The 288358-nt window shown below is 40.8% G+C and overlaps 3 protein-coding genes across 5 annotated transcripts; 1 reads left to right on the top strand and 2 right to left on the bottom strand.

Annotated features, from left to right (window-relative positions):
- Positions 1-22976: 22976 nt before the first annotated feature.
- LOC128735205 (uncharacterized protein K02A2.6-like) lies at positions 22977-27224 on the bottom strand. Its single transcript, XM_053829699.1, has one exon. The coding sequence runs from the start codon at positions 27222-27224 to the stop codon at positions 22977-22979; it is 4248 nt and encodes a 1415-aa protein (XP_053685674.1).
- A 9030-nt stretch (positions 27225-36254) lies between these two features.
- Positions 36255-37052, bottom strand: LOC128735204 (probable endochitinase). Its single transcript, XM_053829698.1, has 2 exons — positions 36996-37052; positions 36255-36935 (listed from the first exon to the last, which is right to left on the bottom strand). The coding sequence occupies exons 1-2, from the start codon at positions 37050-37052 to the stop codon at positions 36255-36257; spliced, it is 738 nt and encodes a 245-aa protein (XP_053685673.1).
- Positions 37053-145153: 108101 nt separating this feature from the next.
- LOC128738519 (paired box protein Pax-6-like) lies at positions 145154-285390 on the top strand. Of its 3 annotated transcripts, none has more exons than XM_053833724.1 (6): positions 145154-146220; positions 206536-206763; positions 236143-236283; positions 281407-281703; positions 281776-281960; positions 282020-285390. In XM_053833724.1, exons 1-6 carry the CDS (start codon positions 146067-146069, stop codon positions 282578-282580), a joined length of 1566 nt encoding a protein of 521 aa, XP_053689699.1. In that variant the 5' UTR covers positions 145154-146066; the 3' UTR covers positions 282581-285390. The 3 variants fall into 3 exon arrangements, with proteins under 3 accessions (XP_053689699.1, XP_053689698.1, XP_053689700.1); XM_053833723.1 differs by having other exon boundaries at positions 281407-281712; XM_053833725.1 differs by having other exon boundaries at positions 281407-281712; positions 282037-282399.
- The last annotated feature ends 2968 nt before the right edge of the window (positions 285391-288358 follow it).

The raw sequence follows: 288358 nt of genomic DNA, 5'->3' as shown, positions 1-288358 counted from the left end.
TTCTGTCACTGACAAGAACGCATGGAAACGACTATTTTTGCTGCGCGATTATTTATTTTTGGTTATAGTCAAACGTCGCTTACTAAACTGACCGTCACCTACCCTGGATACGTCGTGATTTTATTCTAGCAGATTATAGTCAGTGATTTTTTGTAACTGACAAAAAACGCATGGGACTGACTATTTTGCAGGGCGACTTTTTGTTTTTGATTTTCGTTTAGAGTCAGTGGTGAAGCTGACCGTTACCAGTCCTAAACTACCATTTCTCTTGAATAATTGTCGGATTCTTAAAACCCATTATCAGAATGAGAAACCTTCAAAATTAAAAAAATTCAGTTCAAAATTCCTGTTGCTTCAGACACTTTGTCCTCATACCTTGCTGCTTCATCGAAAGATAAATCTGCTGATTGCTGATTTTAAAGAGATTCGAAAATCTCTCTCGAAAAATTTCTAAATAATTTAATAGCGTCAAACGACCTTCCCACCCCGCTTATCTGAGTGTTTTAGTTGTTAAGTTTTGTTACAAATAGGTTTTCATCAGAATAATCAATCAAGGCTGTAATTTTGTAGCACTGCAACTCGGATTTTTGGTTGGAATACTGACGGAAAGCGGAAAATGGTGTAGGCATATGAACCATGAACCTCAAGAGATCCGTATAGCTGATATGGCCAAAGCCGGGGGAATACGGTAGGCCGTTCACGTCGCAAGAATGCCGGAGGACTGTGCAGTAAAATCTGTTCTCTTCACGACCTTCATCAGCATTACGAATAGAGGGACCCAAGGTGATTGATGGCTCGTCAAACTTGAAGCCAATTTACGAGCGAGCCATCCCGGCTCTATGCTGCTAAAGAAGAAGGAGGAGAGATTTATATTAATCACTTACTTATTTATTGATCCAGTTTTTTTAATGTAGCCGGTATGGCACCTCCTCAAGTTGGTGCTCCAAACTGCTTGTTTTGCTTAAGGGAAGCGCCGGCCCTGCCCTCGAACACCTGCTGACCGTGCGTCGTCCTTGACAGCGCACATCCATCACGTGCGGGGTCTCCCCGAACTTCACGGCCTCTGCCTGGTTCTCTGCCGAAAATAGTTTAGGCTACTCTTTCGTCTGGCATTCTGGCTACATGCCCAGCCTACCGCAGCCTGCCACATTGTATACAATGTTGGTTACACCCTGTCGAAATGCACATATGACACCACTGTTATTCTACACCACTGATCGTTTAGTCATACTTGCTGTCATTTGAGGGATTTGTCGCGCGATGATCGGTCAAAGAGGATACAGTGAAAAATATGTTAGCATTGAACATTGAATGAAAAACCTAAATTCGTTCAAGCTGCGGATATTATTTTCTTAGCTAACTAAAGTATTAAAATCGATTCCTTAAAACTTTTAGAAAACTTAAACTATACCTATTAAAACGGTAAGAAACGAGTTGGAATAGTGGGTTTATATGTTTAGCCTATTTGTGTTTAAATTCCAAAAGTATATAGTATAATCCTATAGTGGATTATCAAGTTAATTCTAATCACACAGAAAGCTTGGTCTGCTTTGCCGCTGACATAGATATTATTTTCAGAACATCTATGGCGGTGGCTGAACAGTACACCATCAGACTTAAGCGCGAAGCAGAAAAGTTTGGGTCAAAGGTAAATACGTCTAAAACGAAGTACATGACGGCGATTAGTTTGAGGTGGTTGACGAATTTGTTTACTTTGGCTCTGCGGAAGTCGTGGTAACTGTGGGCTTCGCAAGCAATTGCGGCCGAGCAAGCAAAGTCCCCGTACAAAGTGTGCCCTGTACAAGACGCTTATTAGACCGATTGTTCTCTATGGGCATGAAACATAGACAATGCTCGAGGAGGACCTGCGAGTGCTCGGAGTTTTCGTACGACGAGTGCTAAGAACGTTTTCAGCGGCGTACAGGAGAATGGAGTACGGAGGCGCAGGATGAACCTTGAACTCGTGCAGCTCTATGGCGAATCCAGTATCCAAAAGGTGGCCTAAGTTGGACGGATACGATGCAGGACAACTAACCTACAAAGATGTTGTTTGCTTCAAATCTGGTAGGAGCAAGACGGCCAGGGCTGCAGTGAGCAAGATAGTTGGACCAGGTGGAGCGAGATTTGCCGGAGAGTACGCGGTGTTCAAGGAATTGGCCCTAAACCAAGTAAATTAAAGGAACTTTGCTCATAGCCTGCATAACCAAGGACGGCCAGCAAGGCTAAAATCACTTTCATCTTTTCAATTTTTTTCTTTTGACAAGGCTGCTGCCCGTTTATGTTGTTTAACAGGTCACGTTTGCAGAATTGAAACAACGCAAAACTCTACATTTTGGACAAAAGCATCATTGCCATTAACTTCCACCGGTGAACGATGAGTTTCGGTAACATATTCCCTTTTTCAGATTATATCAACTTCAACTGAATGTCAACCAAACTTCAATTTCTCATTTCGTTAGAGTCTATTCCAAAAGCGCACAGCTCAGACTAGTAGTCAGATTGTGAAAGTACGATCCGAGCTGTTTCACATTCCCTAGACTCAATATACGATACTCGAAAAAAGTTTATTGAAAATTATAAATCTCAATCTATTCGCTGAGTGAGATAAAAAGCTTGCCCTTCCCACTTTAGAGTCTTTATCAATAAGCAAAGGCGCGGGACGCATTCTGAAATATTACAACTGCGTCTCGTATTTCACCACGCTTGAATCAATAGTAATTACTGCAATCAACTCCACGATCTGATGGCTTCGGCGGAATAGCAGCTATCGCACTTTTCAGTTCAGACTGGGCTGAGTTGCTGCATCGAACGGCGGCGGCTCGACGGGCCAGGGCGTTCATCAGGTGCTCATGTTGCACCTCCCGGAGCTCGGACCCGGCCAGCTCGATCGGATCGGATCAAACTGCAACCGAAGTCGATTATGATTTACACAATTTCAAATATCGCACTCTCTTTGCATTGTAGATTGCAGCTACGCCACGAAAGGTAACAATTTCAGTCACTGCTGGTCGGATTAAGCGGGACAAGATTTATTGCTTCCTCCTTAAATTACTGAAACACACCGGCTAATCTGATAACGGCGATGATTGAGAACCTTGCCGGGTCCGTCGCTCTGGACTGTGAAATCAAGCCGAGGTGCTTCTTCAGGTGCTCCGGTTGTGCTGTTGAACCGCGCGCAAACCTGGTTAGGCGTAGGTAGGTACAGGTACTCCTCCGAGGGCACGTAGAAAGGATTATTCACGTCACGCTAGAGGGGTCCACCAACGTCGACGGCTTACCAGCGACGATGTTTTTCCCGAAAAACTAACCCACACCAACCTACCTCAGCAATCTCGTGCATCACAAGTTTCCCGAGGCTAAGGAAAATCGCTTCTCACCGGCAGCGACCGCGGTGTAATGTAATGAACTCCCTTCGTATAAAAAATTACGTATTCATAATGGGGTAGCATTATTTAAATGGATAAATAATCATGTATTTATCGCGCAAGTAGCAAACTTCCTTTAACATCGCAAGCACCCGTTCCGGACGGAACACCGCTTTATCAGCGATAATACATACAGAAACAGAGAGAGAGAGAGAAAGACGGAGCAAAGCGTCTATTCACCGTCCTACCACCGGGACGGGGACTCCTTTCACCCCAAGGGTCATCATCAAGGCGAAGCACGGGAGACGATTCGATGGCTGTGATGTATGGATGCCACCATCGCCGCCGCCCTGGCATGTTTTCCACCCACCTCGGCCCATCCATCGTGACACAGCGCAGCGCAGAAGGTGAAACGTGATTTATGCTGAAATTACATCTAAATTTTTCACTGTTCGTGGCAATCATTCATAAATTATTAATGCTTCGCGATCTACTTTTCTGCTCCTGCTTGACGGCACCGCCGTCTGACGAGAAAGATGAAATCTTCCGCCTGCCAAACGACGACGAAAAAAAATGAATTGGTAGCAGATTAAAATGTTCAGCTCATCACTCAGCTCAGAGGGACACGGTCTCCATTCATGTACCTGCCTGTCCCCGGGTACAAATCCATCGTCGAAACGAACAAAGCGAAACATGACTAAAATTTCACGGTTGACTTTTTCGGGTTTCATTCAAACATTTTCCTTTCTTCATCGAAGACGGCTTTGTTTGCCACTCTCGGACAAACAGACACTCAACACTGCGTGGTGACAAAGTGTTTTTGTTGACAGTTATAAATATGTTTTTAAACACCCGCTAATGTCCTTGCGGCCCGGCAGGCACTGGCCGGCTGTCCCTGCCGGGCGGTCAGCTTACTGCCCGCCAGACGCAACGGAGAGAAGAAGTGGGATAAATCATGTCAACTCTAGCACCCGACCGATGTTGATGTCCGTACGAAGATGTTTTCCGTACATGAAATTCCAGGTAGGTAGCTGGCTCTGTTTCCTTTTTCAGATAATCTAGAAAATTAAGACGATCTAGGAGCTTGCCTTTCTAAGACAATCACATATTTTGTTTAAAGTATTTTTGATTTTCTTTATTGCTGCATCATGCTGCTACAACAGGAAGCAAAGAAAAAGGATCACATTAGATTATCTCACTGTTGGAACGTTTCGAGTGTGGCGCTTGGTTAGCACAAGGAAGTCATCGATTAAAACTGGTTGATCCCGTTGGAACGAGGTACGAACCGACCGTTTTTCACCTGCTCTCGGCCGTCGGAAACCGAGACCTTTACCGGTGTGCACCCGTATCTGTGCAGATGGGTGTCAATCACACGGAGAAAGTTACCGACAGAATGATAGCCTAATTGGTAGATAATGTGAAGAGCCGCTTGCACGGCTCGGACGATCGTACACTGACCGGTAAAATTGGTACATATACCTAGTAGAATGGTGGGCTTGATGGCTTTTATTTTTGTAGAGTTAGTTCTACCTTTGATCTGTGTCGCAAATTGGATGAAAAAAGTTTACAGAGTTGGGACGTCATTATTGGGCTTATTGCCTATATTGGTACAATTTTCACAACAATCGTCTATATCTGCAATGGTAAACAACTACCTTGATAGTTTTCTAACATAAGTGTAGGTGTCATCCATGTTTCAATCAAAATGCATTCTGATGAGTTCTGATTTACGCAATTTACCATTAGATTGACCAGCTTTTAGGCATTTTGACAGGTACTGGTACAAGTGAAATGTATTCCCAAGCAACCAAAAGTTCGGATTTCACTTACGGAACGAACTCGGAAGTTCATATTTGGTTCAAATTTAGTTCCGCAGGACTTTCTTGCTGACCAGCATGATACTACATTTCCAAACGGAACTTCATTCATGATGAAATACCGATAATATTTGTAACAACTTTAAAGTTCATCATGCGACTTGAAAGTTTAACATGCGATTTGAAAGTATGAAATTGAGGCGGAACTTCGACGCAGCCACTGAAACGTCATAAAGTGTTTTGATTGAATAGAGAAATTTATGCTCCGAGATTAAAACAAGAAATGAATTATTCTAAAACAATAAAAAGATTGCAACTGGCAAATGGAAAACAAAGCTGTAATCAGGTAATAAAAATTTGCTTGAGGTTTTTTTCTATTTTTATGCAAACACTAGCTGACCCGACAAACTTCGTATTGCCAAAAATTAACCGGTGTTGTACATAAATCATGAATCTCGGATGATCTTTTTCACAATCTCGAGTTTTGCAAGTTTCTGAGGAGTTCAACCTTAGATGATTCATGTTGGCAGTTACGTAACTATGAAAGCATCCCAGGTAATCAATAAGCATCACCAATCAGGGATGGTTCGATCACTTTGACTCAATTTAGATTCATTTGACAGTACCGTCTCAGCCGAGCGAAATTCGACATAGTTGTATATGACACATTTGTAGAACTAGTTATTATCTACAACTTTCTTGAATAAAGTTTTACTGTATCTTTTGTATTTACGGTGCTACAATGCTAGTACCTTATTAGTGACTAAATGAACGTTCATTTAGTCACTGATGAGGTACTAGTATTGTAGCGCCGTAACTACAAAAGATACAGCAAAGCTTGTTTCAGCAAAATTGTAGATAATAAATAGTTCTACAAATGTTTCATACACAACTATGTCAAATTTTGCTCGGCTGAGACGGTACTGTCAAATGAATCAAAATTTAGTCAAAGTGATCGAACCATCCCTGTCACCAATGCTATTCAAATGTAGGCCAGTAAGCATTTAAGTCGCCCTAAATGCTACTTAAATGCTATTTTGGCAAAATATACAGCTACTTTACTGATAACCTTCTTATAGTGCTGACAATGTTAATTTACAGCTAATTACCGACACGAAGAATTTAAATACCATTTTGGATGCCAGTTTACAACAACTATGCAGTCAAAAAGGTAATATACAACAACGTGCAGTATAAAATGCCAGATACGCTGATTTACTGCTTATGTTAATGCTTATTAGTTACCAGAAATGGGTAGTTTAATATACAAATTTGCAATTTTTCCTCATAGTAAAGTAGAAAACAACTCCCCTGTCCTCTCATTGCATAGCCAGAAAGCGGATAGTAATATTCGCCATGATTGTACAACATTTCGCCGAATATCATTTTGCGAAAAACCTTAAGTGGAATATACCATTTCACGGAAAACTTTTTTGTGGAAAGTACCATTTCGCGATCCTCTCCTTACTCGCTGTCGTTCGTTCCAGGAAACCCAGGTAGACCTAGGAAAACAAATAAACTTAGATAGTAGTGATTTCTGCGGGGAGGCAACTCCCCCCCCCCAGTGGGCGGCGTTTCCGACGGCGGGTCGCCGGCAACACTCGCGCCCGTCTCGTCCTGAATGATCTAGTGTTACTATAGATAGTTTTTGTGTTCTTGTTATTGACTAATGTTTTATGGAAGAGTCTCGAATTTCTTGAGTTTAGTTTTTGAGTTTCGCAAAACTTTCTGTTTTATTTGTATGAGAGTCCATATCCCCCTGCCACAGGGGTGAGAGGTCTCTAACTATCATAAAATAAATACAAGACTCCAAAATTTCCCACATGCTAAATTTGGTTCCATTTGCTTGATTAGTTCTCAAGTTATAAGGAAATTTGAATTTCATTTGTATGGGAGCCCCCCCTCCTAAACAGGGGAGGGGTCGTAATCCACCATAGAAAAAAATTTCTGCCATCTAAACTCCCACATGCCAAATTTGGTTCCATTTGCTTGATTAATTCTCGAGATAAGAGGAAATTTGCATTTCATTTGTATGGAAGCCTACCCTCTTAAAGGGGAGATGGGTCATAACTCGCTTTCTAAAGAGGAGAGGGGTCCTAATTCACCATAGAAAACAATCTTACCTCCAAAAGCACTTACATGTCAAATTTGGTTCCATTTGCTTGATTAGTTCACGAGTCGGGAGGGGTCCCAGTTCATCATAGAAAAAAATTTTGTCTCAAAAAACACACACATGACAAATTTGGTTCCAATTGCTTGATTAGTTCTCGAGTTATGAGGAAATTTGTTTTTCAGTTGTACAGGAGCCCCCCCTCTTGAAGTGGGGAGTGGTCCTAAATCACCATAGAAAATTTTCTTGCCCTCGAAAACCTTCACATGCCAAATTTGGTTTCATTTGCTTGATTAGTTCTAGAGTTATGAGAAAATTTTTATAGAAGCTTAAAGGGGAGCGGAGTTATAATTCCCCTTCTAAAGAGGGGAGGGGTCTCAATTTACCATAGAATAAATTCTTGTCACCAAAAACACCCACATGCCAAATTTTGTTCTATTTGCTTGATTAGTTCTCGAGTTATACAGAAATTTGTGTTTCATTTGTATGGGAACCCTTCCTCTTAGTGGGGGAGGGGTCTCTAACCATCACTAAAACCTTTGCTGGCCCCAAAAACCTCTACATGCAAATTTTCACGCCAATTGGTTCAGTAGTTTTCGATTCTATAAGGAACATTCCGACAGACAGAAATCCATTTTTATATACATACTAGCTGACCCGACAAACTTCGTATTGTCACAAATTAACCTGTGTTGTACATAAATCATGAATCTCGGATGATCTTTGTCACAATCTCGAGTTTTGCAAGCCCCTCAGTGGGCGGCGCTTCCGACGGCGGGTCACCGGCAACACTCGCGACCGTCTCGTCCTGAATGATCTAGTGTTACTATAGATAGTTTTTGTGGTCTTGTATGGACTAATGTTTTATGGAAGAGTCTCGACTTTCTCGAGTTCGATTAGTTTTTGAGTTTCGCAAAAATTTCTGTTTTATTTATATGAGAGTCCATATCCCCCTACCACAGGGGTGAGAGGTCTCTAACTATCGTAAAATGAATTCAAGACTCCAAAATCTCCCACATGCCAATTTTGGTTCCATTTGCTTGATTAGTTCTCGAGATAAGAGGAAATTTGCATTTCATTTGTATGGAAGCCCACCCTTTTAAAGGGGAGATGGGCCATAATTCGCTTTCTAAAGAAAAGAGGGGTCTCAATTCACCATAGGAAAAAATCTTGCGTCCAAAACCACTTACATGTCAAATTTGGTTCCATTTGCTTGAATAGTTCTCGACTTATGAGGAAATTTGTTTTTAATTTGTATAGGAGCCCCCCCCCCCTCTTAAAGTGGGGAAATCCATAGAAAATATTCTTGCCTACAAAAACACCCACATGATAAATTTGGTTCCATTTGATTGATTAGTTCTAGAGTTATGAGGAAATTTGTATTTCGTTTGTATGAGAGCCCCCCCTCTTAAAAAGGTAAGGGGTCCTAATTCATCATAGAAAAAATGGTTGCCTCCAAAAACACCCACATGCCAAATATGGTTCCATTTGCTTGATTAGTTCTCGAATTATGAGGAAATTTGTATTTTATTTCTGTAGAAGCACCCCCTCTTAAAGTTGGGAGGGGTCCTAATGCACCATAGAAAATATTTTTGCCTCCAGGAACCTCCACATGCCAAATTTGGTTCTATTTGCTTGATTAGTTCTCGAGTTATGAGGAAATTTGAATTTCATTTGTATAGGAGCCCCCCCTTCTAAAGTGAGGAGGGGTCCCAGTTCATCATAGAAAAAATTTTTGTCTCCAGAAACACCCACGTGTCAAATTTGGTTCCATTTGCTTGATTAGTTCTCGAGTTATGAGGAAATTTGTATTTCGTTTGTATAGGAGCCCCCCCTCTTAAAGTTGGGAGGGGTCCTAATTCACCATAAAAAATATTCTTGCCTTCGAAAACTTTCACATGCCAAATTTGGTTTCATTTGCTTGATTAGCTCTCGAGTTATGAGGAAATTTGTATTTCATTTGTATAGGAGCCCCCCCTCCTAAAGTGAGGAGGGGTCGCAGTTTATTATAGAAAAAATTTTTGTCTCCAAAAACACCCACGTGTCAAATTTAGTTCCATTTGCTTGATTAGTTCTCGAGTTATGAGGAAAATTGTGTTTCTTTGGTACAGGAGCCCCCCCTCTTAAAGTGGGGAGGGGTCCTAATTTACTATAGAAAATATTCTTGCCCTCGAAAACCTTAACATGCCAAATTTGGTTCCATTTGCTTGATTAGTTCTCAAGTTATGAGGAAATTTGTATGGAAGCCCCCCCTTCAAAGAGGAGAGGAGTTATAATTCCCCTTATAAAGAGGAGAGGGGTCTCAATTTACCATAGAATAAATTCTTGTCACCGGAAACACCCACATGCCAAATTTTGTTCTATTTGCTTGATTAGTTGTCGAGTTATGCAGAAATTTGTGTTTCATTTGTATGGGAGCCCCCCCTCTTAGTGGTGGGAGGGGTTTCTAACCATCACTAAAACCTTTCCTGGCCCCAAGAAACCTCTACATGCATATTTTCATGCCGATTGGTTCAGTAGTTTTCGATTCTATAAGGAACATACGGACAGACAGACAGACAGACAGACAGACAGACAGACAGACAGACAGACAGACAGACAGACAGACAGACAGACAGACAGACAGACAGACAGACAGACAGACAGACAGACAGACAGACAGACAGACAGACAGACAGACAGACAGACAGACAGACAGACAGACAGACAGACAGACAGACAGACAGACAGACAGACAGACAGACAGACAGACAGACAGACAGACAGACAGACAGACAGACAGACAGACAGACAGACAGACAGACAGACAGACAGACAGACAGACAGACAGACAGACAGACAGACAGACAGACAGACAGACAGACAGACAGACAGACAGACAGACAGACAGACAGACAGACAGACAGACAGACAGACAGACAGACAGACAGACAGACAGACAGACAGACAGACAGACAGACAGACAGACAGACAGACAGACAGACAGACAGACAGACAGACAGACAGACAGACAGACAGACAGACAGACAGACAGACAGACAGACAGACAGACAGACAGACAGACAGACAGACAGACAGACAGACAGACAGACAGACAGACAGACAGACAGACAGACAGACAGACAGACAGACAGACAGACAGACAGACAGACAGACAGACAGACAGACAGACAGACAGACAGACAGACAGACAGACAGACAGACAGACAGACAGACAGACAGACAGACAGACAGACAGACAGACAGACAGACAGACAGACAGACAGACAGACAGACAGACAGACAGACAGACAGACAGACAGACAGACAGACAGACAGACAGACAGACAGACAGACAGACAGACAGACAGACAGACAGACAGACAGACAGACAGACAGACAGACAGACAGACAGACAGACAGACAGACAGACAGACAGACAGACAGACAGACAGACAGACAGACAGACAGACAGACAGACAGACAGACAGACAGACAGACAGACAGACAGACAGACAGACAGACAGACAGACAGACAGACAGACAGACAGACAGACAGACAGACAGACAGACAGACAGACAGACAGACAGACAGACAGACAGACAGACAGACAGACAGACAGACAGACAGACAGACAGACAGACAGACAGACAGACAGACAGACAGACAGACAGACAGACAGACAGACAGACAGACAGACAGACAGACAGACAGACAGACAGACAGACAGACAGACAGACAGACAGACAGACAGACAGACAGACAGACAGACAGACAGACAGACAGACAGACAGACAGACAGACAGACAGACAGACAGACAGACAGACAGACAGACAGACAGACAGACAGACAGACAGACAGACAGACAGACAGACAGACAGACAGACAGACAGACAGACAGACAGACAGACAGACAGACAGACAGACAGACAGACAGACAGACAGACAGACAGACAGACAGACAGACAGACAGACAGACAGACAGACAGACAGACAGACAGACAGACAGACAGACAGACAGACAGACAGACAGACAGACAGACAGACAGACAGACAGACAGACAGACAGACAGACAGACAGACAGACAGACAGACAGACAGACAGACAGACAGACAGACAGACAGACAGACAGACAGACAGACAGACAGACAGACAGACAGACAGACAGACAGACAGACAGACAGACAGACAGACAGACAGACAGACAGACAGACAGACAGACAGACAGACAGACAGACAGACAGACAGACAGACAGACAGACAGACAGACAGACAGACAGACAGACAGACAGACAGACAGACAGACAGACAGACAGACAGACAGACAGACAGACAGACAGACAGACAGACAGACAGACAGACAGACAGACAGACAGACAGACAGACAGACAGACAGACAGACAGACAGACAGACAGACAGACAGACAGACAGACAGACAGACAGACAGACAGACAGACAGACAGACAGACAGACAGACAGACAGACAGACAGACAGACAGACAGACAGACAGACAGACAGACAGACAGACAGACAGACAGACAGACAGACAGACAGACAGACAGACAGACAGACAGACAGACAGACAGACAGACAGACAGACAGACAGACAGACAGACAGACAGACAGACAGACAGACAGACAGACAGACAGACAGACAGACAGACAGACAGACAGACAGACAGACAGACAGACAGACAGACAGACAGACAGACAGACAGACAGACAGACAGACAGACAGACAGACAGACAGACAGACAGACAGACAGACAGACAGACAGACAGACAGACAGACAGACAGACAGACAGACAGACAGACAGACAGACAGACAGACAGACAGACAGACAGACAGACAGACAGACAGACAGACAGACAGACAGACAGACAGACAGACAGACAGACAGACAGACAGACAGACAGACAGACAGACAGACAGACAGACAGACAGACAGACAGACAGACAGACAGACAGACAGACAGACAGACAGACAGACAGACAGACAGACAGACAGACAGACAGACAGACAGACAGACAGACAGACAGACAGACAGACAGACAGACAGACAGACAGACAGACAGACAGACAGACAGACAGACAGACAGACAGACAGACAGACAGACAGACAGACAGACAGACAGACAGACAGACAGACAGACAGACAGACAGACAGACAGACAGACAGACAGACAGACAGACAGACAGACAGACAGACAGACAGACAGACAGACAGACAGACAGACAGACAGACAGACAGACAGACAGACAGACAGACAGACAGACAGACAGACAGACAGACAGACAGACAGACAGACAGACAGACAGACAGACAGACAGACAGACAGACAGACAGACAGACAGACAGACAGACAGACAGACAGACAGACAGACAGACAGACAGACAGACAGACAGACAGACAGACAGACAGACAGACAGACAGACAGACAGACAGACAGACAGACAGACAGACAGACAGACAGACAGACAGACAGACAGACAGACAGACAGACAGACAGACAGACAGACAGACAGACAGACAGACAGACAGACAGACAGACAGACAGACAGACAGACAGACAGACAGACAGACAGACAGACAGACAGACAGACAGACAGACAGACAGACAGACAGACAGACAGACAGACAGACAGACAGACAGACAGACAGACAGACAGACAGACAGACAGACAGACAGACAGACAGACAGACAGACAGACAGACAGACAGACAGACAGACAGACAGACAGACAGACAGACAGACAGACAGACAGACAGACAGACAGACAGACAGACAGACAGACAGACAGACAGACAGACAGACAGACAGACAGACAGACAGACAGACAGACAGACAGACAGACAGACAGACAGACAGACAGACAGACAGACAGACAGACAGACAGACAGACAGACAGACAGACAGACAGACAGACAGACAGAAATCCTTCTTTATAGGTATAGATAAGATTTTTAAATGCAGCCTTATAGAAAATCAATCAGCGACCCAGTATCAGAAACCCATAGATGATTTGGTCAAAAGCGGAATTGAAACGGATAGTTCTGTTTGAAAGTTGCATGGCATTCCCTTCGAAGTTTAAACAACAAATGCGAACTTGAAAGTACGTTTAGTTGCTTAAAAATTAAACTGAATAGAATTCTTTTCATAATCATAGGGTAGATGCTCCATTAGTCGCGTCACTAAGCACAATATAACTTCATTTTTCTTTTTTATTGAAGTATATGCTTCAATGAATGCTTGTGGGATATAAATTTATCAAATACAAGGTATTTCTCACAAGGCAAGACAATTGCTTTCGTTGTACGAGAAGCTTTATAAAGAAAAAATGAATTTTCCAATTCAATTATATTGTACCAACAGTTGCACTAATGTTTCCTTAATTAAGTTTGGTGTTCCTTTAATCAACTTGCAGACACACCATCTGTTTGTGGACTTTAAAGCGGCGTACGATTCAGTTAAACGAAATGAGCTGTGGCAGATAATGCTAGAACATGGTTTTCCGACGAAACTAGTTACGCTGATTCGTGCGACGCTGGATGGATCCAAATCATGCGTTAGAATAGCGGGTGAGACCTCAGCTGCTTTCGTGACGATGGATGGACTGAAGCAAGGGGACGCACTCTCTAACCTGCTATTCAACATTGCCTTGGAAGGTGCATTACGAAGAGCAAACGTGGAAAGGAATGGAACTATCATCACGAAATCTCACATGCTTCTTGGTTTTGCGGATGACGTCGATATCATCGGAATTAACCGTAGAGCAGTAGAAGAGGCCTTTAGGCCCTTTAAAAGGGAAGCTGCGAAATTGGGACTTACCATTAATACCGCCAAAACGAAGTACATGGTTGCTGGTAGGGAACGTGGGAGCTCAAGTGGTGTTGGTGCCGAGGTGGAGTTAGATGGGGAACGATATGAAGTAGTGGAGGAATTTATATACCTTGGTACACTCGTGACATGTGACAACGATGTAAACCTCGAAGTGAAACGACGAGTTGCAGCCGCGAATCGGGCTTTCTACGGATTACGTAGCCAGCTGAAGTCCCGTAGTTTGCAAATTCGCACAAAACTGGCGCTCTACAGAACACTAATCCTCCCGGTGGCCCTTTACGGACACGAATCATGGACGTTAAAGGAAGCTGATCGGCGAGTGCTTGGAGTTTTTGAGCGTAAAATTCTGCGATCTATACTTGGTGGCAAAATGGAAAATGGAGTGTGGCGCAGACGCATGAATCACGAGCTGTACCAAGTATACAAATATGCTGATATAGTGACGGTAGTGCAATGTGGCAGGCTGCGGTGGGCTGGACACGTGGCCAGAATGCCCGATGAAAGAGTAGCCAAAACTATTTTCAGCAGAGAACCAGGAAGAGGCCGTAGACTCCGAGCCAGACCCCGCACCCGGTGGGTGTGTGCTGTCGAAGACGATGCACGTTCAGCTGGTGTTTGTGGGTAGACTCCGAGCCAGACCCCGCACCCGGTGGGTGTGTGCTGTCGAAGACGATGCACGTTCAGCTGGTGTTTGTGGGGATAGGAGAACGGCAGCCCAGGACCGACGGTGCTGGAGGACTATAATTCGTTCGGCGCAGGATCGGTAACGGACCGTTGCCACTAAAGTAAAGTAAGTAAGTTCCTTTAATTGTGTTATTCCATATACATTGCTAGGTTGCTAAGCGAAAAAACATCGTAGCAAAACTATAGAAATGAGCACCTATAGTTGTGCGCTCCAACTGCGCGTATAGTTGCGTTAGATTTTGGAAAATTGGCATTTTAGCAAATAATGCTTTAATTTTAAATGGTGTAGTCTAACTAGCAATACTTCTAAGAACCTGTTTTATATAATGAACGTAATTGTGTTATCTAGTCTAACTAGCAATACTTCTAAGAACCTGTTTTATATAATGAACGTAATTGTGTTATCTAAAATGCTACGGTGACGAAAATATGCATTAATAATGAATAGTAGCGCAACTATTGGTACTACCACAACTATTGGATCAACTACCCTATGGGTAGCTGTTTTAACCAAAAAATCCACTTTTATCGTTACTTTTGGTTACTTGGGATTCCCTGTGCTCCCCGTGACATTTATTTTAAGTTTAGCACATGTTCACTTTCATAAAAAAATAATCAAATGTTTTAAACGATTGTAAATAACTTTTCATATGATAGTTCCCAAGTAACAATTTGGGCTTTGTTATACTCTTATAATGGCATTTAAGACCAAAATTGGTCTTGAAGACCATCATAAGAGTGCAAAAAAACTCACATTGTTGCTTGGGTTAGCTACATTTACCAATCTCAGAAGACAGAATTAATTACAGTGCATCAGCACTCTATTAAATAATGTATTTGGCAATGAGCGGAACTCAAACTTTTATGATAGTTGAGCCGCATCTAATTAAATTTAGTTTACCGTTTTGTTCTACTTAAGTGATTAGAATATCTGAATACTGTTAAACCATCGTGACATAAACCGATTTTCAACAATGAAACCACTCTATCCACTGGATCACGCCATTTTTCGCAGAAATCAATAATCGCAACAAAAACGCCTTTGGGCCTCAGCACCATACAGCCGTCGTTATTGCTGTTACAGATAATCGCCGCGACCAAACCACTCATTAGAGAACTCCATTTTGACCTTCACAAAACCAGTCCCCCGATGGAGTGGGATCAATCAGAGAAATCGATTTCTGTCGTCCCGCCTGGCGCTTCGGCCGTCATCATCCGTCATCCGTCATTGGGTCCGGCAGAAACTGCCGGTAGGCACCCGAGGCAGAACCCGTTCTGTGATTCGTTCGACGGCAAATAATTTCGGCCCCGGGAGAAGTCCAGACTGTATAATTTTAATCCTCCCGCCGCGTCGCCTTTCAGCAGCCAGCCTGAAAGGGCGCTCGTATGAGCTGGATCTACCGGACTACACGCTCGATCCGCTTGAGCCTAGTTAGCAGCTATTGCAGTGGCAGAATCGCTGCTTCGCACGTAACGCCATGAATAACATGCAGATAATCACGATTCGCTACCGTCTTTTACCGGGTGCAACGCGAAGTCGATAGTAGCTAGATATTGTGCGAGTGGTGTGACCACTTTAAGCAATCGATGTATGAAAATAGACTGTTTCTGACTGCGGTTAGCAGATAAATATAAATAATTGATAAAACATTCGAAGATTTAGAGAAATTGGTGCGATTTTAAAACACAATTTTGTAAAACCAGAGTTACAATCGGTAGCAACTGCTACGCGTTGAGATTCCTGCACGAAAGCCTCGGAGGCGCATCACCAAGTTGCTTTCTCTGCTCTCTGAAATTGATCTCCGAAACTGGTTCTCAGGATGCAACCCCGCGTGTCGAAAGGTTTAGCACGACCCACATCTCTTCGACATGCACACAAGGTTTTACCTGCTACTGACTGCTACTACTGAGCTCAGCCTGCCAACGTGCGCGCACAAATGCGTGTTGCTGACTGCAAAACTGCCCTTACTCCGTGCTTACTGCCTCCATGTGATCCCCGGGAGATCTCTCTCACATTCCGGAACCTACCGCGGTTGTCCTGTAATTGCGAACGACGCAATTACCGGCGCAATTGGAAGCGAGTAATTATGCTAATAAGACGTTACGAAATATGCGCTTCGTGCGATTGTCATCTTCTCGTGCAAAAAAAAACTAGCAGGCAAACCGAAAGCACATTCCATCCGGTCATCAAAAGCCACACTCGCTGGGACGGACAACAATGTTTCAAACGACGACCCGACCAACAATAAAGTACTCCTTTTTATACGTGAGCTGTCAATAAAACTCACATGTAAAATACCTCCGTTTATATGGCTCGCACCTGAACATGATTGGATTCTGCTGATGGGCGCCCAGAGTGTAAGCGGGCTAAAATCAGTGCAAGCCTCCGCCGATGGACTCCTCAAAATCAAACCTAACGAAATCCAGCCAACAGCAGCAGCAGTCGCCGCCAGGGCCAGTGGATCGGTCGAAAATAATCCGGTAACCCTAAAATAATAATAATCGCAACTTCGGAGCAAACATGGCAAATTTTTATCACCCTTCATTTCACAACTAAATACTGCCACAGCCAAACCAAGCCAAAGTAAAATGAATTACGGCTAATAAAATTTCTCAGTCCGCGGTTCATAAATAAGACCGATCGGCGGTCACCCAGCAGGGAGAAAGAAGTTGTTTGTTTTTTTTGCGTCTTTACCTCTCGCTTGTTGACGCTTGTAAAAAAAAGATAAATCTTACCTTTTGCAAAAACCGATTGCGTTTTCAGGAAATGTTGCTATATTTGCAAATTGAACATGCAGCAATTTTGCCAAGAATCCACCGATCATCGGAGGTAATAGAAAATTTCTCTAAAATTATATGTAAAAATTATTCAAGAAATTCATATCAAGAAAGAATTATTTAATAAACCGTCCATCAACATCACCTGGTGTAGGTTTTGTTTGACCAATTATTTGAATTATTCGAATTAGGCCATTGCAAATTATGTTTAAAGTTTTTGTTTTTGTTTTGAATATCTTAGCAATGTTTGGGTACCGTCATCCGGGGCGAGATTGTGCCAAAAAAGCATATATTTTTGTTCTTTAGCTCAGTATACACACAATTTAGGAACTAAGTTGATTTCTAACCTGTCAATATATACTAAATTGTTCAATTAACAACTACCGTAGAGATGGTTAAGTTACAATGAAACCTGATTTTACTGGAAGTGCATGAACTTTGGCACAAGCTCACCCCTTCTAGGGGGTGACATTGTGCCAAAAACATAAAGTTAGGCTAGAAACAGGCCTAGAATCAGGCCTAAACAGTGAACATTAGCATGTTTATAAACAATACACATAAATATCAGTACAAAGTAGTTCATTTGGGGCCGTCCATGAACTAAGTGGACTATTAGGGGCAGGGGGTCGGCCAGAAACAACGCTTCATACAAAAAGTATGAACGAAATTAACCCGAAGAGGTCTGAAATAACTAAAAATGAGTTCGTAGTCAATGGACTGCCTTTATATAGCCAGTAGCGATTCTAGGGTTAACAAGGGGGAGATATATGGAGGGCGTGTATCCTAAGGGGGCATACCTATTTGATCATTTAACAAAAGTAACCATTACTTCGTTCGAGAACTCGAAGCCGCAGGACATGTGGACCCCCTTCCCTCGTTAAAACTGGCAGTTTATACACGGTATAAAATATTCGTCTTATATTAGAGTGTTTATTCAAAGTATCTGAAATTTCCAGAGAAAAAGTAAAAATTAGTTTAAATTATTTAGCAGACCAATGATGCTGTTTGCTCCAAAATGGATGATGCAATCTAATCTGTCGAAATATTGTGCTCAATAGTAAAAAATGTGAGTGTACTGACGTATTTCTGTTGTGTATGTGAAATCCACAAAATGGATCGAGCGTTATTTCCGAGTATTTTTGATCGCGAACATGGAAATCCTGTTTAGGCGAAATGGTTTGCTAATATTATCTGTGTTCCTTTCTAAGTTATGACTGAATATGTTATGTTCATCATCATTTTGAATTTAGGTCACCAGTTTCTATAGATATCATAAATTTTCACAAATAAACATTTTTCGTTTTTGGCACAATCTCACCCCGGATGGCGGTATCAGATGTCAAGGTATCCGCAATATAGAAAAGCAGAAAAGCAAACCTTCGTCGCATAAATAAGGTTAGGTAAGAGCTAGACAGGGCACACTTTTTGTACTTTTTAGTAAACTAAACTAAATCGTATCTTTATCGATTGAAGGTTGTCATTGTTAAAACTGCATTTACCAAATTCCAGCTAGTTTTTGACGTTCATACTCGGCCCGCTGTTTGTATCGTTAATCTTCACGACGACAAAAAAGGTACTTAAGATACTTCCAAAGCTGTTGTCATAAATTGTAGCTCTCATAACTGTAGTTACTCCCACACTTGCTCTAAGTATTTACCGCAGTTAATTATACTGGCAGATAATTTTATGGATTCTTAATTGTACCTGTGGTGGATTGTTTTTTATGTGTCTGAGAAACGAAAAACGCCAGATTTTTAAATGTTTCTAAACATATTTTTGTCCTCTGTGTTATTGATTTATCCTGGTGTTTCGAAGTGTTCTCTGTGGCATCGTGATATTTTTACCATATTAGAGACTTTGCTTGTAATGTGTGTTGTTTACACATTACTTAGGTAGTAGCCGGTAACGTGTAAATGGACAGAGGGAAAGGGTCAAAATGAGTTGACAGTTTCCTTCGTTGAATGGGAGCGTCAGTCAGTAAGTCGTGAGATGGTGAGTAAGCAGGATATCACATTGGCGATCTAATGTCAAATCAAGCTTTGGGGATACATTTTGTGGTAAAAAATGAGGTAAGAATGAAATGGCACACTATATCGTATATTAATGGAGCCGGCAAGGTAAAATTGAACACGAAAAAAAGAATATCACACCGAATTCTATTGAGATTGATCTCAAAATAAGCGAAATACAAAAGACAATACTCCAGAGTTGGCACAAAAAATGAGTGTAGTTTTTAGAGCATCATAGTAGAATACGAAACCTATAGTTAAATAAAAAGAAAACTATTCCAAATCAATTCTACTATCTATATTTATTCGCGACAGATACGTATTTCGTCTACGACTTGCAGGCTTCATCAGTGTCTGTTTTCGAAAACGGAAAAGTTTTCTTTTTATTTAATTTCAGGTTAAATTTCAAGTCCACTTTAAGTCAATTCAAGTTAATTTTCATGCCCAAAATTTTGGGCCCAAAAACTGTTTCTGAAATTGGGCTTTTCGACGAAAGGTTAATGAGTACTAATTTCCCGTTAAGAGTGGGATAAAAGCTAGCAAGCGAGTCTGCTTTGAAAGGTTATGTGCTATTGCCAATGCGAACCCGTAGGTTGATGCCTACAGGGTCGTAATGGCAAAGACCAAGAGCGTAATGGCGCCCACAGAGCGATCGCCAGAGATGCTGGAGCGGATCATCGAGGGCCTCTTTCCGCGTCACGAGCCAGGGCCCTGGCCTTAGGCCGCTGAGTCCTCCCACGGCCGACGTTTCAGTATCTCAGACCATAGCGTAAGATGGTCGGCCTCCTTACCGAACATCCAAAGTAACTTGGGCGACGGCGGTTTAGAGGTCAGGGAGGAAATGACGGTTACAGCCGAGGAACTCATTGAGATCGCTAAATTCCTAAAGGTGAGCAAGGCACCGGGGCCAGACGGAAACCCGAATATGGCCATTAAAGTGGCTATTTTAGAGGCATAACAAAATTATAACTGATCTTGTTATATTTGACCGAATTCTTGCTAACAACGGCTGTTATAAATTAGCCACCATAAGTGGTTAAAATAACTCAAATTCTAGCAAAACTGTTTAGCAAAAATATAACAAAGTTTGTTATGGTTTGAACAAAATTATATCAAAATTTGTCACGATATTTTTAACTAATTTTGTTATAGACTAATTCCGCCGTGACGTTTTGACATCTTTTTGCACAGTATTTGTGTTTCAGCTGGGAAAATCGTTAAGAAACCTCCAAATATTATTATATATTTGGAAAGAGCATGAAATTACCTATTAAAAATGAACAAATTAATAGCTTTTGCCTTACCTAGGTTGTTTTGGAATCTAGCGTGACGTTACAACGCGCCAAAAATTGGTTCTTCTGTTAAAAAATATGAAAATTCTGCTCTATATCAAATTTTATCGAAAGAGTTTCTTCTATGATTTGATAAGAGATGAATAGTGTACAACTAGCCATGTTCAGAATTCCGATAATTAGTGAAGTTAATTTTTAAACAGATTTTACTTTTCGTGCCGTTACAACGCTCTGCTTTACACAGAGAGGGTCGTAGCTCCGTTGTAACGTCACGAAAAATCTGTTCAGTAAATATTCGTTAATTATCGCAGTTGCTGCCTTCTGTACATAATGAATAATCCAAAAACGTGTTGTTAATTTGTCTTTTCACTATTTTGCACGTAATTGTGGGGTTGTTCACAAATTATGACGCGCAGTGGGAGGGATTCTAAGAAAGTGTGTAACCTCGTGCTAGCCAGCGGAAATCCCTGGTAGGGAGATAGGTCAAAGATATTTACAGGGGTGTCTGATGTAATCCCTCTGCATCAAACACCTGTACTTACTTCAGTAGGGAGGTCCCCGTGTCACTCGCTGACAACTATCAAGGTGAAGCAACACGAAGTGGAATCTCACGACAATGAATCTCACAGACGCTTCTGAATATTACCGATTTGTGAACCTAGACAGATAGAGGATTGTTGACTCCTTTTATGAGTCCGACTAGCGAAAAGCAAACGAGGTGTAAAATCTATCAATTTCAAGGCTGCACTCAGATATGACTAACTATCTTGTAACTTTAACATTGTACAATTTATTCTACAAGGTACCATTTTGAGCTCATTTTGGTTTGTGACTTAACTAATTTACTTGCGGTTTTGGGCATTGATGGTGGTATACTTCCGGAACGCTGCTCCAATAATGGCTGTCGTAGCCACCGCCGATGACTACTCTGGTCGCTGAATGATGGATGCACTGGACAAAGCGTGCACAAGATGGCTGATACACGGCATGACGAGGCATGCATAAGATGGCAGATGCACTATACGGGACCACGTGTGCACTGGTTTACGGAGGCACTGGTAACAACATGCACTTGATGACGGATGCACAGGTCCAAGTAGGCACTAGAGGACTGGCGCACTGGATGACGGAGGCACTAGTCGACGGATGCACCGGTTGAAAGAGGCACCGGCCTATTGTACACGTGTTCCTGGATCTGATCGGTGCTACGACGAATAATTGACACGTTGAACGCAGCCGACAGTTGGGCCGGCCTTCACTGATTATCGAAGACAGTTGAAGCGGTTTTCACGGAAAACCCGCCAAAACGGAACGCAACCCGTGGTAGTTGCAATTGCTAGCAGTGGTAAGCCAGGAATACCACCGCCGAAACTCGCTGCGTCCGATTGAAGCCACTCACGTCACCAGTTAGTGATGAATTTAGCGTATCACCAAAGACCATTCACCAGCTCGTTACTGGCCGTCCACAAGATGATTAGATACCGGTGTGCGTCCGGGTTGTACACCGTGCCCATGGAAATCTCGAAAAAGATCAATAATACAAAAGAAAAAGGTCCGCTGGACCTGTCCAGCGCTATTAGTTTCATTTAGTGTCACTCGTTTTACCACCTTTAGCCCATTCCGCATATCAACGTTACTTATAAGTATTACAATGGATTTACCTTTTTCTAACACAATAGTTATTTTAACACGAAACAATAACAGGATTGTCCATATTCAAAGACGATAATTCTCCTTTCAGCCCTTTTGATCTGGCTAAACAATAAACAAAGCATTTACTATTCACCGCCATCACTCAATAGTAATTATTACTGACCGTACTAATCACTTTCCTAAGTGTTATGTCCCCGTAATCAAATGCTACTTGGTACAGAGGCAAAACATGTAGTTTTATTTAATTAATTCGATTTTTATAACAAGCGAAAATATAAACGTGGGTTTTTTGGTTGCTATCGTAATATCGAATGACAACTCTGCTCACGGTATGTACACAGAAGGTGTCCATACCAAAGTATGTTGACTAATGGTACACTGTTAATTTCTGTAGCAGTTTATTGAAGTTTGGAACGTGCTGCTATAGCATCTCCCTCCTTAAGACATCACGTAGTGATTGAAGCGAGCCGGCAAGCGAACTTCTCGTCCTCTGGAAGTATACGTAGCTGTTGACGTTGGAATGCGACTTCTCGTTGGTGCTGCACTTGCCACTGACGGTCGATCCGGACCAGGATCTGGGTTCAGCTGTTCTTGTGCACGCTCATCTACTGCTTCTGGTGATGGTTCAGTCGGTTGTTGTTTTATACCGACCTCTTCTAGCAAAACGCTCAGCGGTAAGTGTTTGTTGAGCAACTCCGCTTCCGTATTTGCACTGTCGTATCGTGGACGAATCTGGTTGACATGACTTCGGATTAAACCGGATCGTTTACCACAGAGCCAAACATTGTAGTTAACGGATCCAATTCTTTCGATGACGTTACCCGGTTCCCAGTACCAGTCGTTTCGCTTATGCACCTGCACGTAGACCAAATCGCCGTTGCTAAACTGTCGTTGCTGGCTGTTGACATTCACAGTTTCCGCAATTTGTGTTGGTCGAAGCAAATCCAGCGTTGTTCGCATCCGTCTACCCAACATCAACTCACTAGGTGATTTCTGATCGGTAGTTCTGCTAGGTGTGGAACGGTATGTTGCAAGGAAAACTTCAAGTGTCTCCTGCAGGGGTTCTCCCTTGTTGATCTTCTTCATCGCCCGCTTCATTGAATCTACGAAACGTTCTGCCTGCCCATTTGATTGAGGGTGGTAGGGCGCAGTAAAGATGTGAGTTATTCCGTTAATGTTGCAGAAAGACTCGAACTCCTCGCTAGCGAATTGCGATCCATTGTCTGAGACAATGGTGCAAGGTAGTCCAAGACGTGAAAAAGTACAACGGAGGAACTGGATCGTTGCTTTTGCCGTAGTTGTAACCGTAGGATAGATTTCTGGCCATCGAGAGAACGCATCAACGATGATCAGAAAATACAGACCGTCGATTGGCCCCGCATAATCGATGTGTATACGCTGCCAAGGTCCTGCTGGAGTTGGCCATGCCTCCGGTGGTGCGTGTGGTGGAGACTTAGCAACTGCTGCACAATCCTTACACTGCTTGACGAAATCTTCTATATGCTTGTCGATGCCAGGCCAGTACACGTAGCTGCGCGCGATGGCTTTCATACGAACTATGCCTGGATGCCCCCAGTGTAGCCGTTCTGCGATTCGCTTCCTGTATAGTGATGGTACCACAACTCGCTGACCGAAAAGAACACAGCCTTGAACAAGGGATAGGCTGTCCTTCCGGTTGAAAAACGCCTTCACTTCGGGATCATTGATTTCGTTTACATTTGTCGGCCATTCCGATGTGAGATAATGAGTTACCTGCTTCAGCACCTTATCGCTACAAGTTGCTTTAGCTATCATCTTCGACGTTACTGGAATTGAACCGATAGAATCGTCCAACACCGCTGACATATCATCCTCAAGCATAGCCGAAGCAATGATATATTCTTCTTCCGGTTTAGCTGTCGAACTAATAAGCCGTGATAGAACATCTGCATACCCGAACTTCGTTGTATTGATGTACTCCAACTTGAAGTCATAACACAAAAGCGTTAGTGCCCAACGTTGCAACCGACTCGAAGTATGTGTTGGTATTCCCTTCTGCGAACTGAAAATGCGGAGGAGAGGCTGGTGATCTGTTTCCAGCACAAACTGCCGTCCTAGTAACATTCGGTGAAACTTGGTTACCGCGTACACAAGTGCCAATGCCTCTTTATCGATCTGCCCATAGCCTTGCTCGGCTTTGGTCAATGAACGCGAAGCATGTTGTATCACCTTTTCAGTGCCATCTGGGAACCGATGTCTTATGGTGGCTCCAATGCCCGTGCTTGAAGCATCCGCTGCAACCACGATCTGCAATGTTGGATCGTAGTGTGTTAACATCAGGTTAGACTGTAACAGCTGCTTGAATCGTTCGAAAGATCGCTGACAGTCCTCTGTCCAGGCCCATCGTTTGTCTTTCTGCAAAAGCAAATCCAACGGTCGACGTAATTCGTGCATTTCCTTGATAAACTTTGCATAATAGTTCACTGCGCCCAAAAAGGAACGCAGTTCCGAAACATTCTTCGGTGGCGGCATATGTACAATCGCCGACACTTTCTCCGGATCAGTTCGAATACCGTTACGATCTAGGATGTGCCCCAAATACTTCACCTCCGTCATGTAGAATCTACACTTTTCAATTTTTACCCGGAAGCCGAACTCCTGAATTCGCGATAGAGTTCCTTCCAGATTGCGATCATGTTCCTCGCGAGATTTGCCATACACGATGACATCATCAAGAAAAGATTCTACTCCCTCCAAATCGCTGATCATACTATCGATGACTTTTTGAAAAGCACCGGGAGCCGATTTTACCCCGGGCGGAAGCCGTTTGTACTTGAAAAGTCCCTTGTGCGTGTTAACTGTTAGCAACTTCTGAGAATCTTCTTCTACCTCCATCTGTAAATATGCATCTGACAAGTCAATTGTACTGAAAAACTGACTGCCAGAAAGTTTCGCGAAAATCTCTTCTGGTGTGGGGAGTGGATAGTTATTTGCTTCCAGTGACGCATTCAAACCTGTCGAATAATCCGCGCAAATACGGACAATTGGATCGCCATGTGCATCGCAGTGTGCTTTGCGTACCGCAACGATGGGTGCTGCCCATTCTGCGAAGTCAATTGGTTCGAGCACTCCCATCAGTTGTAAACGTGTCAACTCCTTTTCAACAAACCGCTGTGAGTGAAAAGGTACCGGTCGCTTTGGTTTAAAAACTGGTTTGGCACCCGGCCGGAGAAACAGTCGAATTTTTGTTTTCGTACAGAGACCCAAGCCATCCCGGAAAACTTCTGGAAACTTCCCTTTTAGACTCTCCCTACATTCGGTTGGAACTTTTACGGACACTTGCTTGCAATAGGAATTCATCGGAATGTCATAAAGACCAAAGATGTCCATGAGATCACTACCAAGAACATTGAATCCTCTTACCGGCGTTACGTAGCATACTGACTGATTCGTCACACCTCTGAAGGTGACGTTGCACTGAAATTCCGACACTAATGGAAGTGGTTTACTTGAAGCTGTCACTACACGAAGAGTTGTCGGTCGCACAATGGGATCGCCTAGCTGCTGCAGCGACTCCTCCGAAACAATCGTATAATCCGCACCGCAATCAAGTTGTAGCTCGATCGGCTTATTGTTAATGAAGATTTCAACGTACTTGCGCCTTCCGACGACACCGGCTTTGTTGACTGCGTAGATGCCCTTAGCTTGACTAGCACTACCTTGCCTTTTCTTCTTCTTCCTCGATTTATTTTTGCCACCTTGACTTGACGATGTGTATGTACCAGTTTCCGTTGACTTCGAGAAGCAACCGCAGTAACCCTCCTTGTGACCAGTTTTACCACAGTTTCGGCAAGTGTGATGTGTAAATGTACAGTCGGCAACAAAATGCATCTGGCCGCACTGCCAGCATGGACGTCGTGGTTCTCTGGAATTATCCATCTTTTTCTGTACGTATTTAACAGGATCTCTTTGTTCGTTTCGATAAATTGCGTTGATTGTAGCCTTCGGATTCTCAATAACAGCAGTGTCGTGTTTGAGGTTATCCAAATGCTGACACTCCAGCAGCAACTTTTTCAATGTCATAGGGTCAGCCTGTGTTTCCCCCTCCATCTTCGCGAGCAAACGTGTCCGAATGTCTTTCTGCTTTTCAGACTGCAGTCCGGCCACAAAGATTAGACATTTGAATTGATCCGGTGTGATCGTATTTATACTGAAATCCTCACAAGCTTTGTTAACAGCGCTTGCATACGTGACAAAATCGTCTGAATTTTTCTTCGTCGTCAGCAAACATTGATAACGTCGAAAAAAAACTGATGTCTGGTATCCGAACATCTCTTTCAGCGTTTTTACCGTATCAGCAAACGGTATCTCGCGTGGACTCTTCGGTAGGATGTAGTTTACGTAACGGTCATGATCCACAGAATTCATCTTTTGCAATAAAAGCCGGACTCTATCGGCATCCTCCAGCTGTGCACCTCCCTTGGTAAACACCTCTTCGTGCCGGGCGTACCAATTATCGAAAACCTGTCCGTGCTGCGGATTATATGTAAATTCCACGATGGTTTTTGCGAGTGATTCCATCAGGAACTCATTATCCTTAGGCTTCAAAAGCTGCTCAAGGAGAGCTTTCTGAGCTTGCTGCTGGGCTTCCATCATTTGGTTCATCTGCTGAAGAATGGCGGCTAAACCGCTAGCTGAATCCGTCATTGTGTTACACAAAAAAAACGATTTTACTGGAACCGACGCGAAACTACTTCGAACCGAATACTCGTCGCCAATTATGTTATGTCCCCGTAATCAAATGCTACTTGGTACAGAGGCAAAACATGTAGTTTTATTTAATTAATTCGATTTTTATAACAAGCGAAAATATAAACGTGGGTTTTTTGGTTGCTATCGTAATATCGAATGACAACTCTGCTCACGGTATGTACACAGAAGGTGTCCATACCAAAGTATGTTGACTAATGGTACACTGTTAATTTCTGTAGCAGTTTATTGAAGTTTGGAACGTGCTGCTATAGCACTAAGCACATTATAAATAGCTTGTTTCCGGCTTAAATCTTACTTAGTCACGCTTTAATCACACTTTTAAGCTTAGTGTTCAACTTATCTGTAAGCAAACTCTAATTAATCGAAATTACACCTTTTTAAATTAAACTTTTACCACTTTACGAGCACGGCGCGCACTTCTATCATCTGTCCTAGCTTCTGACAGATCAAACAAGATTCATACTGTGCGTCGAGTATTTATGGGCTAACTTGGCGGAAGTCGTGAGACGAGACAATATCAACCCGAGTATCGTCGAGAGCGATACTTTGTCTACCTCCGCTTCGTAAAACTTCTCTAGCTTAATTCTCAGACGACTATGATCTGCGATTTCTCCCTCACACCCACTATTGTAAGTTAGATGTCTGCATGAAAGTGAGATTACTCGGTGAGTGACTTCTCATTTTAGTACAACTTAGATGATCATCACTCACCGAGTCCATCTAACACCAGAGAAGGACTTAGGGAAATCGACGGAAAATTCCCGCTTAGCACTTAGTGGCAATTCACGTTAATATTGTGGCGGACGCCACAACTTAAATTTGTAACCAACTGGTTACAATACCCCCTCGTCCGTCTCCTTTCGTAATGAACAGCTAAACGATCCTGACCTCCTAGCAAATGTAACATATTTGCATTAAATCAAACACATTCATTTTCCCCGTGATGCGGTCCTGATCAGGTTTATGCCTATTCTCATTTCACGTCTTCACTCGTGCAAAGATGTGAAAGAAATTTGGACTAACCAACACAAGCGAGTTGAGAGACGTAAGTTGTTCATGTGCGATGTGGATTTCGCGTAATTGCCGACGCAATTTTCATTCGAAGGGCCTTCGCGAAAACTATTCGATGTGTTTTTGGATGGTTTTTTAAAGGTATCTAAAGGAATAATGGTTATATTTATACAGAAATAAGGTAAGTCAATCATTTCGTTTCCACAAAACCTTCCGGGTACCCTAACTGGCAGAATTTTTAATGCATTTATCGGTCATATTTCTCTTGTCTTTTTAGGTTATCTGCTGAGAGGAATGATTCATGGAAATAAGATGATTCGAGCAAGCAGGTGTGTACTTTCGGAACAAATATGAATCGACACTTACTAGTGGCGTTCGGATTGTACAGGTGTGGCTCCATTGATGTTCGGACTACTCAATGGAAACTAATTTCATTCATCACTTTTCTCGTTTCAGGTGTCGGGCTTTAAATCCACGGCGGAAAATAAGCCGACGGATTTACCTGCCTCGTTGGCTAGTTCGTAGGAACTGATTCCAACTCGGGCTAACCTTTCGCAGGGAGCATACAATGCATCCAATTTAGCATTGTAGGAGTCTGCCGCGGAAGATAGTTTAAAATTTCTTCGGCCACCGGAACATACGGAAGCAGCACTTTTAGATCGCAAATTGTAATCTCGGGTATGTTTTTCGTGAGCCCTTCGTAAATTCTTTACGACTGGGAAATAAATCTCATCGTTTATCACCCCCTTCCTCTCCAACCTATCCTTATCTAATAAGTCTGTCCCATCTCGGTACATCCTTTTCCGCCGCTTTTTCTATAATTTCGTATCCGAAAAGCAGCCGAAAGACCAGTCGAAGTATGGGCTGTATTTAAGCGGAATTAAATTTCGGACATACGGGTGTCCCATAATTTGTGATCGGTTTTAACAAATGGATCACGAGTTTCCCTGTCAAATCCTAAACTGAGTATCTCCGGTACATCTTTCTGCGAGTGTTTTTGTGATTTTTATCCTGTTTCAAAAATTGATGATTACAGGTAAGTATGAAAATGAGCCTGCAGTCGTCGCTGCTGGGTAAGTATTTATTTTGGGGTTTAGATATTTGCCATCGTGTCTGGGACTAATCTTTTTCAAATCGAGCACTTCCGGACGTACTCTTACCTCCTCTTTGACCTTCTTAGACCAGAGGTATTTCTACAGAAATCGAAATTTATCGGAGCCCAATGCATTTGGTCATTGTGCCCTTCACAAAATTGTCTCTGTAATTAGGAGCAACAATTTCATGAATATAATTTTACGGAAACCCGTTTTTCGGAGCACTATGTGCCCTTCACAAATTTTTGTGAATGTTTACTGGAAGAAAAATTCAAAGTTTACTTCATTTCCTGGAATGAATATATTCAGATGGATCCACCTCAGCCAAGCCTAATTTTTGCAACGACTGGTGGAGTCCGGCAACTCTGAGGGGCTTTATTCTTGGTGGACCGGTCTGCCCTCCAAGACCATCTTCTTGGCGCAATATGGGCAGTGCTCTGTGTCCACGTTGTGGAACCCACAACGCTGACAATATTTATGCTTCGGTTTATCACACTCTCTGGCATGGTGGCCTTTGAGCCGACAATTAAAACAAATACCGTCTTTCGGAACCTGGTACCGTTCTAATAACGTTGATAGTCCCTGCTGGGATTCTTTCTCGTTTTCTTGCGCGTTTGACCCTGTATCCCGCTCGCGATTATTCCCTACGTCACCTCCGCTAGCACGTGCTTGCGCGTTGTAAAATTTTCGCGTATTATACTTTTCGCTTTCCGTCTTCGGTTTCGTTTTCGGTATTGTCCCGGTGTAAACCTCGTTTACCTGGGAGGACTGTCTATTTCGCGACGTACTCTCGTTCGCGGACGATTGGTATTTATACCAATAAGTGGCATCTAGACGTCTGCCAAAACGTTTTAGATCCGCCAAGTTATCGATTTCGGCCGACACGGCGAGCCCTTTATAATCCCCGCGCGTATTCCGAAATACAATCTCAAACTTTTTTCGCTCTGATAACGGTTTGGTAAGCGAATTGAAAATCTTTTGGATATCCAAATAATAGTCTTGGAATCTCTCTCTCGGCCCTTGTTTCCTCGCGACCGCGCGTGACTCGCTCGAATGATCATGGTCGGGACTGAGGAATTCTCGCTTGAGTTCCTCTTTAAGTTCGTCCCATGATCCGAATTCATCGTTCTCGAATCCCGCCATAAACCACGATTTCGCCGCGCCGCTAAATAGATGAATTGCAGATCGGAACAATTCTCTATTCGACGTATTTTCCGACCGCGCGTAGAATTCCACTTCTTTTAGGAATTTTATCAAAAACTGACCGTTATCTGCACCATCGTATTTGAGTTTCCACTCAGATACTGGCCTACGTTTTTCGCGTTTCGGGCTCGATCGATGCTCGCGACGCTTTGAATAGCATTTACGGTAATTATTTCGCGGCTTCCAATAGGACCTATCCGATGACCAACCCGTGTTCACCGAATTGACCGACTCTTCTGACGACGATCTTAGATTCCGCGACGTTTTTTCAGGCACTCGCAACCGTCTATCGTTTCTACGACTATACTTTCTTGATTTTTCTCTCGTAATATTCCCCGAAACCGTTTGTTTCGACACGTTTTCTGTGGAACCGAAATGTAGCATTCTTTTTTGCGAGGGCTTATTTTGCATTGGTGGATGTTCAACCAACCAGGAAAATGGAAACGGTAACCAGTTATTATTCGAAAGATTAGTATTTCTATCGTTCATTTCTATGGACTCTAAGTTTCGTTTTAAATGTTTTCCGGGAGTGCTGTACGTATTGCCATCCTCTTGGCTCGAAGATGAGGAAGGATCTTCTCTTTGATTAGCCTGGGGATCAATTACTAGACTTGACATCGACTGACTAATCTGTTTAATTAGATTTGCCTGCCCTAGCTGCGAAAACAAAGAAAAGTGTCTATTGTAAGAACTCCGAATCGCCGCTTGCAAGCTATCTAGATCCGCTAAATCCTCCTCCTCTTCCGCTTCTTCGGCCGCACGAATGATGCGCGCGAAGCAATGAACCAAACGTGTTTTCAGACATTCGCGAGTCCCTTCACCACTACTCGGTTTCATTAAACATTCTTTTATCTCCTTTACCTTTCGATCTATAACCTTAATTTCCTCGTCTACAGAAGACCCTAATCGACTGAAGTCAAAATCTGCCGTGTTCTTCTCCCTATCCTCTTTTATTCTGTTCCTCAGCCTCCGTGAAATCGTCGATCGTGCTTCGTTCTCCTCGAACTCTAAACCGCGAATCGTTAACTCATGCTCCAGTTCATCCTTGTTCAAGTGATGAACTAGTAGACTCTTATATTGCATATCGAACTCAACGTCCATCTTTCTTACTGGATTTTTCGTAGAAGACGAAATCTTGTTTGAACAGCTTGCTGTTTACTACCCCCTCCCGTGGGGTTTTTAGAAATTTTGGAAAAAGGACTATGTGGGGTTTTTTTAAGTTGGGCGCCAATTTGTAACCTCGTGCTAGCCAGCGGAAATCCCTGGTAGGGAGATAGGTCAAAGATATTTACAGGGGTGTCTGATGTAATCCCTCTGCATCAAACACCTGTACTTACTTCAGTAGGGAGGTCCCCGTGTCACTCGCTGACAACTATCAAGGTGAAGCAACACGAAGTGGAATCTCACGACAATGAATCTCACAGACGCTTCTGAATATTACCGATTTGTGAACCTAGACAGATAGAGGATTGTTGACTCCTTTTATGAGTCCGACTAGCGAAAAGCAAACGAGGTGTAAAATCTATCAATTTCAAGGCTGCACTCAGATATGACTAACTATCTTGTAACTTTAACATTGTACAATTTATTCTACAAGGTACCATTTTGAGCTCATTTTGGTTTGTGACTTAACTAATTTACTTGCGGTTTTGGGCATTGATGGTGGTATACTTCCGGAACGCTGCTCCAATAATGGCTGTCGTAGCCACCGCCGATGACTACTCTGGTCGCTGAATGATGGATGCACTGGACAAAGCGTGCACAAGATGGCTGATACACGGCATGACGAGGCATGCATAAGATGGCAGATGCACTATACGGGACCACGTGTGCACTGGTTTACGGAGGCACTGGTAACAACATGCACTTGATGACGGATGCACAGGTCCAAGTAGGCACTAGAGGACTGGCGCACTGGATGACGGAGGCACTAGTCGACGGATGCACCGGTTGAAAGAGGCACCGGCCTATTGTACACGTGTTCCTGGATCTGATCGGTGCTACGACGAATAATTGACACGTTGAACGCAGCCGACAGTTGGGCCGGCCTTCACTGATTATCGAAGACAGTTGAAGCGGTTTTCACGGAAAACCCGCCAAAACGGAACGCAACCCGTGGTAGTTGCAATTGCTAGCAGTGGTAAGCCAGGAATACCACCGCCGAAACTCGCTGCGTCCGATTGAAGCCACTCACGTCACCAGTTAGTGATGAATTTAGCGTATCACCAAAGACCATTCACCAGCTCGTTACTGGCCGTCCACAAGATGATTAGATACCGGTGTGCGTCCGGGTTGTACACCGTGCCCATGGAAATCTCGAAAAAGATCAATAATACAAAAGAAAAAGGTCCGCTGGACCTGTCCAGCGCTATTAGTTTCATTTAGTGTCACTCGTTTTACCACCTTTAGCCCATTCCGCATATCAACGTTACTTATAAGTATTACAATGGATTTACCTTTTTCTAACACAATAGTTATTTTAACACGAAACAATAACAGGATTGTCCATATTCAAAGACGATAATTCTCCTTTCAGCCCTTTTGATCTGGCTAAACAATAAACAAAGCATTTACTATTCACCGCCATCACTCAATAGTAATTATTACTGACCGTACTAATCACTTTCCTAAGCACATTATAAATAGCTTGTTTCCGGCTTAAATCTTACTTAGTCACGCTTTAATCACACTTTTAAGCTTAGTGTTCAACTTATCTGTAAGCAAACTCTAATTAATCGAAATTACACCTTTTTAAATTAAACTTTTACCACTTTACGAGCACGGCGCGCACTTCTATCATCTGTCCTAGCTTCTGACAGATCAAACAAGATTCATACTGTGCGTCGAGTATTTATGGGCTAACTTGGCGGAAGTCGTGAGACGAGACAATATCAACCCGAGTATCGTCGAGAGCGATACTTTGTCTACCTCCGCTTCGTAAAACTTCTCTAGCTTAATTCTCAGACGACTATGATCTGCGATTTCTCCCTCACACCCACTATTGTAAGTTAGATGTCTGCATGAAAGTGAGATTACTCGGTGAGTGACTTCTCATTTTAGTACAACTTAGATGATCATCACTCACCGAGTCCATCTAACACCAGAGAAGGACTTAGGGAAATCGACGGAAAATTCCCGCTTAGCACTTAGTGGCAATTCACGTTAATATTGTGGCGGACGCCACAACTTAAATTTGTAACCAACTGGTTACAAGTGAGACATAAGTAATAGCATCGAAACCTTACAACATAGCATAATAGTTGCTTCAGAAAAGTTTCTTCATTTAAAAAGCACTTTTTAGTGGTTAAAAAATATTCGGACTTTAGGGTGTCCTTAAGCAGATACAAAAAATATTTTCTCTATTTTAAGTCACAAATAGTTGCTGTCTACAGAAAATTTGTAAAAAAAACTAATTTCAAGAAAATTTGTTGAAGACTGAAGGCTTTCACAGCTATTTCGGCATTGTCTCGTATGATGTCTAGTAGCTCTGCGGTATATGACAGCAAGCGAAGGCTATTAGCCAACGTGGTCCAGTCCATACTTAGGTATGGCGGGCCAGCATGGTCATCGGCGTTAGAAACCAAAAGCTACCTAGGTAAGTTGGAAAGTACCTATCGTTTCATGTGCTTGAGAGTGGCGAGTGCGTATCGCACAGTCTCACATAACGCAATCTGCGTCTTAATGAGTATGATGCCTATTGGCATCATCATCAGCGAGCAAGTAGAGTGCTTTAACTAACGTGAAACTAGAGGCCTACGGAGTACCACTAGATCGGCCTCGATGACCAGATGGCAGCGGGCATGATCTATTTCCACATAAGGCCGGTGGACACATCGACTTATCCCGGAAGTATTCGGGTGGGTCAACATGCGCCACGGCGAAGTCAATTTCCGCCTGACACAGATTCTGTCAGGGCACGGTTGTTTTAGACAGTATCTGCACAAGTTTGGGCATGCGGAGTCCCTCGCGTATCCCGAATGCGTGGATGTAGCGGAAACTGCAGAACATGCTTCCCTCATATGCCCGCGTTTCGCGGGCGCGAGAAGTAACACGATGGCAGTGAGCGGACAGGACACTACTCCGAATAACTTAGTCCAAAGGTTGTGTTCCAGCTCGGACGTCTGTGAAGCGGTCAATGCGGATGTTAGCCATATTGTACTTGAGCTGCAAAACCGCTGGAGAGCCGATCAACGGCGAATAAACAGCCTATAACTACCATAGTACAGTAGTCATCTAAAACAGTGCGCTAAGCACAATAGCCCCTCCCTGAAGTAATACCGATAAGGTGATGCCAGGGAGGATTAAGGCTGAAGATTCGAGTAGGGTTTTAGTGGGTCGAGATCCTCACGTCCCATTAGGGGGGTCGGGATACCCAACCCCACACCCTGAGTTGTCTTCTCAGGTGTCTGATAGTACCGTAAATTCTTAGGTGCAGATTTCCCTACCTGTCAAAACAAACTGTACAAGCATTGAGCCCAGATGTTTAGATATACTTTAAAAGCAGCTATACACCATGTGCTGAATAAAAACTGTCGGTCAAACTGTCGGTTTGATAAGCAAAAATTGTTCCTTGGGTAGACACTTTAGGCCCAGACTTTGCCTAGCCTTTTAGAGGAGCATGCTGCCATATCTGAGGCAGCATGAGATTGATTGTCATTTCTGACCCGACTGGGCAAGCTGTCACTGTTGGAATTTGACCAAACGGTGGTACAATGACAATGGCATCAATGTAACGACAAAAAGTTTTTCAAAGCAAAAATGAATATGAAAAATGGGTGGTTTTTTATGCAGGGCTTATCATCTTCCTCTTCATTTACCGATCGTATTAATTATTATCGTATTATTATTAAAAAAATGGCGATCCAGTTCTTTCACGGGCTAAACCTTAAGATATTTAAAACGATCAGTCTCATTTTCCAACAAGTCTTTGCCACTCAGGTAGGTAGTTCGTTCCATGAATCTTAACATTGTGATTCTCGAATGCTCCCAACCAAGGCGGTAAGTGTTTTGCACTGCATTTAACACTTTATATTACAGTTTTATTTATACTAGAGCAAGACTATTCATATTATCGCATCCCTGTTTCCCCAAAAAGAACGATAACCAGTTGGCCACTATCCGGGGACCGCAAACTGCGAACCTCGCCCGTTGATGGCTGAGCAAAACAAACAATCGTACTTTAATAAGATGTTTGAATTGGGTCCCAACCCGTCGCACCACCCCGCCCACGGTGGACCGTGTCTGATCCGTGTCGTATCGCATCACATCACAGCGCAAGCAGGTTTATGGTTATGAGCGATGTTGAGAACTTGCATTCAATCATAAAACGCGACCATAAATGGTAAGCTTCGAAACCATCTGGATCGTGCGGGAGATCTCGCGCTGACAGACGACGTTTGCTCGATCGCTCGCTCGCTGGCTCGGATGGCGCGACGTTGACGATGGGTGGTAAATGAGCTTGTTGAGTGTCGATCAACAACCGAGTGGAATCCGCACTGCCAGCGGGCGAGAACTATGTAGCACAAAATGGGCAAAATGTTGTTCTGGAGGATCGACCGGGAAATTTCGAAGTAAAGATTCAAGAAAAGTGTAGCTATTTACCCACCACCGGCTCGTATAAGCTTTGATTTTATTGTTCGTTTATTGGGAAACTTGTTCACTCCAATTCACTTCGATTGCACTTCACGTTTCGTTCCCAGTCACAGGCCGTACGCTGCTCATCGAAAGCCGTTCCTGCTGGACAGTCGAAAATCCGCGATCGGTTACCGGAGAGACAGTGGATGTACTGGCGACAATTGAATGGATTCCTGATTTTAGATCCTTCGGGTTGACCGCGACAGCGTCTGAGCAGTGCGTCTTCCGTTTCGGGTACGATTGGGTTCGGAGGTAGTATCGGATGGATTGGTAGCATCGGCATTTCCGGTATGAATATTGTACACGAAGTGATATCGCTTCGCTCACAGTATAGCCTGTTGGAGTCAAACAGCGTTCCGGCAGGGCACTCGAATCGGATCACTCCGGTTGGGGAACACTGATAGAAGCTGCCGCAATCGGTTGGATTTGGCAGAAGTTTGGCCATCGGTTGGTTGATGCATGCCGTGTTGGTGTGCTCGATTTGGGATGGAAGAGCGGTTATTGGGGTGTACTCGTTGTCCACCGGTAGTTTACCAGGTTTGCAGCGGACGGCTAGCGTCGGGTCACAAGCTTGAATGGCTGCATTGTACTTAGTGAATTGCGGACAGGTGAATCGTACGGCTCGTCCTGGGCGACACATAAAGAATTCAGCACAGTTTTCCGGATTCGGAAGAAGTGCTCCATTTTGATAGTTGCGGCATATCTGTAACGAAGCAGGATGTTACTGGTAGATCATTAAGAAAGTTGAATTAATTCTACTTACCAAAGAATTGCCAAAAACCGCACCAAATAGTGCGTACAGAACGACGATCGTTTTCATTGTGATTCTTTTACCTTCAATCAATACATGAACGTTATTAACCACTGAAGCAAACGTTTTATATGTCTTGCTTATCAACACCGCCGGACACATCAAGTGACAGGTAACAGCACTCGATAAGAATCAAATTATTGAAAACTTGTGCATCGGTACGACTGACATATATTAGCTGCAAATGTTGGGGAATTGTACAGATGTTTTGCAATGTTCGAGCAAAGTCTGAAGGGTTCCCCGTATTTTTCATTTCTCAAACTAGACTAACCACTGTAATCAAGCGAATCGCAATATTTCACGGACGGGCACGATAATTTTCCGACGCGAGAAGCGTGATTTCACCCGGCCAAACCAGTACATCTTCTTCAGTGTGCGATTATGATGTCCGGCGCGATGAAAACCGATGAATCAAAAGAATCGCGTCGAATGCTGTAATTGAGCAAGTAGCAGAAGTATGATAGCTCCGCTCCAGCTTCAGCACCAGCGATGAGTTATGAGTTTGTTTACAGGACCTACGAACCTGTGCGATTTGATCTCTTATTTTGTGGAAGTGAAAAAAAACAAGTCCAACACTCCGTGCGGACCTTATCGATGGACGTTTGTTTATTGGAATTTGTTTTTAAAGGCGCCTTCTGACGATCACGGGTGCCTTTTCGCTTTGGCTGCTGTGGAAAGAGTAATGTTTCCATGCTTCCTTTACTGGGATTGTTAGGGTAGAGTTAGTGTATTTATATTGAGCCAGGCTCGAAAATGTGGACTTGATCGGTTTCGAATTAAAAATTGGCAAAGCAAAAAGAAAATGTTTGAATTTATATTCGATTAACATTGCTACTAATAATTTTTGACACTGGCAGATACTCGATGTTTTTCGACTACTAAAATAAATTATGGTGTTCGACATCGGAACAAAAATTGAAGTCCGGGTTCCGGTCCGGTTCGGTCCGATCCGGCCCGGTTAAAAATCGGAACGAATTCTGTTCTGGTTCCGGAACCGGAAGGGAGCCAAATCGGACCGGAATAAAGTCGGACTAAGAAAGTTCGTTCCGATTTTTAACCGGACCGGAACCCGGACTTCAATTTTCGTTCCGATGTTGAACACTAATAAATAATAAATCATAAATTTAATTTATACTCGTTATGAACTTTTCGAATTTCGAATAACTTTTTGCCGTAGAAAAGTTTTAAAATTCCTTCTAGGTCCTTCTATATATAGAATTTTACGGTGACAAACCCCAACAATAATTCCTTCTAGGTATTTGAAATGATACGAAAATTCGTACAATACAATTCGTACAATATTTTGTGAATTAGAAGCTCTTTGAGTCATTAAAGTAAACAACCTTATTCTTTTGTTCACTGCACAAGTAAGTTTACCGCAAGAGATACGAAAAGAGTAAACAGGAAGTAGAACTACTAGCTATCTTTAAGTGGGAGTTTAAACCAAACTCAATTTGTTTTTCTACGAACATAGCTAGTAGATATGGTCAATGCATGTCTCAGATTGTCGTGTTGATGATGGCCAATCAAAAATATATCAAATATGCAAGGACGTCTGCAAAAAATAACGATGACTCACAACATTATAACGATTCACTTTTGGAAAAGAAAGGAAAAGAAAGAGAAAGATGATTTGTCGCCGCCATTGGCAGCCTTGCATAATATTATAAGAGATTGTTTTAATTTATTTTAGCTTAGTCTATGACTTTGGTTATTAAAACCTTTTGCGGATCATTTGAACTTGGATTTGAAAATTAAGTCCATTAATTGCTTTCACCTACTGCTTTAAGTGTCAACTTAATGTTCATACAGAAAGCATAATGTTGGCATAACTTCTCGAACAAAACGACTTTAGAAGTAAATTTTAATTATGGGGGGCTCCGTAGCCGCAAGGTTATCGAGTCTGCTTTGACAAGCGAGTGGTCGTGGGTTCGAATCCTAGTAAAATCAAGCCATTCGATGTCAAGTGACTTTAGCATGGGTTTATTCTCAGGCCCCTCCATTTACCCTTCCTGCGTGCTGAATTTTATATTTACCCTCTGAAGCCTCTTGACAGTGCAAATGTCCCTCCTATAGTTAAGTGTACTGGTCAGAGGTACGAATGAGTCCTCGCCAGGGACGGCTATAACATGGGATAGTACTGGCAGCGAGGAATAAAAGTGGGTAAAGAGAGATTTTCTTTTTAATCCTAATACAATACTATGGTCGTAGCTTTAAATGAAAAAAAAATTAGTTTGCTCATATTTAAGATTCCACAACAATTCAAAAATAACTCTTTCGTTTATTAAAACAAAGGTTTCTTTCAATTCGTTGTTAGAACCTAATAAAGTGCAGATAATACATAAAAGATGGCTTAACAGGAGCAGCATTTTGCATCGAGTATATTTCTAACTGCAATAGTTTATGTTTTAATTTTATACACTTGCTGTTGTCGGATGCTTAAAAAAATGGTTATCCAAACAAACAAACGAAGTCTAGAATTGACGACAAAATTTTCTTAATGCAAAATTGATAGATATAAGAATTCGCTACATGTAATCGTTATTTCGTTCTGATGCACTGAAACTGAACATGAAATAGGACATAGATTGCAATTGCACTTGAAATTAGACACGAATTTTCATTTGAAATTGCATGTCAAATGGACATGGTATTGGATTTGATATGGGACCAAAATTTAAACTTGAAATGGGACATTAAATTCGACTTAAATTTAGAATTCAAATTGAATTCAAAATAAACATGAAATAGTACTTGAAATTTTACTTGAAGTTAGGCTGGTATTGCATGCACAATTTGGCTTGAAATCATTTGATATTACACATAAAATTTGCGTTACATTTTATAGAAAAGGTATGGCACGTTCCCCATTGTGTGTCCCGGGCACACCAGTGATGATATGTAACATTTTTAGTAGTGGCCAAAGCCCTATTTCTCCTATATAACTCAATGAGTTATAACTATCACAATCTGTGACAAACTTGAAACTTTTGTTTTCACTTCCTGATCAGTTTATTTCCGATTTGTAACACAATGTGTTATAAATATCAGAATGTGTTATAAATTTGATGTTATCTTGTTATGCCCTCCTGATCGGGTTACTTGCAAAAAAATACTACAGCTTTATCAGTCGAACACTAATCGTGATGGCAAAAACAGTGAAATTACTCCGTCCAAAAGTGTACGCGTTCAAAGAACGGTACTCCGCCGCGTCGAAAACGGACATCGTGCGGCACTTTGTGGACGTCGGCACTATTGGACTACAATCAAAGCATCGAAAGAAAACCCGGTTACGAACGGCTGACAACCCTGAAGACAAGATGCTCCAAAGGATGCTGAAGAGGAAGACCGAGGAAAAAGTGACTACATCGCTGCGTGCGCTTGGCCGGGAGGTCGGTGCCGGCCGGTCAAACAGTGAAAAAATACCAGGCGAATATGGACATACATGTCAGGAAGCGGCAGTCCCATGCACTGGTCTCGGAGCTGCAGGCAATGACGCAGCGGCAGCGTCTGAATAAGATGGTCAAGACGATTTTCCCGGCGATTCGTGGCAGTGGTGATGGGCGACGAGACCTATCTCACCTTGGATGGTAACGACTGGCAGGGCACTTCGTATTTTACTTCCCCCACGAAGGAAGTCACTCCTCACTCCTCACTGCGTACTTTTTTCTCACTTATCACATTTCACTTTGCGCAATTCATTTCACTTTTAACTTTCAGCTTTCCAGTTTTTATTTTTAATTCTGTACTCATCACTTTTCGCTTTTCGTTTTCTACTTTCTGCTTTTCACTTTTCAAGTTTTACCTATCACTTTTCACATTTTACCTTCAGTGTCCGATTTTAACTTTTCTGTTCTCTCTTTTTTTTCGTTGTACTTTTCCATTGTTCATTTATCTCTTTTCAGTTTTCATTTTTGAGTTTTACTTTTGGTTTTTGCTTTTCACATTCCATTTTCAGGAATTTGGCCATGTATCGACGAGCGCAGAATGAGTTGACCACGATCCTGAGGAGGAAAAACCTGATATGTGTAGGGACGAGGACGGAAATAAGCGCGAGGTGGTAGCGGGTGGCAGCAGTTCTTCGATGGGCATCTCAATGGCGATATGACAGAAGGAGACGGAACGGAAGTAAACCAAGGAGTGCTTACAAACGATTACAGCGTGCTTGTTCCCAATCCCGAAGAAATCCGCCGAGAAATCGGTCAGTTGAAGAATAACAGAGCCGCCGGAAAGGGTCAACTCCCGGTAGAACTTTACAAAAAAGGCAAAGAACCACTAACTACGGCACTTTACTGGATAGTTTTAAGAATTTGAGTGAAGGAGAAAGGAGAATCCACTACCGGAGGAGTGGATGGAAGGTGTCATTTGTTTTATCTACCAAAAGCGCAACCGGTGCAATTGTTGTAATTACCGCGGCATTACAATGACCAACATTGCCTACAAGGTGTTTTTCCAGATTTTGTTATGTCGTCTATCTCTCCAGGTATCGAACTAATGATACTTTTAGTTATACCAACCTAATGACTCAAATTAGTCATATAACCAATGTTGCGAATCGAGCGTGAAGTCAACGATGTCTACCCACACGCGAAAGAGTAGCATTCAACACCTACTCCGCACACGCAGGCGTAAAAGAAACAGCCGCCGGTGCTGTGTGAGATATTTTGTTACCCACCTACTCGCGCACGCTCATCCTCACATCGTCTTCCTGCATGGCTTATTCCCGAGGCAAAAAATTCGTGGGGAGTCAAATGCCCGTGAGGCTAGTGGCGCACTTCATCATCTTCGTCCTTGATGCTACTCACGGGCGGGAGCGCGAGCCCTCGCGTGTAATCGGCATCAGCAGATCGGACTGCAACGACGAACGACGAGCGACAACTGTAGCTGTTAGCTAAACACATATGCGCAAAAACTCGTTGCACTACATGATGAAATAAAAGCGGGAGTTTTAAGGGGATGCTCATGCCGGTGTGTTCGTTAGAATAAGTACGCGAACGTGATAAAGTTAGACCACACCACAGTGATCCAAACAGCAAAACATGGGATCGTGTGATATTGCGCCGAAACGTGAAGTTTTTCGCATGTAGTGTCTTTAAGAACATTTCTTCGTATAACAAGCCCCTTCTTGTGAGAGAAATCTTTGAGTGATTAATTCCCTTAAAAGTGGGATACGAAATTTATTTTCTCGTATATTCGAGATACAGGTTTGGTACTTCCAGCAAAGTTGTATGATCTGCTCCCATTTGCCACCTTGGGAAATATTTAAGTCCAAAGAAGTACTATTTTTCACTAAAATAGCTCAAAATCTCCGAAACTTCCGAAAATAACGTATAATAATGTTCTACAAAAACGTTGATTTTAGCAAGATAAACAACTTTTTAGAACACTACGAACACGTTAAAGTTTACCAGAATAAGTCAGGGTTTAAAAACTGTTAAAAACTGTTAAAGGGTTTGTCTAAGAATAACGCTTCATAGATAATTTCCATGAAGAGATAGAAGTATACTGTTTTTGACAAGGTTGTTTGTATTGATATTTACTACAACTTTGCCGAAAGTACCAAACCTATCTTGAATATACGAGAAAATAAATTTCGTATCTCACTTTTAAGGGAATTGACCATCCAAAGATTTCTCTCACAAGAAGAGGCCTATTATACCAAGAAATATTCCTAAAAACACTATATGCGAAAAACTTCACGTTTCGGCGCAATACCACACGATCACGTTTTCAGCTATTTGGACGACTATACCAAAGCCAAATTAGTACGCATATGCTAGTTATGTGCATCAGATACGATTTTGCAAGGTATATATAGGTACATATAACTCATTTGTTACTCTGATATGCATACTAAAATGTTTGCTGGGCACCTGTGTTAACTTAAAATGTGTTACTGGGACCATAACAAAAGCCTGTGCTAAATAAAAAAATATTGAAAGTATTTAGAGCACATAAACGAACTGACTTCTCCTTCTGCCTGTCGGTTCTTTATGAACTAAAATACTTTCAAGACGTTTCAAAGACACCTTTGATGGAAGCGTTAGAAGCCGGATGTGCATCTGTTAAAAATTTAATTATTTAGTTGTAGTAATTTTTAAGTCAAAAAATGAAAGTAACGTGCGGAAATTAACGGAAGTAGGTTGTAAGTTTGATTTGAATTTTAATTTCTAAAACTAAGTTGACTAACATGAAGTTCAACTAAACTAAGTTGATAGTACGAACCAAGATCAGTTTTTGCATAATACGAAATAAGATCAATTACCCTACATTCGCTTTTCACTACACTTCAAATGAAATGGCAAACGTGTGCATACATATAGAATCATGTCCAACGAACACTAGAGCTGTGGCGCACTTTTTCCATCACAGCTATCAAATTCGCCTAGGTTTAATCGTCTCGCCGGAAATAATTTGCGATCTTCTGAGATAAGGGACTTTTGTCATTATTTCTGGCACACTTCCCTATTACGGACATCAATTTGGTTTAGGTTTAATCTCCCGTAAAGAATCTTCGACCTGTTGGGACGGGGAAATGTGGAAAACGGGACTGCAGAAATGTGGGACTATGACAGCTATAACAGAGCTAATAGACTACATAGTCAGCGAAATTGAATCGAAGAAACTTGCTGGAGGTTTATTCCTTGACCTTAAATAGGCCTGTGATACCTTGAATCACAATATTCTTTTAAAGAAACTGGAATTATATGGAATAAGAGGAGTGGCAAACAATGTCATTCGCAGTTACTCTACACAAAAAATGCAATTTGTAACGATTGGTGAGGCACGTAGCTCACTCCACAAAATTGATGTTGGGGTGCCTTAGGGTAGCAATATCGGTCCATTATTGTTTTTGATTTACATCAACGACGTTGGAAATTTAGACTTGAAAGGGATATCAAGGTTATTTGTAGATAATACGGCATTATTTTATCCTTGCGTTGACATCGGCAGTGCGATATCCTCAATGGAGCATGATTTAAAAGTTCTTTCTGACTATTTTGATGCTAATTTACTGTCACTCAACTTAACGAAAACAAAATACATGGTTTTCCACTCACCTAGGAAAAAACCCGCAAATCACGTAAACCTAGGCGTCAACGAAATATCAATAGAAAAAATCAGAGTGGTTGTGTACAAGACACGACCGCATATATAGGTGACGTAGGACTACGTAAGACTCTTTGTAGTGATAGTAGCATGTATTCATGCTTGTAATCATTCGATTCTTCATGTATACATGCTATATGCAACGTATATACATGCTACATGCGTTGTATGTAACATTTATCAAAGTAGTAACATTGCATACGTTCAATTCTCAACAGATTGTGCATTTGAAAACAATTTAACAAAATCAAGAACACAAACTATTGCTTTCCTGCTACCTTACTGAAATTAAAGATTGTTTTTATTACCCATGGTTCCCCACGTTGAAGGGATTTTACCAATTCAATCCTATTTTATCAACAGCACATCTTTTCACATGCGTATTCATACAGAGTCGTAATATAACCGAACACTACAGCTGTAGCACATTTTTCCAACACAGATATCAAATTCGCCGAGGTTTAATCGTCTCGCAGTAAAGAATTTGCGAACTTGTGTCATTTTTTCTGGCACACTTCCCTAATACAGACATCAAATTGAACTAGGTTTAATCGCGTTCGTAAGAAATCTGTTGGCACGAGGGGATTTGTCACTTTTTCTGGCGTACTTCCCAAGCAAGGACATCAAAATGGTCTAGATTTAACTGCGGTGTTAAGAAATCTTGTTGAAATGAGGAAACTTTGTCACTTGTTTTGGCTTACTTCCCAAGCACAGATATCAAGTTGGTATAGGTTTAGATCATCGTAAAGAATCTTCCAACCAATCACAAAGCGAGAATTCTGGTAAAACACAGGTTCGTTATTTTCAATTTTTCAATAGTTTTCTTCATTTGGGTCAATTCTTAGAAGATTTTCCGATCGATTGGTGTAAGAATATTGAAAATCGATCGGAAAACCGCTGAGCTATTAGCGCTCAAAACCTATCATTTTTCGTGACGCTCGCATTTTCAGATTTTTTGGAATGACACTCTATCTCAGAACTTGCCGTAAGACGTAGTCCTACGTCAAAAGTTGATGATTTCAAGTATCTGGGTGTTTACCTTGATGCAACGTTGTCTTGGGACTGGCAAATCAAACATATTCAGCAAAAAATTTCATCATTAGTCGACGCAATGAGAAAAGTGAGCTACTTCGTTCCTAAACACGTATTATCAAAATTCTTCTATGGTTGTATTCACTCCCAAATTCAGTATCTACAGTCAGTCCACAATCATGGGCAGGGATGGTTCGATCACTTGGACTTAATTTTGATTCATTTGACACTACCGTCTCAGCCGAGCAAAATTTGACAAAGTTATGTATGAGACATTTGTAGAACTCTTTATTATTTACAATTTTTCTGAATAAAGTGTTGCTGTAACTTTTGTAGCTACGGCGCTACAATGCTAGTACCTCTTTAGTAACTAAATGAACGTTCATTTAGTTACTTATGAGGCACTAGCATTGTAGCACCGTAACTACAAAAGATACAGCAACACTTTATTCAGCAAAATTGTAGATCTAGTTATTATCTACCAATGTTCCATACATCAATTTGTCAAATTTTGCTCGGTTAGGACGCTACTGTCAGATGAATCAAAATTGAGTCAAAGTGTTCGAACCATCCCTGACCATGGGTCACACACAGTTACTGGTTATTTTAGCTTTAGCTGCCGATTAATGCGTGAATGTAATAGTAATTGATTGATCAAATTGTTACTCATACGTAGCACTATCAATTTGATCAATCATTAGAGGATATTTAAACGGAAATTAGCAGCTAGAGCTAAAATGACCCACAATTGTGTCCCAAGTAACACACAAAACAAGTTAGAAAATAATATTCGTGGAAAGTAGTCACTTAAGAGTGCTATAAACGTACTTTGAAAACATATGTCGTTATTATTAAGGTATTGAGATGTTTTGGGATAACATGAATTTATTTGACAGCTAATGTCATTAATTAATGAATAATGTTTGTTTTGTCAACATGATAACACGAAGTTTTTATTATGTCTTCATGACTTAATTCAAACTACTGGAAGAACAAGTTGTAGCTTATGCTATAATAACGTTTTAAATTGGTATGAAATAACCTGATACATACTTCTTTCAATTCTTGTTTCATTAGACTTCAATTTTTTTCAATTAGTTCTCGTGTGGGGCCACGCCAGTAAATCAAAAATTAAGAAAACACAAGTTTTGCAAAACAGGTGCTTGAAAATAATATTTCAACTACCGATACTTTACCCAACGGTTCAGCTCTACACAAATAATAGCCACACAGTTTTACCTATCTTAGCCTTACGTGATATGCAAACTGTTTTACATCAACCAGACTATCACCATAATATGTCTTTAAACACTGGTAATAGACTTCAAAATACCCGACGAGCAAATTTCATACAGCGTGATAGAGCCACAAGAAAGACGCAAATTTCATTTTTTGATCCTTCAATTTACAACGCTCTGCCTAATGAATTAAAACAAATTACCAACATCGATCTATCTAATACTAATAATCTAATACAAAATTAAACACTATCTTAAGACAAACATAATCAATTATATAATTTGAGCATATCAACCATGCCTATGTAAAGTAGACCAACCTCGAGTTTTTAGTCTTGATCTTGAAATGCGGTCAAACATATTTTATTACCATTTTTTCGAAACGATGCGATGGTTCTAGAATTGATGAAGGGACGGTAGGGTAAAGTAATGAATTTTTTTTGGAAAATGGAGGGGATAGAGTGGAAAGTAAATCGTAAATTGAATCTAACTTCTTTCTACCAGTAGCTCAATTAGAAATATTTTTAGTTATAGTTATACTGGTCCCCTTGAAAAGGAATATTAAATTTCGATTGGGCGCCCATTAAATAGTTTTTAAATAATTTTATGTATCCACTTTATGTTTTCCTCAGCTAAAATTAATTTCTTTGTTCTCCAGTTCTCTTCTAAGCTGTGGTTTCTGTAAGTGTCCGATACCAGGGGGCTCCCTGTGTGAAAAATAAAGTTTCAAAGACGCATTCGAACTGGAAGATTAGATCAAGGGGCATTCGTCACCGGACAAAGTTGACGATGTACAAAACTTCAATCAGATCAGTAGTCCTCTACGGCCATGAGACTTTACTTTACTTTACTTACGGAAGACATACGTGAAATTTGAAGTATTTGAACAAAAGCGGATGTGTATGAACCACGAGCTGCAGGTACTACATATTTAGAGTCTCCGAACATATACCTGGCGAAAATTGGAAGATTACGGTCGTCATCCAGCACCGACTACAGTGGAAATCTTGATACAGCAAGAGCCACCCAGGCTCTATGCTGTTAGAAATAAGTGAACAATTTTTAGTCTAAGTTGAATCAATAGACTATAGAAAATCTGCCTCAGAATGATTCTCAGTTAGCCTCGTACAATATTGGTCTAATTGGTCGTCATAGATTCGATTCTAGACTGGGAAAGGCTGTAAGGGTCAATAGGATCGTTACACAATCGCTACAATTGTCCTGTTCTGTGACAGCTGGCTGCGAAGTCTGTCGAATAAAAACAGAAGATCATTTCAAATTTGGGCTTAGTTGAGAATGTCTCCGTTTTGGTAAAAGTGGCGCTTTTTAACGAAAGAAGGGGATTGCCCCATAAAAAATACTTACTAGTTCGAAGGATACTGCTGTTGGTATTTGGTATTTGGGAATGTCGTTCATAGATGGTGTTCAGTTCAAAATGTGTTATACGATAATTTTCGTCGATTTTTCTTCCAAGTGTTATGTCTGTTTATCTGTGGTACGACGGTGGTGTAAGTGTATCATACTTGACCGGCAATCGGTTAAGCAATCCACGAGTAAATACATCCGTCGAAATCTCTCATTGATCATTCACGCAAAAATTTTGTGAAACTCCCGCAGTATTATCAGTGTGACTAAAATTTGTTTTCGAATGCTGATGGCATCACACGCCCAATCATAGATCGCATAGATGCCGCTTTCTATCCATCAGGAACTAGTTCACAGTCCTCTCTGAATCTATAGCTTCTGGCACGAAGACAGTCGGTGCTGACGCTTACGCTGACGCTGGCTGGCTGGCTGGCGTGAAACCGACACCGTCAGAAGGTTGGTCGGTGGCCGCGATTTCCAAATGATTGAAGCAAGCGGACTCTAATCACGATATTGCAATTGCGCTGCCATCGCGCGGCTTGCTCGAACTTGTATCGTCCGGTGCGGCTGTGGATTGGCTGTTTGGAAAATTGCACCCGATAGACCTTTTAGCCAGCACGATTCGCAATTGCCACCGCTTGCAGTCTCGCAAATCCTCGCCAATGCAGCCGCAGCCGGTACGAATGGATTGCATACGATTGCAGGATTCGCTACCGACCGGAGCCTAATCACAATAATAGCTTTGGGAGAGAAATATGGAATGCAATTTTGCAACCCTTCGCTGGCACCACGACGGACGGCGGTGGCGGCTCATTTGCTGTGCGGTCAAGGAAAATCAAAACGCTTTCCTTCGTAATATTTCTTCTTCCGAATGTTGTAAAACCTTGTTCGGAGTACGGCTTCGCCGGTGGCCGCTCGGGAAAGGGCAATTACGACCACCGTTACAATGTTTTCCGAGGTATATCGTGCGGAATGTGATATTTTGTGCAATTTTATGCAAATATTATATAAATAAGCCAAGTTTTGCCTATCCATTTGGCAAATGTGAGCGATATTTTCCCGGTACTGGGCAGTGCCGCAAATTACCGGGGGTCGAGCCGCTGCCGCTGCCGCCGATCCGATCGGAATGCTCGACGATACCTACTTGGGTGCCGAGGCTAGCGAAGCAAGCAACTAACGATAATATTTTGATTAGTAGTTTTCAGCGAACTGCGAAAGCAAGAGTACCGAACGGTGCATAATATGATAGGTATTGCAATGGCCCCATCGAGGTCACCGCGCGCTGCCATACAAAGAATGCCACTGCTGCTACTGCTGCTAGCGTTGCAGATGCTAATTTCACACTGCACCACACTGACGCCAACGGTAATTAGCTGCTTAGAATTAATTGCTTGTGTATTGATTTTTATGCCTGCGAAATTAGCATTCTAGTGATTCTTGTGTACGTAAGATATGCCAGTCGGATGTCAGATAGATTCAAACAAGATATTGCTCGATTGTATCCAAGATCCGAACGATTTGAAGCTCAAACCCTCGGAAAATTCAAACCCAGAAAAGCTATAATGCATACTAAAAGACTTGATAATAAAACTTTCTTTGGATCCTGTTATTCAATCTGTAATATTTACTTCGAGTATTCCAAAACTGATCAGTTTTATTTCCATTTTACTCCTATTTCATCTGATATCTTAATGTTTATACAGCCTGCCAGCAGCCGCTGACTCAACGTTCTAATTCATATCGCATGCCGATCGGCATAATAAAGTCAGCCGATTTGTCGGATTTCGCTTTTCCCAACCATTTCAGTCATCAATTTTCGAAAAAGTAATCGTTTTTCCCGGGAATCAAACTTTACGAGTCGATCGTTAAAAGTCCATCGATTTTTTTACGATCCATGTCCCAACTCACTCCTGGCAGTTAATAAACGATTGACGGACATCTTTAGCGTGAGATATCGGTACATACAACAGGTCGCGTCCCCCTCGTCCTTCCCCCCAAAAACGCATCCGCTTCATCGTCATCGGCAGAGTTTTATTGATCACGCATTCTCCACTGAGCCGGTCGGTCAGCAGCACGGATACGATCGTAACCATTCATCACATCCTACTTTCGGTGGGTCGGGTGGGTTCTCCCCTTTATAGTCGTCAGTAGTTCTGAATAAAAGAACGAAACAAAAGAGCATTACAAATTGTCACCTGTTTTCCGGGCCAGCAAGGCTGGCTGCCCGTCGATCGTTGGTCATTTTAATTGGATTATATTCAATTAAAATATATTCCAAATCGATGACGATTGACGATTATTCGGCGAAGTTCATCCCCCCAGCAGCAGCGAACCCTTCCCTTTAATTGAGTAACGCTCCCGCACATTCTGCTAGCGCATTTGTTCGAAAATTTGTTTAATCTAATTTAATTTAATTTGTAATTTATACGCTCGTTAACATTGCTGTATTCAGTCGTTCAGTCGAATTTATTCATTTTTCAGTTAGCGTTTTGGGGTCCCCATTCGGTGGCAGCCGTCGCCGCTGCCACGGCCGCCGTGTCCGCGGTGATAGTAAATAAATTAACGAACGACCTGTTGACAGGTTTAGTTCCAGGCAACCTGCTGCTTCGGGGTCCGATTTGCGGCCGCCACTGCGATCCCGTTCGGTCAACCGGGTAACCGATCGCATTCATTTGAATCTAGTTTGAATAAATTTCGGCGCAAATGGTTAGCTACTACTTGGGGGCAGCGTATTTCTGCCCATTTTTTCGGCTAACTGTCACAAACGTTTGGCTAAACGGTATTTATGAGCGGTACTCGGTGTAATTTAATTATTTGTTATAAATGAGTTACCTAATATCATTTTATTACTGACTTTGCAACTTGTTAAATCTTATAGATTTAGAAAGTTTAACATATTATTCAGGTTTCACAATTGATTTGACAGAAGGTGTTGTTGCTAGAACACAATGCTAACAAATTGTTTATAGATTATCCGGTCCCAGATAGATTCTGTTTTTGGAGTCGCGACTACAGAGAAATTTGAATTTGAATACTTCACGCACACGTGGACCCTTCGCGTATGACAATGTACACATTGCAGCCTCGTTCTCTGGAAACGCAAAAGTTCTACTAGAAACTGTAATTTGGACGGTTCAAATATCGTGGAAGAGGTGGAGATCATTAAGCGGCCGAAGAGAAAAAAATAAGCTGGGAAAGATGGCATCGTAAATCGGTCTGGAAGAGAGGGCTACTTGTCTGCACCGCCTGATGGTAAGAATTATGGATATAGCTTTATTGAAGGACTGTGATGGTCCAAATGTTTACTCTGTGCCAAATTCTCCAAAATGTCCACGAATACAAAATTTTCAGTTCCGCACAGCTTTTTCGTTGATTTCAAAGCTGCAAATGATACCATCGATCGTAAAGTGCTATGAAGAACCAGGGACGAGAATGGCTTTTCTATCAGCGTCATCATCATCATCATCAGCAGCATAAAGTCGTGGTGGCTCGTGCTGTTTCAAGCAACCATCTTCTTTCCTCTAGATCTTACGCTGCACGCCACCAATTTCCCAGTCGTCTCAAACGTCGCAAATCACTTTTTACCCAATCGAGCCATCTTGTACGTTGAGCCCCTCTGTTCCTGGTGCCAGTGGAGTTTTTGAAGAGAACTGTTTTCGTTGCATTGTTATCCGGCATCCTTACAACATGTCCGGACCACCGTAGCCTGCCGACTTTCGCCAGATGTCCGATGGGAATCTCTCCAAACTAGTGTTCCATATCGGAACGAAAATTGAAGGTTCCGGTACCGGAACAGAGCCAAACCGGACCAGAATAACAAAGTTCGAGCCGATTTTTAACCAGACCGGAACCCGGACTTCAATTTTCGTTCCGATGTCCAACACTACTCCAAACACTGCATATACAGTGTGACTCATATATATTCAAACAAAAAACATTTTATGCTTGCAGCGCCATATACAATTAATAAAATCAAACTAACACCACGTGTGTGTGGCATCATGACTTAAGTCTTACTTGACGTAGTTTCATTTTCGTATTGCTTTCAGAGCCTCTTTAGGGCCACTTCAGAGTTAATTCAGTACTACTTTAGAGCTATTTCAGAGGCACTTTTGAGCTATTTCAGAGTTACTTCAAGACTATTTCCGAGCCATTCCAGGGCTATTTTAACGCCACTTCAGGGCTATTTCAGTGCCATCTCAGGATCACTTCAGGATAATTTCAGGGCCACTTCACGATTATTTCAAAGCCACTTCAAGGCTGTTTCAGAGCTACTTCCAGACTGGTTAGGAACTACTTCAGAGCTATTCCAGAGGCACTCCAAAGATGTTTCAGAGGCACTTCAGGACCATTTCCGAGCCATTCCAATGCCACATTAGTGCTGTTTCAATGCCACTTTGGAGTCATTTCAGGATCACTCCAGGGCCGCTTCAGAGCTATTCCAGAGCCACTTTGGGGCTGTTTCAGAGCCATTTAAGGCCCTTTCAAAACCACTTAAGGGCTTTTTTAGTGTTTCTTCAGGGCTATTCAAGAGCAACTTCAGGACTATTTCCGAACCAATCCAGGACCACTTCAGGGCTATTTAAGAGCCACTTTAGGGATATTGCAGTGCCGCTTCCAGGCAACTTAAGGGTCATTTCAGGGTCACTCCAGAGTCACTTCAGAACTATTCCAGAGCCACTTCAGGGCTGCTTCAAAGCCACTTCAGGACCATTTCCGAGCAATTCCTTGGCCACTTCAGGGCCATTTCATAACCACTCCAGGGTTATTTTAGAGCCACATCTAGGCAATTTCGGAGCTACATCAGAACGGTTTCTTAATCATTCCAGGGCCACTTTAGGGCCATTTCACATCCACCTCAAGGCTATCTTAGTGCCACTTCAGGGCCATGTTAGGGCTATTTAAGAGCCGCTTCAGGGCTACTTCAGTACCACTTTCGAGCTATTTCAGTAACACTTCAAGACCACTTTAGCGTCATTTCAGGGTTACTCTAGAGCCACTTCAGAGTTATTTTTTTTAATTCTATATTAGAGAGGTTTTCAGCCTGCGGCTGGTTCGCCTCTTTCTTCAGAGTTATTCCAACGCCACTTCAGGGCTATTTCAGAGCCACTTCAGGACTATTCTAGAGCCAATTCAGGACCATTTCCAAGCCACATCAAGACGATTTCCAGGGCTACTTCAGTGCCATTTCTGGGTCCCTTCAAAACTATTTCGGAGTCACTTCAGGGCCTCCCAAGTAACAATTTGGGTTTTATTGCACTTTTATGATGGCATTTAAGACCAAAATTGGTCTTGAAGAGCAGCATAAGCATACAATAAAACTCTTATTGTTGCTTGGGCTTCTACAAGGCACATTAGGACGATTGCTATTAGAGTACATGACAGTAATGGGGCTAGTGCAACAATCCTACTGACTCTGTCTAGCAGCACCGTTCAGCCGAGATACGAATATACGACGACTGGCTTGTTAGACCAACACCGTACCTCGAAACCAACTGAGCGGTACTTCCAGTGCCACATTAGGGCTATCACTCCAGGACCACTTTAGCGTCATTTCGGGGTTACTCTAGGGCCACTTCAGAGCTATTCCAGCACCACTTCAGTGCTGCTACAGAGCCTCTTCAGGGCTATTGACGTAGGACTACGTTTTTGATTTCTGTTCTATCTATATGAGGGTGCACTTTAGATAAACGAAAATGGAACATGTAACGAAAAGTGGTTATGGTTTGCACGCTTATAACTCAGTAATCCGTCAGTAGATTCTAGAGATATTGGTATCAATCGATTGAAAATTTTAGAAAAAATCCATTACAACACTGTAGATTACATGTTTCCCTAACAGACGTTTAACAATTAAGAACATATTAGACGAATATTGATTATTTCATTATTTTCATTTTTTTGATTTTTTTCGAAGTTCGAAAAGAGACACTGAGGAAGCCTGCAAGTCGTAGGCGAAATACGTATCTGTCATGAATAAAATATACATAGTAGAATTAAATTGGATAAGTTTTCTTCTTTATATTTAATTTAGGAATGCATTTTAGAAGCCAACATTTTATATATGGTTCATTAAATATCGCTAAAGCTAATTTAAAAGTCTAGTCACTATCGCATTTTTTACAATTGGAAAAGAAATAAATGTACCTATGTTCCTACGTCGATTCAGTTTGCTAAAATCTATGCATAAATAGTCTTTATGGTTGTCATCTTTCGTTGTCCTCCAAGTATTTTGTGTAAATTCTAGAAGATTTGGATCAATTGAGTCTCCTTTGAAAAAGTCATGACGCTGTTGCTTTCATTTCAGATCTCTTCTGGCACCACAATCCTCTCTACGTTATTAATGCTGAAATTCATGCTGATGAGCACAATTCATTGCAATTTTCACATAATAAAAAAATGTGCTACAAGCTTACCCTTCGCTACCCGATGTCACTGAGGTATTTTTGGACGCATGCGGTGAGATATCGCTCTAGGAAACGAGAGCCAATTAAAACTTAATAAAACAATAAAACACCCAACTAGTCGCAGAAAACGACCAAACCATAGCTGATGCAAAACAAAATCCTATACGCTGAAAAGCAAGCGAACTCGTTCTGGTCCTGCTGTGAGAAACTCACGTAATGAAACATTTGAGCACCTCGCCGGTCCATAAACGGCTTAATGTGTAATTAATTGAAATCAATTAATAACGTACTTTAGTGTTCTTTCTAGCTCTCAAGACAATCTTAATATCCTAGACTTCATTCACGGCTGGATTCAAGCAAAAAAGGGGACGATGGGTGAAAGGAAAGGGCAATTAAAGCATCAGTCCGTCGCGTTGTTGGTCGCGTCACCTACCTGTGATCGGATCGGATGCGACAAGATGTCTTCATTGATGAGGACGCTTCGTGTGCACGATAACGACAATATAAAATCCGTGAAAAGTATCCATCTGGATTGGATATACCGACCCGGGTCGGGCGGCTGACCGAAGAAAAAGACGGGCGACAGGATTGATGATCGTCCATAAGTCACCGTCACATCCTGCTGGCTGGCTGGCTGGCTGGTCCGGGGTTGACAATTGTCGATCGAAAGAGCCGAAGAGACTTGCCTTGCGGTGCGGTGCCATTTGGCAGCTTATCGCGCTCACGTATTTGGAATTTGTTCGTGGCTTTTATTCTGCCGAGCGCGAAAGCTATCTGTCTCCGATAATATGCTGGATGTATTAATTTCGAGCTTCCTTGGGTGCGGGGATTTTGGCTTTGGAATGCACTCCGGCTTCCAAGTGATTGTTTGCTGTGCGGGTGTCGGCGCGTTTCTCAGCAACAATGATTAATCGAGCGGTTCTATCAATTTCCCCGGTTGATGTTGATAGAGTATACCAAATGTAGAGGAAAATATTGAGTCCGAATTATCATACGAGTCGGATTCAGGAACTTTTAATGGACATTTTATTAGTAGCACCTAATATGTTGCAGCAGAGTATTCAACAACCAACTAAATGAAGCTGTCCGCCAGAGGAATTAAATGGAAACAGAATCAACATCCCATTAAAAAATGAACATCAAAACCGTTTACGACCGAGATAAGGCTGGCGTTCCGAACAGGTCATTTTCCTATCTTTACGACAAAGTTGTCGCCTATTTTCGAAGCAAGAGCAAATGCAACATTTTAATGTGTGTAGTTTTGTGTCGAGCCCCGGAGGCCTCTAAAAGGCACAACTTCAAAATCATTATAAAGTTTGAGCGGAGTATAAACCGCTCATCATTTCGCTTCCGTGGTCAATTCAAGCCTACGAGGAGCTAGCCTTTCGTCATGCATAATTTTTCGTGTAGAATTTTGCTGATTGCTCAATTATCTTAGTTAGTTGCTCACTGGCCAGTCTTAGCATCCCGGTACAGTTTTTACGAAAAACAAAAATTGCAAGTTTCAAGACAAGCATGCTCAAAATATTTAGATTTTGCTGTAGAAAGTTACAAACAGCAGTCAGGATAACAATGTAGGCAGAAGAAAAAAAACCTAAAAAACGCTTCAGGATAAAAACAAAACTGCACTGCGGTTCACACCGCAGCAAAGGACGATTGCCACAAAACGCGATACGTGATGATACGTGAGCTTCAAAATCAATTAAATGTGACGCATTCTGACTGACTGACTGACTGAGTGAGTGACTTGGCTGGGCTGGCAATGCCCGCAAGGGGGGCAAGTGTAACGAAGAAGTTCAATCCTACCCCTTGCTGGGATGCTTATTGCGTGTCATCCGCATCCCACAGGTTTTAACTGGCAAACCAATATGTTAATTTGGAATGTGGCTTCTGTGCGGATGAGCTGAGCTGAACGCAGCAGCCAACGATTTCCGGACACCCGTTTAGCGAGGTAGTCAAGTATAGAAAAATTTTAATTAGAAATTCGTTGAATTCTCGGACGCAACATCGAAAGATCCCTGCTGTGAGGACTACTTTGGTAAAATCAAATGGGATGATGGTTTGAACGAAAAAGTACCCATGATCGGGTAACTAAACATAATGACTGCTGGAGTGGTAGGTACAAGCTGGCTCCTTGACGTGTAAAATTAGTAAAGGAAAGGTGAACATTTCTGTAAAGTCACTACTACTGGTGGATTCCCCGTCGTGGTGCTGGAATGTCGGAATTTTTGTTTTGCTTTCCGGTTGTTGGAGGAATGTCCAACTAAGCTCACTTTGTTCGAGTCTTGAATAAAGTAGTAAATTGTTTTACGATCTAGAATTGTTGCTTTCTAAAAAATTAAGCTTGTAATGTATTACAACATAGAGATTTGTAAGAAACGTTGTCAACTTCATCAAATCATCAAACTGATTATATATTGACGCTAATAGAAACAAAATTTAGATCTATTTCAGTATGTTAATAAAATGTTAAAATGGTTAATAATCTGGTACATTACAAACTGGAACTGGAATTGGAAGCATGTAAGGGTATGAAAAGGAAGAGTTATCAGAAAGGAGTGTCAAATCTATCTCTGTCTCTTACAAGTCACTGAGTCAAACGATGACGATCGATGACCATACCTGGAAATGCCTTAAATGCATGCTGAAGAAGCAGCTTCCAAGCTATTCCCCAGGTGAGCGGTGCTTTAAACAGCGTCTTTCTTGGAGCGAGCGGCTGAGTATGAAATTCTGTACTTCGCAAATTTTTCCGAAGATGGCTATCCCATCAGGGTATTGTTATCACAGCCCCGGTGTACTACCTTACTAGAACTCTTACACACCATAAACAACAAAAACGGAAATGCAGAACGGATCATTCGATACCGGATACTAGGACACTTTGGAACGTCCGAACCCTTCATGAAAATCGGCACGAGTAGGCTTGCTTGCTCGAGAGCTGTCTCGATAGCTGCTATTCAGGAAGTTCGGTGGTCAAATTCCGGACCAAAGCAGTTCCTTCCGTGCAGCAGACCCTTCTACAGGTACTTCATTCAAGTCCATCTACTACAGTAAAAAAGGCCGTAAAAAGGCAGAACGTAGAGCCGGTTTCGTAGTGTTGAAAAACCAAAAGCACCGTGTTATCCGGCGGCGAGAACGTTTGTAAGTAGCAATCTACCGGATCATTGTCATGATCTAGGCGGAAGACCGAAAGACGGAAGAGTGATTGGATGGACGGAGTCTTTCGCCGGTGTGCACCAAGCTGGTTTTCGTGCGGGTTGCTCCACGACGGATCAGATTTTCACCCTACTTCAGTTAACCGGCAAGTTGCGGGAGTACATCTTGCAGACTTATCATCTGGTTGTTGACTTTAAGGTGACGTACGATTCAGTCAAATGAGCTGAGCTGTGACAGATAATGCCAGAACATGGTTTTCTGACGAAACTAATTACGCGGATTCGTTCCACGCTAGATGGGTCAAAATCATGTGATAGACGCTTTCATGTTTCAGGATGGACTGAACTCTCTAACCGGCTTTTAACCATCGCGTAGTCAATGACTGAAGGATAGTAAGTCGAAACGTCCGCTGAAAGCATCATAGTTTTTATTTTCACCGAAAAAATCAACAAAATTGATATATTTTAACCATCGCTTTCGAAAGCACTATAGAAATAGCAAACGTCCAAACGAACAGTGATTATCATCACGACCGCAACCGCAGAACAGTGAAAGTGGTTTTTAGGGATCAGCAAGATTGGGACTCGCCATGAACACTGCCAAAATGAAATAAATAATTGCGGGCAGAGAAAGTGGGAGTTCAATTGGTGTTGGTACTGGTAGGAGAACGAGGGTGTATTCCATTAGGCATACGGACTATGAGCATACAGTCATTAGGCTTACGGACTTTAGGCATAAAGGGTGATTTTTTTTGTATGGATATTATCACTACGACCAACATTTTGATCTATTGTGGTATCATCCAGCTGAAGCTCGTTCAAACAGTGACGAAAAACGGAACACCGTCGCGTCACGAAAAGCCGAGTCCGAAGGTCATACGCCCAAAAGCTGAAGAAACCTCAATGCTGCGCTATGGACGACGAGGACTACGTGAAAACGTACTTCAACCAGTTGCAGAGAATCTCCGAAAGCAGAAGATGTCAAATTTTGTCAAGAAATTTTTGATTTGGCAAGCAAGTTGTTCATGTGGAAAGCGGAGTACACCTTTCGTGACCACAGATAAGTATCATGAATGGACGGGTGCATTTGAGAGAGAGTCTCCAAAAGCTACTCCTTCCTCTTCTGAAGGCTCACAACTGTCCTACGATCTTCTGGCCGGATTTGGCTTCATGCCACTACGCAAAGGACGTGCTGGAGTGGTATGTCAATTCCGTGCCGAAAGATTTTTACACCCCAAATACACCAAAGCTGCACACAATCGAGAAATACTGGGCTATGATGAAGCCGAATCTTCTAAAATGCCCTAAAGTAGTAAAAACAGTTGAAGAAATGAAAAAAGTATGGGTAAATATGCAAAGACATGTCAATTCCGAGGATGTGCAAACTCTGATGGGTGGGGTTAAGGCCAAAGTACGGGATATGGAAGCGAAAAAATGGCAAAGAAGAATGAAAAGGAAGAGAATCCGGATCAGGGCGTAGGCAGCGGATAGCCTATTGTTGACAACCGGAAGGACAAGAAGCAGCAAAACGGAACCAACCAGAAAGTAGGGCAGAAGAAAACTAGGCCTCGGCGAGAGAAGAGTAACGGCGATGCACTAGTTGTTCAAGCGAACGCTAACGTTTCGTTCGCAGCGATCCTCCGAAAAGACTGAGAAGTCCCGGAGAACCAGACGGATTTAAAAAGGAGAAATGCACTTCGATGCGAGCATGAAAGCGCTCTGTCAAGAAACCGTGATCGACTGCAGGAATCTGGATGAGATCACCACCAGAACAGGAGCTTAGAAGTGCGTAGATAGCAAAGCGACGTGCTCATGACAATCCGGTTGTGGAAGGCCTACAATGGAATGCAGACTGTGGCGATTCGCATCTCGTCGGTAGCAGTGCCCAAGCTACTGAAGAAGGGTAAAATCAAGGTCGGGCGGACAGTGTGCGCGCTAAAAGTCATCCCTCGCCTAGCCAAGCAAATGGAGAGATGCTTCAAGTACTGGTAAGTGGAATACAATGGACTTTGACAAGTACTTGTTCATTGAAGCACCCGGGTGGACAGCGAAAGAGCCTCAGAGCCCGAAGACGCATCCAGAGAGCCAGAACTGCAACGGAGCATGAATAGCTTAGTGGTTTTTAGAACTTCCGAACTCAGTCTCCACGAATCTCGTCGCTTTCGTCTCGCTCTGCCTGCGCAATATGAATGAAAGGGTGCAAATTGATGCAGTGTACATGGGCCAGCGTTTGATCGGGTGAATCACGGCATCCTCCTTGCTAGGCTGGAGAAGCTTGGAATTTCCGCACCGTTCTACAAGTGGCTACACTCATACCCAACACACCGTAGGCTGAGTGTGAATATCGGATATGAGTTTTTCGACTAGTTAAGCAACATATCTGGTGTACCTCAGGGAAGCAACCTTGGACCCGTGCTTTTTTCTCTTTTTATACAGGAACTATCTGCTCTCCGGTCACCAGGCTGTCGGTCTTTTTATGCCGACGATGTAAAAATCTTTAAAGTAATTAAAATGGACTCCGCCTGCATTGAACTGCAACGCCTTGTGTACAAATTTGAAGATGCTTACCGTCAGCATCTCAAAGAGCTTCGCCATCTTCTGTCACCGTAAAAATAATCCTATAGCTTTCAGCTACGACATGGCGGGACATTTATTACAACGCGTTAAGAACATTCATGATCTTCGTGTCGTCCTGGATAGCGCACTCACTTTCCGTATACACTACAACAACATTTTCTCCAGAGCCAAAAAGCAACTTGAAATTATTTTTAAAATTGCTAAGGAGTTCCGTGATCCGTACTGCTTTCGTTCTTTGGACTATGCACTTGTAAGGAATGTTTTGGTATTCGGATCAGTGATCTGATGTCCATATCAAAGAATTTGGATCGCTAGAATTGCAGCCGGTATTGATTTTTTATGCAACATATGCCCATCGGCGACCATTTTAGGAGTTTTACGCTGTATTGGGACTAACCGGAAATGTTCCGGATTAAGTTATCGCTGTAGGAAATGGCCAGTATCGAACAGGAACAAAAACTTATCATACGACACCTCAAATTACGCCAGAATTTAAAACCTAGATCAATCGAAGTCAGATCCACTATCTAGCATCACGTTGGTTATATCTGGAAAAGTTCCGAGGACTTCCGCGAACACCCAGACAAGTGGCCAGTTTCGTTCATGAACAAAAACTTATCGTGCGACACCCTAAACCACACTAGAATTCAATAACTAAATCATTGGAAGCCAAATCTGCTATCATGGGTCAGGTTGGGCCATATCTGGACATGTTTGGGGGACTCCGGGAACCCCTAGGAAATGACCAGTTTCGAGCATGAACAATTGTACCCACCCTAAACACCCTAAATCATAACTAAATCTTTTACAGTAGGTCCATGTAAGCCAAACTGAGTATCTAGAACCACAATGGTCAATTCCGGACATGGTTTTATTATCAAACATGTGTCACATTGTGTTATTCACTTCCCTAGGGGTCCCCAAACATGTCCAGATAAGTGTAATTTAAGGTGTCGCACGATAAGTTTTTGTCATGATTTGGGCGTAAGACCGAAAGACGGAGGAGTCTCATTTGCCACATTTTTCAAAAAGAGTCACCAAACATTGCTCAATTCTTGCTATAAAGTTCATTCCATATCCTGTTCTGTTTATAGATTGAAACCGCTGGCGAAGTCTTTCGTTGGCGAGCACCAAGCTGGTTTTCGTGCGGGTTGCTCCACGACGGATCAGATTTTTACCCTACTTCAGTTAAACGACAAGTTTCGGGAGTACCTCTTGCAGTCTCATCATCTGGTTGTTGACTTTAAGGTGACGTACGATTCAGTCAAGTGAGCTGAGCTGTGGCAGATAACGCTAGAACATGGTTTTCTGACGAAACTAATTACGCGGATTCGTTCGACGCTAGATGGGTCAAAATCATGCGATAGACGCTTTCATGTTTCAGGATGGACTGAAACAATGGGATGAACTCTGTTTTGGGGCGCCGGAGGATTTTTTTCTGTGTCACGGCCCAGAAGTTTCCGATGCGGTAGAGTACCGGGCTGCGGTGAATCAGAATGCCACCTTCCACGTCGCTAAATCCGAAATCCACGTACTGTAGTGGATAATATCACGAGGAACACCTTTGCACTCACTTTGTCGAAGACAGGCTTAACTCTGCCTCACTTAGAATCGGTTTTACAGACACCTTAAATTTTGGTTTAACCGCGGTTGAGTTAGGAAACTTGTATAATTCGGACTGATAAGATAATCGCGCGATCCTCTTTCTTTGGGCTATATTACGTGACTACTATGTATAAATTTATCGGTGGTGGCCTTATATCCTATTAGTGCTCGATCTTCGGATCGAACGATCGTGCAGCGAGAGTATGTAATCATTCTCACGCTCTTATCAGTGATGAGATAAACCTTTTAGACCTATTTCGTGTTAGGGATGTTCATGTTAACTTAAGCCTATTTCACGATTATCTATATCATTGTAGTTTTAGTTGGTTCAATTTAATTTAAGTGCAGGTAAGGTTTAAATGTAGATATATTTAGATTGATTATAAGCTAAGTTTAGATAACTGTTAGATTTAGATTTTAGATTGAAGTATTTATAGTTTTAAATATCAAAGCCCAATTTCAAATCTCGGCTACCTTGGACTAACTATGGGTTGGTTCAAAACTATTTACACTATTTACAAATCTCTTTCTTCGTGGTTGCCTGGAGACCGAAAACAGCAACACGTGACTCTTCGGCTCACTTCGTGTAAATATTTCCGTAAGTAAGGATCATCGAAATTGTAAAAACACTAGTAAACACTCAGATGTTACTCGTCGACAGCTGGGAAGAAAAAGGCCAAGGTAAATTGAACGGGTACAGGTAAGGGATTGGAACCGCAATTACCTGCTTAATTTCTACGCAGGTATCGAGCATCATTTGGCGTGATCTACCAGGTCTCCTTCATGGTTAGCAGAGTGTGGGATGCCCGGAACTGGTACGGCGAAGTTTCGTAAAGCTGAAGAATCGACTAAAAAGTTGTTCAGCGAAGGGCTTGTCGGTACTTACTACCGGCATGGCGACGACGTTACTTCGTGCTTCTGGCATTACGATAGGATTCGGAGCTGTTAGGTCTGTGGCAGGCCATTGTGTTGGTGGCAGGGATAACTGCGGAGAACCGTGCCATCAGAGCAGATGTTGGAGAATTTCGAATGGAATTACAATGGAATTACAATGGACAGCAATGGAATGGAAGGACAGTCAACGAGTCTGTCCAGAAATAAAATTGTGCGTTGTGCAATATCTTCAGCGAATGTTCTACCTTTTTGAACAGGCTAGCGGATAAACTAGCGGCACACAACTCCAAACGGGAATGGTTTCCGGTTTCGATAAATGAACTGCTTTGGATTTGGACGTTAACAGGTGAACCCGAACTATTCCAGCGGATTCAGATCGCACGTAACAGCAGGTTCCGTATGCCTTTTTCGACGCATCGGAGAAGAAATGGAGTTGGATGGTCGCAGCGTTGACCAAGGATACAAAGCGTGGTATATGAATATTAGTGATGACATCTAACATTCCATGGAATTGCTTCCATTCTGACTGTAGGTGAGAAGGAAGCGGACGATCCCATTCATGGGAACTACCACCCTGGGTTTTCAATGCCCAAAGGCGCTGCATAAGCAGCTTGGCAACTGGAATGATAGGGCCAACTAACCCTAGTGGGTCGAATATTCTGGCAATATACGACATCTAAAAATTAAAAGTTCGAAAACAGACACTGAGGAAGCCTGCAAGTCGTAGGCGAAATACGTATCTGTCGTGAATAAAACACACATAGTAGAATTAAATTGGATAAGTTTTCTTCTTTTTTAATTTTTAGGTTTCGTATTCTACTAAGACGCTCCAAAAACTTCAGTCAATACCATGCTGCATCAAAATCCGGACGGTACCAATATCCGGACACCTTCACTAATTTATCATTATTAAGTAATAATATATCCAATTTATGAGGTGTAACTATGTGGTTTACTTGACAAATATATCTAAGATCGTTTAAACATAATCGGTGGTTAAGTAGGCTGAGCGAAATGACTTAAAACTTAAATAAATCCAAACGTAACGTTGGTGTCAAACAGTGTTTTTTTTCTGCGAGTTTTGCCTTTCTACTATATAAATATATAGTATAAAGGTATAGAAATCACTTGGAAAACCGGAAATGGAAAGAAGGTCCTGCGGGCCGAATGTTATATACCATTCGACTCAGTTTCGAAAACTGAGCATTTTCTGTGTGTGTTTATGTATGTGTGTGTGTGTGTGTGTGTGTGTGTGTGTGTGTGTGTGTGTGTGTGTATGTGTGTGTGTGTGTGTGTATGTGACGCTTTTAATCTCACTCACTTTTCTCGGAGATGGCTGAACCGATTTTAATGTTCTTAGTGTCAAATGAAAGGTCTAGATGTCCCATTGGTCGCTATTGAATTTCATACTGATCGGACTTTTAGTTCAAAAGTTATGTATAAAAATACGAAAAATATGGGACTTCATTATCTCATAGGTCTCTTAACCGATTTGAACAAAATTGATTGCATATGAAAGAGGAGCCTTGCAAACCCTTAACTTCCAAATTTCATGACGATTGGACTTGTAGTTTGAAAGTTACATAAAGAAATGTGAAAAAATAGTATTTAAAACATATTTATGTAACATATAAGCATTAATTTAATGAAAAACATCACACATTTTATGATTATTTCAAAATTACTGCTGAGATCTATCAAACGAAACCGAGTTATTTAAAATCGGACGCTTCATTCAAAAGTTATTCAAACTTTAATACTTAAGCACCGTATATTAAACCGTTGAAACGTGTGAAATCAAAACATATCAATCAAATGTTGATTGTATTCAATGTATGAGATGTGTGTGATGTATGTGTGTATGTATGTATGTATGTATGTATGTATGTATGTATGTATGTATGTATGTATGTATGTATGTATGTATGTATGTATGTATGTATGTATGTATGTATGTATGTATGTATGTATGTATGTATGTATGTATGTATGTATGTATGTATGTATGTATGTATGTATGTATGTATGTATGTATGTATGTATGTATGTATGTATGTATGTATGTATGTATGTATGTATGTATGTATGTATGTATGTATGTATGTATGTATGTATGTATGTATGTATGTATGTATGTATGTATGTATGTATGTATGTATGTATGTATGTATGTATGTATGTATGTATGTATGTATGTATGTATGTATGTATGTATGTATGTATGTATGTATGTATGTATGTATGTATGTATGTTGTATGTATGTATGTATGTATGTATGTGATGACAATTTGCAATTTTAAAATTTGCAATGAAATTCAAGAAAAGTGAGAAACATGTCAATTGTCTGAAGTTTTTGAAGCCTCTTAGTGGAATACGAACTCTGAAATTAAAGAAAAGAAAAAACTTTTACCGACTAAATTCCACTATTTAATATTTATTCGCGACAGATACGTATACGTTTTGAAATAAGACACTGATGAATCCTGCACGTCGTAGGTGAACTACGTATCTGTTGCAAATAAATATTAAATAGTGGGATTCAATCGAAAAGTTTTTTCTTTTCTTTGATTTCAGATTTCAATTGTCATTTTCTTCACTTGCTGTTACTCACAATTGTACAAGAAAAGCAAAAAGCGAAGAAAAGCAATTTATTTAAGCATGTATCATGAAGCATGAAACAAAAATACTAGTGAGTTGATTTTTCCAAATAAATTTGTACAAATTCCAAACAAATTCTGCGCATCAGTAGATGCTCTTTTCAATCAATAGATACTAGAGCTTAGAAATGTTATATGAAAAATAGGAAGTAAACGTTGCACGGTAGAAATTTTGTAAGATTTGTTTTCGTTAGTGATATTTTAAAGGACAGATGTCTTATGTCATGTATCATGTTTAAATAAATAAATCAAAAAAAGACAAGCACTGGGAATCATATCGATCGTATTTCCCATTCTCAAGCATGTTTATGGCGCAGCTTTGGCACTATTTTTCGACCTCATCTTGTTTTCCTAACTCTCTAACATTGTAAAAACGATGCGATCAAGCTAATGACTATCTTTTCATGAAAGTACATTCAAAAGAAGCTTAAGTTTTGATTTTCATGCAAAAATAATTATTTGAAGGAGTGCTAGCTAAGAAATAGTTCCATTTCTCGTTTTCATATCTAATGCTCTATTCAGTAATTTTTTTCTAATTCAGATATATTGCAAAATTGAAGCCAGGCAAACCAATAGTAAAATTTTGAGATCAATCATTTTGTTGTAGATATCCTTTTTCTTCAAAAGCGAAATATAATAATAATTTTTCTGAACTCTTGTTTTTCAAAGATGCTAACTTTTGAATGCATGATATTAATATCAAAATATCAAAAACTCTGCTATGAACAAATACTTCATATTGTCAATTCAAAACAAATTTCGTATGTGGCTCTGAAGCCCGAAAGTTAAGGCCGTCTGTAGACCCGTTACAGGGTTAATTTCTAATTTTCTATACATATTCATTCAAGTCTGTAAAAATTATCTTTTGTGTTTACATTATTTTTCTATAAATATTATAAAACTAAATAAGGTGTTCATCAAGTAACATAAATGACGCTTACATGTATTTACGCACCCAAGGAAAGAAAATATAATTATTCTACACAATACGTTGTGAATTTTACTGGCAAATAAGGATTTTGAGGAATACGGAACGGATATTTAAAAATATAGTCTAATATAACATCTATACATCTACAATTAAGTTCCTGAGAAATTAAATAATGATTATTGTGGCAGTAGAAAGGCTAGGTCACGCCGCTAGGTGGATTAATTCGGGTTTTTTAGATTACTAAGAAGTAGTGCTTTCGCGATTTAAGGTTTTGGGAACTTATTATTCAAAGAAACCAATTTTTTTTTTAACTTAGCATCGACAAAGAAGGTAAATTTTAATCAATTGAGACGGCGTCATTCATTAATGTGTTGAAATAAGGTGTATTTTTGTAAATAATTATGCCGTCCGGATACAAAACCATGTTTTTAAATCCGGACATGTTTGACTGTTTGATGGTAGCTGCCTAATGTTGTTCTTAGAAAATGCGAAAGGACAGGTTGAATTAGAACGTGCGATGCAAGAAGGAGCCTCGATCCATGGAACCGGCAAAATATTTGGAAATCCAAAATACTTTAAGGCATTTAATGTAGAAGTACTTAATCACTTTCATTCTCTGGTGAGGTAAGTGAGTCAGTGTCGCACTTGACTAGAATCGTACCGTTAATGACACAAAAGTGCAATTAAAAGTGTAAAAAATGTGCAAAGAGATGATTATTTAATACTACATGTAACAAGTGATAAGTTGTTTACTTATATGCTTACATTTCTGAGACAAAACATGAGAAAGTTTTACCTGTCCGGAAAACGATTCAAAAGTGTCCGGATATTGATTCACTGAGATGTGAGGTGTCCGGATTTATGAACATGACAAGCCTGTTAATTTTTCTTATTTCAATGTAATTTATTGAGTTTTGATTGTAAAATTGATGTGTTATTGCAAATTTAAGCTTTATATTTGATTATAGTACAAAGCAATTACTAGAATATTGCGAAATTATTGTTTACGGAGCATATTAAAAATATGACCTGCTTAAGTGTCCGGATATTGATGCAGCATGGTATACGTCATAATCAATCTTTTTGTTAGCACGGAAGCAGGAAGTGGCATCTGTACTTTAAAGCGCAACGTGTCATTCTTCGGTTCTCACGTTAGTCCTAAGGTGGAAACCGATGGCTCATCGTGGAGGTCTACAGCTGGAGCAACGGTTAAATCTTCTGGGGGTACTCCGCCAAGAACTTCGGGTGTGTTCGACGCCCACTTTTTCAACGAGAAACCAGCTTCAGACAGCATCGTCGATAGGTCCCGTCTGAGTTGGAGTGCGGATTCTACTGTGTCCGCACCAGACAGTAGGTCATCCACATTCATAACTCCGGATTGTTGCAGCGGCTCCTGGACGGTCTCTAGTTCCCAACATTTCTGTAGAGCTTATTCTAGATTACAATCTACGGTAGTTAGATGACAGACTTGAGGAATTTTTGCTGTTTGGACGGATACCAGTCCAGCAACGGTCCATCCAAAACCGGTCTCGGTTCAGAACGGAAACCCTTCTCCCAGAGAGGATTTGCTACCACTATGCTCATGATAAACTTTTCCACCAATGATCATATCTATCTCGGCTGATGCATGGAATCGGAGGTCTAGCAATTCAAGATTGGGAATCATCCGCGTGGATGTATCGATGGGTACGGTAGGCAGATTTACCGTGGGTCGTTTTAGTATTAGAAACTCAAGTGTTGTGGTGTAGCTTTGAGATCGAGAACGTATGGTAGCTGTCAACTGTCGCTTGACCTGCTTTGTAGCTTCACCGATACCGGCGACAGCAATGTCCACTGTTGTGTGACGGAGATTGAGTGCGTTGGCAAACTTCTAGGTCATGAAGTTGCACATGGATGCGGAGTCGAGCAGCGCTCGAGCGGAATACGACTGGCCGTTCTGGTCTACAACCAGTAGGGAAACGGTTTGCAACAGAACTATTCCGTGGGGTGATTCAACCGATAAACTGGGGAATCGGATTCGCTGATCTGAAATTCATAACACTGGACACGGTGGTATCCGGACAGTAGTCGAGCGAACCGCGAAGTCATCCAAACAGAAGCGAATTGGTTACAGTTTTTGCGACGTTGTAGCGATCGACGTATAAAAACGCCTTCAACAGTGCCAGCTGAGAGGCCTTTGCTGAGTCGCTGAATAGAATGCAGGTCCCGGCATACCTATGCAGAATTCTACTTCCGGAGTCGAGTACTTGTTTCCGAGACCGCCGAGGGGTATAAGAGGATAAACATTACACCGGGAGTTCCGCAAGGCTCCATCCTCGGGCCCCCTAACGTTCTGGAATGGAATATACAATGGTGTACAGACTTTGAAGCTGCCTGGAGGTGCGGTGATCGACACATTTGTAGTACGAAAACGAACGTTTGTTTTACGAGTTCCTTTGTTATTTTCTACCACGAAATGGAGTCGTTAGATCACTCCTGAATGTTTCATACTTATAATTGAGAGTTTAGCCGTGCGAATCTTTGTATTTAAAAAATGCTAAATGCAGGATAAAAATTGCGTAATGCTGACACTTGTCGGAAAATAGCGAAATCTCTTTTATCTCATCTCATGACCGTAAGAACAGCCGATGACACCGCAAACCACAGAAACAGGACAATTTATTGCATATTGCGTCGATAACGCTGCCAGACAATAACTGTTCATCAAATACGATCTGGTGCAAAATGTGCTACGAATGTGTTCTCGTACTAAATACGAACCATTCATAATAACAACATTTGCGGTAGAAAATGTTTTAAAATGGAATGAATTTTTCTATCAGTTCGCATAGTTTCACGAATATTTTTTTCTAAGAACATACGTAACTATAATCTCAGTGCCTAAAGTGCGTTCACAAACGGTTTGTTAGACCACTGTCGTACCTCGAGGCCATCTGGAAGGCCATTTCCACATCAATACGAAAAACGGGTTACGCGCTGGAATATTTTGGAAGCACAACTGATACTACTATTCAAACGAGTTCCCATCGGAATCATGTATGCAAAGTTAACCGTCACTGTTATAACCCTTTTCTCCAGGGGTCGTCTCGTTTGGGTTTATTTTCACAAACCGGGCTCACCCCCCAGTAAGCATTCAAACAAAAACAGAAATTCCGCTCACGCAGTTGTTAGCCATTTTCTGCGAATCGGAAACCCCTCAAAATCTTCGAACCATCGGTACCTACTATTATCGTATATTGCCGGCCTTTTACCTCCGATTGAACCGACTTGGTTCGGGAAAAACGAACTATGGCTGCGCAGGAAATTCGATACTTTCCTCCCAGCACGCCCGCCTTTGTTTCTGATCGCTGAACAAAGCATTTCGGGGTGTTAGGGGGCAATAAAAATGGCCGTCCCTGCGCGAGAACATTCCCCATCAGATTTCTACCTGCTGGGGGAATGGATACCCTAGCACGTGTGTTTGTTAAATATTGGTTAATTGATGCTTTTTGTTTCTCACGGTGAGCAATCAGGGAGGAAATAATATAATGACCGGATTAAATTTGCTGACAACCAACTAACTTCGAATCTTGTAAATCTCACTAATAGCTTATAGTTTTGAGCACTAAATCATTGCTTGACAATGAAGGGATTAGACCAAAAAACAACAAGGTTTCGGGATTTCCTATGGATCAAGCTTGTTTTCACATTCGCCCCACGTCCATATGTATAAAATTACACTGCAGCAGAGGGGGTGTTCGTATCGTGCCTTCACGTACTGCCATTATTATTGAATTGCACCAGCGATTTAAGTAGCATTTTTTTTGTACTCCAGCAGCAGCGACATTACACGGTCGTTTTGAAGTAACATTTATTACGTGATAATTAGCCGTTTCGCGTGGCGCTACACCGTCCACGCTTTCGAGCAATGTTTAAAATGGCGATAGGGAGCAGAAAAAAACAAACAACGCCCCTGTAACTGCATTCACACGCGTATGCGAGAACGGGTAGGTAAGCTAGGTACATATGCTGCCTCGTAGCCGGCTAAAGCCGGCACGGGATTCGATATTGAACCTCCACCACCGCGCGTCGTGTACGAGGAACCGCTTAGCTAACAGAGCAAAAAAAATATCGTTAATAATTAATTTGCATATAATAAGCGCAATTATGAAGTTGATTTATTCGCAGACGGTGGCGATTGCTTGGAACGTTTGCTGGTCGCGAAACGTAATGGAGGCGAAACTTTTCCCTTTGATGCTAATGTGAAGCGATTTGATTTTTCCTTTGATACCCTACTCGTAGGATTGCGCTGTACAGGTGGAGGTGGAAAATGGTGAACCCTTATGCGGTCTGGAAAGTCGACTTAGCACGACTTTCTAAGCTCGATGGAAGTTTTTTTCTTGCTAATTTTTCCTACGTAATCAGTTGATAATATCAATGTAGAGCGCAAAGCCGATTTGGTAATTTTTGTTTTGTTACGAAAATTATACGATTTTCCCATTCGTCGATAAACTAAATAAGATGTTTTTTTTTATTTTTTGTAAATAATTTCAGTGGGTTTTGTTTAAACGAAAGAAGGGAAAGAAATAAATATTCTAGAAGATCTTGGGCAATTTAAAATCGAAGGAATCTTGAACTTCGTTGAAAGAAAAGTCCCATTTTCTTCTCATCGGACGGAATAAGCGTAAAGGGCTTCAAGTACAAACATTTTCCGGATTGCTTCAATATTCCACGCAACAATGAATAAAATTTCTTCTGAATACTCATTCAAAATTTAAGCAATTAAAACATTGCCGACCATCCAATAGCTAATGACACATACCTATTCCTTCCCCATTAAGTGAAAGAGGATTGTTTATTTTCATTTCCCTAAAACGGTTCAAGTCTCTGCCCGAAAAGCCATTCTTGGTTTAATACACGTCTTTCAACTAGTCGTTCACCTGGGAGGAATATTCATGAGCCATCTAATTTCACCTGACCACATACAAGCCCCGACTGATTGGTGAAAAGCAGTGTTTCCTCTCCTTCCCTTATCACCCACACCCCTTACGCAGCTGGCCGTAATTTTCCGTAACTTACAGCTTGTTTGGGCCGACGCGACTGACGAAACAAATCCCGCCAACAACGGGTTGAACCCGGAATGGTTCGACCTGGTTGTGAGCTCAAGTGTGTGATATGTACCTATACTTGGTATGAGGCAGAATCGTTTAATTTTTTGTTTGTTTCGACCCGAAGATCTAGATTATTCATTTTGTTTATTCATTGTTTCAGGCGATACACTAATGCATGCAGGATCGCACGAATGTTGTTTTCCATCGGATGAGGGTTTTTTTCGGTTTTACTGTTGTTTCTAGCTCACGCTAACGATACACACACCTAAGTCAATTATAATTCGCGGGAAGGAGAAAGGAAAGTTCCCCTTTCCTCCCTACTTTTTATTCATGCCTGTACATTAGTAGGACAGAAAATGGCCGCTCACTGGAACTGGGAACATTATCAACAATTAGGGTTAATAATTTACAGCTTCGCAGCACTGCTGGCTTGCAGCCAGCCAATGAATGTATTCTGTTTGTTCAGTTTTGTTGTTTGAGAAATAGCCCAACTTGTTCGAGAATCGCCTCGAGTGAGGACACGCATCGTGAAACAGCAATCTTCAACCCACCCGTTTCGCTCCGGCTCCGGCTCTGGGTCCCGCTGGGTATTCATCATGCGTGTAATTACAATTTCGTTAATCCCTTCGGCGTCGTCGTCGCCGTCGTCGTCATCGTGGGCTGATTTCCTGGAACTAAACGAAACAGCAACAGTAGCAACAAGAGAAGAAAAAACCAACGCAAGAACCTCCGATATCCGATATCAATCAGCTCAGCTCCGTCCAATAATTTATTATTCCACATTACACCTGTCTGACAGACGGACAGACCCGCGAACGAACTGACTGGTTGATTCGGGCAGCCCCGGTGTGTAGTTTGTTTCCTTTCCGCTGCCATCTCCGCGCTATTTGCAGGGCACTAGTTTGTCCAAAGCCAAAGCTGAAGAACGACCAAATTTAGGGCGCAGCTTGGTGCGAACACACGCTCACTGACTGGTTGCTTCCGAAGCATTGCCGCAACCCACGCCACGCGGAGAATCGAAGGATCGAATCGATTGAAATGTTGAAATGTTGAAATCCACTGTAACCGGTCGAATCTGCTTATGAAGCTGGTAGCCAAAACATTCGAATGATTATTGAATTATTCTCGATTATCATTTTTGATTTTTAGAGTAAATTTGATCCAAAGTATTTGAATATTTGAAACAAAAACTAAATCATTCAATTTTTCATAAATGTTTCATTATTTTTTCTGCTTTTTAAATAACAATAGCTTTTTTAAAATTTTATTTTAATTTAAAAAGCGATTTGTAAAATGTGCATCAGTGAACTAAACCCCGCCTTCGGAATAACCATAAATATTTGCTATGTTTTATCCTGTGAAAACAAATGTCGATAATTACAATTCGTGTCACTCAGCTAGCATTGTGAGACCGATTTTATTGTGGTAATTATGGCAGAAATGATAGTTCATTGAGTTTTTATTGACACGGTGCAATTTGGAATGAAACGATACAATTTAGGATGACACACTATAATCGAAAACGATACAAAGTTGTGGTTGGTCGCAGGGAAGAACTTGGCCAGTGCTGAGTGATTTGCCGTCTTCAGCAAAAACCTTTATTCTGAGTGCTTCGATAATTGTCTAAAACAATGTATTCTTGTAAAGTGCAGCTAACAAATTTAAGTATAAAACACTAATTTTTTTAGGAATTTCGAAAGAAAACTCTATAACTTGGCATGCTATGGAGATTGTAATGTCATTTCTTCAGCAAAGTTGTTTCCTTTTACATTTTCTATAAATTTGCCGAAGAAACTTTATCTCTGTCCCTGAACACAAAACAAGGGGAAACGTGTATTGAGCTTATGACGCATGCAAATATACCTGAGTAATTCTCGCTGAGACGGGGCCACTACTGACCGGATTTGAACCCACAACACCTGCCAGGGCGTGTGGCTCGCTGGTACCCGTGTACCTTTGAACCATAGAGGCGCTGGACAAAAGAAGTCTACACAACCCCCCTTATTAACGTAGCGACATGGGTTGGGCTATTTTTAGACACAAATTCTGCCTCTTCCTCCACCTACTGCAGAAACCACCGACCGAGAAGTTCATTTCAAAAATATTTAATATTAATGCCTGACCGCATTTCAAGGTCAAAGACTAAAACTCGAGTTTGGTCAAATTCTGTTCTGTAAAGAAGAAGAACAGGGCTTTCAAATTGAGTAAACAAAAATTTGGCAGCCATCTTGGATTTGGTCGCTATATTGGATTTTATCAAAAAATTCCCGTTTTCACCATGAGCCCCCCAACCGATTTTCATTTTAAAAGCTAAGGAAAATGCCATAAGAAACATTTAAAAAATTAGGTACGCAATGGCTTTAACTGAATAAAACAACCAGTTATATGTATGTTCACAATTTTCATATATTGTGATATTTCCAAAATTTGCTATGAAACAAACTACAAACGACACAGTTTTGTAAAGAGGAGAGATAGGGCTTATAAATGAAGTAAAACAAATTGGCGGCCATCTTGGATCTTGTGATCGACCAGGCCAACTGCGCAACATGTACCGCAGAGAGAATCCCAACGAATCGAATAGAAACAGAAATAATATCTAGTTCCATTAAATTCCTTGAAATCAAGGGGAAGAATGAAAGCGTTTCTTCCTCTTGACCTCCTGCACCAAACGCTTTCCATATAGATAAGGATTTATTTACAGTCACAGGTTTACAGGTGGGAGTATCTTTGTTATTAAAGGCTAAGTGATACTCCGTAGTAATGTAGCGCCTTAATTCTACCATAAATATTAGTTTAAATAACAAATCAGATAAAGTCGTGTGGTTCAATGGTTGCCTAAAACTAGGTTAATAAGGTTAATAAAATAAGGTTAGGAACTGAAAACCACACGACCCCGCCTCTCCTAGTTTGGCTACTCAATTAAACAAATTGGAGTATTTCCAGGTACGGCCACGTAGAGGCGCTTGGTGGGGGCTTGAAGTGGCTAGAGCTATGTTGGGCGCTTCTTCCTAATTACCTTCCCATACCCCCATTTCATTTCATACCCCCACCCCTGGACTTAAAATTGGATTTGAGGGTAAATTCAGAATTGCACTTGACATTAAATTGGAATTTGAAATCGTATTTGAACTTGGCGTTTTATTTGAAACTAGCTGATTGCCCGATTTGTTATTGTAACAAAAATTCTTAAAATGCAAGAATCAAAATTCTTTTTCTTCATTTGAAAGTATCTACTCCCTTTGTCAACTCTCTCTTGTTGTCCATCGGCCATTTGTAAATCTGTCTTCTTTTCGGTAATCCCTATAAAGCGATACATAGCCTTTTTTAAGTTTTTGAACCTCCCAGTCAATGGCCAATCTATCTCCCGCTTTCAGAAACCTACTATTATCATTCAGCCACTGCACAGTGGGCAGAACCGACCGAAAATAGGGAACATTTTGTTGTCGCTGTTTTCAAGGGATAAAAAGTGACCTTTCTTATGTAACAAATCACGGAAAATAGCCTATTTTTCCCCATTCACTCCAATTTCATGATAGTTTTGAAAAAATCATGTACAAATTCTCTCTAACTTGAGATTCTATGGTAAGAAAAGAAGAAGAATGCTAGGAAAAAGGTATATGAACATCTTTATTTTAATGCAACATAATCTAGAAGTCTGTTTTGCCCCATTTTACTCAAGGTTTTTGTACTACAGGTAACATGCCAATTCAATACTTTTACCGGAGATTTTCAAGAAGGCGTGTCTGTCGCGAAGATTGAAAGACGATCAAATTTTCACTAAAATTTAGTGTAAAAGAATGTTTTGCCTTGTTTTACCCTACAACTTTTACTGAAAACTGAGAATGTATTGATAGAAAAGGGAGCAAATGTATAATTGCTCCGATTTCGTTCAAAGTTGGTGTGCTTGTTCCTAGTTGAAAAATTTTAGAGCCATATTTTTTATTGGACGCTCGGGGTGCCGCTTTCTGAGTTAGGGTGGCCACAAAAATCGTCATGCTCTTTGATTTTATTTCATTCAAAACTTCATAACTTTTTTTCCACTAAACCGACTTTAATGGTTTTGGTTCTAAATAAAAGATATTTCAATCAACTTTTCAGAATATATAGTCGACTATGGCTCAAAGCATTCCGAACTACAAAAACATTGAAACTTTGAGAAAAGAAAGAACAGCAAACATGAAGATTTTTGTAGCCACCCTAACTCATAAAGGGGCACCCCATGCATCCAATAAAACAATATGGGTCTAGAAATTTTCAACTAGGAACAAACACACCAATTTTGAACGAAATCGGAGCACTTTTACAGTTGCTAGTTTTCCTATCAATACTTTCTCAGATTCTATTACCAGTTGTAGGGTAAAACAAGGCAAAACATTCCCTTACACGACATTTTTGTGAAAATCTTCATCATCGTTCGATCTTCTGACGTTTTCAACCTTTCCAACAAGCATGCCTTCTTGAAAATCTCCGGTTAATGTATCGAATTGGCATTTTGCCTGTGGTACAAAAACCTTGAGTAAAATGGGGCAAAACAGATTTCTAGATCATGTTGTATTGAAAAAAAACTGTTCTTATATTCGGAGTTATGGCGGAACATACATTTATACTCATGTTCCTCGTGGTCCGCCTGTTGGTTCCCCCCAATCAGCTTCCCTTTCTGTCTTGTCTGAGCTAATTATAGATCTATTTACTCTCTGAAAATTCTTATACCTGTGAGAAACAAACAGGTGTACATGTGCATTCCATAACCTCTGTTCACCAACTCCTATCCCTATTTCCACGTGGTGCCGGTTGGGGTACGCAACCTTGGTTGGAAAGGGGCACAGTGGCTCCCGCCCACCCTAATATGGCAGCCCCGTCAGCGGGACAAGGGCCTTAGATTAACAAACCTACTGTACCGGAAAACACAAAAGTTACTGAAAATGAAAGAAGAAATCATTCTGGATTATTGTCAACGACCTTTAGCATGAAAACACGGACACGAATCGGAACATGGAATATATTGACTCTTGCCCAGCAGGGTAAGCTGGCTCAACTTACAAGAGAAGCTGGCTGCCTGGAGCTTGAAATCCTGGGGCTGAGCGAGGTCCGCGGGTATTGGCGAACACAAGACACCATCCGGGCAAGTCTTGCTCTGCTCTGGCATACGAGGTGAAAATGCTACTCGAGAAAGAGGAGTTGGATTCTTACCAAGCCCAGGAGCATATGCGGCCCAGATGAAGTGGGACCGATAAACGAAAGAATAGTCATTGCTAGATTCAGAACACCACGGGTTAGAAGCCTTACAGCAATCCAGTGCTATGCGCCAACAAATGCTGCCGACCTACAGGATGTGGAGTCAGGACAACGCCATGGCCGAGGATTCCCACGATGGGAAGACAGAGTTGCGTGTAGTTACGACGTCCACCAATTGGAGAATCCTGAGGTAAAAAGGACTGCCAAAGATGGGTCAGCTCTGAGCATCTCGGCAGAAATAAAGTCTATCCCTGGCGTATTATTGGTTTTCATACTCTCGAACATCTTGAATCCCGAGGTCCGGAATTGCCTGGTGGGACCGACGAAGAGCAATGGACCGATATCAACAATGCCTTCATCACGACCAGTGACGAAACCCTCAGCAAGGCGCGCAGCTGGCGGAGGGAGTGAATTTCGGATGAAACTTGGAGGAAATCGATGATACGCCGAACTGGAGAGGGCTGTTAAATGAGCTTGTAGGCGGGACAAAAGAGCGTGGACTAACTCCCTAGTCGACCAAGCAGAAACCGCCGCCACCAGTGCAGTGGTAATATCCGTTTGTTGTACGATATTTTACGCCGCCCTGGTGGTGCCAGGATGAATACAAAGATGTCGCTAAAGGACAGAACTGGTCAGCTACTGACTGGCCGTACAGAACAGCATAAACGATGGACTGAACAGTTTAATCAACTCTTCCGAGTTTCAAATGTCAGAGACCAACAAAGCCAGCAGCGTATGACGCCTATAGTTCATCGAAATAATCGCGTCAACTCGGGGGCGCCATCACTAGAAGAAATTGTAGCATCCATTAAGAGTATGAATCTTGCTCCCGGGCGCCAGGAATAGACTGTATTTCAGCGGAGTTGCTCAAAGCTGACCTATCTTGTTAATACAGGTAATGCATCAGTTTTTCAGCAATATATAGGAAACCGCAACATTTCCGGTGGACTGAATGCAGGGCTTATTGGCCAAAGTTCATAAAAAAGGAGACCTACCTGAATGCGATAACTGTTTTACTCTGAAACTACTCTGTAATGTGATCCACAACCGAATCCAGAAGAAGAGCGACACTACTTTCTGACGGCAGCAAGCTGGATTCCGCGCTGGCCGAACATGTGTAGATCACTACGCTCCGCATTATATTGGAGCGTATCAACGAATTCTATCGATTTCGTGCTTACTATGGGCTTCACAAACAATTGCGGTCGAGCAGACTAACTTCCCGTACAAAGTTATTAGATCGGTTGTTCTCTACGGGTATGAAACATAGACAATGCTCGAGAAGGACCTGCGAGTGCTTGGAGTTTTCGAACGACAAGTGCTAAAAACGATCTTCGGCAGTGTGCGGAAGAACGGAGTATAGAGGCAGAGGACGAATCATGAACTTGCACAGCTCTATGGCGAATCCAGTATCCAGAAGGTGACTAAAACTGGACGGATGCGATGAGCAGGGCATGTTGCAAGAATGCCGGACAACTACCCTGAAAAGATGGTGTTCGCCTCAAATCCGGTAGGAACAAGACGACCAGGAGCGCTGCGAGCAAGATGGTTAGACCAGGTGGAGCGAGCTCTGGCGGAGAGTACTCAATGTCCGAGAAATTGGAGAACGGTAGGTCTGCGAAACGCTCAAACCAGATCACTCTACACAGGAAAACCAGAATTTTCAACTCAAACGTTAAAACCGTACTATTGTATGATTCCAAAACGTGGCGAGTCTCAGCGGAGACGACGCAAAAACTGCAGGTATTTTTTAATCCCAGCCTAGAGTATATCATTCGTGCCTGGTGGCCTGACAACTGGATATCCAATGAGGAATTCCATCATCGATGTCATCAACAGCCGATAGCAACAGAAATTTGTGAGCGTAGGTGGAAGTGGATCGAACACGCCTTGAGGAAAGGAACGAACGAAATCTGTATACGAGCACTCGATTGAGATCCGCAAGGACAGCGCAGTAGAGGCAGACCCAGTGGCTCATGGCGACGCAGCTTAGCCAACGACATCCGGGCTGTAGACAAGAACTTGTCCTGGCGAGGTAAAAGCCATGGCAGGAAACTGTCGGCGGTGGACAGACATGGACGCATAAGTTAGTTAAGTACGCTTTAAAGAGTCCTAAAAGACTCTCCCACGATTTCCACCTTAACTGAATCGCTTAACTAAATCGAACGCTACCTTAAAGTCTATAAAAAGACGAGGCTGCCAAGTGCATTCTTCGAATATAGCGAGAAGAATTAGGTGCATGATAAAATATGCATCTTTCATCTTAAGGATGCCACTTCTTGCAATCCGGAAACTTAACCAGCTCTGAAGAAATCATGTCCTGAGAAAAAAATAGTACACGAATTCATGCGCATTAATTTTAAAATGCAAAGTCTGAAACCCGAATGTTACAGTTTTCGATTTAAAGTGCAATGCAGAGAGACATGTGGAATGTTTCATTTCAATAAAAATTCTCAATAATTCAAAATATGGTGCATTATAACGAAACCAGTGTGGCAGCAATTGAAAAATTGTATTTGATTATAAAAAAAAATTACAATACATTCTTCAGCAACAACCATTCCTTTATTCACGAGGAAACGAGAAAAATGTACGATTTAATTCTATTGCAACAACTTACAATCCTGTTACAGATACGCGTATTTCTATAAGTAGTTGTAATCTTTTTCAGTACTAAGGTGTTTAAGAACAAAAAAGAACACAGCAGTTATTAAGTTTAATCGTTCAGGACTCATCCATGTGCTCTAGGTTTGCGTCTACAGGTCATTCCGAAAGTTTTATTAAATACCCCAGGAAGGAAGCAGCCATACAATATTGCGTGATTACTATACTTTTTCAGTGAACTTTCAGACGAGTTTCGCCTTCCTTAATCTTTTCGCGCTAGTAGCACTCATACAGGAACGGTGATTTAACAAAGAGCAAATTATGCACGGACAAACGTTTTCACGAAACTCCGTTTCCAGTTAAAGCTGTACAGCAGTATGCATAGCACGCAGGGGTATCGCCATAAAGGGCGAAACATAAAATTATCTATTATTACTTAACCATAAAGTAGTCTTCAGTAGCAAGTTGGAAAGGAGTAGGTAATCGATGGCCAGGCGAGCGATTCTGACGAGCTGGTTAGGAATATGAGCCGATGCTAGTCCTTACAGTGGCCCATTCTGGCAGCGCCAGGAAACGCTAGATACTCCTTTTCCGTGTGCATGTATCTCGGCCGGGAGTTGAAAGCAAACAGTTTGTTCCTGGTGTCTGTGGAATTATAGAATTATCAGTCAACGGTTGCAAAACGCTGCACGATTCCTGTCTACCGAGCGCTACCGAGAGCAGTCCGTAAAATGCACCTGTTCTGTTTGTTGGTCTGGATCGTCCTGTTGCCTGTGCGATTTTCAAAGATCTCACTCGCCACGCCGGCCGGTTGTCCCCGCTGAAAAGAGAGGAATGCATAATGAACAAGTGTCACCGATAGGATCTTTTTGCGTGCCCGGAAGCCAGCGATGACAGACCCCGAAAGGACACTGCACGCTGCCGACTAAACGGAACATGTGTTCATACAAATTGTGACACAGGCAATGGCGTTAACACGCTGGACAAGCCTTGAATGGCGATAAATGGTTATGATAACGGCAATAATTGAAAGCAAGAGTGTCGTTAATTATGTCTTATTTGGAAAATGAATATTATTAAGTTGAGTAAAAAATAATGTTGTTATGATACAATTTTTCTACATTATAAATTTTCACTGCTTTCTTTACACAAGAATGGATCACACCAGAGAAGAAAGCTGTTTGGTCTCAAACATTTCTCTGTAATTATTGCAAAAACTAGCTGGCATTCATCCCATAAATCTTATCTCATCTCTCTCGAACGTAGCAGACCTCCGGAAAACATCTTGCGGTGGCTTATTCAACAAACCGAAACAATTTAATTATAACGCACCCGTCAAGCATATGGCGCGTCAGGTTATTGCTCGGCTTAAAATTTCCATTGTTATTCAGTTTTCCTCGTCGATGGATCGTGTTTTTGTTTTGTCTTCTGCTCTCCATCTCCTACCAACCACGCGGTTGGCAAATGCTCCGCCCGGGACGCGGGCCTCCCGCATGGAAATCCAACGCCATCGAGTGACCCTTTTAATCCAGCTCAGCTCGGACAATGTGAATCGAGGCCGGTGAATATTAGCACAATTGAACAGCAAGCGGAAAAAAGTGCAGTTCAAAATGGCGGTAAAGAATGGGAGAGCGAAAATTTACGTTCCTGACCGGATCGGGACTACGACGACGACAACGGAGTAGGGTTTTAGGTTAGGATGTAGTTTTTTTTTGTTTTTAAATTTTTTGCACCGGGTTTGCTACTTGATTTATGCCTTCTCGCTTCAAATTGTACGCTTTGTATTCCCCCTTCACAGCACTGCACTGTGCCTGTTTGTGATTGCGATCGCGCAAACTGTTCGATAATTATGCACTGGTGCAGTTCGCAAAAGTTGACCTATTGTGTTTGACTGTTTTATTCTCGTTTTTTTTTTGTTCCTGCTGAATTGTTTATACCGTGTGTACACGGGGTTCAACTTTTGATGGGCGATTCGGGTTAACCCTGGGAGGAAATGCGAGCTACCTCGCTGGAAAAAGGGCTGACTCTTGGTTGAAGCTATCACCGAAGTGGAAACTTTTGCTTCCAATCCATTCTGCAATGCTTAGAACGGCTCATACAGCGTACATTTTGAATGCAGGAAGGTAGGCTTTCATTTTGGCATGGCATTTTGAAATCAAGCAACTTTTCTGAATCAAATCAGTTTATGATACATTTAAGATCTGACTTAAATTATACAACGACGCTCACTCGCGACATTCGTCCTTAATCTTTCATATTTGTGTGTCTTTAATGTCTCGCATTTTTTATTATGTGTACTGTGTCATCTTTTGATGTCGTCTTCTTACCATTTTTTGTTGCTGTTTTTTAATGTCTATTAGTTGTTTTTTTTTGTTTTTTTTCAAACATCAGGCATCTGATGCATAATTTATTTGTCTATTTTTAGCGAATTGTGATTATTTTTTATTGTCTTTTTCGGCGTTTAGATTACACTTGATTGCGTCTTTTTATTGTCATTTGTAGTCTTTCTTAGCATTTCTTGTTACTGTTTCGCCTTTATTGCACCTATTAGTAGTTTTCTGTCATGTTTGTTGACATTTTTGTCACTTTTGCGGTGTTTTTTGATGTCTTTTCATCGTATTTTCGTTGTCCCACGTTTTCCCACCTATTTGTCGTCTTTTTGTCATCTTAATGTTTTCTTTTCTTTGTTTTCGTCGTCTTTTGTCGTATTTTTGTTGTCATTTCCTAGTCTATAGAGGGCAAAACCCTATATTAATCGTATTTTCGTCGTTTGTTCGTATTTTTGTTTTTTTTTTCGCTTTTTCGGTGGCATTTTTTGTCGTCGTTTTTGTTGCAATTTCGACATCTTTTCGTTGCCATTTTGTCTTCTTCACTTTTTTCTTTGAGATCTTTTCATGTCTTTGTCACCTTCTTGCTATTTTTCCATTGCCTTTTTTTGGTATCATGACAACAAAAAATTCATGTTTTTATTGCCATCATTCTCTCGTTGGCTCATTGTATCATTCTCTCGTCGTCTTTCTGTCGCAGGCTTCATTTTGCTCATCTGGTGCATACAGAGACAGAGCAATCTGCTTCTCACAACGATCAAGTTGCTTTCGTGTTCTGTTCAACCGTTTCCTCTCCCTCCGAACGATGCCTGAATACTGTTTTCTCTAACGACCACTCATCTTGCGCAGAAGGAGCACAACGACAAGCAGAGCTAATATTTTTTTCACACACTGGAGACACGAGGCTATTCGCTCCGTGTCCCAAAGAGAATATGCGATAGGCAATTATATGGACTGGAACGATTTGCTCCGTGACCTTGAGAGCATGCATTCGGTAGCGCTCCGGCAGAAAAAGAAAGATGAAACCAAACCGATGCTCATTCGCCAGCAGAGCAAAGCAGCAAAGCATTGCAAAAGCAAAACAAAACTCGTTGCGTCGGAGAAGGCATCCGAGTAAGAGAGAGCAAATCGTTTCGTCTTCTATCCTTTGCCAGGAAAACGCCGAGAATTGAGATGTTTTGCAGAGCACGACAGAAGCCTGTTCAGTCGAAAACTGGTAAATTTTGAAATATAGACCAAAATATATTGGGTTGTGCAATGGCAGGTGGGACACGTACCTATGCTCTTTCGGTTGCCGACTGACCGGTTTTACTGACTAAACTACTGCCACACCCTTATATTCCCAAGTAACAATTCCAAGTTTTATTACGTTCGTATAGTGGTTTTCATGACCAATTTCATAAAACCGCCAATAAAACTATGAGCTCCACCAGAACTTTCTGATGACCGCTATAAAACTGCTTTTCATAACCGCTATAAGAATCAGATTATAAACTCAAGTAGTCGTATCACGCTCTGCTGAAAGCAGCGATAAAACCGGTTAAGCTTTCGCTACTTGACAGCCATCGCCATAATTTAAAAACTACAAGGTATACAGCCAGGGTTGTACGAAAGGGTGACGTAGGACTGTGTCATATAATACTCATTACATTGATAACATGTTTTAATCGATGAAGTATAACTTTATGTCTGATCATTAGATCAAAGACTAATGCAAACTGCATTTATGGCATATGCATATTTGAGTATCATTGTTTGAGTGTTTATTTGTAAAAGAAGAGCGAAATATTCTGATTTAATTCTCCATTGAATCAATGGTGGTTTTGAAAAAAATCGTTTGAAATTGTTTGGTGGCCCTGAAAAGAACTATGTTTGAGCTGATAGCACTTCTTAAAAATCAGTACTATAATAGATATAGATGGATATATATGGATGATATATATGGAGATGGATGCATATAGATGGATGTCGCTATTCGGTCCTTTAGACTCTAGGATGATGGTTGCCCGCTAATACAGGAGTGATAGCCCGAGCAGGGTTTTAGAGCAAATTGAATACTCGGTGTGATTTCATTTTGGTCGACTTAGCGGTTAAAATATCAAAATTGATTGCAAAAATTCCACGCCGTAAAATTAAATTGAATACTACTTTTGCTATCAAAAATATCAAACGAAATACTAATCTTGCTGTTACACAATATTAATAGGAAAGCAGAATTAGCAGAATTAGCAGAATCATTTTACTATCATATCATCATCATTTTGCTATCATCATATAATTTTAACCAACCATTTTACTAAAAAAAATTTAAGTGAGAATAGATTAATTTAAATATTGAAGGTTTATTTACATCATATATAGAATCTACCAACACATTTTCTTTCAATAAAAATGAGAGCAAAATGATAGCAAAGTCTGATACATCACAAGTGCCATTTTGAGTTGGTAACAAAACATGTTTTCTATTTGATATCAACAGCAGAATATGTAATAATTTTGATATACTTTTGTTGTCAATCCTTGCTCGGGAGGAAATACCAATTCACTGTAAAGTAGAAATGGATTAGTTTTATCAAAATACTGACCGTCCGTCAGTGCGATCGTGCGATAAATGAGCAGACGGCGAACCAAGTGTTCCAAGTGTTCCATTGTCCGACACTGATTGAGCAAGCTATCGAACAATTTCGCATGTCTGCGATGGGGATAATGCAAAATGTAACGTAAAGTGCATCGTGTGGGATTCACGTTGGCCATTGCCCGCTGATTCCGCTTGTCTTCGGGGTCGGTGTTGCCGTCAATAGCCATCGATGTTGCCGATTGGATTGGAAAAGGGGTGTGGCTTACAAAGTGGTCTCACAGGTTATCATTTGGATCCAAATCCTTTGGTGTATCTAATTGTCGTCCGTGCCTGTGAAGCTAGGCGATCACAAGGGAAATGTATGGGAAAATTCGACCTTAAAACTTTACACACATTTTCACTATTTAGCGTATAAATAATTATTATTAATATGTTACTATAAAATTGCTGGACATTTTATCTATCCAACGACATATTAACTGTTATGTTTCGTTCAGTAGTATAGTAGCTATTAGCGTTTGAAATATTTCATTCAAACGTTACACTTCTATTTTTCGTTTTTACAAAGTGCTACCCAGTCCCAGTATAGTAAACAAAGACGTCAAAAAGCTTTTCGCTTTTCTGGCAAAAGCTAAATAAGTTGTCAACTTGAAAATATATCCGTGATCAGAAAAGTTTAAATTCTACTGACAGATCATTCGATTTGGTTTATAGCAACCAGTATAAAATATCCCATAGAATATTTATTAAATTTTATGCAATTTCTTTGGTTTGAAGCATGTACGCATTTAATTTTATCGTGCATATTGATATGATAGGTCGATATAATCAGCGCGCCACTGAAATTTTGCAATTTCCGCAAACTGGTTGTTTTAACAAATTGAAAATATTCAGTTAGTCAATCTCAATTTCTAGCAAAATCATTTTAGTTGCTTCCTCTGACAGGAAAACCGATTGAAATTAACTTTCTTTCTGCAAAACACTTTGCTTTGATGAACTGTTGCTTGCGAGCTAAAACAAAATACTAGAGCATGGCAATAAGGCTTCGCATAAAAAAATGATTTTGGTGTTGAACTTTGGTATTCTTCATAATAGCAGCAAAAAAACTGTTCGGTTAGGGTGTTACCGTTTCAATAGCTCTATAAAACTAACAAATTTATTGCGGTTTGACAAGTAGCCGCGATAAGATCAATTTTGATTGGTGCGCCATTTTGTATTGCCACACCACACTTATGGTAAGTTTATAAGAGACGTGGTGCAGCCAACAAGCTTTAACGTGGTAATATAAGCAACCACAATAAATTTGCTTTATTAGCAGTTTTATTATGGTTTTCTAGCTAGCTATAAGTGTGTTTGGACTCGTATCATCTTGGTATTGCGCAATACCACAATAAACCCAGAGGTAATGATTAATACCGCAATAAAACCTTTTTAAAATTCAAGTAAAACCACGTGGCTTTAGAATTATTACTTGGGTAAGGCAGTATATAATATCCAATTTTCTTTTATTTTCCCAATTCTGTTATTCCACACACGCACCACGCACTCGCCTCGGCGACAATATTGTTTTTGTATGATTGCTCTTTGTTTCTGCCGTCGAGAAGATAGACTGTTATTTACTCGGTCAGTGCGGTCGATACAGGCAGTCTTGTTGCCGACGTCGCTCCGGCAAGTCTACTGATAACCGTCATCATCGGCTCTTTTTCTCGTTTTTCTTTGTTTTACTTTTCTTTTTTTGAGATCAATTTTGATTGGTGCGCCATTTTGTATTGCCACACCACACTTATGGTAAGTTTATAAGAGACGTGGTGCAGCCAACAAGCTTTAACGTGGTAATATAAGCAACCACAATAAATTTGCTTTATTAGCAGTTTTATTATGGTTTTCTAGCTAGCTATAAGTGTGTTTGGACTCGTATCATCTTGGTATTGCGCAATACCACAATAAACCCAGAGGTAATGATTAATACCGCAATAAAACCTTTTTAAAATTCAAGTAAAACCACGTGGCTTTAGAATTATTACTTGGGTAAGGCAGTATATAATATCCAATTTTCTTTTATTTTCCCAATTCTGTTATTCCACACACGCACCACGCACTCGCCTCGGCGACAATATTGTTTTTGTATGATTGCTCTTTGTTTCTGCCGTCGAGAAGATAGACTGTTATTTACTCGGTCAGTGCGGTCGATACAGGCAGTCTTGTTGCCGACGTCGCTCCGGCAAGTCTACTGATAACCGTCATCATCGGCTCTTTTTCTCGTTTTTCTTTGTTTTACTTTTCTTTTTTTGACGCTATTTTGACATCTCCGTCGTTTTCATGTTATTTGCGCATTTTTATCGTTCTTTTGTCAGCTTTACATCATATTTTCGCCTATATGCCGTCAAAGCAAAAATTCCGTAAAACAAATACTCTGCAACATTCTGTTCGTTTCTATCTCTCAGAAGAACTTTGTTACAAACATGGTCATAACAGCTCGAGTGCATTCGTATTTTTGTAACTGAAAGAAATTTTTAACCTTTTCCGTAAAGCGGATGAAAATCCGTAGTTACTTGAAGTCCGTAGAAAATTCCCAAATTTGTAAATTGGGCTTAAATGTCTTTCTAAGATTTCTTTATCTTCAGACTTCGCGGCCGGTTGTTGTATAGGACAGTTACGGGGCTATTACATAAATCCTACTGACTCTATCTAGCAGCACCGCCTAGCCGAGATTCGAGCATACGACGACTGACTTGTTAGGCCAGCAGCGTGCCTCGAAGCTAACTGGGCGGTTGACTGGTGAGTAGTGAATGGAGAGTAGTGAGCTGTGAATAGTGAGTAGTGGGTAGTGGGAAGGAAAGAAGGAGTGAGTAGTGAGATCTTTGTTTCAAACATCAAACTGAGATAACTGTAGGTATAATCTAAATAAAAGACATTTATAACTAAAACTAACATGACAAAATATTATAGATATCCTTGAAAAAGACTAAAATAAATAGTCGAAACGGTGGAGTGAATTGAAAAAGCCAGTTCTAAATTCCGTAAAAGACTGAAAAGGGCAACAAAAAAGCACGGTAAAAATCACGAAACTAACAGTCGACAGAGTCTAAAGCAGTGATGGCCAAACTGCGGCCCTTCAAGGTGATTTGTGCGGCCCGCGGATTGATTTGAGAGATGTCAAACTTATGAATACATTTTTTGATGACCCAGGGGCCACTCAATTCAGTCGTAATACCTCGTGCATGTTGAGAGCGGTAGCCCAAGACCGAGTATTGTGTATTTTTACTATTTGTACAACTTTATAGAACATGAAAAAATCATACAAAGCAAAGCAACGCAAAGCAAAAGCTACATTCCGAGATTAAAACTTGACCTTCTGTTATTTTACGACAGACTTCGCAGCCAGCTGTTAGAGTACAGGACAATTGCAGGGCCAGTTGCTACGATCCTATTAACTCTAACAGCCTCTCCCAACCGAGATTCAAACATACGACGACTGGCTTATTAGGCCAGCGTAATACCTCGATGCCAACTGGGAGGCTGATGATATTAATAATACTATTAATAATATGATATTACGAAAAAATGTAGTATATATGGGCAAAAATAGAACAATCTCACCAGCAATACTTCGAATGGAATAGAGTTGCGTCTTTTGAGTTTCCATAAGTGCTTTCAATAATTAATTTAATTTTTCTTCTGGTATCCATGTGCAGTATTAAAACTCGTTTTGGCCAAAGTTTTCACTATATAGCAGGATAACTTATATTAGGCTTACCTATTAACGAGGCCATGTGGCTCCGTATGCCCACAACCGCGATTTTAGGATCAGGCAGCCGGGATAACCACCCAGCATTGCACCTCCTAGCTTGGCTACTCAATAGAACATTACCGGGTAAGGCCACGTGGAGGCTCTAGGTAGGGGCTTAGGATGGCTAGAACTATGTTGGACGCTTCCTATTTGCCTTCTCCATTTCATACCCAATTTATAAACCTGGAAGATAAAGACGAGAAACGTCTATTTTAAAGTAACGCTCTGCTGCGTTGTTTAGTTTGCATTAGTCTGCAGGATGAATCCCTCATAAAACTCGATTGCATGCTTGGTTTAAAAATCGTAGATTTCTTGGAACGCCGTCTACAAACGCGGATGTTCAAACTAGGATTGGCAAAGTCGTAGGCCATCATGCGCGTGTACTGATTCGTCAAAAACGTATTCGCGTTTGTAAACAAGTGGTTCCCTCGTTCATTATATGGTTGAACTAGTAGAAACACATTGATTTCTCGCCGAAATCTCCCTTCGGCGGTGGTCGTCTAGGACGCGTCAAGAGGAAGAACAGTAAAATATTTGTTAACTTTCCGTTTTGATTCGAACATGCGATAACTAGTTTGTTAGATCAGTGGCATATTTCGAGGTTAGCTGAGAAGCTACAGCATAAACTGATCATAAATATAAATCTTTCAGAAAATTCAATTTTTTTATGATCAACGCCACTAGTAAAAAAATGTTTGCCATTTTCAAACGGTATCAATCAATAAACGAATGGATCATAACAGAAATATTACACTACGTGGTATATTTCTTTTGTACAATTTTTTGCTCATTTAACATTTCTTCATCCTAATTTCATTTCAATTCTATTTTAATTTATTTCATCCTTTCATCCTAATTCCAAAAAATCTTAGATGAAACACATGACGACTAGATGATAGAATATTCTGCAAGATAAAAATGGTAAAAGCAGTTTGTTATGGATCAACCAGTTTAAAAAGGTCATGGAACTGCATATGATCTTCTACTTCATATTTAAAAAAAAACTTCCAAAACATAGCTGCATGTACTGAAACTACCAGCATCAAGAAAACCCGAACTAAAGTTGCAGTTTTGGGCCCGGAGGCAGCGACCAAAGCGAGATTGTTGACCGCTAAAACCGTTGGAAGGCGCTTTCCGTGTGTGTGATCGAGTGTGCGGTCAATGGATCGCCTCCGGAACGCAACGCAACTCTCTTTGGCCACTCTGATTGGCCGTCAGAAATGACGTGGTCCACTACTGTTTCGTTTGGATCGTAGTCAGTCAGTCAGTCAGGAAAGATCGCGTGACGTGAGCATAATCATCTCACGCACTACGGACGAGTTTAAAAGGATAATTTTTTTTGTAATGCTGAACTCTTTCGGTTCCAACGTGCTTTTTTTCGTTTAAAATTATTGAAATTATCTCTTGGAAAAAAATAGCTTGCTTGAAGACAATCGCCGCAGAGAGAGCAAAAAGTTAACATCACGATTTGAAGAATTGGGCTTTGTGGGAAATTCGAACTTTTACATCAGTCCTCTTGTGGTAACAGAGGCACCACACAATCAGTACTTGTACATCCGAAGAAGACAGGTTAATGAACTTGGTCGAAATTAGGCTCCACTGAGCTGCAGATACCAATTACAATTAGGTGAAATAATGATCTTCGGCCAGATGCACAGTGGGACTGTTTGAACTCAAATCCACTTTACCACACACGTGACGTGGGTTATGTCTCAATTATAATTCAGCTATTTTTCGCAACTATCAGTGAACTATGAATGGAAGAGATTTTAATCTAGGAAAACTCCACCGTGAAGATTGCTGCCACTCTCCATTGCATTGTGGTGAATGTTGAAGGGAAAGTAACAGATCGTACCAGCCCAGTCCGCTCCAAAAACTGTGTGGCTGCGGCTTCATTATTTTCTCCTGCTCTTTGCACTTGCGATGGTCGAATTGAACACGATTGGTGCAGATCCCAGGTGAACAACAATGGACAACCGTTTTCCCTTCACAACCAATCATGGTGCAACGGTAATTAGAACCTGCGAGTTCGAAAGCGAGTCAGCCTTTGTCGTGTCACGTTGGGTTACTACAGCATCACTAAACATAATAATAATAACAACAATCAAAGCAATACTAATAATAATAATAATAATAATGGTCAGCCAGTCCGGAGTGTCCGTAGCAGCAATCGAGGTTACGAAAAATAAAGCCGGAAAAATTTGAATAAATATTATTTTCATAATTTTTTATGCTAATGAACCCATGTGACCACCGGCTGAAAGCAGAAAGCTACCCGCACTGAATTGCCTGGGTGTATGTTAGTAGTATGCAAACGGTCATGAGATTGGTTGCGGGTCATGCGAAAATTTGCTTTGGAAAACGTTAACTCGAAACACACGATGACGAAGCCGCGGCTGCCTGTTAGCCAGCAGCGCCCGCCATCATCATCAGGGGCGCAAATGTGTAGTGGCTGCAAAATGGTAGCATTTTGGTGCCACCAACAACAATAGGAAACGATGGCGGATAGCGCAATGAATACATAATCACTGCTGTTGCTAGTGCTGCTGCTGCTGTTGGAGGTGGTGTTGCTGCAATGGGAGAAACATGCCACTTAAGGCGGCCAGTCATTAATATTTAGTAATTACTCCATTGGTCTATGATAAATTACTGCGAAGGTGACGGAGGTTGATTTAGGATTCTGGTTGGATTTTCAGGGCATGTAGTTATGCTAGGTGTAGTTAGGTGATTTCGGAATTTGGCAGCCTCATAGCGTGAATGTACTATTTTATTTTCTACAGCGGCATCTATTTAAACATTTACAACCGTATTCTACTTTTGTCCGGTGTTGTCACACTTCATTTGTCCATTTTACTGCCAAATATTGATCGCTCAAAAACTTCAAGCACTCGTCGATCAGCTTCCTTTAGCGTCAATGATTCATGTTCGTAAAGGTCCACCGAGTGTTCTGTCCATTAGTGTTTTGTAGTGCGTCACTTTTCGACGAATGTGCAAACTAGTTTGATAGACTAGAATAACTGGCTACGAAATCCGTAGAAATCCCGGACAATATTGAATAGCAGGATAGAGAGTTCATTCCCTTGCTTCAGTCCATCTATAACGTCACGAAAGCGGCTGAGGTATCACCGGCTATTCTAAGGCACGATTTTTAGTTTCGTCAGAAAACCATTATCTGCAACAACTCATTTTGTGTGACTGAATCGTACACCACTTTAAAATCCACAAACAGATAATGAGTTTGCAAGTTGTGCTCCCGGAAGTTGTCTAGCAACTGACGCAGGGTAAACATCTGATCCTTCATGGAGCGACCAAAACCAGCTTCGTAATCACTAACCAGTCCACCAGTGGTCGCAGTCTGCAGAACAGGATACTAGAGAGCACCTTATAGCCAGAACTGAGTATTTATTTTTCCGTAGGCAAAGTTACTGTCTCAAGTTCGTAGAGCACTACTAGTGTGATTAACGTTTTGTGCCGTTCTGATTCAAACTTCGAACACCATGCTGAAACCATGCCATGCTGAAACTTTCTTCAAAGTAAAATGTTCGAAAACATCTTTATTCTATATTCCCTTTCTAAAGAATATTCCTTTTATTCTTTATTCTTTATTCCCATAAATGGTTTAATAGTATGACAATTTATTTTTTTTTTTTCGTGGGAAAAATTAAAAAATGAAAATAAAATGTTATTTTACATTGTAAAACACTAAAATACAGTTCGGTTTTGATTCAAACCTCGAACACTTTCATGGTCGACATTCAAAGCTCGAATATTTCAGTCTCAGACATCGAACACTTGTATTATTTTGGTAAATATCAATGTTTTAGTGTCACTCATCATAAATTAGTGAAGTCATACACTTTTTCTAAACACTGTCTTTTTAAATCCACCTAAAACAGTATGATTTAAATTTTTCACACAATAATTAGTTTAAATCCGTACTTTTGTAGTCAATTGCTAATATTTTCGAACTGCATGTACCACATCTAAAGCAAGTTGACTTTGTACAGCTTAACAATGCAGTCAATTCATTTTCTCGTAGGAAAACCCGGAAAAACCTGATATTATTCGTGGCTGTTCGAAGTTTGAATCACTCCTCAAAACGTGATTCAAACTTCGAACACTTTAATTTATCTAATATCTTTGAAATAATGCATGAAATATTATATTTTAACTATGCTCTAGTACATACATATCTTGCACTTGTCTAATAATCGCAAAATTGGAAGGTAAACGTTCTAAAATTGGTAAAATAATGCAAACGAAAAAACAGCTACTTTTGCACGAAACGCTAAGAGTATGCGAACCAAGTTGAAATCTGAGTTCTCACTTTATTCCAGCGCCTGATTTATTTTTAATATGCCGACGAAATAGGCGGTCGAAAATAAATGTCAGGGGCTAGAATTCCCCAAGTGAGGGGCTCGAACCCCTCAGTTTCGCCAACGACTGGTACCAAAATCATGAAAATCGGTTCAGTCGTTCAAAAGACATAATTTAACAAAAAGTTTGGCAAATCGACGATTTTGGACCCACACTAACTCAAAAAGAGGCACCTCAAACGCTGAATGAAAAACTACTGAAAATGAACTTTTCTGAAAATGAAAAAAATTTATAAAATTTGAACGATTATCCTGAAATTCTGCATATTTACATTATTAAAACCTCCCATTTGGTGTTGAAATAATTTAAACTAGATAAATTATCTTGGTTGAAACCGTTATAAATTATTGTAAATTTTAACGTGTTGTACACAATCGCTCACACACAATTATTCAGCCGAGAGCCGGGGTGGATCTTGACGTATCAAGAATTCCTCTCCATTGTACTCGGTCCTGGGCTACTCGTCGCCAATTCGTTGCGCGTCTCGATAAACACAAGTCGGCTTCAACCTAGTCGAGCCATCGTGCACGTTGAGCCCCTCTATTCCTGGTGCCGGTGGGATTCTTGAAGAGAACGGATTTCACTACACAGTCGTGCGGCATCCTTGCGACGTGGCCGGCCCACCGTAGTCTCCCAACTTTCGCCAGGTGTACGATGAGAATCTCTCCAAGCAGTGCCTGTAGCTCGTGATTCATACGTCCCCGCCACTCTCCGCTTTCCGTTTGTACTCCGCCAAAAATAGTCCGCAACACCTTTCGTTCAAAAACGGCAAGTGCACGTATGTCTTCCGTAAGCAAAGTTACCGTTTCAAGTCCGTAGAGGACTACCGGTCTTATTAGCGTTTTGTGCATCGTCAGCTTTGTGCGGCTGCGTATGCTCCTAGATCGAAAGGTCTTGCGGAGGGAAAAGTAGGCTCGATTTCCAGCTTGAATGCGTCGTTGGATCTCCTTACTCGTATTATTGTCGGCGGTGACCAAAGATCCCAAATATACGAACTTATCAACCACTTCCAGTTCATCGCCGTCAATAGTCACTGTCCGTGGGAGGCAAACGTTACTTTCTCGGGAGCCTCTTCCTACCATATATTTGGTTTTCGACGCATTAATTTGTAGCCCTATCCTCCTAGCCTCCGTTTTTAGTCTGGCGTAGATTGCCTCCCACGGTTTGTCCCACGGTTTCTAGTAATGATGTCGAGGTCGTCTGCAAAAGCTAGGAGTTGACTACTCTTACTGAAGATCGTTCCTCTCGTTTCGATGCCCGCTCGCCGGATCACACCTTAAATAGCGATAATGAATAACATACAGGACAGTCCTTCGCCTTGCCGCAACCCTCAGCGCGATTCGAAAGGACTTGAGAGTGTCCCCGAAACGCGCACGTAACACATCACTCGTTCCAGAGTAGCTTTGATCAGCCCGCCTAATACTGCCTTACGAAATCTCCTGGTATTGGGGATAGACGACGCAACAAAATCTGGGAGAGCACCTTGTAGGCGGCGTTGACCAGCGTAATGCCGCGGTAGTTACAGCAGTCTAGCCGATCACCCTTTTTGTAGAAGGGACAGACTACGCCTTCCATCCACTCCTCCGGTAGTTTCTCTTCTTCCCAAATCCTTGAAATCAGCCAGTAAAGTGCCGATGCTAGCGGTTCTTGGCCATTTTTATAGAGTTCAGCCGGGAGTCGGTCCTTTCCGGCGGCTCTATTATTCTTCAGCAGACCGATTTCTCGCCGGATCTCTCCGAGATCAGGAGACGATACGCTGTTGTCGTTTGTAGGTACTCCGAGGTTAACTTCCATTGCGTCTCCTGCTGCTATATCGCCGTTGAGGTGTTCATCGAAGAACTGCTTCCACCTGTCGACCACCTAGCGCTCATTTGTGATTAGATCCCCTCCCTCGTTCCTACACATGTCAGGTTTTGGTGTGTGGGCCTTGCGAGTTTGGTTCACCTTCTCGTAAAACTTGCGGGTGTCATTAGCCCGGAATAGTTGTTCTAGCTCCTCACGATCTCTGTCCCCTTCTGGCGCTTTTTCCTCCTCAGGATCGTGGTCAACTCATTCCTCGCTCGTCGGTACTTGACCAAATTCTCTCTCGTGGATATGCTCAGATAGTTTTCCCAAGCTCTTTTTTTCCTCTCTATCGCTTCTTGGCATTCCGCGTCAAACCAATCATTTCGTGCACTCGAGGTTTTCACACCTAGCACCGCGGTTGCGGCCTCGTTGACGACCGAGCGTATCCTATTCCATCCGTTTTCGAGGTTCAAAGCACCTAGCTCCACAGAGGAGGGTAGAGCTTCATTCAGTACGCGCGCGTAGTTTTCGGCAATTCGCGGGTTGTCTAGTTGCCGAATGTTTAGCCGAGGAGGGCGACTTTGTCGCGAGGTGTAAACCGTCGATAGTTTTGAGCGCACATGTACTGCTACTAGGTAGTGGTCCGAGTCCGCACTCCGTAGGGAGCGTACGTTAGTGATGTTCGAGAAAAACCGGCCCTCGATGAGAATATGGTCGATTTGGTTCGAGGTTCGTTGGTCAGGTGATCTCCAGGTGGCCTTGTGGATATCTTTGTGAGGAAAGAAGGTGCTTTTGATCACCAAGCCTCGGGAAGCCGCAAAATTGATGCATCGCTGGCCGTTACCCGAGTAAATGATTATAACAAACATATAACAAAAAAATATCTCAATTAGATAGAAATAACAGAATTTGTTGTATTTTTGATCAGACAAAATAATGACGCTAGCAGCATTATTACAAGTTTTGTTCTTATATCAAAATTTGTTATAATTTTGTTACAGAGCAATTTCAGCTTGTTTCAGCTTGCAAACGGTTTGTCTCGACTATTTTTGATTGCAAGGAAGTTTTGCTAATACATTACAATCACACACCGAATCGTTTTCCATGAAATATATTTTTTCGTCAAGAATAACTTTTAAAAAGAGCGTATTTAGAAGATTATTTTTTTCAAAAAATTCTATCTCGAAAACTATTTATTTTATGAACATGACGTCAAAAGAAAAGATGTAGTAAATTAAGTCTATTTTCAGTAAACAATTACACTGAAAGAAAAAGCTTTGTAAATACGCGATAAAAACCATAAATTGTGAATTATTTCAAAACATGTCTTTTTTTAAAGATATTTTTAAGCGCTAATAATGATCTAAAATCTGGTAAAGAGCTCTTTCGGAATTTTTATAATCTTTGAAAATTGACAAGGTTTTGCAAAACTAAAATAAAATCAAATTCTACGCATAATGTTGAACAAATTATGTCATATAAACTTTTTTCTGAAGTCGTTCTCAAATTATTGCAAATTCAAAATTTAAAAATGACGTATTAGGGTAATTCTACGCGAAGTATCCGAGATGAAATCGACCTCCACGGATTTGAACCAAATTTTGTCAGATTATTTGTTTTAGGTCAGAATGTAAAAATCCTAAATTTGGTGCTGGTTGGTCCTCTCCACGATTAATGCGAGCAACAACTAGCAACATGTCGCATTCTACATGTTGCCAAAAAATGTTCTAATCTAAATGCACCTTAAGAAACGTACTCGATGCAGTAACACGCCGCTCCTGTCAAGTCACGCTTGGGGAACCTCATGCAGTTTATTACTAGAAATTAAAGAACATATTGACAGAAGTCTTAGTTTAAATAACCTAAAGATTTATTTTTGAATGTCATTGTAGAATTTCATATATGAGAGAGCCAGTTTTTTTAGTAAATGGCATGTAGTTGGAGAATGTCTCGTTTACTAACACTTATATTTTACTAGCTGACCCGACAAACTTCGTATTGCCACAAATTAACCTGTGTTGTACATAAATCATGAATCTCGGATGATCTTTGTCACTATCTCGAGTTTTGCAAGCCCCCCAGTGGGCGGCGCTTCCGACGGCGGGTCACCGGCAACACTCGCGACCGGCTCGTCCTGAATGATCTAGTGTTACTATAGATAGTTTTTGTGGTCTTGTTATTGATTAATGTTTTATGGAAGAGTCTCGAATTTCTCGAGTTGGATTAGTTTTTGAGTTTCGCAAAAATTTCTGTTTTATTTGTATGAGAGTCCATATCCCCCTACCACAGGGGTGAGAGGTCTCTAACTATCATAAAATAAATTCAAGACTCAAAAATCTCCTACATGCTAAATTTGGCTCCATTTGCTTGATTAGTACTCAAATTATAAGGAAATTTGTATTTCATTTGTATGGGAGCCCACTCTCTTAAAAGGGAAAGGGGTCGTAATACACCACAGAAAAAAAATTCTGCCATCTAAAACTCTCACATGCCAAATTTGGTTCCATTTGCTTGATTAGTTCTAAAGTTATGAGCAAATTTGTATTTCGTTTGAATGGGAGCCCCCCCCTCTCCTAAAAAGGTAAGAAGTCCTAATTCATAATGGGAAAAATGGTTGCCTCCAAAAACACCCACATGCCAAATATGGTTCCATTTACTTGATTAGTTCTCGAATTATGAGGAAATTTGTATTTCATTTGTGTAGAAGCCCCCCCTCTTGAAGTGTGGAAGGATCCTAATTCACCGTCGAAAATATTTTTGCCTCTAAAAACCTCCACATGCCGAATTTGGTTCTATTTGCTTGATTAGTTCTCGAGTTATGGGGAAATTTGTATTTCATTTGTATTGGAGCCCCCCCTCCTAATGTGGGAAGAGGTCCTAATTCATCACAGAAAAAATTCTTGCCTCCAAAAACACCTACACGCCAAATTTGGTTCCATTTGCTGGATTAGTTCTCGAGTTATGAGGAAATTTGTATTTCGTTTGTATAGGACCCCCCCTCCTAAAGTGGGGAGGGGTCCCAATTCATCATTGAAAAAAAAAATTGTCTCCAAAAACACACATATGCCAAATTTGGTGCAATTCGCTTGATTAGTTCTCGAGTTATGAGGAAATTTGTATTTCATTTGTACAGGAGCCCCTCCTTTTAAAGTGGGGAGGGGTCCTAATTCACCGTAGAAAATTTTCTTGCTCTCGAAAACCTTCACATGCCAAATTTGGTTGCATTTGCTTGATTAGTTCTCGAGTTATGAGGAAATTTGTATGGAAGCCCCCTTCTTAAAGGGGAGAGGAGTTATAATTCCTCTTATAAAGAGGGGAGGGGTCTCAATTCACCATAGAATAAATTCTTGTCACCAAAAAAAACACCCACATGCCAAATGTTGTTCTATTTGCTTGATTAGTTCTCGAGTTAGGAGGAAATTTGTATTTCATTTGTACAGGAGCCCCCCCTCTTAGAGTGGGGAGGGGTCCTAATTAACCGTAGAAAATTTTCCTGTCCTCGAAAACCTTCACATGCCAAATTTGGTTCCATTTGCTTGATTAGTTCTCGAGTTATGAGGAAATTTGTATGGAAGCCTCCCCTCTTAAAGGGGAGAGGAGTTACAATTCCCCTTATAAAGAGGGAGGGGTCTCAATTTACCATAGAATAAATTCTTGTCACCGAAAACACCCACATGCCAAATTTGGTTCTATTTGCTTGATTAGTTCTCGAGTTATGAGGAAATTTGTATTTCATTTGTATGGGAGCCCCCCCTCCTAAAGTGGGGAGAGGTTCTTATTCATCATAGAAAAAATTCTTGCCTCCAAAAACACCTACATGCCAAATTTGGTTCCATTTGCTGGATTAGCTCTCGAGTTATAAGGAAATTTGTATTTCGTTTGTATAGGAGCCCCCCCCCACTTAAAGTGGGGAGGGGTCCCAATTCATCATAGAAAAAAATTTTGTCTCCAAAAACACACACATGCCAAATTTGGTTCCATTTGCTTGATTAGTTCTCGAGTTATGAGGAAATTGGTATTTCATTTGTACAGGAGCCCCCCCTCTTAAAGTGAGGAGGGGTCCTAATTCAACATAGAAAATTTTCTTGCCCTCGAAAACTTTCACATGCCAAATTTGGTTCCATTTGCTTGATTAGTTCTCGAGTTATGAGGAAATTTGTATGGAAACCCCCCCTCTTAAAGGGGAGAGGAGTTATAATTCCCCTTATAAAGAGAGGAGGGGTCTCAAATTACCCTAGAATAAATTCTTGTCACCGAAAACACCCACATGCCAAATTTGGTTCTATTTGCTTGATTAGTTCTCGAGTTATGCAGAAATTTGTGTTTCATTTGTATGGGAGCCCCCCCTCTTAGTGGGGGGAGGGGTCTCTAACCATCACTAAAACCTTTCCTGGCCCCAAAAACCTCTACATGGAAATTTTCACGCCGATTGGTTCAGTAGTTTTTGATTCTATAAGGAACACAGGACAGACAGACAGACAGACAGACAGACAGACAGACAGACAGACAGACAGACAGACAGAAATCCTTCTTTATAGGTATAGATTGCTAGATGCTTGGAACTGAACATAACTGAGCAAAACAGCATATAAAATATGGTTGGACTATAAAATAAAATCTTATCTTTTATATTCTCTGTTTATGTATGCTTACAAAGTTCAAAAGTAGTTAAAATTTTCTTTAAACCTTTACCAACAAAACAAAAAAATTGTCTAAATAGGCCGCATGATTACTGACAAATAGTTTTTTCTACACATCATTCATTTATTTATTTATTTACTTCTTAATTAGGCTTTCAACCGTACACATCATTTAAATAAATAAGTTCATGGTTCTTTTTAATCTTATCTGTGGTTGAATCCTGCTAAAATGAGCAGAAAAGTCTAAAGACTCGAAAACTGAAACATAGGAGTGATTGCATTATTTTCTTATATGGTCGGTGGTAAATCAGACCGGACCAAGCCGCAAAATTTAAAAAAATAAGTTAATGACAGCAAACGATTGAGAATTTGCTAAGCTACATTTTACTCTAATCAGATTACATACATGTTGCAAATAGCCAACGATATGAAATGATTTCGAATGATTGATAGCTTTAAACTACACAGCAGCAGCAAACTTTTAACGCGTTTTTCTCGAAATCAGAGTTTTGTCAGTTGACGAAACGAACCAAATGACACGAACCAAGTAACAAAACTCTTCGAGAAAAACGCGTTCAAAGTTTGTTGCTCTGTATATGGTTAATACCTATTAATCGTACGAAATCATTTGATAACTATGGCTGTTTGCAATATTTATGATAGTCTGATTAAAGTAAAATGCAGCTTAGAAAATTGTGGATCGCTAGCTGTCATTAACTCATTTTTTTGAATTTGCGACTTGGTCAAGTCTGATTTAACACCGCAGATATTTGATGGCAATTCGTGCAATATTCTTAAAGTGGCGCAACACTGATAAAACGGATTCGATTTCTTCGTCTTCTTGATATCGGCTTTGGATTGAACGCTTTATATCTATTTATAAACATCTCGAAGCAAAAACTGACAACCCCGAATGAGCTATCGGCTAAATCATATAAGCATTTAATCTACCTTCCTTCAAGAGTAGTTCTGGCACAGTGGTTAAGACTGTTGCATTCTGTGCGATGTGTCGTGAGTTCAATCCCGGTCGAGGCCGGAACGATTTTTGAAAATGTCTGAAAGTTTTTTTCTGTGCTATTTGTGAATGTTCCTGATAAATAGTTGTACTATTTTTAGCAATTTAGCCGAAATAAAATGTCGATATAGCAGATAAAGGCAAAGAAGTTTTTGTTATATTTTAACAAAATTACAACAAAACCTGTTACAAATATCATAACCAATTTTGATATAATTTTGATCAAAACATTACAAATTTTGTTACATTTTTGCTACTGCTGCTAAGAAGTTCTGATAGAATTTTTGATATTTTAACTACTAACGAGACCAAAATTATATCAAATCATGTTAGAAATACCGTCATAACAGAATATCATGATTTGTTATAATTTTGTTATGTTTGTCTGATCGGGTAACGTTCGTGTCGGTGTGCAGGCTATGGGGTCCGATCACCGGTCTATACATTGCTTCCCTGCCGATTTGGGCGTTCATATCCCCGATGACGATCTTGATGTCCCATGGTGAGCAGCTGTCGTACGTTGCCTCCAGCTGCGCATAGAATCCTTCCTTCTCGTCGTCGGGTCTACCTTCGTGTGGGTAATGCACGTTTATGATGGTGTAGTTGAAGAAACGGCCTTTTATCCTCAACACGCACATCCTCTCGTTGATCGCTTTCCAGTCCATTACGCGATCCTGTATTTTGCCCAGCACGAGGAAGCCCGTTCCCAGCTCGTTGGTCGCTCCACCGCTCTGGAAAAATTGGGCTTTGCCGCCTCGGATCTTCCACACCTTCTCGCCTTTGCGACAGATCTCTTGCAGTGCCACGATGCCAAACTTTCGGGGTTCTAGCTGATCGGGCAGCACCCTGTCGCCACCAACGAAATTTAGCGATCTGCAGTTCCAGGTACCAAGCCTCCATTCCATGTCCTTATTTCGTCGCCTTGGTCCATGCCGAATGTTCCGAGAAGATAGTTCTTGACTCTTGTTGTAAGTTTTTTTTGGGTTTAGATAGGTAGCCGTACTAGGGCTTATGCTATCGAGTCTCGGGACGGGGCTGCCATCTTTCAGTGTCGAGACAACACTGTGCCTCCTCCCCTGTTAATATACGACCTTAGTTTCCACCGGGGTTGGTTACCCGATCTCCGCTAAGGTTGCTTGTATTCCGGCTGGTACCACGTGGAGGTAGGGATAGGAGTTGCTAGATAAGAGGCTAAGGACCACAATGGGGTCTGTTTTACGCATTATCGAACCATTTACCAATTATTGCTCATGACTTGTAAATAAACGTCCAATCAAAAATAATTCATTAGTTATATATGCGATAGTAACATTACCTTTGAAATGGGAATTTGAAATGAAATTTGAAAACGGTCCATAATCGGCTGTTCGGCGAAACTTCCGTTTGATGTCGGAACAGAAGCGTTGTACCTACAATTCGTGCCCTCCAGTTATTTTTGTACACCAAGGAACTCAATACCCCGAAGATATCTCGATTAGGCGCACTAAGACAGATTTGTCGGGTCGTGGTTTTTGGGTATCTTAGGATATGGTAAACAATCGGAACCGCAACATATTCTCTTTTCAAATGTTGTACCGTATACTTTTTGCCGATATTTCTGTGGCAGTTCGTAGAAGTGTACAACGCGCTCCCAAACAGAAAACAAAAAATATTGGCAAAAAGAGGAGAGAGAGAGAGAGAGAGAGAGGGAGAGAGAGAGAGCTAACACATAGATACTCTCATTTCGCTCGATTGTTGTTGAGCATAAGGGCCTCGAAAAAATTCCAAAATTTTAGTTGTCACCCGTTAAAAGCGCATAAATTGGTTTGGCCATCTTTGAGAAACAGGCGATAGAAAAAAGCATTGTATACATACACACAGACATTGTTTATTTCGTCGAACCTTTTCGGTGTGACTTGGCCCTCCGGGCCTTGGACCAGTCACGTCAGTTTATCCGGAAAACCGTGTTCGTGAATTATCTGCCACAGCTGGTCTCGATCGACTGTACCGTCTGCTGCCTTTATATCTATAAAAATGTGATGCGTGGGCCCATTGTACTCCCGACATTTATGCAAGATCTGTCGAATGATCAAAATTTGGTCCGTATATTCGCGAGCTCCCATGAAGCCCGCCTGGTAATTTTCTACGAAAACCTGTGCTATCAGTGCACTGTGGTCCAGAAAGCCAAATTAGGTGGAAAAAATTGTTTACTCAGTAGTCGTTGATTTTAGACTATTTACGTCCTAGAAACATAATCTTGATTTAGGATGGCGCTTTTTTTGGCATGAGCTATTTTAGGGTGACCATTAAATTAACCAAGATCCAGAAATTATCTTCAAAACGAAACAAGATAGAGCGATATTCACTGCAGCAATTTCATAGCTTGAAATATTTTGAGTAATATTGTAGAAGACAAAATCCTTCTATCTCGAACCGTTTCCATATTAGGGCGATTTTCCTGAGTCAAGTTAGGGTGACCCTGCTATTTTGCGATTTTTCTCCATAACTTTTTTATTTTGCATTTCTCGCAAAACACTTCTTCAGATGACTTTTGAAGCTCAATAAGACGCAACTTTTGGTGAAAAAATAAATTGGCTATCTATTTTACTTCAACACTTATATTAAATTTTATGATAAAAATAGGCCGTTTTCAAATGTTAGTATCTCAGAAAGGTGCAAGCAGAATTAAAATCGGTTGATTGCGTTTGAAAAATCGTGATTTTTTGTGCATAATATCAAAAAATTGGAGAGTGGATTTTTTTCTATCTCAAATAAATCAACTTTGAATATGTGTGGTTTTAACATAAAGTAAACGAGTTGCGCCATAACTCCGGAAGGCCTTGACTGTTCTTGATTAAACTTAGCGTACATGTTTCTTGACATAAGTAAATCAGTACAGGGGGTTGACAAAAGCGGGGTGGTTGCTGAAAATGGGAGCGGGAGGTACAAATAAGTAAAAGTGGCTGCGATCATCTTGCATTAAGGGGCTAACCAGCCACAGGCTGAAAACCTCTCAAATATAGAACAATAATAATAATAATATCTTGCATTTGGTCTGTTAGAAGTTGTACAAGTGGTTGGGAGATAAGATGAAGAGCGTGTGAAAAGATGGGAGGGTCACAACTACGGAAGTAGAACAATATAAGGAAGACTTTATGTATCTTTCATTATCTTCGGAGAGACGTACGCGTTGCTGTAGACAAAAGGGCCGCTGACCGAGAAGAGCTAATCAAGGAAAGCGGTAGATATGTCTAAATGAGGAAAAAAGCTTTGATTTTTGTATTATGAGAATTTGCAAACTGAAACGTAGTGTTGTGAAGACCGCATTCGCGTCATGACTTCTAACGAACACATATGCATGATCGTTTCTTTCGAATTTCTTTGCTGATATTCTCATGCACTGCGACAAGTTTTTGCCATAGTGTATTTAGTTATCACCTCCCAGTTGGCCTCGAGGTATGATGCTGGTCTAATAAGCCAGCCGTCATATGTTCGAATTCCGACTGGGAGAGGCTGTTAGAGTCAACAGGATCGTAGCAACTGGCCCTGCAATTGTCCTGCACTCTAACAGCTGGCTGCAAAGTCTGTCGTATAAAAAACAGAAGGTCAAGTTTCGATAACGGAATGTAGCACCTAGGCTTTGCAATGCTTTGCTATTTAGTTATCAGCTACGGTCGTTGCTTACGCTCGTCATTGCAACCCAGTAGTTGATACCTATCATCGCTCGCATTGGCCCGCACACTTACCCGCCTGTGTAAGCGAGGGTGTAAAATGAAGAAGAAAAGTAAAATCCGTATCCATACATCCTAGTGTGCCGCTCGTGCTCACGACCTATGTACAGCTCGTGAGCTTTGGATTCGCGGGCGGGATGTGTAGAAAGTTAATGTGAGGCTGTACACTCGCGAGTGTGCAGGTAGCAGAATGTATATCGGAGACGAATGAATCTAATGATTTAAAGTCTCCGTTAACAAATAAAAAACGAACGAACGCAGAATGTATGCACACAGTGCCAGCAGTTGTTTGGCGTAGGCTTGCGTCAGTGGAGTACGCTTTGGATGCTATGCTTTTCACACACGCTCGCCTGTGATTTTTAACCTTAACGAAAACAAATGTACAAGTGAAAAACAAAAGAACTGAAAGACAAAAGAATGGTGGCCTCTGATGAAAGGGGAGGTGGGAATCACGGAAATCCCCGTCGCGGGTAGAAAACTATTTAAACTTCTCATTCGGTAGTTCCACTCCATGATACTATGAAACACATATGATTTCATTACTTTGTCTACCATTCCCTCTGTTTATTGGGAAGTCTACCGTTTTTAATGTCTAACCTCATTATAAAGTTCAAGTCAACAAACATGAGGTTAAGTTTATACATTCTCTTTTAGATTTGGACCACTCACACAACTTATAACGGTTTAAATGCAATATAATTACAGCCACTTTTACTTATTTGTACCTCCCGCTCCCATTTTCAGCGACCACCCCGCTTTTGTCAACCCCCTGTACTGATTTACTTATGTCAAGAAACATGTACGCTAAGTTTAATCAAGAACAGTCAAGGCCTTCCGGAGTTATGGCGCAACTCGTTTACTTTATGTTAAAACCACACATATTCAAAGTTGATTTATTTGAGATAGAAAAAAATCCACTCTCCAATTTTTTGATATTATGCACAAAAAATCACGATTTTTCAAACGCAATCAACCGATTTTAATTCTGCTTGCACCTTTCTGAGATACTAACATTTGAAAACGGCCTATTTTTATCATAAAATTTAATATAAGTGTAGAAGTAAAATAGATAGCCAATTTATTTTTTCACCAAAAGTTGCGTCTTATTGAGCTTCAAAAGTCATCTGAAGAAGTGTTTTGCGAGAAATGCAAAATAAAAAAGTTATGGAGAAAAATCGCAAAATAGCAGGGTCACCCTAACTTGACTCAGGAAAATCGCCCTAATATGGAAACGGTTCGAGATAGAAGGATTTTGTCTTCTACAATATTACTCAAAATATTTCAAGCTATGAAATTGCTGCAGTGAATATCGCTCTATCTTGTTTCGTTTTGAAGATAATTTCTGGATCTTGGTTAATTTAATGGTCACCCTAAAATAGCTCATGCCAAAAAAAGCGCCATCCTAAATCAAGATTATGTTTCTAGGACGTAAATAGTCTAAAATCAACGACTACTGAGTAAACAATTTTTTCCACCTAATTTGGCTTTCTGGACCATAGTGCAGTGACAGCTGGCGTAACAGGATCTGAGAGAGTACCTTGTAGGCGGCGTTAGGAGGCGTTATGCCTGCAGCAGTCGAGCCAATCTTTCCAAATCTTGGAGCAAACGCCAACTCGGTGTAAAGCCGTTGCCAGCGCTTCTCTGCCATGTTTAAAAAGCTCTGGCGGTAGTCGGTCCTTTCCAGCGGTTGTGTTAGCCCTCAGCAACCCGATTTCTCGTTTAAATTCTTGAAGATCATGTGCTGCTGAGACATTATTATCTTGCATGGCCAATCTTAGGTTAACTTCCGTTCCGCTTGCTATTGCAACTTCGCCATTGAGGTGTCCATCGAAGAATTGCTTCCACCTGTTGATCACCCTCGCCCTCTCTCGTCCCTACATATGTCCGGTTTCGGTGAGTAACCCTCACGAGTTTGGTTCACCTTCTTGCGCCTATAATCAGCTCAGAATAGTTGTTCTAATTCTTCACGATTTTTGTCCTCCTGTTGGCACTTTTTACTCCAACGATTCGTAGTCCACTAGTTCCTTGCTCGTCGGTATTGGGGCAAGTTCTTCCTAGTGGGAATGCTCAGATAATTTTTCCAGGCAATTTTTTTTCTCTCCACCGCTTGTTAGCATTCCCCATTAAACCAATCATTTTGTATACTCCGGAGCTTTTCACCTAGTGCCTTATCCAGTATTCGTGCGTTGTTCTCGGCAGATTGCAGGTTATCCAGCTGCCTGATATTCAGCCGAGGAGGATGGCTTTGACGTGTCTGGTATACGGTTGGCAGTTTTGAGCGCACATACACTGCTACTAAGTGATGGTCAGAGTCAATATTCGCACCCCGTAGGGAACGTATGTTCGTGATGTTAGAGAGGAACCGGCCTTCTTTGAGAACGTGGTCAATCTGGTACATTATACGTTGGTCAGGCGATCTCCAGGTGGTTTTGTGGATGTCTCTGCGAGGGAAAAAGGTGCCTCAGATCACCAGGTCTCGCAGAGCTGTGAAGTTTATACATCGTTGGCTGTTCTCGTTTGTGTCGGTGTGCCAGACTGTCGGGTTCTATCAATGCATTGGTCTATGCATTTCTTCCCTGCCGGCCTGGGTGATCCTATTCCCGATGACGATCTTGATGTGCCGTGGCGAACAGCTGTAGTACGCGTCAGTCGGGACCTCTAACCTCGCGTAGAACGCTTCCTTCTCATCGTCGGGTCTACATTCATGCAGATAGTGCACGTTGATGATGCTCTAAGTGATACATCGACCCTTTTTCCTCAATAGACACATTCTCTCGTTGATCGTTCTCCAATCTGTCATGCGATCCTGCATTTTGCCCAAAAGTACAAAACTCGTTCTCAGTTCGTTGGTAGTGACACCGCTCTAGTAAAACTGGGCCTTTTCGCAGCGGATCTTTCAAAGAAAGAAAAAGAAATAAAAGGATAGAAAAAAATTATGAATTAAATAATTTAGAACAAAATATGGAAATGTTTCCGCTCATTCAGTTAAGAAATTGAAAAGCGGAATATTGAAAACAACTAAAAAATCTCATAATAAATTAACATAGTGGATGTAGTGATTGGCATGAATCCTAAAATAGAAATGATGGTAACGACAGCACGAAAAAAGGTGAGTATTATTATTAAGTACAATCTATCATTTAATATGATAAAGTGATTGATGTTAACTAATTACGACTATGACAATGCACAATGTAACATTGTGTATTTCTTATCACTCGTATAAATAATAATTAGCTATAAAAGTTTTGAAATTTGTATCATTTACGGTAAGTTATAGTCATTTCTTTTCTAAAATACTGTTAATTCCCAATTGGGTAGTGTAAACCTCGCGGCCATAAATTGCCATCCTAGATGCCTACATACGAGCTGGTTCAATTAGCCGCTCGCTTAGGAATCCCCCGGTAAGTCGCTTGCAATTACCGCACTAATTGTCTAATTGTCCAACCCAGTTGGCACCGTAATTGCTCCTGCGAAAAGCAACAACTGTTTTCCGGCGAAATGGCTGCCTGCCTGCCTTCACCTGATTTCGAATTACGCTTGCTCGTGCGCTTGGCGGTCAATAATCGATATTGCTTTGGCTTTGGCGTTCGGTTGACAATCCTCCCATCCTGCCACCTCGACGTCTTCGGACACTTTGCTTCGGGGCGAAATCTAGTTCAGATCTACCGGGCCGTTGCACAGAGTAAATTACACACTAATTGCGTTTAATCGATCTACCCAGCTAGCGCTTGAAATGAACATTTGACGACAACGCGACAGCCAGTGGGTCGTCGTTTTTGCTGTCACCCATCGACGACGCACGGTCGGGGTACGTTGGCTGACCTTAGCGTGCAGTTCAAATTGAAGCTCTCGCGGGCGCAGTTTTGCATATGTCACAATTGTTCCCTTGACGAGCGCATAAAATAGTCACCGGGGGTGCCACCGAGGGCCGAACCAGCAAGATATAACCTTTATTTAGAAAATCTTCACCCCAACAACACCGGCAATCCGCACGGTACCGTTGGTTGGTTGGAAATCTTTACGACACCAGGTGATGTTTGCTAAATTATTCAACCAGCACACGTGACTCTGACAGTGATCCATTCCCTGGTGCATTTGGACCGTTGCTGTTGTTATTGTTATTATTGCAGCAGGGCAAAGAAACCGACGACAACAAGCAGCTAAGCGGCAGGCAACCTGACTCGGTAGCGCTTTGCGTGTCACAACTGCGTACTTAATAAACTTGTCCCTCCTGGGAATGCAAAGCTGGGCGGCATGCCTGCCCATTTCCGGCACAGGTAAACGCTTACCCCCACCGAGTGCTCACCCGCTCGCGTGTCTCCGTGCAAAGCCGGGCATCGGCATGTCGAACCATCATCGATAGGAAAATAGGTTGAATGGAAACTTTAGCGCAAAGAACGCAAGGAAAATCGGACTCGTCAGCAATTTGTCCTCAACGCGTTCCGTGAGTCGGGTTCAGCCTTAAATTTGAGTTTGTTGGTCGCTGTCGGCAAGGAAATCATGGTGGGGGACAGACAACGAAGGTGGTGTTTGTAGCTGTTGTTTTTAGTCGGAAAGGTCTTTAAAAGTTCCAGTGAAGCTAGAAATGTGCGTTGAGGATAATTACAATGATTGCCTCCGGCAGCGGAGATACGGAATGATGTCGACGATTTTTTTTCTTCTTCTATTTGCTCGAGACTACTAGGTACTACTGAACCGGTGTGACATGGCAACGGGTAACGAGGAGACTAATTACGATCATTGGAAGCCATGACAGAACACGGTGAGTTGGCGAATCTATGCTAAACACAAACTAGCCACGCCGCGCCACGGGATGCCGGCCGGCCATTCCACTAAGCTAATCGTTTTGATGCTTTGCTGCACTGCACCGCACTGCTGCAAAGCTGCTGTTGCATGGGACACTGAATATTGATTAGCGCATGCAATCGATAGTACAGGTGCACCTAGAAGCTGGGATGCAAATTTTCCGCCACTGAAAATTGCTCTGTGATTTTCTACAATGTCAGTTATTTGCATTCTGGGAATATGCAAAATAGGGAAACACGAGGAAAGCGGAGTTTTGAATATTAGTTTTTCTACGAAGCGGTATGTGCCCTGTTTTTATTAAAATTCAAACAAATTACTTCGCTATTGTTGCATTCAGGGATGCCAGGTGATTTTTTGAAAAGTCTTCACGAATCAAGAAAAAATGTCTTCATTTGTCTTCCTTCGGCTTTCCGCCCATTTAAACTGCATGGTGAAGACATGGCTTCACATGTCTTCAAGTGAAGACATTTCACTTTTTTGTAACAAAAATGTCTTCAAAATGAAGACATGTCTTCACTTCTGGCATCTCTGGTTGCATTCAATAAAATCAACGGGAAGGAAAACTTATCCGAAGTGCGAATGACCCTTGAAAAATGGAAACTTTTCCACACGGACCAGAAATTTCCTATAAAACTTCAGGAAGCAGATAAGCCATATTGTTAGCTTGATTGGGATCGTACGATTGGTAAACACCACCCCGCACTTCCTTCCTGTCTTCCCATGCCAACCAACCCACGGCAAAACGGTAAACGAACCTGATTGCTCGACCTCAAATGCAAATCAAATCGTGCCTCTGCTGTCGTGGTTCAGCTCATTGCTTTCGGACAATGCCCGGCCAACAATCGCTGCAAGAGAAATGCATTTCTTCGCCAGTCGGTCTAACGGTGAATGTACTAGGTTAGGTACGTCCGTACGTACGTCTCTCACCGGATCTTGATTTGGTCCTGCTTGGTTGACCAATGCGCTTATCGTTACGGGTGGCGATGGAGTCTCCCGGTCCGTCATTTGCCACTCCTAGTTTCAGCCAAGCTCGAGCCCAGGTCGGCCAACTGTCGTCCCACTCTCTACCGTCGTCGTCGTCGTAGTCGTCGTAGCCTAATCTGCATCTATTTACAAATGCAAGCCCGCCCAGAATTTATGGCCATTGCAACTTGTGACGTGTTTGCCCCGCAGTGCTTACACCAAAGCAATCTGCATCGGACAAACGAACACGAAAATACTCTACCAAGGGAGGGAGGGCACAAACGAAAAGGAAACGGTTGGCTTTGAACTTGTCAGCTGGCGAAACACAGTGGGGTAGCACACTCGAAAGGTGCGGTCATTCCAACCCTACGATGAAGAAGTCTAAATCGAATCACGTATTCAATTCCGTGACACATCATTAACCCGCTGTGCTGCTGCGGTCGCAGCTCGCAATCCGCCGTCGCGCGCCGCTCCAAAAACCCGTAACCAAAGACTGAGTACTCAAGTGCACATGTTTTCCCATTTCCGGTCCAATATTTCATGCAGGAAAGCACATCACCACAATGCATGCAAAACAATGGCCGTCACTTTGGCCGCGCCTCATCAGAATAAAATTTTTGCGCTACAACTCTGACCCCATAAAGTTGGCCCGAGTTACGGCTGCAGTTTTGTATTTTTTGTTTGTTTCTCCGAATGCACCTACTCTACTATGATGACGGCTGGTGCAGCACTTTTTCTGCACCACCAATCTAAATAGGCACCGAAGTGGATTACGGCAAACCCAGTGGGTGCTGTATCGGAGAAATCATGACCACGATAAAACAATGCACTTTTGGGCTCGGAAACCTCCTTTCCATTCCGACTGGGGGTTGCAGAAATTACCGTTAAAGTTGAGCGTTGCATACTTGAAAGATGGCCTCACCGGACCAACGGACCCGGACGGGTTTGTGTGTTTCGGTTTTTGTCGCAGTCGACGATAAATCGGGCTGTAACTGCAGTTGCCAGTCAATCAGAGTGGCAGCCTGAAAAACTAAGGTTATGTTCAGCGGTTGCAATTAAGTTTCACATTTTGTGCTATAAATACCGCACCCGCGGCTAACAACTTTTGCGGCCAAGCTTCGCAGCTACTGGGAGTAGACGAACGGAGTCTATTAATTAAGGATATTTATTGGCAGACAGGTTGTAATTGGAACAGGAAACGATGGAGCTGAGAGTATTATTTAATTTATCAGCTAATACTCAAAAATTGTGATTGAAAACTCTTTCGAAGCTGTCGATCTATTCAGCAGATAAGTCGAATGATTTATGATGTGAATGCGATAAATTTGGAGCTTCTATTGCATTGTGATGTAGCGTTATAATTTTAATCGAATACTGCCACGAGTAGTTGAATTAATCTATTAGTCCAAAAGCAATGCGGAATATGGAATGCGGAATGAGGAATCTGAATGCGAATATCGTTCGCAATCGAACGATTAATCGTTCATAATCGTACGATTAATCGAATTTATAAAAGAAATATTCGAATATTAGGTACTGGCACGAATAGTTGAATCAATCGATTAGTGCAGGCAACACGCACCGATTAATCGGTAATCGAAAAATTGAAAATTTCGGACATCACTAGGTGCGTCTCAAACTAGCTGGTTCTGTAACAATTTTGGGGGCCCTCAAGGCAGTATACTGGTCCACTTACTGTTTTCGTTGTTCATTAACGAAGTTACCAAGCTTCTACCACCTGAAACACGATTATTGTACGCAGATGCCACTAAGATTTTTCTGCGTCTGCGCTTGTGGCCGCCACAAGCAACGTTACTCGCTTAACTGTTTCCAGTTTCCCGTTCAACGTAACTAGCGATGCGGTGATTTCTGCTGGGAAACATTCAAAATCCTCAACTGATTGCGTCCCAGATGGCATTCCTTCCATAATCTTGAAACACTGTCTAAATACTCTTGCATTAACCTTATACTATACTGCGATATATCATTGACGACGAGAGTTTTCCTCGAGTGCTGGAAAGATTCCTTTGTTCATGGAATACCTCTGCAACGCTGCGAATTAGTCACTGATCTCGGTGTAATGTTGGATGTTTAACTGACGTTTTAGAAGCATCATTCCACGATTATCGGCAAGCCTAATCGATAACTCTGACTGATCATAACAATTGGCAAGGAATTTGATGATGCTGGTACCCGGGGAGTCCTTTATTGCTCGCTCGTGCGCTCAGTCTTAGAGACAGCTTGCGCTGTATGGAACCCGTTCTACGGCAACTGAATAAAACAGATTGAACGCGTACAGAAGCACTTTATTCTAAGGATTTACTGTACTGTACCATGGAGAAATCATGACAGCTTACCTTTTTCAATTTAGGCTGGAAATAGGTCTAGAAGCGAGACATAAAATTAGATGTAAAATAGAACTTGGATTTCAAGTCACACTTGAAAATAATCTTAAAATCAGACATAAAATCGAACTAAAAATTTGAAGTTTTACTTGAAGCTGGACTTAAAATTTGTTCAAGTTAATTAGGCCTTAAAATTGGAATTGAAGGAGCTGGAAATCTTGAACTTACACTCCATTTAAATTAAATTTAATAGTCCATTTTAATTTAATTGAAATTGGACATAATTTTAAACTAATTTGGACTTAAAACTTTACTTCAAATTAAGCTAAAAGTTGGACTTTAAAGTGAAGCCGAAGTTGGACGTGAAATTGGACTTGCTCACTTCAAATTGAGCTTGAAATCGGCATGAAATCGAACTTAAACTTTAGAATAACAACTTTTTACAACTTCACATTGAATGAGAAGTTGGACCTTAAGCTGAAATTGGATTTGAACGGCTTGAAATGGGATATAAAATTGGACTGGAAATAAGATAAAAAATGGAATTTGAAATTTAGTTAAAATCGGACATGGAATAATGTAAAAAATTAAACTACAAATTCAAGTTGAAATTATAATTTAAATTAAACTTGAAGTTTACCTGAGATTGGACTTGAACATGGATTTCAAGTTTGATTTGAGACTGGATCTATTTTTTCGCAGTTTTATTCCTTTTCGACGCGAAAATAAGCGAAAAAATTACTGGTAACTTAATTTGTTAATGTTAATGGATGTTAATGGATTTTTAAAACCACTGCAACTTTTGAAGATATAATCAGATACAAACAACTGATACTTATAAGTATCATTGGCTGATTCTTTGTGGTACTTTTAAGTAGGATGCCACCATTTGCCACCTTGAGTAGAGACATTTTTGTTTAAGAATAGCTTATTTAATTATTGTATAGCTAAAACCAATGGAACAAGCGTCTGTTAAGCTGATATACAGCAAAAATGTTCCTTGGGTAGTATTTAAGCACAAAGAAGTGCTATTTTTCACTAAAAAAAGCTCAATAAATATATTAGAAAATTTTAAATATAACGTATAACTAATGTAGGAACGAGGAAGGGAAACTAATCACAAACGAGCACGAGGTGATCGTGTGGTGGAAGCAGTATTTCGAAGAGATCCGGCGAGAAATTCGTCAGCTGAAAAATAATAGAGCCGCCGGGAAGGACCGACTCCCGGCAGAGCTCCACAAAAATGGCCAAGAACCGCTAGCAACGGCACTTCTTCATTGGATAATTACTAGGATTTGGAAGGAGAAGAAACTACCGGAGGAGTGGATGGAAGGTGTAGTCTGTCCCATCCACAAAATGGGCGACCGGCTAGATTGCTGTAATTACCGCGGCATCCGTTGGTTAACGCCGCCTACAAGGTGCTCTCTCAGATTTTGTCTATCCCCAATAACAAGAGAATTCGTAGGGCAATAGGGCGGGCTTTATGGGGGCCCGTGCTACTACGGATCAAATTGTTACTTTCCGACAAATTCTCCAGAAATGTCGAGAATACAACGTGCCCACGCATCATATTTTCGTGGATTTCAAGGCAGCATACGAACAGTTGAACGCGAACAGCTATGACAGATAATGCACGAGTACGGTTTTCCGGACAAACTGACGCCACCGATTTAAGCTACTCTAGAGCATTTGATGTGCTACTTGCGCGTTTCGGGGACACTCAAGTCATTTTGAATTCGCAGAGGCAAGAGGATGGACTATCCTGAATGTTATTCAATATCGCTATTGAAGATGTGATCCGGCGAGCGAGCGTCGAAATGAGAGGCACGATCTTCAGCAAGAGTAGCTAACTCCTAGCCTTCGCAGACGACCTCGACATCATTACTAGAAACCTTGGGACGGCGGAGGCAATCTACGACAGACTATCCAACGACGCATTCAAGCTGGAAATCGAGTAGTTCTCTAAGGACTTGAGACGGTAATTTTGCTTACGGAAAACATACGTGCACTTGCCGTATTTGAACGATTTTTTTGCGGAGTACAAACGGATAGCGGATAGTGGCGTAGGCGTATGAACCACGAGTTGAAAGCATTACTTAGAGAAACTCCCATAGTTCTTTTCAAGAAACCCACCGGCACCAGAAATAAAGGAACCCAATGTGCTCGACTGAAGTTTTCGGAGCGTCTTAGTAGAATACGAAACCTGAAATTAAATAAAAAAGAAAACTTTTAAAATTAAATTCTACTATATTTATTCGCGACAGATACGTATTTCGCCTACGACTTTATTGTGGATTTTATTGTGGCATTGCCTCTGGTTTTATTGTGGTATTGCGCAATACCAAAAGTATACGAGTACAAACACATTTATAGATAGTTAGAAAACCATAATGAAACTGTTAATAAAGCAAATTTAAGGTGGTTGCTTATATTACCACTATAAAACTTGTTGGGTGCACCACGTCTATTATAAACTTACCATAAGTGTGGCATCATAAGCGTGACGTACTTAATGTTTAACCCCTTGGCGTTGTTGATAAAACGTCTTAAGTCAATAAGATATAGACAATTGGAGCACTACAAACACAACAATTGTAGGAATGACCAAGCTACAGCGAATGAGGTAGGGTGGGGCGGTCAGTTCAATAACATATTTTATGGCTAAAGACAACTTTTTTTTGTACGTTCCTATAGTGGTTTTCATGACCCATTTCATAAAACCGCCAATAAAACTATGAGCTCCCCCAGAACTTTCTGATAACCGCTATAAAACTGCCTTCTGACCAAGTGGCCTACTCCTCCGAATGTTTTCATTACCTCTATAAGAATCCGATTATAAACTCAAGTCATATCACGCTCTGCTAAAAACAGCAATAAAGCCGATCAAGCTTTCGCTGCTTGGCATCCACCGCCAAAATTTAATAAACCAGTTCGTCAGCTTTGTCAGATTGAAAATACATCCATGAGCAGAAAAGTTAAAGTTTTACTGTCAGAATATCCCATAGAATAAACAATAAATTTTTAGCAAACTACTTCGGTTACAGCATGTTCGCATTAAATTTTATCGTGCAAATTGATGTGTCAGGTGGATAAAATCAACGCGCCATTGAAATTTTGCAATTTTCGAAAACTGGTTGTTTTAACAAAATCAGTATATTCAGTTAGTCAAGCTCAATTTCCATAAAAATCATTTTAGTTGCTTCCTGTGACAGAAAGACCGATTGATAATAACTTTCCTTCTGATAAACACTTTGCTTTGACGAATTTTTGTTTGCGAACTAAAACAAAACACTAGAATATGGCAATATGGCCTCGCATAAAAAATGATTTTGGTGTTGAACTTTAGCATTCTTCATAAGAGCAGCAAAAAAACTGTTTGGCCAGGGTGTTACTGTTTTACTAGCTCTATAAAACTAACAAATTTCTTGCGGTATGGCAAGCAACCACGATAAGATTAATGTTGATTGGTGCGCCATTTTGTATTGCTACGCCATACTTATGGTAAGTTTATAAGAGACGTGAGAGAGTCTTAAGGGGGCATCCATAAAGTACGTCACGCTTATAGGGGGAGGGAGGGGGGGGGTTGACCTAATCGTGACGATTTGCGACATAGGGGGAGGGGGGGTATGAAGTTATGTGACGTCACATGAAACAAAATCAAATGGAAAATTTATTCGGGAAATTATATTTAGCCTTCATTTTAAGATACAACTATTAAAGGCTGCTATAAAATCAACGTACTGATGGATTTTAAAACAAACAGTTAAATTTTTTGAATGAAAACTTTTTTTAACACATATGTGTGAACAGGACTCATTTATTCTATGTAGTATGAACTCTCCATTAAGGATTTACAGAATATGCAGTACACCGCTGAAGAGCTGCTTGAGTACCGTCCTGCCTAAAAGATTTTTGCAACAGCAAATAGCAGTCGCACAAACTCCTGAAGGGTTACGGGATGCTACAAGAGACCTATGGCAATGTTTTCCCTTGATATTCATGCTGAACTCAGTCGATGAACAAAAACTCATACCGAAGTTCCACGGCTGCTTTTAAGGTTTTTCAGTATAATTTTTACTGCCTCTTACTCAAAAGCTCTCTGAAGGATAGAGTTTATGCCACCTGCGGATTAAATTTCGCATCTAAGGTAGTGTTGAATGATTTCACGATTGAATGAATACACAAAATGACAAAATCCGTCAGAAAAGTTCTTCCAAGGCGTGTTGCTGCAAGACGTCAGCAGGAAGTCCTGATTCTTTCAACTAGGTCAGACGAATTTGAGTGGATGGATGAAAAGGGCGTCGATATGCGCGAAACATTAATCGACGACACATCAGCGATCTTCAAAATCCGACTTATAAGCTCGAAAATTTTCCTTTTTCTATTTGCTGAAATTCATTTGATAGCTTGAAATAAAAAGGTTGGAATGAATATTTAATTTTTTTGTTGGGAATGGGGAGGGGGCGGGGTTGCCGTGACGTGACGTATTTTCTCAGGGGGGGGGGGTCACGAATGTGTGACGAAATGTGACAAGGGGGGAGGGGGGGGGGGGGGTTGATTTTGGTCTAAATTTGCGTGACGTACTAAATGGATGTCGCCTAACGTGGTAATATAAGCAACTGCGATAAATTTGTTTCGTCTTGGTATTGTGTAATATCACAATAAAACTAGAGGTAATGATTAATACCGCAATAAAACCTTTATAAAATTCAAATAAAATCAAGTGGCTTTAGAACTGTTACTTGGGATCAGACGATTTTGAGTGGACAGATAAGGATGACGTGCACATGCGTGAAACATCAGCGATTTTAGTCAAAATTTGCGAAACGTACTGAATGGATTTCTCCAAACCTATACAGATGTGATTTCTGCGTGCGTTTGCCCTCCGCAGAAGCTGGTGCTTCCAATGGTGACTCACCGGGGAAACTCGTGACCTGTGCCCATCTCGCCCCACAATTATTTTTGGAATGTCATAAAATGATCTTTAAGGAATTATGCCAAATGCTCGTTATACCAATTGTTTTATACCAACTGATCCCTTAAGAATATACCATTGTGTTTATCGCAAACGGCATTATGTCAAACTGCATTATTCCAAATGACTTTGAGCTAAATGGGCAGACCCGGTTCACATTATTTTGTGACAAAGCGATAATTGGTGTGCATACGCAGGAAAGCGAAGTTTTGTAAATTATGCCTATGATCCATTATGGCCATTATCCATTATGCCTAACGTCCGTATGCTTAATGTCGCACACCCTCCAAATGTTACTTGTTTCGATCGATGTTACATGATCTGGATGCTCAGCAATTCCGCTCATAAGAAGACATAAAAAAGGGGTTGATTCATGGATAGCTTCCAAAGACGAAGATTTTTACCACAATTATATTGCAGCTCTGTCAGAAAAAATGAGCGAAAGCTAATATTTTGAATAATACGTTTGAGATCTTATTTTTACAACAAAGTTTAAATCAACTAATTATTTGTTAGCTTCGCTCAAAAAGTTGGTTTATAAAATTTACACAAGGAAATTTATTTACACATATAAATCATGAATCAAAATCAAACTCAATATAAGCAAAAGGTGTACTTAATCCAGCTAAAATCTATAGGCATATTCGTACAGAACACGAATATTAAGCGAGTTTAAAATAGGCATTCAAACTCTTTACAACTCAAATGATAACTTCGAGCACCAGAAACTTCCATCACGCGCTTCGCACAAACAAAAAGATGTATGGAAACCAGTCCATAATTACAAATCCTGTTGTTTGCCACAGGTGTTTCCCGGTGGTCCTGCAGGCAAAGAGGCAGGTTGGATGGCTCAAAAGCATAACCCGCGCGACCCAACAGCAGTAGCAGCAGCAGCTCTAGCAGAACAGAAGGGATGATTGAGGGCATACAAATTTCTGATTTCTATTAGAAGTCGGTGGCAGGTCAAATGCCGTCAACCGCAACGGAAAAAGTCGGCCAAAGAAAGAAAAAAAATCAAAGAGATGAAACGGGACTCGGCCGCTGAAGAGTGAAAGAAATCATAAATCTGACGCTTCGTTGTCCGCGAGGGAAACTTAATCGTATGTTGTTTTAGGGAGCGTTTCAACCGCTCTGATATTATAATTAATTTGTTTCATTTCGTTCCGATACTTTGCTTATTCTTTTGTCGTTCTCACGATGGCGTTTTTAGCTTTGGCTCAATGGCTATCGTAACGGTGATCCGTAATTGCAGGTTTCCTACTCGCGATAAACTTCCGATGATAATTTACCTCTAAACGAATTCATGAATCATTGTCGGACTGATCAAAATGGTAACAAACGCTTATCACTCGCATCGAACAATGGCGGTACACGGGAAAACCTTTCATTTCCATAGGCATACTCAGTAGCAATAAACGATCTGATTAGTTTCCGTTTATTCACGTCGAAGGAAGTGGGTAATAATAGTCTTACGGTTCGGTTGGGAGCGGCTCCTTGGCATGGCACGTTCGAATCGAACACAGTAGGTACATTCCGGCACATACAACGACAGCAGCAGCAGCAGCCATCCACCAACCAGCGAACCACCCAACCAACCAACCGGAGTGTAAAAAGTGCGAGCGCGAAAGCTTAACCGCAAAAGCGAGCATAAATAAGCAACGAACTGCCCAACCTGCTGCCCTCCTTTGTCTGCGGGTATTGGATTTCCTCCTCGATGTTCCTCCAGCGCAGAGCAGAGTGTCTTTTCATTTTACTACTTTCGGAAGAACGCCTTCTCCCAAAAGAATAGAGTGCTTAAGCCACGCCCCTAAGGCCTCAATACTATGTGTAGGAAAAACGAATGTATTGGTGTGGTTACGTGTTGCATTCACATTCGTGCTGTCCGTTTGTGAGAGTGTGCTGTGAAAAATAAACAGCCACTATTTGTCTCACTCTTTCACGCTATAATCATTCTTTTCGTTTTGTTAGTTGTTTTTCACTGTTATGATCTGATTATACCACTACAAATGGACCTCAGACGTTTATGTGTTGGTGATTCCAATATGGTAATTTTTATGATCTGCCAAAGTGATTATACTTTTCTCACTCACTCCCCTTTCGCAGAGTGTTCAGTTGGTGGCAGCCCAATTATGATGAAATGAATTACCACCTTCCTTCTCTTCACCCAGCCAAACCCTCCTCCCTTAGTGACCAAATTTACCCACAAACGAAATGACGGTGTAACTGGGCGAATTACACCATCTACGGTCTGCACCACTCAAGACACAACCACCAAGAAAGGTCGCTTGGATTGCCATTTACCACCTTACCCAGACCCGCCAAACCGCTTCCAGTACCGACCGGCCGGGGCAATTGATTTGTGTTCGGCTCTGCTCCGAGCTCGCACGACCTGTTTGTTCATAAATAAACTTTTTACACCATAAAATTTTAATGCTGTTCACATTTCTGGCTGTGTGCAGCTATATTTGCGTTTTATGTTCTTTGAAGTTCTTTAGCTGTTTCTTCTGGATCGCTCCTTGCACCCGGCCGGCAGCTCCTGCCGCCTTCCTTCAGCCAAGTCTGCTTTTTTTTTCTTTAATTCACCTTTCAGTGTCGCTCCTGTCGCGAGCACCGGTCGGGCACTTATCATCTCTTAGTCTGTTTGATGTCCGAGCATTTTGTATGTCGAACGGGTTTCAAGTGCAAATCAATGCTCCCGGCTCATCCGGATCAGCGATCCGGAGCGAGGGCCGTGCGCCAACCCGTCCTGCCAGAAATGCAAAACACGGGAGCCTCGACGATGTGGCCGGGAAAATTAATGGCCTTTCCAGTAATAAATAATTTTTATCATATTTACTCTTTCCTGTTGCATATGCGCTTGGGGTTTCATCAATTTTGCCGTCGTCGGGCACCAGAAGTCATCGGTCAACCGCGGTTCGTTGTTGCGATATTGACGCTTGACTTTAATTAATAAATGGGGCTATGTAAGGAAGGAAAATGTACGCCAGAGGCATCGAATCTGTCAACTAAATCGAAACCCGAAAGCATTTAATTCTGTTAGGATCATTCCAAATGAAAAAAAAATTTCTTAAGTAAAGTAATTCCAACGCAGTAAAAGCCAAACCAGAACGACCAATAAAATCATTATCTCGTCTGCTGGTTGGTAACATCATCCTACCTAATCGAAGAAACGAATCCGAACATGTACTTTCAACTCGGCAGTCAACAAACAACCCCTCGTCTAAAATGAACTGTCATCAGCGGCGATGTCGCTTCGGTTTGGCGGCGGTGTCCACCGGAACGGCGGCGCTGCACTGCTGCAGTGCTAGTGTGGATACTAACCCACCACCGAGCCACAATCGGGTGGACAACGACGACAGGACAAGAGCAGGCGGAGGATGATGATGATAGTAATGGGAAGACTCCGTGCACTCGAGTTGCGTCTGGACTGCGCGATTTTCTCACCATTAAGATTTAATCATCGCGCACGAGAACGCGCTGCCGTCGTCGTCGTCGTCCAAATCGAAAGAAAGACCCATGAAATGGACTCACAACCTCGAACCAGAACCGACCCGTATGTTGGTGGTGTTTCTACATAATTCACGCTTCACCCGACGGGGGACCGGCATTGATTAGTTAATTATTGGCTTCCAATTAGTGTGCTTGTAGCGTAGGCCGCAGTATTTAAAAGGTATGGAAGATGGAAGAATCGAAACACTTGCTGTATTTCTAGAAAATTATTTATACCATTGCAAAAACTGTGTAGGAATTTCTGGTATATTTGTGTGTAGAAGAAAAGCTGAAATAGATAAATAAATATTTTCGTAAGAAACTCACCTCTGATAAGTTCCGATGACGCGGTCCCCGTTTTCAGCTAAGTGCCTGACTCACAGCAGAAAGCTTTCAATCCGCTGATGGTTTACTACCAGAATGTGCGTGGACTTCGGACCAAAATCGACAACTTTTTTATTGCTTTAACAGAGTCGAGCTTCTGGCTTGACGAGAAAATTCACTCGCAACGGAACTCGGTGATTATAACCAGTCTGGGTCAGTTTGGAATATTTATAACGGTTGTCTTACCATCGACTACCAAACGCTCTCACGCTTCCGTTGTTTGTCGCAAAAATTCCGGCCAATAAGATTAACAACTCCAAAATCCCGTAAAATTTAAATTGGATTTGAAATTAAAATTATAATTGAACTTTACTTTACATTATACATTAGATTAGCATTTGGATTTAAATTCGGACTTGACGGTTTGTTTAAAATTGGATCAAAATTGAACTAAAAAATGGACTTCAAACTGGACCTGAATTGGAAGTTCCAATTAGGCTTTGAGTCGAACTTGAATTGGAATTAAATTAGACTAAAACTCAGACCAAAACTTGAAATAAGACTTTGGACGGAGCTGAAACTGTAATTAAATTTGACTTTGGATTCGCTCTAAAATGGGACATTAAATTGGACTTGAAATGAAACCACAATTGAACTTCAAATTGTACTTAAAATTGGGCTTCAAATTAGTCTTGGTATTGGCATTCGAATCGGGAGTTAAAATTGGATTTAAATTAGACAATAAATTGGACTTAAAAACGGACGTTACGTTGGACTTAAAATACGACTAAAATTGAACTTGAAATGCGAGGTGAAATTAAAATTAAATTAGGCTCGGAATTGGACTTAAAATGGATAATTAGATATGAAAGCGTTCTTGAGTTGGACTTTGAAAGTGAACTTGAAATTTGGTTTGAAATTGGGCTTGCAATTGGACATGGAATTAGACCTCAATAGGGCTTGAAATCGGTGGTGAAGTAGAAATTTGAATGGACTAGATGCAGGCTTTAAAATAGGGCATTGAAACTAGACCTCAACTGAATTTCGAATTGCATTCGAAATACGAATAGTACTTGGCCTTAAAATCGTACATTAAATTGCACTTGAAATTAGACCTGAAATCGGATATCAAATTGGAACTAAATTAGACTCAGAGTTGGACTTAAAACGAGGCATTAAGTTCGACAGATCAAATTAGACTTGAGACGGGTGCGAACATGGAATGCAATTAGACTTTGAATTGGACTTAAAATGTGACATTGAATTGGACATGAAATCTTTAAAATTGAACTTGAAATTTGATTTGAAATTAGACTAAGAATTAGACATGAAAGTGGGCTTGAAATGAGACATGAGTTAGACTAGAACAGTGATGGCCAAACTGCGGCCCGCCGACTAATTGGAGGGATGGCAGACTTCTGAACAATTTTTTTGATGGCACAGGGGTCACTCAATTCAGTCGTAGTACCTCGTGCATATTGTAGATCTGATTGCTTTCCGGTTTAAATCATGCGATGATTCCTAAAAATCGGCTTTTGCTGCCGCCTATTTTGCATTTTGTTATGCGCAAAACTGGCCAGAGATCATTGTGGCCCGCGGACTCATGAGACGATCTGATTTGGCCCGCACCACGCTTATGCCTGGGCACCAGTGGACTAGAAATTGGCTGTAAAATCGGACATTAAAATTGGACTTGAAATTGAACTTGTGATAGGACATGAACATTAAGTTAAATTTAAACTCCGATTCGTACTTGAAAATTGACTTAAATTGGACTCTAAATCAAAGTTAACATTGGACTTGAAGAAGAATCTATTCTAACGCAGTTGATGATTTTATCGCTTCTTATTCAATACCGGGTTATTGACAACTCTGGACTTCACGGCTGCATATTGAGAAATAATTTTGTTATACATTAAATTTGCTGCAGAAGGTGGGGCACGTGCCCCAGTGTGGTCCAGCTTGGGCCCGCCTGTGTTCATTCCTGTTCTGTAAACGGCTACCCTCGTACCGAACACACTGCAGGCTGAGTGGGAAAATCTGGTCCGAGTTTTCCGATTGATTCTGCAACATCTCTAGCGTACCGCAGGAGAGCAACTTTGGACCCCTGTTATTTCTCTTCTTGTAAATGAACTGTCAGCCCTCCTTCCATCTGGCTGTTGGTCTTTTTATTCTAACAATGCGAATAAAATTGAAGTAATTAAAGTAGGAATTGTATTGAACTTCAATGTCTAGTTGAAAAATTTGGAATGCTTACCGTCAGTATCTCAAAGTGCTTCACCATCTCCCTTCACCATAAAAATAAACCTATCGCTTTTAACTACAACATGGTGGGATAATTGTCCGCCAAAAATAGTCCGCAACACCTTTCGTTCAAACACGGCAAGTGGTGCGTATGTCTTCCGTAAGCAAAGGTACAGTCCGCAAAGGACTTCCGGTCCGATTAGCGTTTTGTACATCGTAAGCTTTGTGCGGCTGCGTATGCTCTTTCATTGAAGCGTCTTGCGGAGGAAAAAGTAGGCTTAACTTCTAGCTTGAATGTGTCGTTGAATCTCTTTAGTCGTATTATTGTCGGCGACGACCAGAGATCCCAAATATACGAACTTATCAACCACTGCCAGTTCATCGCCATCAATAGTCACCGTTCGTGGGAGGCAAACGTTGCTTTCTCTGGAGCCTCTTCCTACCATATACTTGGTTTTCGACGCATTGATTTGTAGTCCTATCCCCTTAGGCTCTGTTTTTAGTCTGGCGTAGATTTCCTCCGCCGTCCCAAGGTTTCTAGTAATAACCTAGACGTCTGCGAAAGCTAGAAGTTCGCTACTCTTGCTGAAAATCGTTCCTCTCATTTCGATGACCGCTCGCCGGATCACATCTTCAATATCGATATTGAATAACATACAGGACAGTTCATCCCCTTATCGCAACCCGCACGTATCACAATACTCGCTCCAGGGTAGTTTTAATCTGCCGCGTCAGAGTGTCCAGAAAACCGTACTCCTGCATTATCTGTCATAACTGTTCGCGCTTGACTGTATCTTATGCTGCCCTGAAATTCACGAAAATGCGTGGGAACGTTGTACTCCCGATATTTCTGGAGGATTTGTAGGAGAGTAAAAATTTGATCTATAGTAGCACGGGCCCCAATAAAATTCGCCTGATACTCCCCTACGAATTCTCTTGCTATTGGGGATAGACAAAGCAACAGAGTGCGGCTTGTAGGTGAGCTGTGAGTCTTGGAGGACTCCCAGGTTCTTGACGCAGGACTCTCTTATAATCAGCTCACCGCCGAGATGATAGTTGAAAAAGTTTGGCCGTTTTTTCCTGGAGAACGATACACCTGAACATTTGCTAATGTTGAGCACCATTCTATTTTCGTTACAGCGTCTTGAAAAGCTCTCCAGTTGTTGTTACAGGAACATGGCGTCTTCTACTTGTTTGACCTCGAGATATATCTTAAGATCATCAGCAAAAGGCAAACAAAGTAGACCAAACCTCGTGTTTTAGTCTTGAACTTGAAATGCGGTCAAGCAAATATATAAATATTTTTTTGAAACGGTAGTTCTACAGCTGATGAAGGAACGGTAGGAGAAAGTAATGAAAAAAAAATCAGAGGGGTTGTATACAAGACACGACCGCATATATAGGTGACGCAGGACTACGCAAGTCTCTTTATAATGATAGTAGCATGTATTCATGCTTGTAATCATCCGATTCTTCATGTATACATACTATATGCAACATATATACATGCTACATGCGTTGTATGTAACATTTATCAAAGTAGTAACATTGCATACGTTCAATTCTCAAAAGATTGTGCATTTGAAAACAATTTAACAAAATCAATCATCACAAAGAATCTTCCAACCAATCACGAAGCGAGAATTTTGGTAAAGCATAGGTTCATTATTTTCAATTTTTCAATAGTTCAACATCAAGAATCTATACTTTTCTTCATTTGGGTCAATTCTTAGAAGATTTTCCGATCGATTGGTGTAAGAATATTGAAAATCGATCGGAAAACCGCTGAGCTATAAGCGCTCAAAACCTTTCATTTTTCGTGACGCTCGCATTTTTTGGAGAGACACCCTATCTCAAAACTTGCCGTAAGACGTAGGCCTACGTCAAAAAAATTTTTTTTTGGAAAATGGAGGCGAACGAGTGGAAGGGTGAGGGGGGAATTATTGGTAGCTACAATTAACAAGATGTCGTTGTGACTCTTACCTTTTATCCAATGATGGATCATGCATCAGCATCAGTCGAACCAAGCTATAATCTGAGATTATGACCGGATTCGAACCCACAACACCCGCCGGGGATGTGGTTCGCTTGTACTTGTACCTTTGAACCATGGAGGCGCTGGACAAAAGGAGACTGCACAACCTAGCACAACCTAGCTCTTAAGCTAGCGACATGGGTTGGGTTATTTTTAGCTATAAATTGTGCCTCTTCCTCCGCCTACTGTAGAAACCATCGACCGAGAAGTTTAATCCAACTTTGTTTTTACTGGCGGGACGACAACACTATGCAGGCCGTTGTGACTTACCAGGTACCGGGTGTGACGCTGTTCGTCTGTCAGCGTGTTAGACGCCCAAGCAACAATGTGTGTTTTATTGTACTTTTATTACAGCATTCAAGACCAATTTTGGTCTTAAATGCCGTCATAAGAGTGTAATAAAATCCAAATTGTTACTTGGGCGAGATTCTCGGCGCGGGATTTCGGGCTTGAGGTAGACCTTCCCGTTTATAGTCCGGGTAGTCATGAACGGCGCACTCCGCTTGCCACAAGAGCTTGCCAAATCATGTATTTCTTGGCAAACTTTGAAAGTTTCTGCATCCTTTCTTCCTTCGTAACATCAAACTTGTGTTGGACGGTGACGCACAGTAGCCCCGGCAGCTGCCGAAAGTCAACCTTGACATAAGTCTCATCCCACCGTATTTTGCCGTTCGTCACGATTTGGAGCCTTCTGCACTTTGTACGTATGCTGTCCCTTTCTTTCTCTGGCTCTCTGAACGGAATGCTTGGACAGATTCAACTTTCTGGTCACATCCCTGACCGAAGCATTGGGTTTCTTCTTAAACGCTTCCACGACACGCTTGAGATCCTGATCACTAATAGAACATCCATTCCGATCGCATTTCTTCTTCCGTTCGAAGCTCAGAGTTTCGTAGTAACGTTTAATCGCACGGCTCACCATTGACTGCACGATTCCGAGGTCTTTTCCAAAGTCCCGATGATTTTTCAGGTGCTAGCGCAAAATCAATTCAAAACGTTGCTTTTCGGGCGACGCCGTTTTTCCAATTTTCGAAAAACTGACAGCGATAAAAATGCAGTGTAAACAACACACTCTAAACTACTTCTACACAAATTTTCGAGACAAAACATCCAACGGGTAATTCTCTACAGCGTTTTTTCCGTGATGCAATTTGATGTGGGACACCATTTATTTCTAGTGTTCGACAGCGGAACAAAAATTGAAGTCCAGGTTCCGGTCCGGTTAAAAGTCGGCACGAACTTTGTTATTCCGACTATAAAAACTAATAATCCGGTACGATTTGACTCGGTTCAGGTTCCGGAACCGGAACAGAGCCAAACCGGACCGGAATAAAGTCGGAATAACAAAGTTCGTGCCGATTTTTAAGCGGACCGGACCGTACCGGAACCCGGACTTCAATTTTCGTTCCGATGTCGAAAACTATTTATTTCTGTGCGTTCAGGAGACATTTTTTTAAATTTTTCAATGTTAATTTGAATTTTTGAGTCACCGGTAAAATATCTTTAGCAAATCATTTTAAAAACTTTTGTAACCCCCCCCCCCCCCTTGGAAATTGGATTGAAAAATCGTGGCAAAAAAATAATTTGCAGGATTTGAGTTTAATTTTTGTTATACAATCAATTGTCTGTGGGCTCTACAGCCTGAAAAACTTGAAAAATGAGTGTACGAGTTGAGTAAACGCTTCTAGCATGATATACAAATGGAAATTCAAACAGCGGAATTTCCGAAAATCGGCCAGAAAATTTTTCTATCGTTTTTGTCTTTTTTCGTAGATTTTTGCATGAAAATTAACAACGTATATATTAAAAGCAAGAATAGATTTAGTTTTCACGTTTAAACTTAAAATAAAAATGCCTAAAATCCATTTTTTTTTGCTCGATTAAAAAATTCTCTTTGTTTTTTTTCGCCCCCCTCCTTCAGTGGCCCAACACCGGAGGGACAAAAACTTTTTAAAATATTTGTAATGGCCTAACTTGAAAGATTATATGCTCAAGTCGCTTTTTACGCGAAGGATACGTCCCGCGTAAATCAAAACCGCGTAAATTCCGAAATTCGGTATTCTATTTCGCAATTGGCTAATTCGCAAACTATTGATTTTTAATGCGCGTCATTGTAAAATTAAATTATTTTCATATTTTTGCCTTCCCTCGTCAGTGCTTTCCTAGCACGGGTGACAGAAATATATACGATATAAGCTATGGGTTAAGCTTCCATATGATTGTATTTAATTTACGCCCTATAGAATCCGATTGAAAATTGTTGAGTAGATGCTGAGCGTGGCTTAGAGCTGGAGCACTCGTTTCGCTGCCGTGAAGGAATATTTGGCTGCTGAAGTTCCGGAATTGGCAGGAAATATGCTGCTCGCGACAACGAAACGATCAGAATTATCGTCACTTGCAGCTAGCCATCCGCAACAACGAAGAGTTGAACAAATTGCTGTCCGGTGTCACCACTGCTCAGAGAAGTGTCTTTCCGAACATCCAAGCTGTTTTGTTCCTGTCCAAGAAGATGGAAAAGAAAGGCTTCAATTTCCAACATATCACGTCGACAAAATGTTCTTTTAAGGACAAAACATAATGTTCATGAAGATTTGAGGAATTTTTGCTCACTGATTTTAATTCTATTTAATTTAGGCTGATTCTAATTGTTCGCTTCTTATCAAATAATTTTACCCGATCACCTCTCGCGCTTCTGTTCGCTTGTTGTTGCTGGTTGAATTGGCCGTCTCGGAAGGTAAGAAGCAGTCAACAAATATACCAGCTCAGTGTATTCGGTCAAGCGTCAAAATGCATAAATCCATGGTTTTAATAAAATACAATTTTTAGTAACATCTTTTGCATCTTCATATAAAAATTTGTTCGTTCTTCAAAGAACGGTTTTCGGTAGTTGATGAAACCTAGGAAACTTGGAACTTAGGGCCGTAATTTTCCTTTGGCAGCAAAAGGCGAACGGCTCACTGGTAATTTTGCTCTTTTGTTCAGACTGAAATTGAAATGCTCTATTTTATGTAACGTAGATGATAGAATGAAGGACCATGAAAAATAGGTGTAGCCGATTCTTGTCGCTTGCTCTGGTACATAATACGTGGAAAGCCGGCGAACAGCATTATTCAAACGATAGCTGAGCTACTGCCAACATCGTTTGCCAGGGCAAACGAAAGTCAACTCGTGCACGTTTGCAGTTCCCGGTCGGCTACTGAGCGTGTGTTGGAGCTGGAGCACTCATTTCGCTACCGTGATGGAATATCTGGCTGCTGAAGTTCTGGATTTGGCAGGAATTATGCTGCTTGCGACAACAAAACGACCAGAAGCACGTCACTTGCAGCTGGCCACTTGGAGTGGTATTTCATCGTGATTCAAGACCATACACGAACGGCTTCGTTGATCGCATAGCTGCTGAGGCTTTCCGGTTGGTCCGTTGCTAAAAGCCGTGCCTGGTTAGCGGTTATCGGTACTCCAATTTACCGAAAAGAGAATTACGTTAAGTGCGTTAGTGCAAGTTTATTGCAAGCAGGAGTTATGATAATCAAACAATCGGTCCTTTTAAGGGCCACACAATGATTGAAGAGTTTATTATATTTTCTTGCCCAGTTAATAAATTACAGTCAACGAGGGAAAAGTTAAATTTTTCAACATTGCGTCAACCAACCAATGACGGTAATAAGTTTTCTGGTCACGGGCGACATTTTCTTCGACTAGTGATGTCTGAAATTTTCAATTATTCGATTACCGATTAATCGGTGAGCGTTGTCTGCACTAATCGATTAATTCAACTATTTGTGCTGGCAGTATTCGATTAAAAATTATTCGAATATTCCCCGTGTTATTCCATTAGTTGAATTAATTGAACGATTAACGGACATCTGCGACTTCCAAAACGTCTGCAGGTTGTAAATGCTTTATTATCAGTGTTCTTTTGTAAGCCGCAGAAAAGTTGCCAGAGGAAAAGCACTATTCAACGTAGAAACAGATCATAAAAAACAATCGAATTTTCTCAACCTGCAGTTAGTCTTAGCTAATACTGCATTTATATTGATGTACATGTAGAATTGTATTATTACATGCGTGGATACATGCTACTATCACTACAAGTCGTGTCTTGTACACAACCCCTCTGATTTTTTTACCAGATATTATAGGCTATAGCTGTACACGTTGCTGCTATCAACGTTGTTAATTCGAATCTATAATACTTATAATAGCGGTAGAATCATAAAAATGTCTTAATTGCGCAGAATATGGTACGTTCACGGTACTGCAAGAGTTTGTTCGGAACAGTCGCATTGCACGAAAACAGGGCTGAAGGGATATTTGTTCAAGTGACGTGACTCTCAAAGCGAGGAAAATTGGTGACTGTCTTATCCGAGAATAGTTTTTGATCATTTCATTTGCTGCTTTGTGTCAGTTAGTTGTTTGCAATTCTAATCAAGATTCTAATTGTATTTCTGTTAAGTATGCAAATAGCTGTAAAGTAGAGTGTCGAAAGGAACTAGTAAGATATAGAGGAAAGGGGACGTTAGCTAATTAATATTTTAACTGGTTATCCACATGTTAGTTGTAAGGCAATATTACACTTCAAATGAATCTATCACAATTAAAGGTGCTATCAACAATTTCTTAAAAATTGACGAATGCGAAACAGTGTTGTAAATGATAACCCAGAATAGTTTTTTTTTCGTTTTACCCTTAAGCTCCTTAAGTAAGGTAATTTCGTCAACTGCATACCAGTTTAAAGCCACTAAGCCAGTTACTTAAAATTGCCTAGTACTACAAGTTATTCAAAAATTGTCAAAATGCGAAATCATCCCCAATCATAAGAAGATGTGTAATTGTGGCCTGATGGTTTAGCTCTTAATGGAACTACAAACTCTGAGAAACTGATAAACATAATATACAGCGTGCAAGCAATTAGGATATTTAAACTTAACTTCATTTAACAAATGTATATAAATGTTTTGGGGCATTTATTACTATACAGTAAATCATTTTGCGTAAAAAACTGCCGATCATTTTCAAATTGTCTAGCATTGTGGAGTTGTACCTACCCGCATTCGTAGTCCTACGTGAACCCCTCGTTCATTCCCTTAGGCATAGACCTCTATACTTTTGTTTAATTTTTCAATATAACGACAAGCAGAACTAAATGGATTATTTTACTTTTGTTATGAAGCCAATCAAATTTTCCAACATAACTAGTTAACAAATCGCTGAATAATTTTGGTTAATTAAATAAGAGCAAAACTTTTTCAAGATTAAATTCCACTATTAAATTTATTCAAGACAGATACGCATTTCGCCTGCGCCTGCGGCTTACATGCTTTATTAGTGTTTGTTCGTTTCATTTCGTTTGAAAACAGACACTTCGAATCTCGGCTGAACGGTGCTGGTAAAATCAATAGAATCGTTGCACTACCCTCGTAATTGTCATGTACTCTAATAGCCGTGGCTGTGGTGAAGTCTGTCGATAAAGAAGAGTCAAGTCGTAAAGATATTTATAACCCACGGTTTTGCCTTTTTCATAGTTTTCTTCTACCTATAAATGTTGACAGTCATACATTGTATATAGCTTATAAATATTCAACAAAAAGGAGATCATTTCAACAGGTGAAAAAATGTATGGTTTAATTACATTTGCATGGTTTTATTTTATTTGGAATTACGTGTAAAGCAATAAATGTCCTTTCAGTGCAGTTCGAATTAACAGTTTTACGTAACAACACTTAAAACCGCACAACATCAAAAGCCATCGAATTTCACGAAACTTACAACACACCTAGTCTTATCGGCCAATTTTTCATCGAAAGTGACTTTAATCGTCACCGAGTTTGAACTTCAACTGTACATAATTAGGCACTTTCAAAAGGCGGCAGCAGCAGTTCCGACGCCGGCCGCTCGCCAACTATGACATCAATGTCGACCAATTTTCCATCCCATCCACAAAGAGTATAATTGAATTTTGTGGACAAAAGAAAAAGAGGAAAAAGTGCCATCTGACACTGACAGGCCGGCAGGCCGGCTGCTGGAGCAAAAAAAAATACTCCCGGTTCGGCGTCACCCTCCCAACCGACCCATTATTGGTAGAAGCTTTGGGTTGAAGATAATAAAATGAAATATTCTCTTGCGGACAGAATAACGCGTACGAGACCATCATCATCATCAGTCTCATTTATGCACTTAGGGCAGCATTACCGCGAACTGTTTCGCCGTAGGCAAAAACGCAAAAAGGATCATGACCGTAAACGGTTCCGCACTTTACTACATTCACCAGTGAGTTACAATGTTACTTTACCTACCTGCTTAGCAGTGCTGTCAAGTTGCTCGAATTCCACAGCCGTCCCCACCTTTATTAGTTTGAACGGTGGGTTTTGGGCAAATTCCGTCACGATACTCTAAGTTGCTCTTAGCGGAAAAGATTAGATGAACCAGCGCGCAGCGCGGAGACATTGTTAGCGAACCAGCCTCAAGCCTCAAGAAGGCGAGGAGAAACGGCGACACGAGTGAGTGAGTGAGTGAGTGGTAATAACTCATAACCCTAGAGGCGTAAGTAGCCATAAATGAGCGAGCGTTATACGCACCATAATAATTGAAAACACCTTCAGCATCCATCCGTCCGTGCGGGGCATGCAGATTGGAGACACATCCCGAAGGTGATTATCACTGGTTCGCTTCTTACCGTTGCGTTGTTGGAGGATGTCTCCGCTGCGCTGGCTGGCTGACTGGCTGGATGTCACTTATGCCTGCGCGTTTCACGGGACAGAGGAGCTGTCGGCTCTGCGCCTCCTCGTCGCTACTTTGACGCGATTGTTGACCGCGGGATAGCAGAAGTAGCAGCCGTGCTGCTGATGTTGCCGCCACCGGTGGTGGTGGTGGCGGTGGTTAGTGGCGGGTTGGACAAACAGAAACGAGAGGGGGTTTAAAATGGTGGCAGTCCGCTAGCATAAGTGGGCAGGATTGCTTCGAAGTAGCTTTTCGGCTTAATTTCAACTTAGCTGCTGGTACGTGTTTTGTTGATTTTTCTTTTACTTCTCTATCGACGACGACGACGACGACGACGACGGGTTTGGAGTCAATTTTTTCGGGGAGCGAACTAAGCAGCGTGAAGACAAGAGTACCTAATAGTGAGGATGTTGGTTTTTGAAATTTATGAGTTTGTTTATACGACCAGTACGGAGAAAAGCTTTTTAACGGATGCATAGGCTACTTTAGAATATAAATGAAAGATTATTATTTTTCAACTAAAAATGACAACTCAACATACGATTGACACAAAAAAATGCGTAAAATATGGACTCATCACAATTATAAATTTTAAATAAGGAATGTTATTATGTTATCAGAGATATTTATAACTCTTGTCATTGAGAGGCTTCTTTTTATTTTGTTTTAATTTTAATTTTGCTCACAAAGAATAAGTTTTTAATTTTGTCAGTTCAACTAGAATCAACTTGTTTAGACTTACATAATTTTTATGAGTGTTTTTGATTTTATAAACAGGTAAGTTTAGACTGCTTCCATTACAATTTGATTTTGCTCAAACCTGACGAAACTCATACAGAAACTTCGTCCATAACTTGAATCAACAATAATTTTTCCTTCTTCCAATTCATAAAATATCTCACCGGAGGAGCTAATCGTACCATATTGTCCTGTGTCTGAATTGGCAACGACACCGAGCGACGGACTGTCGGTTCCATTCGTAGGCGTTATCTTTATGACCTTCCGACATTGTCCGGCACCGGAGCCACGACAAGGAAGTTCCCCAACTCCACAGGCACAGGCCCGCATAAAATCCCAAATCACGACGACCATAACTCCAAGATTGAACGGTTGAGCATTTACATTAATCGACACGAACCATTTCGCGGCCCTTGAGTACCGCGTCCGGATAATAACAGTTAAAATTAATCAGAATAAAGTCGCTTGGCGCTCTGCTGGCTTCGGGTTCGGGCTGGGCAGCAAACGATGTGACATGTGTTCGAGTGCGTGTAATTTAACCGCACTCGTAAAAGTATAAATCGACGCTAAAGGCTCAATAAAAAAGGCCATTCGCGAGTCACCGGAGCGGCAAGGCCGCACGGAAATCAAAGCACGGGATCGTTACGGGGAAGGTCAGAAGGGGATTCGGTGGATGGGACAGCATCGTGCTTAGGTTGGTTCGTTGGTTTGCTTTTTTATTCGCCATAGAACGCCGAACGCATAGTTCGTTTGAGAAGCTGAAGGACACCGACCGCAAGCAAGCAAAGGAGTAGGAAAATTCAATGCGATGAATAATCCACGAGTAATCCGAACATCTGCATTTTTCGCATCAAACAGACTTTTTCATGGCATGCGAAAGGCTTTCCAACGGCCGGCCAAATGGCATAAATCTGCTGCTATTAGGGATATAATCATAAAGGATGGTGTGAACGAAGTACTAACTATAAACTACGCTTAGAATTGCGCGGTTCGATTGGTGTCTGATGGCCGAAGTCAGTCCTACCGCCTCCTCCAAGGTGTGGTACCGGACAGTCATTTTTTCAATCAATTAATGATTTCAGCGACATTTCTCTGTACTTTGAACACTAGTTCAAAGCAAGAACCCATCCCAGGCGGGTGATTAAAGTCCGATCAGCAATGATTTTGTGGTAAGCCACTGCAACAACAACAACAACCACAACAACCATTGACCGTACCACCACTGGCACTGCAGTGGGTGAAAACTTCCCCGTAGCATTCGTCGTATTTGTCCACCCGTCATAATAATAATCATCATCATTCAACAGTTATTACCTTCATCGCTTTAGCGTGCAAAAACATCAACTCGAAAGAAGGGCTTTCTTATGAATGCCGCGCCGGCCGAGTAGGATGAAGAAAAAATGGGATTAACATTTCTGCACTGCAGCAGAAAACGAAATAATTAACAAAATTGGATTGGATTTACTCGCCGTTTGCCGCAGTTAATGTAGGTACTGCTGTAGCTCCGAGATACGGAGGAAGCCCCGTTAATGAATCGTTCGAACCTATGATCATGATTAACCGCTGGCCAGTCGGCTGGGTACGAAAGATGCTAATTTCCTCTGCGGTGCAGTGGATGCTGCTGCCCGCCTAACGATCGCTGTTTACGGGGCTGCAATAATGATAAGTTAATTGCTTCGGTTTGTTTCGAATGTTACATCACAGTAATTGTGCCTGCATTATTGGTTGCTGTTCCTGTCAGATACGTGACTCTTCAGGTGTACGTAAAACTGGAATTGAAAATTAACGCATGAATTAAATGGATTGCTGTGCAGGATGAGGTCAACCATAACGCGTCTCCATTCGCAGAATAGTTGTGAAAGCGTTTGGTTGTCTATGAAACGAGGAAAAATTGTAAAAGTAACTTGCTTGATTGTTCACCGACGAACCTGATCAAATGACTCCTGCAATCCATAAGTAACACGTGCCTACAAAGAAGATTATGTTAAAGAATATTCTATATCGGCGCGATGGCTGCAAGTTGCAACATTCCAGGCCTCAGAATACACACTCTCAGTGATAGACGAATTGAAAATTGTTCAAGCAGAAATTACCTGTTGTCAGGTTCAGCACCATTCCGGGGGTCAACATTTCGTAAAGCGAACATAGTATCGTTAGCGGCAATGCTTCCAGAATATATATAGGGTACGGGAGGGTATTTTCAGCCCATTATGCGGTAGCCTAAACAAGGGTATGAAATGGGGAAGCGTCCAACATAGCTCCAGCCATCCCAAGTCCCAACCTAGCGCCTCCACGTGGCCTTACCCGGTAATGCTCTATTGAGTAACCAAGCTAGGAGGTGCGATGATGGGTGGTTCCCGGCTACCTGATCTCAAAACTGCGGGTTTGAATGACGGCTGAGCCTCACGACCTTGTTAGTAAGTAAGCTTAACATAAGTTATTTTAATTATTTGTTTCGTTTTAGCTCATGAAGCAAGCACCTCGTACTGTACAGTGAAAACTCGGGCCGAAGAAAGTTTAAATGATGCACATGGATACCAGAAGAAATATTAAATTAATAATGATTGTTCTATTTTTGTCCATATCTTCATATAATGTATATTCATACCATCATTATCGTAAAGGGGAAGGAGCATCAGGGTATCGAATGGATCGAAGACAGGATGAGGGATGTGGTAACCAGCCTGCATCATATAATGTAGAAGAGGATTTTGACGCGCCCATCTAGCACACAAATCATCTCGCAAGATAAGTTTGCACGGCGAAGTTATGTTTCTAGAAACCGGAAGTCTATGCTGGAAGGAGTGTCCTATATCCCGTGGAATCATACAAGCGACGTTGCTTATAGATCCACCCAACCCCTTTTGGCCCTTCAAGAACAGCATTGACATGAAAGTTGCTAAGTAGATAAAATCGATTCTGCAGTAATTCTACTTGCATACAATGGGAAACCCTTGAGGTGATGGTCGCTACCCCCATACATACATACATACATGCATTAAGCGGTAGCCTGAACAATTCGGGAATTACGTTGAAACTATATTCATTCGAGACAAGATTTTTATACCAGTTGATAGAATAATATTTACTGAATATCGGCGTGTATGTTGGTCTTAATGAAACGCTACTGGATTTGAGTTATAGTCGCGAGGAATGATGAAGTCGCTGCGGCTAAATTGTCACTCAAATACTAGCTATGTCAACACGATAGAAGAGTTTCAGGCGCAACTGTCTCGTACATTAATAGTAGTGTAAATAGAGCACCATATACTGAAATTCTTCTGTCATATTGGCGTAGCTAGTATTTGAGTGACAACCACTTGCTTCTGGTGCTTGTGTATATGAACGATTCAATGATACACTAGTGCCAGCAACAAGCGGTTGTCACTGCAAAACTAATTATCTTCAATGAGCCGACATGTAGGCAATGCCGACACGTTATCCATCGGTCTCTCTTTTGATCTGTTTTTGAAAAGCAGTAATCCCTGTGCAGGCTTTTTTGGTCTGCCGGGTTTAAACAACACAGACACCACTATAGAAAATGAGCTCAATTTAGCCGCAGCGACTTCATCATTTGCTGGTGTTCGTTGACTTCGAAAAGGCGTTCGACCGACTCAACCACGAAAACATCTGGGGCGCACTTAGGCGTAGAGGAGTTCCAGATAAGCTAGTCCATCTCATCGAGGCTCAGTACGAGGCGTTCTCGTGCAAGGTTTTGCACGACGGCGTCTTGTCCGACCCCATAAGGGTTACTGCTGGCGTGAGACAGGGCTGCATTTTATCACCGCTTCTGTTTCTCATCGTTATGGATGAGATATTAGTTGGAGCAATTGACAGTAGACCAAATCGAGGATTGCCTTGGAATCCTCTAACGATGGAGCAGCTAAATGACCTCGACCTAGCCGACGACATTGTCTTGCTCGCACAACGCCGAAACGATATGCAGAGCAAGTTAGACGACCTCTCCGAGGGTTCCCAGGCAGCAGGTCTCACAGTCAATGTAGCGAAAACTAAGTCTATGGTAGTGAACACTGACAATTCCACCAACTTCACAATAGCGGGACAACAAGTTGAGCAGGTAGCCGCCTTTCAATATCTTGGTAGCCAAACAACGCCCGATGGTGGTACCAAGACTGATATAGCCACACGGATCAGGAAGGCCAGGGGCAGGGATGGCACCTCCTCAGAAGAAAAAAAGAGAAGAGAAAAATTCAAACTGTGCTCAGTCTTCAACGCGATTTATTCTGCTCCGTTTCATTTTAACTGTGGTCTTTCTTGCTGAACGCAGTTGTATGAGCAGCCGCACACTGTGCTACTCATTGAGGAGAATGTTAATACACTTTGAATACGTTGATGCGATGCGCTGACGTATGACAACTACGGGTAGTTTTAATATGGGTAGTGCGTTGAGAAAAAACGACGATTGTCAGTAGCGATCATTGACATCAGAAAAATATTAATCCATTAATGCAGTTGAATCATGATTCTTACATTTAGTATATTCAGTTGAGTTTGGCTGCCGTGAACGCAACTGCATCATATGGTTAGGCATGTCACAACGGCAACAGTGCGAAAAATGTTATTTAGATATGGCAACATTTGAATTCCCATACATTTGCTTCTTGACGCGTACCAACAGGAAAGTCCCATTATAAACAAAGGCAATTCTCCGCTAAGATTCAAAATATAACGACTTTTGATTGTCTTGACGCATCTGAGTCTATAGTTGCTGTACGCGCACCGGTTGTTTTGTTTCCACGTTTACTGCCGTAGCTACCGAGAGGACCGGGAGCAAAACCGAAAGTTGCTCATCTAAAGAGCGCATTAAGAAATTTTTCTGCACGTCAGTTTTTCTCATTGTGTTTAGTCTGTTTCTCATTGTGTGGATTTACTTCTCATTTCTGAAAGCAGTTCTGCTCATTGTGTTGAACAAAAAAAGTTGCACTTTTTGCACAATGAGTGAGGAAATAACAAGCCTGGCCAGGGGTGCCTTTGCAGGTCTGCGAAACATTTGGCGCTCAAACCAGATCACTCTATGTACGAAAACCCGAGTCTTTAATTCAAACATTAAATCCAAACTGCTGTATGCCTGCGACACGTGGCGCATCTCAGCGGAGACAACGCAAAAACTGCAGGTATTCATTAACCGGTGCCTGCGATACATCATTCGTGCCTGGTGGCCTGATAACTGGATATCCAATGAGGAACTCCATCGTCGGTGTCATCAATGGCCGATAGCCACAGAAATTCGTGAACGTAGGTGGAAGTGGATCAGACACACCTTGAGGAAAGGAGCCAACGAGGTTTGCAGAGAAGCACTCGACTGGAATCCACAAGCGTAGAAGAGGCAGACCCAGAGGCTCATGGCGACGGCGCTTAGCCAACGACATCCGGGCTGTAGATGAGAACCTGTCCTGGCAACAGGTAAAAGCCATGGCGAGTAACCGTCAGCAGTGGAGAACTCTGATTTCATCCCTTTGCTCCGCCGGAGCGGCGGACATGGACACATAAGTAAGTAAGTAAGACTTCATCATTACTCGCGACTATAACTCAAATTCAGTAGCGTTTCATTAAGACCACCATACACGTCGATATTCAGTAACTATTATTCTATCAACTGGTATACAAATCTTGTCTCGAATGAATATAGTTTCAACGTAATTCCTGAATATTGTTCATGCTACCGCTTAATGGGCTGGAAATACCCTCTCGTACCCTATATATCAATTGTATGCAAGGACGAGTGTGAACCAGTGGTAAGTGATAACCCAGTTTATTTATTTAGTTTTTCCGTTCAACCATAAGTTGTGCGTCCAATGTCAAATATGTTCTGTTTTGAGCAAAGTTGACTAGTGCTATAAGTCACACAAAAATTTTCAAAATGCTATATCGTCGCCAATCAGCAGCAGAAGTATGATTGTGCTGCAATGGAACTCTTAGCGAAACTACAAACTTTAAGAGATGGATAAAACTGATATACGGGCTTGATTAGAAAACTTTAAACTTGTCTTCTTGTTTCCAATCGAATCGCAACAACTGGTTATTACAGATTTTGACAAGAAAATAGCTTATGGAAACGACGCAAAAAATCACATCGGAAACTGCTCAAAATCCTTCTTTTTTTTGTTTTTACACGACGTGACAACTGTCATACTTGCATAGTAGACTGGTTCTATCAAATACTATGGTTTTGGAGTGGTTTTGCATTTTAATTTCGCTTGTTTGGAAAAACGATGGGCAGGGGGGGTCAAATTGGCCAGGAGAGGACGTTATACGCTATTCCCCTACAAGGAAACCGGTTTTTGAAATAAAATACTCCCCAAACCTGTCCGTAAACGCACTGTAAGGACACCGTGAACCATCAAAACGGGTAAGCGAGGAAACTCAACCAAAAACAAGATCAGTCTGGACGTAAGATGACCAAGGAACTGGGAATTTTGCAGTCAACCACGAAGAACATTTTGAAAGATCGTCTTCGATTGTTTCCATACAGAAAACAAAGGGTACACGGTTTGACTGAAAAGCAGAAGGTTACAAGAGCCGACAGATGTCGGTAGCTGCTCAAGCGCGCACGGTGATCATGAAATTCTGTTTTCGAATGAAAAAATGTTCCTGCTACAGAATCACCACAACCAACCAAATGATCGGATACATGCAACACATCTTTCGGATATCCCTCGCACCAAACTGACTGTTCAAAGGTTCTAGAATGTTTCCAGGGTATGGCATGGGGATTTTTCTCCAAAAATTTGAAGATTTTATTGAACCTGGTGTTAAAATCAACACTATAAATATTACATTGACAATACTTTAGCATTTGCTTCCTATAGTCAAAAAACACTACAAGAATGCACCGTTATGCTTCCAGCAAGATTCTGCACCGTTTCACTAGGCGAAAGCTACATTGGCTTGGTGTGAGGACAATTTCAGAATTTTATTTTTTTGAAAGAGTGACCAGCCTCTTCGTTTGATTTGAATCCTCTCGATATTATGAGGCTACATGCTAGCCAAACTAGGCAGCACCAAAGCATTGACTACGGATACTTTCAAGCAACGTTTGGAGAAGATTTAGGAGGAACTACCACAGGATATCGAGCGTGCCAGCTGCAACACTTTTCAACAACGGTTGCATCTGGTAATTTAAGCAAAGGAAGAAAGATTGAACTGATTTAAGACAAATATTACGGATATACTTTACACTCATACAAAAGTAATATCGTCGCACAGGAATGTGTGGTGCCTATACGGGAATGATAGAATTGGGAGAAAAAACTAAAACTAGGTATTAGCTTACCTAGTTTAACGGGCGGCAGTAGTTTAGTGAGTAAAACATTCGGGTGCCAACTGAAAGAGCGTGGGTGCGAGCCCCACCTGCCATTGCACAACTCAATATATTTTTGGTTTATATCGAAATTCATTCAATTAATCATTCCTCGCATCAGATACTTCCTCCCGTTCAAAAATATTGTCCTTACTTTATATTAATTGAATTAATTTGTGGATAAAACATTTTTAGATCCGCTCTAAACGAATAATCCAATAGTCATAATGCGGATTCCAGACAACGCAGCTAGTCTCAAGAATGGAGCGAACTGGGGAGCAATAACGAGTACGTAAAGTACCAAGATCACGAAATTCCTTGCCAATGCAGAAATGCTGAAAGCTGATAACAGTGCATTTTTGCATAATCATACGATAAGAATGGCACACTCGGCAAACAAATCGACTAATTTGTGCAGTCTCAAACAATCTGGGCTATCACAATCTGCAAATAAATTTACATGTCATCAGTGCCTTATTCCAGGAGGCAACGGTTGAGTGACCTCGTTAATAAACAACGAGAATAGCAGTGGTCCTAAAGTGCTATCTTGAGGTACCCCTGAGCCATACTGAAACCTTCTCGATTGAGAAGGTCCCAATTTAACGGAAATTTTGCGATTACGTGACTAACCGCTTAGCCAAGAAAGTCAGCAAGATGAGACGCCCAATTTGTTTAGCAAAATTTCATAGTCGACAGCTTTTCGTAGCAATAATACCCAATTTTGTCTACCTCCGATTTTGTCTACCCCCGATTTTATCAGCCTATAAATTTTGTTTAACTTTGGTGCTTTTAAACATGATTCATAATACTTTTCAGCCTGCTTGAAACTATTCTGATTATCTGGGGAGAGTTTTTGAATAAAATGATGCCTTCTTGCAAGTTATTCGGAATTAAAATTAGGGTATTTTTATAGTAAAAGTTCTAAAGTTCCTAAACAAGCAAAGATAGAGGTATACTATTTTCAGCAATGTTGTGTATTTTTACTATTTGTACAACTTTGTAAAACAGGAAAAAGTAATACAACAACTACAAAAACAGCTAAAATAGAAAAACTGCTTTTAACGATTTTTTATTTCTAAGAAACAAAGTTTATGTACCTTTGCTGAAGAGATAGAAGGTTACTGTCTTCAGCAAAATTTCTTGCAATAATATGCTGTAAAACTTTGCAAAACACATCAACGTATTTTATTGAAACTGAAGAAAAATATTTTTTTTTTTTGCACGTTCAGGGGGAATAATCAAAATTTAAATTCCGCTGGGCGATAGAACTTTTAATTTTAAGAAACTGTACCAAAGGTTCCATAAACCTGAATCCAAGTTTTCCCACTCAAAGCTAATGTGCACCAAAAAAGGTTCTAGACCAGTGTGCTGTGCCCGGTTCATTCAGCTTTCGGTTGACCAATTGAGGGATTCTACCATCTACTGATAGTACAAAAAGGGTTAAAAAAAATTTCAGTATTTATTTTTTCATGTTTAAATAATTAATTTTCTACAACTCACGCTTAGGCATCATTTTGGAGCAACCCTAGTTTCGGGAGATACGATTTTTAAAACATAGTGGCTAATAAAATAAATACGCCCTTTTTAAAAGTGATTCTTCAGTCTAAACGGTGCTAAATTCTTTGGAAGGTGCATATTTCCTCTTATCAAACACGTAGGCAACGATCAGAATAAATAGTTCAAGTTTTTTCATTTACCTCTTTCACATAAAACTGCTAAAATTTGATAATTACAGAAATGTGTTTTGTTCCGCCTTCATAAAATGGTAAATATCTTAGCAAGATTTGAAGATACGTCCTTACTTTCTTCGGCAAAGTTGTTCGTCATAAAATTTCCTATCTATGCAGTAAAGCTACTTTGCTCTGAGACGCTGTTCGATACCGTGTCTTGACGTTTATTTAAATGAAATTTCGAAAATTTTAATTTTTTGCCGAGTTCAATAAATTTTTGTTACCAAATATGCCACCAAAACTTTTTTATGGATGTATCAGATCTTAATGTTTATGAAAAATATAGTTAAGTACCTTGTTTCACATACTTCAAAATTTTTAAAAATATTTTTTTGAATTTACTCCTTCAAAATGCCGTTTTTTTATAAAACTCAAATGTGCGACCCCTAAATCGCGTCAACCAATGTTGACGTCATAAAAAAGTTTTGTTGTGACACCCTAAGCTATCATTTGAGGGATGAGCCCCCGGGTTTTCTGACATAGTGCTATTTTGGGACACTCTAATGTAGAGGTTTTTCGGGCCAAGGAAGGTTGTTATGATAGTTAGAGACCCCTCCCCCCACTAATACGGGGGGGGGGCTCCCATACAAATGAAATACAAATTTCCTCAAATTCCTAAAAATTTCTCATTTTTGGAGGCAAGCATATTTTCAATGGTGAATTAGGACCCCTCCCCACTTTAAGAGGGGGGGGGGGGGGCTCCTTACAAATGAAATGCAAATTTCCTCATAACTCGAGAGCTAATCAATTAAATGGAACCATATTTGGCATGTGGGTGTTTTTGGAGGCAGAATTTTTTCTATGATGAATTAGGACCCCTTACCTTTTCAGGAAAGGGAGCTCCCATACAAATGGCTAGTATTTTATAAAGTTTTTAACCTTCCGGTGTTGGGCATCGAAGGGGCGGGGGCGAAGAAAAAATAAAGACATTTTTTAACCAACCAAAAAAAGCGTTTTAAGCATTTTTACTTAAAGTTAAAAAGTGAAAACCAAATCTATTTTTGCTTTTAATATGACCGGTGTTATTTTCCATGCAAAAATCTACAAAAAGAAATACAAAATCGAAAGAATTTTTTTTGTCGATTTTCGGAAATTCCATTGCTAGAATTTCCATTTCTGTTTCGTATTAGAACTGTTAAAGCCCCGTATGCTCTTGTTTCAAGTTCTGTAGATTTTATAAAAAAAAATTTGACTTATATCCCACTAATTATTTTTTTGCTACCCGAGTTTTCAAATCAATTTGAAAGGGGGGTGACAAAAACTTTAAAAATAGTTTGCAATGACCTAATATAAATATAATTTGAGAAGAACTGATAAAACTGCTGTTTTTTAGAAGAAGGAATATACCTACTCTAGTTAAATTTTGCACTTTTCGAGGAGTTCAGCGTTTGGTGCAGTTAATTAAACGCTGGATTTTCAGAGAACGTCTATTTCTAACAACTGTGCTAATCGTCAATTATTAATGGCAATTCGACAAAATAGCGAAATTTATTGCCTGTACACTACAGATTGTGTAAGCAAAAGCTGGTTTTTCAATTCCCAACACCTAATAGTTTTGTTAGTGGTAGTTTCATCGAGCTTTGTCTAATAAACTCTTCTAATTAAAAAAATCCCTATTTGTCAATTTATTTTTTGCAAGCATAAATTCGATGGCTTACACAGCGCTTAATTTCGTTATACGTTATACGATATTTATATTAAAAACTTTCTCAATGCAACAAACTTTCTAAGAACAAAATCAGTACCCAAGTTTATAATCTTGATTAATCTTTATTATCTTCCAAAACAATTTCAAATATCAACACAATTATGCAAAGACCGTCTTAAACAAATTTGAAAAAAGTTTATGTCACCCCCCCCCCCCCCCTTCAAAAATTTCCGAAATGTGAAGGGGCAAAAAAATAAAGTGTTTTATTATTATGTTGCATTTTTTAGTAAAAAGCAGATTTTTTACAGTTCAACGTGTTTAAATCTATAAATTATCCAATATGTGCAAAGTTAAAGCAATTATCCCGTTAGAATTGATCAACTTTCTTTCACTAACTAACCTTTATGGTTTCTATTGCAAGTCACAGGCGACTATTTTGCGTTCGTTCGATCCTTTGATTTTAATTCAACTTGTTTTAAAAGAACCGAATTAGATTGAGGCAAAAATTAATCAAACACTATATGAATGAAATTCTGTACCGCTGTTGATGGAGAAATTCCGAATTGCAGTTGGCGTCATAGGCACTAGATAAGATAGAAACACGACAAATTAATCACTCCGGAATATCAGCTATTGGTGCTTGAGGAGTTCCAAATTGGTCGTTTTATTCGGTAAAGTGTCCAAGTACGTATCTTAATTTTGGATGTTAGGAACGTAAAACACAGAGATACAGAGATTCTTTGCCATGAATTGGATGCATGCAGGAAGGATGTGACAGAAGTTTTCGAAATTTGAAATTTACGAAACAAGCATCAACAGAGGAATGAATGGCCTGATATTCATGACTAAAAGGTTGACCAAGAAATAAGCGGTTTCAAACGTGAATAGTTTCAGAGATTTGTTTTTTTAAAACATGTCGGTAGCACAGTATATGCGTTTCAAGTAAAAAAGTGGCGGGGACCTAAACTGCCGTTTTCACACTATGATCAAACTGGTTCATCTCTACCAGGATCCTTACTTTATGTGCTTGGGTCGAAAAATATCGAAGTTTGGTTCGATTTGAACTAAAATTTAAGTACTGTACAAAATATCTGTATTAAATTTTTAATAATACGGAAAAATATACGCTGGTTTCTTCTCTGTTGTTTATTTATTGAAGGGTTGATGTTATTATTTTTTTCTTCCCCCCCCCTTCAACAATATTTTGAGACCAGGACATAAACTTTTTTTCAAATTTGCATAAGCCTAATTATAATTAGTACGAAGTAAATTAAAGATATTTTATTCAAAAAATATGCTCGAATAAGGTTCAATCCGATGTATTCAAGCAGTTCAATTTTCTTGATAGGTTTCCTTTCTATTTGATGTTGTTATCGATAGTAATTATTAATTTTTTTGACTTCGGTTTTCTCGGCTCATCATGATGATGAGCCGAAAAAACCTAAGTCAAAAAAGTACTTATTTCTAGAAACGTATACACATGTAAGTTTTTAAATTTGCTAAAACGAATCTTTTGCATCTAACATAGTTTGTTTCAAGAGTGTTTTCATATATGCCGGACTCGATTATCCGATAATTCTTTCATGCAGTGATTGAATTTACCATGATTCGATTATCCATAGAAATGAAAATAGATCCTACTTCTAATGATAATCGTTATTCTTTTTTTAACAAAATACAAACACTAGTTCCATTTTTTGTTATTACAATTTAGGTTGTGTTTAATTAAAAGATTTGTTGATTATTGCCGCATATTAAATATTATTTGCTGTAGTTACAGTTTAAAAAGAAGATTTCATTTTTTGGTTTAGAAATAATGTTTTTCTACATCTTTTAAATATGATTTCTGTCACCTGAAATCACACATGTTCTTTTTCTATATAGATGTTCCATAACACTGTTTATTATTTGCACTTGCACTTAGCGCATAAAATCGCAAGAAAATAAAAATAAAATATAGTCCTTAACATCTTCATAGCAGCATCCTTTGGATACATTAACATCAAAAAACAAACAGAGATAAAATTTCGCATTGAAATCCGTTAAACATTTGGACTTCTTGCCACTGACCGACGTTGCCGTCGCATTTTATTCACCACTTTTACCGATCCACGCTCTTCCCTACAGTTCCAAGTCTCAACACATCGACAGCGCATTGGCCGCCGCAAAGCCGTCGGCCGGGCACTCCAACAGGGCTGGCTAATATACCCGGTTAACTGCGTTCTCGCACCCCGCAGCCTTTCCCACCCCACCATTAACCACTCACCGTCCGTTCGACCAACGGAACAACCCTACACCCTTCCGTGCGCAAGATGCAAGACCACGTAAACCCAGTGGGTTGCGACCAATTCTCGCCGCATTCCAGCTCTCGCTCTCCCACCTTTCGGCCGACCGTGGTGGTGCGAGCGGGACAACTCTAGCTCTAGCCACACTGCTTGCCGCTTCACTTCGCGGGCCCACCAGTCTACCTGCCCGCTAGCGAGCCGCTGTTTTGCACCTGAGCGGCCGCGCTATGTGTCTGTGTGTGCCTCGCGCAACGGTGGCTGTGTGGCTCTCCAAGCTCAACGGGTGCTTGATTTTGCTCAACGCTTTCGTGCTTCTCGTTTCCTGCCTGTGTCAGTCTGGCACTGGTAACCAGAGCAAGAGCTGCTGCTTTGCGCTTTCCAACATACCGTGTAACTGCGCTCGAGACACAAACCGATCGAGACCCCGGTCGATCGCGCGGCGATTTTTCGAGAGTGGATTTTCCTGTCTTTCTTCGTGTGTTTGTTTTTTTTGTTTGTCTGTCCTCGAGTCAGATTCGTGACAGCTTACGATGCTGGACCGATCACTGGCAGGGATCTTGCGTGCGTGCGTGCGAAATCTGTAGAGGAACAATCCGAAAAAAAATCTGGTTTCCATCCGACGTCGTTGAAGTTCGAAACCTGTTATCTGTGAAATATTGCCCGGTCCGTTCCTCAAGCGCACTGGTGAAATTCGGTTGGATTCAGCGACATGAGAATCGAGAGTAAAATGTGATCGCAGTGTACTCGTCCTACGAGGGTTCCTTTTAAGGAACGTTAAGTGAATAATCAAGTGCTCGCTGGTGAAGTGGAAATTTTGTGATAATTAAACAGAAACGCCCAATAAAGAACGTGGTGTAAAAATTCCAGTAACCTGCGACGTTAATTAACGATCTCACACTTCTGATAAATAGGCAAGTTGCGAAACCGGAGCCGAGTGTGGATGTGCCCGTAAACAGACCGATGGTAGTCAAGTGTCAGTGCTATTTGTTTCCGATCAACTTTTAATTAATTAATTACCGGTGACACCCGTTGAACCCCACTGAACGTGTGAAGATCTTCCTGTACCGCAGCTGGCAGTGTACGATTTCACCGGCGACAAAACTAACCAGAGTGAAGTGGAGTGACAGTGACAGTGCCAGTGGCAAGTGCGAAACCTTGACCGCGTTGACCCCAGTCCCTGTGTCGCTACACCACAGCCACTGTCCACCATCATCCGCAAGGGAACCTGGTTCCGTGAAGGCGCCACGGCACCGCGGCCGGCCTCCGCTTCCTATATGATGTTGATAGGGTCCGCCATCGGGAGTGAGTTCGCACAGCTGCCGACCAGTGGAGCCGCCCCGTGGAGCATGGAACCGCCGAGGGCACCCGGGGGGTTGCCCCCAGGCCAACAGCAACCACCACCGCCGACGATGCAGCTGTCACCGACCGGTAAGTGCACTCCGTACACATATACCTCCCGAGTTCCGACGGGGTTTATCGCATTATAAAATGCGTTAGGATGAAATGTTTTGAAGTTGCGTATCATTCTGTGCTTTAAAGTGGGTCTTGCAATTGGGATTAACAGAGGAATCAAATTGCAGATACCGTCAATAATTTATTAAAAATTTCTAAGTGCTCTAACCAGTGAGCATCAGTATTTTAAAATATAAAATTAGAGTTTGCTCTATCACCTTTACAAAGTGTCACATAAAATCACATTAATGAGAAAAAATCAGTCGACAGTCAACGATTATTGTGAGATTTTTCTTTTAACATTGAGTAAGCTACCATCATTCTAAAATGAACTTTGGGCAATACAAAAATTTGTACTTATTTATCTAAGTCTGAGTATTTGTTCTGTTTATTAATTCAAATCTAATGCTTAAAGCTGACCATAAGTGAGAAGTTGTTAACAATCGATTTGAGTGATGGTTGATACGCTTATTTACATCATTCAAATACGTCAGTTTTAAGATCACTTCAAACATCGGCCCAATTTCAAAATAACGAGCATGAAATTACAAAAATAATTTGAAAGGTATGAAATAAACCCATTAAGAAGGGCTTATAGGTCAAATTTAATCTAAACTACGTTCGGTTTTCTAAACTTGACTTCATATAACGATTGGTTTGTTAAATAGTATTATTGAATAGGTTACTTCTACATTGCTACTAATTTAAAACGATTGACTAGGCCATTGCAAATTATTTTTAAAGTTTTTGTCACCCCTTCTCCCCCCCCCCCTTCAAAATTGGCTTTAAAAATTGGCGGCAAAAAAAACTCTGAGTTGGTTATTTTGAATCGCATTTTGTGTTTTTTATAATAGCATATTCAAGAAGCCACGAATTTTAAATACCTAAGAATTTCATATCTCAAAAAATATACGTAAAAATCTTATTAAAAACTCTATTCTAACCTCGATCGATTTTTTTACTCTGGAAAATATTATCCTCCCGTTTTCTTGTAATCCCTATTCCGATTGCGAACCAGATTCGCACGAAAATATTAACATTTTGTATATTTATTTTTGTTCAACTCAATTCGAGCTTTCAAACATCCCCCAACTTGCTTCATTGAAATTTGGAAATAACTTGAAATGCTACTTCCCAATTCATTCGAATCGTGATATTCGTACGAATGCATACAACAATAACGGTGACAAATTTAAAGTACTTTATATGTCGAATGCTGACAACAAAATATCAGCTAAGGAGCATTTCTTGCATCTAATACTATAGGCTGTACTGTAACCAAAACCAGGCCCATGGCAGGACTTCATGTTTTTGTAGCAAGAATCTAAGGCGTAAAATTACAATATTTTTTCAAACTGTGTAGAGTAACTATAGAATTTACGCATGGGTTCGACTTTGGCACATTTCATTTTTGTACGGTTGGATTTTGGTAGCATCTTCAGGCTTGTTCCCAAAGGTGAACTGATACTGTATCAAATAATATCAAATAATATCAAAAATAATAATAAATATTACGAAAAACGAAGTTGAAAAGCGCTCCCATTTTGTTCCAAACTGCTTTGCTGGTTCTTCAATGGAAGATTTTAGATCCGTATTTTTTCATTCGGTGCGGTGGCTGGTTTCTAATTCCTGATTGGTGAAATTATCCGTTTCCATGGAGGTAAAAATAAAACACCATGCGTCTCCATTCTACTATTACAACTTTATTTTTATAAAACATGTTAAATCAGAACCAGAAAAATATGCATTTCTGAATTTTTGATATGACGAGTGACGTCGGCAGTGCAAACGTCTACCGAACCGGCGAACATGGTTTAATAAGAATTCTTGAAATGTTACGTAAGAACATTTGCAGGGTTCTAGAAAAAATAATTAAGTTTTTCACCAATTTTGAATACACGAAAAATCAAATATTTTTTAATTATTAACAAAATTATGTTTTCATCCAATATTTATTTTATAAAACTCATCAAAATGTCTTTCACTTGATAAACAAACTCATTAAAATCGTATCAGTGGTTCATAAGCTATAGGGGAATGCCGTCATGCTTGGGTCACCTTTCAGCATTGGCCTGCATGAGCCGTTCTGAATTACAGTTGACCCTTTAGCAAATTTTACAGGAGACGCAATTGTCTAAATAACTCTATGAGAAATTCTCTTCAATTATTTTCGCCAAATCAACTGATGGGCAGGGTATAAAGGGATTCAACATGAGTATACATAAAAATATCAACTTTTGATGAAATATGCGATTTATTCGTACCAATGTACATAGACCACTATGATATCATATATAAATTACCTGAAATCCCCAAAATATTCCGCAACATAGTGGTCTATCTCCATGGGATTTGTAAATGTTAATAAATGACGCAAAACCCCTATAAAATGGATATTGGTCAAGTAATATCACGACTGGGTATGCAATATCGCGCTCTGACGCCATTTTGAAATTAAATATGGCGACTTCCGGTTTTCTGAAAATGACCGCATATGACTGAAAATAATGCAAAATCCCCTCAATACCCATACCCATTCTGATACCCATCAGAAGAAAGGAACCAACCTTTTTGATATTTTTATTGTTTGTAGAGTACATCTATGCCAAAAGATGCGGTTTAAGGTACCCCGGGGCAAGTGGGACCTAAAAATTGCAAAGTTAGAGATTACTCGGCCGTGTAATCAACACCTATGATAATTTTAAAATTCTAGCGGCACAGAAACTCTATAGTGGTATCACTTCGAAGGTTTAATAACAAAGAAGGACTATCGATTTACATAAAATGAATCTGAAGAGAATTTTTCAAAATCATGGCGATAGGTCCCACTTACCCCGGTAAATGGGGCAAATGAGACCTATATTCAAATTTGATTAACAGAATATAACAGAAAATTGGGCATGTTATTAAACAGCAACGTGTAGGCATCGAAAAAAGGAACCAAAGACAATGTTTCCACTAATGGTTCATGCAAAAATGCTGTAACAAAAGCAGATCACTATCAAAGCACAACGGGCGACTTTTTAATTAATATGAAACCCAATTGGTGAGCAATTACGCAGTAATGCAGTATTGTAATGCTATGTAGTTGTATCCAATTCTTGCGAGACGTAATTTAAGTTTAACCATTCCGCAGTTTAACCATAAGAAAAAATACCTAAAGCGCATATTCTTGTTTTTTTCAAATTTTTTTTTTCGCCTCCCCTTCAGCTGCCCATCCCCGAAAGGACAAAAACTTAACAAAAATGGTTAGGGAAAAGTGGTGCATAATGCACCGCTTAAGCAAAACATCATTTTGCAGAGCAACGGCGTGTTTGTTCCACGTTTTTCAACTTCTAGAAGACTTTGGGATCTTTTTTACACTTAGTTCTGGCGAAATTTCCTAACAAAAACCAGTATTTTTTGTTATTTTTGACGATTTTTGGCAAGAGTCCAAATCATTATGTGAGGCACAACGCCACAGCCCGTGGACAAAACGCACAAAGTTTGCCCAGCTAGGTGTTAAACGCAACCAGCAAATTTACATATAATCACAGAGAACAGACATCCAAGCTAGAACAAATTTTTCGTAATTTTCTGTGTAAAATTCAAACGAAAAACCGTTAAAATTACAACAGTTATCAAACGCCGCCTAGCCTACGAATCGCCAAACTACATTGACTGTCAATCACCATCAAGTATTTCCGTCAATTAACGATGAGAGATAATACTTGAAATAACTATCGATATTACGGGGCTATTTATCGATGATTTGAGGGATACTATTTCGAACAAAACTAGTCAAACATCAACAGTAATAATAATGATAATTAGCATAACAACACGATTACATCAAAAGGAGACGGAATTTTGCCACGTGTGTGTCACAAATCGATACGCAAATCATTTCTAACAATGAAGTTTGACGATACTATCGATACCACACTAGTTTCGATAGTATAAACAAACCTTTGTACCATTCCCATCGTTCGGTTTGTTTGCTGATGAGTTTTTGATGTTTTTTTGGTTTTTGCATAAGTAAAAAAGGAAAAGAAATATATCGGATTTCAGTTTTGACAGATGCTTGCTGGTGGCGCCGCCATCAAACGAATCGCCAAACTAACAAATGTGAGGGGTAACTTCGGGTAACTTTAACGTGAACGAGGGGTTATTGCAATATGGCCGTTACAAAAATTTACACAGGTTGGGTATGCCAGCCTGGATGTCTGTTCTCTGTGATATAATCACGTGTTGTATAAACTCCTAAAACTAGGCTGCCGCAATGGCGAAAGCGTTCGTTATAGCATTTGTTACATGCGCTTGTTTGCTGGGATATAATGGGTTCATATCTCAACATAATTGGCAATAAAATTTAATCATCTGCTTTTCTCCAACTGATGTGTGATGAAATATTGTAAGTTAAACAATGTACAATTAAGTTTAAGGCAAATTCTAAGTCCTATACAATACATAATATTGCTACATTTTTAATAAATAATCCGAAACAAAAGATGTACTGCAAATTAAAAATATGTTATAACTGTTCGATCTCGCTGTGATGCATTCTACTCCTGTTTTGTATTTTGAAGTTTTTTGCAATATATGTGAAAAACATGCCTAGTTAATGCCGTTTTTGTGATGAATCATCGAGTATGACAGTATATCAATTAGATTGGCTGTATTTATTATGAAATTTGCATACCGACTAGTGGTAAAAGCTTACAAGAAAACCGTGTTTTCTTACATGTGGAATTAGATCGCGGATAATCGCTTGATTTTATTGGATGTGGCTATGTTTGATGCTTTTACATTCTACACAATTATGAATTAGCTTCTTTTACACCAAAATGAAATGCGCATTTATAATTTTACCAAATAGTTTCCGCGTTTTTAAACAATTAATAGCATGGGCCATTCTACCCCACCGGTGCGTTCTGGACAGTCTTCCCCTATAATGGCCTTATCTGTAAGTTAAAAATTTTCGGCATCTTTGATAAAGTTCGGTAAAATTTGATGAGCAATCCGTACTCACATAGCTGTTGCTGGTGGAAGTACAAATATTGTACCAGCTTCCGTTATTTTTACGAAGTTGAACCGTAACTTTTTGTCGCTCTCAAAACTACTCAAGTAACAATGAAAGTCATATAGCACTTTGATTGTGGTTTTCAAGGCCAATTTTGATCATAAATGCCATCATAAGAGTATAATAAAACCCAAATTGTTACTTGGGTATAATTCTTATTCTTATTCTTATTAATACCAACACAGCCACAATAGAGGATTCCTGGAAATAATTTTAATGATTTCTAATCATAGAAATATTTAACCCTCTAACGGGTAAGGCCGTCTAGAGACGGCCTTCGCTTTTGGAGCTCCAGAGCCGCATACGAAATTTGTTTTGAATTGATAATATGCAAAATGTATTCAGAACAGATTTCCTGACATTTTGATATTAATATCACAACATTATGACTATGCATTCAAAAGTTATCATTTGTCAAAAACAAAAATTCCGAAAAATTTCTAAAATAATTAATGCGCGAATATTTCCTTTTTTACTTTTGATGAAAAAGCACATCTAAAACAAATTGATTGACCTTAAAATTTTTCTATAAGTAAATTTCATGCTTTATATCAATTTTGTAATGTATTTGAATTGAAAAAATGTCTGGGCAGAGTGTTAGATATGAAAAACGAAAAAGAGAAATTGGACTTTTTCTAACCTGGCGCTTCTCCAGATAATGTTTTTTGCATCAAAAATCAAAACTTAAGGTTCTTTTGAGTGTACTTTCATGATAAAACAGTTATTAGCTTGATCGCATCGTTTTTACGATGTTGCCCGTTAGAGGGTTAAAACTATTTTCTTGTCTGTATTAACATTTGCAAAATATCAGAGATATATTGCAAATGTTTAATCGGCCAGGCCAACTGTGAAGTATTGCCGCAAAGACGATTATAAGAAATAAATCTTGTGTGAATAAGTTATTCATACATAGATGCATTTCAAAATCAACAGGGGAAGAAGAAACGGGGACGTCTCGTACCAACCGTTTCTGATTAACTGTAAATTTGTTTCGGTGGGAGTATTTCTGCTAATAAAGGTTAAGTGATACCCCGGACCCTCGGAGATGAACTTATGGCATTTAGACCAAAAGCCCGGCTTCTATTGGCCAAGGTTATAGCGCCTTATTTCGCTCACTGAAAATATATAAAATACACCAGTAACCCACATGTAGATAGAATAAAAATTGCCAAAAATATATTAGCATAGCAAAATAATGATATGCTTAATAGAACAATATATCAGAAGGAATAGACAAGTAATAAATTATGAGTAATGAAAGTTATCGGTTCCATGTAGCAACTTAATATCTTCTGTGTATCTTCAATCTGAAATACTTCACCATGCTTTCGTTAGATTTTCCCGTGATGCTCCGATGCTTTTAGTTTCTCTGTTTTAGTCCTCGTCTGTGTAACAACTATGATCTGTGATAAAAGTTTTCACCGTCTTCTTCATGAATTACTATCCACTAATACAATTTACCATTGTCACTTTGTCATATCTCACCATTCCAGACTCGCAATTCCCTAGTTCATTCTTAGTACTAAAATAATCGCATTTGACACAAATATCAGAAAAGACTGGTCTTCTGTATTCTAACCACACTTCCAGACTATTTGTTCCTTTACTTTACGTTCACTCCTTTTTTCTAGATACTCTTGATTTCACCTAAACAGCAATTACAAAAAATGTCCTTTTCACTGAACTTCCCTTGATGCACTGAGCGCGTCAGCAACTATCGGCAGCGTTGGAACAAAAATTTTGTAATTAGGTACTAACATCCAGACCACGGTTTTCCGACGGATTTATAACACACTAAGCTACATTTTGCTTGTAACAATTTGGCAAACACAAAACGATTTTTCGATTATTGGAACGCGACGGACGGTGAATGGGAATGTAAATACCAAAATGAGCTTTTTGTAATCTTCACAGTCAGTTTTATGAGCAAATTTTCAATAAAAACACTTTTTTCAATAAAAACTAGAAAAAAAATCGGGCGTGAAAAATTTTCACGTCATTTCGCTGCCACAGATTACTACGATCGTTCTTACTTGGGTATAATTGTTCAAAAAAAGTACGCCATTTAAAGTTTTTAAAAAGTGCGAAAGATAACTGCCGATTCAAACGGATTTAGTGGTTCTGAAATTAAGAGAAATTGATGTCGAGGTACTATATACGATATACGGTATTATATACGATAAACACTCTTTCACACCACCACCGTTCGTGATCCAGTTACGGCCGAGTGAAATATCAGAGATTTCTGAGAATAATTCTGCACGAGCAGAAAACGATGATAACAAATGATTTCGCTCAGCATATGCCATCTGGTTACTGACTCTGGTCTTCCACGCAGCAAAATTATGGAAACATTTACGAAAATGTCGTAAATCATATAGCAAAATAATTAGAAAAAAATACACTGTTTCTTTCCTTCAAAGCACCAATATGGATTTATCTAACCAAAATGCGTTGAATTTTATTACTAAATTTCGTGCGCCGGATTTAGTTGGAAAGGTGAAAACCAAAATTTTCCAGCAAGACTTCCTGGAAACATAGGTCAAAAATTTACCACAACCGCAAGAAAAATGTGTGAGAAGCCGAGCTGCTCTGCGCCATTCCAACGGAATTTTAAAAGCTGTTACTACACTTTTACTTGTATATCTATCATAGAAACACTGAAACTAATATTTAGAAATACCAAAAATTGTAATATTTTGAACGAGAATTATTGTAATACTGCACTTTATATCAAAGAATACAGTTCGTTTTAACCAGAAGAGACTTTCATGTCGAGCGAATTTTGACGTAGGACTACGTCTTACGGCAAGTTTTGAGATAGGGTGTCATTCCAAAAAATCGAAAAATGCGAGCGTCACGAAAAATGAAAGGTTTTGAGCGATAATAGCTCAGCGGTTTTCCGATCGATTTTCAATATTCTTACACCGATCGATTGGAAAATCTTCTAAGAATTTGCCCAAATGAGGAAAAGTATGGATTCTTGATGTTGAACTATTGAAAAATTGAAAATGATGAACCTATGTTTTACCAGAATTCTCGCTTCGTGATTGGTTGGAAGATTCTTTAGGATGATCTAAACCTATACCAATTTGATATCTGTGCTTGGGAAGTAAGTCAAAACAAGCGACAAAGTTTCCTCATTTCAACAAGATTTCTTAACACTGCGATTAAACCTAGACCATTTTGATGTCCTTGCTTGGGAAGTACGTCAGAAAGAGTGACAAAGCCTCCTCGTGGCAACAGTTTTCTTATGAACGCGATTAAACCTAGTCCAATTTGATGTCTGTGTTAGGGAAGTGTGCCAGAAAAAATGACACAAGTTCGTCGTCACAACAGATCGCCAATTCTTTACTGCGAGACGATTAAACCTCAGCGAATTTGATATCTGTGTTGGAAAAACGTGCCACAGCAGTGCTGTAGTGTTCGGTTATAATATGACTCTGTATGAACACGCATGCTTGCCGTTTCATTAGAAGTGCAGTGAAAAGATGTGCTGTTGATAAAATAGGATTGAATTGGTAAAATTCCTTCTACGTGGGGAACCATGGGTAATAAAAACAATCTTTAATTTCTGTAAGGTAGCAGGAAAGCAATAGTTTGTGTTCTTGATTTTTTTAAATTGTTTCCACATGCACATTGAAATAACTCTGAAATCTTTTGAGGATTGAACGTATGCAATGTTACTACTTTGATAAATGTTACATACAACGCATGTAGCATGTATATATGTTGCATACAGCATGTATACATGAAGAAACGAATGATTACAAGCATGGATACATGCTACTATCACTACCAAGAAGCTTACGTAGTCCTGCGTCACCTATATATGCGGTCGTGTCTTGTGCACAACCCCTCTGATTTTTTTAGTAACTGTCCAGATTCCAGATGCAACACGTTTATCGCTTTACGAGGACAATGTGAAGCGGGGGAATACCGTGGTCCAAATCGAACCCCTCAGCACCACAGGAACAATTTTTTTACAAAGATTAAATTTAAAGAATTACCCAACGAATAAAGAGAGATACATTTAATTTTATTGACGTCTTACGTCAAGGTTTGGGATAGCTTAGCTACTTGTGTCTTCAATATTTTTGACACGAGCATCGAGTAATTATCTATTTAAAATCTCTAAGTAATTAACGAACAGTTTCAAGCTCAAATTTACCCATACATTTTCTTGTCCCAACATAATTTCTTACGACCACGATTAAATCTGGACCAATTTGATGTCTGTGTTGGGGAAGCGTACCAGAAAAAATGACAAAAGCTCCTTGTCCCAACAGATCGCAAATTCTTTATGGTGGGACGATTAATCCTAGTCGAATTTGACACATGTGGTGGAAAAGTGCGCTACAACAGTAGTGATTCTACATGTATGCGCACTTTTGTGATTTCATTGGAAGAGTAGTGAAAAGAGAATGTATTGTGTTGTGGCAACGATGGGCTAATGATAAAAAAGGGATCGAAGTGGTAAATTGTCTTCAACGTGGGGGAAGGGTTGGTAATAAAAACTATCTTTGATTCCTGTAAAGCAACAGGACAGCGGTAGTTTTGTTCTTGATTTTTTTCAAGTGTTTCAATTTTTCAAATAGACCTATGTGACAATGAAAGAATGTTGAGTTTTGCAAGTTTCTGGGGTTTTAATATACAAATTTTTTGTATGAACGCAATTGTCTGTGACCTCTACAGCCTACAGAACCCTAAAAATGAGTGGACGAAATGTTAACGCTTCTAACGGGTGACAACTAAAATTTTGGATTTTTTTTCTGAAGCTGTCAAAAAACGACAATACATGAGGAAGATTTGATTTACCAAAAATTGAAGATGCACTGTCCATAGTTGAAAAAAAATTAGTACCGTCATCCGGGATGAGATTGTGCCAAAAAAGCATATATTTTTGTTCTTTAGCTCAGTATACACACAATTTAGGAACTAAGTTGATTTCAAACCTGTCAATATATACTAAATTGTTCAATTAACAACTACCGTAGAGATGGTTTAGTTACAATGAAATCTAATTTTACTGGAAGTGCATGAACTTTGGCACAATCTCACCCCTTCTAGGGGGTGACATTGTGCCAAAAACATAAAGTGAAGCTAAAAACCTACACAGTGAACATTAGCATGTTTATAAACAATACACATAAATATCAGTATAAAGTAGATCACATGGGGCCGTCCATGAACTAAGTGGACTATTAGGGGCAGGGGGTCGGCCAAAAACAACGCATCATACAAAAAGTATGAACGAAAATAACCCAGAGAGGTCTGAAATAACTAAAAATGAGTTCGTAGTCAATGGACAGTCTTTATATAGCCAGTAGCGTTTCTAGGGTTAACAAGGGGGAGATATATGAAGGGATGTATCCTAAGGGGGCATACCTATTTGATCATTTAACAAAAGTAACCATTACTTCGTTCGAGAACCCGCAGCCGGAGAACATGTGGCCTATCCCACCCCCCTGCCCCTCCTTAAAACTGGCAGTTTATACACCGTATAATATATTCGTCTTATATTAGAGTGTTTATTCAAAATATCTGAAATTTCCAGAGAAAAAGTAAAAATTAGTTTAAATTATTTAGCAGACCTATGATGCTGTTTGCTCCAAAGTGGATGATGCAATCTAATCTAGCAAAATATTGTGCTCAATAGTAAAGAATGTGAGTGTGCTGGTGTATACTGACGTATTTTTTTTGTGTATGTGAAATCCACACATTGAATCGATCATTATGGCTTGGCACAATCTCACCCCCGTGAAGCTCGAAAAGTACAAAGTTTCGAAAAATATTATTTTCGTAATCAAATCTTATCCAACGCATAATAACCTTTCAATACATTGTAAATGATTAGTTTATATACCTTCAAGATAGCAAGTTGATGCGATTTCTTGTTTGGGTTGGTTTATGCGGGACATTTTTTACAAGCGTTATTTCCGCGTATTTTTGATCGAGAATTTTGAAACTCTATTTAGGCTAAATAGTTTGCTATTATTATCTGTGTTCCATTCTGAGTTATGAATAAATATGATATGTTCATCATCATTTTGAATATAGGTCACCAGTTTCTATACACCCAAAACTTGAAACTATTACTTTAAAAAAAATAATGAAAAATTCTTCTTTTAGTAGCAACTTTGTTACTTAAAGAGTAATAGCGTTCGTCGCCGGTTGAATAATAACATATACTAATGCATAATGTATACATTATACAGCCGAACTGCTTGTTGTTTGCGCCTGCGCTTTGATTTACATTCATAGCACTCAATACAAAAACGCTGAATGTGAATGTGCGTTGTAAGTTGATTTTACTAACCGTTACCGTTTGCATCGGGGGACTAGCAGCCCTATTCCTTTCTATAACAATTTACAGTAACCGCGGGTCGTATTCGAACAAAAATTATTCGGTTGAAAACTATCATCCGGAACTGTCTGTTGTTTTCTTATTGTAAAGATGATGACAGGACAGCATTACAATTTGTGCAATCATCAAAACATCTAAGCAACCATTTAGTACTCGTACTGACAGGAGCATCAGATGGGACATAACAGAGAGTAACGTGACCGACATTTGAAAACACTTTGGCACCAGCTTTTCAAAAGCGCCAATTTGCAAAATGTAAATAAACCGAGTGGATCTTTCTATGCTAGCCTAGCAGAAAATAACCCTTACTCGGTTTGTTTACATTTTACAGATTGGTCCTTTTGAATAGATGTTGCCGACTTGAAATATGTTCGATGTTAGCTGCAAAATATGGCTGCTTGCTAGCTCCCTGGTTTGCATCTGTAAAGTGTGGGCGTATTGGTAAGCTTTGTTTGCGTATTCCAATACGAAAGAGTAAAACTGCGCGCCCAGAATTTCTGGACAAAAAGCCACTAATTATCCATTATCGGATGTTTTGAAAACCATGGTTGTTTACTGAATTGCAGTATATTTTTCCAGCTAAAGTACAACGTTGAACGAGTAAACGAGAAATTGTTCTATTGAGCCATATAGCCATAGCCAATAAAACAGTTTGCATTACTTTTATTGTGTAAGCCTTACGAAAGAAGTAAAGCAAACTATTTTATTCTTACCGGCCATTGAATTCTAGAATTTAGTTTTGCTTAGAAAACATAAACCATAGAGCTGATTTTCAATCATCCGCTCTGAAAAAATGAATTGATATACAAACGAATACTAATTTCCGAAAGTTAAACTATACTAGCAGCTTTGGTCATGACAAACATGTAAGCGGTTTCAATTATAGGGTTCATCTACCAGTTATGGACCCTTTTCATATTATGAACCCAGGCGTATAGTTTTTTCTAGCTTATAATTAGTTTTGTATATATTAGACTTGAAACAGGATAAAGTTAACATAGGATACACTTTAATTTATAAATTTATTTATTTTTATAATTTATTTATTTACAAAGTTCGATAATTAGTGTACAAATGTCAATATCTTTACCAAACGAATATTTTTAGAAGGAGAAAGTCGCTGAGAACATTGTGCTAGGCACCTTCCTGGGAACGATATCTTGCCTAATTCAGCCATTAATCACAATTGCGGTACATTCATTGCACAATTTGTTGCACACAGTTCACTCAAGTGACACCTAAACTTTAAAATCTTGGAATTTAGCAGCTCTGCCAATTTCTGACAGTGTCGTACTGAACAAACGAACACAAGTTTGAACTGATCTGCACCTTGTCGGCACAATAAGCTACAATTTAAACAAAATTGGCACGAATATGGCGCATAGAGTGTACTAAGCGACTTATCATTGTATTTTTAGCAAAATCTATTAAACGATTTACAATGCAAAAGATGTCACATTTTGCAAATCTTCTCCGTGTAAATACGTTAGAATCCTTGTTACAGATTCTGTTTGTAAGATTATTGTGAAAAATACAGCTCAACAATATGATATGACAATATTGTTAAAGATGTAAACATAACTTTTGGGGCATTTCGGGTAATCAATTAACTACCAACAATCAACTTTTCTCTCATAAGAGAAATTAACTCAAGTACAAAACCGTCTTGTTCTGGTTATTATACCCTATCAAGATGCAAACGGACAAAAGTGACGTCGATCTGCGAAAGGATCCATGAAGAGTGATTTGGAAACTGGAAACAGGTTTCTAAAATCACAACTGCTTGATTTCGGCGCTAGTGTACACATACGCTAGCGCTAAATTTAGTCAGTGAAGAATTGAGTAATGACCGAATATCACATCAATACAGCTACAAGAACTAATCTCTAACTAACACATAGAGTGCAATTTGCCAATGTGTGGTTCATTGCAGAAACGCATACATAGATGTAGCTGTCATTTTTCTTGTTACTTTTAGGTTGTTACTCTTTTCGTCTAATGTACGGTCATAAGACGAAAAAAGTAATATATTGTTGCTCAAAAACAACAAAATATTCTCCCCGAGTTTTGGGTGTAGATATAATAAATTTTCACAAATAAACATTTTTGGTTTTTGGCACAATCTCATCCCCGTGGCACAATCTCACCCCGGATGGCGGTTTACATTTGAAAACGATCCGTAATCGGCTGTTTGGCACAGCTTCCGTTTGATGGTGGCCCAGGAACGTTGTACGGCCGACATGTCAACTTTGCGAATACATCTCTACAGTTGAATCTACCAATCAACTGTTTGCCATTCGTGGCTCTCCAGTTATTTTTGTACAACAAGGAACGTAAAATCGCGAAGATATCTACGATTGAGCGCACTGAGATTTGTCGGGTCGTGGTTTTTGGGTACAAATGGGATCGAATGGCTATTCATGAACGATTGGGGGTTTTTGGCGTAATGCATTGATACTCTATCCAGCCAAAACACGTATTGCCCATCTGCATGATGTTTTTGTAGAAACGGGATAAAAAATTTTTCAATCATTTGTCTGGTGTATATCTTAATTGATAGCCAAACCAGAGGGCCTGTAGTTGAAGGCACGAGAATAAAACCGATGTCCTTCTGCATCCATAATTTTGGCTGGTTTTCCTCTACCTTGCTTGCGAATAGTTGATGGGCATCTTAGGATACGGTAAACAGTCGATGCCGCAACATTTTTGCTTTTTAAATGTTGTACCATATACTTTTTGCCGAGATTTCTGTGGCAGTTCGTAGAAGTGTACAACGCGCTCCCAAAATGCTTCTTGTTTCGACGCCATTTTAAGGAAAACTGGCCAAGCATAAACAAAACAAAAAATATTGACAAAAAGAGGAGAGAGAAAGCTAACACATACATACTCTCGCCTCTCTCTAAGTTCATTTGTTGTTGAGTATACCTCAATTGACGTTCCGTGTAGCAAAATCATTTGATATTATTTAGATATTGCAATAACAAAACCAGTTATTATTTAAGGGGACATAAACGACCAAAAATTTCGAATAACTTTTGTATAAATTTGTATAATAACTTTTGACGTTTGTAAACGTAACACAGCCAGAGAAAAAAGAAAAAGAAGACAGAATTTTGTTTTTTCAGCCATCTTTTCTGCTTCTTTTCTGTTTTTCTCATGCTGTGTTTCGTTTACAAACCTCAAAAGCTATAAAAGTCTTTGCCAAGCTACTACCAATACCAACAAAACAAAGAAAAGTTTGTTCCAATACGTTGTGTAGTTTCTGAGAAAAAGGTACATAAAGTTTGAAAATCATGGTTTTTCAGGAGCGGCGTTTTATTCCGTCGAGGTTGTTCCACGCCACGCTGGAACGCTTATGTGTACGATCATTTTTCGGCCACTTCCCGTGGTCGGATCATTACAAATTTCGTATCAAAATAAGCGAAAAAGACTGCAGAATCAAAATCTGAAATAATCGGGTTAATAATCCCTTTAAAAACTGCTTCAATCATAACGATTCATAAATCTGTTTCACTCATTGATGTGAAAAATTATCGTGGAATGTCTATTCTTAACTAGGGTAAGGAACGAGTTAAGCAGCGTCACCTATTTTAATCAGTTGAACATAAATGAGCCGAAAATGCAGTTTTTTATTCATATTGTCAAAATCTTGATAGGATCATCTTCACAAATCACTTAACCATACATTTGATTCACACAAACACAATTTATTGGGTTTCCGACAAGAAATATGATGAATTAAAAATTGTTGTCCAAAAACGTACATTTTTCAGCTGCTGAAGGCAATAGCCACCTCGCTACTAACGAATCCATCACATTTTTCAGCACTGATTACAACCACTCTAAAAGTCAAGCACTCAATTGTCACATACCATATTATTCACTCTTTTTTTTTCTATTATCTAAGGCTTTGTCACTAGCCGAAAGTTTTATTATTTTCTAACAAAATTGAAAACAAATTCTGAATTGACGGAACCTGTTCACCAGTAGCAGCAGCTGTAGCACAAGTGATGAACTATCGTGTTGCCAAGACACTGTTTCGGTTCTGGAAATAAGAATTATGTTATACTTTCAAGAGAAATGTATGTTCATAATTAATTTTTCTTTATTAAAAACAACACATAAGACAGTTTTTACCTTTGTTATACTATAACAAAGGTTTAAAAATTGGTCGAAAAACACGAAATTGATCCAAGGCCCGGAGGGCCAAGTCACATATACCAATCGATAGGGTTCGACGATTTGAGCAATGTCTGTGTGTGTGTGTGTGTGTGTGTGTGTATGTATGTAATGATTTTTTCTATCGCCTGTTTCTCAGAGATGGCTGAACCGAATCGTTCGCTATTACTTTTGTTTGAAAGGTGTTATTGTTGTTATTGTCTAGTAGATCACTATTGAGTTGTTTTGTGATACGACGTTTCGTTTAAAAGTTATAAGCAAAAATGTGAAAAATACGTGACACGGGTTTCTCCGGAACTACATGACCGATTTCAACGATCTTAGTATCAAATGAAAGCCCTTATTAAAACTAAATTGTTCAGGAATTTTTTATTGAAAACAAACAAGTAATTTAAAAGTTAGCTTTTAAAAACCTGTTTTGACAAGGTAATAATTATCGCCTGTTTCTTAGAGATGGCCAAACCGATTTATACGCTATTAGTCTCATTTGAAAGGTAATATATTCTAATAGATCACTATTGAATGATTTTTTGATTGGACGTTTAATTTGAAAGTTATGAGCAACCGTATACACCACTCCAAAATTAACAATAATTTATAATGATTTTAACCAAGAAAATTTACCTAATTTCAATTATTTTAATATCAATCGAGAGGTTTTGACACTACGAATATATATGCAAAATTTCATAAGAATTGGTTTTACCGCTCAAAAGATATTAACCGTCGAACACGCGCCAACTTTTGTAACACAGTTACTCGCGCGCAAAATAGTCCCAAACCAAAGAAAACGTGTGCACTAGAGTTTTGACTGGGAACACTTGGTTTTAAGTTTATCAAACCTTTGGAAGAGTTTCTTGAAATAGAAAGCTGTATCGTCTGGTAGAATTTAAATTTTGTTTAATCCCCCTAAAAGTGAAATAAAAAATTTATTTCTCTTCAGTGTCAATACAGGTATACCTCCATAGTACGTACCCTCGTTAGTACGTACCCTCGATAATACGTACCATCCATAATACGTACATTTTGCCTCCATAGTACGTACATTTTCCAACAATGATTTTTTTAGTTGCTATATAAAGCAGAAGCATTTTTATGAATATTTATGTGTCAATACAAGCAAATACGTATTCAAAAATTATAAATTTTTGAATAATATCAGTTATTTCTATTATGTAAAAAACCAGTGTTTTAAAATTAAAAACAGTTCTTAAATAGTAAATTATTAAAATGTACGTTCTAAATAACAGCTATTTTAGCATTCCGGGCAGACTTATTGTCGGTACTAAATTTTGCAGATTTTTGCTCAGAGAATTCACCTTTTCTGCGAATCGCATTCTTCCCAACTGCGACGGGTGTTGTCGTTATTATAGAAGAATTATTTTACTTTCTTCGGAAAAAATTTACGTTACACTAGTAATAAAGCTATCCACATTAACTTTGTTGTAAAGTTAAACACAAATCCATTTTTTTTCAAAATTTCGAAGATTGGACAATTATGCCTTTATTTACAAGCGATTGCTAAATAAAAGCATGTCTGTCCCATATGTATTTTTTTAAATTTTTAACTGTATATGGCGGAAGATAGTTCCTATGCCAATGTATGCGCAACCGGAACGCTCCTATAATATTTCAGGACTTTAAGATCGTGACTAAAGAAGCAAAGAAAGACGTCGCGGTCTTGGACATAGAGTCATTGGTCTGGTTTAAATACACAATTTATAAATCCCAATATCTCGAAGGCATTCGAAAGACTATATTTATAAATGGGCAGCTTCACTGCTAAATACAAACTTGATAAAGTTTGAAGTTGTTCTGCTGTCGAAAAAACAACACGATCTATTTTTTGAAAACTTCTCAAATAAAAAAAATCACCATAAAGGACATTGTGGAAAAGAATCGTAGAGAAAAGTCGCTCTATCAAATACTTTTCTCCTTGTCATCGCCGAAGAAAATTGTGAGATTATTATCACACTCAATAGAGGCGAAAATTAAAACAATATTGTTTCCTAAATTGGCAAAAAGAAAATGTTTATAATGGACAATATTATTATGGGATAGTTATGCTTTTATTTTGCATATGGAACTGTTCAAGTTTGATATTTTTTTGAAAATTTTTCGAACAATGTCCGCCTAAATTACAATTTTTTAAGGTAAATTAGGATATAAATAAGCTACTTCCGTGTTTTTCTCAAAATCGATTAATATTCAAATGGCACAGGTATGCTTTCCTACGCAGATAAGCAGCCTTATAGGAAATTCTCCAATTTACGCAGCCTACAGCCGATTATTGTAGTTAACTATTTTCTGTTCATAGCACTCACTCAGCTTATTGTCCAGCATATAGACTGGAAGCTCACTCGATTGATATTAGTGGATTTGGAATGAAATATCCCGAATGACGGCTATTGAGCTCCCCTTGTCATGCTTCCTCATTTTTTTGTATGCCAGAAGGGCATTGGGTTAAAAGGCCACTGCGACAGTCTTAATGATCGTCTTTTGTGGCAGGCTCCGATTGCTGTACACAGTTTACCTAGATATATTCGATTAAAATATGTAAATTTTCAATTTGAGAGAGAATTTTGAAAAAATAGGTGTTTTGGATTCCTTTTGCTTTACTTTTCAACTATTTTTTAACATTTGTAGTTTTTTTTACCTTTGTTTCTAAAATAATTTTACTAAGATAATTATTTATTTTATAATATCTGATCTGATCTATCTAATTTGGAAGTTTTAGACAATATGTAGTATAATAAAAACAATACTTTACCTTAAAAATTGTGATTCGATAGTACGTACGTTTCGATAGTACGTACGCTAAACGATGCGCGGGTGTACGTACTATCGAGGTATACCTGTATAACACATTGATGTGTTCTGCAAAGTTATAGAGCATATTATTACAAGAAATTTTGCTAAAGACAGTAACCTCCTATCTCTGCAGCGAAGATAGAAAAATCTTATTTATTGTATATGAATTTGTAAAATCAGTATTTTTATTTTTGCTCTTTTTGTAATTGTTGTATAACTTTTTTATGTACTACAACATTGTACAAATAATAAAAATACACAACTTTGCTGAAAACAGTATACCTGTATGTTTGCTTGTTTAGGAACTGTAGAACTTTGATTATAAAGAATACCCTAATTTTGACTCCGAAGTACTCGACTACCAGCAGACGGATACATTTTAAACATTTTACATTTGCTGATAGTTTTGCTGCATACATTTCCCCAACAATTTAAATTATTAATGCATTGAATAATTATGACGTTTTGCTCACAATAAGTTTGTTGAAGAATATACGTTAGTTAAACAACGATTTGTAACTTTACAACAATATGGCGTTGAAAAATCTACACGTGTTGTATAAAATACAACAGCGTGAGTAACCGAAGGTTAATAAAAATTGATGAAAATTATTCAAGAAAACTCTACTGATGTGTTTCAAATAGAATAGCATTACAGGAAACTATGCATAGTTCAAAAACCTATAAACACCTTTACTAGACAATGTATATGTTAAAGAATAAGATTTCCTCTTACAACTTAGTTTTATTTGCACTTACTCAGATTAATAACAACTTACTCCTTACTCAGCAATTTCATGAAAAAAGATCTATCAAAATTTAAAAGGGTTTCCTATTTTGTTCAAATTTTGTAAACTTATTCAATTTTCAAAATTTTTATGTAAACCAACGCACTACGTAACGATAACCAATAGATGAATTATGTTCCAAAGCCGTGTCGATTTCTATCTCAAATTGCAAAAAGGACCGTATAACAAAGGTTCCTTTCACCACTAGGTGGATTAAATCGGGTTTTTCAATAATTTTCGAAGATTTTCTCAGTGATTTAATAAAGCAACGATGTGTTTCAATGTTATTTGCTTTGACAACACTTCGTGTCGGACCGTGTGTACTGCTATGTTTACCTCTTTTGTTCTCCCACCATCCTTATGAACAGCGAGTGAGACGTCAAACTCGCAGTTTCCCATAAGAACACTAGAGAATAAAAGAGACGACGAATACCGTTTGCCGAACGGTGCGGTGAGTGTATGCCCCGATAAACAATTTAGACAGATGGCATTTTACGCATCTATGCCGATACGCTATGCCGATTACGCATCAGATGCCGATTAGTAGGTCGCGGATAGGAATGCGAACTTACTGAATAGGGTGAAAAGCTCGAGGGATTTTTTAAGGGGACGTAAAAAAATTCAGATTTCAGGATTGCTTAAATAAGCACCTTGCGGGTGAAAATAGGTTCGGTCTGTTCAAAATTAGTTCCGCCGCTCCAAATTTTAAAGCGAAAAATCAAAAGTTTAGCTCAACAATAGTGTCTTCCAATGGTAACAGCTTGAAGAACTAAAGATAACAAGAAGATTGGTATGCTGATATCCCCCACTTAGTCAACCCATCGCTTGTAATAAGGTAAAACAATCAGTGACCCGCTTAGACTGCTTAAAACCGGTTCTTTACCCTATTGTACAACGTCGTCAGCTGCGGACAGAGCCGTAGTGCGCTGCCCCCGCCAAAACGGATTCATGAAACTCAGTAATATATAGTAACTTGAAATGAAATAGTAACTTAGAATCAATTGTTGTTCTACAATTTTGTGTCAAACTAGAATACCTTTAAAACGTCAATAAAATACACAAATGCGATGAGCTCAGGTTTCTTCATTTACTAAAATAAAAAAAAACAATGAAGTGCTGAATTTTTAGAATTTATATAATTTATCCTTCAACTTTGTGATTACTGAATCTCATCTAATGAACGCTTACCAGTTACAATTAATTTTTCGAAGCCTTTCGAATTCACTTTACTAACTTATCAGCTGTAAGTGCCACAAATGTAATACGGTTTAGAGAACGATAAACCCAATCTAATGTCTAATATTATTTCCTATGACGAAAGGAATTAAACTAGCAAGCTCAATGAAATTCGAGTTCCGATGTGTGTAATTATATCAGACAAGCACGTTATTAGAAGCATCGTTCATTAAAACTCCCCATAGTGGGGACAACACACCTTAAGGTAAATAGTCAAACGGGCGATGAAATGTCAACTCTCATAACTTGCTCGCTCGCAAAACCGGGTTCAGCACCGTTTATGATCAATTTGTCGTTCGCGCATTAAACCTACCCCCGCGCGCGTGATCACGATCTCGTCCCGCATCGCATCGTGCATCATCGGATCGGATCGCAGATACATATTATGATTGCATACATAAGCAATATTTGTCATGTTCTTTTCTGATCGCTCGCATATCGGATCTCTGATCGTAATGCAACTCGCGCACAACAGGAGACACCTCCCGGACTCGCCGCCGCCGGGGTGCAACAACAATTCACCTCTTTTTCGTCTGTGACAGTGTTGCAACAATTTAATGAGCTGACGGATGTTGTCGTTGATTTTGACAGTTTTTTTGTGCTTTTGATATCGGATCTTTCTTCCCATCACCTACCGTCTTCCGGGGATGTTCAATATTTCTGTAAGAACTATGCAATTCTCGGTTCAAAGTGACCTACAAACACGGTAATCTCTATACCCTCGGATTCACTTGCGTTGCTTCAATGACGCGTAACGCAGTGCAGCTCTACCGAGTTGAAGCATTCCTCTCGAAGCATCAATGCGCGCTTGATTTCTTCGAGAACATTTACCCGAGTTCTCAGGAATCAACCGGGAAGGACCTGTCCGTTGGTCACTGCTAGCTGACCAGAAAGCAATTTCACAAGCAGAATTTTTGAACCCACTTCCCCTGCTAGCCGCGCCGCGAAAGGTAACCTGACTCCGGTCGTGCCATCATCGCCACGGCAGAATCGGGCATGGATGCTGCTGCTCCTCCTGCGTCCGAGCCCACAACTCGGCGGCGGCCCGGAATCGAACTCTCGCGACGAATGATTGATCTTATTTGTGAGCAAGTTTGACTTGATTTTGATAAATATCTCGCACGGGCATCGCCCCGCTCGCTCGCTCGCTCACTCACTGCAGGAAGGATCGTTGCAGTTCGTTCGTGCGCGGCTCTGCGGCGGCGGATGATGCGTCGATGAATGCGCACTCCGATGCTAATTCGCACCGGCCGTGTCGGCTCATCGTCCGTCGATCGTGGCACGGCCGCCATCGTCGCTGACAGCTTGAGCCCGGGCACGGGTGGGATTTGAATGAAGATTGGATGATTTATCGCGCGGCTCGTCCTGATCCTGCGTGATCGGAGGTGTGCTGCAGCACACCAGTCCAAAGTGGGTGGAGAACATGTTGAGCGATTTGTTTTTACAGATGTGAGCAGCGAGGAGGGAGTTGAGTAATGCATCCGAGGAGGTGTTAAGCAAGTATCGAATAAACTTAGTTTTAGGTTCTACGGATGGTAACAGATGGCAGGAAATGTTAGTTATTATACATTCATTTAGTGAACTAAACTTGTTTTAAAGTCAGGATTTAAAAACAGTTTAAAAAAGTTTATTAAAAGCTATTTGGGTACTTCGTTAAACAAGGAATTGTTTGGAAATCTAAAATTCTAGGCCAACATTGGCTGCGCAAGCACAGGTGAATCCCCTCGCAATCAACAAAATATCTTATTATTCAAAAAAGCCAATTGTCCAAACAAGTGACGCACTTGGGTTTAAAAAACAGAACGCGTGAAAAAAGCTCCAAGACCAACGACGATTGCTCGCACCGTTGCATTGCAGCTGTCAAAATCTTTTTCCATCCTCGCGATCGCGAACTGCTGATTGCGTAATTTTAACATGCCGGCTATTCGAGTTCGTCATTGTCAGCGAGCAGCCAGTCGCACCTGAATAAATATTAATTGTTGTACAAATTTTCCACCGCGGCTGTGTTGACTCGAAACCGATTGCGAAATGTGACGAAAAACCCCCCAGCTTCACAGCTCCTTGTGAACTCCACCCCTCCGGGGTCGGCATTGTTGCGGAGAAACTCAACCCATAAACACCGGGAATGCGTCGTCCGGGCCTTCCCGGTCGCCACTCTGTTATTTTCACTAAACGATACGGTGGCATCAAATTCATTTACTACCGCGCCGGTCCAAATGATAATGGGGGTAAATAAAATTAATTTAAAATTAAAATAATTCGCGCACAAAATCTGCTGCCCCCGGCAACCGCCGGTACCGTCGTCGCCATCCATCGATCCTTCGTGGAATGAACGAAGAAGAAAGCGCTGCCAATTTTCACCGCTGCCTGCTCTCGTCGGTTGTGCGCAACAACGCTGGAGGCGCTCTACTCGAACGGACGGACGGACGGACGGACTGTGCCGAACCTGAATCGAGAAGTGACGTGAAATTCAATCATGCTACGCACTTAGCATCGGTAAAATTCAATTCAGCAACAGCCCGGTGCTCAACCGGCTGTTTCGTCAAGTGTAAATGAGTCCGGCGAAGGACCCCTTTTTACGCGTTTATCAAATCCGGACAGGATTCGACGGCGGTCAGGGATGTAGCCATTCCCGGGTTCGTAGGGGACCCCAAAACTAATGCGATCAGTTCCAAAGAATATTCCAATGAACAATTTGTGTTGATTAGCAACTAATCACAATAGGTGGCCCACCCTTGGTCCGACAAATCAACACTGTTCGGCCCTTCGGTTTGACGAGCTGACAAGCTCGAATGACGAAATTTCGTACATTTTTATCATCTGCCCCCCTGCCGCCGCCCCGTCCGATCGCACGTCCGATCTTCTTCGGCGGGACAACCACTAATAATAATTAAACATTGACGTTGATGACCAGCGATGAACATTTGAGACCAAACGATGTTCCCCGAGGGACCGTCGATGGCGTTCGCTTCGACTCCAGTGAGTGCAGTGGCTGGGAGCGCTACGCACATTGTGGCGCGTTTTATTGTTTAAGCATGTACGAATAAATTAATACTGATTAATTGAAAGAAATTTCATGACTGCCGGGAAGTTGTGAAGTGCTATTAGCGAGTTGAACCGGTTCGTCGGACATGCGATTGACATATTTGTGTGAAGTTTTCGTTTTTGTTCGTGGAAGAATTCGTGAAGGATGTGAGAGTTCGGCAAGTTGAACGCTTTTTTTTTGTTTTTCAACAAATTTCATGACTTACCGGATTCAAATTTTCGACACCACTTCGATTACGAATCACAAAAAAAAAATATTCGTTAAATTGCAGCAACCACAACAAAAGTTGACCCCACCGCGGTCACCTTATCGGGGGATCTCCGCTCCGTTTCTTCTCACATAAATTCTCCAATCAACCCAAATGGCACCCCATTAGTGGTCGATAAAAATCTCTCTTGGAAAAAACATTCCCGCTGCTCAGCGCAGCGCTCTGCTGTCAAGCTGACTCAAGGTTGGTGACAAAAACCGGGGCACCAAAGAAGCGATCTGATACGAGCTGATAAGCGCGATTGAGCAGCTCATTTGCGCACAGCACGCGTGCGCACCTCCCCGCGGACGGACGGTCGGACGGACGGATGGGCGACGCAACGCGACGCGATCCAATTTGAATTTCATCACTTCCCCGAACCGAAATAAATAAAAGCCCGCCAGGCATCCCGCGGTGCGGGCCATAATGAATTCATATTTTGTCCTCTTCCAAGCGGGATCAGTGCGAGCGAGCTGTCCGCAAGCGTCATAACAGATGGCGACAATGTGTTACGCGCTGCGCCACGGTGTGATTAGCTCAGTTTACTCAGTTTAAAGTTTCGAAATTATGACCGAATACGTCAAAATGTCCGATCGTAAAACCTTTTCAAAATCTGGATACCTACTATTATGTTAAAGCAACGAAATCTTTATAATCTTTATATGCTCAAGCAAAACTTGAGAAATTCATACAATCCAATAAAACAAGAAAATTAAGTATCCAGTCAAGATATTAGATTAAGGTTGGATAATCAGATGTATGGTTGGATAATACGTAATACGGCTGGCAAATGGGTGAACATGTGCACATATATCACCTCTGTTTTCTAACTCCTATCTCCTATTTCCTCCAATCTCCACGTCGTGTCAGCTGGGGTATGGCAGACAAGGTTGCACCACAATCATGCAATTGGGCGCCGGTTATTCAGAGGGCGTGGCTGTGGGGTGTGGACACACCGAGGGAGAGTTATTTTCTCTGCTGGATTAGCATAGAGAGAGAGAGAGACCCTCAATTGATCTGTTTACACATTCTGCAGTTGTGCCCTTTGGCGGTTGGTGCCGAATTGTACATTTAGGCAAAAATTGAGCCACGGAACCTGACCCTGCCTTGAGAGTCGGCAAATCAGGAGCCCCTAAGTCAAGGTGTAACTCCCTGTCGATGACTGGATGGTTGGAGGGGTGAAAACATGCCAGTCGCGAACGGAGTGCTTTCGGCATCTTGCCCCTACTGTGCCATGCGGGGCGCTGGTACGGCCGATCTTTGCTGTCACTTGCGTCTCGTGGGAACAACATAGGAGTGCTATCCCATTTCTCTTATGGATATTACGCCAAGTGCGTTCTGCCCAACATAATTGGCTTCGCTTATAATTTTCTGTCTGATCTGTGTTGGAGATTGTTTGTGCATATACTCTGCATATTAGCGTTAGTAAGAGGAAATGCTTATCAACTTAGGGACTATATTGACTTGTTTCATTATCCCTGATTTTTATTTTCAGGTATAATAAGTTCAAGTTGTCACGTAGTTTTCGAGCCGTAAATCTCAAATGTGCGTAGTATTTTCCGATATAAATTAAATTACGGTTGTATTTGAGCACCATTGGCATTATATTAAATTTGTTAAAACGGTATTTTTATATCCTAATTTTTGTAATTCCGTATCCAGGTTAGTCTCATATAACTGGTGCTTACATACTTACCTTATCCATCTAGCTCCTCCCATCTACTAACAACAATTCCTTTCCCGAAATACTTGTGAAGATGCAGAGGATTCCCTGGTCTTTAGTAGCAACAAGTATTGGACTAACATTCCTTCCCATCCCACCAGGACCCGCATTCGGACGTGGCCGGCGTCGGTATTGATCAGCATGTAGGGACCTGATAAGGTTGCACAATGAGGAATAGCGTGCTGTCCCAAGAATGCTTTTTCCAGCCATCATTTTGCAATTTTCATCTGTCCTGGTCAATAACGGAGTAGCAGCACACGGGCGGTATCCTATGCTTATGCTTATGCTTATACTCCGCTAGTTAAATAGTTAGAGTTGCACAAATAAATTTTCAACACAAACGGGCAGCAAATTTGTATTTATGCAAAAAAACTTTTTAATGGCTCTGTCACCATCGCATTGCTTCAGGAGCCATATTTTCGCAAGAGTGAAAGTACCTCTTCGACGGATATTGGAAACCAGAACGTTGCTGTTTTCAGCTGGTATGACAAATCCTCGTTTGATGCCCAGGGCATGCATATTGTTGCATAGGTCAATAAGTGCATGCCTTATCTCTGAGTTGACTATTCGAGATATTTGTGCAGTCACAGCAGAACTGTTCTGCATACTTACCACACGATGAACCGTCTCCCAGCGACGATTTCAGAAATGTGGTGAGATACTGCTAATCTAATGGGCTTTCGCTCATTGTAGGCAGTGATGCCAATGCCCATCACATCATTTGGGGCAGCTCGGATATCAATCTGAGAGGCTCTGATTTGATGGAATATTTGAGTGGTACCAACCTTGGAATACTCAACACTGGCAATTGTCCAACTTTAATACGATCTGGCAGAGAGGAAGTGTTAGATATAACAATCTGCTCTAACAGGATCAGTCATGAGTTGGCACAATGGCATGGTTCAAATGAGACACCAATGTCTGATCATTGCTTTACATGTTTTGAACATTTGGGCGTCTCCCGACTTCTCCGACTGGGAACTCTTTGAGGAGGAACTGGCGACGAAATTTCAAGGATTTGAACCGATGATTGAGTCATCAATCAACTTGGATGTGGCTGTAGATGTCACAACATCTTTTATTGCGGAAGCTTTTGAAATAGCTTGCCCGCTAAAAACTATTAAAACGACTAGAGGAACACCATGGTGGAACTCTCATCTCGTGGAACTAAAGAAACGACGCAGGAGAGCCTGGAATAGACGTTGTAGGGATGGCGTGAAGCCTTTCAAGCAGGCCCGGCAAGCCTATGCAAAGGCTCTACGATCTTCAGCACGCACGAGCTGGAAAAGGTTCTGCAGCTACGTTTCCAGTTTTGGCGAGGCAAGTCGACTTAATAAAATACTGTCAAAATCGAAAGATTATCAGGTTAATAACATTCGAAGTTCGAACGGCGAATACTGTTCGAATGACAATGAAATCCTGGAATGTCTCTTTTCTAGTCACTTTCCAGGCTGTGTGGAAGCTGCAGTTCGAAACGATCCTGAAATCGTTTTAAGTGGCTTAGACTCATGGGCTTATGCTCGGAGACCATATGGAGCTTCAATACCAATGGAGCTCGCGCTCTGCGCTTTTACGATTGGAATGTTGATGATGTGAACGAAGTGAAGAACGTGGGGTTGATTCTCAACTCCAAGCTTGACTGGTCCACAAATATTAATTTCCGAATTAAAAAAGCGTGCATGGCCTTTGGGCAATGTAGACGAGCAATTGGCAACTCTTGGGGGCTTACACCCAAATACATACACTGGTTGTACACGACCATTGTCAGACCAATACTGGCGCATGGTTGTCTTGTATGGTGGCAGAGGGGGGAGGTTGTGACTGTCCAGTCAAAGCTAAACCATCTTCAAAGGATGTGTTTAATAGCAATATCTAGTGTAAATATCTGGTACAACTCCTACTGCCGTCCTAGAATCTGTTTTCAATATTAAACCTGTACACTTCCACCTGAAGCAAGAGGCACTAATATGTGCTTATCGGCTGCACGCGATTGGCCTTTGGCAGTCTGTGGACGGTTCCACTGGTCATACCCGATTGTGGTCGCAAATTGTTGCAGAGTACAAGTTTGCCCTCGCTCCTAGCGATGTAACGCTCATGCGTACTTTTTCGTATAGGACTTTCTCAAGTGACTTTCCTCCTAGAGAGGAGTGGATGTCAGGCTACATGGAAAGGAAAATTTCCGACTATGTGGTCTGTTATACCGATGGTTCCTTTACGAAGGTTGCGCGGGTGCTGTTATTTACTGCCGTGAGCTGTAATTGGAGGAATCCTATTCGTTAGGTAGTTACTGCACCAGAGCCGGCGTTACAGCGCGCGAGGCCCTGTGCAGATTAAGCAGCGAGGCCTTTTTTGTATGCCAGAAGGTAATTGGCTTAAAACGCCACTGTAACAGTCTTAAAGATCATCTTTTGGGAAGTTGGGCTAGATAGTTGTAATCCTGTGCCCCAATTCGGTCCTACATGGCTAATAACATCAATTACTTTTTGGGATTTGGGTTATATACTTGGTATGGAGTGAGAAGGAAACTTCAGAAGAAGATATGCCTAGCAAGTCCCGCGATTGCAGAGCAGATGCGCTGAACTTTCAAGATCAGAGTTACAAAAGCGGCTGGTGTCGACATCATCCAATATGCTTTAAATAATAAAGAGTGGGACTGTGTCCAGTTAGAAGTCCCGTGATTGTGCATACTGCACTGGTTAACTGTTTAGTATGCCACCCTGTATTCCAACCAGATAATCTAGGTGGGCAGCCCAGTTCAGTTTTTGTATAGAATTATTCCGAGGAGTTTGACTACATTACTGAAGCACAGTCTGACAGTTAGACATCAGTATAGGGGGAGTAGAAATATATTTTTTTCGCCTAGTGAATGGTATAACGACTATTTTTGAGTGGTTTATATTAAGTCACCCTTGTAAACATCATAACATGGTGGTGTTTATAGCTCCTAGCTGCACTGCGACAAACTTTCCTTTGGCGGCGTAAGCAATAGTCTCATAACCAAGCTGCGATAGCTAGTGAAGAAATGCGTCGGCCACCAGTGACCAAAGCACGAAACAGAGAACTACGATTTCATTTTGAAAGAGAGCCACACATGATTACACTACAGCCGTAGTAATTAAAGCGAAGGGCATGTTATCGAAAGCGCCTTCAATATCAAGGAAAGCACAAAATACCGTCTCTTGATATTCGAGCGTTTTCTCGATTAATTTCACTACGGAGTGCAATGCGGTTTATGAAGTTTTACCGTGTTGGTATGCATGTTGATTTCCATGCAACGGAGTTTTTAAAAAAGTCATTGCGGATATAGTTATCCGTGATTTTCTCCAACAACTTGAGAAGCGTTGATGTCAGACTTATTGATCTGAAAGACTTATGCATGATTTTCTCTTTCTTATCTGCCATAGGTATGCCTTTAGGTATCTGCCTACTTTCCGACAATTCCTAGGTATATGTCCCAAAGTGAAACCGGGAGTTCGGAAATTATAACGCCGTCCATTTTCTGTAAGAAAGTGGGTAGAATTCGATCCGGATCTGGTGATTTTATTGGTACAAAAAAGCTAAGTGCTCATTTATTCGAATACTCGAATCAGCGTGCAAGCAGATTCGAGTCGTCTGGCAATTACAATCTGCATTTAAAGAAAGGAGGAAAAAAATGGTAATCATGCAAAGAATTCTGAGCAGCCAATTTTGTTACATGCAATTTTTAACATTTTCTCCTGTCATCACCAACCGCGAGGCCCTCCTGAAGTGCGAGGCTCTGTGCGACCGCACAGGTTTTCCGGGTTAAACGCCGACTCTGCATGGCCGAAAAACGCTGACAACAATTCTACACTGAATTATTTCCAAGATTTGTGAGGAGGAGAAGCCACCCACCGTAGGAATGGATGGAAGAAGTGGTTTGTCCCATCTACTATCGTGGCATAACGCTGGTAAACGCCGTCTACAAGGTACTCTCCTAAATACTGTTACGCCGATTGTCATTAAAGTGGTGGAGCCTTTGGTGATACGAAAACTAGATGTGAGACTATCTAATATAGAGAAAAGCTAGAAATAGTATCCCGATGGAATCAAACACAGGGTAGTAGACAAGCTAAACCCAAACCCTGCAGTAGCTAAAAAACTACTCCATTTAACTCGTAGTCAACTACGCCCAATCACGGGACACCTAACAGGACACAGCCCCGCTCTTGATCATTTAAAGAATATCGGCAAGGTATCATCCGACACCTGCCGCTTTTGTAACTCTGAACCTGAAAGTTCAGCGCATCTGCTTTGCTATTGCGGTGCTCTTGCATTATCAAGGCACAACTTCTTAGAAAGTTTCCTTCTTACTCCATATCAGGTATGGAGCCTAAATTCTAAAACGATCATTGGCTTTATAAACCATGTAGTACCGAATTGGGGCACAGGATTGCAACTATCCCGCTCAATTCCATCAATGGGTATGAGCGGTCCGTAAACTGTGTACAGCAATCGGGGCCTGCCTCAAAAAACCATCATTAAGACTGTCGCAGTGGCCTTTTAACCCAATACCCTTCTGGCATACAAAAAAAATCTAATATAGGGTGTCGTGTGGTGATAGTTTAATTGTCAAACCACTCGGGCGCCAACCGAGAGAGTGTGGGTTAGAGTCCCACGTACCAATTGAACTTCGCAATATATTTTTAGCATCATATCGAAGGTACGCAGTTTCTTTCAGTGAACCATTCTTCCCACCAAACGCTCCTCCACTTTAATAAAATAGTTTACGTTGTACCGCGACAGAAAAAAAAACTTGTATATTATTGTACGAAAATTATCGTAAATATATCCTAACTAATCCGGAATCGTAAATAAATCATAAAAAGGTGCGCAGAAGCTGATATTCTATCGTTTATAATGATAGTAGCTGACAAATAAGACTGTCGCAGTGGCCTTTTAACCCAATGCCCTTCTATCATACAAAAAAAAAGCTGATAAACAAACGATTTTTTCGCCATAAAGTTGTACACCTGTGTAAAGCTAATCATATAGAAATACCTACATAAGTGTATGGCATATAATTATCTCTCAGTACGTATATCGCCTCCAAACGGGTACGAATAAGCCGGGATTAGCGCGCCGAATACGATTTTGTTGGATACATATCGGTACGTGGTTCTAATTTGCAACCTTAATATACGTATGAAAATGCTAGTTTGGTAGACTACGGTGGGCTGAACACATCGTAAGGATGCCGGACGACAGTGCGATGAAAACAGTCTCTTCCACAACCCCACCGGCACCAGGAATAGAGGGACCCAACGTGCAGGTTGGCTCGACTAAATTGAACGTGATTTGCGACTGTTGAGACGAGTGGGATATTGGTGACGAGTGGCCCAAGATTGAATTCAGTGGAGGCGACTGCTTGAAACAGTACGAGCCTCTAAGCTGCTGACGACCAACGTCGTGCTCCACGTATAGTGTTGATATTCGCACTGCTCATAACACCCTGAAGCGCAATGTTTAACAGGAACCATTACCTTGACGAAGCAGTCCATCTGGAACACTAACACCTTCCACAACGTAAAAATGGCTACAAAAGTTTTTTGCATGCGCCAAAGAAAGCTTGTTCATTTTGTCGTCGAGCTGTATGGTGGAATTTTGAATAAAATCTTGGAGAAAGCAGTTATATAGTCTGATAAGATCCATTCGTTGTGCCTAATAAAAGGGAAAGATCCGGCGGAGAGCTAAACTGGCCTTTAGTTGAAATTACGCTACGCGAATGGTGCGGTTACCAGGAACGATCGGGTGCGAGTTAAAAGTGAACGGACCAGCCATTGAAATCGTAGTGAATGTCGGCCGGAGGACGGTTCGTTTAGTAAGACTTTTTCTACTATTCTCATAGTTGGCGGAACCATCCCTGAGCTGTGCTTATTGGATTCGGTGTTGCGAAGTCCGCGAAATAGCGCCATTTTTATTGGACTTTCGAGTGTAGTTGAAGACATTTCATACTCTAAAGGTCGCAGGTTAACCTGCCCTGAGAATCGCTTCCGGTACATTCCATATCTAGTGGATACCGTAAAAGTACCCGAAGTTGAGATGGTGAATAAACCACGCGCAATTCAAAGACCTACAGAGCATAGATTGGTCCCTAACCCTAGAATTTTTGAGACCCTTTTTGCCCCAAAGTTTGCCTAGAAAGCGGAAGAAGAGAGGAAACAGAGTGGCCAGCTTTTCCGAATGCATTTTGGACGAGGACCGCTCTGACTCCAGCCTTTTCAGTGGATTTCTTGGTCTTCAGCTGCTTGATTGCGCCTTAATTTCACCTGCCATTAGGATTGGCACCTCCTTTACCATCCATCGAACCGGTAACAACCATACCCCATGTTGGATTCCAACCTGGAGCCGGAAAATTCATCCTGATCGTCTCATGGCTTAAATGTTTGGTTGGTTCGAATATGATTGGTTTGGAAGCAAATGGTTCAGTTAAAAATAAATAAATAACCCAACAAAAATGCATTTCTTTGCAAAACGTGATACATTCAGGTTCTGCCGGAATAGGAGAAAACGATTCTCCAAGCAAGTTGCTCGCTTTTTGACTGATTAGCATGAAACTTTAGTTTTGTTCACATTGTATAGCTTTGGCTTTGCATTATGGTGACAGCGGTGGGATTGCTTTCCCCACCATCATGGTCCTCAGTCTGAGCGCCATTCAGTCGATCGAAATGTGGTTGATCTATGTATCTATCTGGTTTGGTGACCTCCAGCTGTATTTGTGTACAAGTTTATACCGGAACTAGCTACTATGTACCGTCATATTCTTACAGGCGCCAAAGTCACAGGCCCATTTCTCTGGTCTTCTGATATGCTGAGCTCTCCAAGCATCGGTTTGTATTCCTCCTGGGTACTGAAATCCCTGCTAACGGGAATTGCGAGATGAGGAACTAGGGAAGTTGATAACGCTTATGTTGAAGAAACGTCCGTTGATCATCCGTGTTCGTGTCTCGCTCATTATTATGGAGATGTATTCCTGAATGTTCGTACCGTTGAGTCCTTCCAGCATACCTCCTGCAGCGCAGTGTTGTCGAGTTTTCGTTTCCTCAATATGCTGGAGATCACTCCGAGAGTGCTCTCTCGGAAGTTGAGAGATTGGCAGGCCGTGGCTCGAGTTTCCGTCGCGTTAGTCTATTCCGATTGTTTCGGTTAGAATTTTCATGTTCTTGTTTAATGCGTATTTATTTTTTATCCACGCTGGACGATTTTTGGCCGCCCATAACAGGACTTTCAGATGTCGTACTGAGTTTTTCCGAACATGGATAACGGATGCTCGGATGGCTCGGATGATCAAAACAACCCGTCTTTCCTGTCAGAATACAACTTCAAATTTAGTTTCTAATTTGAACCTGTTTGATATCGGTTTGATAATGACACAAAAAATCTAAAGCATCCTCCTTCGGTTAGTATATTAGAAATATACCGACTTACTGGTGTTGATTTCATTAGAGCCGCCAGTCTGGCCACAACCTACTAACACCACAAATCCCATGAGAGTAAACTTCAAGACACTTCCGACCAGTAACTGGAAGCCCTAATTCGGGAAGGTCGGTGATCGCTTTCGCATTATGCTGCGTTACGTCGGCAGAGTTTCAGGCAGATTGCATCGGACAGCAGTTAATCGCATTTTAATACATTTATAATCATCACAACAAACTGCTATGGACCCGGGGACTGGGTTGCCTTCGACGGACGATGACCAAACGCAGTCGACAGTGTATGCCGACGGTGCCGCCGCCGGGGAGGTACAGGCGTCTTCGGAATGCATCGCGCAAAACTGTGACTTGCGCAACCGTGTTTACCGGTTCGCAAATCGGGAACATCCACGAGTACGACGAGTTCAAGCGCAGCTGATGATCCCGTGTCCGCAAACAAAGACCGCAAAGAGGCGCATTCGCATTCGCGAACAACAACAAGAGGCAATTATTAATTTCATATTAAACCGCCGCCGCCCGTTTGCCAGCAGTGTTCCGATAATGACATGCACACATCATCATTATCGGTTGGCGGTTAGTCGGTGGATGGACGAGTGAAAAATCATGTTCCGAGAAGAGCAGAATTCGTAGGTACTACGGGCAATGGATTTTCTCAGCTTTCAGAAATGCACCAAAGGCGGGTTGCAGAAGTAAAATGAAACAGAAAGGGTTTGTAGAATCGATGGAAAGGGAAACCCGATTATAAATAATTTATTTTGTGCACGCAATAAATCGATGTTTGCGCGGAATGAGCTTGCTCATTATGATATAGTCGCATATTGTATGTGATACAAATTATTTCACACAGTCACCGAGTTATGTTTCCGATCGATTCCGTCAGCTGACATATGATAGTTGATTCGACAGAAAATAGTTAGGGGAAAAGTTTCCTATAATTCAATTTTGAAGATACTTCGCCAAAGTCTTTGTACAGCCACAACAGCACCAGCTGGGAATGCAACCAGCACACATACACTGCAAATCAAGCTGTATCAGTTAATTACAGTTGATTGTCGGTAACTTCGAGCATGCATGCACCGAATCCCGATATGCTCAGCTACGACCCCGGGGCGCATGAGGCGGAAAGGGTGGCGCAGAAAATTTACGCTCCACATATCGTGTACTGTCACGTACCGCGCGAGCCGGCTGGCTGGCTGGCTGACTGCTCATAACGTGTCCTGTCTGTACCGGTACCGAGCGCAGCAGAAACCTAAATGGTAATTAATATCTCACGACCACGACCCGCACGACACCCGCACCGTTTATTAGCGGGCCCGAACAAAATGGCGTTCATCGCCATGCTTTCGACGCGCAATTATGACCGCGAGAACCATCATCATCATCATCATCATCATCATTCGCAGGGGGAAGGAATTTAATAACCTCACCTTATCGGGCGTTCCGGGTTTGCGTGGGGTGGCACGGGAGGTGGAAAATTGCTGCTTGTGCTTGGGTGCTTTCCTGCTTTCATTCGCCGCATTGTACGCGCAAAAAGCCGGTTGCCATTTTTCCTAGTGAGATCCCAGCGGGGTACAGCAGTGTTCCCTTCCAGTCCAGTGTGTGGGAAAAGAGTTAGTCACGATCGCATTTCACAGGACCGTACCGGCGTAGTCGGCGGAACGGTTTGCAGGAAGCGAGGAGGGTCCGCGGACGACCATTTCAATTCGACATATGGATGGTGTAATGGATTTCGTGGAATTGTTATCAAGCACAAGCATTTTGAACATAATCAGATTACATGCTTATGCTGTTTTCCGCTTTCTCGCTGACTGCTCACCGTTTTTGTACATGTGTGGGTTCTATGCGAGAGCTTAGCATTTTTCCTGCCGGTGAATGAAAAATAAAATTAGCGTAAGGGTAGGGCAGGAGCGTAGGAAAGTTTGGCCAACATTTGATTACATATTGACACCTTTTCGATGGTTACCCACAGTCAGTTGAGTGTAAAACTATCGTCGAGGAAAAAGAATTAGTAGCTTAATCCAATAAGGCCTCGTTCCATGGGGATTGGTCAGAGAGGTGTAAGTCCGGCAAGCCTAAAATGGATGAATACTTTGTTACAACTACGGCCGATAAGAGAGGCCGATTTTGACAGCTAGGCTCTGCAGTACCTAGGTACCTACGCTTATCCGAGTCATTGGCTCGGGAGCGCTTTTTGACGGGGAAACCCTAAAACACGTTTTAGTCTGAATTAGACTGTAATACGAGTCGGATTTGGTGCAGATTCGACATGGCGTCTGGTTTTTCGGAACTGAATTCCGTAAGTATGTTGTAAAATCCTGTCGGTTCGGAGACGGAAGGCGACATTGTGTGCAACAAACCGGTGCCGCGGCGGTGGCGGCGCCTTGAAGTTATTTGACCCCACTAGCTGTTCGAATCTGCCGATTAGGCAACTTTGTTCTACATCTCTTAAGAAGCAGTTGGAAAGGTCAGTTTAATGAAGTTCGATCGTTAACCATTTGTTTGTGTAATTTTCTACACAAGGCACAAGGTGTGAAAATAAAAGTCTAGTTTTTCAGAACAGAACAGAAAATTTTAACAGAGAACAATCACCATGTCTCAATAAAGAAAGTAGTGCTTATCCAGCCCAGTGCAATCCACTCTTACTGAATTAATATAGAACCATAATTGACAGTGGCAAATTAGTATATAAATGTAAGCGAAAACTCTAGCAAATTATGCTAGATTGCAATCCAGAGAAGCATCAGTAACGTAGGTGCATCTCATAGAGTTAGAAGCGTTAGAGGTACGTTTAGGTATTTTGGACATATATTTCGTTTATCCTCGTTATAGTGAATTAAGATTTGAATACTTTTGCTGTTTCTGGTTGCTGCAATCTATTTATGACTGAAATTAGTTCTAAATTGGTCAACACAACTAGTTTTAAATTTTCATAGCTTCATGAGCCCATGAGGTAAAATGGGGCTAGTGGATTTAGGCTCGATACACGTCCATTTTTTATGTATTCGTAGATAGACACATGGTTTCTTCGGTAAACTTATAAACTTATAAACTTATAAACAATTTTGCTAAAGAAGTGACATTTCTATCTCTATCAAATGCAGAGCTATAGAGCATTTTCTTTGGAAATTCTTTAAAAATAAGTTTTTCATATTTAACGTATGTTGGTTGCATTTTACAAGAGTATGTGGTTCTAGGCGATTATTAAAAGACTCAAAACAGATGTTTTTGCAGAAAATTATAAATCTCTAGGACCTTTGCTTACAAAGTTATCGCTAATTTAAGTTTTATTTTTCCTTATCTTCACGAGTCAAAAGCGATAACTTTGTAAGGAAAAATCCTAGAGACTTGCAATCTTCTGCAAAAACGTGTATTTTGAGTGCTTCAATAACCGCCTAGAACCATATATTCCTGTAAAATGTAACCAACATAATCTATGTGTGAAAACTAATTTTTAAAGAATTTCCAAGGAAAATGCTCTATAGCTCTGCACACGATAGAAATAGAAATACCGTTTCTTTAGCAAAGTTGTTTACCTTTATATTTTCCATAACTTTGCCAAACATGATGTTTTCGGCAGGACAGTCAAACGGCAAAGCAAAACGACACTTGTTCATTCTATGCCCGACGTTTCGATGTATTGAACATCTTTCTCAAGGAGTTAGAATACATCGAAATGATGAGCATAGAATAAATAAGTGTCGTTTTGCTTTGCCATTTGACTGTCCGACTGGCCGAAAACATAAAGTTTGGAATCATCAACAGTCGATAGCTCCACTTCCATAACTATGCCGAAGAAACCATGTGTCTATCTACTAACAAAAAAAATGGACGTGTATCGAGCCTTTAGCGAATGCGAAACACATAAAATGTATGCTTGCATTGCGGATTTTCGGCTTTCCAGTCAGTTTTACGGCTTTTTCAATATGCTTGCCGTACTCTCATTTGGGTGGTTGGGGACAAGCGGAACCCATACAAGTTTATAGTACTCGACTTAGGATTTAAGATGAAGCACTGATTTCATAAATCCACTTGCCCCATGTACCGCATAGGCTTGTGAACCTACGGAAATTTAAAGCTTGAGTATAACTTAGAAAGTAAAAGTCCCAGAGATTTACGGTCTTCATCAAAAACGTTTGTTTTGAAAGCTTCGGTAATTGCCTAGAACATTGTATTCTTTTAAAATGCAAGTAACGAAACCTAAGAATGACAAACTAATTTTTAAAGAAATTTCAAAGAATATGCCCTATAGTTCAGCACTTGATAAAGATACAAATTTTATTTCTTCAGCAAAGTTGCTTGTTTTTACAATATTTACAACTTTGCCAAAGAAACTATGTCTATATTTCCTAACACAAGAAAATTATTTTTTTATTTTCATTATAGTAAGCAATGACTAACTTTTGACAGTTTTAGATTAACGGGGATATTCATACGAACAAAAGTGCTGAAGATCATAAATGATAAAATGAAAGCAAAATACACTAGGAAAAAAGTTCCACTTTTCGCCTTTTTGGACTACTGTGCAGTGCTTGTAGGGTATACAGCAATTTGTCTCCTAATGCTGAAACTAGGGATCTTGGATGAATTTCAATATATCGCTTTAATGACCAATTAAAGTACCCTTCATAACCGACTAAAATATCGACTCGACTTTAAAATCCAGTTTCTACTCTTTCATAATAGCCTCCTAGTTAACCTCGAGATATGCCACTGGGAAATTGTTAAGGTCAATTGTACACTAGAAGTTGGCTGCGAGGTCTGTATAACCAAAAACCCGAATTAATCCACCTAGCGGCGTGACCTAGCCTTTCTACTGTCACAATAATCATCATTTAATTTCTCAGGAACATCTATGTATAATTAACTTGACTATAGTTTTAAATATCCGTTCCGTATTCCTCAAAATCCTTATTTGCCAGTAAAATTCACAACGTATTGCGTAGAATAATTAAATTTTCTTTCCTTGTGTGCGTAAATACTTGTAACACCTTATTTAGTTTTATAATCGGTCGTCCTAAACTTTCGGGCTTCAGAGCCACATAGGAAACTTGTTTTGAATTGACAATATGAAATATGTGTTCAGAACAGATTTTTTGATAATTAATTAATACCATGTGTTCAAAAGTTAGCATCTTTGAAAAACAAGAGTTCAGAAAAATTATTATTATACTTCGCCTTTGAAGACAAAGAATATCAACAACAAAATGATTAATCTCAAAATTTTACTATTAGTTTGCTTGGCTTCAATTTTGCAGTATATCTGAATTAGAAAAAATAACTGAATAGAGCATTAGATATGAAAAAGAGAAATTGAACTTTTTCTTAGCTGGCGCTCCTTCAGATAATTATTTTTGCATGAAAATCAAAACTTATGCCTCTTTTGAATGTACTTTCATGAAAAGATAGTCATTAGCTTGATCGCATCGTTTTTACAATATTGGAGGGTTAGGAAAACAAGAGGGTTGCAAAAGCTGCGCCTTAAACATGCTTGAGAATGGGAAATATGATCGATATGATTTTCAGTGCTTGTCATTTTTGATTTATTTGTTGAAACATGATACATGACATAAGACATCTGTCCTTTAAAATGTCACTAACGAAAACAAATCTTACAAAATTACTACCGTGCAACGTTTACTTCCTATTTTTCATATAACATTTCTAAGCTCTAGTATCTATTGATTGAAAAGAGCATCTATTGATGCGCAAAATTTGTTTGAAATTTGTATAAATTTATTTGGAAAAATCAACTCATTTTTAATCCTATACACCAGCATGAAGGTATGCTTAAATTAACTGCTTTTCTTCGCTGTTTGCTTTTCGTGTACAATTGTGAGTAACAGCAAGTGAACAAAATGACAATTGAAATCTGAAATCAAAGAAAAGAAAAAGCTTTTCGATTAAATCCCTTTATTTAATATTTATTTGCAACAGATACGTAGTTCGCCTACGACGTGCAGGCTTCAACAGCGTCTTATTTCAAAGCGTATACGTATCTGTTGCAAATAAATATTAAATAGTGGGATTTAGTCGGTAAAAGTTTTTTCTTTTCTTTAATTTCAAATTTCGTATTCCATTAAGAGGCTTCAAAAATTTCAGACAATTGATTCAGAAAAGTGAGAAACATCTTTTCTTGAATTTCAATGCAAATTTAAAAATTGCAAATTGTCATCCCAAGTAACAATTTGAGTTTTATTACACTCTTATGATGACATTCAAGACCAAAATTGGTCATGAAAACCACCATAAGAGTACAATCAAACTCACATTGCTGCTTGGGATCACATACACACACATACATACATACATACATACATACATACATACATACATACATACATACATACATACATACATACATACATACATACATACATACATACATACATACATACATACATACATACATACATACATATATACATACATACATACATACATACATACATACATACATACATACATACATACATACACGCATACATCACACACATTGAATACAATCAACATTTGTTTTGAATTCACACGTTTTAACGGTTTAATATACGGTGCTTAAGTGTTAAAGTTTAAATAACTTTTGAATGAACTGTCCGATTTTAAATAACTCGGTTTCGTTTGATAGATCTCAGTAGTAATTTTCAAATAATAATAAAATGTGTGATATTTTTCATTGAATTAATGCTTATATGTTACAAAAATATGTTTTAAATACTATTTTTTCACATTTCTTTATGTAACTTTCAAACTACAAGCCCAATCGTCATGAAATTTGGAAGTTAAGGGTTTGCAAGGCTCCTCTTTCATATGCAATCAATTTTGTTCAAATCGGTTAAGTGACCTATGAGATAATGAAGTCCCATATTTTTCATATCTTTATACATAACTTTTGAACTAAAAGTCCGATCAGTATGAAATTCAATAGCGACCAATGGGACACCTAGACCTTTCATTTGACACTAAGAACATTAAAATCGGTCCAGCTATCTCCGAGAAAAGTGAGTGAGATTAAAAGCGTCACATACACACACACACACATACACACACACACACACACACACACACATACATACACACACACACAGAAAATGCTCAGTTTTCGAAACTGAGTCGAATGGTATATGACATTCGGCCCGCAGGACCTTCTTTCCATTTCCGGTTTTCCAAGTGATTTCTATACCTTTATACTATATATTTATATAGTAGAAAGGCAAAACGTAGAAGGCGAAATTCTTTCAGAATGTAGCACCAAGACTTTTCTCCTCTTGTTCTTTCATAACTCAGTATGACTGTAAACTAAAATCGAAGAATTATTAAGCCCATGTTCAAGAATCCAATCCGCTACAGTCCGAGGGTACAAAACTTCAAAATTCAAGAAACGTAAAGTCCAATTATCGAAAAATGTGATACTGGAAAAGTTCAATAATCGAACAGTTATATAATTGAACAGTTTGATAATAATCGAAGAATCCAATACCCAAGTAGCACACGTTGTCACAATTGAGTTGCAGCGGCTGATATGCGACAAATTTAAATGTAAAACTTCGGTTACAGTAACCTAAAAAATAACAGTTGTGTAACCGAAATAACGCAACTTATGTAACTAAATATGGTTACATTAACAGTTACTCAATAACCAATATGTAACATGTATAGTTACAAAATGGTTACTATTGAAGTTACACATAAACTGTAAATTGACTTTCAATTGATGGCAAATTAGTTATCTTGAAACTTTTATTGCATGGCGAAAACAATGCAGCAGGTTTATTATTTCAATCTATGGCTGTCAACGTCAAGCAGTAAATTTAACTGTTGAATATAGACGAGTGTATAAATTTCGCTTGTTATTTCAACACAAATTTTAATGCAGTTTCAAATTTATGGTGAAATGCATGATTCTAGCTTTGAAAAAATTACGCGCTCTCATTTAATCTAGCTTTTCGTTATTTACTTCTTTGAAAAATTGATTTTTTGTAAAACAAATATGTACAAATATAAAAATTTTAATTTTAATTTTCTAATTTTTAAATTTATTCTTAGCAATAATGAATTAGTGGAGCATTCACCTAGAAATCATTAAAAACAAATTGTTTTCGCTATCACTTAGTAAAATTCATAGCCATTTTGCCTTAGGTTTTAACTACTACACCATCGTCCTTGAAGTTTTGTATCGTTTTCGGCATATTGCATGAAATAATTTTAAGCAGACACTGTTCATAGATATCGGGAAAAGGTGTTTTTTAAGTGATTCTTGTGAAAAGAAAGTGTTAATTTAATATCAAAGAATAGTTTCACTTTGAATAAAACAGTTTACCAGCAGTGTTAATCATAGAAGGTTACAATTCAGTTACATTCTAGTTGCACGTAATCTTAGCCTTCGACCTGGTTACGCTATCGGTTACGGTAACCAATATTAAATCTGTTTTGGTCACTTATTTCTTATGTCGTCATTTCTAAGTTACACTGTAACCTATTTTCATTGCCGATTTCGTTTCGATGTAACTTGATCGTTTTGACGTTTGAGAATAATCAAAATTTGTTTATTTAATATCAATGTCTGTGCGGAGAAGATTCCAAGTACCATCAATTAAGTAAATAAACGCATTTACAAGAGCGTTTTACAACCCGTGTACCAATTGTTTATCTTTACCATAAGTAAAATTCTTGAGATCTAGTTTTTGCTTAATCCGTTGTGTTTACAAGGAACAGTGAACAAGTTGTTGCGAGATTGTTACTAGCCGACTATTTTTGACTTCGTAACTACTCGTAACGGAAAATTAACTGTTTTGCGACCAGCAAGTTGATGACAAAATTGGAAAAAGGTTTCATTTGTGTCACTTGATAACTAATTGGTAACTCGTAACTGAAATGTGACTGTTTTGCGACGACCAAGTTGTTGACAGTTCGAAAAAAAGGTTTCAATTTGGTCATTTGGTAACTACCTGGTAACTTTTTGAGATTTTTGTCACAAGAAAACTAAAAAGTAACTATTTTTAATTTTATGTAACCTAGCTCGTTACAAGTATCCTAAATGTAACTGCTGTGCTACCTTTTTGTATTTTTTTATTTTTATGATTAGTTACAAGTGCTACTTGGGTAATCAAATTAAGTCGAATTAACAAAAATTCTAATAATTAAAAGGTTCCCAAAGTTACCAAAACTTAGAGGGATTAAGAGTTCGAGTGGTGAAAAGTTCCACTAATCAAACATTCAAGTGGATGCAAAATTCGAATGTTCAAGTTAAAATGGTCGAAAGTTGAAGCGGCTACAAATTCAAGCGATCAAAATTCAAGTGGCCAAAAGCTTTAAAGGACTCAATGGCCAAAAAGTTTAAAAGCACAAAACGACAAAAGGCTTGAAAAATTCAGGTGGCTAAAAGTTTAAGCAGCCAAAAGCTGGAGAGGCCAGAAGTTCAAGTTACCAGAAATTAAAGAGGGCCAGTGACTACAAGTTTAAATGCCCGAAAGTTCAAGCGCTCAGCTGCTCAAGTAGTCAAATAAGTTCAAGAGGCTATAAATGTTCGAATTCTCAAGTGGCCATAAATTTGGTTGGCCAAAAATCCCACAGAAGTTCAAATAAAAAATAGAATTCTCAAATTTATCCGAAGTTACCGAAGAATCCAATCTAATTTTCGACAATTCCGATAATCGAAGAATCAAACTATCAAATATTTCAGTATTCAAAGAAAGTATGGAATCTTACCAACCTTAGAGGCCAACCTGTCAGAAGTTTGATTCTTCAAAATTTCATGTTGTCAAAACTTAAGGTGATCAAAATTACAATTGTCCAGTAGCCCAAATAGTCAAAAGTTGAATTGGCCAAAATTATTAATTGCCCAAAAGTTTAAATGGCCAAAAATTAAAGTCCCCAAGTCAATAAGTTCCAAGAGTTTAAGAGTTCAGGAATTCAAGAGTTCAGGAGTCTAAAAGTCGAAAAGCCAGTCACATAAAAAAGCAAAGCCTTGGGCTGAAATGTCTTAACCCTTCCTTATAACAGGTACAACCTCTCAGTTAGCCTCGAGGTAAGGCGCTGGACTAATAAGCCAGTTGTCGTATGTCCGAATCTCGGCTGGGAGAGGCTGTTAGAGTCAATAGGATCGTAGCACTGACCCCGCACTGTCCTGTATTCTAACAGCTGGTTGCGAAGTCTGTCGTATAAAAAACAGAAGGTCAAATTTCGATAACGGAATTAGCACCCAGGTTTTACTTTGCTTTGCTTCCTTATCAACACCATTACCTTCGCAGCCGACCATTAGAGTACAGAACAATTACGGGGCTAGTGCAACGATCCTACTGACTATATATAGCTTCTACCAAACGCCCAAAGGCCTTAGAATCTAAGAGTCAAAGAGCCCAAGAGGCCAATAGAGCTGAAATCCACAAGTGCAGAAGTCCAATAGTCTACCATTATAAGAGTCCATAAGTCCAAGAATCTAAGATTTGAAAATCCGCAGTGTCCAATACTTCAATAGTTCAATACCTCAAGAATCCAAGAGTTCAAAAGTCCAAAACGAAGTCAAACAAAGCAATGCCATTAAACGCCTTCAATGACTGGACCCTTATTTGTCAACAGACTTCGCAGCCGGCTGTTAGAGTACATGACAATTGAGGGGCTAGCAGCACCGCCCAGCCGAGATTCGGGCATTCGACGGCTGGCTTGTTAGGTAAGCATCGTACCTCGACGCTAACTGCAAGGAAACAAGTCAGTCTGGCTGTCCGAAAATTCCATTATCGAGGTTTGTCTTCAAGAATGTAGTCCAAGAATGGAAGTAAACACCATTGTAACAGTCCACGAGTCCAAGAGCCCACCAATCCGAGAGTCCAAAGCAAAGCAAAGCCTGGGTGCTAATTCCGATATCGACATTTGACCTTCTATTTTTTATACGACAGACTTCGCAACCAGCTGTTAGAATACAGGACTGTGCAGGGTCAGTGCTGCGATCCTATCGACTCTAACAGCCTCTCCCAGCCGAGATTCGAACATACCACGATTGGCTTATTAGACCAGTGTCTTACCTCGAGGCCAACTGGGAGGCAGAGTCCGAGAGTCCACCAGCTCAAAATTCTACACGTCCCAGAATGCACCAGTCCAAAAGTTCGCAAGTGTAAAAGTCCTAGTCTCTAGGAGTTCAGGAATCCAAAAGTCCAAAAGTCAGTCTAGCAGTTCAAAAATTCCAATAATCGGAGAGTACAAAAATCGAAGAATTGAAAACAGAATTGAATTGAGTTCAAGAAGCGAAGAAACCACCATTGCAATAGTGTACTAGTCCAAACGCCCACCAATCAACAAGTCCAAGAGTCTAGAAATACAAGAGTCAAATAATTCACAAATCTGTCCACGGATTCAATCAAGTATTCATCAGCCCAAGAGTCCAAGAATGCAGATATCTTGTCATTATCATTAAATCATTATCTTTATCATTATCATTATCTGCAGGCCGTAACCTATGTTCTTCTTCATCTCAAGCTTCTTCATCTTGAGCTGTTAAACAACCTGAAATCGACGTTTCTGTTTTCGAAAGATAGCCGGAGCTGAGCAAACTACTGAAGGTAGTGGCAATGTTGATATCTGATACAGTACAAACTGTCGAGAGAAGGATGGGAGTTTCACTTCAGCAGATTTCAAAAATATATATTTTTTTTTTTGGGAGATTCAAATTCATAACTGACATAAGCAACATCCCACAAAACCAATCGATTTTAATAGAAAATCTCCTCTAAAACCCTAAATGTTTGCCTTGATCAGTCGTGTCTTTTGCGCTGACTGTAAAACTTTACTGGTCCGTACAATCCACCGTGGGATGAAACCCAAATATAGGTGGACAAAAGTAATTACGCTAAAACCGTTAGTCCTAGGTATATAGTATCTTCGGAGAAATTTTGTTATTTCAACTTGAAACATTACAAGAACATAAAATTTTTAATTACTTTGCTGAAGAAATGAAAGTCCTATCTCTTATGGTTGATAGGATGGAGTGATTTAAAGTTTTTTGGAAGGGATGGACCTAAAAAATAATTTTTTCTTAATAACTCCATTCATGTTTATTTCTCACAAATCTTGCCTACTAAGCACTTTCACATCCAACCAATACGCACATTTTGTTTGAAGAAATCAAGTCGCTATCTCCTTCGGTTCTGTACCTATAAGATTTTTTTCTTGAAAAATATGCATTTTTCAAATGTTACACGGTGCTACCGCAGACCGTTATTATCAAAAAAAAGCTCCATAAAATTGGACCTCACCAGTCGATTCGTGAGGCTGTACTGCATCTCTGGTGAAATTTTCAAAATCCTCCTGCGGTGGAAATTTGAGTTACGCCCATTTAAGTGCCGTAAGTACTAAAAACAATGTAAAAAGAACGAAACACTCTTTGAAAACCACGTGTTAAACCATCAATTCACGCAAAATTCTGTAGAAAATGCTCTACACATTTCAGCTACAACATTTCAAGATCTTTACAGCTGCTGGTAAGTCTAGTTTGAAAGTTTAGAGGGCGTAAGTACATTTTATTGAATATCTAATATGTTAAACGTATAAATTCGATTACTATTGATGTTAGTTAGTTCCGTATAGAAAAGAATAATACAATTTGTTAAATTTCACCTTCTGGTTAGCACGTATACTAGTTATAGTCATATTCTACTGATTGAATTGTTCCAGTAAGAGGCATATTTCAGTTATACTTCACTTTAGTAGTCAAATCAAAACGCTATATTAATCATCCAGTTTAGTTTTTAGGGAGATTAGCCCAAAATTAAACGCGATCTGAAAACACCGCGTTTCTAGTGAACAACGCACTAAAACTGCTATAAACAAACATGTTGTTCTTGTAATGGGTTGTCAAGCAACTGAACCTTTATGATTTCTGTGTAATTTGTGCTATTAATCATAAAATCGATCCAGCAATCAGGAAAGAGAATTTCATTTTTGAAAGTCTTCTGATTTCTGATTTTATCTGATCTTTATCTACTTTTCCTAATACTTTGAAAATCGCGTTAACGATACTAAGTGATGAAGAAACAGCGGAAGGTATACGAACAGTGCTTTCCTATACTATAACAAAATACCAACACTTATTGCGTGTTTGTTCTGAAGAAATCCGCACTCAGCCAGACATGCATTGTTATGGTTTTGAATATTGATTCAATTGTTTAATTGAAGAATTCTATTTATAGGATATGATTATAACTGTGGATACTTGTCAATATTGGCACTAGTACACTTCCTACAAGGTGAAATTTGATCAATTTTATTGTTATTTTCTATATAGAACTGATTAACGTTAATGGTAGTCGAATTTATACATTTGACATATCAGATATTTAATAAAATGCACTTACGCCCTTTAAACTTTCAAATTAGGCTTACCAGCAGCTGTAAAGATCTTGAAATGTTGTATCTGAAATGTGTACAGAACTTTCTACAGATTTTTTTTCGTGAACTGATGATTTAACACGTGGTTTGCAATGAGTGTATCGTTGCTTTACATTGCTTCTAGTACTTACGCACTTAAAAGGGCGTAACTTAAATTTCCACTGTAGCAGGATATTGAAAATTTCATAAGAGTTGCAGTACAACCTCACGAATCGACTGGTGAGGTCCGATTTCATGGGGCATTTTTTTTTGATAATAACGGTTTGGGGGAGCACCGTGGTTAATAACGTGAAAACTGCTCAAAAGCAGTAAATCAAATTTCGTACAGATGTTTCGCAATATATTGGCCACCGAAATTAAATGAGATCGCATCGGTCCAGGTCGGCCCTTTTTTGCTAGACCGTGTTCAATAATGAAGGAAAAATTACCGTTTTACTTACCCAAATCACAATGTTTACGTTAAATTATTCCATCCGATACACCATAAAAGATAGGACTTTCATTTCTTCACCAAAGTAATTAAAAATTTAATGTTCTTTAACTTTGCTGAACATTTTATTCAGCTAACTTAAGCCATAAAAAAGTGTATATTTTGCACTCGCTTACTATGATGGTCACCCCAATGTCATATACACCAAAAAATGCGGAAGTTGAAATAACAAATTTTCTCCGAAGAAACTATATACCTGGAACTAACGGTTTTGGCGTAATTACTTTTATCTACCTAGATTTGGGTTTCAGTCCACGGTGTGCCAGTTGCATCGCTCTTCCTTAACTGCACTACAGAATTCATTAACTGTCATCTGGCCGATGAGTTGTGCCCTACTATCAACACTATTAATTAAATTTATCGATTTCTAATGACAAATCTTGACGATTATTCTGTAACCGATTACCATCCACAGATTACACCGCTCGCTTCCAGCTGTTCAAGTAGTGCCGTCTAAAGTATTCTCCAAAAATGGTCCAAACTCCTGCGGGTCTTCTAACGTGCAGCTGCGAACTTAGCCGCAGTTCATCACAAGTTACTATTAACCCCGATTTCCGTTCGCTTTCTACATTTTGGTGGTTTGTGGGAGGCCGAGGTGAAGTGGATCAAATACGATCTTCGGCGGATCTTTGCTGCCAATCTCTATCATATGGGACGAGTTTACTACGGTACAACTCATATCGATAACTTCTTAAACTGCCGGTCTCTCTCTCATTTTACCGATCATTCAAACTATCTCGCTGTATCTAAGTTATACGAGCAGTAGAAGAAACGGTATGCGAGTTCATCTCATTTTTCACTTTTCACATCAGGCATTTACTCTTCTGAGTTAATAAATTAAGTTAATTATGACTGTTGTGGAGTCAAAAAAAGTTATAAATAGTGGTTAATACAAGACAAGAAGAAAATTAAAGATGTCTTAATATTCTGCCCTGAGGTACTCTCAATTGTAACGATATTCTCGCGAATATCACGAATTGTCGAAAACGCGTAACGAAAAAAATTATATTAATTCAATTAGATTGTGGACAAAATAACCAGACATGCCGTTTCAATAAATTTTGTAACCAATCTTGCAACTGGATCATTTAAATCAAACAAAAATTGACGTCGTTGTTTAGTAAATTGATAGTAATACAACAGGAAAGGACACACTCGTTCGAGTGAGCACGTACACATTTGTTCTACAAAATCCAGGAAAGAATCGCTGCCTACTTCCCAGCCAGCTGATTCCGTTCGGAAACCGGAGAACTACGACGTTCAACGTCCTTCGCCCAAGTATACCGAACCATCTTTTCCGAAGAAAATAAGGTCAGCCAAACAATGCCGACGTCACCCGCTTCTCCACTCTTCACCATCTTCCGTCCTCCACCAACAGACCAGCAAGCTAGTGCTACGCAGGTTATTTGCACTACCCGTCGTCGAACCGTCGCGTCGTCGTTCATCGCCGATGGGTCACTCGAGCCCGGTAAATCTAGACTAATTTCAAATTTCCGAGAAACATCCTTACAACTGAGTGGAGTTTGTGTGTTGATATGTGTGCTGCTCTGTCTGTGGCAATACAACACCTAAAAAGGGGGTCCCCTCTATGGTAAAGCATGAAGCATGTTGCTGCCCTGGCGAAGAACGCTCGAACTGGTCACGTCAATTTGTTCCGACCGTCGCGTCTGTCCGTCTATTCGTTCGACTTAGTCTTGTCTGGGCACTAGGCTGTGGTCAGTTTATAGTGCCGGTGTCAAGTTGACTAGGTTGTGCTGTATTATTTTCCTTTTTGGATATCCGCTGTTTTGGACGTTGTCTTTGAACACTTTTTACTGTTAAATTTAGGCGACAGAATATTGATTTTGGAAATTAGAATGCAAATCAGAATTTATGTTACGTTTCACCCCGCATCACTCGATGAGCGCTTCTCGACAGCGCTAATTGATATATCGCGGTTAACATTCTCCAGCTGGCAGCGATGCGGCGATGGCCAGTCCAAGTCCACGGTTAGCTGCGCGCAAAAGCGATTATTTACGATAAACTTATTATGAGCATTATTTTTCAATCCCCTCCGTTTACCGAGCGGAACGTGATTACCATTCCGCCGACTCCTCTGCCTGCCCCACTCGACTCGACTTGACTCAGGTTCTATAATACGCCGATTTCACACAGCTGTACGTACGTGTGTTTATTACCAGTTTTGAATCTTTATCGATTGTATGTTTTTCACACCTTCCGAGCGTCGTCCCTGCAGCTTTACGGCGCACCGGTCGGTTCCGTACGGTGAGTTCTGCCGATCGATCTCACTCACTGTGCTACTATATAGATTGTGTTGTTCACACCCGACCTGGCTCAATGTGTCCCACCTTCATAATTGGCGAGCGATGCATAAGAACTACCATGGGAGTAAGCCGAAACCAGCATTGGTATATTTCGGAGAAAAACCACCACTTCTTCCTTCCATGCGGTTCTTTGCCACCCCATTCCTGTTCGCTGGGTCTGCATCAAATAGGATTACAATAATGTTATATGGATAACTTTTAAATTTAAAGCTTGAACTCGTTTAAAGTATAAAGAACCTATGGGATGGTGGAAGACACCCGTGCAGACGGTGTCCAAACCCATAAGGAGACATGATTTTTACACAATTTGCCATTTCCTAGAGTTTTACCCGACGGAGGTGTTGAAAAGTATCGAATGACTGACTAATGCACAGCTCCCCCGCCGCCGCCATAATGCAATCGAGCATGCATGCATGTGTGTTCTCCGGTGACTCCAGGACCGGGTGGTTCTGGTTCCACGGGCATCGGGCTAGTGCTAGCACTAGACTGCTGCCAACCGAAACCACCTCGAACCGGTACCTCGAATCGAACTGGGACTGACAATGACTGACCGTCCAGTCCACGACCGCACCGACCAACCGGACAGAGAGGTGTGAATTAACGCGAATGCTCATGTGCAGTGGAACTGCGTTCCACTGTGATGCTTCAGCTAGTTGTGGGGTTCAAAGAAGCATTGCGCCCGCACATGGTTCAGTTCAGGGATTTATTAAGTCGACATTTATCCAGCATGACTTAATTTCTATAGAACAATTTTATTTACATCAACTGTAATTGTTTTTGTCAAGAAGGTTCCAAGTAAAATCAGCAGAACAATGCCCTCGAAAACTTAAACAAAGTTACTCAAAAACGTTAAAGCGTAACCTTGAGCTTTATTCGCGAAACCCCACAAATCCAACCTCTAGGATCGAGAACAAAAAAAACAAACTTTCTCTCTATCCGCTGTCAAGCCGTTCCGTAAGTCCCACGGTCGCCAGCTGAGCGTCGCCGTCCGTCGTCAGCAGCTTGTGTCACATTGCTCAATCAACTGGCTGGCTGGCCGGTTGGCTGCTGGCTCCCAGCTCCCGGATCAGGCAGGAAGCCGTAAACTACGAAAGGAACCCCCTTCAATTAAACCAACGAAATGAAATACATACACACACAACAAAAAAACAGCAGATCCCCGCACCCGTACCACGCATGTGAGATGATCCCTTCGCTGGGGTTGCTGGTCCGGTTGGCCGGACGAAGCTCGCGGAGATCATCGGAAAGGGATCACCTTCGAAAGTGGAACGGAAGAATCCATCCAAATGAGTGAGTGAGTGAGTGAGTGAGTGGGCAACTTCGTCGTCCCGATCGAGTCGCTTAAAAATTGATTATCGATAGGGGCGATCGGTCCCCGATCGGTCGAAACCAGATGCGAAACAATCCCCGGAGGGATTGAAGAACCACCGCACCGACGACGACGACGACTAGTTACGGACGGAACAAATGCGGAGGTAAGCAGGGCTGACTGGCTGTACCTATGCCCTTGCTAATTTATTAGAATCTTGAACCAGCGATCTCGCTTGGCGATCGTCGTCTGGCTTCGTTGGCGATCGCGCCACTGACTGGGAAGGAACTTAGCGCATGATGATGACGTCGAACGCCGGACGCAGCCGGACGGATGGACGGACGGTAGCGGGTAAAAACCAGAAGCGCAGACAACCGGAATTTGATGACAATTCGTTTTTACGAAAGCCAGGATTTTCGGCCGCCCAGGAATGCTTATTTTCGATTGCAATTTTTTCCCGGACCCTCACAATCGGGAATCAATTAATCGGCGAACGATCTCGATCACGATTTCGAGACACTCGTTTCCTTTATTTGGTTGTGCGGAGCTGTGCGCGAGGGCATTTTGATCGTTTCGCGCCAAATACACGCAGGATAGAGAGTCCGGTGGTGCAAGTGCATTTGTGGTCGTGGCGCAGCAATTAGGTGGTGATACAATGAAGAGATACCTGTTGCAGGCGGCGTCGTCGGCGTGAAACAATAGCTACCCCTTTCGGCGAGTAATCTCGAACCGGGAGTGAATATTGGCACGTTTTCGCCGGTTAACCGTAAAGTCATTGAGTGACTAGCTAACAACAGTGGCCACGGCGCTCGCACTCACGTACCGGAGGCATCGTTATTAAATTCCATAATTCTGGCTTTACGAACAGGTCGATCCGCCGAAACCGGTAGCCATCGGATAATGAGACTACCGCGCAATTGGAACGTGTGAACATGCGCACGAAATGTGACACCATCGGGCGCCGACGTGCAGAGTGCAACATTATACACGGAGCAGTTTATGGAATCGAATAGGATGTTTCTTTTTTAATATTATAAATGTGCCAATAGAAGAGAAATTTACCAAGTTTTGTGTGATCATTTTGGGGGCAAATTGGATGAGCTAAAAAAATTGAATTAGTTTAAAAACATTGACTAAGCGAGAGCGGGACTCGAACCCACAACACCGAAACTCCGGTCAAGCATGTGATCCGATCACACCACCAACTAGCCTATTCTAATTGATACATCGGCCCTCAAAGATTTCTCCAGTGGGAAATATTCAACGATACTCCGTTTCAGGCCACCGAGATTCAAAGCGGACGTCCGCACGGTAACCGTAATCAATCGACTAAAAGGCTTGAAAATGTTGGACTTATATTAGTACAAATAAGCGGCTACTTCTGGTATTTGCCGGAAAACGGCGATTTCAGGTTGATCAATATGCGAGCTTGATAAGAAGAACAGATCAGTCCATACGTAACGAATTGGAAATGATAAATGATTCAAACCCAGTAAACCACAAATCGTATAATTATGTGTGAAAATCATCTTAAATATCGCTAAACAAACTCGAAATCGTACATAAAGCTTAATAAAGCGCACCCTAGTTTACATTTATTCGTACAAAATGATAGTAACTGATATGTAGATACGATTTTCGTCACAGAATTGTATAGCATTATGGAACTAATCATGTTGAGTCGGATTTCATCGTATACAAATACTTATGAATGTGAATTGTTTTCATATAATTTGCAGTACGTATATCGCCTCCAAAACAGTACGCATTGATTTCGTGCATCGAATGCAATTTTTCTAGATATATCGGTACATATATCATATTAATGTACGTACGAAACGCTGGGAAGTTTTCGATACGATATCTCAGTTTAATCAAATTAGGGATTCTTGAACTCTTGATTTCGCATGTGGATTTCTGTACTCTTACACTCTTGAACTATTCGACTCATGGATTCTCGGACTTGTGAAATTATGGACAGGAAGATTCTTGGGCTCCTCAACTCTTGCACTCTTGCACTCTTAGATTTTTGGAATTGTGGACACTTAGACCTGTGAACTCGCGGGCTCGTGGACTCTTGGACTGGTGGGCTCATGGATTAGTAAAATGGTGGACTCTTCTATTCTTGGACCTTTGGGTTCTACGATTTATGGTCTTTTCGATTATTGGTATTTTCTGATTGGTATTGCTAGACTGACTCTTGGAGCCTTGGATTGTTGGATTTCTGGATTGTTGGACTTGTGGATTTTTGGATTCTTGGACTCCTAGACTCCTACACTCTTCCAATCTAGGACTTGTGATCTCTTCGACTGGTGGTTTCTCGCGCTAATAGACTTTTTCACAGATGGAGTATTTGATTGTTTGACTTAAAACGCTTCGATTCTTGAAATTTCAGACTCTTCGTTTTTTGAACTCTTCGATTTATTGGACTTTTTCGTTACTGGATTCTTCGGCCACTTGAATGTTTGACTTTCGGACTCGAGCTCTTGAGTATTTGACTAGTTAAACTTTTGGTCACTTAAACTTGTGGCCACTTGAACTTTTGGCCATTATAACTTCAACACGCTTTGGCTACAGCCCACTTATTTTTCTGGTCACTTGAACTTTTGGCCACTGGTACTTTTGTCCACTTGAACTGTTGATCACTTGAACTTTTGGTTACTTAAACTTGCGACCACTATAAGCCGTCAGTCTATTGATAATAGAACAGATTTTGTAATCTTTCCAACGTTTCAACTGTGTATCTAACATGTAACACACATGAAATATACAGTTGAAACGTTGGAAAGATAACAAAATCTGTTCTACTATCAATAGACTGACAGCCAATTAAAATGAGAATATTAAATTCTACAGTCGACAAAACAAAGACCACTATAAGTTCACCCACTTTGACTCTAGGTCGCTTCATTTTTTAGCCCTTTTAAATTTGCTTCAACCACTTAAATTTGTGGCCACTTCAACTTTTGGTCACTTAAATTCTTGGTCACTTGAACTTTTGGCCACTTGCACTGTTGATCACTTAAACTTTTGGCCATTTGAAATTTTTGGCCACTTGAACGTTTGTTCATTTGATTTTTTGGCCACTTGAGCTTTTGGCAACTTGAATTTTTGGCCATTTGAACTTTAAGCTATTTGAACTTTTGGCCACTTGGATTTTTGGTCAGCTGTACTTCTGGTCACTAGAACTTTTTGCCACTTGAACTTCTGGCTACCTGAATGTTTGGCCATTTGAAGCTTTGGCCCCTTAAACTTTTGGCCGCTTGAATTTTTGGCCTCTTGAACTTTTGGCTGCTTGAACTATTGGCCACTTGAACTTTTGGTCACTTGAACTTTTGGCCACTTGGACTTTTGGCTACTTGAACTTTTGACCACTTGAATTTTTGGCCACTTGAAGTTTCTGGCACTTGACCTTCTGGCCATTTGTACTTACTTATGGCCACTTAAATTTTAGGTCATTTAAACTATTGGCCATTTGTACTTTTGGCCACTTAGACTTTTGACCATTTGAACTTTACGCCACTAGAACTTTTGGCTTTTTGAAATTGGGGCCACTTAGATTTTTGGCTACTTAAATTATTGACTTCTTTTGAAAATGGTGTATGTAGTCAAACGAAAATCGTAACAAATTTTCAGTTACTCTCCGTTTGGCCATATCTGCAAAGAGAAGAGGAAGGAGGAGTAACTGAAAATTTGCTACGATTTTGGTTTGACTACATACGCAATTTCCCAAACAAGTTACAAACAATAAGCCGAGAACATACTATTAAATTTTAGACCACTTGATTTTTTGGCCACTTGAACCTTTGGTCACGAGAACTATTGACCACTTGAACTTTTGGTCACTTGAACTTTAGGCCACTTAAACTTGGCGACTAGAATTTTTGGCTGCTTGAACTTTTGGCCACTTAAGTTTTGGCCATATGAATTTTTGGCCACTTTTACTTTTGACCACTTAAACTTTTGGCCATTTGAACTTTTGGCCACTTAAATTTTTGGTCAGTTTAACTTTTGGCCACTTGAGCTTTGCCACTTGACCTTTTGTTCACTCAAATTTTTGGCTACTAGAACTTTAGGCAACTTAAATTTTTGGTCACTTGAATTTTTGGCTACTTAAATTCTTGACCACTTGAGGTTTCAGTCACGTAAGACTTAAAACTTTGGCCACTTGAACTTTTGGCCACCAGAATTTTTGACCTTTTGGACTTTGGCCACTTAAATTTTTGGTCACTTGAACTTTTTGCCATTTGCATTTTTGGCCACTTCAACTTTTGGTCACCTAAATTTTTGGCTACTTAAACTTTTGGCTACTTAGATTTTTTGTCACTTGAACTTTTGGCTACTTAGATTTTTTGTCACTTGACCTTTTTGCTACTTAAATTCTTGGCCACTGAAACTTTTGGCTTCTTGAACTATTGACCACTTGAACCTTTGGCCGCTTGTACTTTTGACCACTTGAACCTTTGGCCGCTTGTACTTTTGGCCACTTGAACTTTTTGCCACTTGCACTTTTGGTCACATGAACTTTTGGTCAATGTTGCTATTCATCGATAAAAGTACTGATACGGTTCGAAACACACTCAAAGGTGATTCCATAACGTCAAATTCTCTGGCAATGCTTTTCTAGCTGAGAATTATTTAATGAGAGTGAGAGAAAAGCGAATTACTGCTCACTCTTTTTCATGCAATGATTTGATCGCTAGTGATGCCAATCAGAAACGAATACCTCGCATTTTGACTCATCGCGATGAGTAGCGTTGATTTATCAATTTTGGAAAACAGGCAAAAGTGCATCGGATATTGAATTATACCGTCAAAAAAACTTGTACCTAACACTTATGTTGGTTTTTCAGTTCGACTATTAGCACCGGAGATACACGGAATATACATTTTTGCGACATAATACATAAATGCACTCCAAAACGTCAACGTTCTTCTACACCCAGAAGGCTTTTAATCTCATAAAATTATTTTAACATGCTATTCATAATTTTTCAACATTCACGTAGAGTGCAGCATAAATCTTTTTTTTTCGTGACAATGACAAGCACCATGATCAAATTTTGAACAGTAGTCGATGATATTTTTATTATCATCCTTCATCGTTAGTCACACAAGAAAAAGATGTATTATTTTTCATAGCTTCGAACCTTCGAGGCACCAATTAATAATAATAATATTGCACCAGGTTTGCATTTCATTGAAACTAAATCTTGAAACCATTTTGTTTGTCCGTGTGCCGCTTGAAGTTACTGGTTGTGTATGGAGTGGCAAGTATATGTTGACATTTAACAAGTTCATAATTTTTTGAAACGATGGTTGATGAAGGGACGGTAGGGGAAAGAAATGAAAATTTTTTGGTGAAGGAGGGGAAGAGCGGAAAGGAAGGGGGGGGTATTGGTAGCTATGCTTGACAAGTAGTCATTTTGACTCCTACCTTTTGTCCAATGCTGGAAGGTGCATGAGTCGAACCAAGCTGTAATCTGAGATTATAACCGGATTCGAACCCACAACACCCGCCAGGGCATGTGGTTCGCTGGTACTTGTACCTTTGAACCATAGAGGTCCAGCGCCTCTATGGTTCAAAGGTACAAGTACCAGCGAACCACATGCCCTGGCGGGTGTTGTGGGTTCGAATCCGGTTATAATCTCTTTCGGTCACGTTAGACGGAAAATTTTGGCTATTTGAACTTTTGGCCACTTGAACTTTTGGCCACCTGAATTTTTGACCACTTGAACTTTTGATCGCTTGCACTTTTGGCCACTTGAACTATTGGTCACCTGAACTTTTGGCCACTTGAACTTTTGGCCACTTGAACGTCTGGCCACTTGAACTTCTGGCCACTCAAACTTTGGCCTCTTGGACTTTTGGCCGCTTGAACTTTTAGCCACTTGAACTTCTGGTCACTTGAACTTTTGGCCACTTGAACTTTTGTTGAGTTGAACTTTTGGGCGCTTGAACCTTTAGTCACTTCAAATTTTGGCCGCTTAAGTTTTTGGCCACTTGAATTTCTGGACACTTGAACTTTTGGTCAGTTGAACTTTTGGTTACTTGAACTTTTGGCCACTATAACTTACAACCACATTGACTACAGCCCACTTATCGGTCCGGCCACCTTAACTTTTGACTACCTGAACTGTTGGCCACTTTAAGTTTGGCAACTAGAAGTTTTGACCACTAAACCTTCTGGCTACCTGGTGACATAATGGATTTTTGCACTCTTTGATTATTTCCTCGTAGATTATTGGACTGTTCAATAATTTTCGGTAATTGAACTCCTCTAATCATAGGATTCTTGAATTTTTGACTTTTGTATCCTCGGACTTTATTGTTCTTTCAGTCTTAGACATTGACTTACTTATTCTTAGATTATGGGAATTTACCTGGGATTAGTGATGCCAGATCTACAGATTTACCTGTAGTTCTACGGACTTGGGAATTTTCTACAGTCCTACGGATCAAGTGCACGAATCTACAGATTTTTATAAACTTTGCAGAAAATCTTCCTTTTTTGGTTGACAGTAAGTCAATTTACTTTTTTCTTTACGGGAAGAGTAAATGTTGAATGTGACAAATAAAAAGATCAAGATTTTCAGTTCTTCTTATTTTTGATTTGTCACATTCAACGTTTACTCTTCCCGTAAAGTTTTGCCAAAAATGTTGAAAATTCTGTAATTTTTGTAATTAGGTTTCTGAGTGTGGCAGAGCTTCAAAATCCTTTACTAGTGTCAAGTGAATACGCAGCTGGAATCCTTGTCAAATTTCATTAAATAGTTTTACTTTTTTCATGCGATAATTAAAAACTGTCAGATGATCAATATATGAAGAAAAAATAGCGAAAAAAGGGGTGAAACTATGACGTAAAGACAACGAAAATGCGATGAAAAGGTGACGAAAAAGTGATGAAAAGATGACGAAAACATGAATAAAAGTTGACAAAGTTTGACAAAAATTAGACGAAAATACAATGAAAAGACGACAAAAAGATGCAAAAGCAGCAACAAAATAAAAAAAAGTACGACAAAAACGGCAAACAGTCGTTCAAACAGCGTCAAGCAGACAATAAAACATGCGAAAAAAGCAATAGAAAGACGTCAGAAAGATGGCAAAAGAATGATGAAAAGGCAGAAAAAACACTTTTCTGTTGTCTTTACCACATTATAGTTTTGTTAACAACAAAAAAGTGGTCGAAAAGGTTGCAAAAGGGTGAGGACCCAGCAGAAAAAAGACAAACAAACGACGAAAATTCGACAAAATGACGACAAAAAGACGTCAAAACGACACCAAAAAAGGGCACAAATAGCAGCCGAGAAATGCGACAAAAAAAGGCCAAAAACAACGAAAATACAATGCAGAGATGCCAAGAAACGACAAAAATACGACGCGAAGTGACAAAAAGATAACGACAAAAAGACGATGAAAAGAGGCTACAAAAAACGTCAATAAATGACAACAAAATGCTGAAAAGAGACGAACAGACGATATAAAGATACCAGAAAGCCTAACAGTTGGATCGAAGAACGACTAATATTATGAGCAAACGTTAAACAGACAAAAAAAGCGACCTTTTTACTGCCGTAGTCTGTGCCACCGCTTCCAGATTAGTTGAACTTCTGAATTTTCTTAACCATGTAAACGATTAAATGGCGAATACATTGGCGTTCGACACAGCCTTTAAAGCAGAGCCGACTTAAAAATGCAGTCCAGGAGTGAGAATCCAGACAGAATATGATTTGGGAAAGAAATTAGGTTACCAAAATTAAAATTAACATATGAAATCTCTTGTATTCCGAACGCACGAATAAAGTGTTTCTGCGCCGAATTGATTGCTGATTCCCAGAGTCCCCCAAAATGTGACGCTCGAGACGAATTGTAGTGCCATTTAAGCACTTGATAAACACATTCTTGATTTAATTTACCAAGAGTGTTGACTCACGTCTGAATTATTGATGGATTATCGAGGAGCTGATAAAAGATTATCATCTTATTGCGGGTTTGCGAGTTATTTATTCCAGTAGAACGTATCCCACTAACTCTCTATGCTTGGGATAAGCGCAAGAGCAGAAGCGTCCTATTTTAATGAGTTACCAGGTCGAAACAAAAACAATTAGAAGGTGTGAAAATCATGTTCTGCTTTAGACAGCGTGCTCTGTAAAGATACTTGACCACACGTTCATCTATTTTGTAAAATTAAGACAAGGTGATTGAGATGAAATCACAAGGTTTCTTGTGATTTTGAAATATTGGAAATATCGGTAGATGAGTTTTTCATGTATCTGTTGAAAATAACCAAATCAAGTAGGGTAACCATCAATATTTCATTACATTAATTGACTCATGTTTGTTCCCATTACGACATCCTCAAACAAAAGTCCCACCGGCACACCGCAGCAGCTGCTGCCAAGCCAATCAACCCGCTCGATCAACTTTGATCTGAAAGCGCCACTTCTCTCGCCTCTTTTCGACCGAAGAAAGACTGCACTCCTACTGATTCGTCAAAAATTTGCAATTCCTGCATCCTGCTTGCCTGCTTTCGGATGTTTCCCGCACCGAAAGGCGGCCTGCAGTGACCCAATGTCACAAAAATAAAGATGTCTCTGTCAAAAATCGAACTGAATCGCGGGCAAAGCAAAAAAACTATTGATTCTGTCCCCTTTGCGAATCACCATCCTCGCGAGGCTGGATTAACGAGAGGCAGAGAGGCGCGGGAAGCACACACTTTATTATATCGCTCACAATCCTATAAATATAAATAATCCTTCTTCCGTTCCGATTTCGATTCCGATTCCGATGGGAATGGCAAGTGCAAGCCGGGCAGCCGAAGCAGCGCCTGACGTTGTTTAACCAGAGGGTAAGATTGTTCATTCAGATGTCAATAAATTTAATAAAAATATTATAAAAGTATAAATATTAAAACAATTGCACCGTCGTCGTCGTCGTCGTCCTGCCGTCGCTCGTCGCAGCTACCGTGTTCAGCCGGTGAATACAAATTTATTCAGTAGCCTTTGAGTGACTTTATTTGTCCCGCCAATATCCGATCCCAAGCCGATCCGGCTTCAGTTGGTGCATAATCCCGTGGGATCTCCGGTGCCGGCGGATCAGATCAGCATACGCGACTGCATGTAATACACCTATGCTGCGGCACTACTATCGAGCTGATTGTATTATTTAGCATAATAACAGTGGCTCTCCGCTGCGCGAAGCTACAAATAGGGCTCTGACGACGCGAAAAGGAAGCATAAATCCTTGGTCCAAGCTACAGCGGTACGACTGTCGGCTGGCTGTCGGTTGGCTAGTTGACGCACGTAGGTCGATTCTGTTTAGCCGTCGTCGTAATAAATTTTTGACATTCGCAGCCGCAGCAGTTCTGCGCCACTGACCAGCGGGCGACTTCGGCTGACCGGCCGCCGGCCGGGTCCTCCGCGGGTCTTCGGCCGAGCCTGTGAGGGAAAACACAAAAGGTTGCACATTTTTACACGCCGCCCGGAGTGCGAAAGCGCACAAGGATATATGGGCCTATTGTTTTGCTCAACTTGCCACCAGGCAGCAGGCGGTTTAAGCGTGAAAGGTGTTCATTCTCGAGCTTCCGAAGCGGAGGATCGGCAAAGTGTTTTTTTCTTTCGCGTGGATTTTTAATATTCCGCTTTATTGATGTGGGCCATTGTCGTCGACGCAGAATACAATGTTTTTATTTCGGAACGCGATGGCCGGCTGGTCAAGATCGATAGCGCTGACAACTGCTACCGACAGTTGGAATGCGATCAGCAGCGGGTTCTTTTCAAGTTCATTCTTGCGAGTTGGAATCTGATCGACTGTCATAATCATACCGCTGTTTGTAATCAATATTGTGATCTAACTAATTTCTCTTTACGTCTAATTTTAGTTGGTCTCTCGCCGAACCTGCCCTCGCCCGGATCCGTTCCGACGACGACGAACCTGTTCGGAGCGGCCGCGGCAGCTGCTGCCGCCGCCGGCAATCCCGCCAACGCGCATGCCCTGGCCGGGCTGGTGTCGCAGCATCGGCTGCTGGAACTGTCCCGCTTTGGGCTGCGCGGGTACGATCTGGCCCAGCATATGCTGACCCAGCAGGGTGCGGTGTCAAAGCTGTTAGGTAAGTACATACTACAAAAAAAAAACCTCTTCCGTTACGGTACGCTTGCGGTGGGACGAAGTGGTGGGAAGATGGCTGCATTTCGATTCGAGCCGAATCAGTTTGAAATTGATCCGTACGGCAGCTGTTTTGGCTGCCACCGCTGGAAAGGGGGTCAATTATCGTCAGCTCGGGTTGATGTAATTATTGTGTTTGGTTAAATTGTACGGGGGAAGAAAGGGACGACTCTAAAAGAAGGCGTTTATTTCAATTTCATTTGATGGAGAAATGTTTAAAATAAGAAATTTTCCAAAAGCTAAAAGGGACTGAAGATGCGTTACCTAATAGAGGGTTCCCATGTCGAGGGCTATCATTACTGGCTTTATGGTTGACGAGTGCCGTATCCAACGGGCTGGTCAACTGTTTGCCACCAGCCAGCACAACGTTGCTCTTGAGATGCCCATGACGGCGATGATGGTTTTGTTTAACTATCATATGCAAACGCAATTATATGGTACAATAACAACACCGGAAGTGCTTTAATATAGAATAATGATGGTTTTTAATTTGAGTTATAAGTTTGTAACACAACAGAGGAGAAACCTAATACTGATAAGATAACATAAGAATTTTATTTTAGAATTTTAGAATTAGAAGCTTGATTTTTAAGTTTGTGAGGTAAATAGTTCCAAAATTTTCCACTCCGTATTGCAAAAGCACAGGAACGTTTGTGGTTAGTCCAGCCCCAAGCCCTTGACTGAGATCAAGCTTTACTTTCTTCTTGAGCAATAGCGAAGGCAGAGATGTCGATGGTCCATCAATCCATCAGACCTAACTGGGATCAGTGAGAATCCACACTCAAATGTACAACCGCACTGCTTATGTTGTGGAATCGGTATTATCCGTAAGGCCAATTTACAATAATTATTCCAACGACTTCTACGCACGCATCCTCCACCCATCTACACCACAAATCTCAGCCTTGAATGTCGCATCCAGATTACTAAATCCTCACATTTTTCAAATCGTATAGCATAAAATTCAAGCCCAAAAACCAAAATTTTTAATCCTCCATCACCAATACTCAAACATTATCCATATCCATAACATATCATATACATAACATAACATAACATAACATAACATATCCATAACAAATGAATTTTGAATACAATTTTGAACCCTCGATCCTGAATTAGTGTGTTTCAGGTACCCAGTTTATAAATTTTGAATCCGAGATCCAAAGTGCTAAGTACCAAATCCTTAATCCAAACTTCTAGATTTTGAGTTTCTGATTTTAAGTTCTAAAATTTATGTGGCAAATTATTAATGATAAATCTCAATTACTGAATATAAACTCCAAATCCTTAATGGTGGGTCCTGAATCCTAAGTTCCAAATTTTAGATTTTAGAGGGCTATTAATCTTTTCTGGACAGACAAATCAAATGAAAGTTGATCAGCGTTTTGCCGTGATTATTATGATTACGATCATTACTATGGTAGTTTCTTCTCTCTTGGATGGGAATTCCTGGAAACTATTCAATGAATTGCGGTTACTATTAATTCCTTACCATAATGTTAGATTTCTGACGGCAGTCAATTGTTTGTGGCGGTTTCGCGTCATTCGTGCTCTTCGAAGAACTGCTTTCTCCTGACGAAGACATTGCGTTTACTTTTTTTTTCTAGTTAACCCTCCACACACCCCCGTTACCAAAAAGCTCACACAGAGAGCCCCCTGGTATCGGACACTTACAGAACCTCAGCTTGGATGCGAACAGGACAACACACAATTCAGTGTTGAAAAATTCATAGCAGCAAAAAATTCAATAAGCTTTCAAACACATGAAATTTCAACCTTGATCACAAGCGCGAAACTCACATATGAATTTCTCTCGTTATTATACGCGATGTCTCTGTTGCTATGCGATGTGAACCAAATTCAGCTGTGAGCATTTTGTTTAATTTTTTCACAGCTGGCTTTTCATACAACGAACCAGAGAGCAAAAGAGAATCTACCGCCAGAGAAAACATCAGCAGCAAAAAATGCAGCACACATATTGGCGGAATTTACATTTTTCGTTCGCGGGAATCGTCATTTTCTTAACTAGAAAGTAACAAGCCTAATAAGAATTAGATAAACATGTAATTTAAATGTGCATTTTAGTTTAACTTTGCGATTTATTTAGAGATTTATTCCCTCACAGCTACATATCGCACGAGAGAATGCCTATTCTGTTCAACAAGGAATTGTATATGTGCATAGCTCCGGGTAGCAGTTGAAGCAAAGCAGAATGTGATCAAGCGGTAAGAAATATGTGTGAGTTTTGTGCTTCTTGCAATGAAAACAGAAAAACTCACGTGTGATTTTTTTCTGCATAGGATCAAGCTGACATGATTCACAGTTGATTTTGATTTTTGATGAGTTTTGAGATTTTGAGTTTTTACCATCACTGACATCAATAACCAAAAATTATCGTAAATTACTATTAACAAATTCGCTATCGCATAACTAAAGCTTAGTAAATAGATAATTTTCAGTCGTATATAATGATAATAGCTGACATACATATGATATTCAGCACAGAATCGTATAGCAGTACAGAGCAGGTTAAGCATAATCGGATATTATCGTATGTATATAATTACTTATATCGATGAAATGCGTATGTTTATTCATCATCACGTATATCGACTCCAAAATACCACGGATATGCCAATTTTGCGCATCAAATACGATATTAGCATGTATATATGTACGCAATGCTGATTTTTAACGTTTATATACATATAAAAATCCTAGCTGGGTAGCTTTGTGCAGTGGCCAGTGGCGTATACTCCTTAATCGAAGTTTCTTGCGAAAGGAAAAGACTGTCCGGCTTCCAGCTTAAATGCGTCGTAAATCTTCGTACTCGTATTGTTGTTGACGGTGACCAAAGATACCGAACATATGAACTCATCAACCACTTCCAGTTCATTGACGTCGATAGTCACCGTTAATAAAACAGCGATAAGAAATGCCAAAAAGACGCCATTAACTGCAATCAAAAAAGCACGAAGCAGACTTAAAAATATACAAAACACAAAATTACAATTGTAAACTCCCAGTTTGCCTCGCGACACTGGTCTAACAAATCAGTTGTCGCATATTCGAATCTCGCCGTAAGAGTTAATGAGATCGTAGCACTAGTCCCGCAATTGTCCTGTACTCTAGCTACAGCTGGCTGCGAAGTCTGTCGTATAAAACACAGGAAAGTAAGTTTACAAAACGGAATGTAGCACCTAGGCTTTGCCTTTGTATATATATTTTCTGATATTTTTGTACCTTGTCGAGGCCATTTTTGTATCATTTTTCATTTCTTTGTCAGTTATGTTAAATTTGTTCTTAATTTTTGAGTCTTGTTTGCCTTTTTTACAATATTGTTTATTTAGTTTTATTTTGACGTAGGACTACGTCTTACGGCAAGTTTAACATAGGGTGTCATTCCAAAAATCGAAAAATGCGAGCGTCACGAAAAAATGAAACGTGTTGAGCGCTAATTGCTTAGCAGTTTCTAAATCGATTTTAAATATTTTTACGCCAATCGATCGGAAAATCTTTTACGCATCCAAACCTGAAATCTATTGATTTCAAAGTACGTACTATTAAAAACTGAAAATAATGAAGCATTGTCCAATTGGAAAACCTCGTTTTGTGATTGGTTGAAAAAGACACCATCATAGTTTTAACGTGATTTTAGAAAAAAAGGTGATAAAATCTCTCCGTCCCAGCAGGTCGAAAATTCTTTGCAACGATTGAACCTAGACCAATTTGATATCTGTGCTTGGGAAGTAAGCCAAAACAAATGACAAAGTTCCCTTGTCTCAACAAGATTTCTGATCACCGCGATTAAACCTAAATCATTTTCATTTCCTTGCTTGGGAAGTACGCCAAAAAGAGTGGCAAAGCCCCCTTGTTCCAACAAATCTTTCACGAATGCGATTAAACCTAGTACAATTTGATGTCTGCGTTACGGAAGTGTACCAGAAAAATTACAAAAGTTCTTTGTCCCAACAGATCACAAATTCTTTACGGCGAGACGATTAACCTAGGCGAATTTGATATCTGTGTTGCAAAAGTGCGCTACAGCTGTAGTGTTCAGATTTAGGGTACGGGAGGGTATTTCCAGCACGCTACTAAATTCGGCATAGATTACGTTTTTTGGCTGCGCTTTCCCAAATAAAAACTTTGCCGCTATAGAACAATACTAATGCGAATGTAGCACTCATAGGCTTTAACCTGTGTTATAACTATTTTCATAAAAATGTAAGTAATTTGCTAAATTTTATTCAATAAACATCAACCACTGTTTGCAACTAGCACGTAATTAGGCTGAAAAAAAACAGACCACTGTGAATATTATAGAACAATTCTACTTCTTTCTATCATTGAATAACACAAAAATTCCCCTCCGATTTGGAAATTAAAACAATTTTCATTCACTAGCAATTTGCAGCATATTGCTTTTAATTTCAGCAAGTTGTGCTCTATTTACGCTACTACCAATGTGTGAGGCAGTTGCGCCTAAAACTTTTCTATCGTGTTGACATAGCTAGTATTTGAGTGACAACCACTTGCTTCTGGTGCTAGCAACTATGGGTGCTAGTGTATATGAACGATTCAATGATACACTAGCGCCAGCAGCAAGCTGTTGTCACTGCAAAACTAGTTATTTTCAATGAGCCGACATGTACGCAATACCGTCACGTTATCCATCGGTCTCTCTATTGATCTGTTTTTGAAAAGCAGTCATCCCTGTGCAGGCTTTCTCGGCCTGCCGGATTTAAACAACACAGACACCAGTATAGAAAATGGACCCAATTTAGGCGCAGCGACTTCATCATTTCTCGTGACTATAACTCAAGTTCAGTAGCGTTTTATTAAAACCAAAATACACGCCGATATTCAGTAAATATTATTCTATCAACTGGTATAAAAACCTTGTCTCGAATGAATATAGTTTCAACGTAATTCCCGAATATTATTCAGGCTACCGCTTAATGGGTTGAAAATACCCTCCCGTACCCTATATGGTGTGTGTCAAATCAGACCGGACCAAGTTCCAAAATTTAAAAAATGAGTTAATGAAAGCAAACGATCCAGAATTTTCTAAGCTTCATTTTACTCTAATCAGACTACATAAATGTTGCAAACATTCCGCGTTATGAGATGATTTCGAACGATTGATAGCTATAAACCGTACAGAGCAGCAAACTTTGAACGCGTTTTTCTCGAAATCAGATTTTTGTTACTTGGTTAGATTTGACTTAACACCGACCATATATGCTGCATATAGCATGTATACATGAAAAATCGAATGATTACATGCATGTATAATTGCTACTATCACTACAAAGAGACTTACATAGTCCTGGGTCACCTATGCGGTCGTGTCTTGTATACAATCCCTCTGATTATTTTGTTTTTTTTTGTTTATGCCTTTATATGTGTTTTCTTTTTTATTGGTACTTGATTTTTTCATAATGTTCTGTAAAATTTTGTGCCAGTTTTGAAACATTTTTCTAGTGTTTTTGTATCTTTCTAGGCTATTCTTTATATCATTGTAATTTTGTTTTACTTTCTTATGCCTTTTTGCATTTATTTATATTTATTTTTTCTGTTTCATTATTATTTTATGTTTGTATTATTTCTTGTAATATTTTCTGTCGTATTTGTATCACATTTGAAAATTTGTATCATTTTGAGGACATTTGAACCATTTCTGTAATTTTATTATTTGAGTGTCAGTTTTGGGTTTTGTTTGTTTTATTTTTTCATTATTGTGTTATATTTGTGTTGTTTTCCATTGTAATTTTATGTCATTTTTGTTCTTGTTGTTTTGTACCTTTTAAAGTCATTGTTGTATCCTTTCTGTATCAATTTTCATTTCTGTTTCAGGTTTGATACTTATTTTTTATTTTTGGGTCCTATTTGTGTTCTTTTTCATTAGCGTATGTCACTTTTCAAGTAACAATTCTCGAGTCGGGTTTATTGCGACATGAATCATTGCCTCTACTTTTATCACGGTGTTACGCAATACCAAGATGAAACATGTCGAAAACTACTTGCAGCTAGTTATAAAACCATAGTCAAACCGTAGTAAAACTGTTAGTTTTATGGTGCTAATAATGTGGTAACAACCTGACTAAACAGATATATTGCAGCTTTTATAAAGAAGATTAGAGTTCAATGCCGGAATAATTTTTCATGCGAGGCCCTATTGCCGTTATCTAGCTTTTTTTTGTCGCCTACCAACAATTCATCAAAGCAACCAGTGAATTGCAGAAATGAATTTACTGATATCGGTTTCATGTCATAATGCAACTAGAATGCTTTTGCTAGAAACTAAGGTTGACAAATATATTTATATTTGTTTTGTTTAAACAACCGATGTTCAAAAATTACAAAATTTTGATGGCCCGGTAATTTTAACTGCTTATCAATCCGACATGCACGATAAAATTTAACGCGCATATGCTGCATAACTACGGAAACCGATGAAAATTCATTATATTTTTACTTGATTTATTATGGTCGCTGTAAATCAAATCAATCAGGAGGATCTGACAGTAAAACTTTACCTTTGCTGCTCACGGGTATTTATGTTCAAACTAATAAAGCTGTCTGGGTGATTTAGTTTTTTACCTCTGTGTTTTTACGCAGCAACGAGCTTTGTCCAACGAAGCGAAAAGCTTGCTAAGATTATGGCGGTTGTCGTCAAGCATCGAAAAGCATAATCGATTTTATTACTGCTTTCAGCAGAGCGTAATAGACCTACTAGAGTTTATCGCCTAACTCTTCAAGAAGTGTGAAGAGTGGGGCTCTTGGTCGAAAGGAAGTTTTATAGTGATCACCAAAAGATTCTAGTGGAGTTCATAGTTTTATTAGCGGTCAAATTTAAGTCAAATGCATTGTAGTTGCTTATATTACCACGATAAAACTAGCTGGCTGGACCACGCCACGTATAAGCTTACCATACGTGAGGAGTAGTTATATATACAGTACGGCGCACCAATCAAAATTGATCTTATTACGGTTGCTTGTCAAACCGATGTCGATTTTCATGTCACAGGAAACATCTAAGATAATTTGGCCAAAAATTGAGATTGACTAATAGAATATATTTATTTTAATAAAACAACCAGTTTTCGAAAAAGGTAAAATTTCTCTGGCAAGTTCATTTTATCTTATGATATTAAAATCAATACCCATAAAAATGGATTTTTGTCTGTCTGTCCGTATGTTCCTTTTAGAATCGAAAACTACTGAACGGTTTTTGGGGCCAGGGAAGGTTCTCTCGATGGCCAAAAGACCCCTCCATCCACTAAGAGGGGGGGGGGGCTCCCATACAAATCTAAGCCTATAAAAATGGATTTCTCTCAGCCCTATGTTCCTTATAGAATCGAAAACTACTGAATCGATCGGCGTGAAAATTTGCATATAGGGGTTTTTGGGGCCAGGGAAGGTTCTTATGATGGTTAGAAATCCCTCCCCCACTAAGAGTGAGGGCTCCCATACAAATGAAACACAAATTTCTGCATAACTCGAGAACCAATTAAGCAAATAGAAGTTTTTGGAGACAAGAATTTTTTCTATGGTGAATTGAAACCCCTCCACACTTCAGGAGGGGGGGGCTCCAATACAAACGAAATAAAAATTTCTGCATAACTCGAAAACTAATTAAGCAAATGGAACCATACTTGGCATGTGAGCGTTTTTGGAAGCATAAATGAAATACAAATTTTCTCATAACTAAGAACTAAGCAAGCAAATGGAACCAAAGTTGGCATGTGGGGGGCTTTGGAGGCAGCAATTTTTTTAATGATGGTTTGAGACCCCTCACCCCTGTGGTAGGGGGATAAGGACTCTCATACAAATAGAACAGAAATTTTTGCGTAACTCAAAAACTAATCGAACTCGAGAAATTTTAGAGTCTTTCATAAAACATTAATCAATAACAAGGCCACCAAAAACTATCAATAGTAACATTAGATAATTCAGCGCGAGACGGTCACAGGCCGCGAGTGTTGCTCGCGACCTGCCGTCGAAAGCGCCGGCCACAGCGGAGAGCAGCCCCCCGTAGAGATCACCTCTATCTAGGTTTATTTATTTTCCTAGATCTACTGACCTCTATTACTTTCCTTCAGTTGGGTCACCCTTGCGAAATGGTACTTTCTACGAAAAGATTTTCCGTGAAATGGTACATCCCGCCTAGGGTTTTTCGCGAAATGGTATTCTGCGAAACTCTATATTCCGCGTTATGGTCAACCGAGAATTGGTGTTCCGCAAAATGGTATTTGGCGAAATGGTTTGTAATGATGGCGAATATTTAAATGCTATCCGCTTTATTTTATCAGGCTAAGCAAGGGGGGAGTGGTTTTCTACTTTACTGTGAGGAAAATTTGTATATTAAAACACCCATGAACTCCCCAGAAACTTGCAAAACTCAAGATTGTGACAAAGGTCATCCGAGATTCACGATTTATGATACACAGTTTAAATTTTGGCAATACGAAGTTTGTCGGGTCAGCTGGTATCACAAAAATTATATGAAAATTGTGAACCTTGCTTCGGATAACTGGTTGTTTCATTCAGTTAATGCCATCGTACAGCTGATTTTATAAATATTTCCTATAGCAGTTTTTCCCAGCTTTCCAATGGTGGTCTTTAAACGAAAATCGGTTGGGAGCCCATGGCGAAAACGGCGATTTATTAATAAAATCCAATATGGCGACCAAATCCAAGAAGGCCGCCTAAAAATTTTTACTCCACTTGAAAGTCCTGTTCTTCTTCTTTACAGAACTGGGCAATTTATTAGTTGTTCAAATATTCTTGAAACTGTTAGACCCCTTGGCGACCGAGGGGTCCACTATTTCGAGGTATTAAAAATGAAATTCTCATTTTTTAACCATTTTCAACCAATCAGTGCAAAAGTTTCAATATTTGAACTTTGAAGACATCGTGTCTGTGTTAGAGATAGAAAATATTCCTTAAAGATAATCTAAATGATATTTTTTCATGGAAAGTGACAACCAACATATAATAAAAACATACTAAATGGCGTATTAAATTTACATATCAAGTAGTAACTTTTCCCATCGCCATTAACCGCATCCGGTCCACTACCGAACGGTTGCTGGCTGGGCTTTTACTTCGGGTTCAATTGAATAAAATAAACTCCGAGCAAGGTCTATGTTCAGTTCAGAGTACCTATAGCTTTGATTAGCATTTTTTCGACGTTGACGTTGTCGGCCATGGCTACTGGTGGATTTCCACTGATCGAACCAGCTAGAACATCCTCGAAGCTCAGCGTCGAATTACCGGCCGCCGGAACCGGAATCCACCAGTGCTTTCATTGTGAGTGAGTGAATTTTCATTTTTATTTCGCGCTACGTTGTTCCACAGCATGGCTGGATTAAGGTGTTGCTATTTATGAGCAGCGGCGTTCGCCGCTTAAGTCAACCTTGCACGAGCGAGCGGACTGTTTGTTTTCCGTCGGAACAAATAAGTTTTGTGTCGCGTCCAAAGGAAAAGAAACAAAGTCAAACAATTTGTCGGTAATTAACCCACTAATGATGGGTCATTTGGAAAATGCAACGTGTTGAAGTAACCGACCGGAAAAGATATGCAAATTGAAGGTTGTACTTTCGATTCCGTCTATGCGCTGGCGGGATCTAATCGGGACTTCAAATCTTCCAACATTTTGGGAGTGCTTTTCTCACACCGTCGTCCGTCAGCCCGGAGAAAAGTTTTCACCTGATAGGAGGGGCAAAGACCACATTAATACAGATAGGTTTCATAACAATTAACTTCGACCCGCATCCAACCCCTCGCACGGTGCCACCATCTTTTGCGGGCTAGAGGTCGGTACAAATATATGCATATATAAATATTTACGTGCAACATTAATTTTCTAAATTAAACATAAACACTCATTTTATTTGCCTTTTGACTGCACGTTACACTGCTGGCGTTTGTGCCAACCCTACGAGGGGCTCGCTGGTTGGTGTAAATTGTAGAACATGCACTTGCATCTTTTGTTGTTCACGTTGTCGTACCCTCGAAGACGGTTACCGTCATCGTCGTCGTCGCCGGTCGCCGGTCGCCGTCATCGTCTTAGTCGTCTACTGTTTGTTGCTGAATGAAATCCTACCGACCTGGCCCGGCAAAGCAATGCACCCAGACGTGGAAGGAAGAAGAAATGCTGAATGAAAACTGCAAGCAACCAAAAGGCACACAATGTTGAATGTTTTATTCATGTTTTGCCCGCTGCGAGACACCGTCACTCATTGCCGTGCCAGGGGGTGGCTGGGGGTTAGGAGGTGTGCTTGAAAATTATAGCAACAGCCGCAACGGAACGGAAGAAATATGAGGCAAATTTACACCCAATAACAGGCTGCCCCGTAGTATCAAAATTCATTAGGCTGTATGTTTGAAAATATTTGTTTGAATTTTTAATTGTGCGGTTTGCGGTTTTTGCGGCTCGGTTTCAATCCTGCTTGAATGCTGTCCGGGTTGGTTTGGTTGGAATGAACTGGGAGGTTACGGTTGGGATTGGAAAGTTGATGGAATAGTTTCCTGCGTGTTTTTGACGGATTTTCGGTTGTTGGTCACAGCTTAAAATCTCAGTTTAAATTGTACTGAGAAAAATTGGGAATAGAGTCGATTTCGTGTTGTCGAAATAGGAGGAGTTTCGAACAGTTTCGTGGACACCCTCCTGGCGTGCCAGCTGGTAATAATCATTGGTCTAAGCATGGGAAGTTGGCATGGCTTTAGCAGCGCCACCGGAGGTGGCAACAGTGACGTGTCCCGACAATAACCATCGCATCCTGCAGCGAATTGGGTGTTTGATAAATAATGCACAGCACCAGTATATCCAGACAGCAAGTGTGCCAACTGTTTCGATACACCACCACCCAGACAGGGCACACCGTTGGTATTTGAGGCAGCCGACGCACCACTGGAGAATGACTTTGAAACATTTCACCTTGGCCCGCATATGCGCCATTTTTTCCCGCTGCTGCGTTGTTTCTGCAAACAATCGCATTATTTAAACCGCAAAATCGATTACAATCTTGCCGCTACTGAAGGAAGTGCCGCGTAATCAAATCTGTCACGGGAGTGCCATTGAAAGGGCGGGCGCAACGCTCTACCCCCCTCGGTCTGCGACTCGAAACCGCGCGACGTGTTGTTCGGCAAAGGTGTAAAACAACGCTGTTTGCATAAAATTAAGATAATCGGTGGGATTTGGTGTGCGCATAAATTTCAACACCAACGGATTCGGGTAATGCAGTATAGCAGTGCACTTGAGTGTCGTACTGACGCGCGACGGTTTTGCCATCGTCGCCCCAGCACCAGCAGCGGCGGCAGCGGCGGCAACGGCAGCGTCGTACAACGTCATCAGCTCCGATGATAATTCCGAGTATAAGCGACACGGATTTCCTCTCCAATTGTGCATCCAGCAGCCGGCGGTGCCGCTTAGCTGTGAATGGGTTCCATAAAGTGTCAGCTTGAACACCGAATTTCCGCTTGTTAACAAAGTGATAAATTAAATATTCTATCGATGGAGCCGGTAATGTTTTAATTTGTGATGCGAGTTTCCAATATAATGCAATCGATTTTCGAGGACGATTCGTTCCAAGCAGATAGTGTTGGATTGTAAACATAATGTTTGCAGACAATAAAATTCAGCTATAAGAAGTATTTCACATTTTTCCCGTGTAACCTCGAAATAATTATCAAAGGTTGAAGTCAAGTTTCGATATATGAAGGACGAAGGTGGTCTGAATTCGAAAAGGATATTGCATATTGACCAAAACTGATGGCACTATATTAACGGGGAATAAACCGTCAATTCGCACTATGGATTACGATGAGAGATTACGATTCCTAGAGTGTTTTTGTAGTGTTTAGAAGTTTTTGTAGCTCTGTAGCTCTTACAAATTTTGAAATGTTGTATAAAACCGACGGGGGGCACTGTTGTTACTCGGTGCAGTGTTTTTGGCTCTCCAGATGTTTTCGTGATTCAAAATGTATTTACGTCTATGATATTTGTATACTTGATACGCATGAGTTGTTTACCGTTGCTATTTCCCCGTGGTCACCGTATTATCTCTTTTTAAAGCTAAATAACATTTTTTTTTGCATCGTTCATCGTAAAGATGAGATGGAGATTTTTAAACAATTTTTTGTCGATTTATACCACAGTTTTGGCTTTTTTTCATCATATTTTTTATTCCGTCTTATTTTTGTCGTCCTTTTGTCCTTTTATTTTTTATCGCATTTCCGTCATCGTTTTATTACTGTTCCATACTACTTTCGTCGTGTAGTTATAGTTTCTTCGTTGTCTCTTCTTCGAATTTCAGTCATCTTTTCATCACATTTTTATTGTTGTGAAAATATATCCGCGAAAAGAAAAGTTGTACTGTCAGATCATCGTGATCGATTTGGTTTACAGCGACCATAACGAAATATACCATAGAAAAATTGATAAATTTTCAGCAGTCTTCGTTGGTCTGCAGCTTATACGCATTAAATTTTATTGTGCACTAGCTGACCCGACAAACTTCGTATTGCCACAAATTAAACTGTGTTGTACATAAATTGTGAATTTCGGATGACCTTTGTCACAATTTTGAGTTTTGCAAGTTTCTGGGGAGTTCATGGGTGTTTTAATATACAAATTTTCCTCACAGTAAAGTAGAAAACCACTCCCCCCCTTGCTTAGCCTGATAAAATAAAGCGGATAGCATTTAAATATTCGCCATCATTACAAGCCATTTCGCCAAATACCATTTTGCGGAACACCAATTCTCGGTTGACCATAACGCGGAATCTAGAGTTTCGCAAAATACCATTTCGCGAAAAACCTTACGCGGGATGTACCATTTCACGGAAAATCTTTTCGTAGAAAGTACCATGTCGCAGGGGTGACCCAACTGAAGGAAAGTAATAGAGGTCAGTAGATCTAGGAAAATAAATAAATCTAGACAGAGGCGATCTCTACGGGGGGCTGCCCCCCGCAGTGGACGGCGTTTCCGACGGCAGGTCGGCGGCAACACTCGCGGCCTGTGGCCGTCTCGCGCTGAATTATCTAATGTTACTATTGATAGTTGTCTTGTTATTGATTAATGTTTTATGAAAGAGTTTAAAATTTCTCGAGTTCGATTAGTTTTCGAGTTACGCAAAATTTTTTGTTTTATTTGTATGAGAGTCCTTATCCCCCTACCACAGGGGTGAGAGGTCTCAAACCACCATTTAAAAAATTCCTGCCTCCAAAACCCCCCACATGCCAAATATGGTTCCATTTGATTAATTAGCTCTCGAGTTATGAGGAAATTTGTATTTCATAAGTATGGGAGCCCCACTCCTAAAGCGGGGAGAGGTTTCAATTCACCATAGAAAACATTCTTGTCTCCAAAAACACCCACATGGTAAATTTTGTTCCATTTGCTTGATTAGTTCTCGAGTTATGCAGAAATTTGTGTTTCATTTGTATTGGAGCCCCCCCCCCCTCTTAGTGGGGGGAGCGGTCTCAAACCATCATAAGAACCTTCCCTGGCCCCAAAAACCCTTATATGCAAATTTTCACGCTGATCGGTTCAGTAGTTTTCGATTCTATAAGTAACATACGAACCGACAGACAGACAGACAGACAGAAATCCATTTTTATAGGTATAGAATTCCAACATTTGCTATGAAACCAACTACAAACGACACGGTTTTGTAAAGAGGAGAGATAGGGCTTTTAAATGAAGTGAAAAAAATATTGGCGGCCATCTTGGATTTGGCCGCCATGTTGGATTGTAGCATTTTTTCTCAGATTTCCGATGGTGGTATTGAAATTAAAATCATGGCGAAAACGGCGATTTTTCGACGAAATGCTCCTTGATCGAAGTGTCTTGCGGAGAGAAAAGTAGGCTCGATTTCCAGCTTGAATACGTCGCTGAGTCTCCTCATTCGTGTTATTGTCGGCGGTGACCGCCCAAGCAGCGATGTGAGTTTTATTGTACTCTTATAGTGGTCTTCAAGACCAACTTTGGTCTTAAATACCATCATAAGAGTAGAATAAAACCCAAATTGTAACTTAGGCGGAGATCCCAAATATACGAATTCATCAACCACTTCCAGTTCATCGCCGTCAATAGTCACTGTCCGTGGCAAACGTTGTTTTCTCTGGAGCTTGTTCCTACCATATATTTGGTTTACGATGCATTGATTTGTAACCCAATCCTCCTAGCCTCTGTTTTTAGTCTGGCCTAGGTGATGTCGAGGTCGTCTGCAAAGGCTAAGAGTTGGCTACTCTTGCTGAACATCGTACCTCTCGTTTCGATGCCCGCTCGCCGGATCACACATTCAATAGCGATATTGAATAACATATAGAATAGTTCATCCACCATCCCCTTGCCGCAACCCTCTGCGCAATTCGGACTCGAGAGTGTTCCCGAAACACGCACGTAGTACATCACTCGCTCCAGGGTAGCTTTGATCAGCCACGTCAGTCTGTCCGGAAAACGTGCATTATCTGCCAGAACTGTTCGCGTTCAACTGTATCATATGCTGCTCTGAAATCCACGAAAATATGATGCGTGGGCATGTTGTCCTCTCGACTTTCTGGAGCCTGATACTGCTTTACAAATTCCCTTGCTATTGGGGATAAACCTTGTAGGCGGTGTTGACCAGTGTAATGCAGCGGTAGTTAAAGCAATTTAGCCGGTCCCCTTGTTGTAGATAGGACCGATTGCACCTTCCATCCACTTTTCCGGTAGTTTCTTCTTCTCTCAAATCTTTGAAATTATCCAGTGAACGATAACGGTCTAAATCTCATCAATTTCACCACGACCAGAGGAATGGCCATCTGTTGCACCTACTTTCCACGTTAGAATATTCGGAAACACACCTGGACAGAGTGACAGATGAGGTGAATCATTGGCAAGACAGGCTCCCGCCAGGGGCGTTAACCCATGAGGGCGCCGAAAAAGGTCTGAACTTCAGTAACTACAAAAGTTCAATTCCATGGACAAAACTTTTTTTTTGTTTAATTATAGTCACTTTAACATCGTGGGTGATTCGTGGCTTCTGCTGGGTTGGGAATTGAACCCAGGTCCTCGGCGTGAGAGGCGTGAATGCTAACCACTGCATCGGGATTGACCCCCAATAGACAAAATAGCACTTAAAAATCAATTATGCTCAATAACTTTGCACACAATTTTTTTATTGCTTTCAAATGTTCTACAAAGTTATTCAGTATGCTAAAATACACATTTTCTCTGAAGACTGTTTTTCATCAAGACGCAGATGCATTTTTCATTTATTTTATAACTTATTAAATATGCGTCCTAGCGACAAACAATCTTCAGTGAAAATGTGTATTTTAGCATACTAAATTACTTTGTAGAACACTCGAAAGCAGTAAAAAAATCGTGTGCCAGGTTATTGAGCATAATTGATTTTATAGCGCTCCTTTTTAACACATCATTATATTTCGCAACCGGTAAGAGATAGATAGTTAATGTATTTAGCAAAGTTGCTTATTTTAGTATGTTCTGCAACTTTTTAAAGAATTTTTTTTAAATTATTTAAAAAAATAAAAGTTCGTATCACCCTAATAGGCGAAATCACGGTCACTCTAGTAGTACAGAAAGATGCGCTATATTTTATTATTAAACTTCTCTGAAGATACCACCCTTGAAAAACTACGCATTTTTTACCCGATTGCTAATGTCCACGTTTTTTCAAAATTTGACCACTGTGGAGCGTGACTTTCGCTTGCTCTTGATGCTTTCTCCTTTGTAGCGTCTAGACATGCCAGTGAGATGTTGGCAATAGCTCAGCTAGCACTAGAATAATGCTGTTCACGGGCTTACCTGCTGCTATGTACAGAGCAAGCGACAAAAATCGGTTCCGCCTATTTTTCGTGGTCCGTCATTCATCATCTACGTTGAAGAAAATTGAGCATTTCAATTTCAGTCTGAACAAAAGAACAAAGTTACCAGTGAGTCGTTCACCTTTTGCTGCCAAAGAAAATTACGCTATGTATTACTGTAGCATTGATGATAGATAGATTTGTGTTGCTAAAGAAAACTTGGTGAAAAGCCCTAAGTTCCAAGTTTCCTAAGTTTCATCAATTACCGAACACCGTTCTTTTAAGAATTAACAAATTCTTGTATGAAGATGCAAAAAAAGTAAAAGAAGATATATAAGGATATAAAAGATGGTTGTTCTCGGCTGATCACAATAAAATTTATTGGGCCAGCAAAAATTATTACAACAAAACATTGAGTTTAGTTTAAATGCGTTTTCCTGCGCATTTATTGCGGTCAATGGTGTTTAATTTCGTGTCAACTTGGTTTTAATCCCAGTTGGCCTCGAGGTAAGACGCTGGTCTAATAAGCCAGTCGTCGTATGTTTGAATCTCGGCTGGGAGAGGCTGCTAGAGTCAATAGGATCGTAGCACTGACCCCGCACTATCCTGTATTCTAACAGCTGGTTGCGAAGTCTGTCGTATTAAAACAGAAGGTCAAATTTCGATAACGGAGTTAGCACCCAGGCTTTGCTTTTGGTTTTAATTGCTATCACTTGTTCACGGTAGACAAGTTCTCAATGTGACGATTATTGAATTGAAATTAAAATTGCTGCGGCACCGCTCGTGTTGCCGTTGGTGGTACATCACAATAAGGAATTAGCATGGCAATTAGCAATCAACGAGAAAGGTTAGAATTACATTTAATTCTCTTGTAACTTTGTTATAGTAGAATTAAATGGAATTTTCCATCAACTTTCTCGTTAGTTCCTGAATTGTATCAATACTTATTCGAAAATAATGGTAAATTATTCCAACCAATCACGAAGCGAGAATTTATACCTCGATGAAGAATTGAACAAACTGCTGTCTAACTACCGAGTTAGAGTTATTTTCAATTTTTCAATGGCGCGCATTGAAAATCAATAGTTTTCTATATTTTCTAATTCGATTTTCCGATCTATTGGTGTAAATAGCTAGGAAATCTATTAGGAATTGACTGAATTATAAGCCGAAGTGTAAAAATACGTTACTACTTTATCATTTTTCGTGACTGTTTTGAACTTTTTAGTTACTAACAAATATTTAGCGGTACTTCAGTTCGGTTTACACGTAAGGCTCTATATTGAGCAGCCATGAAGTTCCGCGGAACTAATAGTGAACCATATGTGAACTTCTAAGCCAGTGTTTTAAGTAAAATTCAAACTTTTGGTTGCTTGGAAAGACTTCCGATTTGTAAAATGTTTTTTAAAATTTTTGAATTTTTGAATGTATCGATTTTCGGCTGTTTGGAATAATAAGTAAACATTTTATATTGTTAGATTTTAAATTTTTTTATCGCATTTAAATTGCATTTAAAATACTTAATACTGTCATATATTGATCGTAACTCATTATGATCAATCTACTCACCGATCAAATCAACCAGCCAATGCTCCGGGCCATTCCATTCGCTATGAATTACTTCTTATCAAACCCCCATTCAAACTAGTAGTGCTAACACTTAATTATCACCCTTCAAAACCCGAGCCAAAAAACCCATTCGATATTTTCGGTCTCAGAATCGAAAAAACGTTAAAATGTTTGAATCTTGCTGGTCTTAGCCACGGGCTTGCTTCGGATAAGCATCTAGCGGCAGCGGCATATGCGTCCGTCCGACGCGACGCGACCGACCGACGATGCAAATTGAGCTGCTTCTGGCAGTATCATTTGCATACTGCCGACCAAACCGAACCAGGACAGCAGCCGCGTTCGTAGGCGAACATTATGCTCGAGTGGTGTGGCTAGCAATTAAAGTGTAGCCGAAAAATTGAACCTGCTGTCCGGCCGCCGGTTAGTGGCTTTATGATGGGCACATTTGAATTTGAATATTCCGTTGCGTTGGTTGGAAAACGAAAAGACAGCCGAACGTTTATCAGATTATCATCTCGATGCAATACAGTGAAGGAAATTATTGGTTTGGTAGTCCGGTTTTATTTGTTTTGGCTTTCGATAATCGGCCGGAATGATGAGCTATCGATTTTTGTTATTAGAATCGATAGGAAATTTATGGTAGCGTTCAGTAAATTATTAATTGATCAGCTGGGTACTAAGTCAAACAATGAGACAAGTATTTTCCGGTAACTGTTACTTTGTAGGTTTTAATTGCTGGTTAGGCTTTATATAGCTGTTCTCGGGCTTTGTGGCATATTGACAGAATCGGAACAGTTGAGTGAATCATCGCGCAGCGATGATGAATGAAACCAGCGAACGAAAGTATTAATTTCACCTGTCCATCACAGAAGCACTCTAATAGCCGGTCTTCGCGATCAAGCTCCGGGCAGACCGTCCTAATGAATAACTTATCGTCGTCAAGTGCAGTGGGCACACTATTCGATTCACTATTGTGATTTGTCGGTGACCGGGCACTGCATTGTCGACAGGTGAATTCCTCGTTTCTCGGCACAAATGCGTGCGTTTGTTTTTTTTTTTCTACGAACGAACCACCGTAATTATGAATTCATTCAGACTCCGCTTTCATTCATAGCCTGGAAGCATCATTATTAGCGGTGAGCGAATCACGTCGCAGAACCGTTCACTTCCGGTCCGATCCGGCCCGATGACCGATGGAACTCGGACAGTTCAATCACCCATCCATCGCCTGTGGGCGGGTAAGGCTTCAAAACCCATCTTCACGAGGCGTCACGCGATTTCATTCAGTCCCGTTCGTTTGCGTTCGAATCCTACATACGGATTCGCCGGTTGTTTGAACCATCGAACAAGGACCGCTGTTTCGTGATTCGAATCGATGAATGGGTCAACTATTTTGGACCCCCGCGCCGGTCTATAATTAACGAGCCGAAAGTATAGAGCAAACTACGTCTAAATTCAGCTGCCTAAATTTACCGATCGAGTGAGTGACATGCGATCGCGCGATCCTCACGAAGTTTTCCCCGCGAACCGGGCGTGGGTTGAACGACGTTTTGCCTTTGGTGTAATTTATTTGGGGAATAATTACACGCGTGCAGGGTTTCTCGAAGAATTGGTGCGCTCCGGTGTGGTCACACTCGGCTTCACTTGGAAGTTGTCCATAATTTTGGGGTTGCTGCTTCGGGAGCTAACAGATTTTTTTGCTCTCCACTCGATTGCATGCGTAAAAATGTCTTTCTTTTTTTTACTGCCAAAAGTTGGAAGTCCAATTATTTTAATAATTACCCCGACTTGACTCAACCAGTGATCCGACTAGTCACGAACGGGTTGCGCAACAGTATGATAACGATAATTGATAACGAGTTTTGGACATTCAGTCATTTTAATCAACTGCGTTGCTAAATTTAATGTTTAAAATTAATATAAGAATATTTCAACCCTGTTTTAATGAATTGCCAAACAAACCCTTATCGCTAAGGAAATAAAAGTGTCAAACAGCTTCACCGTGTTCAATCAATTACGGTAATTTAATTAGCTCGGTTACAAGCTTGGCCTTCTGCTGCAAGCTGAACAGTTTTAACCCCAAGCTAACAAACAAGCTTTCGTGAGTATATATAATTACTCTTAGCCAACATTTGCCAGCAATTTAGTAGGTACAACAGAGAGGGTCCAGAAAGTGCAAATAAATTACCATAAGCAATTGCAAACCGGTACTCAACACGTGTTCTCGCACCCCAACGCAACGCCATTATTGGCATCATCGCAGTCCGTCATCACCCGGCCGGGATCGATCCCTATCGGCACATCACATTTAATTATAATTCAATTTTTTCGGCCCAATTGAAATGTGCAATTATTTTCGCCGCGGTTTGGAGCCGCGCAGGGAAAAAAAGAAGGAGGATCTTACCCGAATAAACGATACTAATGATCCTTCCCGACCGACCGACCGACGGGCGACCGTCGCCCGGACAGGACAGGCCGGGCGAACGGGATCAGCATGAAAATAAGGCAAATTATGCGATCGAATCGAACCGACACAGTGCCGCAGACAGTGCACCTGGTGGTTGGTGAAAGATGCAGAGAGAGCAGAAAAAATGACGAGCTGTGCTCGTCCATTTTCAACCCGGTCGGGTATTATTTTATTAAACCATCCATCCCGCCATCCGCACTCCTTTCAAACCTAGCGGGACGGGAATAAAAGCCGCGTTTACGCGGCTTCCATTCCCGTGCATATGCTAATTTTTCGCGATTCGCCAAATATATATCATAACAGACAGAAGGAAACGGCTGATGACATGTTTTGCGCCTTTCGAAAACAAACAAGGGGATGGTTTCGGGCGATTTTTTTTTTCTGCAGATAATTATTGGGTAACAACTTTGAGTATCAAAGCGTTCAATCGACTGCACCTTTTCAAATTTTTGAGAATTCTGTATTCGTCATAGTGCTCCAAATAACGTTACAAATAGATACAAAATCAAAAGAAAAGGACTCAGCCGTCAACCTTGGGGAACCCAAAAAGTCGTCTACTAGTGATTCTAAAAATATTCATCCAAGATTAGTCATTCACCCTTATTCTGCGAGGCGAGTGACGTGACTATTTGGAGTCACCGCGAATCAGGTGCCTCGCTTTATCACCTAGGTGACACGGTCTGTCACTTAGGTGACAGGGGTTTCTTACCTAGGTGACTCGGTTGTCACCTAGGTGACTCGACTCGCCGTGGCGAGTCACGGCGAGTGACAATTGTCGTATTGAGTCACGTGACTCGCAGAATAAGGGCAATTGAAATGCACCAATCCAAAATGCTTGACTGTAACGATCGTAGCTCTCACGGACCTTCGGTCCGTTACTTTCTACATGTCTGCTTTAAGAAACAATTTTCGAGCCACCGCCACTTCCGCTCCAAATTCAATCACTCGAAATATCACCAATTCGAAACAGCCGTCAATCGGTCAAGCATCAAACATCTGCCAACCAGGCCGAGCCGGGCCTGGCCTAGCCTGGTCGGCATGTACCGATAGCTCACGTGGTTCCTGAAATTAAATTCCACCAGCAGGCACCCCATCGCGATCGATCGCGAACAATATCAATCGCCGAGTGTCGGCGGCGGTAGCGACGACGCTCATTCGTCAGCCAGTGGCCACGGTTGCCCTCGATCGGCCAATCACCGACTGGATTTAGCAAAACGGGCCGCGGCCAGCACCCCCCGCCGAGACGACAATTTGCCTCCGATGCCTTCGGCAGCGAAAGGTTGAAATCGATCACCGCTGATAACCGTAGCTAACTCGGTAATGAACATTGGGCAATTGAACTAGTCGCGCGTTCAGCTGTCTTAGACGCAACATGGAAGCCACCTTCCATCCACTGCACGGACTGACTGACTGACTGCCTGACTGGAAAGGAGAGCGAAACCCGATTAGAATCGCTACCGCCGAGCGAGCGAACCGAGGCTTTCGTTCGACTCCGGTGGTCTGCGAGTTTCGCACGGCCCCTCGAATCCATGCGCGAACCATACAATTATGGTAAATTATTACGAATCCGATTCACGCAGTGATCCGCGGCCTGAAAACATTAAAAAACACTAGCACTGAACCGAACAACGGCAGCCGGTCTCAGCTTGAAGCTCGTCCGTCCGAGAATCAGTGCGCATTCCGGTGCAGTGGGGCGTTCCCGAATCGACAGTGGCGAATGACCCGCGTAATTAATTGCTGACTACGCCCAACCCGCCTCCACGCCCATGCCCGCTCGTCCCTCCCGGTGCGGTGGAGACGAAACAAAAGTCCCGTCCGCACTGCTCCCGATTATCGGTGATGACACGTATAATTTACTTCCTCCGGCTCGCTCGCTCGCTCGGTGGCTGATCGTTGCTCACTAACGTGCGTTGGTGATGATTCCGCTTTTGGACTACTAAGCCACTACTGTATCCTGCTAAATGGTTAACCTCTTCGGAACGGAGAAGTTTGACGTTGAAGCTTTCAGAACTTTTTTGAAGAAAATACTACGAAATATCTAGCGTAAAACCCAAAAAATTTGCTTACCCTTGACCCTTGACTATAGTATTGTAATACTTCATGTGCGATTTTGTTTACTTCCATTTCAGAAACCTTCTCGTCCCAACCGGGTTAGATTAGTTTGTTTGAGATGAACTTAACGGGAAATTAGCAGTCATTCACTTTTCGTCGAAAACCCAATTTCGGAGGCAGTTTTTGGGACCAAAAGCGGGATTCGGTTTATAAAACTGTAAATACTGCATTCTTCTTGCCAATTTGAACACAGCGAATATATTTTCATGAACAGAATCTTTGTTTCAAACGAAAAAACTGCTTTTGAAATTGGCAGAATCGATGACTACTAATTTCACCTTAAATCAAGTTGATGCCCTGAAAGTAAAACGTCTTGCAAAAAATAACTATAATGCGTTTCTTCAGAGGTGTTGATATTTTCGCCTATGTTTTCACGCACACTTTGAGTGCTACAGCAATCTCGTGGTAGTCCGAATAGGCTTCAAAATCTAATAGAGTCTCTTATTCAACAGTAATAACTATTTTTTCCACTCTCTGACTTAAGGAGCGAGATTTGCATTGAAAACTAGTATAGAAGAAGAATAAAGGGCGAAAACAACGACACACGAGCAAACCGCAAAGAATGAACACGAAGCGCAGAATACAGAAAAACACCCAGATTTGATCATAGTAGATCAAAATACTGGGTCAAAACTACTGGGTTCCCTCTGTATCCTGCAATGAAAGTCGTCCCGGTCTTGTGGTCGGAGTCGAAGCAGGGGTCTCTCAGCCTGTACCTCCAGGCCAGTACGCGTCAATATGCCAGATCGTTCTGCCACTGAAATGTTTTTGCCTGCAGAGACATGGTTACGAATCCGCTAGAGTCTAGTAATCCAAAGTCAGCTATAGGATTTTAACCGGGACATGCACAACAAGGTCCCTCCCTGTTAGCTTTGATCCCGTCGTGACCCTCAGAACGAGCCATTGCAGTCGTACTGTATCCTGCCATCAATCCAACTTTCTACGAGCCACAATGGCGGACGTGTTCGTAATATTTGAACAGCATTTTTGACATTTTCCCAAAACATCGCACGTTTTCTTTCCATACATTCCTTTAGTTTTACCGTCAACGCGCGGAAAGAAAACGTGCGATGTATTGGGGAAATGTCAAAAATGCTGTTTAAATATTACGAACACATTCGCCATTATGGCTCGTAAAAAGCTAGATATCATCCTAGTTTTGTGATCGGTGTCGTGATGTTTTGAAACTCTGCACTCGACTACTATTAACGCCACTGCCGAATCTTAGTAGAATCAGGCCATTCGATGTTAAGTGACTTTATCATGGGTTTATTATCAGGCCCCTCCACATCTTTCCTACTGCATTCTGCATTTACTAACAATGAAAGCCTCTTGCCAGGGCAAGTTAAAAGAGTGGTACTTGGTTGAGGTGCGAATGAAGCCTCTTGTTCAAGGACAAATTATAGCTTGTTCCGCTTCCTGGTTCTAGGAATGAGATTGGTAATGCATAAGTAGTTGAGGAACACATACATACACACATACACACCCTCACTCTGTGCTGAACTCTGCTTTACCGACCATGAAGCCTTTAGCCGGGGCTAGTTATAAGAATGATACTTGCTCGAGGTGCGAATGAAGCCTCTTGTCCAAGGACAAATTACAACTAGTCTCCGCACTTCCTGGCTCTAGAGCTAGATTGGTTGAAAAGTAGTAAGAAGCGTAGAGGGAAAAAGGGGTGAAAACACACCAACACTTTAAGCATGGATAATAAGCAGTTCGCTCACTCTATAGTGATACTGCAACAACAACGAAGTGCGGAACAACACCTGGATAAGAACACAATAGATCGAAATGCTGATCGTAGTGATAATCAAGGTGAGTTAAAATAGGTGATCTAGTTTTCACAGTTTGTAGAACAGAAGTGCGCGGAACGATTGGTTAGCAACCATCGACGTTGTTTATACATTCAACAGTTTCCGCTTTGCAAATTTCGGTGATCGTCAAGGGTAACCCACCGGGGGTGAAAAACAAATTTGAACATCAGAAAACCTCTCTTGACTAACCTTTGTGATAATATTCACACAAAAAAAACGCCACTGCTGAAGTTTTTCACGCTTTCAACGGATCACACAAAGTTTTAGGCAGAATGGAAAAAGTCGTTTATGTTTCCGGTTTTTAAAAAAGTCGAAAAACGATCATTCAGTAACTGTAGGGGCATCCCGTCACTGCGAGCAGGTTCCAAGCTATTGGAAATTATTCTGCATTACTTCATTTCTTCTGTAAGACTTATATTTTTTCTGACTAGCATGGTTCACACCAGGAAAATCAGTTGATACAACTTTGCTTGAGTCACTACATGTTGCATTAAAACAGTTGGCTCGAGTAACCAAGTCGATGGCGTCTCTACAGATCTTAAGGCAGCATTTGATCGGATTGATCATGATATTGCTCTGAAGAAATTGCTCAAGCATGCGTTTTCTCATCGCCTTTGTCGCTAGTTGGAGTTATACTTGAAAAATAGGAAGCTACACAGGTTAAAATCGGACCATGGTTGACTGATATTTTCGTGAATGAGATTGGAGTTCCCCAAGATAGCAGCCTCGGCTCGTTGTTATTTTCTTTGTTTGACGTAATCTTAAAATACACGTCACAGTGGAAAGCTTGGTCGATTGCTACATTCTTCTGTCTTTAAAAGAAAAACTTTTCCAATTGATGCCAAAAAAATAGTATGAGACCAAGCATTGATAAATGTTTCGTGATTTCTTTCCATCGTGAACAGAGACATAAAATTCTTGAATTTGATTACCGTATTGATGATCTGATACTTGAACGTGTGGAATGAATCAAAGATCTGACAGTTTTGATTGACTCTTCGGAACCATCTATCAGCTATCATCGACAAAGCTAATAGGCAACTGGGATTCTATTCAAAATTGCCAAGAAGTTCGACGACCTACACTGCCTTCACTTATTATACTGTGCACATATGCGGTCTCACCTGAAAATTCTTCAGTTGTTTAGTCACCGTAACGTGTATACTGGATCAATCGGATAGAGGCTATCCAACGCAAGTCTGTTTGGTTTGCCATTAGGTATTTAGAGTGCAATAACCCACAGAATCTCCCACCATATGAAGTTCGCTTTCAGTAACTGGGATTGACAACCCACGAAAAAAGAAAAAAAAGTGTCCAAGGCTGTTATGACACGTTAGAAATGGATTGTCCCTCCTTATTACAACGCTTCCAAGTAAGTATATTATCCAGGGATTTACATTATTGTAACGAATTTCTCCACATACCCTTCAATCCTTCGGATTTTAACAAGAATTATCCTGTTCAATCGATGTGCGCAATCTTCAGTGAGGTCTTCCACGTGTTCGAGTTCAACGAGTCGTCATCGGTGTTCAAACAAAAGCTGCTTAAGCTACCTAACTCATCTATAAGCTAGTGACATGTTGTCGTCGTCGTCAGTAGCATAGAGTCGGGAGTCCGATCTCCTTACTAGTGTTGTTGTTCGCGGTCACCAGCGATCCCAAATACTCGAATTCATCTACCACTTCTAGTTCTTCGCCATCAACGGTTACCGTCAGTGGGAGGAGCGCGTTTGTTTCTTTTGAGCCTCTTCCTTTCAAGCATTTAGTCTTCGACCCATTTATTTTTAGCTCAATCTTCCTGAACTCCGCTTTCAGTCTGACGAAGACTGCCTCCGCCGTTTCAAAGTTCCTGGTTATGATGTCGACGTCACCTGCAAAACCCAACTGTTGACTACTCTTGGTAAGAATCGTACTTCTCGTTTCGATGCCCACTCGTCGGATCACCCCCTTAAGAACGATGTGGAACAGCATGCAGGATAAGCCGTCGCCTTGTCTCAATCCTCGACGCATCTCAGAAAGGTCTCGAGAGTGTCCCCGAGATGCGCACGAAACACATCACTCGATCCAATGTAGCTCTGATCGATCGCGTCACTTTATCCGGAAAACCGTGTTCGTGCATTATCTGCCATAGCCGATCACGATCGGCTGTATCGTATGCTGCATTGAAATCAAGAAAGATGTGCTGCGAGGAACGTTTTACTTCCGACATTTCTAAAAGATCTGTCGCATGGTGAAAATTTGGTTCGCAGTGGTGCGGACCCCCTCTGAAGCCCACCGGATAATTTTCTTGTACTACTATCCTTGTGCTATCGGTGACAGCCGGCGTAACAGGTGTAGCGACCCTGCTCGCTACTCTCCCATATATTATCCCTACCTGGACCCAAAGGACAAAATCCTGATTCAAATCAGGCCATATTCAATCACATTTCATTACATTTTCATATTACGCCATCAAGTGGTGTTGAACCCAAAATAGGATGGTCAACGCCCGGCACAATTTACTTAATTTATTTCGAAGCATTTCCAAGAAACGAAAGCCTTTCGCGTTCAGGAAACAGAAATCAAACATAAGCCATTAAAGTGCTGATTTAGCGCACCTTTGTGTCTGATGAAATAGACACGCTGTTGCGCAATCGTAACCAAGTCGCTAGCCTCTTGGGCATCTAAGAGTTGCATTGCACTGCGTGAGAGTTAAGCCGAGAGACTTCTCTCTTAACTCAAATTATTTATCAGGGTTCTCTTTCGTCGCAAATTCGAGCGCCCGGATGAACACCTGAGTGAAGGTGAAGGACGATGGCACTCAGACGCGGCGCGGCAATTTATGAAATATTAGAGTAGGGTGGCATTAGTGTTACTGTGAGAAATTAAGAATAGAAGAGGGTTTTACCCTCATTAGACTTAAGTAACAAAACCAATGTAACGAAAAATATACGGGGTTGCTTTGACTTGACCACCGGCCGGCTAAGGTCGGTGGAAAGGTAAATCCGCGTTTTTATTATTTCGATCTGGTTCCCTTCGCAGTTGTTATTTTATTGAGGGGGCTTTCATTGCCCTTCACGTGGTGACAGCGGTGGGATAACCCTAGTTGGAATGCCCTAGTAAATTTTCGAAGCAATTTTCTTTCTCTCAACCTTGTTGGCTTGTTCGCATTTCCCATTAAGCCAATTATTTTGTACCCTCCGGGGCTTTTCACCTAGTGCCAATGGCCGAGCGTATTCTGCCCTAACCGTCTTCGAAGTTTGAAGCACCTAACTCGTCGGAAGAAGGCAGTGCCTCATCCAGTATGCGCAATCTTGGCAGATTGCGGGTTAACTAGCTGACTGATGTTCAACCGAAAGGGATGGCTTAGATGTGTCTGGTATACGGTTAACAGTTTTGAGCGCACATATACTGCTACAAGGTGGTGGTCAGAGTTAATATCCGCATCCCGTAGATATGAATTGACTTTCCATAGGAACGTGGTCAATCTGGTTCATTATACGTTAGTCAGGTGATCTATAGCGGAGTTTGTGGATATTTTTGTGTGAAGCATCTTTTTGCTTCGTATCAACAGGCCTCGAGAAGTTGTGAAGTTTATACATCGTTGGCCATTGTCGTTCATGTCAAATATTTACATCTTCTCTGATAGTCAAGCAGCACTGAAAGCACTAAGTGCTTGCAAATGTACATCTAAAATAGATCTATGTCAAATGAACTCAGTCAATCTTTACTGGGTTCCAGGACACTGTGGTATTGAAGGTACTAACATAGCGTTACTAACAGTTAAATTATGCTTCAAAGACGTGTCGATATCCATCACAAATAATCAGTGAAATGGTATAACAAAGGTTCCTTTTACCACCAGGTGGATTAAACCGGGTTTTATTACGGATAATAGGTAGATTCCACTCTATGAAAGAAGGTCTAACCGGCATTGAACTTCAAATTTTCACTTTTTGATCTGAACTGAATAGGTAATCTAACGTCAAGCAACTCCTTTAAGTAACGATAAGATTTCCTCCAAAAATCCTACTTCCTTCTGTATTCTTCAAAATCCCACATTCATTACATCGTCAGTCCCGAGTGGGGGGCCCTACAGAACCGAACTATCGGACTCCATCCGATCGACTAAATGTGTTTTTGCGCTGGGTGGTCACTGCGGTGTAAAACGTTATCATTTTTGTTTGATCAGTTTCTGCGATTCCTACCTATCTACCTGTCGCTCGCGAGCCTCCACAGCTCGCTGAAAGTTGCGCAAGCGAGAAAGAATTATTGAAGTTTGATCCCCGTACCTACTGCTGCTGCCAGTAGGTAGTAGGGAGGCTCACAATATATGCCTTCCGGCTTCCTGTATTTATTCGTACGCCCGCCTCCTGCTCAACCACGGCAATCAGCCAGCCGTCCGTCGTTAAACCGACCGACTTGAATTGCTGCTGCTGCTGCTGGTGGTTCTGCCACGCGGTTGCAGACTTAGATAACATGATTTCAGCTTGTATTACGCTTCTTCCTTCGGTGGTTGGTGCACCAAACAACAACAACAAAAACGGCCAAAAGGGTTCGATCGTCCATCGAATAATGGGGGGAGTGGAAAAGGCAACATGCAACAAGCTGCTGTCTAGAAAATTTCCAACGCAGATGCTTACATATTTATAAGCTTGTGGTTTCCGTTTTGCGCGCTGACTGCTCGGTTGCAGCCCCCGAGAGTGATCTAATTAATTGACTTATGGGTCCCGAAAATGATGATTTATAGCATTTTAATGTCCCGAAGGAGTTTTTCCCATTTTTGCGCCGCATCGGCAGGCAGGCAGAACTCGCAGACGGCTTGCATTCCCAGGAGGGAAAGCAAACCGATCGCGAACTCAGTCAGGGGGCGTGTAACGAATGGTACATTTTTAATTTTAACACTCCGTACGGGCGCAGATTTACTGTACTCGATGGACCACCTCGAAGCCTTCGAATGCCCGATCGGAAACCGTTGCACGTAAATGGAAATTGGCGTACATTCGTTCGCAGCCGATTCGCTCCCAGCAGGAGGTTATATGGTAATTGAAGCAAAAGTTCAGGTAGCCGTGCGTAACCTAATCGGTTGTTGTGCGTGTTCGATTTGGTCCCTGCTGTGCTGACGAATCTAACCGCGCTCAGCTTCTTTCAACCATAATGAGATCAAATTAGAAAATTAAAACTCGATTATCTCCTAAAGTTTGTTAACTGATCTATTTAGGACGGGATTTGAAATTCGTTTCGCCAGCCAAACGTTCATTCGGAGACCTCCCTGCTAGAACCGATTCTCGTCACCGGCCATGTTCCGAGTAGCTTCCTGCACCAGTCAATCACTGTCGTCCGAAGCGGATAGTTTCAATCTCTTTCGCAGCCCCATAATTACATCAAACAAACATAGCCAAATCACGCCAAATCATGTTTCCCATCAAGATAACCAAGCGCTTCTGCTCCCCCACAAAGTCGTATGCAAATCTGACAAAACCTTCCCGATCGATCGTTGCGTTGCGTTCCGTTGATGCACTGACGAACTCTGCTCTGTTTTGATATCTGCTTTCAGGTACCCTGCGACCACCCGGTCTGATCGGTGGGTCCAAGCCGAAAGTGGCGACACCGGCCGTCGTCTCGAAAATCGAACAGTACAAACGGGAGAACCCGACCATCTTCGCCTGGGAAATCCGCGAGCGTCTCATCTCGGAAGGTAAGTCCATTTCTGTTTGCATCACACACTGCATGCGAAGAGAGTACCTGCAGCCAGCAGCGTAGCATAGCGAATAGCGATTGCGTTTGCGCGACACTTATCGCCGGATGGAAATCTCCAGGAGGGGTGTGTGGCCGGGGACCAAGCGGGCCAAGCGACGAGGATGGAGATCAATCAAAAATCAAAGCAAAGCGAACGATTTTCCGCTCTTCTGCCATGGTTGTAGAAGGGTTTTTTTTGTTCTACATGCAGGTTGCACGCAAACAACAGTGGGACAATCGGTAGTAATTGTTTGCAATGTTCAATTGTGGGATTCCTCTTTTAGTTTTTATTTGCAATGACAACAAAGGAAAAATACTGTGTGTAATGTTAGTTTACAGGGACATTTAAAATTGATGCACTGTTAATTATTCGGTTTCCACCATTTTAGTAACAATTTTTCTATAATTTGCAATTCCAGTATTTCTAATATCATCATTTCTGTTCAATTGAAACTCCGTTCGGAAGTTTTATTTGCATTCAAGATGACTATGTTTACTGCATTTACTCTAACGAATTCATTGCCATGTATCTACATACAACATGAATTTCATGTTATGCCATGAGGCAAGAAATAAGACACAATCGTACGATCCCTAGTTTGGCGCCGAGTTCACCTCGATTAATGAAGACTCCCCTATTTTTAAAGAAGTCCGTTTTTGTCAAATCCTTTTATGCGAAATGGTAAACAAGTTGTTGTTGTTGTTATTTTATTTAAGAGGTTTCATACTTTCGTGCATTCGCCTATATGGTAAACAAGTTTTACAAGCAATTGTTTTCGTATTTTCAAACAAAATTTTTCAAGGAATCTAAAAAAAATTATATATTTTAAAAAATATAATTTTTACCTGCAATATTTTTTCAAATTTCTTTGAATTTCTTTGCTTATGAACATACTAAATAACAATTTGAGTTTTATTGTACTCTTATAACGGCATTTATGATTTTGGTCATGAAAACCATCATAAGGGTGTAACAAAACCTTCAGTGTTACTTGGGTTAACACTTCCGGAGATATAAGCAAAAGAATATAAGAGAATTTGACAAAAACATGGTGCGCAATAGACGTTAGGCATAATGCATAATAGGCATAACAGAAATCTATCTACGTCTATCGACTCTAGTAATTTAACGTAGTCTTCGCATCGACTCATCTTATATGCAACTAGCTGACCCGACAAACTTCGTATTGCCACAAATTAACCTGTGTCGTACATAAATCATGAATCTCGGATGATCTTTGTCACAATCTCGAGTTTTGCAAGCCCCCCAGTGGGCGGAGCTTCCGACGGTGGGTTACCGGCAACACTCGCGACCGTCTCGTCCTGAATGATCTAGTGTTACTATAGATAGTTTTTGTGGTCTTGTATTGACTAATGTTTTATGGAAGAGTCTCGAATTTCTCGAGTTCGATTAGTTTTTGAGTTTCGCAAAAATTTCTGTTTTAATTGTATGAGAGTCCATATCCCCCTAGCACAGGGGTGAGAGGTCTCTAACTATCGTAAAATAAATTCAAGACCCCAAAATCTCCCGCATGCCAAATTTGGTTCCATTTGCTTGATTAGTTCTCAAATTATAAGGAAATTTGAATTTCATTTGTATGGGAGCTCCCCTCTTAGAAGGGGAAGGGGTCGCAATTCACCATAGAAAAAATTTCTGCCATCTAAAACTCCCACATGCCAAATTTGGTTCCATTTGATTGATTAGTTCTCGAGATAAGAGGAAATTTGCATTTCATTTGTATGGAAGCCCACCCTCTTAAAGGGGAGATGGGCCATAACTCGCTTTCTAAAGAAGAGAGAGGTCTCAATTCACCATAGAAAAAAATCTTGCGTCCAAAACCACTTACATGTCAAATTTGGTTCCATTTGCTTGATTAGTTCTCGAGTTATGAGGAAATTTGTTTTTCATTTGTATAGGAGCCCCCCACCCTCTTAAAGTGGGGAAATCCATAGAAAATATACCATAGAAAATATTCTTGCCTACAAAAACACCCACATGATAAATTTGGTTCCATTTGCTTGATTAGTTCTAGAGTTATGAGGAAATTTGTATTTCGTTTGTATGAGAGCCCCCCCTCTTAAAAAGGTAAGGGGTCCTAATTCATCATAGAAAAAATGGTTGCCTCCAAAAACACCCACATGCCAAATATGGTTCCATTTGCTTGATTAGTTCTCGAATTATGAGGAAATTTGTATTCCATTTGTGTAGAAGCACCCCCTCTTAAAGTTGGGAGGGGTCCTAATTCACCATAGAAAATATTTTTGCCTCCAGAAACCTCCACATGCCAAATTTGGTTCTATTTGCTTGATTAGTTCTCGAGTTATGAGGAAATTTGAATTTCATTTGTATAGGAGCCCCCCCTCCTAAAGTGGGTAGGGGTCCCAATTCATCATAGAAAAAATTTTTGTCTCCAAAAACACCCACGTGCCAAATTTGGTTCCATTTGCTTGATTAGTTCTCGAGTTGTGAGGAAATTTGTACTTCGTTTGTATAGGAGCCCCCCCTCTTATAGTTGGGAGGGGTCCTAATTCACCATAGAAAATATTCTTGCCCTCGAAAACTTTCACATGCCAAATTTGGTTTCATTTGCTTGATTAATTCTCGAGTTATGAGGAAATTTGTATTTCATTTGTATAGGAGCCCCCCCTCTTAAAGTGGGGAGGGGTTCTAATTCACCATAGAAAATATTCATGCCCTAGAAAACTTTCACATGCCAAATTTGGTTCCATTTGCTTGATTAATTCTCGAGTTATGAGGAAATTTGCATCTCATTTGTATAGGAGCCCCCCTTCTTAAAGTGGGGAGGGGTCCCTATTCATCATAGAAAAAATTTTTGTCTCCAAAAACACCCACGTGCCAAATTTGGTTCCATTTGCTTGATTAGTTCTCGAGTTGTGAGGAAATTTGAACTTCGTTTGTATAGGAGCCCCCCCTCTTATAGTTGGGAGGGGTCCTAATTCACCATAGAAAATATTCATGCCCTAGAAAACTTTCACATGCCAAATTTGGTTCCATTTCCTTGATTAATTCTCGAGTTATGAGGAAATTTGTATGCAAGCCCCCCCTTTTAAAGAGGAGAGGAGTTATAATTCCCCTTGTAAAGAGGGGAGGGGTCTCAATTCAGCATAGAATAAATTCTTGTCACCGAAAACACCCACATGCCAAATTTTGTTCTATTTGCTTGATTAGTTGTCGAGTTATGCAGAAATTTGTGTTTCATTTGTATGGGAGCCCCCCCTCTTAGTGGGGGGAGGGGTTTCTAACCATCACTAAAACCTTTTCTGGCCCCAAAAAACCTCTACATGCATATTTTCATGCCGATTGGTTCAGTAGTTTTCGATTCTATAAGGAACATACGGACAGACAGACAGACAGACAGACAGACAGACAGACAGAAATCCTTCTTTATAGGTATAGATTGCCATAATTAGTTCGATAGCGGCTTCAACTTCACAAATTGACGAAGCGATACGTGTTGTTCCTGAAGATATTTTAGACTTTGGGTTTCCTCTTTTCTCGACAACGGACATTGAATCGCGACTTTTGAAGTTGAAAACCAGCTTTAGCGCGGGTCCAGATGGAATGCCGCCTGTTGTACTTAAAAATGTGCATTATGTAAGCCATTGCAAAAGCTATGCAACATGTCGCTCGAACAGGGCCAGTTACCACAGTCTTGGAAAAGGTCCTGCATCTTTCCTATCTAAAAATAGATAAGCGTGACATAACAAACTACCGTGGCATTACTTCGCAATGTGCCGGTTCGGAGATCCTCGTGGGAAAACTGCTGTTTAGTGAAGTGAAGTCTTACATTTCCTTAGAGCAATATGGTTTTTTTCCTCATCACTCAATTAAAACACGAATCTACTGCCGTTCTGTTCATTTTCCTTACGTCAAATGGAAGATGCAGCTCAGGTAGACACAGTATATACAGACCTTAAAGCTGTTTTTGACCGCATTGGCCACTAAATACTGCTTCGCAAACTGAGACGTCCGTATCGTCCCTCCAACAATTGTAGAACCATCGTTTCAAAAAAATATTAATACTAATGCCTGACCGCCAAAGGTCAAAGACTAAAAACACGAGTTTGGTCAACCTGAGACGCTTAGGCGCATCTGAAGGCTGCGTGTGCTGGCTTCAAACGTACCTTGCAAATCGTCAGCTTTCAGTAAAGTTAGGCTCCGTTGAATCATACAGTTTCTGCAATCAATCTGGAGTTCCACAGGGAAGTAACTTAGGGCCGTTACTATTCCTTATATTTTTTAACGACGTCTGTTTTGTTATACCGCCTGGCCGCAAGTTGTTATACGCTGACGATCTTCAAATATTCATCGCTGTGCGGTCAGTGAAAGACAGTAAACATCCGAAAAATCTTATCGACAAATTTACAGAATGGTGCCGCTTAAATAACCTCATCATCAGTGTTTCTAAATATTCAATTGTTACCTTCAGCCGCAGCAAAACTCCGATCGCGCACACTTACCAAATGGCAGGGGCTAGTCTGGAACGCGTCAGTGTGTTGTTAAAGACCTAGGAGTTGAACTAGATGCTAAATTGACCTTCCACAACCCATTACTCGAACATTATTGATAAAGCAAATCGTAACTTGGGTTTTATCATGCGTGTGGCCAATGATTTCCGTTATCCATATTGTTTGCGTGCTCTTTACTTCTCGCTTGTACGATCCATTCTGGACACAGCTTCTGTGGTATGAAGCCCGTTTATATACAAATGTTTGGTCAGCTAGAATCGAAGCAGTGCAACAGAGGTTTATTAAAAACACGCACTGCGATTTCCAACCTGGTCGGACCCTCGTAACCTTCCTCGTTAGGAGGACCGCTGTAAGCTGCTGAATATCGAAACGTTAAGCAGAAGGAGAGATGTATCTAGAGACGTCTTTGTCGCTCAACTGTTGAATTTCGAAATTGATGCTCCTGAGCTTCTGGCATTGGTAAACGTAAGCGTAATGCTTCGACCGCCAAGATCTGGTGGATTTCTTCGACGCGACTTCCACCGCACAAAATACGGACAACACGAACCAATCCAAGCGATGGATGTGCTCTTTATATAATGACGTCTACGACCACTATGACTTTTCTATAACGACGAACGCTTTTAAAGGTAGAATCAGATGCAATTTGACTTAACCCCTCTAAGGTCTACATCATTTTTAGCGCCGCAAAATTCATTAAAATGGCCATAACTTTTTTATTTTTCAATATTTTTTCACCAAATTTGGGAATTTTGCTGAAAATATTTTCTATTTTCATAATATCTATAGATAATGGCCATATGCCATTGGGTCCCGGAGTTATTCCGGAGTTCCTTGGGGGACCGAGATATGGCTTTTTTAGATAAAGTTGCCAAATATCTAAAATTTGTTTGAAATCTGTTGATTTCTGGAAACATATCATCGACTGTGGACATATCAGTTACTTTGCCGCAGTTATGAGCCATGGTGCGCTCTATCCGGATCCGGGGGGACACTATGAATCCGGAACCGGTTCCCGTAACGGGACATTTCAGGATCAGTAAAGCATGCCGTGTCGCATATCAAAAAACATCAGCATTCGATAAAATAGCGATTGGCGATCATCTCATGTCTATCAGAGGCCATATGGCCGATTCCAGGTCCCGGACAAGTTCCTCCGAAATCCGTTCCGTGCTTGAATCAGAAAAGAAATCCTCCCCGGACCCGGAACCGGTCATACGGCCTCTGAGAGACATGAGATGATCACCAATCGCTATTTTATCGAATGCTGATGTTTTTTGATATGCGACACGGCATGCTTTACTGATGCTGAAATGTCCCGTTACGGGAACCGGTTCCGGATTCATCGTGTCCCCCCGGATCCGGATAGAGCGCACCATGGCTCATAACTGCGGCAAAGTAACTGATATGTCCACAGTCGATGATATGTTTTCAGAAATCAACAGATTTCAAACAAATTTTAGATATTTGGCAACTTTATCTAAAAAAGCCATATCTCGGTCCCCCAAGGAACTCCGGAATAACTCCGGGACCCAATGGCATATGGCCATTATCTATAGATATTATGAAAATAGAAAATATTTTCGGCAAAATTCCCAAATTTGGTGAAAAAATATTGAAAAATAAAAAAGTTATGGCCATTTTAGTGAATGATGCGGCGCTAAAAATGATGTAGACCTTAGAGGGGTTAATCAAGATTTCATGTATTACTTTGTGAATTTTTATGTATGTTTAAGTGTATAATACGTTGTAAAACTGTAATGGAAAAGATAATGTGTTTTTATGCCGATTTGAGAACGCGATACTAAATTTCAACTCAAATCGGCTTTTCCCATTAATTGTATTGCATCTTCATTTAGACTGAGTGTCAGCTAAAGTAAATAAATAAATAATAAAGAAATATCTTCTACTTTTTTAAGCTAAGTCGACCAATTTGACCAATACCGACCGACTGATTAGACCTGGACAGCTTCAAGTCCGAAGATAATTGATTTGAAATCGGATTGATTTGAATTCCGGATCTCCAGGTTTATTCAAATCAAAATGTTACGAACTAGTGAAATATATGATTCTTACATATATTTGTTTTCGATTTTTACCAGCATAGGGCCGGGGTGACGCTAGCCGTGTCAAGAATTCCTCTTCACTGTTTCGTTGAGCGTCTCGAAATACGCAAGTCGGCTTCAACCTAGTCGCACCATCTAGTACGTTGGGCACGTTGGCCACTATTCCTGGTGTCAGTGAGGTTCTTGAAGAGAACGGGTTTCACTACACAGTCGTCCGGCATCCTTGCGACGTGGCCGGCCTTCATAGTGTCCCAACTTTTGCCAGGTGACGAGCAAAGTTACTGTCTCAAGTCCGTAGAGGACTACCGGTCTGATTAGCGTTTTGCACATCGTCATTTTTAGTCTGGGGTAGATTGCTTTTGCCATCACAAAGTTCCTAGTGATGAAGTTAAGGTCCTCTGCGAAAGCTACTTTAACTAAGTATCGTTCGTCTTGTTTCGATGTTCGCTCCTCGGATGCCACTTTCAATATTGATGTTAAATAACATACAGAACAGTCCATCCCCTTGCCGCAACACTCTGCGCGATTCAAAAGGACTCGAGAGCACCCCCGAAACACGCAGGTAGCACATCACTTGCTCCAGGGTAGCTTTAATCAGCCGCGTAAATTTGGCCGGGAAACCGTTCTCGTACATTACCTGCCATAACTGCTCGCACTCGACTGTTTCGTATGCTGCCTTGAAATCAATGAAAACATGATGCATGGGAACGTTGTACTCCCGACATTTCTCGAGAATTTGTCAGGGAATAAAAATTTGATCCATAGTAGCATTGGCCTCCATGAACTCCGCCTAGTACTGATCTGCGAATTATCTTGCTATTGGAGATAGACGACGTAACAAAATCTGGGAGAGCATCTTGTAGACGGAGTTGCCCAGAGTAAAGCTGCGGTAATTGTCACCCTCTTTGTAGATGGGACAAACCACACCTTCCATCCACTTCTCCGGTAGTTTCTCCTCCTCCCAAATCCTTCAAATTATCCAGTGAAGCGCCGTTGCAAGCGGTTCTTGGCCGTTTTTGTAGAGTTCTACCGAGAGTCGGTCCTTTCCGGCGGCTTTATTATTCTTCAGGTGACCGATTTCTCGCCGGATCTCTTCAAGAGCGGGAGTCGGTACGCTGTTATCGTTTGTAGGCACTCCTAGATTAACTTTCGTTGCATCTCCTTTTGTTATATCGCCGTTGAGATGCTAATCGAAAAACTGCTTCCACCTGTCGACCACGTCACGCTCGTCGTTTGTGACCAGGTTTCTCTTCTCATCCCTACACATATCGGGCTTCGGTGAGTGTCCCTTGCGAGATTAATCCAACTTTTCATAGAACTTACGCGTCTCATTTGCCCGGAATATTTGTTCTAGCTCTTCACGCTCTCTGCCCTCCTTCTGGCGTTTTTTCTACCTCAAAATCGAGGTCAACTCATTGCGCGCTGGTCGCTACTTGGCCAAATTCTCCCTCGTGGAAATGCTTGGATAGTTTTTCTAAGTTCTTTTTTTCTCTCCATTACTTGTTGACATTCCCCATCAAACCAATCACTACGCGCGCTAGGGGTTATCTCACCTCAAGGCAAATCTTCCACGTGGTTGTGGGGAACATGCTGTTCGAGCCACAGATGCTGATACCTCACTTACCTCCGCGGTTACGGCCTCATCGACGGTCTTGTGTATGCTGCTTCATCCGTCTTCGAGAGTCGAAGCACCTAGCTCATCGAAGGAGGATAGAACTTCATCCAGTTTGCGCGCGTAGTTCTCGACAACTCGAAGTTTTCTTTATCGCGAGATATAAACCTCCGATAGTTTTGAGCGCACTTATACTGCCACGGACTGGTATCGAATGGCCGAAACACAAATGGCCGAATCACGAATGGCCGAAATCCAAATGGCCGAAATTCAACAACAGTCACAGAAGGCCGAATCAAGAATGGCGAAACGATGATTTTTTTCGGAATGCCTAAATAACTATTCAATAAAAAACAATAGTTAACAAATAACTTTATTCAAACAAAAAACAAAACATATACATTACTCTATTTACTATAGAGTGAAGATGATTGAAAGTTCTTTGTTCCTCTAAGCACAAATGAATTCCGTTCATTATAAAGTGCGAGACCTGTTTCCTGGATGATTCAGCGTGCCAGTGTGCGCCGGTGACTCGCCGTCGGAAGCGCGAGCCATTGCGAGGGGGACAGCCCCCCTACAGAAACCATCTCTATTTAGGTGCATGCATAGTAGAGATTATCTCTTAGTAAAGTCCGAACGAGCGACAACGAGTACGGACAGCATGTTCCAACATTTTTGCCAGTTGAAGGCCGTGAATATTTTCGGTCGAATATGACGTTCGGCCTTTTGTGATTCTGCCATTCATGATTCGGTCATTAGATTTATTATGCCATTTGTAATTTCTGCTATTTCTGTTTCGGCCATTCGTGATTCGGCCATTTGAGTTTCGGCCATTCGTAGGTAATCCTACTGCCACTAGGTAATGATCTGAGTCAATATCCGCACCCCGTAGGGAGTGTACGTTAATGACGTTCAATAAAAACCCGCCATCGATGAGAATATGATCGATTTGGTTGTTAGTTGGTCAAGTGATATCTAAGTGGCTTTGTGAATAAATTTGTGGGAAAAAAGTGCTTCGGATTGTCATCAGGTATTTTGAAGCTGCCGGCCGATAGTAGCACTCGATTACCGCTTTCTATATCGCTTCCCTGCCGATCAGGAGGTTTTTATCCTGAATAACGATCTTGAAGTCCCGGGGCGAACAACGATAAAAATATCGGATCGGATCGATGTCGTCCGCAAACCCTAGAAGCATATGAGATTTCGTGATGATGGGACCGCTTCTCTGCACGCCTGCCCTTCGAGTAGCACCTTCCAATGCAATGTTGAACAGCAAGTTTGATAGTTCGTCTCCTTGCTTCAAACCATCTAACGTCACAAACGAGTCCGATGTCTCACCCGCTATCCTGACGCTTGACTTTGAATCAAGGGTAGCACGTATCAGCCTAATCAGTTTTGTTGACAAACTATGTTCAAGCATAATCTGCCACAGCTCATTTCGTTTAACTGAATCGTACGCCGCCTTAAAGCCTATAAACAAATGGTTCATATGCAAGTCAAATTCCCAGAATTTATCAACGATCTTTCACAAGGTGAACATTTGGTCCATCGCGGAGCGTCCCTCTCGAAAACCGAACTGGTATTCGCCAACCAAGGTTTCCTGCAACGGCCTCAGTCTGAGAAACAGGATGCGGGAGAGAATTTTGTATGCAGAATTGAGGAGAGTAATGGCTCGATAATTGCTGCATTCGAGTCAATGGCCCTTTTTGAAAATAGGGCACATGAGACCTTCCAACCAGTCCGTAGGTAATTCCTCCACAATCCATACCTTTAGTATAACCTGATGGATTGCACAATACAGCCGTTCGCTCCCGACTTTCAAAAGTTCGGCGAGGATGTTGTCCTTTCCAGCTGCTTTGCCGTTTTTCAGCTCTCTCGCTGCTTTCCTAACCTCGTCCAAAGTTGGTGGATCCACAGCTTGTCCCGATAAATCTATAATAACGAATTTGTTGGATTTCGCTTCCACCTGTTTGACAGCTATTGAAGACAAATTCTACTTCACAAACTCTCTCGAAAGTGGAACCTCGAGCAGACCAGTGGCGTGGGCTAACAGCGAGAACACTTCATGTCAAGCACGGTTCATGAGTTTCTTCACCACTTGGTAACAACTACGGCGTTCCGCAAGGAAGCAATTTAAGACCACTTGTTCGTCATCTTCTTCAACGATGTTGCACAATCGCTTGACCATAAGGACAAACTTATTTATGTCGATGATTTCAAGATCTACGTAGTGGAACGCTGCATGGAAGATTGTCTCCACTTGCAAATATCGCTGAATGTGTTGCAAGCTCGCAAAATGTACCGTGATGACCTTTCATCGTTCTATAGAGCTTAGCTTAACTGAGGTAAATTCCTTCCGGAACCTACTACAGGTATACCTCGATATAAGACAATTTATAATTTCTAAAAGTTGTCTTATATCGAAATTGTCTTATATCGAAACATGGTTTTTTCAAAAAAAAAATTGCATTAGCAGTCGCCAGTTTTGCTCTGTTTTATGTGTTTACGGTTTTTGAACTATTTATTATTGTTTGAGCTATTAGTTTTTTACTATTTTTGGGGTTATTTTGAAATAATGAACATCTTCATGGCACCGATTTCAGAATGGAAAACCAGCTCTGGTATCGTTACCAGCTATGTCAAAGGGATTTGTTTCGATATAAGACAAAATTGTCTTATATCGAATTGTCTTATATCGAGGTTGTTTTATAACGAGGCTGTGTTATATCGAGGTATGCCTGTAGATCCAAAGCTTACTTTCCATGCTCGCTACATGTCGACTATATCTAAGGCAAACCGAAAACATGGCTTTATCTCCAAAATTACAAAGGACTTTACCGATCCACACTGCCTAAACGCGTTGAGAGTACCATAAGGAAGTAACCTGATCCCACTTATATTCACGCTATTCTTCAACGATGTGGCAGCTTTATTGGAAGTTAGATGCAAGCTCGTCTAAGGAGATGACCTAAAACTGTTTGTTGTAATTTTCTCGATCGGGGACACCATCCTCTTCACAGCTTTGTGCTGAACATTTTCCTAGATTTGTGTTGGGACTGTATTACTCATTATTAAGATTCATCCCGTCTGCGTTCAATGCGTCTATCGTCTGAACTCTATATGACCTAATTTATGTTCAGAAAAGATTTGTGCAATTTGCGTTCAGTATGAGAAAATCTCAAAAACACATATTCAGAATAAACACATTCACAGAAAAAAATTAATTGTTCTTTCTTCACGGTATTAAACCTCCATACTAAACCAACTGTCCCACGGTGGGTAAAAGCGACGCATCCCCGAAGCAGAGAAGACACATCAATCTCGCATCGATTGAGTCTCGCTTGCCGGTCGGCCGCCCAGATTGATATGCAAATATTTCGCATAAGCCCATTGCACGGTACACAGTGGCTGACTGACTAACTGACTGAATGACTGACTGACTGACTGGCTGACTGGCTGGCTGACTGGCCGTGACGAGATTCAGAACTTCTGAGGTTGCAATTGCAACTCTGCTGATGCATCAGCTCCGATCGGAACAAAGTCGACGATGATGATAATGCAACGGCAGCAGCAGCAAATGATGATGATGATGAAGATGAGAAGCAAATTTGTGCAACAAGTTTGTAATCCGAATCCCGGGGGAGCCGCCGCCATCAGAGTCTTCAGAGCAGATCCGGGCAAATTGATAAACGATTGATTTATTGATGCCGAGCAGCGTCGGAATTGGAGAGTTTATCACCGATACTTGCGGTGGGAACCTATGAGTCACTGCTGCACAGTGAGGGTGACTAGTTTGGCTGGTTAGTACTGGTCGCTAGAATCGAATTCTACGGATTGTTTCCCACCAGCCGCAAATCGATTTTCCAATCCTATTGTCCAGCGTCTTCCACGAGTTTAACCGCGTCGAATGCGCATAAATTGATACATCGTTGCTCGGATTTTCCCAATTCAAATCGATCTCCTACCCCAAACGCTTCATCATTGCTTGATCGTTGAAGAGAGAGGCTTTCAATCGGATCAGTACAACACAGCATAATAGGAAAAAAAGCAAACGAATCGACTATAATCTACGCTGCATCATAAATCATGATCGCTATCGTGCAAATCCCATCTATGCTGGCTGCCGATGATGATGCTGTGGCAGTCGGTTTGGATGCGCACCAATTCCGGAGAAATATTGCACACCGATAATCGATCGATATAAAGTAGTGGAAGATAGTAACACCAAAGGCAACTGAAAACCGGTGCGGGAACTATAACACCGGGAAAAGGTAGCGTGAAATTTGATCTGCACCTCCGTCCAACTGCTGCGGGCTTCAATCGGTGGTCCCCACGAACGCAAGCAGTTCGACTCCTTGCGCTACCAGGTCGGTAGCACATACATCACCAAAGCCAATCACGTCAATGTTTATCGGAGGTAATTTTTCTTTCCTCCTGCACCTCCACCGCAGCAGCCCTCTGGGGGACACCTTTCCGATCAAACCGGGCAGCCAAATCACGCTGATCCATCCATATCTTGTAGCACACATCGCCCCATTACCGTGCCATTACCACGCACCGTCGTCGGTGCCAAATGGAGTAGGGACAGAAAATTTTCCCACATCGCCATCCACCCATATATTATTTTAATACATGTAAAATTGTGACAAATGTGAGAATTAAACCACTCATTATAATGAGAGTTAGTCGCTCATGTGCGTTCGTTCGTGCGTGCCGTGCCGCGCCGTGCCATGAGGTACGATGAAGCTTGACTGATATCGAAAACCTGAGCGGTCGACCTGAGCGACGACGGAACGAATTGGCGAAAAGACAAAACATGATAGGACAGGCGAGAGCGAAGACAACAACAACAACGGCAGCAGCAGCAAAAAAACGTGAGAGAAGTTAAAAAGGCGTACGCGTCACATTATCGCTGTATCGGTAACTTCAGGCTTTAGCTTCAGTTGAAGTCTGTTCGGTTCGGTGAACCGAGGGACCGGTTGGTAGGCAGAGAAGGAGAGAAGCCAGGGGAACATACCCGACCGGTGTGGAGTAAAACACAGCGAACGATCTTGATTGCGGGAAAATTTATGTTGAAAACGTGAATTAAGATGTGCGGTGGAGACAATTTCGTTTTGCGGGAGGTGGTGGGGGCCGGAGAAACAAAAAGAGGCTGCAAGATTGTTGGATTATATGGGATAGTAAAATTAACACCTAAACTGAAAATGTTGCTCTTATCTCAAATGGAATAGGTTTAATTAAGTCACTTGTAGGAAGATTAGAACAGAGACAACACCGGTTCTTCCTAGAAGTGTAGTTAAGATGCTGATTTCTGAGTAGTAGTTGGAAATTAGCGACTAAATAGCTTTATGCTGTGCTGTTTCACAGCACCAATTGAAAATTGACAGTTTTGACAGATTTGACATTGACAGTTGACAGTTGACAGATAAACAAAATCAACGCGAAATATTTTAAGCCGCTAGAACGTTTCCTTTAACGTCCCGGTTGGAAAAAGTTCAACCAACTTCACACTTTGATTGTCACATGTGATCCAACAGGGCGATGCCATCTTGAGAGATCGGTTCAATTACCATTTAATTTAATTTCTCACCAGCAGTCAGCAGCATTCCAGCGAACCAACCGACCCGAGCGTAAGTTTCATCCCATATTCCGCGATCCGAGCGGATTCTCCTCCCTGTTATTTTTCTTCCCCCATTTCGTTTCTTCGATTTCAATTCGATTCCTCTTATTAGCTGCGTTTCGATTCGGTACTGACCGCGCGTGATATTTGCATACCCCGTACAGAAATCGGACACACATATGTACGTGCGCGCACAAACACAGACACAGTCAGTTGCTGGTTGACGACGGTGTCGATATGTGAACGTTTTCGCCCGTTTTATTTTATTGGACGGTTGTTGAGGTGTGATCTGCGGGGGCAGCAGCACAGTTCGATGGGCGCGTGAGCGTAAAGAAGCCAACAACAATCGGCTTTATCGGATCGCGTCGGTCGGTCGGACGGGCGTGTTGTCGTTGTCGGCGTCGCCCGTTTCTTCGGCAGCAGGGACGACGACCGACGGCGACGACGACGCGATGGTTTGGTGAGAAACCAGTCAGTCAGTGTGCGATAATCCGTTGGCACACGGTTTGTTTCGCTCTGCCGGAATGTGGTGGACTAGGGTGGGGAGGGAAAGGCCGGTGATGATTCTCCTCTTTTTACATTTCACTGCACCCGCGAGCAGTGAGTGTAATGGTGTGGAGCAATGGGCCAAGACAGACAGAGGGCCACTGTCGAAGGTGCAAGAGAGCTTTGACTGCCATATTTCTTTCAATTAGCTGGTTCGATGAGGTGATCTTTTCGTTCGCTGGTGAAGATGACCGGCTAGGGAAGATTCAATTTACTGTGGCTCTTGAAAGGTGTTCATGAAATCAATCGGATTTGCTGGCTGTCAGTCACGTGTGATTGCGGTAAACGAGATTTGCTGTGGTCATTTTGTTGGAACTAATCACGGTTTAGCCGGTAATTGCTGTGAGGGATCACTTTTACTATTATGTTTTTGGCTGTTTAATGCTGAGGCCAGATCAGGAAATCCTGAAAAGTTAAACTGTGAAGTTCTATTTTCTAGTCTCCGGTAGATGTGAACTGACAATTTTACATTATAGGTAATCATATTTTTCATTCTTTAAACGCCATTAGTAAATCAGTAAATCTGTAAAAGTAATCAGAATACTTAGAATTAATTCTGATTTGTGCTGATTTGATCTACTGATAACTGATGATTATGTCTAAAATTGAAGGAAAACTTTGATACTTAGATCAACCTCGTGTTTTTCTGTCTCGACCTTCAATGACCCAAATTGTGCCTCTTTTTCCGTCTATTGTAGTCAAACCACTGGACGACAAGTTTAACCTAACTTGTTTACTAACCGGGACGACGAAGCTCTGCAGGCACTTGCTACTTATAAGGAACTGCACGTTTTTCCGTTAGTGTGTTAGCCACGATTTCTCAACGCCCTCGTGATTTTTTGTCAAGTACGTAACTGTAACAACTGATTTTTGAAAAAGTGGTTCGCTAGTGTGAACTTTATTGGTGTGCTAATACGCAAGAAACTGGAAAATCATTTTATAGCTTTTCAACGAATGCAGAGAGATATTTTTTTATTTGTCAATTTCGAACAAAAATCAGGGTGATATTCAAAGGGTACTCAACAGATTTCAACATGTGGTTTCTCGATGCAATTCTGCTACGGCTACTAATGAGTGGGCGAAAGACGGACCTCAAGCGTTTGTTAAAAACAAATTTGTGATTTCATGTAATACGGTTATTACTCAATAATATAATTTTAAAATGTTGAAATAGCCTGACGGGAGTTGCACTGCCATTCCATATACTAGAGCTAAATGGTTCATTCAAAGAACGGCAGCCTCCTGGGCTACTGTACTCCACCGCCCAGCACAAGTTTGATGTTCCGGAGGAAGTAAGGATGCAGAAACTTACATAGTTTGCCAAGAAATATATAATTTGGCCAGGAAATACATCATGGGGCAAACGGAGTGCGCCGTTCGTGACTACCGTGACTGTAAACGGTCAGATCTACCTTAAGGAGTGTTTACAGAAGCATCTGCCTTCTCTGTCGAAGCAACACGAGGGCCCTACGATCTTCTGGCCGGAGCTATCTTCGTGCCAATATTCAAAGGATGTATTGGAGTGGTACGCAGCCAATGGAGACACTTTCGTACCCAAAGACATGAACGCCTCCAACGCACCGGAACTAAGGCCCATCGAAAAATACTATGCTATTAAACAGACACTACGGAAGCCTCCCAAGGAGGTCAAGTCTGAGAAAGACATGAAGAAAAAGTGGATTTCCGTACAGATGAAGCTGCAGTTAGGTTATACAAAACTTTTTGAGTGGAGTTAAGCGTAAGGGTCGAGCATACGGTTCGGGTATTGAAGTTGAAAGAAACAAATATGCCAAAAGCTTACTTATATTTTGTTGTCTGAAAGTTTGAAAAGGATCGGTCAATTAGGTAATTTTCTATAACGTTTCTTCCATGGTGCAATTTGTTGTGGGACACCCTTTATTGAGTTGGTAGAATATCATGACAATTGACTGCAAGAAGGTTCATAGACGTGCCAAATTGCTGACAAGATATGGTAGATACTGGTACGAAACGTACCCTAAAAAAGACTGTTAGACACGTATTATTCTCCAAAATCAGAATACAGCTGTATATAGCAGTTATGTATGAGAGTTAACGAATTTCAATATAACAAACAAGAATAAAATTTAACAATTGTACTAATATATAATGTAAATAATCTATAATTGATCTGAAACAATATCATATATTGAATTATTTGAACTGAAGTTTTTTGGAGCGTCTTAGTAGAATACGAAACCTAAAAATAAAAAATAAGAAAACAGACAACGGAATTTGGAAAGAAATGTGACCAGAGTTTGGTCCTGAATTTGGACTAGAAGTTATACTGAAATTTGTACCAGAATGTGGATTAGAACTATGGACTATGGAGTAGAATTTGGAACAGAATTTGTAACAGATTTTGGACCAAAATTTTTTCAAGAATGTGGTCCAGAATTTGGACTAAAATTAGGATTGGAATTCGAACCGAATTTAGTAGCAGAATTTGGACCTGAATTCGGACCTGAACTCGGAACAAAATATTATTTCAAATTCGGACGAGAATTCGGATCAAAATTCGGACCAGAATTTGGACCTGAATTTGATTCAGAATTTTGATCAAAACTTAGATCAACATTAGTACCAGAATTTGAATTTGAAATTGAACCATAGTTTGAACCGAAATTTGAACAAAAATTTGGTAAGGAATTTGACCAAAATTTGGATAAAAATTTTGACCACAAAACTGGATCAGATTTTGGTCCTGAATCGAGACCAGAATTGGGACTCAAATTTATACTAGAGTTTGGTCCTGAATTTGGACTAGAAGTTATACTACAATTAGTAGCAGAATGTTCATCAGAACTTGAACCAGATTATGGAATAAACTTTAGAACAGAATTAGAAACAAAATTAGGAATATGGTACAGAATATAAAATAGAATTTGGACCAGAATTCAAACCAGAATGTGGCCAACACTTGGGTCAAAATTTGGAACAGAATTTGACTTTCAAATTGGACCGAAATTTAGACAAAAACTTGGTATAGAATTTTGATCAGAATTGAGACACGAATTTTAACTAGAATTTGAACTGAAGTTCTTTGGAGTTCGAAAACAGACACTGAGGAAGCCTGCAAGTCGTAGGCGAAATACGTATCTGTCGTGAATAAAATACACATAGTAGAATTAAATTGGATAAGTTTTCTTATTTTTTATTTTTAAGTTGAATTATTTATTTTTCGCGGGAGGAGAATGTGGCATCCCGATATTTACACAATATTGAATGTTTGTCTGAAATGTGGAAAGTGGCGTTTACACATTATTTACGGAGTAACCGGTGGCGGGTAACGAATAAGGAGGTAATTGACAGCTTCCCGTTTAAACAGCATCGAATTCAATCGGTGTTAGATGTTAAAGAAAGTAAGAATGTGTAAAGCATAATTTTTTTGACTGAATAATAATATTGTGCCTTGCAAGGTATAGCTTTAGCTTAGACTGATTGCACATATCAATGGTTGCACTCAGTGATTGACCAGAACCAGTGAAATTGCACAATGAATCAAATGAATGTGGTTGGGATTTACCGATCATTCTCATTGTGCAAAATTCAGTGATTCGTCATAGTAATGATCAATAACTGCGCCGGCCACGTCCTTGCAATCAGGTGGGAACGGGGAAGGAATGTTAGTGTAATCTTTGCTGTTCTAGGGACCGTGTTTACCTCTGCATCCCTACAAAGATTACAGGAAGGAGTTTTGCTAGTAAGGTTGGGTTTGTTGGATCAGGATTCACCTTGATAAGTGATGCGATCGTTGCTTTTTTTGTTTTTTTATAAAATGTAGAATTTTAGGTATGTTTTTCGTCTATTCATTATTCATTCGATCGTATTTAAGTTTTTCTTTTATTATAGTTTTGAGAATATATTTGTTCCAATGAAAAATTTGAATGAGTACTCACACTATTACTAAGTCTAAGCAGAGAGTTATATATTAGATAAAAGTATTTATAGCAATTTAAACTCCAGACAGCCGGCTGTAGGGAGTGTTGCTAAATCGTGCATAACCGCGACAATGTCTCATCCCTGTAGATGGTGTATTTCATAGTATAGTACGAATAGTACGTTTAAACATAAATACTACTAACCGAAAGATGGTAGTGGGGTAAAATAAGTCAATATTTCGCTTCATTCATAACTCTCGATAACATGGATGAAACTGGCTACTTATTAGAATTTCAAACTAGTAGTTATTATTATCTTTATCACGCGATATAAGAAATATATTGAAGGAAATTATATGCTTCTAATAGTTGATGCGGTGTGGCGGCAAAAACCGCTTACGAAGTCTACAGATTAAAGTGAAAGCCTGATACCTAAGTGTACTCAGAACCGCACGACCACTCTGTACGTGTCGAAAAAGTTACCTATCGCGTCCCCAAACAGGCAAAATTCCATATATCTAGAGCTCTGAACAACATAAAAAACGAAACGATAGACAATACATAGTTTTCAGTTGACTGAGAAAATGTCAAATTATCCAAATTTGCTTAAAACACATTTGCACTAAACCTATTCACAGCTGAGAATTTACAGGTCTTCCAAACAACCATCAAAAGAAGCTATTCAAAGGATCCACAGCCAAGCCAACGTCCAAAGGCGAAAAAAACGCCGATTTACCGTCCCGCAATATAAGGCTCGAACTGGAAGCACAGTGAGCTCATGTAACTGCATTTACGAAACAAAAATCAGTAAATGGTGTTCAACGACATGCGCACGCGGATAGCAAACACGACGAATAAAATCAAAAATGACAATATCCTCCCACACTTCACACCATATCTGCCTCGCCAAAAAAAAGAGAAAGAGAGGTATTTTACAGTTGCAAGTGCAAATATGAGAAAGAGAGAGAGGTAACTAGTTCTAATAAGAATCTGTCTGTAGGATAAACGGTAATGGATCGGTGCGGTGCAGTACTTGCTTCGCGAGGGGGCTGCAGATGTATTGATATCGGAAAGCTTGTAATTAGTATGATTTCAATAACTGTTATCACTAAGAAAGAATTTAATGTTTGCATTTAAGTTAATATGTTTAAAATAATTATATGAAGTATGAAAATGGATACATGTTTGGGTGTTTAACTTGATGCATTTAGTGTTGAATTGATTTGTAACCCTGTATGAAATAATACTAATACTTATCCCTCGTTGCTTTGCTTCTTTCGTTAACATGGCAACTCGTTGACTCGATAACTGGCAAACATAAACCAAAAACTATATTACAATTCAATAGGAGTATATGGCATTCTTCATTCTCTATGATGAAATTGATCACTATTCTTCATTTGGCACACTAGCAATCACTTCCACTCGCGTTGCAACACACCGAAAAACTATCTAGAACATACGCGGTAACAAAACCTAACTGTTCGCCATGCAGTGTTTCCAGGCCTCCAATATTGTGCCTTGCAAGGTATATGTATAAAAAAACGCCTTGACCGTTCTCCAACAAACTTGGCACACATGTTCTTTGACGTAAGGAAATCAGCACTGGGACTATGGCAAAAGGAGGGGTCCTTAATAGGCGGAGGCCATAATTCCGAAACGCCTGGACAGTTCTTCATCAAACAAACAATGCAGGGAAATTAACAAAGGGAAGATGGTCCCTAACAAGTCGGGAAGGTCCAAGTGATTGTGAGAAAAGCGAGGGATTCCACCGAGGAGGGATATATAAAAGGCTTTGTTTCTTTCCAGAATAGGCATTTTTGGAGAGCAAACAGTTTCATAATAAGCTACGTGACAAAAGAGGGAGCTGACTGGGAGGGAGCTAACAGAGGGATGAGGAACGTGAGTATGAATATATATTCCGCCATAACTCCGAAACGCCTGGACGGGGTTCTTCAACAAACTTGGCACCCATGTTTTTGGACGTAAAAGAATCAGCACAGGGGGGTGAAAAGTTGAAATGGGAAAAGGGGGTGTGTTTTTCTTGCATTTGTGCCGAGAGCAGTTGTACAAGTGGCTGAATGACAAAAAGGGGTTTCTAAAAGAGGGGAATAAGGCGGCCATTGACAAGGGAAAAGCTCAAAAGAGCAAAAAAAAGACTTGTCTCATTTTACACGGATTATCGAAAACAAGACAGATTTACTAGGCTGGTGGACAACAGAGGGAGAGGGTGAGTGCAGAAAAAGGGAATAGACACATTCAAATGAAGAAAAAGGGTTTTGGCTCTTGCATTCTGAGAATTTTTGTTACAATAAATTGTATAGTAATAATCGCCCGGCTAGTTAGCTCCGAGGTACGATGCTGGCCTAACAAAGCAGTCGTCGTAGGTTCGAATCTCGATTGGACGGTACCGCTATTGAGTCAATAGGATCTTTACACTAGGCCCGCTGTTCCACAGCTGTTCCCGTGGTATATGGAGGGGCCCTAGGCGAATTGAACCATCCGCTACTCTGTTTTCTCATGGTAAAATCATGTGCCGATGCTCGGAGTATATAAGGTGAGGCCGCCGTTATTAACCCTATTGCCTATATTGGTCCTACCTGCATTACAATACTCTATATCTGCAATGATAAACAATTATTTCGGAGTTTTTGTAACCAAAGTATAAACTTCATCTATGCTTCAAACAAAATACACTAATAATATGATTTCCATTCATTGCAGATTTCATTAATTTCAGTGAAAATAGGTCAAATACAGGCAATAGGACTAATTATGATGCCATCATCCTGTTCAATTTGCGAATTTTTCAACCTCTGTTTAAAAGTCAAGAGTTTCTTTCAAGGTGCGCTTTAGCTGGTATTTAGCAATCTTTACGCCCGCTTCCCAAAGTCCGCCAAAGTACGGAAGGAAAGGGGCGGAATTAGAAACCAAGCTATCTGCTTTGGTTGACAAAAACGCCCGATTTGATCAACACCTTATTGAGACCGAAACATTTTGTACATCTCGTTCAATTACGCTTTATCACTCTAAAAATTGGAGCCATTATCGGAGTGCATTTCACGGGGCTGCCCTCTTCTGCTGGTAAATCGTTGCAATGCACCAATAAATGCATCGGTGGTCATGTTCGACACTAGTTCCAAGTGCTGCACAGCTCGCATAACTATGCACACGAATTCGGCAATGTATGCCTTCTTTAAACTCGGCTTTCGTTGTCCTTTCTTGACATATAGGGGGCTCGCGTAATCCACTCCAGTCACTCCAAATGGATGAGCAGGTGTCACGTGGCAAATTGTTGGTCTGACTCGAAAACAGGTAACGCGCAACTCCTGGTGATTTACTTCGCAGCAGATCTTCCTTCCATTAACGAATATCGTCCCCGAATTATTACTAACAGGCTTGAAGGTCGAACGCGTAATTGGATGTTGGGCCATGGTTAATATAGGCGAATTACTAAGTCCTACCATTTAGTTACTCTGAGCAGTTTCTCCTGGTCTGGGTTCAGCGAAACAAATGCTTTTACACGGTTCTTTATTTTCAATGTATTGGGGATTTTCGGCTTTCCAGTCAGTTTTATATTGAAAACGGCTTTTTTATACTGCCTGACGTTTCGGCCTTTGGTTTTGGCCTTTTTCAAAGGTAATATGGTTACGTTTTCTTGTCTAATTGTTGATTGCCAACGGAAGGAAGTTCAAATTTTAACAGCTCCAATTGCATTGGTTTGGTGACAAAATAATGTACACACCTAACCCTTTTGACCATAGTGCACAACTCTAGTTGACTTGACTAGTTGTGCACCATGGTCAAAAAGTTTAGGTGTGTACATTATTTTGTCACCTTTGCGCCTGAGAATAAACCCATGCTAAAGTCACTTGACATCGAATGGCTTTATTCTACTAAGATTCGAACCCACGACCACTCGCTTGTCAAAGCAAACTCGGTAACCTTGCGGCTACGGAGCCCCCCGCTCCAAACGATAAGAAAATCTTCTACGCATCGACTCCATCATTTTTCAAAGATCAGGAACTGTAAGGCATGTTAAATTTTTGACCTAGAACTAGAATTTTTGACGTCTCACTACAGGGTATCAATTCAAAATTATGATTCAACCCAACGTCACGAAAAAATGAAAGATTTTGAAAGCAAATACCGTGAACGCAGGTAGTTCTGATTAGTTTCTAATTCCGATCACTCAACCAAAGTAACCGATTTTTAAAAAATTGAGGTAAAATTCATAGTTCAAGGGCAAGCTTTGATTATTAACTATGGTTTCTGATTCAATCTTCTAAAAATCGACTACTTTAGCTGAGTGATCGGAATTACCTGCGTTCACGGTAGATCAACAAATACTGAACGAATTTTGATTTTTGATTTTTCATACCAATCGGTTCATAAGAGATCCAGTAATTATATGGTTTTTGACGTTAGGGTTAGGGTGTCACTCTAAAAAATCTTTCTCGAAAAGTGGTAAAGTTTTGAACGCTAATAACTTAGCGGTTTCCCGGTCGATTTTCAATATTCTTGCTCCAATCAATCGGAAAATCTTCTTCGGATATATTAGAAATCTGTATGGACGCGCATGGAAGTGTAGTGAAAAGATGCGCTGCTGATAAAATGGGATCGACAACATGGTCAGGGACGGAAAGACACAGATAAAAATGAGATGCTTAAAAATTGACATTTTAACTAATATAATTAGCTCTATGAGTAATTGCCTTATTCTGCCAAAACAAGCATCTCGCCCGTGAAGCAATTGTGGGAAACAAATCCGTCCGAAATTTTCACTGTTCCTTCGTGTGCACAGTGGAACCTTTCATGCGGATTTCATTTCCAACGATGGATAAATAAATAAATCGTGATAATTCGCTTCTTTCTCTCTTCCGAAACGACAAACGATCCTCGTTTATGATACCGTTTGTTGTCCGCATTGTATAATTGCTTACACACAAGAACCGATTGGTAATCCCCCTGTTTACACCTCTTCACCAATTTTTTTTTCTCAACCTTTCTTTGCCTCTCTCTCCCGTACTCTCCCTCCCTCCTTCTCACGTCGAGGCTGCTTCATCATCAGCCGTCAACGCGATCGCTGATCGCAAGCTTCTTCAGATGACTGGCCGCCCGTTCGGCAAATCCTGGGAGCCTCCCGGAGGCCCCCGCAGGGCTGTTTGAAGCCCATGCGCCTCCGGCACCGACCGACCGACCGACCGTGGAGCTATCGAAATCACCAGCAACCACTTCAGAAGACGTTTCCCCAATTGAGTGGAAGAATTATAACAAGCGCACATTCCTACCGATCGAGCGATCGATCGAATCGATCGGCTTGAAATCGAACTCGCACGCGGAGGCGCAATCGTCAATAGGTTTTCGAGCCGAACAACCCAACCGTCCGCGACTGACTTCCAGTCAAGAGGGATCAGACCCGAGTGAAAGAGATCTCTCGAAAATCCAGCTGAGTCACTGCTTAATTTTCGGTTTGATCCCCCTGGCGCAACCCGCACCCGCCGTCTCCGCCCGGCAGGGGCCATAAGGTGAGACCGGCGAAAAATAAGGAGCTGTTAATAAAAGTAATAATAATCGTTTCTAGCGTGATCGCCGTTGTTCCTCGCATTCGTGGTCTCGGGGTGAGGTTCATGAGCAATTCACGCCACACTCTAGTTGTGCGCCGATGCCGTGCCGATGGGGCGATGATGCGATGGCTAGCCCAGCGAGTGGCTAGCAGTAGTCATGGTGAGCGATCGCCAAAGGATCGCGGAGCAGCCATCAATCATCGGCCGGTTTCGATGAAACTTTCGAGCAGCCGTGCGGTGAAATAATAACAGTTTATCGAGTTGAAGTGTTATTATCAAAATATTGTTATTGTTATGTTATTGATTAAGTTTTTATTGATTTTCGCTTCGGGATTTTCGGCTGCCCGGTTTGGGCTGAGCTGATTTACGAGCACCCGAAACGACCGGAGACGAGGGGATTCTCCACAGTGCGTTTGTGTGTAATTAATCCATTCCAAATCCGAAAAAGGGTTGGATCGAAGACGAGTTGAACCGAACTGACACTTTGAAGAGTGATCTTGAATGAATATTCCGTTTGTGGAGGGAAATTATAGGGCGCTAAACCGAGCAGCATGGGGCAGCGATCCGTCATCATCGGTAGGCATGCAATGAGCGAGCTTTCAAGTGGGAAGGTGAATCCGGAAATGGTCCATCATAGAGCAACGATTCCTGGAAATGTGACGGTGGTTTTTGAATTTTAACCTCAGCAAGACCAGTATCAGAGCACCGAGAACGGAGCGAAACACGTTCTTAGGATATTAAGTCATCCCAGGGCTTATCTGCTGATGCTTCGTTTGGTACCAAACATAAATAATCTGTGCAGAGTCAGCAAAAGCTCAAGCCCATTCATCTTCTTTCGCCAGCCACGGATGACTGCTTAAGCTTGATTAGGAGGCTCCAGCAGGTCCACTTCAGCGCTCCGGATCGACGAAGAATGGGAACACACTCCGCAGCCACATCCTATTGCCAAGTGCGCATTATTTAATCTTATCCGAACTCATGTTCAACATTGCTCGTAATGCATAAATAATTTATATTTCCTCGACCGCGACTTTCAATGGGCTCCCAGCTCTGAATTGACTCCCTTACTAAAAAGCACTCCAGTAGTAGGACGAGTGCCATGAACGAACGGCAGGAGACCGTCTTACGGGGCAGAGCAGCAGGGATGGAACTGCGCATTGTTCGACTGTCCGCAAGTTCTGCGCGACAGCAAGAGGAAGCAGTTCATAATATTGTATAAATAAATAACGGGAGAACGAGCCTCCTTAAGAGGTAAGCAATTGACCTGAAGCAGCCAGCCAGAGCCACTTTGGCTCCGGCTGAAGCAGCCCTCTCGAGTCCGCCATCCGCCGCCATTGAGTTTCAATCAAAGCTCGCAACAACGTCCTCTCCGAAGCTCCGATGATCGTCGTCCCCTCCAGCAGCCGGCCAGGCCACTCGTTCGGTTCGTTCGCGTCAGGTATGATCACTACCAAAACCTCTTGAATCCCGATGCGATTTAATCCAATTTTTTCCTTCGAGTGGCATCGGGCAGCCAACCTCAATAAACACACTTATTCAAATTCCGGGCTCTCGGGCGATAGTCCGGTTCGGTCCCGGAGGGTTTAACTCAGGTTAGAGTTTAGATACTCGATTTGGGCTCCAAAAACAGAGGTTGATTGTACGTGGGGCTAATCGTCAGCAGAATTTCATCATCGTATTTGGAGTTTATTTTATTTATTTTATCATAGGCGGATTCTAAATAAGACACAATCCAAAAAAAGAATTGAAACTATTTTTAGACTGATGATTTTGTAATTGTAGTTTTGCGTAATTCGCAAGAGGTTAAATGATAGTAATGTTTAATAGTGGTCTTCAAGTGTGATTTGTTAAAAACCTATCAAATTTTGATTTGATAAAATTCAAGGTTTTTGAACTGTTGATTGGTTTATTCTGAGTCAGATTAGTACATTCAGGCAAAAACTGATTAAGTACGACGATAGGCTAGATTAAAAGAAAATATCAAATTTATAACAGGATGAGTTCTAAATAACAAGTATTTTATAACAAAATCTCCATTGTGTTTTGTTATAAAGTTGGTCTCCTTAGTCGTTACAATAACAAAATTTGTAACAAAATCTACTCTAAGCATATCACAAATATATCAAATTCTGATATAATTTGATCTGGTTTATATCAAGATGAGTTACAAAAATCATAATAACGAAGCTGCATTTATAACAAAGTTTTATAGAAAGATCAACATGAGTTACAACAATTCTGTAATATTTTTGTTAGAATCATCTGATCGGGTACTGCAAGTTTAAAATAACATATTTTGAAACAAAGATTAATAAATAATAATAAACTTTCAATTAAATAGATACAGTTCGATTCGGGTCGATTTGCAAACAGGCGTGGCAACTCAACCCAGTGAGGCAATCGCATGCCTCATTGCATGTATTAAGACCTTTGCAATGGCAGAGAAATCTAAATCGACATCCAAACTAACGGGTGACAACTAAAATTTTGGATTTTTTCGAGGCCCCTATACTCAATACCAAACGAGCGCGTTGTACACTTCTACGAACTGCTACAGAAATCTTGGCAAAAAGTATACGGCACAACATTTAAAAAGCGAATATGTTGCGGCTTCGACTGTTTACCATATCCTAAGATGCCGAACAACTATTCGCAAGCAAGGTAGTGGAAGACCAGCCAAGATTATGAACCCAGAAGGACATCATTCTCTTTCTCGTGCCTTAAATAATAAGCCCTCTGGGGTGACATTGCGATTCTCGTTTCGAGTGACTTTGGTTCGCTTCGACCACGTTAAACGAATGGGCGAACATTGTGTTCTTGTGCGAGTTCGAAATTCTAGTCCCAAGTCCAAGTCCATTTACCAAATTCAGGTCCCGTCCCAAATCCAAGTTCAAGGCCTATACCAAATCTCACGGATATGTTCCAAATTTCAAGCCCAAGTCTATGTTCAAATTCCAATATCAAGCCCAAACCCCAAGACAAATACTTTCCAATAAGTTCTAAGTGTAGGTCCCAAGTCCAAGTCCTAAGTCCAAGCCTTAGACCAAGTACCAAGTCCACGTCCCAAGTACAAGTCCAAATGCAAAATCCAAGTCCAAGGCACAAATCGAAAACCCAAATCCCAGACTCAAGTCCCAACTCCAGGGCTCAAGATCAGGACTAGGACCAAATCCAGATCCCGCATCAAGACCAAATTCAGGACCAAGGCCAAATCCAAATGTAGGTCTAGATTTGCATGTAGGAGTTTTTGAGGCCGAGGAAGGTTCTTGTGACTCTTAGAGACCCCTCCCCCCTAAGAGGAGGGGCTCCCAGACAAATGAAACAAATTTCTGCATAACTAGACAACTAATCAAGCAAATGGAACCAAATTTGGCATGTAGGGGTTTTAGGAGGCAAGAATTTTTTTTATGAATTAAGATCCCTCCCCTGTTTAGGAGGGGGGGGGGGCTCCCATACAAATGAAATGCAAATTTCTTCATAACTTGAGAATTAATCAAGCAAATGGAACCATATTTGGCATGTAGGGTTTTTAGGGGGCAGAAATTTTTCTATGGTTAAATCTGACCCCTCTCCCTTTTAAGCCCCCCTCTTATATACAAATTCCATACAAATGAAATTCAAATTTCCTCATAACTCAAGAACTAATCAAACAAATGGAATCAAATTTGGCATGTCGGGGTTTTAAGAGGCAGCAATTTTTTCTATGTTGAATTATGACCCCTCCCCTCTTTAAGAGGGGGGCTCCCATACAAATAAAATACAAATTTCCTCATAACTCGAGAACTAATCAAGCAAATGGAAAAAAAATTTAGCATTTGGGGGATTTTGGAGGCATGAATTTATTTTACGATGGTTTGAGACTCCTCACCCCTCTGGTAGGGGGACTCTCATAAAATAAAACAGAAATTTTTGCGTAACTCAAAAACTAATCGAGCTCGAGAAATTTTGGACTTTTCCATAAAACATAACAGTCAATAACAAGACCACCAAAAACTAGATGCAGTGCCCCCGCAAAAATCACCTATGTCTAGGTTTATTTGTTTTCGTAGGTCTACTGACCTCTATCACTTCCCTTCAGTTGGGTCCAAACGAGCGATAGCGGGTAAGAAGAGGATCACCTCTGCAAAATGGAGCTTTCCACGAAAAGGTTTTCTGTGAAATGGTATTCGACGAAATGTCGAAATGTATAGCAGAGCTAAAGCATTGCTGTCTTTGGAAATTCTTTAAAAATAAGATTTTCTTATTTAGCGTATATTGGTTGCATTTTACAAGAGTATGTGGTTCTAGACGATTATTGCAAGACTCAAAAGACATGTTTTTGCAGAAGTTTGCAAATATCTGAGTCCTGTCCTTACAAAGTTATCGCCGATTTAAGCTTTATTTTTCCTTAACTTCACGAGCCAAAAGCGATAACTTCGAGCACTCGATACAGATAGAAATGTCATTTCTTTAGCAAAATTGTTTACCTTTATATTTTCTATAACTTTACCGAAGAAACCATGTGTCTATCTACGTACACAAAAAAATGGACGTGTACCGAACCTTAAGCGAACGCGAAACACATAAAACGTATGCTTGCCGTACCCGCATTTGGGTGGTTGGCGACAAGCGAAATCCATACAAGTTTATAGTACTCGACTTAAGCTTTAAGATGAAGCACTGATTTCACAAATCCACTTGCCTCATTTTACCCCATAAGCTCGTGAAACCATGGTAATTTAAAGCTTGAATATGCGATAACTCAGCAAGTAAAGGTCCAAGAGATTTGCGGTCTTCTACAAAAACGTGTATTTTAAGAGCTTCGATAATTGCCTAGAACATTGTGTTCTTGTAAAATACAACTAAGAAAAGCCAAGTATGAAAAACCAATTTTCAAAAAAATTTTAAAGAATATGGCTTATAGTTCAGCATTCGATAAAGATAGAAATTTTATTTCTTCAGCAAAGTTGCTTGTTTTCACAATATTTCCAACTTTGCCGAAGAAACTATGTCTATATTTTCTAACATAAAAGTTATTTTTTATTTTTATTATAGTAAGCGATGGCTAACTTTTGACAGTTTTAAATTATCCCCCTTCGTACGAACAAAAATGCCGAAGACCATAAATGTTAAAATGAAAACAAAAAACACTAGGAAAAAAGTTCCGTTTTTCGCCCTTTTGGACCACTGTGCGACGGTAGCACAACGTGACTCTGTCGAGCGGGTAGGACGCAAGACATATTCTGATGCTAGGATAAGCGATATTCTGTATCATGGTTTGGAGGGGTTGAATACCCACAAGCACACATACAAATTCAAGCTAAAGTTGAAATCCGATTCCATGTTCCGATTTAAGTCCAGTCTAAGCCCCGATTTGAGTCCTTGAAATGCAAATTCAATGTTAAAATGAAATTTAATTCTATGTTTTATTCAAACTTAAGTTTAAGCTAACATGCAATCTAAAATGCAATCTAATTCGGAATCAAATTAACAATAGAACTAAATGCCCAATTCCAAGCACAAACAAATGGAAATTCAAGCTAAACCTAATCAAAAGTTGAAGTTCCAAATCAAAGTCGACTGACCAGATCATATACAATAAGTCCAAGTGATAATCCAATATAAAGTCCAATCGTAAAATTTAGGTCCATATGCAACTTCAAGATAGTCCAATCATATGTCTAAGCCAATATCTAATCATGTATTCAAGTCTGAACCAAAACCCCAATTAAACTAGAAGCACAAGCGAAAGTCTGAATTCATGCCCAAATACAACTTTCATATCAAATCCAAGTACAAGCCTAAATCCAGGATCAACTCCAAAGCAGCATCATAATCATTACCTCTGAATAAGCAGTATCATTGAGATTATACTCCTCTAAGGCAAAATTTCAATCAAAATGCATGTCTAACTCGGAGTCCAAGCTTAAATGCCAGTACGACTTAAAATCCTAGTCTTATCAGAAACCCCATTCTAAGTCCTTATCCAAAAGCAAATTTATCTCAAAACGAAACTCAAAACAAAACTAACTTCAAGGCTGGGTCGAAACTGAATTCCCAATCTCAAGTCCAAATCTAAGTATAGCTTTAAATCTAGCATGCATTCCAGGCTCAAGTCCAAATTCTAATCTAGTCTACGTTTATACCCAAGTCAGTGTTATTACAAGCTCAAGTATGAGTCCAACTCTGGATCTAAATGTATACATTGAAGTGCAAGCTCAACTCTTAGTCAATGTGCAAATCTTAGTTTAGATTCAAATCCTTCCCAGGCGTAATATTAAGGTGCAAGTCTACATTTACATCAAAGTCCAAGTACAACAGCTACCACGAGTCTTAATTTCAGTCCACATTGAACTTTATTAAAATACATTTTATTTCTACCTTACTTTGTAGCAATAGTGGTCGAACTAGCACATATATCTCGAATGCGTCAAAGCCAGCACATCATCCAGTTTGAGCATTTGCGCCCGTAATGATACGAGGATGATATTCAAAAACCGGTAAAAAAATAGTATGAAAATAATCATAATCGAAATGATTTCTTACCATCGCGTGGAAGGCGGGGGAGACCTCCCTCACCGTGCCAGCACGCACATTGTTGTATCAATAATAAAAAAGCAAGCTTGTTATTATTGATCCTTCGCTCCTGCCTCTCGCTACCGCCGCCCGGCCAGGCCCGACTACCAACTACCGACTAGCTGCGGCGGTGGTGCGCGAAAGGTTCGATCGATTTTTTTTCTTCTTTTATCTATTTCTATTCGCTGGTAGCGCTTGATTACAGACTCCGTACGAGCAGCTAAACGTGGGCTCACTCTCTCCGTCTGTTATTATAAGCGCGATTTCATTTGAATTGATCGACTCCTTCGTGCCCTGCTGCCTGCCTGCCTGCCTGCTTGCCGCGTGCTTCCGCGCGCCAGCAGAGAAAGGCACATCACACAGACTCCTTCTGTGTTTTTTCAAACAATACCTGCCTCGAAAATCGGATCGGATCGGATTTTGTTGCATTCATTCGCTGGCTCTGGTCCACACACCGATCTCTCGCCGATAAACCCGGCAGTAATTTGATGATGATCCGAGTCCATTCTCAATGCGGGAAAGGCCCCGGGGCGAAAATGCGTATAGGTTTCGGATGTATTCGATACGGGCTACACACAGGGAGGATGGTCCGCGCGGAGGGGATGAGGAGGAGGCTGATCGATATGAAAGAGAAACGATTTGAAGCAGCAATTGACCGAATTTTCTAGTCATTTAGCCACTTCTTGGAAGCCACTCGATGGCCCCGGCGGGGCTGGTCTATCAAGGGATGCCGATTTTGGGGTATGATATAAAGTGGCAACTTTCTTACGTGTGAGCTGCTTACTGACGATGGTTTCAGTGACAATGCCGAACAAAATGACCGGTTTGGTTTGGAGTTATGTCAATCAATAGCGGCCACAAATGAAACCCATCCAACGATTGTTATAAAACTATTTTTCTCTCACCGGCTCCCACATAATGGATGCGCCATTAAGATAGCGGAAAATTGAAATATTAAAGCCAACACTTAAAACGAACCTAATGCTAATATCCGTCGTCGTCGTTTTCTGAAACAACGCCGCAGAACATCAGTTTAATCTCGTCAATCAGCGGCGGTACCAATTAACAATCGCACTTTTCCCATACAGTGCCCAGGTCCATAGAGTGCCTCGCGGAAAGGCCACGTTCCCCGCGCGCGTTATCGATCCGCATGTGCAATGAGAGGAAGAGGCGTGGAGCAGAACAGAATCTCATTAAAGATACGTAGCTGGGAGCCCGAGCTAGAGCTAAAGCCAGAGGCAAAGCTAGGACGGTCATTTGGGGCCATGTTTGTATGCAAAAGCCGCCGCCGCGCACCGAAGTCTGATCTTATCTGGTCTAGTAGATCAAGATTTATAGCCCAAAAGTACAAGAGCATACAACCAACAACAACGAACGAACGAACCAACCGTTCGAACCGATTCTATTCTCACATACGGATGAGAGGCGTCGTCCATTGGAGTCCGTAGAAATGAGCTTGCAATTATGTGTTTCCCATACTGGCTGGAACGCTACGGCTACGGCCTTGTTCCGATGCACTCTAGTCACCGCGAGCAGAACCAACCCCTATTCCTCGGCCTTCGGAATGAGGGAAAAATAATAGAATCATCATTCCGATAGTGATCTTTATTGGCGTATAAAACTTTTCGTTTAACGACCGCGCAGCCGGACGGGGCGGACATTCGGCTGGCCGTAAATCACATGCGATTTCTCCCCAAATCCGAGCTGACCTATTAGCATGTTTCCGCGCAGTCCCCAAAAAATCACTCACTCATCGGACCAGTAAACCCTTCGGATCAATAATAAAAAAAAAATGAGTGTGTATGTAAGTTTTGTTTCTGTTCGCCGACCGATCAGGTCGTAAAACAGGTAACCAGAAATGTCCCCTCAGAAGATCGTATTTTAACAACCGTGCGGGGCCATAAAAATCTTTAATAAAGCACTGATTTGATTACGGCTGGCAGCCCGTGATCGCACCGTGCGTCGCACTAACGAACTGGCCACTAGTGGCGGTCGGCAACGGCGCTTGCCGACCGTTCCGACAACGGGGGGACCGTGAATCTAAGCATGGAAATGAATTAAATTAGCAAAATGTGCAGTCGTAAAAAATAATCATCGGATTTCCAGTGTCTCTCTATGGGCTTCTAGCGCGCGGACTTCTACCTGTACGTGTTTTACAGTTATATCGACTGCAAAACGCGGAAATTACGATTTATTATCGTTCGTAGGCATCAAATAGTTAAGTAGCGAAAACGAATTCAAATGGTGGCGGGGGTTATTTGCTAGAAGTAGCCGCCATTTCCTTTCAATACATACAATTCACTGTCTATGTTTTATCGATAGATGAGTTTTAGTTTTATTCCCCTTAATGTAAAAGGAAACTACCTCGGTAATTGTTAAGATTGTGCCAACTGATTAGGATTTTGCCCTGATTAAGAGTTCAAGAATTGATGTTGACGAGAAACTTGTTCGGAGATTGAAATTCATTATACTTAGGAAGAGTAGCTTTTCAGCGACTTGATTTGATAATTTGAGGCATGTTTGGCGGCGGCTTAAAGAGCTCGCTACGATTTATTCTAGGGTATTTCTAGATTTCTTTGTATCGACCTTTTCACTCGGGAATGTCTTTTGCATATTCTTGGAAAATTTTAGGAGGCCGTTGCGGTAGAAGAAAGTCCATCAATTGGATCGTCAGTTTCAGCCTACAATAAAAGCGCTTTTCAACACCATTTCTCAATCTACCAATTCGCAATTCTTTCCGAACTTCCGCCTTATTGCGGCCGCAATCACGCGAAGTACATTATGGTACCCTTGTCCAGTGATATATTCTTCAATTACTTACGTTCCACTATCTTTACCAGCTGGAGTATAATATGTTGCAAACGGCCGATGCCAGAATCCAAAGGGTCCTTGACGGTTAGAAGAGAATCACTGACCATACCGCCAATCTTTGCTACGCATTCAGAAACGCATACATGGTACTTTCGCGTGAGGCCGCCGTACATTAATCGTCGTACATCAATCGTGTGAAATCACGTAAAAGAAATCGTAATCATCTACAACTATAAGCAGACCCGATTTAGCACTCCATCGTTTCTTAAGTCCGTGTTCTTTCCGATACAATTTTAAACCACCAACCAGATTCTGGCCCTGCACTATATTTTGAACCAAATTTTTTATCAGATTTTGTTCCAAATTTTGTAGCAAATTATGAAACAGATTGAAACTAGATTCTGGTCCAGATTCTTGATCAGTTTTTAAACCATCAATCAGCTTTAGGATAAGGTTTTGAACCTGATTCCGATTCAGGACTAGATTGCGAACCGCGTTTTTATCAACTTTTGTTTCAGATCTTAGAACAAATTTTGACTAGATTCTAGACCAAATTTTGAACGAATTATTTTTGATCAGATTTTTGCCAGATTTTGAATCAGACTTTGGCTTAAATTTTGAACCCAGGTTCTAGATCAGGTCTGGACCACATTCTGGACCTCCATCAGATTCTGGACCAAATGTTGGACAACATTTTTATCAAATTTGGACCAGATATTGAATAAGATTTTAGACCACATTTTTGATCAGATTTTGGACCAGATTCTGGACCTGAACAGGATCCTACCCGAGCAGGAGCGAAGAGTAAAATAATATCAAAATGTGTTATGGAAATCGAATAACTCATATCAAAATTTGGTCTTGTTTTGGCTGACATAGTTGGTAAAATAAAAAAAAATAATATCAAAATTGTGCTCCTTTAAGGCCAAAAGAATACCTGCGTGTGTTATTTGAATAACAAAGCAATAACATGACTATATTCAGAGTTTGGAATAACATATTTTAGTATTATTAAGGTATTGAATAACAAATGCAGTAGCATATGAGATATTACAAAATCATTTTATAAAATATTTATAATCTAAAATCTCTTTAATTAATAAAATAAAATTTTATGAAATAGATCGAATGTCATTTGAAGGTCATAATATGATATGATAACAAAATCAGTTATTAACTCATCTTACAACCACTCTTTTATTATTTATTTATTAATAGACCCTTTAACTTTTGGTCATTCGAGTCTTGACCACTGTTTTAAATATCTACTCAATAACAAAATGTGTTATCAATGTATTTCCATATCTATTCAATAACAAAATATAGCATTATAACACAGTTTAATATTGTTTTTATATTATTTTGCTCTTCGCTCCTGCTCGGGTAGAGCTGCACCAGATTCTAGATCAGATTTTGGACCACATCTTCATCAGATTTGAACCAGATTTTGGGTGTTATTTTGGACTCAGGCATGTCATTTCTTCACTCATTGTGCAAAAAGTACACCTGTTTTGTTCAATTTAATGAGCAGAACTGCTGCGACAAATGAGAAATCCTTCCACGCAAAGCGCAACAGGTCAAAAATAAAGAACAAAATATAAACAAACTTCAGTTTCTCATTGACCGAAAAAGCAACTGCACGGGAATTTCAATGTTGCCAAACCTATCATCTTCTATCGTCATATGCAACATTTTTACCTTTGTTATACTATATAACAAAGGTTTAGAAATTGGTCGTTAAACGCGAAATAGAACCAAGGCCCGGAGGGCCAAGTGTCATATACCAATCGATAGGGTTCGACGAATTGAGCAATGTCTGTATGTGTGTGTGTGTGTGTGTGTATGTATGTGTGTGCAGCTCATTTTCTATCGCCTGTTTCTCGGAGATGGCTGAACCGATTCATCCGCTATTACTTTTGTTTGAAAGGTATTATTGCCTAGTATATCACTATTGAATTGCTTTGCAGTCCGACGTTTCGTTTAAAAGTTATAAGCAAAAATGTGAAAAATACGTGACATGGGTTTCTCCGGAAGTACATGACCGATTTCAACGATCTTAGTATCAAATGAAAGCCCTTATTAAAGCTAAATTGTTCAGGAATTTGTTATTGAAAACAAACAAGTAGTTTAAAAGTTAGCCTTAAAAAACCTGTTTTGACAAGGTAATAATTATCGCCTGTTTCTCAGAGATGGCCAAGCCGATTTATGCGCTATTAGTCTCATTTGAAAGATAATATATCCAAATAGATCACTATTGAATGATTTTTTGATTGGACGTTTAATTTGAAAGTTATGAGCAACCGTATACACCACACCAAAATAAACAATAATTTATAATGATTTTAACCAAGAAAATTTACCTAATTTCAATTATTTTAATATCAATCGAGAGGTTTTGACGCTACGAATATATATGCAAAATTTCATAAGAATTGGTTTTACCGGTCAAAAGATATTAACCCTCGAATACTCGCGCCAACACAGTTACTCGCGCGCAAAATAGTCCCAAACCAAAGAAAACGTGTTCAAGGGAGTTTTGACTGGGAAAACTTGGTTTTAAGTTTCTCAAACCTTTAGAAGAGTTTCTTGAAATTGAAAGCTCTATCGTCTGGTAGAATTTAAATTTTGATTAATCCCCCTAAAAGTGAAATAAAAAATTTATTTTTCTTCAGTGTCCATATAACACATTGATGTGTTCTGCAAAGTTATAGAGCATATTATTACAAGAAATTTTGCTGAAGACAGTAACCTTCTATCTCTGCACCAAAGATAGAAAAATCTTATTTATTGTATATGAATTTGTAAAATCAGTTTTTCAATTTTTGCTCTTTTTGTAATTGTTGTATAACTTTCTTATGTACTACAAAATTGTACAAATAATAAAAATACACAACTTTGCTGAATATAGTGTACCTGTATGTTTGCTTGCTTAGGAACTGTAGAACTTTGATTATAAAGAATACCCTAATTTTGACTCCGAATTACTCGACTACCAGCAGACGGATGCATTTTAAACTTTATAACAAAATTGAGTTGGAAAACCTACACGTGTTGTATCAAATACAGTAACCGAAGGTTAATAAAAATTGATGAAAATTATTCAAGAAAACTCTACTGATGTGATTCAAATAGAATAGCATTACAGGAAACTATGCATAGTTCAAAAACCTATAAACTAGACCTTTACTACAAAATGTATATGATAAGATTTCCTCTTACAACTTACTTTTATTTGCACTTACTCAGATTAATAACAACTTACTTATCCTTACTCAGCAATTTCATGAATAAAGGATCTATCAAAATTTAAGTGTTCCTATTTTGTTCAAATTTTGTAAACTTATTCAATTTTCAAAAATTTTATGTAAACCAACGCACTACGTAACGTTAACTAATAGATGAATTATGTTCCGAAGCCGTGTCGATTTTTATCTCAAACAGCAAGTAAGACCGTATAACAAAGGTTCCTTTCACCACTAGGTGGATTAAATCGGGTTTTTTGCACTGTTGCCGCTGCGAGAAGTCTAAACAGTTTTTTTGTGTCCCATATCATGGGCAACCAGAAAGCGTATTAACATTTTGTTTCTCATTTCACTCCTCAATGAGTGGAAGGTAGAACATCAATGTGCAGGTTGCTGAGCAATCGCAGTCAGTAAAAAAGAGAAAAGTAGAAACAAAAGCAAAATAAAGGAGCAAAATAAATCGCGAATGAATAAAGTGTGAATTTTTCTGAGGAGGAATCATCCTTGTTTGGACAACATTTTTTTATCAAATTTCGGACTAGATTCTAAGCCAGCACCAGTTTGTGGACCTTGCCCCGATCCTGGTTCACATTTTTTATCAGATTTTGGACCGGATTTTGCATCAAATTTGCGTCCAGGTACTGGAACTGGAAGGGATTATAAATCAGATTTTAAGCCACATTTTTGATCAGATTTTAATCCACCAAACAGATTTTAGATTAAGTTCTGAAGCAGATTCTGGACCAGGACCATATTTTGGACCTGGACTAGATTTTATTCTTGGACTGGATTTTATTCCAGATTTTGTAACAAATGTTGAAACAGATTTGAACTAGATTCTGAACCAAATTTCGGACTACAGTTTTGTTTAGATTTTGGCCAAATTTTGGGCAAGATTCAGGACTTAAACCAAATGTTGAACCTCCATCAGATTCTGGGCCAGGTTTTGTACCATATTTTTATCAAATTTGGACCAGGTTTTAGATATTATTTTGGAACACATTTTTTATCAGATTTTGGATTGGATGTGGGACCAGATTTCGAACTCCATACTAGACCAAGACCGGAATTTGAGCCTGGACCAGACTCTGGAGCACATTTTTAATCAGATTTTGGATTAAATTTTGGTCCAGATTCTCAGACCAGAATATAAATTAGACTTGTGGGCTACATGTTTGATCAGATTATGGACTATATTTTTGATAAGATTTAAACCAGCACCCAAATTTTGAACCATATTCTGGACCTATCGTGGACCAAATTTTTTAGAAAATTTCGTTACAGATTTTGGAACAGATTTAGACTAGATTGTGGACAATATTTTGGTCCACATTTTTTATCAGTTTTTGGATCAGATTCTAGAATTGGTTCCAGTGCGTCATAGCGTGACTTTGCAGAGGCCCTGGCGAAGACCCGATTTAACGCCCCTTCGTTTTTTTAAAATCAGTGTTTTCTATAGAAGCCTGAACCACTGCGACCATTAGTTAGATCTATTGTGGTAAAAAAGTGTTCCTTCGACGTTTATTATTTTTTAGAATTAGACTGTCATACATGATTCGCACAACTCCCAGCATTCTATACTTCGCTACACTCGAGAGTGCCTTACTGAGGTTTAGGACGTTTTTGGCGCCCCCTAAAACTAGCGCCCTTGGCAGGGGCCAGTCTGACCAACTGCACGCTACGGCGTACTATAAGCACCTTATTTTTTCTGTAACGAAAATCAGGCCCCTGACAATCGCAGCATGCTCTCTACATACTTTGTACAGAACCAAAAACTAGTGCATATGCCACCGAAACTCAGCTTATGCGAGCATCTCATGAATACTCCCTTATCGGAAGCAGGATTTGTTGTGGGCCCGGATGAAGAGAACAATCATGTTAGCTTTACGTAGGACAACAAACACTTTTCCAGAAACTCATTCATGTAAATTTCCTGGTTGATGGTCTCGGTAACAATCAAATCCGATATGTATTTGTTAGTCAACTCCGACAGTTTCATATGCTTGAAAATGTGTGTCTGCTTCCGGTTGCCGTAGAGAACTCCTCCACAGAAAGCTGTTTGAAGTCTGCCACATAAAGTTGAAATAAGTTTCGTCGTCCATCACCACGCAATCGAACCATGTCAGCATCGTTGAGTTTTGGCCGTCTTATTTTTTGTTGTTTGTTTTTTTGTCGCGCTAGTAAGGCCATCACATTCTTATTTGTAAGTTAACTGCGCAACGTTTTTACCGTGCACGGTTAATGCACGGTTCTAGACGACACTTCCAGTTTGTTTGCGACAAGCTTGCTTGCACTGGCTAGAGATCTCCACTGTCGATGGTTTCCCGCCATCAGTTTACCTGTCACCAACACAGGTTCTCATCTGCAGTCCAGAGGTCGCTGGCTAAGCTGCATCCCCATAAGCTTCAAGGTCTGCCTCTTCTACGTTGTCCTTGCGGATTTTAGTCGATTACTTCTCTGCAGATCTTGTTCGCTCCTTTTCTCAAGGAGTGTCCGATCCACTTCCACTTACGTTCAGTCAGACTGGCCCTCGCTAATGGCACTAGGTCTTAAAGGCACTTAAAAGGGCCTGAACTTACAGGTAAAAAAAGCAATAAGTGTAGCGAAGCACTGGATATAGGCGCTATACGAATCATTCATAATTGTATAACTAAAAAAACCACAAAGGAACACAGTTTTAGGAAGTCATGGGGCGTCAAATCAGGATTCCATCAAGGACGCTACAATACTATGCTGTGATTCTGCTCGAGTATATTGGCCATATTCCAACCCTCGGGACCTACAGTGACGCCATTGTCGTTGTACCACAGATTGATCGAATATGCCAATGATTTTATACATAAAACTTGAACTCATGTCCAACGAAATTTCCTTTTTGTTTCACGATTTTTAAAGCCAACTTCAAATCTTTTTTCTCAGTTTGTTTCTTGACTAGTAAATACACATGATTGAATAATTTTGTTATCCGTCACAAGAACACAAAATCTCTCAGGTAATGATCGTATTTATATTACAATTACACGGAGTTGGGTTAGTTGGATTTTAACGGTATAATAATCTTTTCAAAGGAATGATTTATATATCATGCATCAAATGTACTACTTTGCTTGCTCGGTCGTTTTCAGGTTTGAAGCATTCGGAATGCATAAATTGCACACTTTTGTGTCCTTGTCGGAGTGCGAACCCGTCCGACACATCAATCATACTCAACTTCCACCGAAGCAACACCTTCCGGAGCGGAGCTCCGCTGTGCCAGCAAGTCAGTCGCACACGTTCGAATGGTCATTATTCATGTTTATCGATTGATTATTTCCGCCGCGCACTAGTGGGGCGGTAATTGAAATGCCGCCATTCTGCGCTAGAGGAAGATCAACAATCCGCCTGTATCCGCACACACAAAAGGGCATCTTTCGACGGCCAGAACACATCGGTTTTCTCGCGTGGGGTCATCGGGCCCGTCGCGCTGCGTCGGGGCTGTGAATGATAATTACGCGAACCCCAGCCCGATCCACTGGCGGTGATAATTGAAATCCTGACGCTTCTGCTCGGACGATAATTTACGATCTGCGCAGGTTCCGACAAAACTCTCCCGCTGACTGAAACTGTGTTTTCTCTATCTGCACTGCACACTCAGGCGGCGAGTCAATTCACACATTGAACTGAACGGGCACGGAACAGTCCGGCTAATTTGAGATAATAACCCCCCGAGTCAGCATGGGGGAATGGAACCAGATCAGATTGGGCCTTCACTGACTGAATGGGGCTTCCGAAGCTTTTCGAACCTATTAGAGCTAGGTCACAAGCGGGTTGCCATGAGTTAGATGCTGCCGCCGCCGCCTGCGGTCACCTCAACAGCAATAGTACGGTAATCGAATTAAGGCCCTTCCGGGACCCTAGTTTTGGTCAATTCACCGACAGTTTTGGAACCACCGAAAGATCACGCAACCACACCGTCAACAAATTATTTTAATCGCCCCCTTCGCAGCGACTACTTCAATGATAATAGTCGGAAAATAAAGAATTGGACTCCGCCGGCAGTAATTGTCCACCGCGTAGGTCGAGTCAATTATTTCGATTTGTAGCCGGCTTGATCGATCTCCGTCCGAAGCCGCACAATTACCTGGGGTTTGAAAAAGGAGTTGCGTGCATCAGCATTAGAATTTGGAGCGACCGCAACGACGCCGTCGGCTGGATGGCGCGCCGGCCGGTCACAGTTCATTAGAGCCCCCGCCCCTTCTCCCGTTAGCCAAAATGGTGGTGCTTGTGTGCACCGTTTGACACTGTTACAAGCAATATCAATTAATAGAAGTATCTATCCGATCAGAGACTGCGATCGGTGGCGCCTAGGCAATTGCCGTTTGCCCATAGGTATGGTCGTGTTTTTGCGATATGCTAATACGGCCGGCAGTTGGTGCCTGGTGCGCCAGTAAAAGCACACGGATTGTCACACGAAGGCGTTTAATTGACCTCTCGGAAAGTGTCGAGCTTAACCAAGTTTAGTACATTTTTTATGTGCAGATGAGGTATTGAATGTTCAAACCTGTTGCCAGTGCTTACAACCAAATATAGGAGGAAATCTGAAGTTGTTTTACACCTAATGTTTCGTTAAAGCGAATTTACTGTTCTAATCTTTGATTCTTTTTAAAATATCCAAGTAATATAGAGCAAACATTTTTAATGAAAACTAACTGGGAAAAATATTACCTGGGAAAAGTCGGTAGTCGAAAACTCCGAAGAATAGAAAAAACTACGTTCGACCTTGTAGAACATTTTCAAAATATGTTTCTCTTATTCATCAGTTTATAATATTTTAGCAATAGAAATTTCACGTCAGTGTATTTTTTTCGTTCCTAAGTTATAGCCGAAAAACCAGCGACCGATTTTCTGATTGGTAAAATGGTCTGACGATACTAAAACACAGTAATACCACAGACATAACACTCACTCTCATTCGTCGTACACTACAACAGTCATTTGAAATTTATAGTGGATTGGCAATGTGTCTGTATTCGTCAAAGTGGCGCTTTTTAACGAAAGGAAAGAAATGAAATATATAGAAATATTTTCTTGTTCGAGGAACACTCCTATTGTAAGTTAATAGTTGGAAATGACGATCATAGATAGTGTTCAAGGAAAATGGGCGTGACGATATTAGCTTATGAAGCATTTACTGCTTTATAGTGAAAACTTTGGCCAATACGAGTGTTAATACTGCACATGGATATTGGATACCAGAAGCAAAATTAAATTAATTATTAGAAGCATTTATGGAAACAAAAGGACGCAACTCTATTCCATTCGAAGGACTACTGGTGAGATTGTTCCATTTTTACCCATATATACCACATTTCATAAATAAACTAGAATCGGGAAGAGGGAGGGACCATCAGAGCACTTGTTTGAAGCGGTGGGCCTAGGGAGAGTGAAACAGTCAACTTTCTAGGGTTAATCTTGGCCCGATTAACAACACATCGTGGATAATGAGCGGGCTCTTCTCCCCACCTGCTGGAGTCATTCTGCATTAAGACGGTTTATTCAACGATTGACTCAGGTGACTTAGCCCTTGGAAGGAGATTCTCTAAATCCCTGGTACGTGTAAGTGATGTTGCTTATCGACCAATTCCCTTTTGGCCCTTCATACAAGAGTTGGGAAGCATGACCAATCGTTGAATATGTTCAACTCTTTTTGACATGATAGGCTCATTGCTATGAACGGATGTTCTGCTGAGACAGGTGGTAGTACCATATATTCATATTCATAAGGAAAATGGGCGTGACGATAACTTTTCTTCATTTTTTTTCCAAGAGTTATGTTTGTATGGCTGTGGTGCAGTACTGTGCATGTAGTTGTAGTTGTAGTTGATAGAATTGCGAAGCCGAAAAAGTTTCCATTACCAATATATCGAAATAGGAGTCCTCAGACCGTTTTGTGAAACCGTATGTTTAGTTTACCATTGGTTCCAGGAGTGGCCTAATTATCAGGGTTCTTAGAATTCTGTGACATAATGACATTATGACTAAGACTATGCTTGCGAGTTGACGCAAAAAAGCTTTATCGACTATTAGCGACCAACCTGCATATATTCCACTGGGATTTGATTGCTCCAGAATTCGCCATATATCAATTTAGCATGCCTCGATTTTGGCAACAAAAGTATCCGTTTTTGGCAACACAAAATATTTTACTTCCAAAAATATGCATATCAGTCAGTTTTCGCAAACATACTTTGAATGACGAAAACATATTGCCCTTAGTGTGTTCATGAAAAAAAGTTTATGAATTCGCTATTAGTCAATTTCTAACGCATTTACATTCAATTTTTTCATTTCAAAAAACGGTCTCTATTTTGGCACGGTTTCGATTTTGGCTACATAGGCGACACACATTTGTTGCCAAAATCGAAATCCTACTGTATTGGGTTTCTTATTTTGACTCTCTAAGTTTTTTGAGGTTCCTATCAATGAATGCAGCATTTTATCGAAAGGCAAGTGATCAGGAATTTCTTGCCGTGGAATATTTTTTGCGCAGTAACAAGGCTTGCTTCCTTTCAGCAAGGTAAACTCGGTACCACCTTTTTCAACCACACCGAGATCTCCTCGTTTTTACTAGAAAGAGCCATGTAACCGAACTTATCAGTATCAAAAATTATAGCATTGGAGTCTAATGCACTCTTTTCATTATTGTTCTGTTGTGATTAATAGCTGAACCATGATCAGTTCAATGTTAGAATAATCCTTAGAAACGATCAGACTCTGGAAGAGAAACGCTGCCGGAGCCTGAAAAAAATATTTCATTTAAGACTTTCATGAAATGCATTATAAGTACTGGTCTAAGAATCTATGCTTTCCTCCCCTGCTCACACTTTCTTCTGTTTAGGAAAGGATTTATTTTCACCATTTTCTGCTTTTTTAGGAATGCAAAAACCGTAATTTTGAAGCTTTCTGAAAGAACAAGTTGTTTCATACTCAACGTGACGTGACTGACATCCACCATGAATCAAGCTATTTTTCTACTAGAATAGACTAGCTAATATGATCTTCACTTTAGACAGCCGTCAAGAATTAAATCATAAATCCCATCAAGCTCCCTCTGATCGCCACGACTGGAACTCGATTGCAACCGCCATCGAAATTCCACGTAATCCTCGAAAGCTATCATAGCCACCGAAGTACATCTCAATTTACGATTTAACTTAAACCTGTCACCTCCGCATCAAATGCGGCATCTCCGGGCAATCACGAGCACCACGTCGTCGGCCGGTTGGGGGGTCGGGGGCAGCTGCGACTAATTCCACTTTAGAAAACTTCATTCCACACGGTCGGTCCCAGTGCCAGCTCCCGGTACCTAACCGGAGACCATTCCAGCGCAACCAGAAGCCGCCCCGGTTTTGCGCCGAAGGTGGCCATCACTGAGCACTGTCAATCAAGGCCCTGATGGACCCACCGAAACGCTGACTGACTGACTGGAATTGTACGAATTCCAAAACGAAACAAACCGTCGTCGCTACATTTCCTCGAAACCGAAATCCACGGCCGAAAAAAAAGCTCGGAACGAACAGCATGAAGCAAGCGACTATACAGAATGTAAACACGAGAATTATACACATCAAATTAGTTAAATAAGATTTTCTTCTTTCCGTCCGCGCTATCCGTCGTCGTCTTTATTATGGTTCAACAAAAAAAAATCTGATCCCGAAATCTCGCGGGATCCGCGAGCGCTGAAATCTCCCTCGGGCTCGGGTGAATCGTCGCGGAGCGGCGGAGGAGAAGGTAGGAAAAAGAGTTACCAACTCTTTTACTCCACTTATTTCGGTTTTCTGCAGGGGCCAAGATATTTTTCCCGGTATTATCCGACCCAGTGAGCACGGTTTGAGTATAATTTGACACTTTTAACACATTCTTCTGTTTCGTCCGTCCGTCCGTTCGACTGGGGCAGCACCAGTTTGTGAGTAAAATTTCACCCGAAATCCCGAAACCCTCCCGAGAGGAAGGTCAAGTGAGCTGTAAAATGCTCAAACAAGTCACTTTGTATTGGCACTACTCCGTTTCGGCCGAAGGAGCAGTCAACTGGAATGAGGGCAGCACGGTTGCCGATTGCATCGCATGAGCCGTAGGGTCACTCGCTACTAACTACAGTACAGATGGTGGTGACAGTTGACAGGTTGAATGAACATTAGCTTTTTTCCTCTAGCTTGGGTTGCTTGCTTAGTTGCTAAGAAACCATCTCCCACGGCCATTCTATTCACACCGGGGCTAATCGGTTGTGAACTCGTTCCGATGAAAAATACTGCTAATCCTGCTGTTGTGTTTTTGTCAACAGCGCATCGTTTGCGCCTGCGCGCACCCGTTTCAGACCCGGTTGTTCGAAACGTGCTCTCTTCGCTCGCAGATCGGCAATAAATCACTGATTAATACGCGAATAAATATTATTAATAACGCAATAAATAAACTAGTTTTTTTTCTCGTCTCTCGTCGTCGTTTGGTGTTTGCGTTTGCGAATCTGAGCTGCCGCCGCGCCGCGGCCGCAGCCGAGTGCAACTGCACAAAACCGACGCAACGACGATAACAGATGTCCCGTTTCCTCCAGGCTTTCAGAGTCACTGCACGCACTCTCCTGTATCACTTGAGCTGATCGTTTCTTCCCGCATTTTTTCTTTTTTCCTTCTTAAACAGGCGTCTGCACCAATGCGACCGCCCCGTCGGTGTCGTCTATCAACCGCATCCTACGAAATCGAGCTGCCGAACGGGCGGCAGCGGAATTCGCTCGCGCCGCCGGCTATGGATTGTATCCTCCACCACCGTACGGGGGTTTCCCCTGGCCGGCACCAACACACCTGTGGCCACCGGGCCAATCGCTGCCGGGAATGACTCCGCCGGGAAGCAGTAGTAACTCCACGCCGGTCACGTTGGGATCGCCCGGTTCGGGCTCGCATGACACCCTCGGCAGTCCGGATGGCAACCGACTGATTGGTGAGTTTGGTAAATGATGAGCGGATTCGGAGGACGAGTTTTTATTGATGAGCTCCTGATGGTTGGTTTCAGATATCGAAGGAGAGGACTCGAACAGTTTGGACGGGGATCAACCAAAGTTTAGACGGAATAGGACGACGTTCACGCCGGAACAGTTGGAAGAGCTGGAGAAAGAGTTTGACAAGTCGCACTACCCGTGTGTGAGTACGAGGGAACGGCTGGCATCACGAACGTCGCTCAGCGAAGCCCGCGTACAGGTTAGTAGTCGAGACCCTAGTCATAAGTGTTTGACTAATACTATAACTTGAACTACTAGGTTTGGTTTTCCAACAGACGGGCGAAATGGCGACGTCATCAAAGAATGAATCTTTTAAAAAGGTCCAGTTCCCCGAGTTCCCGAGCAGCGGCAGCAGCAGCAAGTTCCGCTTTCACCCCTGGTTCCCCGCCGCCACCAGGATCGGGATCGGTCACCGGAGTCCAACCGCTGGTGGGCCTCACGGGAGCACATCACCAAAACCAGTCAACCTCACCGGCAGTGGGAACGTCATCTCACCAGGCGCAGGCAGCGGCAGCAGCAGTGGCAGCAGCTCAAGCGGCGTCATTAGTCACAGCATCAACTCCATTATTAATGGGCGGTGAGCATAGTGCGTTCCGCTCCCTGGTACCCTCCTCGGCGGCGGCCCTATTCGCCGGATTGACCCGTTCGTATGCGGCCACCGCAGCAAGTTGTTCCTCGAACCCATCGGCAAGCCCCATCCCCAGTGAGTCGGACGAAGAAATCAACGTACACGACGACGAGTCCGACATCGAAGTGTCCAGCCGTAATGGTCGCGAAGGATCCACCCCACTGCAGCTAACCAAACACGAACGGCACTAGGACAGCAGGCCGGTAGTACTCAATATCCAAGCAATTATGTAAATATTACGGTTCCTCGTTCCGAAATTCTTCGGAATGGCCGACAAACCCACACACAAACACACCCACGAAACCCGTCCGTTCTATTCTATTCCTCCCTCATTCATAGGCTATAATATAGGCGCGTACAACACTCATGGTGCAATTTAGATATCATTCTTTCCCCCTTGTTACTACTGTTTAGCTTCCAACATGGCCGGCCATCGGACGCGCCCGCACTCACCGGTAATGTAAAAGGAAACCCTAGAAATTAAATAGCCTTGCCCAGGCGCAAACACGATTACCCCTCGTTTTCAAATTACCATCAGTGCCAACATAGTTGGCCATGAATCACACACTTTTACCGGCCGGTGTGGTTCGCATTTGACAGCGTCGCCTCACCTCGCCGACGCCGACAGACGGTGCTGAAATATGGCGTACCGTTCCGTTTAAGTTAGTATGAGTGTCGAATTCAACACGCACGGTGGCAGTCAGTCGATCGGTAGCATGATGGCGCATTTCACCACGCGTTGGTTTTTCCCGTCCATGTTTACTACTACAATTGACAGATGGAATGTAAAGCAAAACTCGAACACGCGTGACATTTAAGCTGGCCGACGGGACGGGACTCTACGCACTTGACAGGCAACCAACCAACGGACGTCTTGTTTGTCTAACAACGCAAACAAATGAATACAAATTAGCTTAATCAACTTTTCAAACCGCAAAGTAGGTTTCCTAAATGGCTAATGCCGACCGACCGACCGACCGACGGGACCGGATTAGTACACTTTGCTACCGCCAGAACGAGTAAACATTCCGGCTATTTGCTTTCAAAGTGCTATTAAGGCGCAAGTCCGTAACCGTCACAATTTTCAGCCGAGTATTTAGCACCCAAAAAGTAAAACGATTGCGTGAATGCGTCATCCTCCCGATCCCGACGAATTCCTTTCACACCCACCTTTAGCATTCGAAATGAAATGCTGAAACCATGCTGTCACGCAAACATTCTGTGGCACATGTTTACCGGTTAATTCGGACCTTCGGTCACAGATAAACAGACTGACTTATTATTCACTAGTTTATCTTTTGCCACGCGTTTTATTGTAGCAGAGAATGTTTGCGTATTTGGCGAATGGTAGCACTTTTTCAATGAATTAAGTTAAAAACTGTTTGCAAAATACTTGCTTTCCAGAAAATTCTTCAAAGAGCCGTGTCTGTTTGTCTGTGATTCGGTATAGCAAAATGGGCAAGGTTGAAAAATTGTAAATAACACACAAATTTCAAAATTCCAAATTTTCAAAGTGCGTACATCAAAGTGAGTTTAAATCCAAGTTTGAAATTTAGATGAAATTCTTTCTATATTTAAGGTGAAATTAGTCGTCATCGGTTCTGCAAATTTTAAAAGCAGTTTTTTTGTTGGAGACAATAATTCTGTGCATGAAAATATATTCGCTGTGTTCAGATTGGCAAGAAGACTGCACCCAAAAACTGCTTCCGAAATTAGGCTTTTCGACAAAAAGTTAATTTCCCGTTAATTGAGCAATTTCCAGGTGAAATCTGTCAAAAAAAATTAAAATCTTGCATGACTCTCTCGGACTCTCTAGATTGAAATTTTCAACGTGTCTTTTCTTCAGTGAAGGTTATCATTCTTTGCTTAGAGGTCAATTGATCATTTCGACGCGAGTCTAATTTTTAAAAAGGGCGACCATCGACTCTCGATAATGTACGCACTTTATCGCACTAATTAGTTATCGAAAAAAACACACTAAAAACGAAAAAAACTGACACACATCGAAACCGAAAAACCGAACACCCCTGGCTAATCATTTATCTTAATTAGTCTCCGAATCGCGCGCGCTGTAAACAAAAAAGGCAGAAGCTAAAATCCACCATCCCTCTCCTCCGGGGGGTTGGGGGTAGGGTAGCTGGTATTGGTCAAGTTACTAGTGAACAACACAACAGCAGTAGATCCGCACCCATTATTATCACCAGAAAGCAAAAATACTTGGAAAATTTGCAAACAAACAAACTAACCAAGCCAGCAGTGAAACACCCCTCGCTCCGCTCGGTGTTGTAGTTCCACACAGTTATTCCACCTACCTTTTCCCCTCCACCGCACCTCAGCACAGGCAGTTTGCCATCCATACACAAACACACCCCTGGTAAGAACAAGGCAAATGGTAATTAGTGAGATTGTAAATAGCTGCTTTTTTATCGCGATACAAACAAACTAGCTAGCTAACTAGCTTGCAAGCTAGCTAAAAACAGCAGTAGAATAGACAACAGTGCGAGAGAAGATTGCGTTTGTTATCCATCCTATCCCTCCAACAGGAAAGGAAGACATGGATACAGCTGATAATGATGATAGCGACGGTGTTGATGTTGATGATGATGATGATGAAAATCCACATAATAGGCAAAGAAGGAAGAAAAAAAATAAACACATTAGAATGTGACGCGCGCGCCAGAGAGTGTTAAATAGATAAGCAATTTTAAAGTAAATTAATTGAGTTGTACCGCAAACTGGACACGAAACACACATACAAAGTACTAGGGTTAATTAAATTATGTATTTTATTTAGTGCGATAAGCGTTACTTGAACTGCTCCTGTTGCGCCGGAGAAAGCCGCCAACCGAAGGCAGAAAATAGCGAAAAGGAGGAAAAATAATTTAGACGATGAATAAGAGAGCGAAAACAAGGATTGCGAAACAAGTGGTGATCGTTTGTAGCAAAATCGATAATGAAAACTCGTGTTATTAGTGTAAGTAATGCAATTTATTTTGATGAAGAGATAAAGATGATTGAAAATTAAACCGATGAATGTGCCTGAAGACGTTTCTTCCATCCGAACATCCCCCCAGTAGGTTGCTGCCAGTAAACTGGATTTCTATAGGCTCAACAGTGGCTTGTGAAGGCGCTAGGAATAGGTAGGTACCGTGTCCATTGGGATGATCTGAATTTTTTGCTAAATTCAATAGGGGTCATTCCAGGTCAAGTGTCAGAGTGCCATGTAATCGATCTTCTCGGACACCCACATGCTAAATTTGGTTCCATTTACTTGATTAGTTCTGGCGTTATGAGCAAATTTGTATTTCATTTGTATAGGAGCCCCCCTTCCTAAAGTAGGGAAAGGTTTCAATTCACCATAGAAAAATGCTTGTCTCCAAAAACACCCACATGTCAAATTTGGTTCCATTTGCTTGATTACTTCTCGAGTTATGAGGAAATTTGTATTTAATGTGTATAAAAGCCCCCCCTCTTAAAAGGGAGAGGGGTCATTATTCCCCTCCTAAAGAGGGGAGGGGTCTCAATTTACCATAGAAAAAAAAATGCCTACAAAAACACCCACATGCTAAATTTGGTTCCATTTGCTTGATTAATTCTCGAGTTATAAGGAAACTTGTATTTCATTTGAATGGGAGCCCCCCTCTTAGTGGGAGGAGGGGTCTCTAACCATCATAAGAACCTTCCCTGGTCCCAAAAACCCCTATATGCAAATTTTCACGCCGATCGGTTCAGTAGTTTTCGATTCTATAAGGAACATTCGGGCAGACAAACAGAAATCGATTTTTATAGATATAGATAGTACTCTTCGCTTTGATTCAAAATTTAGCGGTTTGTGAGTGCCTTGTCGCCTTTGCAATCTATAGTCTCTGTAAGCTAGACGAAGATATGGATTTTACTTTGCAACTGAGCGTAGCGAGGGACCGGACAAGCATAATTTCGTATTTGCTGATAAATTCGCAAAGAAGGCCATGGTCTGGCAAGGAATATGTAACTGTCCACGGCCATCAACCATGAACTCGCGCAGCTCGATGGTGAACCCAGTATTCGAAGGGTGGCTAAAACTAGACGGATACGATGGGCAGAGCATGTTGCAAGAATGCCGGACAACTACCCTCCAAAGATGGTGTTCGCTTCAAATCCGGTAGGAACAAGATGACCAGGGGCACAGCGAGCAAGATGGTTAAATCAGATGGGGCTAGATCTAGCGGATAGTACTCAGTGTCCAAGGAATTGAAGAGCGGTAGCTTACAACCGAGTAAATTGGAGAAACTTTATTCATCAACTTTATTGGTTTGTCTTAGAACGGCGGACCAAGACTGAACCTGAGCCTTTCATCACTTCCTCAACAACAACAGAACAGCATACATTGAAAATTGCTTGCATAAACGGATTTCGCAATTCATTCGTAAACATAAAGGTAACGATATATTCAGGGTTAATTTAGTTACCTGTCACTACTCTAAAGTAGTGCTAGAATATAAGAATATACTGTGATTCACTTCTGTGAAACTTAAAGCTGAATAAAAATACTGCAATCGAGTCATTTATGGGGTTTTTGCGACACTCCAGTCCCGAATTATAGGTTGATCTATCCGTCCAGATAAATGTTTGACCAGGTTTTAGGACAGTTGTTAGACTTCAGAAGAGGAAGAAGTCGCTTTTTGGACTTCTTGGCTTATGATCGATAGTCAGAAGTTGGTCGAACCATTTCATAACACGAGAAAGTGTAAAATTCGGAGATCTTAGCTTTTTACCGATGGCACGATGTGATAGACTTTTATTTTCGATGTACTCGTGCAGAATGTTTTCGTGAAGTAGCAGTTTTTTCGACGCCATGTTTTTATTTTTGCGCACCTGATGAAAAACCTTAGACAGTGTAAACAAGGCACGTTGAAATTTCTCCACTAAAATTTTCAATTAATTTTACCCAACGTTAGAGCAATATGAGTATGCTGCAATTTCATCGTGACACCCGTCAGGTAGCCTAACGAACCAAATTTCTCCATTTCATCCACTACCTCGAATTTATCGTCGTCGATCGTTACCTACACTTCTGCCGAAGCGGCGTCGGTCGGCCTTGGTTTCGCCACTTAGCATGTAGGGTTCGGGAGGGTATTTCCAGCACGCTACTAAATTCGGTTACATTACCTTTTTTGGCTGAACTTTCCCAAATAAAAACTTTGCCCCTATATTACAATACTGAAATGAATGTAGCACTCATAGGTTTTAATGTGTTACAACTATTTTCATAAAAATGTAAGTAATGTGTTAAATTTTATTCAATAAACATCAAAACCACTGTTTTTCCACTAGCACGTAATTAGGCTGAAAAAAATAGCAGCAATCGCTTACGCGTACCCGCTCTTGATGATGGTTTGGAAAACACGCAATTATGATCACGTTTACTTATGCTAGAAACTAAACAACTGTATCACAACCATTTCTACTTCTTTTTATCACGGAAGAACACAAAAATTCCTCTTTGATATGGAAATATAAATCAATTTTTATTCACTAGCAATTTGCAGCATTTTGTTTTAATTTCAGCGTATGGTGCTCTATTTACACTACTACCAACGTGTGACTACGAACTACGACCAATGCAGTTGCACCTGAAACTCTTCTATCGTGTTGACATAGCTAGTATTTGTGTGACAACCACTTGCTTCTGGTGCTAGTGTATATGAACGATTCAATGATACACTAGCACCAGCAGCAAGCTGAGGTCACCGCCAAACTAGTTATCTTCAATGAACCGACATGTAGGCAATACCGACACGTTATCCATCGGTCTCTCTTTTGATCTGTTTTGGAAAAGCAGTACTCCATCAACTGGTATAAAAATTTTGTCTCGAATGAATATAGTTTCAACGTTATTTCTGAATATTGTTCAGGCTACCGCTTAAAGGGCTGAAAATACCCTCCAGTACCCTACCTCGGTTTGGAGTGGAGGTATTTTGCTTCGACTC

The sequence above is a fragment of the Sabethes cyaneus genome, chromosome 2, assembly GCF_943734655.1.
Source record: "Sabethes cyaneus chromosome 2, idSabCyanKW18_F2, whole genome shotgun sequence".
NCBI lineage: Eukaryota > Metazoa > Arthropoda > Insecta > Diptera > Culicidae > Sabethes > Sabethes cyaneus.
The sequence above is the reverse complement of the archived record's forward strand: the minus strand, read 5'-3'. Positions and strand labels throughout refer to the sequence as shown.

Excerpts from the sequence above, each read along its gene's own strand:
- LOC128735204 (XM_053829698.1), bottom strand. The coding sequence starts at position 37,052 with ATGAAAACGATCGTCGTTCTGTACGCACTATTTGGTGCGGTTTTTGGC. Across the intron at positions 36,936-36,995 it reads CGGTTTTTGGCAATTCTTTG|ATATGCCGCAACTATCAAAA; the intron begins GTAAGTAGAATT and ends GCTTCGTTACAG.
- LOC128738519 (XM_053833723.1), top strand. The coding sequence starts at position 146,067 with ATGATGTTGATAGGGTCCGCCATCGGGAGTGAGTTCGCACAGCTGCCG. Across the intron at positions 146,221-206,535 it reads GATGCAGCTGTCACCGACCG|TTGGTCTCTCGCCGAACCTG; the intron begins GTAAGTGCACTC and ends GTCTAATTTTAG. Across the intron at positions 236,284-281,406 it reads CGAGCGTCTCATCTCGGAAG|GCGTCTGCACCAATGCGACC; the intron begins GTAAGTCCATTT and ends CTTCTTAAACAG.
- LOC128735205 (XM_053829699.1), bottom strand. The coding sequence starts at position 27,224 with ATGACGGATTCAGCTAGCGGTTTAGCCGCCATTCTTCAGCAGATGAAC.